Source organism: Microcaecilia unicolor, chromosome 1 (assembly GCF_901765095.1).
Source record: "Microcaecilia unicolor chromosome 1, aMicUni1.1, whole genome shotgun sequence".
Lineage (NCBI taxonomy): Eukaryota > Metazoa > Chordata > Amphibia > Gymnophiona > Siphonopidae > Microcaecilia > Microcaecilia unicolor.
In genome coordinates, this window is record NC_044031.1 from 405,131,212 (window position 1) to 405,385,511 (window position 254,300).

A 254,300-nucleotide genomic window follows, 5' to 3' on the forward strand; every position below is an offset into this window, starting at 1 on the left:
GGCGATATTTTATTCTTTGCTTGTTTGTTTAGGGTGGGTGGGTGATGGGGTGTTGCTAGTGATTGGTTTCCATGTCAAGAGTGTTCAGAGAAGGTCTTCATTTGTTTGGTTATCTTGTGTAGTTGTGTGTGTATTTAGGTTTAAGGAGGGAGGATTTGCATTTGCAACTGTTCAAAAGATTTGTATAGCTTTGTGTATGTGTTTAGGTTTAGAATTTGAGGATTTGCATTTATAACTGCATTGAGTCAGTTGGGGATCCGGTTTCTGGTCTTTCTTGTCTACTCTGCGAGCAATCCTAATCAGGGTTTCGTTTCTTGTGACAAGTTCATGGTGGTGGATGCGGTTCTGTCCCAGTGGTGCAGTTTTGTCCCAGTGAAGAGAAGCAACAGTCAAGTGAGGGGGGATAAGGTATGTGCTGTGGCGCCGACCCTATTCTTTCTTGCTGTGGTCGACAGGTTGTACGTGTCTATCGGCTTCTTCACTCCGTGTTGCAGTCCTGATCTCCACCGGCCTTGTTGTTGCACTGACCCTGTCCTTGCTGGGCTCAGTAGGTCACAGTTTTCTGTTCAGGTAAGCGTCAGGGTATGCTCTGGGTTGTGGGTTCCGGCTGGGTGAGGGGACATGTGCTGCATAAGCTCCCTCGCCTCTATCGGTGTGTTCTAGGAGAACTGTCCACCTATGCTACTAAGGCACTCTTGCAAGAGTCTGTGACCTCACCAGTGATCAGTTGCTATTGCAGTGCTTGGTTCCCTTCTTCTCTACAGGGGTTCCGTGGTATCGGTTTCCATGCGACAAGGGTTTTCTGAAGTCTCTGTTTTCGCCACCTGGCCCGCCTGTCCTCAAATTCGGACTCCCTTGGCTTTCAGACTAGAAGTTTCAGGTTTGGAGTTCTTTTCTTCAATGAGGAGAGTATTCCGGTGTGGGTTCTCTGACCTTTCATGTGATTCCTTGTTCTCCTTTCTCACTCATTTCCGGGTGCCACGTGGCATCGGTCTCATGTTGGGCTCGTTGTGTCTCGGGTGCCTCTGGTGTTGGCCTCGTTGCTGCGAACTGTTGGAGTTTTTCCCCTTTTCATTTGGGTAATGTCCAGAGGTCCTCACTTGCACTCTATCCACGATTTAGCTTCGGTTCAGCAGGGTGGCCCTGGAGCTCCTTCTCAGCGGCCATCTTAGTGCAAAGTGGGTATCTCTATTCAGAAAAATTATGTTGGCAGTTTTGGATTGTGCTAGTTTTTTTTTTTGTCAAGGAACTTATTTTAAATGAACATATCAGCAATCTTGATTTGCTATAAACTTGGTTTTACAGTATTTTGGTGATACTATATAGTGATCAGTTTTCCTCTAATTTATTAATGTATTTATTAATTTATCTATCCATCTTTCTACCTTTATCTTACATCAGCTAATATACATCATCCAAAGCAGTTTGTGGTAACCATAATGCAACATGTATCATCACAAAACAATATCAACTATTAAAAATACATATTCAAAACACACACTTATAACACAGTGGGATAAAGTTTTTTCTTGCTGTACATTTGACCATATTGCATATATCATCATTAGATAAATCATTCTAGTGATAACCACATCCCAATCCAAAATCATTGTATCAACTGTAATTATTCTGTTACCTATGACTTTACTTCCTAATTTTTGTATTTATTTTATGAAGGGAAAAGCCTCAGAGACCATGAAGTTTTATATTAATTATCATTGGTCAAAAATCCTTCGATTTCCAAAACCTTTCACTCTTCCCATTTGCTATCTGATCTGCTGGTAAAGGTGGTGATGCTCACGTACCTATAGCCCTATTCACAAAGGAGCATTATTTATTGTTTTACTACAGTAAATGAATAGGCCCCACTGGAAATAAAGGTACCTGAGGTAAATAATTTGCATTTTTGCTTGTTAATGCATAATGCATCTTTGTGTATATGAACAGTAGACAGCATATAGAGATGTCTTATCCACCTTATGATGCCATTAGAAAGCTGAGTAGTACTGTATTACATTGTATGTACACATAAGGAAGAATGATAATGGCTGTCCATCATTAGGACCCCTTGCTTGTTTTAGATCAGCATTGTTATCTCCAGACCTTTCTATCCCTGTACTGCTGGAAAAAACTGCCCGGCTGATATTCATCTGGCAATGGTCAGCATTTTTATGTCTGCCACCAGCTATATTCCCAGATATTCAATGCTGGGCCATGTCCATACACCAGCATTGAATATCCAGGGGGGTCACGTGATGCAGCGTTGCTGAGCAGATGTCCGAAAAACGGCTCCACTCCAGCCTCCTTTAAATCTGAAACAGTAAAGGACAGAGAGTTAAGGCAGCTGGTGGAGAAATGGTTGCCGGAGCAATTGGATTTACAAATGGAGGAGGACGCTCTCAAGATTGAAAGAGTCCACAGAATAGGTGTACTGAGGGATGGAGAACAAAGGTCCCGGACAGTGATCGCGAAGGTGCTTAATTATGCAGGCTTTCAGAAAGAAGAAAAGCTTGGAATATGAGGGTCACAAGCTGATACTTTTCCATGACTACTCGGCTGCAGTCTCTGAGCAGAGAAGGAAGATGGGACAGCACTGTAAACAGCTCTTTGATAGAGGGGTGAAATTTGCTCTAATGTTCCCAGCAAAAGTGAGGATCGTACAGAATAAGAAAGTGCTGTTTTTTTACTGATCCCAGAGAATTGGCAGCTTATGTGGAAAAGTTATAAAAGGGGAGCCTTGGACCAGCACTGGTGGTGTGATTTCAGACATTTGCAGGTGCGAGCCCATTGAGTTGCTTACCAGCGCATGGGAGGAGAAGCAGCAGCAGCGAGGGCAGTATAGCAGAGCAGGAGATATGGGGATGCAGCAGACGCGGAGGTGCTGGATATTGAGAGCGGATGAGATATGGACACTAACCGGCGGCAGTAGCAGGTCGGTGTGAGGCTGTTGGACAAAATGTAGTTAAGCTTTGCTTAACGACTTGGTCAATGCTGTGTGGCTGGAAAACATCGTTCCCATTTGAGAAATCTGCCTTCGCTATGTTGTATGTACTGTTATAACTCTGCCTGCTAGTTTCTTGTTTTGTGGTTGGGACATAAGATGTGGTTTATTTGAGATATTCAAATGTTAAGGTTTCAGGGATAAGGGGAGGGGAGGGGAGTAATTAGGATTGTGTCAGAGAAGAGGGGTACATTATAAGGGAGGGGGAGGTGGATGCGGGGCAGAAGAGTTGATAAATGTTCGGAAGGGGAGGAGGCTGTGTATGGTTGTGGGTGTGGTTGTTGGGGCAATGGTATATGATGTATGCAGAGGGACGAAAAGGGGAGGGTGGGAAGGGGGAGGTTAGGTGTGAGGGGCAGGAGGAGAGAGACTGGTGGAAGGGTGGTCTTCCGGGGGGGGGGGGAGGGAAGGAGGAGAAGAAACGTCCGATGCAATGTTACATAGAGATCTATCAGAACCTGCTGCAGGAAATAGGTTCTCTCTTGGGGGGCCCAGCTGGGAGGTCCTTTGAGGGATAATAGGGGATTATATTGTCTTGGGTCTAAAATAATATTTCTGTTACCAGATGGCTAGGTTGAAAATTGTTACATTAAGTGTGGACGGCATCCATTCCCCTGTAAAGAGGTTCAAGACACTACAGACATTAAGGAAGCAAAACACTGACATTGCACTGCTTCAGGAAACACATTTAGGGGATGCAGAGCATGCTAAACTCAAACGGGATTGGATGGGCGATGTTTATGCGGCCTCATACAACAACAGGCAGAGGGGAGTAGCTATACTTATAAAGAAAGGCCTGGCATTTGAATTGCATGGAGTGTATCGTGACCCTGATGGTCGCTTTGTGATAGTGGCTGGAGTTTTACAGGGAGCGAGGGTGGCCTTGTGCAGCATATACGCGCCTAATGTATACTCACAAAATTTTTTTACCCTTTTGGTTGCTAAGTTAGTCACATTGAATGAATACCCACTGGTAATTGGTGGTGATTTCAATATTACCAGTGATCCAGCAATTGATTGCAAGCCACCAAAGAAAGCAGGTAAAGACCACGAAGGGAGAGGGGTGAACTATATTTCCAGTGCTGTAGGAGTAGTAGACATCTGGCGACTTTTTCATTTGGAGGAAAAAGGTTACACATTTTACTCGCGCCCTCACGGAGTCCATGCACGTCTTGACTATATTCTAGTAGCACAATCTCTAGTACAAGGGGTTGAGCGCACAGAGATTGGGGAGTCCATAGTGTCTGACCATGCGCTGGTGTGGCTTCAGATGCAATGGGGAGAAAAGTTGGGCACAGCTAGGTTGCGGATGAACCCTGCCCTGTATCAAGATAGAGATTTTTGGGTATATCTTAGAAAGGTGTGGCTGGATTATATAGAGGACAATAGGAAGCAGCCGGTGAATGACAGAATATTTTGGGAAGCTGGCAAGGCAGTGATGCATGGCAAGATCATGGCCTATGTGGCAGCTATGAACAAGAAGCGAGAGTTAGCTCTTACCACTTTGCTGATAGAGCTGAAGGAGGCGAGGCGGCAGTTTATCTTTGATTCATCTAGGCAGGCCAGAGCAACATATTTGGCGGTTAGGAAACAGGTTTAGGCAATACTTGACGAGCGTGCCTTATACGACATCAAGCTTTACAAATATCGCTTGCACAGATGGGGTAGCAAGACTGGCAAACTTTTTGGCATCCCTGATCCGGCAGAGATCTGGGAAAGGTTTTATAAGTAAGCTTCGGGATGGACAAGGGAGATTCCATTCGGGAAGGGAGGTGATACAACGGGAGTTTGTACAGTTCTACTCTGCTCTATATGCTAAGGGTTCGCTTTCTGAGGGTGACTGCCAGAAATTTTTTGATAAGATTAAACTACCAGTTTTGACAGCCGAACAGATGGCAAGCCTCCACGCTCCGATGCAGGGTAAGGAAGTACAGAGAGTTATAAAAGGGCTGAAACTGGCAAAGGCACCAGGACCAGATGGCCTTGGGACGGAATTTTATAAGATACTGCAGAATCAAATAGTTTCGCCTTTTGTCAACATGTGCAAAGAGGTAAGAACATCGCAGAACATGGGATCCTATCTGAATCATGTGTTTATCACAGTATTGCTGAAACCTGGTAAAGACCCAGAAGCGGTAGGGTCCTATAGGCCCATTTCGCTGTTAAACCAAGATGTCAAAATCCTGGCGGATGTATTGGCGGCGAGGTTAAATGAGTTGGTCCCTGGCCTTGTACATAATGATCAAGTGGGCTTTGTGAAAGGCCGATATGCGTCAGCAACATCTTGAAAGTGAGCAGAGCGTTGTTGGAAGGGCACAGGAAAGGGGAAGATCAGATTATGGCCAGTCTAGATGCAGAGAAGGCCTTCAACAAAGTAATTTGGGATTATTTGTTTTGGGTGTTGCGAAGGTACGGGATAGAGTGAGAGTTCCTGGACTGGGTAAATGTGTTATACACGAATCCCACGGCACAGATTATGATTAACGATTCGATGACCCAAATACTGCCTTTGTGGGGAGGAACGAGGCAGGGCTGCCCTTTGTCACCCTTGTTGTTTATATTGAGTCTGGAACCACTGGCAGCACGCATAAGACAAGACCCAGATCTGAAGGGAGTACGGGTGGGCGAACAAGAATACCGTATTAATATGTTCGCGGATGACATGTTACTGCTTCTCGATGATGCCTCAACAGGAATTTTCGTAGTTATGGAAATCATAAAAGAGTTTGGAGTCTTTTCGGGGCTCAGTATAAATTTCGGTAAATCTGAGGCATTAGCGATTAGCAATCCATGTGCTAGCGTGGCAGTGCCTCTCTTTCCTTTATTGTGGGCGAAGACAGGGATCAAGTACCTAGGGGTACATATGAGCGCAGATATGGAGTGGGTTTACAAAAAGAATGTTGTAGAGAGAATGGACGTCATTAAGAAGTTATGTGGGACTTGGAAAGCGCTTCCGGTTAGTTTCTCGGGGCGGGTAGCACTGGTCAAGATGGTTTTGCTGCCTAAACTATTATATCCATTACAGATGCTGCCCCTTTGGTTACGCCAGAAAGAAGAAGCACAGTATAAGAGCATAGTTACGACTTTTATTTGGCGTGCGTGGAGACCTAGAATCTCATTCGCTAAATTAACACTTGATAGGGGGAAAGGAGGGCTTCGGCTGCCGGACCTTAAAGCATACAATGTAGCTGTGCTTATGAGGTGGATTCATGAGCTCCACATGGGGGCAGATTTCTTCTCGCCAATAGATTTTTGGAGGAGCTGGGGCAGGCCATATGACCCATTTGCAGTTTTAGAATTAAGGTCAATAAAAGGCATGAGGGCGGTGGCGACGAATCCATGTCATGGCACTACGAAGGGCCTGGAGGTGGTAGTGAGAGTAAGGCGGAGGTCAGAGAGGGGTGGGCTCCTTTCTGCCTGTGACAGGTAATCCGGAGTTTGTGGGCGGAATGGGTGCATCCCTGTTCAAACAGTGGAAAGCGCATGTGTGTACGTATTTAGGTGACTTTAGACAACTGGGAGGGGATCATTTCCCCGCATTTGAGCAAGTCAAGCATGCATGGAGTATGCCGAATTCTCAATTTTTTGCATACCTGCAAGTGAGAGACTATGTATTAACACTTTAAAGGAAACAGGGGAGGAAGGTGGGGTTCCTCCAATTGGATTCATTACTATTGCAGCTCCCTGCCACATTGAATAAGCTATCACAGTGGCACCAGATAATCAGGGTCGCGAGGCAACCTACTTACCTCCAGAAGCTAGCAGAAGCTTGGAGGCAGGATTTAGGAGATAATCCAGCTTATTTTCGAAAGAGAAAAACGCCTATAGTGCGACCTAAATCGGGAGATAGACGTTTATCTCGCAAAGGCGCCCAATTTGGTATAATCGAAAGCCGATTTTGGGCGTTTCCAACTGCACTCCGTCGTGGAAATGAATAAAGTTGACGGGGGTGTGTCGGAGGCGGAACTGGGGCGTGGTTATCGGCCGAGAAGAGATGGGCGTCTTTAGCTGATAATCGAAAAAAAGAGGCGTTTTTACCGTGATTTTGGGTCACTTTTTTGGACCCTTTTTTTTCACGAACAAGTCCCAAAAAAGTGCCCCAACTGCCCAGATGACCACTGGAGGGAATTGGGGATGACCTCCCCGGACTCCCCCAGTGGTCACTAACCTCCTCCCACCAAAAGAAAACCCCACTTTAAAAACTTTTTTCCCAGCCTCTATGCCAGCCTCAAATGCCGTACCCACCTCCATGACAGCAGAACGTGTTCGATCCTGTCACAGCCTTTCCCTGGGACAGACGTGGCTCTCGGGTGCACTACAGGGTCACATCAGCATTGCATTGTGGTGGATGTAGGGTATTGGGCTCCGTGATTTCATTAGCTTGTGTTACAGTCTCACGATGTTGGTAGTTGGTAGGCTCTTCTCCCATGGTGCTTTTCCCCCTGCCTACTGGGTCAGAGTGTGCCCTGTTGTGTTTCCTGTTGTAGTCCATGCGGTAGTGGCCATTTTTGTAAGCCAGTTTTAGTTCCCTTTCCTGTGTTAGCTACGTTAGAGAACTTAGTTCTTACCTTGAATGTGGCTGAAAGAGGGCATTGTACAGCATTCTGCCAGCTCTGACCTGCTAATCTCACTACCAGGGAGACTCGTTGCCAGTGGGGCACAACCTCTGATCTGCAGTTAACTGTGAGTAAACGCGATTAATCAATAAAGGACGTTTTTGGAGAGATTAGTCTTCAGGTGTCAACTGGTGTGCCACTGTTATACAGCAGCAAGTCCTAGAGGCCTGCGTGTATGCAGGTCCCTGGAGCACTTTTAGTGGGTACCGCAGTGCACTTCAGGCAGGTGGACCCAGGCCCATCCCCCCCTACCTGTAACGCTTGTGCTGGTAAATGGGAGGCCTCCAAAACCCACTGTACCCACAGGTAGGTGCCCCCTTCACCCCTAAGAGCTATGGTAGTGTTGTACATTTGTGGGTAGTGGGTTTTGGGGGAGGGGGGTTGGGAGCTCAGCACCCGTGGTAAGGGAGCTATGCATGTGGGAGCTTTTTCTGAAGTCCACTGCAGTGACCTAGGGTGCCCAGTTGGTGTCCTGGCATATCAGGGGGGGCCAGTGTACTACGAATCGTGGCCCCTCCCATGACCAAATGGCTCGGATTAGGACGTTTTTGAGCTGGGCGTTTTTAGTTTCCATTATCGCTAAAAAAAAACAAACGTCCAGCTCAAAAACGTGCATTTTTTCGAAAATACGGTTCAGCCCGCCCCTTCACGGACCCGTTCTCGGAGATAAATGCCCATGGAGATAGGCGTTTCTGTTCGATTATGCCCCTCCACGTGACTACAGAAGCTTTGTGGGGTGTATTTGGAGAGTTAACTAAATTGACACCCAACGCGGCATTACATGACATTCAATACCGCGTCCTCCACAGGGTTCACATTACTAGAGAACGGGGGCATAAGATGGGATTATGGCCTGATACTATGTGTGTCAAATGTCGAATTCATGTAGGAACACTGCTGCATTTGTTTTTGGAGTGTCCACAGCTGGCAGCACTCTGGACAGGAGCGTTAAGAGAGATAGAGCGCATTGTACAAAGCCCTTTCAAATGGTCCTATTCGGTAGTGTACCTGGGGAATTCTGCAGAGCTCAAGGAGCGGGGCTTGGGCGAGGTGTCCTGTAAATTTATTTTAGTCGCCACGATGCTGGTGAAAAAATGCATTCTGATGGCCTGGGTGGATAGGGCCCCCCCCCAAGCTAGTGGTCTGGCAGGGAGTCATGAAAGAAATGGCTAGTTGGGTGATAGCCTCTCTCAGATTTTCCACCTCCCCAGTGCAGCGACAGTATAGAGACTTGTGGGAAAGGGTGACAGATGTACCCACACTGGAGGTTTCCTAGAGGACGGGTCCGAAAAGGAGTAAGGGTTTCATAGATAAGGGTGGTACCAAGAGGGGCCCATTTAATCTTTCATCTTTAGGCCTTATGTTTTTTATCTGTTTCTTTCTTTGTTCTGGTTTCAACTCCAAGGAGCAGGTATCTGGGTCTTAATTTGCACGGACGGGGGGTGGGGGGGGGGGGAATAAAGGAAAATCAGGAGGGGACGGGGGTAGTTTCACCAATTGTTCAATTGTTGCTGTCAATGTTGGTTTTGTATATCTGTTCACATGGGAGGCAGCACGTTCGTGTCAATTAATTGTACCACTGATGGTGTGACTAGTAGTACATGACTGTTGATGTTGTTGACGGGTGTTGCACCTCTGTCCTAATGAAGATATTAAAAAAAAAATAAAAATGAAAAAGCACTTGGACTCCACAAAACCACGTGAATTTTGCAATGGCTATCTAAGTATCACCACTCCTGAAGAAAGCCTTTTTAGGCCGAAACACAACTTGTGTTGAGTCTCAGTGGAGGAGTGGCCCAGTGGTTAGGGTGGTGGACTTTAGTCCTGGGGAACTGAGGAACTGAGTTTGATTCCCACTTCAGGCACAGGCAGCTCCTTGTGACTCTGGGCAAGTCACTTAACCCTCCATTGCCCCATGTAAGCCGCATTGAGCCTGCCATGAGTGGGAAAGCGCGGGGTACAAATGTAAAAAAAGAAATAATAAAGCCGTTTATTGGAAAAAAAAAAAGCATTGAATATCCAGCTTTAAGCTGACTGCTAAAGCTTATGTGCAATATTCAGCCTTTGACCACATACGCTGAAATGCTTAAAGATAGGACTGCTATTTATGCAGCCCAAGTTAAGCGGTATCTTATGCATTCAGGGCTGAATATCAGCACTTAACCATATAAGTGGTAACTCTGCCTTGAAACACCCACGTTAGCCAATTTCTGCACATATTCAGTGGCACTAACCAGTTAAGTGTCGCTGAATATTGGTGATTAGTCACAAACAGTTTAAGAGGGCAGGAGCCTCTCCAGCCCACTTTAATCATTTTGAATATCGGCCGGTGTATGTCTTTGTACTAAGCAAAAGAAAAATGGAAGATGATTTTTCTCATTAAAAAATAAAAAGTGAAAATGTATGGATATTCTTTACTCAGTTTTAATTTTTCTTTCTCTGCATAGGTTCTAAAGATCTACAGATGTACTCTTGTCCAATTTATAAGAAGCCAGTCCGTACAAACCTAAATTATATTGCTGCTGTTGACCTTAAAACTGTCCAGCCGCCAGAGCACTGGATACTGCGTGGCGTTGCACTTCTCTGTGATGTCAAATAACGTCATGTCCTTTCTCATGCTGGAATTTCTATGTATATATGTATATGTATTTATACACACATACTTTCTATATTGTTGGCTGAAAAGGATTGTAAAATAATATTTAAAAGACCTTCACAGTATTATTCAGCTTAAAAAAAAAACATTTTCTTAAGATGTAGTTACTAGTCTATTTATTAATAGCAAAGTTTAAAAAAAATTCCTGCATTATTACCTCAAGATGAATACGGGAATGAACAGGGGAATATTTAAATAACAATAAGAGAAAAGTTATTTGTAGGCAGGCAGTGCTCCAGCACAAGTATCAAGGAAAAGGAGCAATGAACCTAGCAGGATATTAGAGAATAGCTAAATCATCAGGCAAAGGTAATTTTTAGTTTTCTAAACCACAAAAACTGTTAAAACCAAAAGAAGCAACAAGGTTGTGTAAGCCTTTTTCAATATTGCATAATCTCAGGATGCTGTGGCAAAAGACAGTAGGCACTCCAAAGTAAATAAACCTAAAATTTTATTAGGTAACACATTGGCCATATTAGTTCAGCACTTAGACAACCCTGCAGGCAATACAAAATAGGCAAAGTCTAACTTGTATGTGTGTATGTAGGAGTGCCAGTATTTTGAATTCCCCAGCATTAGGACTTAAACTGTGTTCCTGAAAACTACACATAATTGTCTGGCAACTTCAAAAGCTAAGGCAAAAAAGTTAGCAGTCTTCCCTGTAAGAGCAGTGTTGATTTAGGAACAATTTTCACATCTTTCTGATCTCGTAACAAATATATTTAATTTGATTCCATGAAACACAATTAAGTTGGGGTTGATTAAAAGGGGTAAGGACTGCTGTCTGTGGTGGGCAGAGCAAGAAAAAACAAGGAGCAGCTGATATTGGGGCTCATTTTCAAAGCACTTAGACATAAAAAGTTCCATAGATTACTATGGGGCTCATTTTCGAAACAGATAAACTTCCAAAAAGTGTCATAAAGCAGCATTTGGACAAATTTCCTCTCAAAATGTCCAAATTGCTATTTTCAAAACCTGTTTTGCAGATGTTTATCTATGCAATTCGTCTGCAGTGCATCCAAATCACAAGAGGCGGGATTGGGCATTCCAACACTTGGACGTTTTACAGCCATACTGGAACAAATCAAAGACGGCCAGGGCTACAATCTGTTTTGGTCTAGATCTGTTTTTAGAACGAATAAGGCACAAAAAGGTGGCCTAAATGATAAAATGACCACTGGAGGGATTAATGCATGACCCCCTTACTCCCCCAGTGGTCACTGACCCCCTCCCACCCTCCCAAAGATGGAATTTAAAAAAAGTAAACACCAGTCTCTATGACAGCTTCATATGTCATGGCCAGTCCTATTAGAGCAGCATGCAGGCCCCTGAAATAATGTAGGAGTCAGTGCAGTGCACTGTATAGAAGACAACTCAGGCCCAAATCCTACTCTACCTGTTACACTTGTGGTGGAAAGCATGAGCCCTCCCACACTCACCAAAAACCTACTGCAACAACATATAGGTGACACCTGCAGTCATAAGGGCTATTATAATGGTGTACAGTTGCATATAGTAGGTTTTTGGTGGGTTTTGGAGGGTTCAACATACAATACAAGGAGGTAACGTTGAGATGTGTATTTGGGAGCTTTTATCTAAATTCCACTGCAGTGCCCCCTAGGATGCGCCACTGCTCTCCTGGGTTGTCTCTGTGGCCAGTCTACTAAGATTGCTGGCTTCTCCTACATCCCACTGATTTTATTTTTGACATTTTTCTCTTGTATGGGTTTTTTTTTGTTTTGTTTTTTAAACTGGATCAAAAATATCGCACAGAGCACAAAAACATCTACAATGTGGCCATTTTTGGAAAAAAAAAAAGACAGATGTTTTACTGTTTCAAAAATGGCTATATTCGCTTTTCGAATTTAGGATGTTTAGAGCAAAACGTCCAAAGTCGGGCTTAGACGTCAAATCGAAAATGCCCCTCTATGTGTCTTCGTAAGTCTAGGTGCTTTGAAAATATGCCTCAATGACTTAGACATACAATTTCTTCAGTAAGTGAAGGAGGTGCTATCCACCTTCACCTGTGAGGCAGAGGTGAGGCAGAGGTGATAATACTTCCTAACACAAAGGTGGGGAAACCGAGTAAAAGAAGAGGCACTAGAGCAGGGGTGTCCAACCTTGGCCTTCGCCAGGTTGGGTTTCCAGGATACTTACAATGAATATGCAAACAGATCTTATTTATTTATTTATATATTCACTGGGGAAAAGCAGACTGAACTGCAGTCCTTGAGAAATGAGGTTGAACACCTCTGCATTACAGAGTGATTGCTCTGGGATGGGATGAAGAGATTCTGAGATTTAAGGCAGGCCAAGGTTAGGAAGAGCTTTGCAGGCAGTTTATACTGGAAAAAGTTTGCAGCCTCTCTCCTGCCTCTCCAGCCTTTATGTCTTCAAAACTACAACAAATAAAGATGTGCTATTATCCTGACAAAGATATAAAACAATTGATACATAAACAAATATTACATATCTGTATATTTTTTTCTGTTCATTGCTAATAAAACAGTCCTCGTTTATTGTGGTGAATGGAAGAGTCTGGCTACCAGGGCTTAAATTCAGTCAAAGCTGTGCAATGCTCAGACCCTCTAAATATCTTTAGGCAACGCCAGCAGTGTAAGCAAGCATTTTCAAACTGTTGCCCCGATGATCAGAAGCAAACGCAGGTGGTAGAGGCTGTTAGCGCCATACTAGCGCCTGTGTTTGCTACCGCCCCCATGATCAGAACCCCTGATTTTGTTTGTTCACTCGCTCATCCTGGATTGTGGACTGCACCACGTAGCTTATTGCTCCTCATTTTGAGAGGTTCAGACGCTTAATCTATACACGTCAATTTGTTGACCCCTGAGGAAGGCTTTGTAGCCAAAACACGAACTGTGTAGGGTCCCAATAAACTGTGATTTTGGTGCTCTTAGCAGCGTGGTTTCATTACTGGTCTTTTGGACTTGGTTTTCTTCCACGCTTGTGTACTTTGCTTCTTTAGTTGTTCCTTCCACCATGCTTAGATATTTACACCTTCCTGTTCCAGTTCCTTTATCTCACAGTGTTCAGTCAGAGATATTTTCAGTTTGGCTCAACTTTCACCTAAGGAAAGCACCTTAGCACATTTGTCCATATAATTTTCTCCAAGGTGGATTCTTTCATATTTTCTTAGATCAGATTTGCTGTGGAAACATTTATTACATTCCTATATGATTTTTCTCCAGTGTGGATTCGTTCATGAACTCTGAGGTCACTTGTTCGGCTAAAGCTTTTACTACATTCAGAACATTTAAATGGTTTTTCACCAGTGTGGATTCTTTCATGAACTCTGAGGTCACTTGTTCGGCTAAAGCTTTTACTACATTCAGAACATTTAAATGGTTTTTCTCCAGTGTGGATTATTTCATGAATTCTGAGGGAACTTTTTCGATTGAAGCTTTTACCACATTCAGGACATTTAAATGGTTTTTCTCCAGTATGGATTCTTTCATGAATTCTGAGGTAACTTTTTTGATTGAAGCTTTTGCCACATTCAGAACATTTAAATTGATTTGCTCCAGTATGGATTCTTTCATGAATTCTGAGGTAACCTTTTTGATTGAAGCTTTTGCCACATTCAGAACATTTAAATTGATTTGCTCCAGTATGGATTCTTTCATGAATTCCGAGATGACATTTTCGATTGAAACTTCTACCACATTCAGAACATTTAAATGGTTTTTCTCCAGTGTGGATTCTTTCATGACGTCTGAGTTTATTTTTTTGATTGAAACTTTTACCACATTCAGAACATTTAAATGGTTTTTCTCCAGTGTGGATTCTTTCATGATGTCTGAGTTTATTATTTTGATTGAAACTTTTACCACATTCAGAACATTTAAATGGTTTTTCTCCAGTGTGGATTCTCTCATGACTTCTGAGGTTATGTTTTAAAGTGAAGCCTTTACCACATTCAGAACATTTAAATGGTTTTTCTCCAGTGTGGATTCTCTCATGACTTCTGAGGTTATGTTTTGAAGTGAAGCCTTTACCACATTCAGAACATTTAAATGGTTTTTCTCCAGTGTGGATTCTTTCATGATGTCTGAGTTTATTTTTTTGATTGAAACTTTTACCACATTCAGAACATTTAAATGGTTTTTCTCCAGTGTGGATTCTCTCATGACTTCTGAGGTTATGTTTTAAAGTGAAGCCTTTACCACATTCAGAACATTTAAATGGTTTTTCTCCAGTGTGGATTCTCTCATGACTTCTGAGGTTATGTTTTGAAGTGAAGCCTTTACCACATTCAGAACATTTAAATGGTTTTTCTCCAGTATGGATTCTTTCGTGAATTTTGAGGTGAATTTTTTGATTGAACCTTTTACCACATTCAGAACATTTAAATTGTTTTTCTCCAGTGTGGATTCTTTCATGAATGCTGAGGTCATATTTTGGAGTTAAGCTTTTGTCACATACTGAATATTTAAATAGCTCCGCTCCCTTGAGGTTCATTTGCTGCATTTGTTTTTTGCTATTGCTGATTAATTCATGTCTTCTCAGTTCATATAACTGACTGAAGTTTTTAGTATGTACAGAACATTTTGAAACATTCGAGCTCTCTCCTTTTGGGGTATTTTCTTGCAAACTTACACTACTACCACCTCCCACACTAGCAGCTGAAGGATCAGGGCTGTCTCTGGAGGGGTCTTTTTCTTTACATTCCTCCTTCTGTTCTCCATCGCACCCTTTCATTCTCTTATTCCCAAATCCATCATCTGCTGGATAAAAATGAAAGTATGTACATAAATGATACAGCTATTTAGTAAGACATATATACACAAATATCCCATCATAAGTATTTAAAGTCACTTGCTGGCAGACAGATGTAGGTGAGCAATGGCACATGAAGAGACATAAACAGAACATCCTGATCTCATCTGTTGGTTCTGGACATTTCATCCTCCCCTGAAGTGATTCCCTTCACTCTGATTATATTCACTAACCAAAAACTCAATGTGAAAATTTAGAAATACTCCACAGCACATAGCAATGATTTTTTTGACATAGGAATTCCTTGCTCACCACTCTTGGTGACTGAAAGGAACCTCTTCCATTTTCAGGATCTCTACTATGGGTTCAGTGGCATAAGTGTCCCTATGGGGGTGGAAATGCCCCTCCCTCTTGCAACCATAGTGAAAACTAGTGCCAAAGCTGCACATCTCCTTACCTCCCTCCCCACAGTCCCTCCAAACTTACAGAGTTTGCCAGCACTGCTGGCCCAGCAGCAATTACAAAAGGCTCTCTCCAGCCAGCCCCAGGGTCCTTTCCTCTGTTACAACTGCCACATGGAAAGGATGCAGCAGAAGGAAAGCCTTGGAGCCACTGGAAGGAGTCTGTTGGAATCACTGTCAGTAATGCCAGCAAACTCTGGAATTTTGTAGAGCCTGTGGGAAGGAAGGACAGACAGGGAAGTAAGGTGATGCCAGACCCACAGGGGAAGGGGAGAAGCTACAATTGCATGTATGGAAGGAGAGGATAGGTAAAGGGGATGGCACTTGAGATACCACTTTTCTGTGGGTTACAAAGATGTTTACACATTATATTCAGATACTTATGCTGTAACTGGGGCAATGGGGGTTACATGACATGCCAAAGCAGCTGTCGTGGGGATTGAACTCAGTTCCCCAGATTCTCAGGCACTGCAGTAACTACTAGGCTACTACTCCACTCTGAAGCTGCCCATGGGTAGAAAGGAGGGAAAGGGAAGGGACAGGGGGACATGGTGCCCATGGATGGAATGGAGAGGGGAGAAGCTGCACAAGGATGGAAAGGAAGGGAAGGGAAAGAAGAGGGGGGACATGCTGCCATATGGACAGAACGGAGAGGAGAGGGGTCATGCTGCACATAGATGGAATGGAAAAGAAGGGAGAGGAGGGAAAAGCTGCACATGGATTGAAGAGAGGGGAAGACTTGGAAGGAAGCAGAAAAATGGAAGAAAGCTAAAAGATCAGTGCTAAAGATGGATGTAGGGCTGGAAATGAAAAAGAAAGGATGTGAGAAAAGAAATAGCACATAAACAGGAGGTCCTGGAAACAGTTAAGCACACAGAGGTAGGGAAAAAGAAGCAGAGACTGGAAACAAGATGATTAGAAAAATACAATTGCCAGATTACAAAGACAGGGAAAATGATTTTATTTTCAGTTAGTGATAGAATTATGTCAGTTTTGAGAAAGTGAATGATACATACCTGTAGCAGGTGTTCTCCGAGGACAGCAGGCTGATTGTTCTTACGACTGGGTGACGTCCGCGGCAGCCCCCACCAACCGGAAGAAGCTTCGCGGGCGGTCCGCACGCAGGGCACGCCCACCGCGCATGCGCGGCCGTCCTCCCGCCCGTGCGTGACCGTTCCCGCCAGTTGAATGACAAGCAAAAAGATGAAAACGCAACTCCAAAGGGGAGGAGGGAGAGTAGGTGAGAACAATCAGCCTGCTGTCCTCGGAGAACACCTGCTACAGGTATGTATCATTCACTTTCTCCGAGGACAAGCAGGCTGCTTGTTCTCACGACTGGGGTATCCCTAGCTCTCAGGCTCACTCAAAACAAGAACCCAGGTCAATTGAACCTCGCAACGGCGAGGGTATAACAGAAATTGACCTACGAAGAACAACTAACTGAGAGTGCAGCCTGACCAGAATAAATTCGGGTCCTGGAGGGTGGAGTTGGATTTACACCCCAAACAGATTCTGCAGCACCGACTGCCCGAACCGACTGTCGCGTCGGGTATCCTGCTGGAGGCAGTAATGTGATGTGAATGTGTGGACAGATGACCACGTCGCAGCCTTGCAAATCTCTTCAATAGTGGCTGACTTCAAGTGGGCCACTGACGCTGCCATGGCTCTAACACTATGAGCCGTGACATGACCCTCAAGAGCCAGCCCAGCCTGGGCGTAAGTGAAGGAAATGCAATCTGCTAGCCAATTGGAGATGGTGCGTTTCCCCACAGCGACCCCTAGCCTGTTAGGGTCGAAAGAAACAAACAATTGGGCGGACTGTCTGTGGGGCTGTGTCTGCTCCAAGTAGAAGGCCAATGCTCTCTTGCAGTCCAATGTGTGCAACTGACGTTCAGCAGGGCGGGTATGCGGCCTGGGGAAGAATGTTGGCAAGACAATTGACTGGTTAAGATGGAACTCTGACACCACCTTCGGCAGGAACTTGGGGTGGGTGCGGAGCACTACTCTGTTGTGATGAAATTTGGTATATGGAGCATGAGCTACCAGGGCTTGAAGCTCACTGACCCTACGAGCTGAAGTAACTGCCACCAAGAAAATGACCTTCCAGGTCAAGTACTTCAGATGGCAGGTATTCAGTGGCTCAAAAGGAGGTTTCATCAGCTGGGTGAGGACGACGTTGAGATCCCATGACACTGTAGGAGGCTTGATAGGGGGCTTTGACAAAAGCAAGCCTCTCATGAATCGAACGACTAAAGGCTCTCCAGAGATGGCTTTACCTTCCACACGATAATGGTAAGCACTAATCGCACTAAGGTGATTCCTTACTGAGTTGGTCTTGAGGCCGGACTCTGATAAGTGCAGAAGGTATTCAAGCAGGTTCTGTGCAGGGCAAGAACGAGGTTCTAGGGCCTTGCTCTCACACCAAACGACAAACCTCCTCCACTTGAAAAAGTAACTCTTTTTAGTGGAATCCTTCCTAGAGGCAAGCAAGACACGGGAGACACCCTCAGACAGACCCAACACAGTGAAGTCTACGCCCTCAACATCCAGGCCGTGAGAGCCAGGGACTGAAGGTTGGGGTGCAGCAACGCTCCGTTGTTCTGCAAAATGAGAGTCGGAAACACTCCAATCTCCACGGTTCTTCTGAGGACAACTCCAGAAGAAGAGGGAACCAGATCTGACGGGGCCAAAAGGGCGCTATCAGAATCATGGTGCCGCGGTCTTGCTTGAGCTTCAGTAAGGTCTTCCCCACCAAAGGTATGGGAGGATAAGCATACAGGAGGCCGGTTCCCCAATGGAGGAGAAAGGCATCCGACGCTAGCCTGCCGTGTGCCTGTAGTCTGGAACAGAACAGAGGCAGCTTGTGGTTGGTCTGAGAGGCGAAAAGGTCCACCGAGGGGGTGCCCCACTCTCGGAAGATCTTGCGTACCACTCTGGAATGAAGCGACCACTCGTGCGGTTGCATGACTCTGCTCAGTCTGTCGGCCAGACTGTTGTTTACACCTGCCAGGTATGTGGCTTGGAGGAGCATGCCGAACTGGCAAGCCCAACGCCACATCCCGACGGCTTCCTGACACAAGGGGCGAGATCCGGTGCCCCCCTGCTTGTTGGTGTAATACATTGCAACCTGATTGTCTGTCCGAATTTGGATAATTTGGTAGGACAGCCGATCTCTGAAAGCCTTCAGTGCGTTCCAGATCGCTCGGAGCTCCAGGAGGTTGATCTGCAGATCCTTTTCCTGGAGGGACCACGGACCCTGGGTGTGAAGCCCATCGACATGAGCTCCCCACCCCAGGCGAGATGCATCCGTCGTCAGCACTTTCATGGGCTGCGGAATTTGGAATGGACGTCCCAGGGTCAAATTGGTCCGGATGGTCCACCAGAGCAGTGAAGTGCGGCAACTGGTGGAGAGGCGGATGACATCTGCTAGATTCCTGGTGGCTTGAAACCACTGGGAAGCTAGGGTCCATTGAGCAGATCTCATGTGAAGACGAGCCATGGGAGTCACATGGACTGTGGAGGCCATATGACCCAGAAGTCTCAACATCTGCCGAGCTGTGACCTGCTGAGACGCTCTGGTCTGCGAAGCCAGGGACAGGAGGATGTTGGCCCTCGCTTCGGGAAGGAAGGCCTGAGCCGTCTGGGTATTCAGCAGAGCTCCTATGAATTCCAGAGACTGGGTTGGCTGGAGATGGGACTTTGGGTAATTTATCACAAATCCCAGCAGCTCCAGGAGTTGAATAGTGCACTGCATGGACCGGAGGGCTCCTGCCTCCGAGGTGCTCTTGACCAGCCAATCGTCGAGATATGGGAACACGTGCACTCCCAGCTTGCGCAGGTATGCCGCTACCACCACGAGGCACTTTGTAAACACTCGTGGGGCAGAGGCGAGCCCAAAGGGCAGCACACAATACTGAAAGTGCCGTGCGCCCAGGCGGAATCTGAGATACTGCCTGTGAGCTGGCAGTATCGGGATGTGAGTGTATGCGTCCTTTAAATCCAGGGAACATAGCCAATCGTTTTTCTGAATCATTGGCAGAAGGGTGCCCAAGGAAAGCATCCTGAACTTTTCTTTGACCAGGAATTTGTTCAGGCCTCTCAGGTCTAGCATGGGACGCATCCCCCCTGTTTTCTTTTCCACAAGGCAGTACCTGGAATAGAATCCCTGCCCTTCCTGCCCGGGTGGTACGGGCTCGACCGCATTGGCGCTGAGAAGGGCGGAGAGTTCCTCTGCAAGTACCTGCTTGTGATGGGAGCTGAAGGATTGAGCTCCCGGAGGACAATTTGGTGGCAGGGAGGCCAAATTCAGGGCGTATCCGCACCGCACTATTTGGAGAACCCACTGGTCGGAGGTTATGAGAGGCCACCTTTGGTGAAAAAATTTTAACCTCCCTCCGACCGGCAGATCGTCCGGTACGGACACTTTGAGGGCGGCTATGTTCCCGTGGATCCAGTCAAAAGCCCGTCCCCGGCTTTTGCTGTGGAGGCGCAGGGGGCTGCTTAGGCGCACGCTGTTGACGAGAACGAGCGCGCTGGGGCTGTCCCTGTGCCTGACGAGGCCTTCGGGCCGGCTAGGTGTACCTACGCTTGGCAAAAGAATAGGGCACAGCCTGCCGGGCCCGGGAAAAACGTCCACCTGCTGAGGTGGGTGCTGAAGGCGCCCGGTGGGAGAGCTTGTCGAGGGCGGTTTCCCGCTGATGCAGTTGGTCCACCAGCTGCTCGACCTTCTCACCAAAAATATTATCCCCCCAGCAAGGGACGTTGGCCAGTCTCTGCTGGGTGCGGTTGTCCAGGTCAGAGGCACGCAGCCATGAGAGCCTGCGCATCACTATACCTTGGGCCGCAGCACGAGATGCCACGTCACAGGTGTCATAGATACCCCTGGACAGGAACTTTCTGCACGCCTTCAGCTGCCTGACAACCTCCTGATAAGGCCTGGACTGCTCCGGCGGGAGCTTATTGACCAGGTCCGCCAGTTGCTTCACATTGTTCCGCATGTGGAAGCTCGTGTAGAGCTGGTACGACTGGATGCGGGTCACGAGCATGGAGGACTGATAGGCCTTCCTCCCAAACGAGTCCAGAGTGCGAGACTCCCGCCCCGGGGGCGCCGAGGCGGTATTCCTCGAACTCCGTGCCCTCTTGAGAGCAGAATCCACGACCGCCGAGTCATGGGGCAATTGGGGCCGCATTAACTCTGGGTCCGAGTGGATTCTGTACTGGGACTCTGCTTTCTTGGGGATGATGGGATTAGATAATGGTCTCATCCAGTTCCGAAGCAGTGTCTCTTTAAGGACATTGTGCAACGGCACCGTGGAGGACTCTCTAGGTGGTGATGGATAGTCGAGGACCTCGAGCATCTCAGCCCTCGGCTCATCCACAGAGACCACGGGGAAGGGAATGCAAATAGACATGTCCCTTACAAAGGAGGCAAAGGAGAGGCTCTCAGGAGGCGAAAGCTTCCTCTCAGGTGAAGGCGTGGGGTCAGAGGGAAGACCCGCAGACTCCTCTGAGGAGAAATATCTGGGGTCTTCCTCTTCACCCCACGAGGCCTCTTCCTCGGTATCGGACATAAGCTCATGTAGCTGAGTCCTTAACCGGGCCTGGCTCGACGTCGAGGCACCGAAGCCTCGGTGTCATCGAGCGGTGGACTCCCGCGCCGGCGGGGACGAAGCTCCCTCCATCGACGTCAACGGGGACTCCACCTGCGTGGCGGTCGAGACCGGCGCCGCAAGCGGCGGCGGTGTCGACGGCCTCGGCACCGGGCTAGAGCTCGCCGGCGCCACAGTCAACAGCGCCGAGGGCGCAAGCACCCCCGACGCCGGCACAGCCTGGCGCATCAGCCCTTCCAGGATCCCTGGAAGGATGGCTCGGAGGCACTCGTCCAGGCCCGCTGCCGGGAAAGACGGGGGGGCCGGTAGAGGTGTCGGTGCCGGAAGCTGCTCGGGTCCAGGAGACTGCACCGAAGTGCTGGGACCCTGACGCGTTGGTACCTCCACAACCGAAGGGGATCTCTCCTCTCGACGCGGACGCTTCGGCGTCGACTCCTCGCCGGTACCGAGAGCCGGATGCATCGAAGGCGACCGATGACGGTGCTTCTTAGATTTCTTGCGGTGCCCGTCATCGGTGCCAGGTGGCATGGAGGAGGAGGAGGTCGATCCCCCTCGGTCTCGAGGAACCTGGTCAGACAGGGTTCAGTCCCGAGGGCCATGGGCCGAGGGAGTGACCGGGGCCGATTGCCCACGCGGCCTCTCACCCCTACCCTCGCCGGAGGACTGGCGGGCCGACGGGACCTGTGCTCCTGGGGTCGATGCCATTGGTGCCGATTTCGCGGGCATCGATACCGGTACCGAAGAACCGGCCGTCGATACCGATGCCGTCGAGGTCGACGTCGAGGGGCCGGCGCATGTTCCAAAAAGACGGTCCCGAAGAACTTGCCTCGCAACCTGAGTCCATTTCCGGAGACCAAGACACAAAGAACACGACTTGATATTGTGCTCCGGCCCGAGGCACTGGAGGCACCAAGCGTGGGTGTCGGTCTGCGAGATAGGCTGGCCGCACCGACCACACTTCTTAAATCCACTCGGGACCTTCGAGGACATCGATGGAAAAATCGCGTCGGCGAAATTAAAGTCGTCGATGGTGGCGGGAATCACACCTCGAAAAATAAATCGACCGCGCGGCCACAAGGCCGCAACGCGACGCCCCCGCTAGAAAACGAGGGAAAACAAGCGCGTTCACACTTTTTTTTTTTTTTTTTTCGAAAGAAAAAGAAAAGGCCGGAACGCGGCTATAACAAACAAAAAACTAAGAAATTTCGCGAAAACGCAACGGTTTTTCGGGCTGAACCAGAGAGAGCGGCGACGCACGACTCTCTCCAGCGCGGAAAAAACAAGACTGGAGGGAACGGTCGCGCACGGGCGGGAGGACGGCCGCGCATGCGCGGTGGGCGTGCCCTGCGTGCGGACCGCCCGCGAAGCTTCTTCCGGTTGGTGGGGGCTGCCGCAGACGTCAACCCAGTCGTGAGAACAAGCAGCCTGCTTGTCCTCGGAGAATTTACTTCTGCTAGCTTTATTTTGCACTGTACAGGAGAAAATGCATTTCTTTCTATTTGGTTTTGCACTGCATGCAAAATCTGGCATCTTGAGTTTCCGTTTAATTTTTGCCTACATTAGTACTTTTACCCCCTGTTTACTAAGCCGCGCAGCTTAGTAAATAGGGGGGGTTAGTTTGTGGTTGCTTATCCTGTATTTGAACAGGGGCTCTCTGTGTTCTGAAACCAGGATGGGGTGCTGTGGAAGAGTATGAGTGAGGAAGGAGATCCCAAGGGGTTCAGTGAGGGTAGAAACAGAGTAAATGTTGTCAAAGAGAGGCAACAGTAGATGGGTTAGAAGGTAAGAGAGAGAATGGCCTGGAGAGACAGGGATGGAGCTGGAGCTGATGAGGGGATGAAAAGCAGTGGAGAGTAGATGAGGGCTCAAAGGGTAGAAATGGGGGATAAGAGAGTGGGTGAAAGACAGAGGGTGGGAGGGATTGGCAGACTGGGGAAGGAGAAAGACAGAGGGGGCAATAGAATTGCTGGAAAGAGGGTGAGAAGGAGATGAGAGGTGAATAGGGTAAAATTATGTATCATACCTGATAATTTTCTTTCCATTAATCATAGCAGATCAATCCATAGACTGGTGGGTTGTGTCCATCTACCAGCAGGTGGAGATAGAGAGCAATCTTTTGCCTCTCTATATGTGGTCATGTGCTACCAGGAAATCCTCAGTATAGTCGATATCAAAGCTCCATCCGCAGGACTCAGCACATAGAGAATTACACCCACAAAGGGACACTCTTTCCAGCCCACCACCGCCGAAGCGGGGGGGGGGGGAGTGAAATCACACCCGCCGACGCAGGGGGAACTGGCTTATCCTGCTACCGCAACCATGGGAGGAGCTGGCTTACCCTAACACCGCCGAAGCGGGAGGGATACAAAGCTACCCTACTACCGCACTAAGCGGGAGGGAGCGCCGGCATAATTTAGTTATCAATCCAGCCACCATCGAAATGGGGGGAGAGGAAGCAGCAGCTCACTGTAACACAAAATCGTCTGAACTCAAGGGAAATCCAATTGGAAGAACTTGAACACAAAGTCCTCCTGAACAGGAACTGAAGACTAAACTTGAACCTGAAATAAAACCAGAACACAAACAGTACAGATATCTGGGAGGGGCTATGGATTGATCTGCTATGATTAATGGAAAGAAAATTATCAGGTATGATACATAATTTTACCTTCCATATCATCAAGCCGATCAATCCATAGACTGGTGGGATGTACCGAAGCAGTACTCACCCAGGGCGGGACATGGAAATCCCAGAACGCAACACTGAAGCCCCAAACTGGGCCTCGGCCCGAGCCGCCACATCCAAGCGGTAATGTCGTGAGAAGGTATGAGCCGACGCCCAAATTGCCGCTCTACAAATCTCTTCCAAGGAGACGGATCTGGACTCTGCCATAGAGGCTGCCTGTGCTCTAGTAGAGTGAGCCTCCAGCTGGATAGGCGGCACCTTCCCTGCAGCCACATAAGCCGCCGCAATCGTCTCCTTGACCCAACGTGCCACAGTAGGCTTAGATGCCTGCAGACCCCTATGAGGGCCTGCGAACAGCACGAACAGGTGATCCGATTTCCTGAAATCATTGGTCACTTCCAAGTATCTGATGATGACTCGTCTAACATCCAGACATTTGAGAGCAGGGTACTCCTCTGGGTAATCCTCCCTATGAAAGGAGGGTAGACAAAGCTGCTGATTCACATGGAAGCGAGAAACAATCTTGGGCAAGAAGGAAGGCACTGGGCGAATCGACACTCCTGCCTCAGTGAATCGCAGGAACAGCTCTCTACACGAGAGCGCCTGGAGCTCGGAAACTCTTCTGGCTGAAGTGATAGCCACCAAAAAGACCGCTTTCAATGTCAGGTCCTTCAGCGACACCCTCGACAAGGGCTCAAAGGGCGGCTCCTGCAATGCCCGTAGCACCAGATTGAGATTCCACGTAGGCACTATCGAGTGCAGAGGAGGGCGCAGGTGATTAACCCCTTTAAGAAAGCGCACCACATCTGGCTGCGAAGCCAGGGAAGCACCCATCAGTCGACTCCTGAAGCAAGCTAGAGCCGCTACCTGGACTTTAAGCGAACTGAGCGACAGGCCTTTTTCCAGACCTTCCTGCAGGAACGCCAACACTGAGGTAATTGGAGCAGTGAAGGGCGAAAGGGAGCCTGCCTCGCACCACGATGCAAAGGTACGCCAAAACCCAGGCATAAGTAGTAGAAGTAGAGCGCTTCGGTGCTCTCAGCATAGTGGCGATGACCTTGTCCGAGAAGCCCTTCTTCCTCAGCCGCTTCCGCTCAAGAGCCAGGCCGTAAGACCAAAGGGGGAGGGATCCTCCATCACCACGGGACCCTGATGCAAGAGGCCCCGCTCCGCTGGAAGCCGCAGAGAATCGTCCATGGAGAGCCGGATTAGGTCTGCATACCAAGGGCGCCTGGGCCAATCTGGACCCACCAGGACCACCCGGCCTGGATGCTTTGCCACCCAGCCGAGGATTCTGCCCATCATTGGCCAGGGCGGGAACACATAGAGAAGCTCTTGTACTGGCCACTGCTGGAGAAGAGCATCGACCCCCAGAGAACAAGGGTCCCAATCTCTGCTGAAGAACCGCGGTACTTGGCAATTGACTGAGGTTGCCATCAGATCCAAGGTCGGCATTCCCCAGTGCTTCGTGATCTCCAAGAACACCCGAGCCGACAGCTGCCACTCTCCAGGATCCAAGGTATGGCGACTGAGAAAGTCCACCTTGACATTCAGGACTCCTGCAATGTGAGCCGCCGACAGCTGTTCCAGGTTCGCTTCTGCCCACAGGCATAACTTCATGGCCTCCCCGACTTGGGGGGCGCTCCTGGTACCTCCCTGGCGGTTGACATAGGCCACAGCCGTGGCATTGTCTGACAAGACCCGAACTGGCCTCATTACCAGAACCTGGAGGAACGCTTGCAGCACCAACCGAATGGCTCGAAGTTCAAAGAGGTTGATGGACCACTTCGCCTCCGCAGGTGACCATATCCCTTGCGCTGTCCTTCCCAGACAGTGGGCTCCCCAGCCCGTCAAGCAGGCATCCGTCGTGACGACAATCCAGTCCGGGGTCATAACAGACATTCCGGCGGCCAGCTTGTCTGGCATCAGCCACCAATTCAGTGCCTTGCGCACCGCTGGATCCAAGGGAAGGTGTATAGCGTAATCCTCCGAAACCGGAGACCAACGCCACAGGAGAGAGTGCTGTAATGGTCTCATATGGGACCTGGCCCAGGGCACTACCTCCATCGTGCCCGTCATGGAGCCCAACAGTTGCACATAATCCCAAGCCCGAGCAGTAGTGGAGCTAGGAACCGGCCCACCTGGGCCCAAAGCTTGAGGCTCCGGCTGTCTGGCAGGAACACTCTGCCCACTTGGGTGTCGAACTGAACACCCAGATACTCCAGGGACTGAGTCGGGCGTAGCTGACTCTTTTCCCGGTTGATGATCCATCCCAGGGAGCTCAGAAGAGCAATGACCCTGTCCGTTGCTCTCCCACACTCTGCAAATGAGGGAGCTTGAATCAACCAGTCGTCCAGATAGGAATGGACTTGCACTCCTTCCTTGCGGAGATAAGCGCAATGACCACCATCACTTTGGAGAAGGTCTGCGGAGCCGTAGCCTAGCCAACCTGAACGGGAGGGCTCTGAACTGGAAGTGCCAGCCCAGCACTGCAAAGCGCAGGAAGCGCTGATCAGGAGGCCAGATGGGAATGTGCATACAAGCTTCCTTGATGTCCAGGGATGCCAGGAATTCTCCTGCTTGTACCGCAGCTATCACAGAGCGGAGAGTCTCCATTCTGAAATGCCGTATTGACTCCCTTGAGGTTGAGAATAGGCTGAGAAGAACCTCCTTTCTTTGGTACCACAAAGTAAATGGAGTAGCGTCTCGTGCCAAGTTGATCTACTGGCACTGGGACCACCGCCCCAAGGCGGATCTAGTTGTCCAGTCTGCTGAACTGACGTGGCTTTGAGGGGAGACTTGCAGGGAGAGTTCACAAACCCGTCTCTCAGGGGCCGGCAGAACTCCAACTTATAGCCGTCTCTGATGACTTCCAGAACCCAAGCGTCTGAAGTTACCCTGGTCCACTTGCCCAGAAATGAGGACAGCCTTCCTCCTATCTGTTCTGGGCCTTGGACCAGGACCCCGTCACTGGGTACGAGACCCTGGGGGAGGGCCGGAGGACGAACCTCCGGGACAGCGGTCTCTGCAAAAGGAATGCTGCTTGGGGGAGAATTTCCGCTTGAAGGAGGAGGAAGAGGAGCCCGACTTGCCCGGGCAATACCGACGGGCTTCCTGAAACCGGCCCTTAGAGGAACCAGGGCGAGCACTGCCAGCCCATGCCCTGACCTCAGGCAACCTCTTGCCTTTAGAACTGCCGAGATCCATCACGATCTTGTCCAGCTTGTCCCCAAAGAGCAGCTTGCCCTTAAAAGGCAACTTGGCCAGGCGAGATTTTGAGGCATGGTCAGCAGACCAATGCATAAGCCATAGCCACCGACGGGCAGAGACTGTCTGAGCCATACCTTTAACCGAGGCTCTCAAGACATCATACAGCAAGTCTGCCAAGTAGGCCAAGCCCGACTCCAAGACTGGCCAATCCGCCCTCAAGAAGGATCCGAGGGGGAGGCCCACTGCAAAATGGTCAGGCATGCCCTGGCCACATAAGAGCCGCAAACAGAGGCCTGCCTCAAAGGCCAACTTAAGGCCACCTCCAATTTCCTGTCCTGAGCATCCTTCAGGGCAGAGCCACCTTCCACCGGCAGAGCCGTCTTCTTCGTCACCGCAGTGATTAGAGAGTCTACTGTGGGCCAGTGAAAGACCTCCCGTTCACCCTCAGGCAGAGGGTACAGACGGGACATGGCCCTGGCTACTTTAAGGCTCGTTTCAGGAGAATCCCATTGAGCCGAAATTAAAGTCTGCATGGCTTCATGAATGTGGAAGGTTCTGGGTGGGCGCTTTGTTCCCAGCATAATAGCGGAACCTGCCGAGGCTGAGAGAGAGAGCCTTCCTCCGGAAAGGAAATGTTTACAACGCTCATGGCCTGAACTAACAGGTTGGGCAAATCCTCTGAGCGAAAAAGCCGTGCTGCAGAGGGGTCATCTGCCCCATCAGGGCGAGGATCAGCCTCCTCCAAAGAATCCCCGAAGGACCTTTGGGAGAATCCAGAAACGCTGCCGTCATCTACATCAGAGGAGACAGAGTCCCCTAAGGCCTGGTGATCCACCCGAGGGTGTTTGATCAGGGAGGCCTCTTCACCCATGTCTGACAGGGGAACTGGAGCAGCGTTTTGCAGAAAAAAGGCCTGATGCAGCAGCAAAATAAACTCAGGAGAGAAACCCCCCCTGTTTGTGCACCTCTGCAGCATGGGCCACGGCCCTAGAGGAATTCTCAACCTCCGCTCCAAAGAGTGGGGGAGAGGCACGCTGCGCATCCAAAATGGTGTCCATCGCGTCACTCCGTGAAGGAGCTGCGCGGGAAGAATGGCGCTTGAATCTCGCCAACTTCTTACCGCCGCTCAAGTCAAGGGCGGCCATCTTCTTACCGTCTCCCACCTCAAGGGCGGCCAAAGAAGAAGCCGTCCGAGCAGCATGGCCGGCCAAAACCGGAAGAGCGGACATCGGGGGATGGGCGCCTAAGGCGGGAAAAACCGCCGATGCCCCAGCAGAGGAAAAACCGGCTAACTCGCCAAACTCTGGAAAGGTGCCCAAAAAGGGCTTCTCTGCCTCCGATCCCCGCACTTCCCCACTAGACGCACGAACACGGTCCGGGAGCGCTTATTCGCGCCCTTGCCATCCGACGCCATAGCCACGTGGAGAACGTTCGGGGACCCCCCTGCCCACTAGGAAAAGGTAAAAATTACCTGCTTCTTGCTCCGAGCTGCAACAAATTGGTGTCCCAGTGAGCAGCTGCAAAGAAAGCTGTTTGCTTCAAAATCGCTTTTTTTTTTTTTTTTAGCGGAGCCAGCGGGGGAGAGCGAGAGAAAAGGAGGGACCTGGAACCACCAGGTTTCACTCGCTCATGAAGAGCCCTCAACCCCAGGTCCTCAACAAAACCTAAACAAATAGGCTTGGAGGCCTAGCCAAAGCTGCTGCTGTGACCACACACCTGCTGAGATAGAGAACATACTGAGGATTTCCTGGTAGCACATGACCACATATAGAGAGGCAAAAGATTGCTCTCTATCTCCACCTGCTGGTAGATGGACACAACCCACCAGTCTATGGATTGATCTGCTTGATGATATCGAAAAGGTGAATAAGTACTAGAAGGTGAAAGAAAGAGACAATGAGGGGTAAAAATCAAATATGGGTGGATATAGAAGTAGAGAAGAGAAAATGAACAAAGAAATATAAAAAGAAACATCAGTGCCAGATGGATGTAGAGAAGAAATGGAAAGGCAAACCTGAAACAAATGTAGAAGACTGACACAAATAGTGGAACAGACTGGGGACTAACTCAATTAGAAAAGTACCCATTCAACAAAGGTAAAACAGAAAAACATATATATTTTTATTTAATACTTTTTAAGGATTGGTATGTGTCTGCTTTGGGGAATGTGCATCTTTTCTATTTTTGTATTTAACAGAGTACAGAGAAAATGCTTTTCTGTTTCTCCTTCACCTATACTTTCACTGCTTATAGTCTGACTTATTTGGGGGTCTCCATTTCAGTTTTTGTCTGCATGTTTTTTGTGGGCCACTATTTTGTATCAGGTGAGGGGGTCTGTCCGTGTTCTGCATGTCTGACTGACAGGGCCGGTCTTAGCAAGTGCGGGGCCCTATGCAGACCAATTTGACGGGGCCCCACCCTAGCCCCGCCCCACCCTAACTCCGCCCACCCTAGTTCCACCCCCACCCTAGCTCCAGAGCCGGCCACCCCTCCCTCCAAGCTCCAAGGCCCCCAGCTCCAGGGCTTGTCGATCCTGCACAGTCAATGCCAACTGAAAACCATGTCTTTTTCACAAACACAGATACACCCTAATCCACTATAGAATAAGTAGTAATATTTAAACTTTCTATTTAGACAAAAATTAAACTGAACCCCCAAGATGCCAGACTCTGCATACAATACAACACCACAGAAACAGAAAATGTCCCCTAGTACTGTGCAAAATATAAAGACAACAGATGTAAATTTGAAAAAAAACTAACAAATACCAATCACCACTTTACAAATTAACAAATAGAAACAAAACAAATATAGAAAATAAAATAAAACCATTTTATTGGACTAATACATTTAGCTTTCAGAGGCCAAAACCTCCGTCCTCAGGTCAATACAGTATAGAGCTGTTACAGTATCCTATCCTGACCTGAGGAAGGGGGTTTTCTTCTCCGAAAGTTTGTCAAAATATATTAAAATTAGTCCAATAAAAAGATTACCTTATTTACATGTTCTATTATAAACATTTATTAACACAGCTACAATACTATATCCAAAAGCAAAAATATATATATATATATTTTATTTACAGTTTGTCGTCTCTGGTTTCTGCTTTCCTCATCTTCTTTTCACTGTCTTCCTTCCATCCAGCATCTGTCTTCGCTCTCTCTCTCTGCCATCCATTGTCTGCCCTCTCTGCTGTCCCCTCCATCCAATGTCTGCCCTCTCTCCCTGCCCCTTCCGTGCACATCTGCCCTCTATCCCTGCCCCTTCCATTCACTGTCTGCCCTTTCTATCCCTTCCATCCACTGTCTGCCCTTTCTCTCTGCCCCTTCAATCCACCATTTGCCCTCCCTCTCCCATCCATCCGGGTCTGCCCTCCCTCTTCCATCCAGGATCTGCCCCTCTATCTGCCCCTTTTTTTCAGCCCCCAGTTCCAGCCCCACTATCCCACCAGTCCCCCGTTTCAGCCCCAGCCCTTTTCTCCCACCAGTCCTGAGCTTCAGCCCCCAGCCACTCCACCCTGTCCCCTTTTCAGCCCCCAGTTTCAACCCCAGTCCCCAGCCCTTTTCTCTCACCAGTCCCAAGCTTCAGCCCCAGCCACTTCTCCCTATCTCCTTTTCAGCCCCCAGTACCTACAGTTTCAGCCCCTGCCCCTTTTCAGCCTCCAGTCCCTGTACTAGCCCCCTTATCCCACCTACCCTCCTTTTCAGCCCCCAGTTCCAGCCCCCTTCATCCACATGCCTTGTATTAGAGCCCCCCTTTTCAGCCCCAGAACCATTCTCCCACCTGACCCACGCATGCCTCATTTTCCCACCAGCCCCATGCATGGCCCCCATTTCCCATAGGGCCCCTTCTCAAACCCCAGTTCCAGCCCCCTTCACCCATCTGAGAACCCCCATCCAACACCCTTCTCCCATCTGAGTCCCCCTTACCCCCTCACCCGAACTGAGAACCCCCATCCCACACCCTTCTCCCATCTGAGTCCCCCTTACCCCCTCTCTCCGAGAACCCCCATCCCACACCCTTCTCCCATCTGAGAACCCCCATCCCACACCCTTCTCCCATCTGAGTCCCCCTTACCCCTTCCCCCAACTGAGAACCCTCATCCCACACCCTTCTCCCATCTGAGTCCCCCTTACCCCAACTGAGAACCCCCATCCCACACCCTTCTCCCATCTGAGTCCCCCCCCCCCGACCCACCTACCAACTCTGTTCTCCTCCTGCTGCACCCACTAACTTAAAAAAAAAATTGAGAAGTGCCGAGTAGCAGGCAGCGCCTCACGTCTGCCCTGCTAGTAAAAATCTCCTGAACGTCGGGCCAGCCTTCCCGCATTAAGTCCCGCCCTCCTCTGAGGTAATAGGCTCTTCCCGCATTAAGTCCCGCCCTCCTCTGAGGTAATAGGCTATTACCTCAGAGGAGGGCGGGACTTAATGCGGGAAGGTCGGCCCGACGACGTGCAGGAGAGTTTTACTAGCAGGGCAGACGCGAGGCGCTGCCTACTACTCGGCACTTCTCAATTTTTTTTTACAGAACAGCGATCGATCGTCGAGGGGGGGTGGGAGCAGCGGGCGGGGCAACCCCAGGCGCGCCGCGCGGGGCCCCCTGGCCGCCTCACCCTAAGACCGGCCCTGCTGACTGAGGTGAAGGATTATGCTAAAATGTAGTGTCTGTGTAGGAACATATAACAGTCGAACTTGTTCCAGTTTCCCAGTAGCAGGTTTATAACACTGTCTTTTCATAGGTGGGTCATGGCTGTTATGGTTTGGAAAGTTTTTCCTGTATAGGTTTTGAGTGTCTTTTTCAAGGGTTTTGTGTTATTTTGCAAAGTGTCTGTAGCCTATTTGAAAGCGGGCTCTGGGGCAAGGGCTGCCGAAAGGTGGCTCTTGTTACTGCAAATAAAAATGCCCAGGACTAATGGTCTCCCCATCCTATAGAGTCACCACACAAACTAAAACCCATCGGCTTTAAACAAAGTGTCTGGCAGTGGATGGAGCTTGTGTTGTTCATGAAGTGATAATCACAATGACCATTTTTTGAATGGCATGTTCTAATAGCTCCACTAGAAATCCACCCATGTGGAGAACTCTGAATTCCCACAGGGTACAGCAGAGGCAAAAGGATGACGGGAAATGGACCGCGGACTCCAGAAAGCAAGAAAAGTAAACTTGGTACTTTAAAAAGATTTATTGTGTGCCCTAGGGGGCACAGCAGTGGACTTCAAATAAATGCTCCCAGGTATACATCTCTCCCAACCTCCCTTATCTCGTCTGCTGAGACCCCCAAAACCTACAACTCCCAACTTTACGCCACTACAATAGCCCTTATGGGTGAAGGGGACATCTATGTGTGGGTACAGTGGGTTTCTGGTGAGTACTGGAGGAATCACATTTTCCGCCACAAGTGTAACAGGTAGGGGGAGGTATGGGCCTAGGTCCACCTGTCTGCAGTGAACAGCACCCACCACTAGCCTACTCCAGGGACATGAAAGCTGCTCTAATGGACCTTAGTATAACATCTGAGGCTGGCAATTAATGTTTTCAATCAAATTTTGGGGGGGATGGGAGGGGGGTCAGTGACCACTGAGGGAGTAAGGGGAGGTCATCTGGTCAGTTAGGGCACCTTTTTGTGCTTTAATTCATTCTAAATACAGGTGTAGCTCAAAACATCTTAGTTTTAGTCCTGGACGGTTTGGTTTCATTATGGCCGAAAAACATCCACGTCTTAGGAATGTCCAAATCCCGCTCTTAACGCCGCCCCCCCCCCCCCCCCCCCCCGATATGCCTGCTTGAGATTTGGACGCACTACAGACAAAAATCATAGAAAAGCATCTGAAAAATAGGTTTTGAAAATACTGATTTGGATGATTTTATGAGAAAAATGTCCAAATGCTGCTTTATGCCACTTTTTAGATGTTTTTCTCATTCGAAAATTAGCCCCAAAGAGAAGGAACGAGGCAAATCAGATAATGTACAGAGAAAAGTAAAAATAAGGGAAACATAACAATTACATTATCCACACGACAAAGGTTAGAACTTAGAAGCAGGGACCATGATTAAAACACCTCATTCTCATTGTGCCTGGTCCAGAGGAGCTGTCTTTCTTGTAGGACATGTTTGGATCAGTTTGCTTCTAGCTTTAATTCAAGCTACATCACCTGTTTGATGCAGTTCCTCACATGTGGCTGTGGTCAGATTTCCTCTTTCCTCAGATTCCTGAGGCTCAGTCTCAAATCCCTCTTGCTCAAACTGGAATAATAGGTCAGGCTTGACATTGTGGGAGCCTGTTAGAGGAAAAATACTTAGAATTACGCTGTTTTCATAGTCACCTCCATTTGTACAGCGACAAAAAAAAAATGAGGGGTGCTGTTGTACTGATCATCATCAGAAATATACTCTAACAATAACCTGATCATTTTAATATTGAGGTGGACAACTCCTTTCTTCAAGAGCTACAGACAGCTCTGTTGTGGATTCAGCTACTGCATAAACATAATGGAAATCTCTGCTATCAGTAGTTATTTTATACAGATTGTTCATCTAATTGCTATAGATCAATATTCAGTGGCATTTAACTGATTACTGCTAACCGGCCATTTCCTAACCAGATTAGAGGCGGGCTGGGGGCAGAGTGTGGAAAGAGCACCTACTTAGCCAGTTAGTGGCGACTTTCAGTCTGCTAAGCAGCTAAGTAACTTCATAATGGGGCCCTTTTAAAAAGTGGCGGTAGGGTTACCGTGCGGCAATACAGCACTACCGCAGGGCGCACCCAGGAGCATTTCCCACACCAGAAAATATTTTTCTATTTTCTAGCATGGGGGGTGGGGAGTAGGTATGCCCAGCGGTAATTGGCCATCACCGCATGCTGTCCAATTACCTCCGGGTTAGCGCGAGCCCTTACCGCCTTGTAAATCGCTGCACGCCAATATTTTCATTAGCACACGGCCACTAATGACCTCCATTTAAATAAATAGAATTGCCAGCTGTGGTAAAGAGTGGCCTTTTGGCATGCTGCACACTACTGCAGGACACTTTTTACCACAGCTTTGTTAAAGGAGCCCAAAGTTAGGATAGCAAAAAGGCTGGCTTAACTTTTTGCGATCCCCAGTACCGATATGGCGGTGAAAAATGCCCCAAAAGACAGACTCCGCGCCAGGGTAGGAGAAGAGAAAATGGCGCCGCCCGCAAGCCCGCCTGGACCGACGGTTTCGTCCGCATGGATAGCGGAAATCACTGCTGAGATGACGGCAGTGATGGATGATCTCCTGGACCGTCAGCTGGCCCCTATTGGTATTAAGCTCGAACGAGTGCAGACTCAGCTCACGGATTTTTCGAAGGACTGTGCAGCATTCCAGTCGCGAGTCAACGAGGTGGAAGACCGCGTCACGGTGGTCGAGGAAGCGCAAAACCAGATGCAGGAACAGCTGCGGGCACTAAAAAATAAAGTTGAGGACCTAGAAAACAGATCTAGAAGAAACAATATTCGTCTGGTGGGACTTCCGGAGAGCATCCCGGAGCGGGGCCTGGAGACCTTTTTGGCCAGTTGGTTGAGTAAGGAACTACAACTCCCAGAAGCCCTGGGGCCGCTTTGCATTGAGAGGGCTCATCGACTAGGACAGAAGGGCGCAGAACCTGGCAGGCCAAGAGTAGTCATCTTAAGATTCCTGGACTATGCTCAAAAACAAGAAATTCTGCAGCGGCTCAGAGCAGGGAAATCTCTGGCATTTGAACGGGTGACAGTTAGATGCTTCCAGGACTACTCTGCCGGTGTGGCTGCAAACCGGCGTCAGTTCTCGGAGATCTGCTCCAAGTTGTTTCAGAAGAAAATACGATTTGCGCTACAGTACCTGGCAAAACTGCGTGGAACCACTAAGGTCTATGAAACCGCAAGTACTGCCCAAGAATTTTTAAAGCAGCTGGAAGCAGCCGCGCCAGAAGACCGTTGAGAAAAGAGCAAAGCTACCAGATGCTGACGACAGACCGGAGCGAGGAGTGACAGTGTGATGGAGAGTTGCTATATATGCATGTTTCCTACAGCGCACGAACAGAGTCACAGTGGTTGCGCTGTGGGGGATAGAACTGTGAAGAGCCTGTTTATGTGTTGTGTTTAAAGGTTAAAGTTGCATGGTTCAGAAGGCCAAAAGGCGAACGTAGGGCTTTTGTTAGCAACAGTATGGCCCTTCTAAGACTTTGACTAGGGAATGTTTGGACTCTGTAAGGGGTTTTTGGGGGGGAAGAGGGAGGGACGTAGGAAGTGATGGTCCCTGTTAGTGGGTCCGGATACAAGGGTCTGGGAATGGGAAGGGGTGTGGCGGGAGGATTTGGGATAGGGAGGGAGGGGAGGGGTAGGTTGGGGGGGGGGAGGGTAGTTGGCTTGGAATCAGGTTTTCGAGGCAAGGGAGTGACCGCAGAGAGGCAGGAGTCACAGTATTCTTGGCGGGTAGAAGGAAAGATCAGGTGGCTGGATTTACTGGTGGGTAGTGAATGGCGGGAGGCGCAGGCTCAAGTTTATAGACAACAAGTAGATAGGAGAGACCCTAGTGGGGGAGGGCAGTGGCTGGGGGGCCCCCTCTCACAACTTCCGCAGTTTTTTGGAATACATACCATTTTCCCTACACTAGTAGAATGGTAAAAATCTTAACCTGGAATGTGGGTGGAGTAAATTCACCTATAAAACGGTCTAAGATTTTGCAGCAACTAAACAGACAACACACGGACATTGCTCTGCTGCAAGAGACGCATTTGTCGCAGGTGGAGCATGCCAAGCTCAGTACCTGGTGGGTAGAAGAATGTGTAGCGGCATATGCGCAGGGGGGAAAAAAGGAGGTGTGGCAATATTGTTTCGTAAGGGCGTCAATACGGCGATATGTCCACTCTTAGTGGATGCCTCGGGACGATATGTTATCTTGGAAGCCATAGTGGGCAAGCAAAATTTGTTAATCTGCAATATTTACGCCCCTAACAATTATGAAAGGAAGTTTTTTCAAACGGTGATTAATTTTCTTCTTAATCAACCACATAGAGAGCTCATAGTGGGTGGAGATTTTAATGCGGTCTGGGACCCCTTATTGGATAAATCAGTGCCAGGTACTTCTGCGACCTACTACAATAATAAAGGCCTGTTGAAATTGAGCCAGCTGTTGGACCTGACAGATGTCTGGAGGGTGCTTCACCCGGGAATGAAAGATAATACACACCTATCACGGGCTCACTCAACACAATCCCGAATTGATTATGTCCTCGTTTCAAGTCAGATGTTTGGGGAAATTACAATGGCAGAGATACGGCCCTATATGGTGTCTGATCATGCATGGGTTCAAGTGGAGTGGCAGCCCCGGGACCAGGCTAGAAAGGCCAACAGGTGGCAATTCCCCATAGAGTTTTATACAGACCCCATCTTAAAGGGGCGTTTGCAGGCCAGCTGGGAGGATTATGTTGCCCATAATCATGAGCACCAGAGTGACCCGGTTCTGTTCTGGGAAGCGGCTAAGGCCGTGCTCCACGGGGAAATAATTAGCCATGTACACTATGCCCGGATCTCCAGAGACCGACAGATATTAAGACTGAGTAAACAACTTTGCCGTGCGAGGACACGGTTTGGGGAAACGCATGTGACAGGTTATAAGCAGCAGGTGCTGGATTTACAATCAGCACTGAATGAGCTCCTACATGGGCGCATGCGCAAATCGCAAATTTACTATCGTTATATGCTCTATAAACATGGGAACAAAGCGGGCAAATTGCTGGCCAAGCTTCTCAAACCAAAAGGGGGAAGTAGACATATTCTTGCCCTTCGAGGGATGGGGGGAGGCCTTAAAACCTCGGACCGGGATATCTGCAATACTTTTCACTTTCTATAAAGATCTCTATGCCCTCCCCAGAAGATGTAGGCCTAGCTAATCAGATGTATCTAACCAACCTTAATCTCCCTAGGCTTACACAGTGAGAGCGAGATCGCCTTAATCAACCATTTACAGAGGAGGAGGTGACTATGGTCATAGCTCAGAGCCCATTGTTGAAGGCCCCAGGACCGGATGGTCTACGGGTCGAATTTTATAAATTGATGGGGGGGGGGGGGGGGGGGGGGGGGGGGGAAATCATACCAGACTTAACTAAGTTTTTAAACCAAATGATAGACTTAAGAGCAATGCCACCCGACCTGAATAAGGCGCAAATAGTAGTACTGCTTAAACCAGGGAGAGACCCATTGGAACTGACATCATACTGCCCCATATCTTTGCTGAATTATGACACCAAGCTGATGGCTAAAATCTTGGCTAATAGGTTGGCAAGACTGCTGCCCCGTCTGATACACGAAAGTCAAGTGGGAGGACGGGCCGTAAGTAAAAATCTGAGGGCGATTTTAACATCTTTAGAACATGGTGAGCGTAAGGGTCTGGCGACACTGCTAATTAGCTTTGACGCCGAGAAAGCCTTCGATAAGGTACACTGGGCATTTCTTTTCGACACATTGGAAAGCTATGGCTTCTCAGGAAGATTTGTAGAAGCAATTCAAACCTTATATGCCAACCCCAGTGCCACGATGTGGGTGAATGGGATAGAATCACCAAGCTTTTCTAGTCAGAAAGGGACCAGGCAGGCTTGCCCCCTATCTCCCCTCCTTTTTGTTCTGGTGTTAGACCCCCTTATCCGAGACATTATGGAGAATCCTTTGATTAAAGGAGTGAGACTGAGCACACAGACATTTAAAATTGCAGCTTTCGCGGATGACCTCTTGGTCCACCTCACGTCCCCGAAGGCGTCGTTAGAGACCTTCCAGGAATACGGAGACTATACGGGCTTTCGGATCAACTTGGATAAATCTGAGGCCCTGGCATCCCCGGCAGAGGGCAGAGAGGACTGGGGGGGATGAATTTCCCTTACACTGGGCAAACCATTATTTTAAGTACCTTGGGATTAGACTTACAATGCACACCACAGAACTACATCAATTAAACATCAGGGCCCTCTTAGATTATATCAGGGAAAAATTGGACTCTTGGAAAGGATTACCACTGTCTTTGTTGGGGCGGGTCCACTTGATACAGATGGTGATTTTCCCGCGTTGGCTATATGCCTTACAAACTCTGCCCATTCATTTATCGAAGACAGATTTGAAATGTGTAAATCATTTGTGCTGCCAGTTTTGCTGGGCTGGTAAGAAGGCAAGGTTGCGGCAGGACTTGTTGGTAGGTGGTTGGAAACAGGGGAGCATAGGATTCCCGGACCTGTTTTTATATAATCAAGCCTGCCTATTACGGCACGTGAGAGACTGGCTTTACACAACACATTATTACACGCCTACATCGTTTGAACGAGCCTTTTTTGCACCAGATGACATAATTGCCCTATTTCATCTACCCCGTAATAAAATACCCCCGCATCTCAAAAGAAGCATATTGCTCCACCCCCTTCGCATGGCATGACAGTGGTGGGTTGGACAATTAGGGGGACATCCGAATATCTCTGATCAAATTCCAATTGTGAGTAGCCCGATATTTGAAGGCTGGGAATGGAGAGGCATTAAGAAGCTGGAGCACCTGCTGCAGGAGAATGGAGAATTATTACCATATGCTGCTTTAAAAGATAAGATAGGGTCTGACTGGGGGAATCAGTTTGCTTATATACAAATTAAACACTACATGCAGACGCTGACTCAGGATGCCTTGAGAGGCCGTTTAGGAGACAAGATGCAGGGGTTCTTTATTGACCTGGCGTCAGAAAGGCACGCGATATCTGATTTATATGGGGCCTTGGTCTGTGAGCGACCGACAAAACAATATGAGGAAATTAAATTTAAATGGGAGCAAGACCTTGGGACTTCATTAGCGTCCTGTGGCGGCATCACTGAAGGGGATCCGACAGTTAGTCACAGATGAAAGACTGAGAGAGTGTGGGTACAGGGTTATACTGAGGGGATACATGACCAAAACACAGCTGGATCATATGCAGAGGTCAGAGAGCGCTAACTGTTCTAAATGTGATGGGGGACCAGACACGTTCTACCACGCCCTTTGGCAATGTCCTAAGGTGCGGGCATTTTGGCAACTTGTTCATGGATTTTTGATACAGCTAGGCAATAAAATCCAGGGAACCGAAAGGCAATTTTTGCTGGATCAGTCTAGGGCCTTTGCCCCCCTCAAGGCACCGGCGGCTCTTCTATGCAGGAAACTGAGTTTGGTGGCTCACAAATGTATTATGCAATATTGGGCTTCTCCGGAAGCACCTGCCTACTGGCACTGGAGAAACCAGGTACATCTCTTGGCCTCGTGGGAAGCCCGAGATTCAAAAACATCAGTTAAACATAGAAGGCAATTCCTTCAGGTTTGGTCCCCTTATTTACAAATGCTGAGCCCACGGGGGAGAAGTCTGCTTATCAACTCCAGTTAAAGGTTACAGGGTTTGTTAGAGTCTACTGTGGTTACTCCCGATTAGGTCTTGTCCATCTAAGGAATGGGTGGAGAGGGAGGGGGGATGGGGAGGGAGGGAGAGGGGTGTTTCGGGGTACATTAAGCTTAAACTTTGCAATTCATGGGGTGCAGAACCGCTGTGTTATCTGGGTGATGGACAAGTTTCAAGTCTCTGCATTATAGTCTGGCGAACAATAGCAGCTAGCAGAGATCTATTTCTGTATGACAGTTCTTCTCAATAATAGCAGCAAGTTGTTTAACCAACCGCCCGATCGCAGATGTTAGGATCAGCTGCACAGTGTGATTATATCGTTGGTTTCTACAGAAGGAGGGAGTATAGGTACAGGGCTATCAGACACAAGGCCCTTTGCCCTTTGCAATGTACTGTTTTGATTTGTCTTGGAGATTTTGTTATAGACTTCTCTATGTATTAGAAATGTTCCTTCTATGTTCATTTTGTAAAACTTAATAAACAGATTTAAATATATAAGATGAAAACATTTTTAGAATTCTTTATATCATTCATCTATAGTCCACAATATAGGAGGCATGTCAAAATATTCAGTTAATCACAAAGATTACAAAAGATTCTTTCCATACAGCTAGGGAATGAGAGGGAGTTCCAGGAGATCCTAATTCAATCACGGAGTAGATGTAATTTGTCTTAACTGTGCTGAAGGTAACAGAGCAATTTTAGAGTCCAAAAAGGAATTAAATTGTATAGGATTTTATGCACTAATGTTAACCGGGCACCAGTCAGAATATTTGGCTGTGAGCGACTCAGATGCCACTTACTGCTGCAGCTGAATATCTGAATAGCTTAGAAAGTGGAGGGGGACTGAAACAACCCCCACCCCCACCCTCCACAGTAAGAGAAGGAGCCTCTTATTCTGGGTACAAGTGACACACTGAACTATCAGGCAGGTACTGTCAATTTACCCCTTACTACTAATCATTTCTATAACGTTACTAAACACATGCAGCGCTGTCCACATTATATGCAGGTACTTTCTCTGTCCCTAGAGGGCAATGGAGGATTAAGTGACTTGCCCAAGGTCACAAGGAGCTGCAGTGGGAATTGAACCCAGACCTTTATTTCAATGCCTGTGAGACAGTGGTAGTTCCCATGCACCCCTAGAACGGCTCCTGTGATAGTGAATTTAGTTTTGTTTTGGAGTCCCTGGAGGTCATTAGGAAGAAGAAAGCCAAAGATTTGTTTCCAGGAAGAAAGAACCCGGGAGTCTGTTTCCTAAATGTGTCAGTGAGGTCTGAATATTGCCCCACTCTTGGTGCTATTAACAGGAACTGCCAAATGTAAAGATACCATCAGCACAAGCTCCTCTGTTCCCAGACCCCATCTTCCATCCCACAAAAGCGGAAGTAAGGAGGAAGTTGGAAACTACAGGCTGGTTAGTCTTAACTCAGTGGTAACTAAATTAATAGAAACACTTCTAAACACAGGACAGAGGTTTCTGGAATCAAAAGGGTTGAGGATCCAAGGCAACGTTGTTCTACTAGAGGAAGGAGGTCTTGTCAGACTAATCTGATTAATTCTTTGACTGGGTGACCAAACACTTGGACTTAGGGGGAGTCCAAGACATGGTGTCAGGAGAGAGGATAGGGCTGGGAATGGAGAAGCATTCATTTCATTTCATTTATGCCATGGATAACACGCCTTAATGTAAAGTCGTTCAAAGTGTTCTACAAAATAAAACGACACAAACATACAAACACAATAAAAACATAAAACATGTTATACCAAATAAGACACAATAAGATTGTAAAAATACAAAGCCTTCAACCCCTGCCTTGTTTAGCCAGAATGTTTCAGATTCAGTGCTAATGAGATCTATCCACACTGGAAACAGCCAAAATTTAACCCTTTTACAAAATTTCAAGTAACTGGTTTCTAAACGAATATATAAGGTTAATGAGTTCCACAAATGAGGTCTGATGTAAGCAAACGCTCGTTCATGAGTATATTGAAGCATAAATGTGAGGAAACCAACTACAAAGGCTGGTGGGCCAATCGTAAAAATCTACAGGTTCAAATGCTTTGAACGTAATAAGTGTAAAGATCTCAACACTGCTGGAATATAATCATGTATGGAATTTATAATTTAATGTGAGCAATTGCAAAGTGATTCACATAGGAAAGTGCAACACAAACTATATAAAAACATAGGGACAGTGAAAATGACAGTAGATAAAGACCATATGGCTCATCCATATCATCCGCTATCTCTTCGTCACTCTAAGAGATCCCACATAGAGAATGACACGGTGACAGGGACCCGTGGTAATCATGGGATGGGGACGGGGCGGGGTCAGAGCAAGTGAGGACGGAGACAAACTTTGTCCCCGTGTCACTTTCTACTTTGAAGCCTGTTAATGAACTGGACTGTTATTTATGTTTGATTGATGCAGACGACAATATTTTTATTTTTTGGAAAAACAAGCAAACATGCTGGCCACAGCTAGCAAAATTTGCTTGAGGGATCCTGTACATCCTGCTACCAGCACATCTTCTAAGAAGACATCTTCTATTGCAGGAGAGACTGTGAAAGACAGGAGAGCTAGACTGAATCCTGAGATTGTTGATGACTTCTTATTCATCCACACTTTACAGGGCATATTTCTCCCCTCTAGGGCATACAGAACGGGTTGTATTTTGTACCCCTGGACATTTTAACAGGGTGGATTAGGATTCCTTGGAGTAGTAGAAGTCAGCTATTTTTGTAAAAAAAAAAAAAGCCCGTTTCTCATTGAAATGAAACGGGCGCTAGCAAGGTGATCACCTTCTGCCAGTAATGTTTTTAAGGGAAGTATTAGGAGAAATGTGCTCTGATGGTAATCAATAATTTTCAGTGGTGTATTATGAGTATTATCATGCTGCAGAATGAGATCTATATTGTTTTATGTACTTGTATTCTTTTGTGTGTGTTTTTATTTTCGAGGGGGGGGGGGGTCACAGAGAGATTAAAGATTCTTCTCCCCTTCCGTTCTGTCCACTTCCCGTGTGTGTGTGTAAGACAGAGATACACAGTGTCTGTGTGTCTATCAGTGAGAGACAAATCCAATGGGGGGGGGGGGGGGGTCTGTCAGACAGAGAAAGAGAGAAAGAGTGATTAAACATTGTTCTCCCCTTCCATTCTGTCCACTTGCCTCCTCCTTTGATGTCCGTACCTCGGAGTTCAACTTTCTTGAAAGTGAGAGTCCTGTCAGGCGGTTTGTGTGCTTCCCGCCACCCTGGTCCTCTGTTCTCTGGTCGTGGCATTACTATGCAGCCTTCCCTTCCCTCCGAGGTCAGGGCACTGACAGCGAGTGCAATTGCCTGTGGTTGGTCCCTTCTCCTTCTGACGTCGCGTTACCATGCAGCCTTCCCTGCCCTTGGAGGGCGGGGCAGTGATCGGGAGTGCGATTACGAACCCTACGAACACTACACGGCTTCACTGCCATGGAGTCAGCTTCAGAACGTTGCAGGTGCAAATTATTATATTAGATAAAAAGAATTAAATATAAAATCATAAGTGTTCGAGGCCTCTGCAGATGAGAACAGCGTCCACGGGACACGGGGACGAGGCAGGGACGGGAACAAGTTTTATCTCTCTAATCCCACATGCCTGTCCCATGCTTTCCTGAATTCAGATACAGTCCTCATCTCCACTACCTCCACTAAGAGGTCATTCCACGCGTCCACCACCCTTTCTGTAAAGAAGTATTTCCTTAGATTACTTTTTGATTCTATCCCCCTTCAACTTCATCTTATGCCTTCTCGTTCCAGAGCTTCCTTTCAGTTGCAAAACACCTGCCTCCTGTTCAGAGAAGTCCTGGTGAGACCTCTTAAGGATTTATTTAATAGATCTTTAGAGACGGGAGAGGTTCTGTGGGACTGGAGATGAGCTGATGTAGTTCCTCTTCACAAAAATGGGAAACTTCAGGCCGGTAATCCTCAAGTCGGTGGTAGGAAAAATAATAAGTCACTGTTGAAGGAACAGTTAGTTAACTTGTTAGAAGCCAACGGACTACAGGGTCTGAGGCAACATGGCTTTACCAAAGGACAATCTTGCCAAACAAATTTGATTTACTTCTTTGACTGGGTGACAAAAGAACATGCGCTAAATGTAATCTGCTTAGATTTTTTTTTTTTAAACCATTTTTTATTGTTAAACAGAAGCAAATACCACAATCCAAAATATATGCGTTATGTCAGAATATACATACCAATACCGAGGCCAATACCGAGGCAGATACCAATCGAATCAAGATTCAGGAGGCACGAGGTACAACACACGTCAAAAAAAAGTAATGATTCAGGAATCATAAATATTTCTCAACAACAGTTAACTGATAATCAACAAGAAGTTTTAAATCTCGGTTTAGGGTTCGTCCCTAGTCAACCATATGATGCTTTTAAAACAAGGTTAGCCTTAAAACGGTTTATACGGAAATTACAACTAAGAGATTATTTTGATACTAAATCTATGCATGTAGATATATCTATAGTGAAATCTAAATCTCGTTGGATACCTCCTGGCAATTTGAATCCTCAAATAGCAGTGTTTCAAGCTTTGGTTGAAAAAGACCTTGAGACAATTGAAAATAGAATGAATCGACAACGAGTTGCATCTAATTTATCATCTCGCCAACGTATGGCGCTCCAACAAATTAAATCCAAGGAAGATCTCATTATTACACGAGCGGATAAAGGTGGAGCAACCGTTGTTCAACATCTAAATCAGTATGTCTTTGAAGCAAATAAACATTTATCGGATAATAAATATTACCGTCGATTGCCAAAAGACCCTACAGTTGAACTTCAATCACAAATTAAAGAATTGGTATTCACAGCTCACCGAATTGGATGTCTTACTTTAAAAGAAAAATTGTTTTTGACACCTAAATATCCAAAGATACCGAACATTTATTTTTTACCTAAAATACACAAAGACATTACACATCCTCCTATACGTCCGATTGTATCAACACGTGATTCTGTTTTAGAACCGTTATCAATACTGCTTGATCGATGTCTACAACCTTTTGTATATGATATTAAATCTTACATACAAGACACCACTCAGATGTTAAACACTATTCAGGACTTTCAATTTCCTTTGGAGAAAGTAATTATGGCCACTTTAGATGTATCGGCTTTATACACAAATATTCCTCAGGAGTCAGCCTTGACGCTTATTGAATCTGTCTTAAATAGGAGAATTATGCCAGCACGAATACCCACATATCTACTGATGGAGATGGCTACTTTGGTGGTACAAAAGAACTATTTCTATTTTAATGGCACTTTTTTTGAACAAATTCATGGGGTAGCCATGGGAGCTACAACAGCCCCAGCAATAGCAACATTATATTTCAACATTTTTATTGATGACAAAGAAAACTACATCCAATATCTGGCAGAAAGATAAATGCCATCAGCAAACTTTCAAAATAGAAATACAATGATAAAGTCCATCATCAAGCTTTTTTGACAGTTTCTCCCCCCCCCCCCAACCCTCCCTCTTTCCCCTCTACTTGTCAATTACAACCGCTTTTTATTGATGACCTCTCCAAAAGTATCAATCCACTTAGACATAACATTCTCAAAATAAGTATACAAAACTCAGTGGTACAGCACTTCAACCATGCAACATTGCGTTCATCCATCCCATTTTGGAATACAACGTTATCCCTCCCTCCCCCCAAACCCTGTTCTATATTTACTTTATGTTTTAACTATTGTTATGAATGAAGATGTATTATTTGCAATTCTTTGTTATACAGTAAAAGTTTGATAACAGATAATTCTATCTTAACCCATAAACTGCCATATTAAACTCCATTTATTGTGTCTCGTGATTGCTCTGTATTTTATTACCTCATTTAAGTCATAACAATGTTTTCCGACGAGACTGCTGAATGTTTTCTTCAATCAAAATTTTTCCCCAATCTATTATGGCATATAACCCTTCAATTTACATAGTATCGTACCTTTTTCCAAAACTATATCCCCTTCCTCCCACCCCCACCTCCCTCCCTCCTCTTAAACCAACTTTTAACTTCATGGCATCTCTCTCCCTCTCCCCTCAATATACTTATCAGAGTGTAGGTGAATGTGACCGAATTCCTTTGGCACTTTGCAATAGCAACATTATATATGGCGAATTTTGAGGAGACTCAATTATACACGAGTAATTGGTTCAAGAAAATAAAACTATGGAAACGTTATTTGGACGATATCTTCTTCATATGGGTTGGATCAGAGGATGAATTAAAGACATTTCATGGTTGGATGAATCATTTGGATCAGAATCTATCCTTTGAGCTGCACTTCTCAAGTCACACCATGAATTTTTTGGACATTAAAATTAATATAACATCAGCTGGTTTTTGTACAACCCTATATAAGAAAAAGACTGATCGTAATAACTATTTAAACTTTCATAGTTACCATCCCACCAAACTGAAGGCAAGTTTGCCTATTAGTCAGTTTCTCCGTTTACGAAGAATTTGTTCAACAAATGAAGAATTCAAACAACAAGCTTTGATCTTGACTCAACGATTTACAGCTCGTGGCTATCCTAATAAAATAATCAGAAAAGCATATTTACGCGCAAAATATGCAAATAGAGCTCTGTTGCTACAATATAAGCACCCCAGTAATAATGATAAACCTGTAATTGTATTGCCTTATTCTCAAGCCTCGGGAGCATTGACTGAAGCCATACATAGACATTGGCATGTTTTACAATTAAATGAGAAGTTCAAGGAACATCCGATCACAGCCCTACAAAGGGGGAAGAATGTGGGAGAACTTGTTAAACATCAATTTACCTGTAGGAATATATCCAATGACATTGGCCATGGAAGTTGCGGCACATGTCAATGGTGCTCATTATCTATAATAGGTGATTGTTGGATAGCCCCTATGAATAAATACAAGATCAAAGCGCGACATAAAACTGATTGCAACACGAGACATGTAGTTTACATCATTCAGTGTCCGTGTGATAAAATATACGTTGGGAGAAGTAGTAGACCTATAAGAATCAGATTAAATGAACATAAGTCTAAAATTAATACACAGTCAATTGAAGCTCCTATTGTCCATCATTGGATGGAAAAACAACATACATATAACGATTTGAGATGGAGAATTATTGATATAGTTATACCTAACGAATTGGGGGGTAACATAGAATCCATTTTAAATTATAATGAACAGAATTGGATATTTAAATTAAAATCAGTCGAGCCTTATGGATTAAATAGAGAAATTGAATGGCAAACATTGCTATAGTGATGTCATTATTGAAAGTAACTGTGATTGGTTGGTCGAGTCACCTGATTTCATATAAAGAAAGAAAAAATGCCGCGGCCATATTGGAGGCTTGCGATTAACTAAAACCTACTCAGATATGAGAGAGTAAGGTAACAGATCCGTTGTTGAATGGGTATGATATATATAAAATGCAATATATTAAGATAAACATTACAATTATTTTCCTAGGGGCATACAGTCTTGAAAAAGCCTGATGGCGAAACATGTGTCGATGTGAGCCCTTGGAGTGGTAGAAAGTTCCACGATTTGGGTGTGAACCCTTGGAGTGATAGAAAGCTCAATGATTTGAAGCTTCATTTTAAGCTAAGTACAAAGGGATTTTTTCTATATAAAAAGTTAAAAATTTGATATGAGCCCTTGGAGTGGTAGAAAGCCCGATGATTTGAAGTTTCATTTAAAGCTAAGCATAAAGGAATTTTTTCTATATAAAAAGTTAAAAATAGAAGTTTGACCAATGACGAGAGGCATATAAGTTTGATTTCTGGATGTTTTATAACATCAAAGTGGAAATCCACATCAACAACACCTCTGAGGTCTAACATAAGAAGAATTATATATGAGAAGTAATATACAGTGACATAGTTTGACATTGATTATTGAATCGTGAGAGTGCTGTATATACATATATATCATAGTGGGCAATTTTTGATAGAATATACATTTTGCCATCCGGCCCCTAATGCTAAAGGTAACATTCTCTTAGATTACTTTATCTAATACAACCCCAATTACTCCCTTCACCCCCCTCCCTCCCCCTAACCCCCCTTATGGTGGTGCTGATCCCGGAGATTGTGATTGTTCATATAATTGCCATATTCTGTTAAAGGGTTCCATTCTACCTCTCCTCTGCGCGGTTACTTTGGACATCTGATGTAAGTAGTCCACTTTCCGCAGAATCTCCTGCATCCCTGGGACAGAGTTTTGCTTCCGTGCTCTGGCCAGAGCTAGTTTTGCTGCTGTAAAGAATTGTGTTGCCAGTCTATGGTGAGAAGCCTTAATCGTTGATGGTTTGAAGTGAAGCAAGCATTGTTCTATCGTGCATGGGTAGTCCCTCTGCAGTACTGTACTTATCTGCACCACGACTGCCCTCCAATATTCTTGCACTTTGGGATACTCCCACCAGTATGAATGTCCCTCTTGCTCCACATGCCCTCCAACAATCATCTGATACCCCTGTGAACATACGCTTAAGCCTATCCGGTGTGTAATACCACCAGTAAAATATTTTGTACCCGTTCTCTATCATTGCTTGCGCCAGGGATGGTTTAAACAGATACCTAAATCCTCTTGACCAGGCCTCTCTTGTATGTGTGCTGTTTAATACCTCCTCCCATCTATTAATATAGTGGGCTTGTGGATCCGCTCTTTGCAACAATGCTAGATACAATCATGTGATACTTCCTTTTCCTCCCCCCTTTTTCAAGGCTTCTTCTATTGCCGTTTCTGCCATATCTAGTTCTTCCCTCGCTAGTGTTCGGATATAATGCCTTACACAGCAATAGAACACCTGGTCCCTTGCTGGTAATCCATCCTCCTCCTGTAAACTCTCAAAACTAACCATCCCTTCATTATCCTTCAACTGTCCCAATGTGTAAAGCCCCACCCTTGCCCATTCCTGATAAACCTTTTCTGTTTCCCCCAGCCTAAACCCCGGGGCTCTGCATATGGCCGTCTGCAAGAAATATTCACGCTCTGGGAACCATTTCCTCCTTATCTTATACCAGGTGGCCAGTAGGTGGTTCACGCCCCATGGGAGTCTACGCATTTCTGTTTGTAAGTCCTTTCCCTGGAGCCATAGCACATCCCCCAGAGAGCGGGTTCCCATCCAAGCTATTTCACAGTGCAGCCATTTCTTAGTAGCGTAGGGGTTCCAATCTGCCAACACCCGCAGCTAAGCTGCTTGGTAATATAGAAAGAAGTTTGGAACTCCCATACCACCCTTACTATGTGGCTGGAACAAGACTGCACGTCGCACCCGAGGTGGCCGCTTCCTCCAAATGTACGCGAACACCTTTCTGTAAAGCTGTGTAAAAAAGCGATGGGGAATTGGTATTGGTAAGGCCATAAATAGGTACAGCAATTTTGGAAGCAACATCATTTTTACTGCGTGTATCCGCCCTATCCACGAGATATTCAGTCCCTCCCATCGGTCTAGTTCAGCCATTAATTCCACTACCTTTGGTGGGAAGTTAACTTTATATAACTCCTCCAGATTCCGCGTCATCTGTACCCCCAGATATTTGATGGATTTAGTCGCCCATGTGAATGGGACCGCTTGTCTTAACTGTGGTATGCCTTGAGAGGGTACCGTTAAGTTCAGTATTTCTGACTTATCTAGATTAACTTTAAATCTGGACAAAGCCCCGTATCTATCTAGTGTCTCTACTACCCTCCTTATTGATTGCTCTGGTTGGGTCATGGTGAGCAGAATATCATCAGCGAATAACATAAGTTTGTGTTCCCGCTTCCCCCTTACTACTCCCCTTATTCCCAAGTTCGCTCGCACTGCACATGCCAGGGGCTCGATGGACAAAGCGAACAATAGGGGCAATACTGAACATCCCTGCCTAGTTTCCCTATGAAGTTTTATTGGTTTAGTATAAGTCCCATTAATTTTTAGGGTAGCTAGGGGTGCTTGATATAGAAGTTGCAAACCAGTGCAGGTACTTGCCCTCCACCCTCACCCTGTGCAACATGGCAAATAAAAATTTCCACTCAACTCGGTCAAAAGCTTTCTCAGCGTCAATCGTCACTAAGACTGCCTGTTCTTGCTCATCTTTGACTTGCTATATCACATGAAGTAGGCACCTTATGTTATCAAAGGTTTGTTGTCCCATTATAAATCCCGCCTGATCTTCATGGATTAATTTAGGCATAACCTTTTGTAGTCGCCGTGCTAATATTTTTGTAAATATTTTATAATCCACATTAAGTAGCGAGATTGGTCTATATGACCCACATTGCTGCGGGTCCTTTCCTGGTTTTAATGGGAAAATTAGGTTCTTACAGTGATAATTTTCTTTCCTTTAGTCATAGCAGATGCAGCCATTACAGATGGGTTGTGTCCATCAACCAGCAGAGGGAGATAGTGTTGGAATAATGTATTGTGTTTTACATGCATTGTCTGTCAGCAATGTTTTTTTTTTTTCTTTCTCTGTGATTACTCTGTGACCTCTGATGTGAATTGCCTAGAGAGGTCACACCCATGCAACTTCCTGTGGGGGTTAGGCATAGCACATGGAGCTCTAACCTGAGGATCTGTGGTGTGAGCATCCATTACCATCTAAGCACATGGAAAGAGCTGATAATCCAAATGTATAGTATTATGTTATATAAGCCTGTCTGAATATAATCTAACTACAAACTGTGAGTAAACAGATGTTTTGTTACTTCAACTTTAAAGTGACTCAGCAGTGAATTATTCTGGGGTGTATGTGAGAGAGATGAAGAAAAGAAATTAACATTTCTAAAGCTGAAGCTGTGTGTATAAAAATCTGCTAATTATTTACTACAAATAATCCAACAAAAGGGTTATGGGCCCAGCCCAGGAATTGAAAAAGGAAGAAGAGAAATATTACCAGGCAGTGAAAAAGCCAAATTTTTCTCTTAAGTTTTAAAAGAAAGATTCAGTCTGTCTCTCTCTCTCCCCCCCACACACCAAACAGAAGGCAAGGCTAAAATGGCTGAGGGAGGAAATTCACCATTTTTCCACTCTCTCAAGGTGCCTAAATTAACTGAACATAATTATAAGCAATGGGAGCTAAGATTCGGATGTCTCCTTCAAGCAAAGAAATTAAGCATATGTTTAGACCAAAACAGAACAGCTGAAAATATGGCTGAATGGGACAATGCAAACTATTATGTGAAGTGCATGTTTTTTGAAGCTCTCTCAGAGAAACAAGCCATATTGGTGGAGGCAAAAGATACAGCAAAGGAAATTTTAGAAAAACTGAGAACTATGTATGCAACTACATATGCAAAACAGCAACCAATTTGGTTGGCAGAGTTGAATGAAACCAAATTAAGGGATAAAAGTAAATGTAATGATCACATTATGCATCTTATGTCTTCATTTCAAAAGCTAGAACTTTCTGGAATTCCCATGTGTGATACATTGAAAAGAGCATTTCTTTTTACCTCACTATCAAAGAAGTTTGATGTTTTTAGGTCTGTAAATGAAGCCATTGAAGGGCAATCGTTTGAACAGGCAGCATCAAAACTGAGGCAGGAATGCATAATTAATGATTCTGAGGAGATGTGTTCTCAAAGACAGTCAGAGAGAAATGAAACAAATTTCTTGGCAAAGAATAGAGGAAGGTGGAGCTATGGGAAAACTTCACCCAAGAGCAAGCTGATTTGCTATTCATGTGGAAAGGAGGGACATGTATCTAAATGGTGTAAGGAAACACAAAACACCCCCTCTAGCTCACCTAAGCCAATGGAACAAAAGAATTTTCCAAGCAGGAAATGTACAAAGGACAATGATAAACATAAGAGCTTTCTAATGGCAGAAAAATCTTTGACTATGGTAAATAATAATTCAAATGAAAGTACTTGGATTTTGGATTCGGGGAGCACATGCCATTTAACCAATTGTAAGGATTTCTTTCAGGAAATGTGTCCAGAAGAAGGTATTCTTAATACTGCAAACGCAGGGACTGCTAAGATCCAAGCAAAAGGCATTGGATTCTTAAAATACAAAGTGTCAAATGAAGTTAAAGAAATTCCTGTAAGTGATGTCTTGTATATTCCCCAAGCAGTTTGCAATGGTGGTGAGTTCACTTCACAAAGCATGCGCACATTTCTAGAACAAGAAGGCATTCAGCATATCACAACAGTAGCTTATACACCAGAGCAAAATTCTGTTGCAGAGAGAAAATTTAGGTCACTTGTGGAAATGACCAGATGTATGCTGTCAGATAGCAATCTCCCTAAAAGACTATGGGGGGAAGCCATTCTCACAGCAGTGTACCTACAAAACAGAATGCCAACTAAAGGCGCTGAGCGCACACCACATGAGACATGGCATGGTAGGAAGCCAAACCTGTCACACATAAGAACATTTGGAAGTACAGCATATGCTCATGTACCAAAGCAAAGAAGGCATAAGCTGGATTCCACAACAGAAAGGGGCATTTTAGTTGGCTATGCTCCAGGACACAAAGGATATAGAATTTTGAATCTGAAAACTGGCATTGTTGGCATAAGACATGTTACATATTTTGATGAAAACAAAAGGGTTGATAAAGGCTGGATTATCCCAGATGAGCCTTATCATCCAGAATATGAAACTAGAACCATAATAGACATGCCAGTGTATATAAATGCCATACCAAGGCAGATGTCTGAAAGCAACTCACCTGTATCTAACGAGGAACAGGCAGAGGAAGCAGACACAGAAAGGATCATTGCAGAAGACAGTACAGTTGGAGAAGGGGAATCAATTGGATAAGGACTCTCAGATTTAGAGGATGCGGAAAGGTCAGACCAACCTGTTGTCAGACGCTCATCCAGGGAAAACAAAGGTGTTCCACCCCCAAGACTGTCTTACCTAACAAAGTCAGCAGAAGCTCAAGAGCCCTTAACATGGGATGAGATTGAGAAAATGCCAGCAGAAGAAGCTGCTGAATGGCGTAAAGCTGCACAAGAAGAAATTGATTCATTGCATAAAAATAAAACTTGGATTCTTACAAAATTACCTCCTGGCAAGAAAGCTATAGGATGCAAATGGGTATTCAAGTTAAAAAGGAATGCACAAGGAAAAGTGGAAAGGTATAAAGCCAGATTAGTCGCAAAGGGATATCTTCAAAAATATGGAGAAGATTTTGATGAAGTGTTTGCACCTGTAGTGAAACACACGACAATTAGAACACTTCTGAGCATTGCAGTCTCAAAAGGCATGCAAGTCAACCACATTGATGTGAAAACAGCATTTCTTCATGGAGATATAACTGAAGACTTGTACATGGAACAGCCAACAGGTTTCATAAATACAAAACAAAGACAGCTAGTGTGTAAATTAAACAAAGGTCTTTATGGATTAAAGCAAAGTGCAAAATGTTGGAATGACAAATTGCATGAAATATTGACAAATTTAGGATTTAAGCAAGGTGAAGCAGATAAATGCTTGTACACTAGGTGCAGAAATGGACAATATGCATACATTTTAGCTTTTGTTGATGATCTGCTCATTGCAAGCGAAAGTGAGCAAGAGTACAAGGACATTGTAAAATATTTAAACCTGAATGTTGAGATAAAAGAACTTGGTAATGTGTCATACTATCTTGGTATAGAAATTGAGAAACAAAATGATGGTTCTTATCTTCTAAGCCAGAAGCAGAAAATAAATGAGCTTATTGAAAGTTTAGGTATGCAAGATGCCCAAGTTGTAAGCACTCCCATGATCACTGATTTTCTGAAGGATGAAACAGTAAGAGAACCTTTACCAGATAACATCCAATATAGATCAGCCATAGGTAAGCTTTTATATCTGACTACCACATACAGGGCTGATATAGCAAATGCAGTAGGAATTTTGAGCAGAAGGGTCAGCTCACCTACCAAATCAGATTGGACTGCAGTTAAAAGGATGGTAAGGTATTTAAAGGTACCACTGATTGTAAATTAAAGATTTCAGCCAATAGTAATCCAAAACTAATATGTTACTGTGATTCAGATTGGGCAGGGGATCATTCTGATTATAAATCCACAAGTGGATATGTGTTTATGTATGGAAATGTACAAATTTCTTGGGCCAGTCATAAACAAAGTATTGTGAATCTGTCTTCTACAGAAGCTGAATATGTGGCTGTATCAGAAGCATGCAGAGAACTGATGTGGATTGAAAAACTTTTGCTGGATTTTGGAATAGATGAACAGAGACCAATCCAGATAATGGAAGATAATCAGAGCTGCATCAGACTGTCACAGAATGACAAGGTTCAGTCACGCACCAAGCACATCGCAACGAAATATCACAACGTGCGAGAGCTGGCGAAAGAAGGGGTTATCAGTCTACACTATTGTCACACCAGTGAGATGACAGCTGACATCATGACCAAACCGTTACCCAGAGAACGTTTTGAGAATCTGCGAATAAAGCTTGGACTTTGTATGAATTAATAATTGCATGACAGTTATGCATGAGAAGGGGTTTGTTGGAATAATGTATTGTGTTTTACATGCATTGTCTGTCAGCAATGTTTTTTTTTTTTCTTTCTCTGTGATTACTCTGTGACCTCTGATGTGAATTGCCTAGAGAGGTCACACCCATGCAACTTCCTGTGGGGGTTAGGCATAGCACATGGAGCTCTAACCTGAGGATCTGTGGTGTGAGCATCCATTACCATCTAAGCACATGGAAAGAGCTGATAATCCAAATGTATAGTATTATGTTATATAAGCCTGTCTGAATATAATCTAACTACAAACTGTGAGTAAACAGATGTTTTGTTACTTCAACTTTAAAGTGACTCAGCAGTGAATTATTCTGGGGTGTATGTGAGAGAGATGAAGAAAAGAAATTAACATTTCTAAAGCTGAAGCTGTGTGTATAAAAATCTGCTAATTATTTACTACAAATAATCCAACAGATAGAGAGCACACTTTTTTTCAGTGCCTCATGCCAGCTAGCTCCACTGCCTCTCTTCAGTATTTGAAGCTTCCAAAGCAGTATGGCAAACCGCAATGGGAATAACATGAGCTTTCCTCACAGCGAACGATGGCCCTACAACAAAGGGCATTAACTCAGAATGGAGGGAATGAAACATCCTCCCGGAGGGCATAAACTTATCCTCCACTAAGACATAACTGGAGGGAATAAACTCATCCTCCAGGAGGGAATAAACGCATCCTCCAAAACATGAAACTGGAGGGAATTAAGTCATCCTCCTTTAATTGAACAAGAATCCTGAAGACTGTTTTTAGACTTTCTCCCAAGGACAGAATCTCCAGGAAACATGAACAGAACCTGAAACAGATTTACAGCAGATAGCAATCAAACAGGGAGGGATCATGGCTGCATCTGCTATGACTAAAGGAAAGAAAATTATCACGGTAAGAACCTAATTTTCCCTTCCTTGTCATCAAGCAGATGCAGCCATTACAGATGGGATGTATCAAAGCAATCCCTAGATAGGGTGGGAACAAGCCACACCACGCGCCAGCACTTGCGCTCCAAAATGTGCGTCCCTCCTGGCAGCCACATCCAGCCTGTAATGTCATGCAAAAGAGAGCTTAGAAGCCCATGTTGCTGCACTACAAATCTCTTGAAGAGAGAGTGCTCCAGTTTCAGCCCAAGAAGAGGAAATTCCTCTAGTGGAATGCGCCTTAAAGGCATCAGGCGGAGGCCGGCCAGCAAGCAAATAAGCTGAAAAGACTCTTCTCTCTCCTTCTCTGCTCATATCCAGCAGATTGCCAAGACCTGTCGTTTCTTTCTTTACAACATCCGTAAAATCCGCCCCTTTCTTTCCGAGCACTCTACCAAAACCCTCATCCACACCCTTGTCACCTCACGTTTAGACTACTGCAATCTGCTTCTTGCTGGCCTCCCACTTAGTCACCTCTCCCCTCTCCAGTCGGTTCAAAACCCTGCTGCCCGTCTCATCTTCCGCCAGGGTCGCTTTACTCATACTACCCCTCTCCTCAAGACCCTTCACTGGCTCCCTATCCGTTTTCACATCCTGTTCAAACTTCTTCTACTAACCTATAAATGTACTCACTCTGCTGCTCCCCAGTATCTCTCCACACTCGTCCATCTCTACACCCCTTCCCGTGCACTCCGCTCCATGGATAAATCCTTCTTATCTGTTCCCTTCTCCACTACTGCCAACTCCAGACTTCGCGCCTTTTGTCTCGCTGCACCCTACGCCTGGAATAAACTTCCTGAGCCCCTACGTCTTGCCCCATCCTTGGCCACCTTTAAATCTAGACTGAAAACCCACCTCTAACATTGCTTTTGACTCATAACCACTTGTAACCACTCGCCTCCACCTACCCTCCTCTCTTCCTTCCCGTTCACATTAATTGATTTGCTTACTTTATTTATTTTTTGTCTATTAGATTGTAAGCTCTTTGAGCAGGGACTGTCTTTCTTCTATGTTTGTGCAGTGCTGCGTATGCTTTGTAGCGCTATAGAAATGCAAAATAGTAGTAGTAGTAGTATAGATTCTTTAAGCCAGCGGGCAATAGTGGCTTTAAACGCTGGAGACCCTCTGCGAGGACCTGATAGCAAAACAAACAGATGATCAGAGGTCCTGAAAGAGTTAGTAACTCGCAGATACTGCAGCAGAGTCCTGCGCACGTCCAACAGGTGCAATTGCCCAAAAGATTCTGGAAACTCCTCCTCGACAAAGGAGGGCAAGAAAATAGGTTGGTTTAGGTGAAACGCTGAAACCACCTTAGGCAAGAAGGAAGGCACAGTCCGAATCGTAACCCCGGACTCTGAAAACTGCAGAAAAGGGTCTCTACAGGACAGTGCCTGGAGCTCTGACACCCGTCTCGCCGAAGTAATGGCCACTAAAAAGACGGCCTTCAGTGTCAAATCTTTCTTTGAAGCACGCCGAAGCGGTTCAAAGGGAGCACCCTGAAGGGCTTTCAGCACAAGTCCCAGGTTCCAAGCTGGACAAGGTGCACGCACGGGAGGACGGAGCCGAAGCACCCCTCCAAGAAACCGTGCCACATCTGGATGAGCAGCTAAAGACATGCCTTCAACCTTGCCACGCAGGGAGGCCAACACTGCCACTTGCACCCGCAGGGAATTATAGGCCAAGCCTTTTTGTACACCATCCTGCAAAAAGTCCAGAATCGGCGAGACAGGAGCCCGCAGGGGTGTGATCTCCTTGGAAACACACCAGACTTCAAACTGGCGCCAAATCCTGGCATAAGCCACGGAAGTGGAACGCTTGCGGGCTTGCAGGAGAGTGGTAATTACTTTATTGGAATAGCCTCTGTCTCTCAATTGTGCCCTCTCAATTGCCAGGCCATAAGACCAAATCGGCCGGCGTCCTCCATGGTCACCGGACCCTGTGACAACAGGTTGGGAACCAGAGGTAACTGAAGGGGATCCTCTACGAGCATCTGTCGGAGGTCCACATACCAAGGCCTCCTGGGCCAATCTGGGGCGACGAGAACCACTTCTCCTGGATGCAGCCGAATCCGCAGGAGCACTCGCTCTATCAAGGGCCACGGAGGAGACTTATTATGAGCCTTCTGAAACCCTCTCTCCATATCCGTGGGCAAGGGTCCTGCGGGGGTCTAGAGAGGGGTAATTAAAAACAGAACACATACAGTAGGCCCGGAGGCCAGGGTTGAGCCAAGGCATCCAACCCCGCCGAGCGAGGATCTCTCCGTCTGCTGAAGAAGCACGGGACTTTGGCATTGGTGCTTGTCGCCATTAGATCCATCACAGGCTTGCCCCACTTGGACATATCTGCAGGAATACTTCGTCTGCAAGTTCCCAGTCCGCTGGATCGATCTGATGCCTGCTTAGATAATCGGCTTGCACGTTGCTCTGACCTGCAATGTGAGCGGCCGACAGAAACTGTAGATGCAGCTCGGCCCAGTGGCAAATTTGTTCGGCCTGCGCGGCTAGAGCTCTGAACTGAGTGCCGCCTTGTCGATTTATGTACGCCACTGCTGTCGTGTTGTCTGACAGCACTCTGACAGCCAATCCTTCCAGGGTCACTTGAAAGGCCAGAAGCGCCTGAAACACCGCTTTCAACTCTAGGCGGTTGATGGACCACTCCGACTCCTCGGGTGTCCATAGACCCTGGGCATGCTTCCCCTTGCAATGTGCACCCCAGCCTTTCAGGCTGGCATCTGTCACCACTAGGCATCAATCGGGGAGCGCCAGCGGCATTCCTCTCCACAACGTGCTTTCTGAGAGCCACCACTCCATGCTGAGTCGGGCCGCAGGGAGCCAAGAGAGTCTGCATTGATAACCCTGAGATACTGGAGACCATATTAGGAGTAGAGAATACTGTAGAGGTCTCAGGTGCGCTCTCGCCCAGGGCACCAGTTCCATGGTGGCCGTCATTGATCCCAACAGCTGGACAATGTCCTAAGCTCGCGGGCGGGGCATCCTCAGGAGCAGACGGACCTGATTCTGAAGCTTGCACCGCCTTTGCTCGGGTAGGAACACATACCCCGAGGCTGTGTCGAACCTGGCCCCCAAATATTCTAGAGACTGCGAGGGGGTCAGGTGACTTTTGGCCAAATTGACGACCCAGCCCAGAGATTGAAGTACTGAGACCACTCTGGCTGTTACATGCTGACTCTCTGCAGCAGAGTTTGCTCGAATGAGCCAGTCGTCCAGGTATGGGTGAACCCGAATACCCTCTCGCCTTAGAAAGGCAGCTACTACCACCATAACCTTCGAAAAGGTGCGGGGGAGCTGTGGCGAGGCCAAAAGGCAAGGCCCGGAACTGGAAATGCTTTCCCATCACCGCAAACCTCAGAAACTTCTGGTGCGGGGGCCAAATTGGTATGTGCAAGTAAGCTTCTTTCAGGTCCAGAGACGTGAGAAACTCTCCTTGCTGTACCGCCGCAATGACGGAGCGCAGGGTTTCCATGTGAAAATGCCGCACTCTCAGGGACTTGTTTAATTCTTTTAAGTCCAGAATAGGGCGAAAAGACCCTCCTTTTCGCGGCACCCCAAAGTAGATGGAGTAGAGGCCGCAACCGTGTTCGGCGGGAGGTACCGGGGTCACGGCCCCTATCTGAATCAGACCTTGCAAAGTCTCCTCTACCACCGCCCGTTTGGCGGCAGAACCGCATCGGGACTCCACAAACACGTCTCTTACAGGGGCGTCGAATTCTATTCTGTAACCGTCTCTGATCAGGTCCAAGACCCACTGATCTGAGGAAATGTTGGCCCACTCCTCGGCAAAGAGGGAAAGACGTCCTCCGATGACAGGACTCGAGGAGAGGGCCGGCACACCATCATTGGGAGGGTCGCCCCTGAACTCCAGGCCTTGAGCCAGTGGCTGTGGAACGTTTGTCCGAGTGAAAGGAGTTCCTCTGCTGAAAACGGGCACGAGAAGTGAACCCAGCAGAATGCCCCGGGCGGTACCTTCGAGCTTCACGGAAGTGAGGTCTGTAAGAGTGGACCGCCACATCCTTAGAGGAAGGCCGAGGCCTATCTTCGGGCAAGCGCTGCGGTTTAGCCTCACCCAGGCCCTTCACAATTTTCTCCAACTCGTCACCAAACAGGAGAAGGCCTTGAAAGGGCAACTTCACCAACCTTTGCTTAAAGGCCATGTCTGCCGCCCAATGCCGTAGCCAAAGAAGACAGCGAGCCGCCACTGCTACTGCCATGTGTTTAGCCGAAGCTCTGACAATATCATAAAGGGCGTCAGCAAGAAAGGACAAGGCCGACTCCATCCGTGGAGCCAGATCTGCAAAGGGCTCCGCTCCATCACCGGGCTGTTCCACTGCCTGTTGCAACCAAGCCAGGCAGGCTCTAGCAGCATAACAACTGCATGCAGACGCCCGAATAGTGAGATCTGCTGATTCCAGTCTACTGTCTTGAATATCCTTCAGGGAAACACCTCCTTCAACAGGGAGGGTAGTTCTCTTTGTCACAGCTGTGACTAGGGCATCCACTTTAGGCATAGCAAAGCGAGCCATATGCTCCTCACTCAGAGGGTATAATTGGCCCATAGCCCTGGAAACTTTCAAAGGTCCCTCGGGGTCAGCCCATTGAGCCGAAATAAGCTCTTGGATGGAGTCATGCAAAGGAAAGGCTCGAGCAGGCTTTTTGGTACTAGCCATCCTAGGATTCACAGAGGAGGCTGTGCCACTGGCAGGGTCCTCAATAGAGAGAGCCTGCAGGGCATCAGAAATAAGCGCTGGCAGCTCATCACGGTGGAAAATCCTCACCGCGGAGGGATCGTCCAGATCCTGAGTCCCTTCTGCACCAGACTCTGGCTCCTCAGACCATGAAGGCCTGCCAGAGTCCTCCGAATCCTCGCAGCCCGACCACGGGGGGGGGGGGGGGGGGGGATGGAGGTGCAGCACTCTCTGAAGGGGAATGAGCCCTTCTGCGCTTCATATTCTGCCAATTATCAGGGAATAACGCCTCAGAGGGAATACCCAGGCTAGAATCCACCGGGGGGAGGGGGGGGGGGCATTAGAAGAGGCCCATGCCGGGCTTTGTGGGAGAGCTCTTTTAAGCATGTATGCTTTATGCATTAATAAGACAAAATCAGGGGAGAAAAACTCACCCTGGGCACCCGGATCTCTGCCGGGGCTAGTAGCTCTCATATCAGCCTCACTCCAAGGCCTCCCCCAGGGCTCAGGACTCTCCGTCTCAGCGGAGGTCGCGCCATGTGGTAAATTCAAAATGGCGTCCGCTGCCAGCTCAGAGCGCAAAGAATCGTTGCTCGCCATGCTCGGGCCGGCTCTAACGTCTGTACAGCACGATTTACAGAGCCCCGCTGCTGATCTGCGCTTGCCACACTTGGAACAGCGCTTTACAGTCTCCGCAGCCATCGCCGAAAACGGCGGTAAAATGCAAAATGGCGGTTCGCGCCAAAATCGCCCCGATCGCGGGCCCACCCCGGAGGAGTCAGAAAACACTCTTACCTCACTGGACCGAGTATCACAGCTCCAGTCCCACAGAAAAAGGCAAGGAAAAACCTCTGTTCCAGCGTCTAAGCGCCAAAGCGCAACATGACTTTTTCTTTTTTTACGCTGTGAGGAAAGCAGAGGTAAATAGAATTCCGGAGGCTCAGTTGAGTGGGAAAGGCAGGGAAAGGGCAAACCTATGTGCCTGCAACCACTGTTGGTGGGGAAGGACAGGGAAAGCTAAGCAATGTGTCCACATCCACGGAGGTATGGGTAAGGCTGGGAAAGGGCGAACCTATGTGCCTTTAAAGTGAAGCTGCTATAGCCTCCAACACCCCTGCTAACAACTGGCTAAAGCACAGGAGCAACCTCCAGGCAGATTTTAGATGGAGCTCGAAGAAGCTGCAGCCACTCTGCTAGGGGAGATAGAGAATACTGAAGAGAGGCAGTGGAGCTAGCTGGCATGAGGCACTGAAAAAAAGTGTGCTCTCTATTTCCCTCTGCTGGTTGATGGACACAACCCATCTGTAATGGCTGCATCTGCTTGATGACAAGGAAAAGAGGGTTATTGCTGCAAGTCGCCATGTATAAGGGAGCTCCTGAGCTTGCTCAAATTAGTTGAACAGCCTTAACAGTAGAGGTGCCAGAGTTGAAGAAAACAATTTGTAAAATCTCATGGGATACCCATCTGGTCCCGGTGCCTTTGCATGTGGAAGAGCGGATATGGCCCACTTGATATCTGCTAATGTTATAGGCTCTGATAGCATCTCTCTTTCTCCCTGTGTTAATGTAGGCATGGCTATCTCCTCAACGTATGCCTCTCAGTTTGAGTGGATGCCTGCTCTGATTCGTACAGTTGGGAATAATATTCATGAAACTCCTCTTGTATTTGCTCTACTTCCGTCACAGTTAGTCCCTTCTGAGTGCATAAGCTGCTGATATAATTACGGTGGGCCTGTTTTTTAAGCTTATTGGCTAACAACCTACTTGCTTTGTCACCGAATTCAAAATCTTCTTGCCTAGTTTGTTGTAGCTGGCTTGCTATATCAGCTAACTGCATGTCATTAAGCTGTAATCTACTTTTATGAAGTTGTTCCGATACTTGTTCATCCCTCGGGTTCGCTTTATGTTTTTTTTCTATCTGTTTAATGGAGTCTCTCAATTTTTCCTCTTGCTCTTCCCTTGCCTTACCCAAGTATACCCACAGTGCTATTAAGTGTCCCCTCATGACCACTTTTAGCCCCTCCCATAGGTTCGCGGGATGGATCTCCCTTATATCATTAAATTCAAGATACTCCCTTAGATATTTCTCAGTTCCTCAGGACTTTGGTCCTGGGGAACTGAAGAACTGAGTTCGATTCCCACTTCAGGCACAGGCAGCTCCTTGTGACTCTGGGCAAGTCACTTAACCCTCCATTGCCCCAGGTACAAATAAGTACCTGTAAACAATATGTACCCCTTAGCTTCCTTTCTACCCCCACCTCCAATACCACCGAGGCATGATCTGACCATGTTCACGGTTCAATGTGGGTCCCCTGCAAGGTGCCCTCTATCGCCCCATCACCCAACCAGAGATCTATTCTTGAGTATGTTTTGTGTGTAGGTGAGTAATAAGTATAATCTTTCTCCTGCATGTGGGTTACTCTCCAAAGATCCACCAGCCCCCATCTTGCCATGAATGTTCCCAGCGCTACTCTGTCCTTGTGGGCATAGGCAACCTGTCCACCTGAATTATCCAGCTCAGGGTTAACTGTAAGATTGAAATCTCCTCCCATTATCAGATTACCCTGCATATGACTCTGTAGCAAGTGTTCTATTTCTCCAAGGAAGCCTCCCTGTCCCTCATTAGGTGCATACACCGTGAGGAAGGTATATGTCTTGCCACATAGCGAGGCTATTACTAGAAGATATCAGCCCTCCTTGTCCGTTACACTTTTGATTATTTGCCATGGGTGAGCATCTGAAAAGCCTATCAGTACCCCTCTCTTTTTTGAGGGGGTGCGATCGTGGAGTGTATAATTATCGGGTACCTCCTATGTACTACCATCTTTTCATAGCGTTTTTTCAGGTGGGTGTCCTGTATCATAATTACATCAGCTTTTAACCTTATCATATCTTTAAGCATGCGCTTGCGCTTCATTGGGGAGTTGAGGCCTTTAACATTCAGCGTAATACATCTAAACATCCTGTAACAAATCTGTGTTCCCGCTTCATCCCAATCAGCCACCACCCGCTTGCGATCCCTTTATGCCTCCCCTCTCCCCCCCACCCTCCCCCAAATATTGAAGACATGCCATATTACCAATATCTGACATGTCTTTTAATGTAGAGGAAGTTACTGCCGACAGAAACAAAAAAAAGGCAAAGATCTGCCACAGAAATGGCAAATCAAAAGAAAAAAAGCAGATCAAAAAAGACAAAAAAATAGAACAGGAGGGTAACAGAAGAAGTGGTTTATTACAAGTTACCCGACGTGGCCACGTTTCGCCCTCAGGCTGCGTCAGGGGTAAAAAAACTACAAAATAAAAATACATAATGAGTAAAACATAAACTTCACCATTGTATATTTGATAATAAAACATATCTAAAAACACTATCACATCATATAAAATAAAAACAGATCAAATCTAAAAACATAATACAATAAAATATAATATCAAATCAATATCAGTTAAAAACATTAAAATTAAATATGCATACAATAAAATAAAATAATAATTTTAATACAAGACATGATATCAACACAAAATATAATAATATCAACACTAAATGTATATCAATAGAACTACATCGGACAGATAGGTGGAGATATACAACACTAAAATAACTGAATGACCATATATACTAAATATCACCTACCTAATAGGGGTAAAAAGCAAAGTGAACCCCTAAAAGTAGTCATACAACCACCTAAAAAATACAAAATAAAATAAATAAATAAATAAAATCTCACAATGCTTGGCCTCAATTGCTGTCTTTTATGCACATTCAATGATCTAAAAATATTGAAATTAATATTCACTTTGTTAAAAAGTGAGAATCAGTGGGTTTCCATGTTCTAATAAATAGCAACACAAATCAATAGAAATTGATACAAAGTACCTAAAAACATCATACTGTTCTATGACAATCACATGTATCCTGATGATGATATCATTCAAAAGAACTCCACAGTGGCCATGAAAAAAACTGATTACAACTCACAGGCAATCCAGCACTCATTGCTGTTTGAATGTACAAACATCAATTGAAATTGTGCTGTTGCAACGCACCAAACGTACTTACCCTGATACTTGTGTCATTAGAAAAAACTTTGTAATGGATGTAGCAATACTGATTCAGAGGCGCTCAGCCAAACTGCTCCATCGCTCTACCAGTCTTACTCTGTGTCCTTTTCCACTTCTCTTGTTCGTTCTATTCAGCTCCAGCCCTGGGTGCCGTTAAATTCAGCTTGCCAGCTATCCTTAGCTCCTCATTTTCCATTTTGGGGAAACGCTGTTCTTCCTGACATTTGTCGTCTCAGACGTCCCCTTCCTTGCAATACTCTTTGCCATTTTGGCTTGATGTTTTGTTCTTTGCCCGCCCGCTCCCGCGGTTGGCTCGCCTCATCCTCTGCCACCTGCTGCAGGTATTCCTGGGCCTCTTCCAGTGATGTTACTCGTTTTTGCTGACCTTCTTGGTGAAATATGAGTGCAAAGGGATACTGCCATTTATAAGTTATTCCTTCCTCTCGCAGTTGGGAAGTCAGCGGGCGTAGCTCGCTTCTTCTTTTAAGCATGATCACGGATAAGTCCTGATAAAGTTCTATGGGAAAACTTTTCCACCTGAGTGAGCTTGCTGTCCTGGCCTTTTTCATCACCGCTTCTTTCAGTTTATAATCAGCAAAGCAGGCCACTATATCCATCGGTTGGTTAGCCCTCCGCAGACCCAACGCGCAGCGTGCCCGCTCTATTCGAACGGTTGCAGGGTCATATGATTCTGTTGTTGTGGTGAGTAACTCCGCTGCTATGCCCTGCACAACTGCTTCGCAATCAAGAATTCCGCGGTTTTGGGCACCCCGCGGATACGTATATTAGATCGCCTGCTCCTGTTCTCTAGGTCCTCAACTTTATCCATCAGGGTCCTCATTTCTGTTTTTTGTTCCTGTAATTGCTGCTCAATGGCTGCTAACGTGTCCGCGTGCTCCTCCAGGCTCGTTTCTACATCTGCTACGCGGCTGCCGAGTTCCGATACTTCCCTCGAGCTCCTCGCTCAATTGCGCGAAGTCATGGCGCATTTCCTTTATATCTGCCTTGATTTCTTGGAACCAGATTGTTAATTTGGCCCACATCTCTTGGTTTTGCTCCGGGCCCCCACTCGTGAGTTCTGCACTACCTTGCTCTGTTATTTTTAAGTCCGAGTTGGCCCTCCGGGCGCCATTTTCCTCATTCTGCATTCTCACTGAGGGCCCTCGCTGCTGATAGGAGTATGCCGATAGATTGGGCACTTTCTTCTTCTCAGCGGGCATACCCCGTTCGAGCGATCACTCTACTCTTCCGGACAGAGTTTTCTCGCTCCGAACTATCGTGGTTTGCTATGGTTTATAGCTGAGTTATGACTGATGCGATGGAGCTCAGGTTTTAGACCGCCATTCTTTAGCGTGACGTCACTTCCTCCTTCTCTTCTGCTTGGATTTCAACAAAGTCGTTGATATATTCCCTCAGAGGAAAGGAAGGTGAGCAGTGGAATGCCTCCTCCGGTGCTGGGGCTGATTCTGTTTAACATATTTGTGAGAGACATTGCTGAAGGGTTAGAAGGAAAAGTTTGTCTTTTTGTGGATGACAGAGTAGAAACCATGAGAAGGAATCTCCAAAAGTTGGAAAAATGGTTGTCTGTAGTTAACATTTAACTTGAAGAAGTGAAGAGCGCAATGCATTTGGGGTGCAGAAGTCCAAAAGAGAGGTACCACATAAGAGGGAAGAGATTGGTAAGTTCGGCTCAGGAGCAGCACCTGGGAGTGATGGTGTCTGAGGTTCTCAAGGTGATGGTACAATGTGACAAAGCGGTGGCTATGGCCAGAAGGATGCTAGGCTGCCTAGAGAACCAGTAGAAGAAAGGAGGTGTTAATGCCCCTGTACAGGTTGTTGGTGAGGCCCTGCTTGGCATACTATGTTCAGTTTTGGAGGCTGTATCTTGTTAAGCATGTAAAAAGACTTGAAGGGGTTTAGAGAAAAGTGACAAAATGGTATGTGCATAGCAACAAGTATGAGAAGAGACTTGCTGACCTAAACATATATACTCTAGAGGAAAGGAGAAACCGGGGTGATGTGATACAGATGTTCAAATGTTTGAAAGGTATAAATCCGCAGACAAACATCTTCCAGAGGCGGGAAAGTGGTAGAATTAGAGGACATGAATTGAGGTTGAAAGGGGGCCGACTCATGAATAATGTCAGGAACTATTTTTTAACTGAGAGGGTGGTAGGTGTCTGGAATGCCCTTCCATGGGAGGTGGTGGAGATGCAAACGGTAACACAATTCAAAAATGCATGGGATAAACACAAAGGAATCCTGTTTGGAATTAATGGATCTAAAGAAGCTTAGCGGAGATTAGGTAGCAACACTGTTAATTGGGAAGCAAAGGCAGTGCTAGGCAAGACTTTATGCCCTGATTGTGGCTGAATAGATTTACATGGACTCCGGTGCAGCTTTTCAGGGGCTTCGACAACATCAGAAATTTAGAACAAGTACCGTGCTGGGCAGACTAAGGTCTGTACCCTGAAAATGGTAAGGAAAAAATCAAGATCAGGTATACATATGAAGTATCACATCATACCATATGTAATGAGTTTATCTTGTTGGGCAAACTGAATGGCCATACAGGTCTTTATCTGCCATCATCTACTCTGTTACATGGAGGCACATTTTCACTTTGTAAGTCTAAGTGCTTTGAAAATGAACCCCTATGTATATGTAAAATACAAAATAGCAAGCAGCACAATATTAGCCATCAAGTTCATACAAAGTTAATTATTTTCAGTGCAAAATAAATCTGTTGGCTGCCTGCTATGTGAATATTCCATGAATGTTTCATTATTGCTACCAAGTATGACATATTTGGGGAATTTGCTTAAAACTCTGATGGTTTTAATTCATTTACCCAGACTTTACATGCACATGGTATTGCTTTTTAAACGCAAAGCCAAATCCTAAGGATGGTTGAACAATTAGACATAAACTGTGTTGTTAAACGCAAAGCCAAATCCTAAGGATGGTTGAACAATTAGACATAAACTGTGTTGTTTCTGACTTTACTTGTTTTGGACTGCTTTGGGTCCTACTGACCTGTACATTTGATGTATAGAATTTTGAACATGAAAATGAGGAAATAAAAATTAAGTTTTGGATGTACTCTGTAGAATGTGTTGTTTATTTTTGCAATATGTGTATGCATGCCTCTTCTGGAGTGTGCATGTGATGTTTGCATAACCGTCTATACTTATGGTGATGATTTCTGAACATGCAACATCGTTAAAGGACAGACTTTTAAATGCCCAGTTGGGTATATATGCTAATCTCAACTTTATTAAATATTTCAGACATATCCATCTACTTGCTCCCATGAGGTTACTGAATTCTATTATTCTGTCTCAGTGTATTTTCAAATGTAAGCCACATTGAACCCAAGTTTGCTTGGGATTATATGGGATATAAACATCAAATTAATTTTTTTTTAATCCCTTATCATCCACCTTTTAAGGCACTGCCTATCCAACTGGATGGTGATGGCACAAGGAAAGCAAGTTTGGTCTAGTGAAGACAAACTCAAAATAACCTGTTCCTTAGCTGGGATATAGTATTACCATATTGAAGGTGCGGACAAATAGAAATCCTCAACTGGAGATAATTTTCCACCCAAAATGCAACCAATACCAATATACAATAATGGAAAATATAATTTTACCAAATATATGTCATGATGTCAATCTCATTTTACATATTTTATGTTTTCTTATTTTGCTTCTTTTTATTCAAAGGAAGAAAAGACTCAGTCTTTGCAAAACACGCCCAGTAGCTGGCAACAACATCATTCCAGTCTCATTAGCATCCAGCTCACTCAGTCATTGGCAAATCTTCCTCTTTTATTGTCAATTTATTTTCTTTCACAATTTTCTTATTACTTAAAACTTCATTTTCTTTAGAATTTGATTCTGAGATCCTTTGTCAACATGCTTGAGCCCTGCTTGGAATGGCTTTCTAGCCAAATCTCCATGGGCTACCTTTGCTGGCAGGGGACCCCAATCCCTTCCAGCCGAGGTCTTCTTCCCGCGAAGGCTCACGTCAGACTCACAGGACGTCAGACTCACAAAAACAGAACGAAGCCTTGCATGCATTTATCCCACGCATGAATTCCATTACTGTTTTCATCTCCATCACCTCCTGCAGGAGGGCATTCCAGGTAAATACCAGCACTACAAAAATAAAAATATTTTTGTAGCGCCGGAAATGGCACAAGCTGGGGGTGGGAACTATACTTCCAGTTTAGCGAGCAGTAAGCCCGCATTGTGCTTACCACCATTTAGTAAAAGATCCCCTATGTTGATGGGAAAGAGAATCGCACCTGGCAGACAGACGAGTGCGGAGCAGCAGGAGAAGACGGCCAGAAGCGGTGAACTCAGAGAAGCAAGAGCTGAGAGCTGGTGAGGGGACAGGCAGCCGCAACGGAAATCGGGAGGAGAAACGGGCGGCGATATCGGAGGACTAATGGTGAATTGCTTGAATCAGTGGAGGAGTTGAGTGTGGGATGTTTGAATGTAAGCAATGCGGGTATAAGTAGTAGGAGGATGGGGATTAGCGTTGGACAGGTTAAAGTTCTGGGAGAGTGGGCGACTCCTAATGTAATGCTTGATTTTCTGACAGAGAGATCACTTACAGGGAAGGGGAGTTTCCAACCCCTCCTCCTACCACAGTCTCACTGTTTCTCATCCTTTGAAGCCCACTCCATCCGGCTATTCAACCCGCTACCACTCAGAGTGGCAGTCATCTACCGCCCCCCTGATAAATCCTTCTCTTCCTTCCTTACCGACTTCGATGCCTGGCTCGCTGTCTTTCTTGAACCCTCATCTCCATCTCTCATTCTCAGAGACTTCAATATACATGTTGATGACCCATCCGACCCTCACGCTTCTAAGTTCCTCACCCTAACTTCCTCCTTCAACCTCCAGCTGTGCTCTACCACCCCTACTCACCGTGACGGCCATTGTCTTGACCCCGTCCTTTCCTCATCCGGCTCACCCACCAATTTCCAAGCTTCAGTTCTTCCTCTCTCCGATCACCACCTGATCACATTCACACTTCTTCACCCCCCCCCCCGCCCCGCCCAACCTTAACCACCACCTCCAGGGATCTCCAGGCCATTGACCCCCTCACCTTATCCGCTAGTATCTCTAATCTCCTCCCATCCATCATGTCCTCTGAGACTGTCGACAAGGCGGTCTCCGCTTACAATGCCGCTCTCTCCTCTGCTCTGGACACCCTCGCACCATCCACCTCCCGTCCCACAAAGCGTACTAATCCCCAGCCCTGGCTGACCCCTGGCATCCATTACCTTCGCTCCTGCGCACGATCTGCCGAACGCCTCTGGAGGAAATCTCGTACTCATTCAGACTTCCTTCACTATAAATTCATGCTATCCTCCTTCCACTCCTCCCTATTCCTTGCAAAACAGGACTATTACACCCAATTGACCAATTCTCTCAGCTCCAACCTTCGTCGTCTCTTCGCAACCCTTAACTCTCTCCTCAAGGTGCCCCCCGCTCCCACTCCCCCCTCACTCTCTCCTCAATCACTGGCTGATTACTTCCACGACAAAGTGCAAAAGATCAACCTTGAATTCACTACAAGCCATCACCCCCTACCCCCCCTCTTCACCCATTAACCCTCTCCCTCAACCAACCAACCCAGGCCGCCTTCTCCTCCTTTCCTGAGATCACCGAGGATGAAACCTCCCGCCTTCTTTCCTCCTCGAAATGCACCACCTGTTCCTCTGATCCCATCCCCACCAACCTACTTAACACCATCACCCATACTGTCAACCCCTCCATCTGTCGCATCCTTAACCTCTCTCTCTCTCCACTGCAACTGTCCCTGACACCTTCAAGCACGCCGTAGTCACACCTCTCCTCAAAAAACCATCACTCGACCCTACCTGCCCCTCCAACTATCGCCCCATCTTTCTCCTACCCTTCCTCTCCAAAACACTTGTGCGCGCCATTCACAGCCGCTGTCTTGATTTTCTCTCCTCTCATGCCATCCTCGACCCACTCCAGTCCGGTTTCCGCCCTCTCCACTCGACAGAAACAGCACTCTCTAAAGTCTGCAATGACCTGCTCCTGGCCAAATCCAGAGGCCACTACTCCATCCTCATCCTCCTCGATCTTTCTGCTGCTTTTGACACTGTCAATCACGATTTACTTCTCGCAACACTGGCCTCATTTGGGTTCCAGGGCTCTGTCCTCTCCTGGTTCTCTTCCTATCTCTCCCACCGCACATTCAGGGTGCACTCCCATGGATCTTCCTCCACTCCCATCCCGCTATCTGTTAGAGTTCCCCAGGGATCTGTTCTTGGACCCCTTCTCCTCTCTATCTACACCTCTTCCCTAGGCTCACTAATCTCATCTCATGGCTTCCAGTATCATCTTTACGCTGATGACACCCAGCTCTCTCTCTCTCCACACCAGACATCACCGCAGAGACCCAGGCCAAGGTATCGGCCTGCCTATCCGACATTGCTGCCTGGATGTCCAACCGCCACCTGAAGCTGAACATGTCCAAGACCGACCTCCTCGTCTTTGCACCTAAGCCCACTTCTCCTCTTCCCCCACTCTCTATCTCAGTTGATGGCACCCTCATCCTCCCCGTCTCATCTGCCCGCAACCTCGGGGTCATCTTCGACTCCTCCCTCTCCTTCTCTGCGCATATCCAGCAGACTGCCAAAACCTGTCGCTTCTTCCTTTTCAACATCAACAAAATTCGCCCTTTCCTCTCTGAGCACACCACCCGAACTCTCGTCCACGCTCTCATTACCTCTCGACTCGACTACTGCAACTTGCTCCTCACTGGCCTCCCACTCAGCCATCTATCCCCCCTTCAATCCATTCAGAACTCTGCCGCACGTCTCATATTCCGCCAGAACCGATATACTCATATCACCCCTCTCCTCAAGTCGCTTCACTGGCTTCCGATCAGATACCGCATCCAATTCAAGCTTCTCCTCCTTACTTACAAATGCACTCACTCTGCTGCTCCACCCTACCTCTCTACCCTCATCTCCCCCTAAGTTCCTGCCCGTAACCTCCGCTCACATGACAAATCGCTCCTCTCAGTACCCTTCTCCACCATTGCCAACTCCAGGCTCCGCTCATTTTGCCTTGCCTCACCCTATGCCTGGAACAGTCTTCCTGAATCCCTACGCCAAGCCCCCTCCCTACCCATCTTCAAATCCTTGCTTAAAGCTCACCTCTTCAATGCTGCGTTCGGAACCTAACCTTTCGAACATATAGGTTGCCCCAATCTGTCTGACCTATCTGATTAACTGTACATTGTCTTTTTAGATTGTAAGCTCTTCGAGCAGGGACTGTCCTTCCATGTTAAATTGTATAGCGCTGCGTAACCCTAGTAGCGCTTTAGAAATGTTAAGTAGTAGTAGTAGTAGTAGTAGTAAGGGGAGGGTAGGGGAGGATGGGGGAGGGCATGGGGTAAGAGTGGGCAGAGAAGAGCGGGTTTGGGGCAGGGGAGAAGGGGGAGGGGAGAAAGGTGATACGTTGTTGGTGGGCACATGGAATGTGAATGGGTTAAACAATCAGGGGAAACGCAGTAGAGTATTTAAGGAGTTGGGTAGGCTGAAATGGGATGTAATGTCTTTGCAAGAAACACATTTAAGGCCGAGGAACATTCACTTGCTGAGTCATAAGCCTTTTCGGGAAGTGGTGGTACATCAGGGAACAGGACCGAAAAAGATGGGGGGTGTGGCTATTTTGATCAGACAAACTTGTGGACTTGTGATTAAAGATGTGTTTTGAGATACTAGTGGACGATGTGTGGGTCTTTGAGGGTGGCTACAGGGGAAGGAGATGACATTGATTAATATTTATGCTCCAAATGTAGGGCAGAGGGAATTTTTTCAAAAGCTAAAAGAAGAAATCTCGAGATTTGTGAGAGAGCAAGTTGTGGTAGGAAGGGATTTTAATATTGCCCCTGATGCAAGGTTAGATCATTCGACAGGAGGGCAGCAGAGTGGTCCTGGGAGGAAGGCACTGCTACAATTTTTGAAGGGGTTGGAAGTGGTGGATTGTTGGGAGATTGTTGCATGGGGTACAGTGGGATTACACCTTTTACTCACATGCAGCTGTCGTATTCTCGGATAGATGGGCTATGGGTGCATCGCAATGGATGGCATATGGTGGGGGCTGCTGAGATAGAGACCATTTGCGTTTCTGATTATGCACCAATGTGGATTAAGTTACTTGGGGTGGGCCAATGCAGGAGACAAGGAGTCTGGAGACTCAATGAATCTTTGCTTGGGGATGAGAAAGTGCAGGAAGATATTCAGCGCACTATTCAGGAATTCCGGTGTTTTAATGATAATGGGGATGTAAAGGATGAGGTGTTATGGGATACGTTGACAGCAGTGGTGAGGGGTGCTTTGATTAAATGGGGGGCACGTAAGAAATGGGAAAAAGGCCAGCTGTCACTGACTTTACAAAAGAGGTTATTGCATTTAGAACAGATGCACAAAAGGAACCCTACACCGCAGGTATGGGCAGAACTAAAACAGGTGAGAGGGGAACTAGCACAATTACAGATGGCAGAGGTGGATTTTATGAGAACTAAGCTTAAGCAACAATATTTTGAATTTGCCAATAAATCCAGTGCAATGTTGGCCCGTTATCTGCGGGCGCGAAGAGGGCATTCCCTTATTCAGAAGTTGAGGGATGACAGTGGAGGATGGCACTATACTGACTTAGATATAGGAAATTGTTTTGTGGAATATTATCAAAAACTTTATAGTGCGTCTGCAGAGCCACAGATGGTAGATATGGCTCGGTTTTTGGATCAGATTCCTTTACCACGTTTGGATGAACCTGAAGAAGCTCAGCTTGGGGAGCCCATTAGATTAGGGGAAGTTCAAAAGGTGATAAAACAACTCCCAAATGGAGGATATACTTCCTTCTTCCCAATAGGTAGAGGGACCAGGCAGGGATGCCCTTTGTTGCCACTCCTTTTTCCCCTGTACATGGAGCCATTGGCGGTATCGATGCGGCAGCACCCAGATTTTCAGGGGATTAAGGTTGGGGGGATGGAACATCGAATTGCGTTATTTGCAGATAATGTGTTACTTTATGGTAGATCCTGAGCGGACACTACCTGTGGTCCTGGGGATTTTTGAGGAATTTGAACGATATGCTTTTCTAAGAGTTAATATGGATAAGAGTGAACTATTGGGGATTTCTTTGCAACAAGGGGAAAAAAGTAGATTGAGAGCATTGTTTGCGTTTAAGTGGGCCAAGCATCATATTAGGTACCTGGGGATTCAGTAGGGACTTGGGTAGGGTGTATAGTCTCAATTATGGGACGATAATAGACTAAATTCGGGGGGAGTTGTCCTGACGGAAGGGATTGTGGCTCTCATGGTGGGGGCATATGGCAGTGGTGAAAATGAATGTGCTGCCTAGATTGCTATTTTTGTTTCAGGCGCTTCCAGTAGCGGTTCCGAAACGGATATTTAAGCAATTGCAGGGTCTGCTGGCACAGTTTATATGGGGGTGGGGGGGGGGGGTAGGCATCCTCGTTTGGCTGGACGTGTGCTATGGGGAGCTCCTGAGAGGGGGGTAGAGCAGTACCCAATTTCGAATGGTTCTATATTGCTGCCCAATTGAGGATGATTATGGATTGGGAGAAGGGGATAACTAAGCCTGCTAGTCAGTTGGAGCAATCGTATAGCCCGCACAGGCCGATACGCTCTTATTTATGGACTACTGAAGGAATGGGAGTGATCCTGGTAGAGATACAGAACCCATATGTGAGGCATCTGATGGAGGTGTGGGGAGGAGTGAGGAGGAAATGGGGGCAGTCAGATGGGGTGTCGACACTGGCACCCTTGAGATGGGAGCCAAGATTTGGGGCAAGAAGAGAAAATGTTAGTTTTGTACGGTGGGACAGGCGGGCATTGTGACTTTCCGGGCGGTGCTGCGGGGGGGGGGGGGGAGGGTGAAGTGCTTTGAAACGTTGTGTTCCATGTACAGTTTATCAGGGAGAGATAATTTTCCATATATACAGATTCAACATTTTGTGGAGATATTGGGTTGGAGGGGAGGGAATCCACTGGAGAGGGAGAGTTTGGAAAATCTATGGCTTTGGTTGAAGAAGGTTCCTTGACCAATATCAGCGATATATAAATTTTTGAGGGGACATGATCCTAGGCCACTTGGTTTTCAGGGGGGCTTGGGAGGAGGATTTAAGCTACCGCTTTTCTGATCAGGAGTGGGAAGTTATTTGTGGGGAGGTGCGTAAGGCCTCGGTATGTGTTTTGGTGCAAGAAAATGCACATAAAGTTTTATCCCGATGGTATTACACACTGGAGAGATTGAAGAGGATGTACCCCGGTGCATCGGATCTGTGTTGGAGGTGTGGTTTACAAAGGGGGTCTTTTATGCATATATGGTGGACATGCCCCAGGGTGGTACCTTGTTGGCAAGATGTTATGAAAGCATTAGTGAAGTTAATTGAATCATCCTTGGTGTGAAGCCCTATAGTGTGTCTTTTGGGATTAAACAATGAGAGGTAATCTTGGGAGGAGCGGAAATGGTTACGCTGGAGGTTTGCAGCAGCTAAGTGCCTCATAGCACAGTACTGGAAGAGGGTAGATCCCCCGACATTGAGTGATTGGAAATGCAAACTAGCTCAGTTAATACAAATGGAGAGATTAACGGCTTACCGCAGGGAGGGGGCATAAGTGAGATGGGCTCGCTTACCAACAACGATTGACAAGTATTTAGATTAATGGAATCTTATGGGGGGGGGGGGGGGGGAGTGGGGAGGGAGGGGGAGAGAGAGTGCCCCAAAGAACCATGGGGTGCTCTCAAGCTGAGTTGGGGCTGGAGATGGTTAGAGGGAAGGGAAGAGGGATGTTGTATTTTAGGAGTACAAGGTTTAGTTGGGCAGTGGTTGTTGTGTTTTTGTGATGATCTTGTTATTTGTTGTACTGGGTCCAGTGATGAGCTGGTTTTAGATGTAATAGTGTAGTAGTTAAGTACTTATGAGACCCTGCGTGGGCAAATGTGAGCGAGATGTGCTCTTGTTACGGAGTTATGCAAAATAAAAAAATATTTTAAAGTGAAAAAAAAAAAAGATCCCCTATGTTACTATATGCACCAGACGCTATTCTATTTGTTACATTTGTATCCCACATTTTCCCACCTATTTGCAGGCTCAATGTGGCTTACATATTATCGGAACGGCGATTGCCGATTCCGGTAAGAAAGACAAATCCGGTGAGAAAGGGTATGATACATACCTGTAGCAGTTGTTCTCCGAGGACAGCAGGCTGATTGTTCTCACGACTGGGTTGACGTCCGCGGCAGCCCCCACCAACCGGAAAAGCTTCGCGGGACGGTCGGCACGCAGGCACGCCCACCGCGCATGCGCGGCCGTCTTCCCGCCCGTGCGCGACCGCTCCCGCCAGTTGAATGACTAGCAAAAATATGAAACACACAACTCCAAAGGGGAGGAGGGAGGGTAGGTGAGAACAATCAGCCTGCTGTCCTCGGAGAACAACTGCTACAGGTATGTATCATACCCTTTCTCCGAGGACAAGCAGGCTGCTTGTTCTCACGACTGGGGTATCCCTAGCTCTCAGGCTCACTCAAAACAAGAACCCAGGTCAATTGAACCTCGCAACGGCGAGGGTACAACAGAAATTGACCTACGAAGAACAACTAACTGAGAGTGCAGCCTGACCAGAATAAATTCGGGTCCTGGAGGGTGGAGTTGGATTTACACCCCAAACAGATTCTGCAGCACCGACTGCCCGAACCGACTGTCGCGTCGGGTATCCTGCTGGAGGCAGTAATGCGATGTGAATGTGTGGACAGATGACCACGTCGCAGCCTTGCAGATCTCTTCAATAGTGGCTGACTTCAAGTGGGCCACCGACGCTGCCATGGCTCTGACACTATGAGCCGTGACATGACCCTCAAGAGTCAGCCCAGCCTGGGCGTAAGTGAAGGAAATGCAATCTGCTAGCCAATTAGAGATGGTGCGTTTCCCGACAGCGACCCCTAGCCTGTTAGGGTCGAAAGAAACAAACAATTGGGCGGACTGTCTGTTGGGCTGTGTCCGCTCCAAGTAGAAGGCCAATGCTCTCTTGCAGTCCAATGTGTGCAACTGACGTTCAGCAGGGCGGGTATGCGGCCTGGGGAAGAATGTTGGCAAGACAATTGACTGGTTAAGATGGAACTCCGACACCACCTTCGGCAGGAACTTTGGGTGGGTGCGGAGCACTACTCTGTTGTGATGAAATTTGGTATATGGAGCATGAGCTACTAGGGCTTGAAGCTCACTGACCCTACGAGCTGAAGTAACTGCCACCAAGAAAATGACCTTCCAGGTCAAATACTTCAGATGGCAAGTATTCAGTGGCTCAAAAGGAGGTTTCATCAGCTGGGTGAGGACGACGTTGAGATCCCATGACACAGCAGGAGGCTTGATAGGGGGCTTTGACAAAAGCAAGCCTCTCATGAATCGAACGACTAAAGGCTCTCCAGAGATGGCTTTACCTTCCACACGGTAATGGTAAGCACTAATCGCACTAAGGTGATTCCTTACTGAGTTGGTCTTGAGGCCAGACTCCGATAAGTGCAGAAGGTATTCAAGCAGGTTCTGTGCAGGGCAAGAACGAGGTTCTAGGGCCATGCTCTCACACCACACGACAAACCTCCTCCACTTGAAAAAGTAACTCTTTTTAGTGGAATCCTTCCTAGAGGCAAGCAAGACCCGGGAGACACCCTCAGACAGACCCAACGCAGTGAAGTCTACGCCCTCAACATCCAGGCCGTGAGAGCCAGGGACTGAAGGTTGGGGTGCAGCAACGCTCCGTCGTTCTGCGAAATGAGAGTCGGAAAACACTCCAATCTCCACGGTTCTTCGGAGGACAACTCCAGAAGAAGAGGGAACCAGATCTGACGGGGCCAAAAGGGCGCGATCAGAATCATGGTGCCGCGGTCTTGCTTGAGCTTCAGTAAGGTCTTCCCCACCAAAGGTATGGGAGGATAAGCATACAGGAGGCCGGTCCCCCAATGGAGGAGAAAGGCATCCGACGCTAGCCTGCCGTGTGCCTGAAGTCTGGAACAGAACAGAGGCAGCTTGTGGTTGGTCTGAGAGGCGAAAAGGTCCACCGAGGGGGTGCCCCACGCTCGGAAGATCTTGCGTACCACTCTGGCATGGAGCGACCACTCGTGCGGTTGCATGACTCTGCTCAGTCTGTCGGCCAGACTGTTGTTTACGCCTGCCAGGTACGTGGCTTGGAGGAGCATGCCGAACCGACACGCCCAACGCCACATCCCGACGGCCTCCTGGCACAGGGGGCGAGATCCGGTGCCCCCCTGCTTGTTGACGTAATACATTGCAACCTGATTGTCTGTCCGAATTTGGATAATTTGGCAGGACAGCCGATCTCTGAAAGCCTTCAGTGCGTTCCAGATCGCTCGGAGCTCCAGGAGGTTGATCTGCAGATCCTTTTCCTGGAGGGACCACAGACCCTGAGTGTGAAGCCCATCGACATGGGCTCCCCACCCCAGGCGAGATGCATCCGTCGTCAGCACTTTCATGGGCTGCGGAATTTGGAATGGACGTCCCAGGGTCAAATTGGTCCGGATGGTCCACCAGAGCAGTGAAGTGCGGCAACTGGTGGAGAGGCGGATGACATCTTCTAGATTCCCGGTGGCTTGGAACCACTGGGAAGCTAGGGTCCATTGAGCAGATCTCATGTGAAGACGAGCCATGGGAGTCACATGAACTGTGGAGGCCATATGACCCAGAAGTCTCAACATCTGCCGAGCTGTGATCTGCTGAGACGCTCTGGTCTGCGAGGCCAGGGTCAAGAGATTGGTGGCCCTCGCTTCGGGAAGGTAGGCCTGAGCCGTCTGGGAATTCAGCAGCGCTCCTATGAATTCCAGAGACTGAGTTGGCTGGAGATGGGACTTTGGGTAATTTATCACAAACCCCAGCAGCTCCAGAAGTTGAATAGTGCACTGCATGGACCGGAGGGCTCCTGCCTCCGAGGTGTTCTTGACCAGCCAATCGTCGAGATATGGGAACACGTGCACTCCCAGCTTGCGTAGGTAGGCCGCTACCACCACGAGGCACTTTGTAAACACTCGTGGGGCAGAGGCGAGCCCAAAGGGCAGCACACAATACTGAAAGTGCCGTGCGCCCAGGCGGAATCTGAGATACTGTCTGTGGGCTGGCAGTATCGGGATGTGCGTGTATGCGTCCTTTAAATCCAGGGAACATAGCCAATCGTTTTTCTGAATCATTGGCAGAAGGGTGCCCAAGGAAAGCATCCTGAACTTTTCTTTGACCAGGAATTTGTTCAGGCCTCTCAGGTCTAGGATGGGACGCATCCCCCCTGTTTTCTTTTCCACAAGGAAGTACCTGGAATAGAATCCCTGCCCTTCCTGCCCGGGTGGTACGGGCTCGACCGCATTGGCGCTGAGAAGGGCGGAGAGTTCCTCTGCAAGTACCTGCTTGTGGTGGGAGCTGAAAGACTGAGCTCCCGGAGGACAATTTGGAGGCAGGGAGGTCAAATTCAGGGCGTATCCGCACCGCACTATTTGGAGAACCCACTGGTCTGAGGTTATGAGAGGCCACCTTTGGTGAAAGAATTTTAACCTCCCTCCGACCGGTAGATCGTCCGGTACGGACACTTGTAGGGCGGCTATGTTCCCATGGATCCAGTCAAAAGCCCGTCCCCGGCTTTTGCTGTGGAGGCGCAGGGGGCTGCTTAGGCGCACGCTGTTGACGAGAACGAGCGCGCTGGGGCTGTCCCTGTGCCTGACGAGGCCTTCGGGCCGGCTGGTTGTACCTACGCTTTGCAAAAGAATAGGGTGCAGCCTGCCGGGCCCGGGAAAAACGCCCGCCCGTGGGGGCGGGTGCTGAAGGCGCCCGGTGGGAGAGCTTGTCGAGAGCGGTTTCCCGCTGATGCAGTTGGTCAACCATCTGCTCGACCTTCTCGCCAAAAATATTATCCCCCCGGCAAGGGACGTCAGCCAGTCTCTGCTGGGTGCGGTTGTCCAGGTCAGAGGCACGCAGCCATGAGAGCCTGCGCATCACTATACCTTGGGCCGCAGCACGAGATGCCACGTCACAGGTGTCAAAAATCCCCCTGGACAGGAACTTTCTGCACGCCTTCAGCTGCCTGACCACCTCCTGATAAGGCCTGGACTGCTCCGGCGGGAGCTTATCGACCAGGTCCGCCAGCTGTTGCACATTGGTCCGCATGTGAATGCTCATATAGAGCAGGTAAGATTGGATGCGGGTCACGAGCATGGAGGATTGGTAGGCCTTCCTCCCAAATGAGTCCAGAGTGCGAGCCTCCCGCCCCGGGGGCGCCGAGGCGGTATCTCTCGAACTCCGTGCCCTCTTGAGAGCAGAATCCACGACCGCTGAGTCATGGGGCAATTGGGGCCGCATGAGCTCTGGGTCAGAGTGGATCCTGTACTGGGACTCTGCTTTCTTTGGAATGGTGGGGTTAGTTAGTGGTCGCACCCAGTTCCGAAGCAGCGTCTCCTTCAGGACATTGTGCAGCGGTACCGTGGAGGACTCTCTAGGTGGTGATGGATAGTCGAGGACCTCGAGCATCTCGGCCCTCGGCTCTTCCACAGAGACCACGGGAAAGGGAATGCTTATAGACACATCCCGCACAAAGGAGGCAAAGGAGAGACTCTCAGGAGGTGAGAGCTTCCTCTCCGGTGACGGCGTGGGGTCCGAGGGAAGGCCCGTAGACTCCTCTGAGGAGAAATATCTCGGGTCCTCCTCTTCCCCCCACGAGTCCTCATCCTCGGTATCGGACATTAGCTCATGTAGCTGAGTCCGGTACCGGGCCCGGCTCGACGTCGAGGCACCAAGGTCTCGGTGTCGTCGAGCGGTGGACTCCCGCGCCGGCGGGGACGGAGCTCCCTCCATCGACGTCGACGGGGACTCCACCTGCGTGGCAGTCGAGACCGGCACCGCAAGCGGCGGCGGTGTCGACAGCCCCGGCGCCGGGCTAGAGCTCGCCGGCGCCACAGTCATCGGCGCCGGGGGCGCAAGCACCCCCGGGGCCGGCACAGCCTGGCGCATCAGCCCTTCCAGGATCCCCGGAAGGATGGCTCTGAGGCACTCGTCCAGGCCCGCTGCCGAGAAAGGCGGGGGGGCCGGTAAGGGTGTCGGTGCCGGAAGCTGCTGGGGCCCAGGAGACGGCACCGAGGTGCCGGAACCCCGACGCGTCGGTACCTCCACGACCGACGGAGACCTCTCCTCTCGATGATGACGCTTCGGCGTCGACTCCTCTTCGGGGTGCACCGAGGGCTCCCGGTGACGGCGCTTCTTGTCTTTTTTCCGGTGCACGTCACCGGTGCCGGAGGGCATGGAGGAGGAGGAGGTCGATCCCCCTCGGTCTCGGGGTACCGGGTCCGACAGGGTTCGGTCCCGTGGCTCACGAGTTGAGGGAGTGACCGGGGCCGACTGCCCACGCGGTCTCTCTACCCCACTCTCGCCGGCGGACCGGCGGGCCGACGGGACCTGTTCTCCTGGGGTCGCTGCCATCGGTGCCGATGTCTCGGGCATCGATACCGGTACCGAAGAACCGGTCTTCGATACCGATGCCGTCGAGGTCGACGTCGAGGGGCCGGCGCAAGTTCCAAAAAGACGGTCCCGCAGAACTTGCCTCGCAACCTGAGTCCGTTTCCGGAGACCGAGACACAAAACGCACGACTTGAGATTGTGCTCCGGCCCGAGGCACTGGAGGCACCAAGCGTGGGTGTCGGTCTGCGAGATCGGCCGGCCGCAGCGACCACACTTTTTAAATCCACTCGGGACCTTCGAGGACATCGACGGAAAAATCGCGTCGGCGAAGTCAAAGTCGGCAATGGTGGCTAAAATCACACCACGAAAACTGAAACCGACCGAGCGGCCACTAGGCCGCAACGAGGCGTCCCCGCTAGAAAGCGAGGGAAAGAAGGAGCGCGTGCTCCACACGCGCAAAATTCTTTTTTTTTTTTTTTTTTTTTTTTAACAAAAGAGAAAGAAGAAGAAGAAGAAGAAGAGGCCGACAGGCCAAAAGCGACGATCCGCGTAAACGCGGTCGAAAAAATCCGGCGGCTGAAACGAGAGAGAGGGGAAAACACAACTCTCTCAGTCGCGGAAAAAAAGTAACTGGCGGGAGCGGTCGCGCACGGGCGGGAAGACGGCCGCGCATGCGCGGTGGGCGTGCCTGCGTGCCGACCGTCCCGCGAAGCTTTTCCGGTTGGTGGGGGCTGCCGCGGACGTCAACCCAGTCGTGAGAACAAGCAGCCTGCTTGTCCTCGGAGAAAAACAAATACAAAGTAATGTTGGGTATTTTTATTTTTTGTTACATTTGTACCCCGCACTTTTTCCCACTCATGGCAGGCTCAATGTGGCAGGCAATGGAGGGTGAAGTGACTTGCCCAGAGTCACAAGGAGCTGCCTGTGCCGGGAATCGAACTCAGTTCCTCAGGACCAAAGTCCACCACCCCAACCACTAGGCCACTCCTCCACTAGTATAAATTGGAGTGGAACAAACACAGTTATGGCGTCTTTGAGCAGAAGAGTTATGTTATGTCCATTTCGTGCTTTGGGTTCGTTGTGTTGCAGAGTTCAGGCTTTGGATTTGTTGTGTTGCAGAGTCCGGACAATTAGGTTGGGTCGGTAGGGTAGGCCTTTTTGAACAGGTTGGTTTTTAATAATTTCCGGAAATTTAAGCGGTCATACGTTGTTTTCACGGCGTTTGGTAGTGAGTTAGGAGTTACTCACAGATCTGCCCTACTTCCTATTCTATAAGGTAACATCTTGAGTTATGCACCATTAATTGGCAGTTAGGTGTTTGTATGCACCAGGCACTATAAAGTAATGCCTAAGTGCCATTGCGCCTAACTGCAAGGGGAGAGTAGTACACGTGGGTGGAGCATGAATGGGCCATGGGCGTGTCCTCCAGTTACATGTGTAGTTTAACAGAATACTATAAATTATGTGCGTCAGTTGGCGCTCTTAGGCCTGCCAACTGACGCCTGCCATCGAAACAGCGTAACAGGGCAAGCCTAAACATGGGAGCTCCAACGCTGACTTACGCTAGTAGTAGCGCTATAGAAATGATAAGTAGTAGTAAGTAGTAGTATCCTATAACGGCATTTTGGTGCCAAGAAGTGTTATAGAATTAGTGCTAAACACGTGGCACTGGAGTACATTACATGCTGATGACTTCCTTCTCATTCATTATGTCCAGCCATCAAGTATAGATCTTACACCAATTCAAACTTGTCTTGATAAAGTGGCAGAATGGTTGGTAACACATCACTTAGTATTAGATCCAGATAAGACAACGACATCGTGGATAGTAGGACATGGAGCTATTCCCTCAGTAGTGCCCATGTTATTTGGACAATACATTCCTACAGTTAAATCCTTCAGATATTTAGGGGTCATTATTGATTCTGCATGAACATTTGAGGAACAAATATCTGATGAAGTTAAGTCTTTTTTTTCACTTAAGGAAGCTTTGTTCAATTATAAAATTTAATAAGTAAAGACTCTCTTGAAACATTGACGTACGCGTATATTACATCATGCTTAGATTATTGTAATGTTATCTATGCAGGGATCACTAAAGTTAATCTAAAAAGAATACAAAGAATACAAAATACAGCAGCTCACATGATTTGTAGGGCTCGGAGGGATGATAGAATAACACCTTTATTATACCAACTTCATTGGCTTCCGATTGAAGCAAGAGTCAAATTTAAAGTACTACTCTGACACATAAGGCTTTTCATTTACTTACTCCTAGTTACCTATCTAATCTGACTATTCCCTATTCTCCTATGCGGACTCTTAGATCGCTAACAGATAATAGGCTAGTCATTCCTCCGACTGCTAAGACTCGATGGGAATCTACGCGTGCATCGGCGTTACTTTTTCTGTCTCCCTCTCTCTGGAACGGACTTCCAAAAGAGATTAGACTAGAGGATTCCTACATTCATTTTCGAAAACTTCTGAATACTTTTTCTTTTTACAAACTGTATTGAACAAAACTTATGATAGCAGGGAAGGTGTAGAAGTTTAGGTTAAATTATATTTATGGTAGGTAATTGTGGGTTTGTTTTTTGGAGTAGTAGATTTTATTAGATATGTATTTCTTTGTCTGTTTGGGTTGCTGTGCTTTTCTATCAATGACTGGCGTTCTTATTTGTTTGTTTGTATGAGAAGTATTTCTTTTTTAATATAAACCGTTCTGCTTTGCAATAGCAATAAGAAACGGTATATAAAATGAATAAATGATGATTCTGTTTTATATCCCTCTATTACCATCAAGTTCTATGTGAGTTACATATAACAAGAGAGCTAAGACATTCTCCTAAGATATTATTAGCAAAAGGTGATAATCAAGAGGTAAATTTTCTGAACCGAATACTCTTTAGACTTTTTCCTAAGGAGAGATACGAATGAGAAGAAGAAAGTTGTACTACAAAGTCCTTGAACAGCCAACAGTCTATCAAAAATTGAAAATCTCCTTATCCCTTTAGTTGTTGGAAAAGTAAAAAAAAAAAAGCAATTAAAATATCACCTCTCATGGCTCTTTGAAATGAAACAAAACAGAAACAAGTTAATAGATAACTAGGCATTTGACCATGTAATATTTTATAAAGAAAACACGCAAATTTGAAATTTACCTGAGCCTCTATAGGCAACCAATGTAATCTATTATAGAGAGAAAAAACACTGTCATATCTGGAAAAGCCATATATCAATCAGACTGCCATATTCTGCTCTGTCTGAAGTCTCTTAAATGAATGTTTGGTACTGCCCAAGTACACTAAATAATCAAGTGATGAAAGTATCAATGAATGAACCAACCAACCGTTCAAACTGAGCCAGATCAAAGAATTTCCTTATAAAATAGTTATTTCATCATTAAAAAAGCATTTTTTATAACTGAGTTTATGTGAAATTCTAATGAAATAGAACAACCCAAATAAACACCCAAAATTTTAATAATCGGGGAAAGAGTAAAAACCGCATTATTAATTGTGATCGTTATAGGATTTAGATCTGGATGGTAATTAAAGCACACAATTTTAGTTTTCTCCAAATTAAGCTTTAACTTATGATCCTGCATCCGGCCTTCCTCCAGTTTCATACAGGAAAATTAAGTTCTTACCTTGATAATTTTCTTTTCTTTAGTCACAGCAGATGAATCCATTAACTGATGGGTTGTATCCGCCTACCAGCAGGTGGAGATAGAGAACACTGAAAGCACATGGTGTTCCCGGACGCCCAACCCCCTCTGCCTTCAGTATATGAAATTTCCAAAGCAGAGTGAATTAAAAAAAGGCAAAGCAACATAAACTTTCCTCACAGAGAACAAACGCCCCTGAACCGGGGCAATAACCAAACAAAGGAGGGACATTATCAACCTCCTGCAATAAAAACAGCATGTAGAAACTCTGATAGCTTTTCTTCAAGTACTCCTGATGAGGCACAATGTCTGTATGCAACATCTGTACAAAAAACTAAAGTCAGACAGGGAGGGATCATTGATTCATCTGCTGTGACTAAAGGAAAGAAACTTATCAAGGTAAGAACCTAATTTTCCCTTCCTTGTCATCAACAGCAGATGAATCCATTAACTGATGGGATGTACCAAAGCACTCCCAAAGTAGGGTGGGAACAGGCAACTCTGCGAGCACGCACTTCCGCTCCAAAATGCGCATCCTTCCGTGCTGCCACATCCAGCCTGTAATGCCGCACGAAAGAGAGCTGAGAAGCCCAGGTAGCCGCAAAACAGATCTCCTAAACAGAAAAAAATACCCGTTTCAGCCCACAAAGAGGACATTGCCCTCATAGAGTGTGCTTTAAACGCTTCAGGCGGTGACTGCCCTGAAAGCAGATAAGCCGAAAAAATGAGTTCCTTAAGCCATCGGGCTATAGTGGCCTTAGACGCCGGAAACCCCAGTCAGGGACCTGCCAACAGAACAAATAAATGATCAGAATTCCTAAACTCATTTGACATCTGCAAATACTGCCACGGAGCCCGGCGGACATCCAAAAGGTGCAATTGCCCAAAGGAGTCCAGAAACTCCTCCTTAGAGAAGGAAGGAAGAAAGATGAGCTGGTTGAGGTGAAAAGCTGAAACCACCTTAGGCAGAAAGGAAGGAACCGTACAAACAGTTACCCCAGATTCCGAGAACTGCAGAAAAGGATCCCGACAGGAAAGAGCCTGAAGCTCAGACACTCTTCTTGCCAACGTCTTTGCACTAAAAAAACTGTCTTGAGAGTCACATCCTTCTCAGAAGCCAGTTTAAGAGGCTCAAACGTAGATCGCTGGAGCGCCTTCAACACGAGCCCCAGGTTCCAAGCCGGACAAGGCGACCGCAAAGGAGGACAGAGACGAAGCGCCCCTCTGAGGAAACGGACAATATCCAGATGAGCAGCAAGGGACAATCCGGAGACTTTCTCCCGGAAGCAGGCCAACGCTGCCACTAGAACTCGAAGGGAATTGTAGGCCAGGCCCTTTTGTAGCCCGTCCTGCAAAAAGTCCAGCAAGAGCGAGACTGTCGGCGAGAAAGACTTTGGCATACACTAAGCCTCAAAAGTGCGCCAGATCCCAGCATAAGTCGCAGAGGTAGACCGCGTGCGAGCCTGCAAGAGCGTGGCAATAACCTTATTAGAATAGCCCTTGTACCTCAATTGCGCCCTCTCAAGAGCCAGGCCGTAAGACCAAAGCGGAAAGGATCTTCCATAGTCACCGGACCCTGAACTAACAAGTTCGGAACCCGAGGCAAAGGAAGAGGCGCGTCCAACAGCATCCACCGGAGATCCGCGTTCCACACACGCCTTGGCCAATCCGGGGCGATGAGAATCACCAGACCTCGGTGCAGACTAATCCGAAGCAGAACTCACCCTATCAAGGGCCAAGGAGGGAACACATACAGGAGGCCCGAGGGCCAAGGTTGAGCCAGAGCATCCAACCCCGCCGAGCGAGGATCTGTCCTTCTGCTGAAAAAGCGAGGGAGTTTGGCGTTTACACTTGACGCCATGAGATCCAAGCCTGGAATCCCCCATTTGGCACAAATCTGAAGAAAAACTTTGTCTGCCAGTTCCCATTCCGCCGAGTCGATTTGATGTCTGCTGAGGAAATCGGCTTGCACATTGCTCTGACCGGCTATGTGAGCCACGGACAGCAGCTCTAGGTGGCGCTCGGCCCAGTCGCAGATCTGAGATGCCTCAGCAGCCAGGACCCTGCACTGAGTGCTGTCCTGGTGATTGATGTAGGCCACTGCTGTCGTGTTGTCCGACAGAACTCGGACAGGAAGACAGTTCAGCGTCCTGTGGAAGGCCAGAAGAGCCTGAAATATCGCTCTCAGTTCCAAGCGATTGATGGACCATCCCGCTTCCGTGGTGGACCACAGACCCTGAGCATAGCGTCCCTGGCAATGAGCTCCCCAGCCCGAAAGGCTGGCATCCGTTATCACCAGAAACCAAAAAGGAAAAGCCTGTGGCATCCCCTGCCGCAGCATGCTGTTGGAAAGCCACCAATCCATACTGTGCTGGGCCGCAGAAAGCCACCTCAGTCTGTGTTGGTATTCCTGGGAAATCGGAGACCATTGCTGAAGCAGAGCAAGCTGCAGCGGTCTCAAGTGAGCTCTCGCCCAGGGAACCACCTCTATGGTGGCCGTCATCGATCCCAGGAGCTGACCCAAGTCCCAAGCTTGAGGGCGAGGCATCCGCAGGAGCAGGCGGACCTGATTCTGACGCTTGAGCTGCCTGCTGTCGGGAAGGTATTCACTCGTCTACGCTTAGCGTCAGCCAAAAGCTCGGGGGAAGAAATAAAGTCTCCAGCAGACGCTGGGCTATCAAGAACCGACAGGAATCGTTATGAGCCTCAGGCAGTGCTCTTTTTAACATAAAAGCCTTATGCATCAGCAGCACAAATTCAGGGGAGAAAAACTCACCCTGTACATCTGCCCCCAAATTGGGGGAAGGGGAGGCAAAAGCTCCTCTAGAAACCTCGAAACGAGGCGTCCCCCTGCACTCAGATCGCTCCTCAACCGCGAGGGTCGAGTCATGCCGCACCTCCAAGATGGCGGCCGCTGCCAACTCCAGCGGGCGGGAAGAATCACCGCCCGCCATGCTCGTGCCAGCATTAGCATCAGCCCCGCTGCTGATCTGCGTTTCCCACAGTGGGAGCAGCGCTTAACCCCTTCAGCAGCCATCAAATAAAGAAAACAAAATGGTGCTGTCACTCCAGAACTTACCCCGCACAGAGCGCTGTCAACGGGAACCTCCCCGGAGGAGCTGTGCACCACTGTCACCTCAGGAGACCGAGTCAAATGAGCTGCGGTCAAGCTGCACCGAACCAGGAGCTCAGGAGAAAACCTCTCTCTGTTTTTTTTGTTTACTGTGAGGAGAGTTAGAGGCAGGCAGCCACAGAGGAACACCAGGAGGAGGGGGAATGGGATATGGCAGGGACAGGGAAAACCAAGTATGCCTTTAAAGTGGGCACCACCAGCCACAACACCCCCCGCTCTACTGGCAAAGCACAGGGGCCACCCCAGGCAGAAATCCAGGAGCTGAGAAGCAACGTCCACACCTACTGGGAGATAGAGATATACTGAAGGCAGAGGGGGTTGGGCGTCCGGGAACACCATGTGCTTTAAGTGTTCTCTATCTCCACCTGCTGGTAGGCGGATACAACCCATCAGTTAATAGATTCATCTGCTGTTGATGACAAGGAAACATATGATTATCTGTATTATCTAAATCAGAGATTGATTGTGTACTGAAATATCATCAGCATAGATATAATGAATAAGGCCATGTTTCTCTAATAAAAGGCTTAGAGATCGCATGAAGACCGGGGAAAGTGGAGAACCCTGTGGAACACCACAAGGGTTTCTCCAACTTGCGGATAATTCCCCCTGTGATTTTACTCTATACAATCTACTAGTCAGAAAACCTTTAAACCAATCCAGTACCACCCCTGTAATCCCTAAATCCTCCAATCTATATAAAAGAAGGGAATGGTCCACAAAGTCAAAAGCCAATGACAATTCAAACTGAAACAACAAAGCATTTTTACTCAAGCTCAATAATAACTTCACATGGTCTAACAAGGAACACAATACTGTCTCCGTACTGAAAAAAAGCACGGAAACCCGATTGTGAAAGAGGTAACACATCGTGTAAATCTAAATAATGATTGAGCTGAACAGTTACTAAGCCCTCCATTAGTTTGACAAAAAAAGGTATCAATGCCACCGGCCTATAATTCGAAACCTGTTCTTTTGGTTTTGAATTATTGGCGTAATTATAATTTCTGCTAAACTAGTAGGAAAGACTCCCTGACCTAATCGATGTTCAATCCGTTAATATACATTTAAACTAAATATTGATGGAGCACATTCCATCAAATACGGAGGACAACTATCCAGCATACAATGAGCAGAACAATATTTATGAAATAACTTACTGAACAGTGACCAGTCAATAATAGAAAATGACTTCCATACTCTATCTACAGGTATACCCTGTCCACAGATTTGACCTAGTAGTAACTCTGAATCAAACTGATTACCTAAGGTAAAAGTAGATCTTAATTTACAAACTTTATCTTGAAAGAAATAAGCTAACTGGTTAGCACTGGGACATTTTCCTTGTTCAGCTTTGATACAATCAACAGGTTTAAAAAGTGAATTAACAATACAAAACAATTGCTTCCTATTAGCATTTTCTTTAAGAATTAGCTGAAAGTAATATGTTTCTCTGGCTAAAGCAATTGCTTTCTTATAATTGTTGACAGCATTCCTCCACTTTCTAGTTGTGGCAGATTTTACTTTAAGTCACTTCTGCTCCAATTTCCTACATTCTCTTTTTAATTTCAACAATTCTGGAGTGAACCATTTATCGCTCAAAATTTTTTTAGATCTAGAATAGAGTGGGGCAATGGTATCTAACACTTCATGACCAAGAACTGCCCATTCATTTTCCATATCTAAATCTCTATCTGATGGTAATCGTGCCAATAAGGTATTCCAAAAAGTATTGGAATCTATTCGCCCTCTAGTAGTGATGTATTGGGCCAGTACATTGGTTACCTGCTGAAACTGATTCCAATATAATATAAAAAAAACATCTGAAATGATCAGACCTCAAAGACTCTTCCCAAACAATATTGGATAACTTAATACTAGGGTTAAACACTGAACAATCACTAAAGGTCACCAAATCCAGTTGATGTACCCTATTATGAGTTGGACATAATTCAAATTAGACAGAAAAGAGCATACTTCATTTCTTCTTCTGTCTTGTAGATCTTCCATATGTATGTTAACTAATTGCTTTCCATGTAGTTTTTTTTTTAACAAATTCACAAACGTGAGGCACCAATTTGTAGAATTACTTCCTAAGAACTAATATACTGAAGCGCATCAAAGCAAATTGATATCATATGTGTTGACATGCTTAATGTGAATTAATGTTTTTAGTCATATAATTTAGGAAACTAGTCCATGTCAGTTCTCATTAACTTAATCCAGACTAACAGAATATTTAAAGAGCTGCATTGAATGCAAAATCATGCAACTGTATACTGTAATTTGTACTAACCCACCAGCAATATAAAAACTTCACGGCTGGAGGAAGTGACATCACCAAGCAGCATGGTCGCTTAAGAGAAGAGCTCCCGCTACCCCACAAGAATTGAGAGTGATAAAACTAAGCTTGAAACACTCAAAGCAAAAAGCACACGAGGGTGACTTCCTAAACAACAGGGATCACGGTGACTATGAGCTTGAAATCAGCGGTGGTGGACTTTTTTTCTTGCTTCGCCTTTCCGGGAGGAGAGGAGGCGCAAGGAGGCAAAATGGCGGAGCTCCGGAAAACGCAAGAGTTAACGAATATAGAAAAACCCCACCAAGTAGCTAAAACAACAGAGCAACAAGAATTGAATAGACCAGGGGTGGAGATTCCCTCACAGCTCAAAAATTGGCTGCAAGAGATCAGTTTAGATCTGAAAGCCTTGCGAGCGGATGTGGCAACACTTGGAGCAGATCTGAGAGGAGAAATCCGCGAGCTAGGGTCTCGCCTCGAGGAAATGGAAATGCACGTGGAAGTCCACAGTGAAACAATAAGAACGATGGAACATCAGCTCACGGAATTGCAAAAAGAACAGCAGCAATTGCTAGACAAAGTAGAAGATCTGGAAAACAGGGGCCGTCGAAATAACTTAAGATTCCAGGGTCTCCCAGAGACATCAACCTACCAAGATAGCAAACAGGTGGTTCAAAAGTTGGTTGGTGAACTGCTGGCAGCGAATGGTACAATCATAAAGACTGAGGCTATTCAGCTGGAAAGAGCCCATAGAGCGTTAGACACAACGCGGGAGAACGTACCTAAGGACATTATAGCATGTTTCTCAAGCTACAAGCTTAAAGAGCAGGTATTGAAAGCGACGAGCTAAGCTCAAGAGTTTAAATGGGACTCTTACAATATTATATACCAGGATTTGGCAGCAGAGACTTTAAAGTGGAGGGGCAAGCTAAAGCCCTTTACAAGGCGGCTCAGAGATCTCAAAATCCAATACAGATGGACACATCCTTTTGCCCTGGTCTTTTATAAAGCAGGGAAAATGCATCAAGTGAAATCCTTGGCGGAGGCCAGGTAGATATGTCCGGAAGCTGTAATAGAAGTAGACTCTGCGGACTCAAGACTGGAGAAAAGAAATGCCCTACAAACCATCCCGCCGAAATGGAAGAGAGTGGGCAAGGGCCCATGACAGTTACAGCGACAGCAATCGGCTGCGAAGATCACCTGACTGTCGAGTTCACTTGGGAATAGGAACAAGTTGGTAATCATAGCACTGGAGGTAAATATAAAGACTGTGTGTGGATAGGTTCCTTGTGTAAGAAGATACTGCTCTGTTAAATGGGGTGGAAATTATATCAGTGGGGTGTGCGGTAAGCGACTTATCAGTTACTTCCTCTCTGGTTAGGCGCCTAGTGGTAAATCATGAGACACCATAATTTTGAATGGGATAGTAGGGGAGGGGGGAGGGGATTAATAATAGAAGGAAAACGGAGGGGGGAGGGAGGGGAGGTCTAAGGGTGGGAGGGAAGGAGGGAGGAAAGGGGTGTGCTTTGAAGGTGTTGGATGGTAGAGATGAGAGGGAAACAGTGATATGTTCAAATGGCTGATATAAAATAGATGACATTGAATGTAAGAGGGCTGAACATCCCCAGGAAGCGACAGTTGTTGTTTTGGGAGCTGTGCCGCCTTCAGGTGGACGTAGCTCTGGTGTAAGAAACCCACCTTAAGCCAAGCTATGAGCGGTTGTGTTATCATAAGCAATACCCCTCTATTTTGCTTCTAATTCTGATAATACAAAGAGTAAGGGGGTTTTAATAGCTTTTAGAAGCTCTAAGCCATGGGAGATACGAAAAGTAATAAGAGATAAGGGAGGGAGATACCTATTAGTGATTGTTGCTCTAGCAGGGAAAGTTTATACGGTAATCAATGTATATGCGCCCAATGCAAACCAAGGGGAATTTTTCTTAGAGCTAGACCGTTTGATTACCCAACATATCGAGGGATCTTTACTGACGGAGGGAGATTTTAACATCACACTGCACCCACATTTAGATAATTCCTCACCCAAAATAAGTTATGCTATGACAGCTTCAGGAGCTCATAATACGCTGGCAACTAATTGATCTTTGGCGCAGGGATAATCCCATCCTGCGTAGCTGTACATATTTCTCTGCAGTACATCAAACATTCTCTAGGATAGATATGTGGTTGGGGGATGCCTCAGTTTTGGGATTGATGGGTGCTCACCAAATTCTGCCTCGCACTTGGTCAGACCACTCTCCAGTGCTACTGCATCTAAACAATTCAAGGTCAGCAAGGTAGAGCATAACTGTAATGTTCCATTGTTACATTCCTTAACGACACCTCAATTGTTTCGCATAACTCTGCACAATGTAATCCATAACCAATCTGTAACAAATTGTATTTCCAACATTCAACTCATATTGTAAGCCACACTGAACCCGCAAAAAGGTGGGAAAATGTGGGATACAAATGCAATAAATAAATAAATAAACTGGTATCTAGATGACGCACTGCTAGCAGATCCAGGCAATCTGTCCAAGATAGAACAACATATCAAAGATTATGTTCACTTTAATGATAATGGAGAGGTCTCTCCGATTGTCTTGTGGGAGGGTTTTAAGGCAGTACTGTGGGGACATTTAATAGCACTAAGATCGCACTGCTGGAAAATGCGATCTGCAGAGGAGGATAGGCTGAGAGGGAATTTGGCAAAGATTGAAGAGCGGATACAACGGGGGGCACTCAGCCATTACCCAATCTGGTAGCCCAGGCCCAGGGACTCCGTAATTAAATCCATGACCTTGAACTAGCAGACCTCTCAGAAAAACTACAGAGGGCACCTCAGTGGCACTTTGAGTTTGGCAATAAATCTAGTTGGCGTTTAGCATATAAACTTAAACAGCAGGCTAATCGGACGAGGTGGGAGGCCTTCTAGATGAGGGAGGAGAGCTACACTGACTCGGAATATTTGAAATCGGCTTTTAGAAAATACTACAAGAACTTATATACATTGGAGGATGTCTATAACCAGGAGGCCATAACACAATACTTAGAGGAAATAGAGCTCCCACAGTTATCTCATAGCGCCAGGCAGGCTTTATCAAGTCCTATCAAACTAGAAGAGATTGAGCAATCAATCAAAGAGTTGGCCCCTAATAAGGCCCCGGGACCTGATGGGTACACTAATAAGTTCTATAAAGTTTTTGGAAAGCTGTTGGCCCCTCTACTATTAAGGGTATTCAATTCTCTAAACACAGAGACTGGGCTTCCGCCGACTTGGAATTTGGGCACTATAACAGTTATACCTAAAGCAGGTAAAGACCCGCAATTATGTAGCTCATACAGACCCATCTCGTTACTGGGGGTTGACTATAAAATATTTACCAAGATTTTTGTGACCAGATTGCAGAAATATCTCCCATTGCTAATCCATGAAGATCAGGCTGGATTTGTACATGGTCGGCAGACCTTTGACAATATTCGGAGAGCCCTATATATGGTACAAAATGCAAACATTAACAAGACCCCCCTATGTATTTTATCACTAGAAGCTGAAAAGGCGTTCGACCGGGTGGGCTGGCCTTTTCTTTTTGCAGTGACTGAAAAAGCTGATATTATAGGGCGATATGATACCTGGCTGCACTTGATCTATAGGACCCCACAAGCCTGAGTACAAGTCAATGGCCATCTATTTCGACCGTTTTCACTACATAGAGGCACTAGACAAAGGTGTGCACTGTCCCCACTACTTTTTGCTTTAGTAATGGAGCCCTTAGCTGTTCAAATTAGAGTTCATTCAGAGATTAGAGGCCCGAAGTGGGGGGGACTAGAGGCCAAGATTCCTTTGTTTGCTGACGACATTTTACTCACACTGAAAGAGCCTTTGGTCTCCTTTGCAATAATCAATGAGGTGATCCAAAAATATGGGGAAGTTTCTGGTTTTAAAATTAACTTTGACAAATCAGAAGCGCTAGATGTAAACATACCCAAAGAACAATTAGAGCAACTGCAATGAGAGTTCTCATACAGATGGGCAACAAAATATATTCGATACTTGGGAATTAATATACTGCATAGGCTAGATGAAGTCTTTAAAAGTAATTTTCCAGACAAAATACGGAACATTTTAATGGAATTGGAAAGATGGGAGGGATTGACTCTGTCTTGGATGGGACGAATTAGTGCTGTGAAAATTATAATTCTCCCAAAGCTGCTGTATCTATTTATGGCACTACCTATTGCTTTACCAGATGGCTTTTTGCGAGGTCTACAGAGGAAAATATTTGCGTTCATATGGAAAAAAAGACCACCCAGGGTGAGAAGAGAGGTGATGTACCAATCAAGAGAAAGAGTGGGTTTGGGGGTTCCCTCCTTTCAGGCATATTATCAGGCGGCCCATTTAAGAATTTTAGCAATTTGGCTACAAAAAACAGAGAAGCTATGGGTTAGACTGGAACAAAGATGGCTAGCTCCAATCCCACTTGGGCCGATACCATGGCTCCCGAGACAGAGGCTAGGAGAGATAATTAAGGAAAGTCCTCCTCTAATGCAGTGGCCCTTAGCTGTTTGGAGCAAGGTGAGAGACCAATTTTTCCCTGAGCGAACGTACTTTAAACATGTTTCTCAGGTTTGCCTACCATGAATGGGAAAAAATGGGTTTATGCGAGTTAGACCAGATGTGTGAAAAAGATGGAGTCACCTCATATGCAGAACTACCAGGTACGAGACTTCATTAAGCGCCGGGCGGGAGAAGAAATTAGCTTGACTGAAACACTATTGGAGCAAGGACTGATGGGGGGAGGAGGACAGGGAGGTATCTCTAGAAATTACAAGGCCTTGCTATCGTACTGCACCTCAGTGGAACATTATCTATCTAAATGGGAAGCTGCCATGGGGGCGACATATGAGTTTTCACAGTGGGTTCAGGCCTTTAAGTCCTTATTACGAGTATCAGTTTCGAGTGCGATGATAAAAAATGGACATAAAGCAAATGCTACATACCTGTAGAAGGTATACTCCGAGGACAGCAGGCTGATTGTTCTCACTGATGGGTGACGTCCACGGCAGCCCCTCCAATCAGAAACTTCACTAGCAAAGGCCTTTGCTAGTCCTCGCGCGCGCATGCGCGGCCGTCTTCCCGCCCGAACCAGCTCGTGTTCGTCAGTCCCATATGTAGCAAGACAAAAACAAGGGAAGACACAACTCCAAAGGGGAGGCGGGCGGGTTTGTGAGAACAATCAGCCTGCTGTCCTCGGAGAATACCTTCTACAGGTATGTAGCATTCGCTTTCTCCGAGGACAAGCAGGCTGCTTGTTCTCACTGATGGGGTATCCCTAGCCCCCAGGCTCACTCAAAACAACAAACATGGTCAATTGGGCCTCGCAACGGCGAGGACATAACTGAGATTGACCTAACAAATTATCCAACTAACAGAGAGTGTAGCCTGGAACAGAATAAAACATGGGCCTAGGGGGGTGGAGTTGGATTCTAAACCCTGAACAGATTCTGAAGCACTGACTGCCCGAACCGACTGTCGCGTCGGGTATCCTGCTGCAGGCAGTAATGAGATGTGAATGTGTGGACAGATGACCACGTCGCAGCTTTGCAAATCTCTTCAATAGTGGCTGACTTCAAATGGGCTACCGACGCTGCCATGGCTCTAACATTATGAGCTGTGACATGACCCTCAAGAGCCAGCCCAGCCTGGGCGTAAGTGAAGGATATGCAATCTGCTAGCCAATTGGATATGGTGCGTTTCCCCACAGCCACTCCCCTCCTGTTGGGATCAAAAGAAACAAACAATTGGGCGGACTGTCTGTTGGGCTGTGTCCGCTCCAGATAGAAGGCCAATGCTCTCTTGCAGTCCAATGTGTGCAGCTGACGTTCAGCAGGGCAGGAATGAGGGCGGGGAAAGAATGTTGGCAAGACAATTGACTAGTTCAGATGGAACTCCGACACAACCTTTGGCAAAAACTTAGGGTGAGTGCGGAGGACTACTCTGTTATGATGAAATTTGGTGTAAGGGGCCTGGGCTACCAGGGCCTGAAGCTCACTGACTACGAGCTGAAGTAACTGCCACCAAGAAAATGACCTTCCAGGTCAAGTACTTCAGATGGCAGGAGTTCAGTGGCTCAAAAGGAGGTTTCATCAGCTGGGTGAGAACGACATTGAGATCCCATGACACTGTAGGAGGTTTGACAGGGGGCTTTGACAAAAGCAAACCTCTCATGAAGCGAACAACTAAAGGCTGTCCAGACGAAGCACCACCGTCCGACGACATCAGCACTAGTGGAGGTCCCGGTACCACCGACGCCGACGCAGCCTTCCGATGTCTCGGCCCCGACGATGCAGAGGGTCGATGCCTCGATGCAATGGATACAGTCGCGGCCGAGGGCGGAAGTCTTGACGCTGCCGATGCCGACGAAGAGCCCGAGAACAAAACGTTCCACTGGGACAATCTCGCTACCTGAGTCCTTTTCTGTAAAAGGGCGCAAAGACTACAGGCCTGCGGGCGGTGCCCAGCCCCCAGACACTGAAGACACGACGCGTGCCTATCAGTGAGCGAGATTACCCGGGCGCACTGGGTGCACTTCTTGAAAAAATCACGCCGGCGAAATCAAAACTCGTAATTGCGGTAAGGCACCAAAAAGAGGGGGAGAAAAAACTCGACCCGAGGCCTCAAAGGGGCCTACCCCGAAAACGAAAGAAAACTTATCGGGGCCAAAAACTAGAAATACGGGGAAGGGAAAAAGACCGAAAGGCCCTTCTCCGAAATCCCTTTTTTTTTTAGAGCGAAATGTCAAAAGATGCGCGAACGGCGCAAACACGACCGTATCGAGCGCGGACAAAAGAAGACTGATGAACACGAGCCGGTTCGGGCGGGAAGACGTCCGCGCATGCGCGGTGCCGTGGACGTCACCCATCAGTGAGAACAAGCAGCCTGCTTGTCCTCGGAGAATATCCTGTACTGTTCGTATTACACACCTACAAATCTGGGTCTGCTCTATGCTGGAGACAATGTGGATTTATAGGAGGCATGTTCCATGTGTGGTGGACTTGCAGTCATGCGCAACGGCTTTGGACTGAAGTTTTGAAATTTCTGAACATGGTAGCAGCTGTTGCCTATCCTATGAAAATAGACAGCTGTCTGCTGCATTTTAAGCCACCCGGAGTTAAACAATCCACCCATCAATTTGCCACTCAGGTGTTTGTGGCGAGCAAGATGGTTATTGCGGCTGCATAGAAGAAGCCAAATTTGCCGGGCCTACAAACTGTTTTGGAAAAACTGGACAATGTGCGGCTAATGTCAAAGCTTACAGCTATATGGAAAGGAAAAATTGCTCAATACCATAGAATCTGAGACTTGTATAAGAAATGGCTTTCGGCTAATACTGTAACTGTTTCCTCACACACTTAGATCTCTGAGGGAGGGGTGGGGCAAGGAAGGAAGGAAGGAATAGGGAATCATACTGAGGGAGGGTTATGGGGCTTTTGTTCACTTTTACTGTAAAAGATGGTATTGTGATATTAGGCAGTATTCTGTTAGGAAGAAATGACACTGAATAATTCAAAAATAAACAATTGAAAACAAAAAAACTCCATGGCTAAGTCAAACTTTATCACTTACATCAGTTATGTCCCCTGCCACTATCTTCTCTATTCCCACCGGCCCATTCAATAGTATAGATTTCCTCAACCCCATGACACTAGGATAAAGGATTTTGCAGACCTGATCTTACCCCCAGCACACCCATCTCCATCAGGTGCCTCCTCCATCTCCACAGGCAGCCAACTCTGTCCAAAGTAAGGAAACAGTGGGAGGAGGAAAGAGGAGGATGGCTCATCCCACCACCACTGATTTCCTACATGGTCCCAAATGATTTTAGTAAATATATGCAGAAAGAATTTTATACTTACTTGTTACAGAAGGGTGAGTCACTTCAAAAGTCTCTAATTCAGGATGATCCATAAACGGGAGATTTTCCTCTTGTTTAACACTCAGTGAGAACACAGAAGTTACCACTGGAAGACCTGCTATGAGAAAACATGTCAAGAAGGTTTCACCAAGGATCTGATAGTATTAAATTAGGAAACAGAGTTTAAGTCTCCAAATGTTTGATGTTAATGATCCATCTCCTGTGATATAAAAACGCAAAGCCGTTTAAAACCAAAACATCTACTTACTCTTGGTGGGATCATTCAGGTTTTCTTTTCCCTCCCATTCAAAGTGTTGGGTGAAATATTTCTCATCTTCCTTTTTAATCTTAAATATAACATCAGGATTAACAATTGAATAACCTGTTAAGAAGTAGGAAAACAACATTTAAATTAGAACCTTCTCTGACATCTGGTTACCATCAGAAGGGAGTTACAGATTGCATAGTATAGCTGAGTAGTGTGCAGTTAATAGTTGTAGATCTCAGCCAGAAATCTGGGTGGCAAGTGCTCTCTCTGGTCTTCTGTGCCAAACTTTTCTTGGTATAGAAAAGGGAGACAGACTGCAACTGGTCTTGTATGAAGTCTTCAGTTTAAGAACAGAGCAGCACTTTCTGCAGAGACTGCAGTAGTGAGCTACTTCACTGGTTCCTGTTGGATATGGAATGACATCAGAATCAAGGTCCTAAATTTCAGGTGTCCATGGGATCTGGGATTTTTCCATGCTAATTGTATACTATGCTTGTGCAGTACATGATAGAGAAGACACATTTACCTCGTGACATGAGGATATCATGAATCTCCTTGATGACCCTCTTATACAGTTCCTTCTGCCATTCTCCTAAAATGTCCCACTCCACTTCCAAAAAATAAGCAGCAACATCCTTGAACGTGATCGATGCCTGGAATAGCCAGGAGGACACATTCAGTCACACTTTCATTATGATGTTTATGTAATAGACAGTATAGACTTTGTTAGATGACCTCTGTCAATGAGATCAGATCTCTAGTACATTATTTCCCTAATTCTATATACGGTGCTTAAACTTGCATGCACCCAATTTACATGCGTAATTTAATTGCAAAACGAGCCAATTGGCGCCAATACTTCGGCATTAATAACTTTTGGTGCAATAATTTGAATTTATGCACACATCTTTATAGTCGATTGATATTTTATAAAGATCAGTGCATTAATTTTTATGCACAGATCCAAAATGGGGGTATGGGTAGGTCACGGTGTTACAGAACAAGGTAGATTCATGCCTAATTTAGGCCTGAGAATTTACACCAGATTTAAGTTAGTGTAACTGGCGCAGATACCGGCATCAAACGTTATTCTATCAATGGCATCCAACTCAGAGCACCATTTATAGAATAACGCTTAAGGCTCATTTTTTTTCAGCGCTATATACAGAATCTAGCCCTACATGTTCCCTTAACTATGCAATATTTTGAGCAGATATACTGTTGCTTAGAGAACACTAGAAATCTCTCATGTTGGGCTGATAAAGTAGTTGGAAGAAGGAGAAAGTAGGAGAGGGAGAGAAGAATGTTGCTCGGTGTCTGAAGGCAAGAAAGTGAAGTGTTGGGGTCAGGGCTGAGGAGAGAGAAAACGTGTGTCTATTGATGTTATTACTATGCTATAATCTGTTTGGAAAGGACAGAGATGGTACAGTAAGGAGATGACTAGTTCTGTATCAATAATGTGGCTGAAAGCCAGAGCGCATGGGGAAAGGAGGAGGTGCACTTGGCCATCCACAGACTGACTCAGATGGAAGGACAGAGATCTGGCTGAAGACATACAAAAGGTGAGAATGAAGGGAGAAACATTGGTAGGAGACTTTAACCTGCTGGACATGGATTGCAGTATCTTGAGTGCAGGCTAGGGAAGCCCGTAGTAGTTGTGCAAGTGTTAATGCAGCCAGGAACATCACACACTCCTGGGGCATAAATGTACAATAGTGGGCCCCAATCCTGAGCCTATAGTCTATTTACTTTACTACTACTTATTTCTATAGCGCTACAAGGCATACGCAGCGCTGTACACCATACACAAAAAAGCCAGTCCCTGCTCAAAGAGCTTACTTTACCTATCCTTTGCTTCTTCAGAGCTGGGCGGATGTCCCATTTGCAACCTGAGGCCCTGAAGAAGCAGCGAAACGCTGGCCACCGTCAGCTCAGGGTAGCAAATGGAGGACCGCACATCAGCTAGCAGCACCCAGCGATCACTATTTGATTAAGATAAGTAGTGGGAATCTGGTAGTTTATTAAGCTTCAGCAGTGCTTTATGCATGGACAATTAACAAAATGAAAAATTAAAAAATAGGATGTGTACTGAACACAGTTACCACAGACACTAATAGTTAGTTTGATCTGTGGGATCGGGGGGGGGGGGGGGGGGGGGGGGTTGCCTGTGATGAAGAAGAGAGGGCCTTTTGGTCCACTATAGCTCCGTGAGATCAAGTGTTGGTCTTGGAGCTCTTTGAGGCTTTTTCCCTGAAAATTGAGCCATTTTGTATTTTGTGGAATTGATTATTTATTTTGCAAAGTCTACAAACAACAATTAAATTACTGCTCTACTCCAAAACAAACAAGGAAATAGAAAGGAAGCCTGCAAGAACAGCAAAGGGAACAGTTTTACTTTTTGTGCTGGCAGTGGCACCCTGTATACATATGAGAAAAGAATTTCTTGCCTGATCAGAAACTCGGGCAGACATTTTCTCTTCTGTTTTCCCCTCTGAATTCTGCAGCTGCTGGGATGGATTCAGGCAAGAGATTTCCCTTTTCCTGGAAGGATGAATAAAACAGGAGGAGGATAGACTGATCCCTAAAGGTCTCAGATAAATTCCTTCTTCTCCCTCTCTACAGACTTGGGACTGGGTTGCAGTCCCCAGAAATAAGATAAAACTTTCTTTTCTTTTGTGTCTATTCGGCACTTTGCAATCCTGCAAACACTGGAGGAACAGAAAGCAGCAGAGCATGCTCAGAGCACTTCATCCCTTCCCCTTGATGAGGTCATCTAGGATAGCCCACTTCCTTAAGGTAGATCTGTACAAGTCAAGGAGGTTAGACAGAGAACAGGAGACTGCATGAGCCTATCTAGCCCATTATATGGGCTGAAGCCAGTAGGCGGAGATTCAGATTGCCACCATTTTCATTCACCGAAAACAATAGCAAACGATTATCTCTCTATATAAAACGCATCTCTCTATATAAAACACACCTCCAACGTTCTAATGAAGCCTCACTTTCCCAACGTTCTAAAGTGAGGCGGCTGAGACCACTTTTTTGCTCCATGAGTGACTGCCCCGCCCACGCATCAAACGTAATGACGTCGAGGGCGGAGCAATGACACTCAGCAAATAACAGCGCACAACGTAAAATGACGTCCCATTAGAAGGTTGGAAAAGAGTAGTTACTTACCTGTAACAGGTGTTCTCCGAAGACAGCAGGCTGCATATTCTCACAAGTGGGTGACGCCACGTCGGCCCCGGAGGATTTTAAAGCAAAATCTAAAAATCTCTTCTACGGCGTTCCGTTGCGCGAGCGATCGCACTGCGCATGTGCGCACACCTCTTCCCGCTCGCTGTGCGGACACGCCCCTCAGTTAAATCCAAAAGATGGAGGAGACAACTCCAAAAGGGGAGGTGGGAGGGTTTGTGAGAATATGCAGCCTGCTGTCTTCGGAGAACACCTGTTACAGGTAAGTAACTACTCTTTCTCCAAAGACAAGCAGGCTGATATTCTCACAAGTGGGGTATCCCTAGCTTCCAGGCTTACACAACACAACAAACAGTGGTCAATTGGGTCTCGCAACGGCGAGGCCAGAATAAAAATTGACCTGAAAAGAAGAAACATCTAAATGAGTGTAGCCTGGAACAGAACAAAAATGGGCTTAGGAGGGTTGGAGTTGGATTCTAAACCCCAAAGAAGTTCTGCAGCCCCGACTGCCCAAACCGACTGACGAGTCGGCTATCCTGCTGAAGGCAGTAGTGAGATGTGAATGTGTGGACTGATGACCACGCCGCAGCTTTGCAGATCTCTTCAATAGTGACTGATCTTAGATGAGCCACCGACTCAGCCATGGCTCTAATTTTGTGAGCCGTGACATGGCCCTCTAGAGTCAGTCCAGCTTGGACAAAAATGAAGGAGATGCAATCTGCTAGCCAAGAAGAAATGATGCGGTTTCCGACAGCAACTGGCATTAAAAGAAATAAACAACTGGGCGGACCGTCCAAGGGAGCTCGTCTGCTCCACGCAAAAAGTGTGCAGCTTGCTTTCGCCAGGGCTTGTAAGAAGAGGGAGAAAGAATGTTGGCAAGACAACTGACTGGATCAGCTGGTACTCTGATACCAGCGCCAGTAAGAACTTTGTCTGCATGCGGAGAACTACTCTGTTAAGATGAGAAGTAAGGTAAGGCGCTTGAGCTACTAGAGACCGAAGCTCACCGACCTTACGAGTTGAAGGAACAGCCACTAAGGAAAACGACCTTCCAGGTCCAATACTTCAGATGGCAGGAATCCAGTGGCCCGAATTGAGCTTGCAGCAGCTGGATGAAAACGACATTGGGACCCCAAGATACTGGATAAGGAGTGATAGGAACTCTGACCGAAGCATAAGAGCCAACTGTCAAAATTATTGTGGGTGCTAAGCCCAACAGAAATAATCTCCCCTAGACACATACAAGGAATTCTCTCAATATTGGGGGAGAAATAAACCTCTCGTGAAGTGGACAGCTAAAGGCTGACCTTTCACACGTTGATGATAAGCTCTTATTGCACGAAGATGAATACTGACAGAGTTGGTCTTGAGACCAGACTCAGATAGGTGTAGAAAGAACTCAAGCAAGGTCTGTATAAGACAAGAGGCAGGATCTAGGGCCTTGCTGTCACACCAGACGGCAAACCTCTTCCATGAAAAAGAATAACACCTCTTTGTGAAATCTTTTCTGGAAGCAAGCAAGAGTCGGGAGACACTCTGGAAAACTCAACGAAACCCACACTCTCAACATCCAGACCGTGTGAGCCAGAGATTGGAGGTTGGGATGTAGAAGTGCCCCCTCGTTCTGCGTAATGAGAGCTGGAAAACATTCCAACTCCAGAAGAAGAGGGAATCCTATCTGACGCAGCTAGAAAGGAGCAATCAGAATCATGGCTCCACAATCTTGCTTGAGAATCAGCAAAGTCTTTTCCACCAGATGTATGGGAGGATACGCATACAGAAAACCTGTCCCCCAAAGAAGGAGAAAGGCATCCGATGGTAGCCTGCCTTGAACCTGCAGCCTGGAACAGAACTGAGGGACTTTGCGATTGGACTAAGTAGCAAAAAGATCCACTGAGGGGGTATCTCACTTCCGGAAGATCTTTCGAACTATAGGCATGCTCAACAACCATGACTGTAGCATTATCCTGCTCAGCCTGTCGGCCAGACTGCTGTTTACGCCAATTAGATAAGTGGCTTGGAGAAAACATGCCGCGTTGCGGGCCCACCGCTACATCTGCATGGCATCCTGACTCAGAGGGCAAGATCCAGTACTCCTTTGTTATCGAGTGCATCACAACCCGATTGTTTGGTTGAATTAAAATAATTTGGTTGGATAGCCAGGAGGGATGCAACCTTCGTCAGCAGCTTTTGACTGAGTAAGGTGGATGGGACGCCTCAGAATCAAAATGGAGAGAATTAACCACCTCTGAGGGGAATTCCGAAGACTGGCGAACAGTTGGGTTACATCCTCTAGATACCCTAAACTTGATACCACTGGGAAGCTAGGATGCACTGAGCGGATGTCATGTGCAAAAGTGCCATGGGAGTTACATGAACTGTGGAAGCCATGTGTCTAGAAGTCTCAATATGTACTGTGCTGTAATCTGTTGAGACGGGCAATCATCGTGTTAAGGGAACACATGCACTCCCAGTCCATGAAGATACGCTGCAACAACAGCCAGGCACTAGGAAAAAACATACTCTGGATGCAAAGAGAGTATAAGTATCCTGTAAATCCAGAGAGCATAACCAATCGTTTTCCTGAAGTATGGGAAGAAGGATGCCCAGGGAAAGCATCCTGAACCAAAATCTGTTTAGGCCCCTTATGTCTATGATGGGACGCAACCCACAAGGAAGGACCTGGAATAGAATCTCAACCCTTCTTGCCCTGGTGGAACGGGCTCGACTGCATTGGCGCTGAGAAAAGCAGAGAGTTCCTCTGCAAGTACTCACTTTTGATGGAAGCTAAAGGATTAAGCTTCCAATGAACAATGTGGAGGGTTTGATTCCAGATTGAGAATGTATCCTAACCGGACTATTTGAAAAAACCCACCGGTTGGAGGATAAAAGAAGTCACCTTTGGTGGAGAAAATTTAAACTTCCCCCCCGACAGGCAGATTGGCCGGTACGGACATTTTTTTTTATTTTTTATTGTGGCTATGCTGAATTGGAGCCAGTCAAAAACCCCTCTCTGGTTCCTGGGGAATAGCTGCAGGGGCCTGATTAGGTGCACGCCGCTGACTAGAATGAGCGTGCTGAGGCATAGCCTGAACCGGCTGTCGAGAAGTAGGAGTATAGGTACGACCCCTTAAGGCACAAGGAAAACTACTCTTCTCTCTAAAGAACTTCCAAGATGAGGAAGTGTATGCACAGCATATCTACAATTTTCTGCTGAGTCTCCTCCTCCAGGTGAGAGGCACACAGTCATGAGAGTCTGCGCATCACTGTACCTAGAGCAGAAATCTAGGTGTTACATTACAAGTGTCGAAAATGCCCTTGGACAGGAACCTGCGACACACCGTGTGCTACCTGACCACTTGGTGAAAAGGTTTAGCCTACTCCGGTGGGAATGCTCGTAAAGATCTGACAAGACTTGATTTTGGACGCGATCATGCCAGCCTGGTACGCCATTCTCCAAAAGAGGCTAAGGATGTATGCTCTGGCCCCGGGGGCGCCGAAGTAAGTTCTGAGAACTCCTATCTGTTCTGAGTGGCAGAAGACTCAGGTGAAGATGGTAGTCCAGGACCTCTAGCATCTGGGCATTGGGATTCACAATCTCCACTGTAATGTCAGATGACCATCATTGAACTGAGCTAACTACTCAAACAGAGCAGCTCAGATCCAAACGCGTCCGATATGGAGGCTACTACGGGGTCGAGAAGTTGCCCCAGTAGGGTGCGAACACCCATACCAGAGGCAGCATTGGTGAAGGAGACCAGGTGAAAAGCTAGATGCCGCAGGAGGCGGTAGCACCCATGGCATCCAATGGTACCCATGGTCCCGAAGCCAAGGACAAAGTCTGGAAATGCAAGGGAATCGAAACCAGACTGCTAGACCTTGGCACCGACGGTACCGATGATACACATGGTACCGATGGCCCCCGGTACCAATGGTACCCATGGTACTTGGTACCGATGATAGTCATGATATCTGGTATCGATGGTACCCATGATACCTGGTACCGATGGTACCCATGATATCCGGCACCAACAGCACCGACGGTACCGATGGTACACATGGCACCGACGGTGCTCATGACACCTGGTACCAATGGCACCCATGGCACTGATGGTACCTGGTCATGATATCTGGTATCGATGGTACTCATGTGCCGACGGCATCCATGATACCTGATACCCATGTATCCACGGTACCGACGATACCTGATACTATGGTACCGATGGTACTCATGATACTCGGTACCGATGGGCGATGATACCTGGTACCGATAGTCGATGGTGCCCATGATACCTGGTGCCGATGGTGCCTATGATACCCGGTACCGACAGCACCCATGGCACCGATGACACTCGGTATCGATGGCACCCATGGTACCGATGATACCCGGTGCCGACGGGACCCATGGTACCGATGATACCCGGTACCGACGGGACCCATGGCACCGACCATGGTACCAATGTTCCTGGTACCGATACTCCTCGGTACCGACGCACCGATGATATTCGGTACCGACAGTACCCATGGCACCGATGATACTCGGTACCGACGGCACCAATGGTACCGAAGATACTCGGTACCCGACGGTACCGAAGATACTCGGTACCGACGGTACCCATGACACCCGGTACCGATGGTATCCACGGCACCGATGATACCCGGTACCGATGGCACTGATGATACCTGGTACCGGTGTATCGACGTCCAATGCCAGGATACCTCCATAACAGAGGGAGCAACGCTCTCGGCACCGACTGATGTCTGAAGCCCGGATACCTCCATAACCGAGGGAGCAAAGCTCTGGGCATCTCCTTTGGGCATCCCTGGCAGAGTAGAATACGTCTCGTTTCTTTGAGACACTACTTGCGCTTCACAGGGAGATGATCCGGCCCAAGACACATCCGCCGATGCGCCCGAATGACCTGCCAAGCAGGAGGCGCCAAGGCAGGTGGAGACCTATTCGATGCATAACTATACCCAGCGTGCATCGGTCTCTGTCGGACTCCAGAATGATCTCCTTTGGGCATCCCTGGCAGAGTAGAATACGTCTCGTTTCTTTGAGACACTACTTGCGCTTCACAGGGAGATGATCCGGCCCAAGACACATCCTCCGATGCGCCCGAATGACCTGCAGAGCAGGAGGCGCCGAGGCGGGTGGAGACTCACTTCAAAGGTTACACCACTGATATTGTGTCACCAGGTTGCCCATTCAGTGGCTGACCAGGGATGCACCTGCTTAGGTTCCTGGTTTTTCCTGTGACATACACCTTCACCACTTGTGGGGCTTAAAGACAATGGTGTGCTGGAGCAGGCTCTCACAGCTCTGGAGAGCCATTTTCCTAAAAATGTGGGCTTGTTTAGTTTGCTGGCGAGAGAGAGCCCACAGATCAGGGGCGTATCTGAACTGCGGCGGTAGGGGGGGCCAGGGCCAGAGAGGGGGGGCACATTATAGCCCCCCCCCCCCGCCACCGCCGCCGCCGCCGCCGCCATTGCCGATCCCCCTCCCCCCAGCCGCTGCCATTGCTAACCCTCCCCCTCCGTTGCTCGCCTACCTTCGCTGGCGGGGGACCCCAACCCCCGCCAGCCGAGGTCCGCGTCCTCCTGCCGCTGCCGGCTGCCTTTGGTCCTTTCATTCTTCCATTGAAGCTGGCGCCGACGAAAAAGTTTCTTTTGAATCTGACGTCGCTGCACGTTGCACGTTGTACGTGCAGGACGTCAGACTCAGAAACAATTTCTGAGTCTGACGTCCTGCACGTACAACGTGCAGCGACGTCAGACTCAAAAGAAACTTTCGTCGGCGCCAGCTTCAATGGAAGAATTAAAGGACCAAAGGCAGCCGGCAGCGGCAGGAGGACGCGGACCTCGGCTGGCGGGGGTTGGGGTCCCCCGCCAGCGAAGGTAGGCGAGCAACGGAGGGGGAGGGTTGGCAGCAGTAGGGGGGTCCAGGGCGAAATCTGCGGGGGCCCAGGCCCCTGAGGCCCCACGCAGATACGCCCCTGCCACAGATAACAATATACCAGCACTTTTATAAGAAAAAAGAAAAAGAGAAGCTTATATGCTTTGTTTTCCTTTCAGGCACAGCCCCTTATGACTCTGGCAACTACTTAACTTTTCCTTGCCCCAGGTACAAAAAAGTACCTGTATATATAAGCCACAATGAGCCTGCCATAAAAGAATACAAAAAAAAAAATAAAGAACACCCAAAAGGGTAAAATAAAAAAAGAGATTTTACTCTGAGGACCTGAAGAAAACACGAAGCACTAACGAACTCCGTGTCTCCTCAGACGCGGAAAAAGAAAAACTGAGGGGCGTGTCCGCACAGCGAGCGGGAAGAGGTGTGCGCACATGCGCAGTGCGATCGCTCGCGCGACAGAACGCCGTAGAAGAGATTTTTAGATTTTGCTTTAAAATCCTCCGGGGCCGACGTGGCGTCACCCACTTGTGAGAATATCAGCCTGCTTGTCTTTGGAGAACACACTATCCGCCCTTCCCAACTTCCCCCCCCCCCCCAAAGTCGCCGACCATCACCATAACACCCCCCCCCCCAAGGTTGCCACCGCTAACACATGGAACAAAACCCCCCAGCACGTCCCCCACCCACCAAAGTTGCCGCCCGTCACCAAAACACCCCCCCCCCCCCCAAGGTTGACACCGCAAACACACTGAACGCCACACCCCAGCAAACACCAACCCAGGCAGGGGAGGAGTAGAATCGCTCAAGACTGCTGCCAGGGGCGTAGCCACGGCCGGCCCTAGATGGGCCCTGACAACCCACTTTTCCTCCACCGGAACAGCGACAGCGCCAGCCCCAGCTCCCATTGCCGGCCACTGCTGCTTTTCATGTTCAGCAGCATGGCCGGTGATACAAAAAAAAACCCCAATCAGCTGACTAACCTGAGCGCCTGTCTCTTACGTCACTGTGTGCGAGTGTCTCTGTGAGAGAGCGTGTGTATGGGAATGTGAGTGTGTGTAAGAATGAGAGTGTGTGGCAGGGTGGCCCCCGTCCCTCCCAGGTGCAAGTGTGTGTTTGTGACAGAGAGAGAGAATGTGTTTGGGGGAATGAGCGTGTGTGCCAGGGTGGGGCGCCTCCCTCCCCTCCCCCTCCCAGATTTAAGTGTGTGTTAGTGACAGCATACACACACTCTCTCACAGAGACACTCGCCCACAGTGACGTAAGAGACGGGCGCTCAGGTTAGTCAGCTGATTGGGGGGTTTTTTTGTATCACCGGCCCTGCTGCTGAACATGAAAAGCAGCAGTGGCCGGCAATGGGAGCTGGGGCTGGCGCTGTCGCGGTGGAGGAAAAGTGGGCTGGCAGGGTCCGTCTAGGGCCGGCCGTGGCTACGCCCCTGGCAGCAGTCTTGAGCGGTTCTACTCCTCCCCTGCCTGGGTTGGTGTTTGCTGGGGTGTGGCGTTCAGTGTGTTTGCGGTGTCAACCTTGGGGGGGGGGGGTTTTGGTGACGGGCGGCGACTTTGGTGGGTGGGGGATGTGCTGGGGGGTTTTGTTCCGTGTGTTAGCGGTGGCAACCTTGAGGGGGGGGTGTTGGTGCCGGTCGTCGACTTTGGGGGGGTGGGGGAAGTTGGGAAGGGCGGATAGTGTGTTTCCAACCTTCTAATGGGACGTCATTTTACGTTGAGCGCTGTTATTTGCTGAGTGTCATTGCTCCGCCCTCGACGTCATCACGTTTGACGCGTGGGCGGGGCAGACACTCATGGAGCAAAAATGTGGTCTCAGCCGCCTCACTTTAGAACGTTGGGAAAGTGAGGCTTCATTAGAATGTTGGAGGTGCGTTTTATATAGAGAGATATATCCAATTTAATAATAATGGGGAGGTTTCCCCAGGGGTGCTGTGGGAGGGTTTTAAGGTAGTCATGAGGGGCCACTTTATTGCTTTAAAAAATCATATCCATAGGGAAAGAACTCAAGCAGAGGAATCCGCCCGCAAACAACTAGCCCAAGTGGAAGAACTAATTCGCAGACGAGACCCTGGAGGCCCATCACAAAAGTTATTAGACCAAGCACATAAACTTAGGCAAGAGATTCGAGAACTCCAATTAGCTGACATCTCAGAGCAATTGCAAAGGGTGCGCCAAGCGCATTTTGAGTTTGGCAACAAAGCTAGTAGGCTGTTAGCGCATAAATTAAAACAACAGACAAATAGAACGCATATAACACGCCTAAAAGATGAAAATGGGGATAGCACAACAGACCCGGAGGCCATACAAGCAATCTTTAAGCGATACTATGAGAAACTATACACTCCTGACATTAACCCGGAGGAGGTGGAAATTAATGCTTTCTTAGATGGGGTTCATTTGCCAACACTTACAAAAGGGGCACAGGACCGGCTATCTAGGCCAATCGAGCTGGAAGAGGTTGAACGCGCTATTAAGGAGCTGGCCCCGGGGCCAGACGGGTTTACAAATAAGTTTTACAAAACCTTTGTAACTCTCGTGGCCCCTATGTTGCGGAGGGTGTTTAATGACCTAGGCGAGAGGGGGTCTCTGCCGGAGACTTGGAACTTAGCAAATATTGCCCAAGCCGGGCAGGGACCCCCAACTGAGCAGCTCATATAGGCCTATCTCCTTATTGGGGGTAGATTATAAAATCTTTACCTCCATATTGGCGGCCCGCTTGCATCAATACCTCCCGCAACTAATCCACGAAGGTCAAGCAGGGTTTATACGTGAGCGCCAGACATTCGATAACATTCGCAGGACGCTCCACCTTATTCAGTATGCTAACATCAAAAAACTCCCACTCTGTATAATCTCATTGGACACAGAAAAGGCGTTCGACCAGGTACACTGGCCATTCTTATTTGCCACTCTGAAGAGGGTGGGCATCTCCGGGGATTATTTACATTGGCTCTCCCTGTTGTATAGGGCGCCTACAGCCTCGATAAGAGTTAACGGGAGTCAGTCGCCTCCATTTCTATTGAGGCGGGGAACGCGACAGGGCTGTGCCCTGCCGCTCCTCCTTTTTGCCCTGGTGGTGGAACCATTGGCAGCTTACATTAGATCTCACCCGAGTATCAGGGGAATGAGGTTGGGACAAATAGAGACCCGGATTTTATTGTTTGCGGACGATATCCTCCTCACATTGACAAACCCCATCAGGTCACTTCCAATCATAGGGGCGGCCCTGCGGGACTATGGCTGGGTGGCTGGATTCAAAGTTAATATGGACAAATCAGAAGCACTAAACATCACTATACCAGCAGATCAAGTAGAGGAGCTGAGGGTTACCTTCCCCTATCGCTGGGCACCCAAATATATCAAATATCTAGGGGTAAATATAACACAAAGGTGGGAGGGCCTGTATGAGGCTAACTTCCCAGCAAAACTACGGGAGCTTCTACTAGAGCTGGATAAGTGGGCGGGCCTAACAATTTCCTGGATGGGACGAATCAGTGCGGTTAAAATGATTTTATTGCCCAAAATGCTATATCTATTTATGGCGCTCCCAATCTCGCTACCTGATAAATTTTTTAGAGGCCTGCAACGGTGGGTTTTTTCCTTCATTTGGAAGCGAAAGCCACCACGGGTGCGGAGGTCAGTAATGCATCAGCCAAGAGCACATGGGGGGATGGGAGTTCCTTCGTTCTTGCTTTATTACAGGGCGGCCCATCTTCTAATATTAGCTGAGTGGCACCAGGGGAGGGCGAGGGCATGGAAAGATATGGAGCAGTCTTGGTGTAAGTCCCACCCGCTCAAAGCAATACCTTGGCTACCTGACAGAGTGTTAAAAGGGATAATAAAAGAGGACCCCCCCCCCCAATTGTGGGGTGGCCACTTACTATATGGAGTAAAATCCGTACCAACGTTTTCCGAGGGCGCAATTTCTTCTTACACATGACGATTCGGCATGCGCCAGGTTTTGGCCCGGGATCTGCAGATCAATGCTTTAAGAACTGGGAACAAAGGGGTCTATGGGAATTGGGCCAGGTATGGGAGGATGGGGAGCTTCTCACATTTGAGGAAATGCAGGAGGAATATGGGATTCCTGCCTCCAATGCTTTCCAATTCCGACAATTGAGAGATTTTATTCTGAGACGCACAAAGGAAGAGCTGAGCCTAGAGGAAACACAGCTAGAGCGGGCAATGGTTGGAGGAGGTGAAAGAGGGGGGATATCTTGACTTTACAAAGCACTTCTCCTACAATCACGCCCCATTCTGTACTATACTCAGAAGTGGGAAGAAATATTAGGGGCTCCATACGAATACCATATATGGGAAAGGGTGTTCATGTCCTTACTTAAAGTATCAGTCTCTAATGCTTTGGTAGAAAATGGCTATAAAATATTATATTGCTGGTACTATACACCACAGAGACTAGCCAAGATGTTTAAGGGAGGGTCTGCTCTCTGCTGGCGCCAGTGTGGTATGGTGGGGGACATGATCCATGTTTGGTGGGCTTGCCCGCAGGCTCAACAATATTGGATGAGAGTGTTGAAATTGATCGCTAGCCAGTGGTGTGCTGGAGCAGGCTCTCACAGGCTCGCAAGAGCCAGTTGTTAATTTTTTGAGAATTTTGGGAGCTGGTTGTTAAAGTAGGGCCCTCCATGGCTACTTTAACAACTGGCTCCCAAAATGTGGGCTTGGGCCCCCTGCTGAATTACTTTGCTGCTGGGGATGCTGAAGCCTGCCAGCCAAGTAAATAGACTACTGCTGCTCCCTGCTCCTTGTTTCCAACTCTGAGCAGCAGGCTGGGACTTCTCCAGCATGTGTGAGAAGTTTCAGCATGCTGCTCAGAGCAAGACGTTGGGAGTGGTGGCAGTCCATTTATTGGCTGCCAGCAAAGGTATACCTAGCGTGCCCGCACGAAGGGAGGGAGGAGCGAGAGGCAAGTGTTGCTCCCCCACCCCCACCCCCACCCCACGGCCACCCCTGGCCCTTGCAACTGCAGAGCTGGCTACGATCAGAGAAAGAGCCTGTTGTTACAAATTTACCAGCACACCCCTGTCACTAGCATAACAAAAATTGTTTTTCCCATGAAAATAGACCATTGCTTACTACATATAAGACTGCAAGGCAGCAAAAAGTACGCGCACCAATTGGCCACCCAGATTCTGGCAGCGGCATGGAAGCAACAGGCTTTACCGGGCCTAAAGGCGATCCTGCGGAAATTGGACTATATTCAGTTGATGTCTAAGCTGACTGCTATGCTATTGGGTTGACTCATACCCTATCATCGAGTTTGGGACCCATACACGGAGTGGTTGGCACAACCGGACCCTACCTTGTCAATCAACTAGGAGGGAAGGGGGGGAGGTGGGTAGGGGAACTATAAACAGTTGGGCAAAGTTAATCTAAAAGTGTTAAAAGTATAAGTTGGAAATTATCCGGCTGAATATTTGCAATTATATTTGTATGTTTGATTTTCACTTAATAAAATAAAAAAAATAAAAAGATAAGCAAGGGAAATTCCTATCTAGTTGTTGTTGCCTGGAGAAAGTCTGATCCGGGTGTGTGTGAAGTCCAGCAGAGAGGCAGATCCCAAGAAGAGAGACTGGTCAGGAATCAATGAGCCAAGTGTCCACAGAGAAGAAGCCAGTAAGCAAAATAATTCAAGCCCCTTTTGTAGTAACTGGTCTCATCTATGAGGCTTTGTCTGACCATCTGCTGGTCCATTGTCTGAGAGTAAGTGGGTTTAGATGGGCTTTTCAGTCTGAAGGGGGGATGCACTAAAGTCCTCGTTAGACCCGTTCCGTACCGAATTCCATAGCGAATCGGTAGGGAACGGCTATGCACGAAGGAAAGGGAATGCAAATGAGCTGCTCGTTGCAGCTCACTTGCATTCTCTAACCCTTCGTAAGACCGTCGGATAATTCGCTGGAAGAGCATGCGCAGAGCAGCCAAGCGTTATGCTGGCTGCTCTGCGAATGCCAAGGATATCAGAAAAAACAAAACATCCTTTATGGACGTCCTTTATGGACATCCTTTATTGACGGCCTTGCCTACCCCCGCCTGAGGTCCTTTATTGACGCCCTTCACCGCCCCCCTGAGGTCATTGCCGCCACTCCCCCCCCCCTCCACTGGGCCCCCCTCCGTCTGATACCGGGCCCTCACAGCACCTCTCACCTCTGTGTGAAGGCGCTGCACCGACAAGAACAGCTGATTGCCTCTTCGGACTTCCCTCCTTCCTCCTGGGCCCACCCTCGTCTGACGTCAGTAACCGTAAGTAGTTACTTACTCCAAGTAGATTGGAGTAAGTAGTATTGCCCTTTTCTATTGGGAATTGTCCTTCACTGAGCGTGAAGTTTAGGTATTTAGTCAGTTGGTCAATGTAGCGGGTATGGGGTGTTTTCATTAAGTAGTTGGGGCAGGTGTCTAGCTTACAGAATGCGGTGGAAAATTTTCTTATATTTTGCGCCACTAAGTCATTGGTAAGTTAGGTGAAAGTTGTCCATGATCTGTCTACTGGTAGTTCATCTTGGGGATTATCTAGTTATTCTATTAGAGTTTCTAGGTAGGTGTCATTCTGTGGTAGATTACCGATCTTCTCTTTGAAGTATTTAGCCATTTTAAGTGCTGTTGGGGCTCCTCATTCGCAATTATCAGTGATTTTGTGGTTAGGAGGTTGTCAATCAGCTTGTGAGTTTCTTCATGTCTTTGTAGTCTAACCCTACTTGTTCTTTGTAAAAGTTCTTTTTTTTACATGTCTTATTTGTACTTGTTCCGTGCTTTAGTCCACTTGGATTTGGTGAGATCATTCTTGTTTTCTCCCAAGCTTATTCTTGTCTTCTACATTGTGTTTTGAGTTATTTGAGGTCTTCGTTGCACCAAGGGGTTGCTTTTCTTTTTTGTATTGTTTTGGTTGATATGGTGGCTAATTCATCCAGAACGGTAGTGCATCTATTGTCCCATTCTGTTAGAAAATCTATGGAGTCCATTTGTGGGGACCACTGGTTCTCGTAAATTGAAGACCAGAATTTGGTTGTGTCAGTTTTCCCTCGTGATTTGCGTGGGGTCCGTGTTTGTGTTGGGTGTGTCCTTCTTTCTTTCCAGTAGATAGTCATGTCTAGACTGAAGTGATCAGACTAGGGAGTTTCTATCCATCTCAGGTTCTGTATTGTAATTTCCTGGTTTGATGACAATCTATGTGTTAGTAGGTCAAGTGCATGTCCTTTGGCGTGTGCTGAAGGCACTAGTGGTATTTGGACATCCCAAACTTTGAGGAACTCAACACACTCCTTGGTGTTTTCTTTTCTCTGGTCTTCTAACTGTAGGTTGATATCGCCTATTATTAGTGTATTGCAATTAGATATGCAGGTGTTTGAGACAAAATCCATGAAGTTGGATTGGGCTGTTTTCCAGTTTCAAGGTGGTCTGTATGTTTCAATCATTTTTATTAAGTGAACATAATCAGCTGTAACATTTCACATTACATAAGCAAGTTCCATAACAGCAATTGGCATATCTTCACATTTTGTATTTTTATTGATATTAGTATTTCCCCCCCTAAACTAATCCCCCTTCCCTCCCCAAAGCCTCCCCCCCTTTTTCCCCCTTATATATCCAATAATAAGGTGGTCTGTATAATAGTATGCAGCATAGTTGGTTGAGTAAGGTATTGTCACTTATTTTGATAGAGGTGACTTCCAGCTGTGGTGTTACTAATTCCTCAATGGGTTCCACTAGGAAGAAGGATTTGCAAATTAGTGCGATGCGCCCTCCTTTTTTCCCATTTCTGCTCCAATGTATGATTTTGTAACCTGGAGGGCAAAGGTCTAGGATTATGGGGTCTTCTTTGTCGTGGATCCAAGTTTTTGTTAAGGAAGGCTAGTCCTAGGTGTTTTCCAATATCCAGTATTAATTATTTTGGTCTTGTTGGCCGCTGATGTGGCGTTGATGTGACCAACTGATATTGGCAGATTTATTTATTTTATTTATAGCAGCATTTACATCCCACATTATCCGATGTGGCTTACAGAGATAGTTAGAGGTAGCGAATTACATTTTAATAGGAAAGAATGAATCAGTATGGCTTAAAGAGTTAGAAGAGGTAGCAATTACCACAATTACAGTTTAAATAGGAAAGATAGAGAGGAGAGCGGAGAGACGAGATGGAGGGGCTGGTCTACGATGTGTCATATGGGAACGTAAGGGTTAGTTTATGTTTTCTGTGGGTAAGCACTTTTTGAACAGGTAGGTCTTATATGTGCTATGAATAAATATATTTACTATGTGACCATGAATATCTCCTCTATATACCAAGTAAGTGCACCCATAATATTCATGAGCAAGGCCTGCTTAAAAAAGCACATTGCTTATTCAACTGATAATTCGTGATAAAGTTTTGAGGGAACAAAGGTCACCTATTTGCTTAATAATGATGGTCAGTAGGGTTGTCTAACAGAGTATCTCATTTCAGTATTCCTTTCTCAGGGACAAATCCCAGGAATTAATAAATCAGTGTTTTCCAAGTCGGTTCTGGAGGGTGTATGCAAATTGATGTCATGCATATTCATTGTGAAGATCCTGAACACCTGACTGACAAGAGGTTCTCCAGGACCCCCAACACTGGAATAAATTATGGCAATAGAGCTGTAATGAGCAGCTGATTATGTCGGCTGTTTCACATTATGGAGTCCCAGGGTCCTGGTCACCACCATCTGGACTACCGAACATCCACTCCCCCACACTCAACAATTCATACTCTCCTGTGTGCACACATACAGATAGGAGTCTTCTGTTGTCGTGCTTTTGGATATTTTCATTAGCTGACGCTTTTTTGGGTTGTTGGCTTGGTTGGTTCCCTTCTTTGCCATTCGTTGTGTTTGGGTTGTTGTTGGGTGTGTTCCTTCATCTGTATTTGTGGTTGAGTAAGTCCATTTGCTTATGGTTGTTCTGAGTTGGTGAGGGTCATTGCTTTTTGTTGTGTGGGTTGAGATATAGAGTATTGGTATATTGTTATTGTCCCTTGGTGTTAGGGCTCCTGTGTTGTTGGATATTAGTGTTAGGATAGATATTCCCACAAGGAGTTTTATGATGTGCATTTTGCCTGTAATAGGTTACTGTGGGTTGGTAGTTGCTTTGATGTTTGTTTTTGTCCTTTAGTTTTGGTGTAGGGGATGTGAGTCTTTGGCAATTATTTGTCTTGTTCTTTTGTGGGTAGTGGGGGTTTTGATGTTTTGTAATTTGGTGGGTTGTCATTGTAGCCTCTGATTTATTATTACTTGGTCCTACTGGCGATATTTTATTCTTTGCTTGTTTGTTTGTTTAGGGTGGGTGGGTGATGGGGTGTTGCTAGTGATTGGTTTCCATGTCAAGAGTGTTCAGAGAAGGTCTTCATTTGTTTGGTTATCTTGTGTAGTTGTGTGTGTATTTAGGTTTAAGGAGGGAGGATTTGCATTTGCAACTGTTCAAAAGTATTGTATAGCTTTGTGTATGTGTTTAGGTTTAGAAGTTGAGGATTTGCATTTATAACTGCATTGAGTCAGTTGGGGATCCAGTTTCTGGTCTTTCTTGTCTACTCTGCGAGCAATCCTAATCAGGGTTTCGTTTCTTGTGACAAGTTCATGGTGGTGGATGCGGTTCTGTCCCAGTGGTGCAGTTTTGTCCCAGTGAAGAGAAGCAACAGTCAAGTGAGGGGGGATAAGGTATGCGCTGTGGCGCCGACCCTATTCTTTCTTGCTGTGGTCGACAGGTTGTACGTGTCTATCGGCTTCTTCACTCCGTGTTGCAGTCCTGATCTCCACCGGCCTTGTTGTTGCACTGACCCTGTCCTTGCTGGGCTCAGGTCACAGTTTTCTGTTCAGGTAAGCGTCAGGGTATGCTCTGGGTTGTGGGTTCCGGCTGGCTGAGGGGACATGTGCTGCACAAGCTCCCTCGCCTCTATCGGTATGTTCTAGGAGAACTGTCCACCTATGCTACTAAGGCACTCTTGCAAGAGTCTGTGACCTCACCAGTGATCAGTTGCTATTGCAGTGCTTGGTTCCCTTCTTCTCTACAGGGGTCCCGTGGTATCGGTTTCCATGCGACAAGGGTTTTCTGAAGTCTCTGTTTTCGCCACCTGGCCCGCCTGTCCTCAAATTCGGACTCCCTTGGCTTTCAGACTAGAAGTTTCAGGTTTGGAGTTCTTTTCTTCAATGAGGAGAGTATTCCGGTGTGGGTTCTCTGACCTTTCATGTGATTCCTTGTTCTCCTTTCTCACTCATTTCCGGGTGCCACGTGGCATCGGTCTCAGGTTGGGCTCGTTGTGTCTCGGGTGCCTCTGGTGTTGGCCTCGTTGCTGCGAACTGTTGGAGTTTTTCTCCTTTTCATTTGGGCAATGTCCAAGGTCCTCACTTGCACTCTATCCACGATTTAGCTTCGGTTCAGCAGGGTGGCCCTGGAGCTCCTGCTCAGCGGCCATCTTAGTGCAAAGTGGGTATCTCTATTCAGAAAAATTATGTTGGCAGTTTTGGATTGTGCTAGTTTTTTTTTTTGTCAAGGAACTTATTTTAAATGAACATATCAGCAATCTTGATTTGCTATAAACTTGGTTTTACAGTATTTTGGTGATACTATATAGTGATCAGTTTTCCTCTAATTTATTAATGTATTTATTAATTTATCTATCCATCTTTCTACCTTTATCTTACATCAGCTAATATACATCATCCAAAGCAGTTTGTGGTAACCATAATGCAACATGTATCATCACAAAACAATATCAACTATTAAAAATACATATTCAAAACACACACTTATAACACAGTGGGATAAAGTTTTTTCTTGCTGTACATTTGACCATATTGCATATATCATCATTAGATAAATCATTCTAGTGATAACCACATCCCAATCCAAAATCATTGTATCAACTGTAATTATTCTGTTACCTATGACTTTACTTCCTAATTTTTGTATTTATTTTATGAAGGGAAAAGCCTCAGAGACCATGAAGTTTTATATTCATTATCATTGGTCAAAAATCCTTCGATTTCCAAAACCTTTCACTCTTCCCATTTGCTATCTGATCTGCTGGTAAAGGTGGTGATGCTCACGTACCTACAGCCCTATTCACAAAGGACCATTATTTATTGTTTTACTACAGTAAATGAATAGGCCCCACTGGAAATAAAGGTACCTGAGGTAAATAATTTGCATTTTTGCTTGTTAATGCATAATGCATCTTTGTGTATATGAACAGTAGACAGCATATAGAGATGTCTTATCCACCTTATGATGCCATTAGAAAGCTGAGTAGTACTGTATTACATTGTATGTACACATAAGGAAGAATGATAATGGCTGTCCATCATTAGGACCCCTTGCTTGTTTTAGATCAGCATTGTTATCTCCAGACCTTTCTATCCCTGTACTGCTGGAAAAAACTGCCCGGCTGATATTCATCTGGCAATGGTCAGCATTTTTATGTCTGCCACCAGCTATATTCCCAGATATTCAATGCTGGGCCATGTCCATACACCAGCATTGAATATCCAGGGGGGTCACGTGATGCAGCGTTGCTGAGCAGATGTCCGAAAAACGGCTCCACTCCAGCCTCCTTTAAATCTGAAACAGTAAAGGACAGAGAGTTAAGGCAGCTGGTGGAGAAATGGTTGCCGGAGCAATTGGATTTACAAATGGAGGAGGACGCTCTCAAGATTGAAAGAGTCCACAGAATAGGTGTACTGAGGGATGGAGAACAAAGGTCCCGGACAGTGATCGCGAAGGTGCTTAATTATGCAGGCTTTCAGAAAGAAGAAAAGCTTTGAATATGAGGGTCACAAGCTGATACTTTTCCATGACTACTCGGCTGCAGTCTCTGAGCAGAGAAGGAAGATGGGACAGCACTGTAAACAGCTCTTTGATAGAGGGGTGAAATTTGCTCTAATGTTCCCAGCAAAAGTGAGGATCGTACAGAATAAGAAAGTGCTGTTTTTTTTACTGATCCCAGAGAATTGGCAGCTTATGTGGAAAAGTTATAAAAGGGGAGCCTTGGACCAGCACTGGTGGTGTGATTTCAGACATTTGCAGGTGCGAGCCCATTGAGTTGCTTACCAGCGCATGGGAGGAGAAGCAGCAGCAGCGAGGGCAGTATAGCAGAGCAGGAGATATGGGGATGCAGCAGACGCGGAGGTGCTGGATATTGAGAGCGGATGAGATATGGACACTAACCGGCGGCAGTAGCAGGTCGGTGTGAGGCTGTTGGACAAAATGTAGTTAAGCTTTGCTTAAAGACTTGGTCGATGCTGTGTGGCTGGAAAACATCGTTCCCATTTGAGAAATCTGCCTTCGCTATGTTGTATGTACTGTTATAACTCTGCCTGCTAGTTTCTTGTTTTGTGGTTGGGACATAAGATGTGGTTTATTTGAGATATTCAAATGTTAATGTTTCAGGGATAAGGGGAGGGGAGGGGAGTAATTAGGATTGTGTCAGAGAAGAGGGGTACATTATAAGGGAGGGGGAGGTGGATGCGGGGCAGAAGAGTTGATAAATGTTCGGAAGGGGAGGAGGCTGTGTATGGTTGTGGGTGTGGTTGTTGGGGCAATGGTATATGATGTATGCAGAGGGACGAAAAGGGGAGGGTGGGAAGGGGGAGGTTAGGTGTGAGGGGCAGGAGGAGAGAGACTGGTGGAAGGGTGGTCTTCCGGGGGGGGGGGGGGGAGGGAAGGAGGAGAAGAAACGTCCGATGCAATGTTACATAGATCTATCAGAACCTGCTGCAGGAAATAGGTTCTCTCTTGGGGGGCCCAGCTGGGAGGTCCTTTGAGGGATAATAGGGGATTATATTGTCTTGGGTCTAAAATAATATTTCTGTTACCAGATGGCTAGGTTGAAAATTGTTACATTAAGTGTGGACGGCATCCATTCCCCTGTAAAGAGGTTCAAGACACTACAGACATTAAGGAAGCAAAACACTGACATTGCACTGCTTCAGGAAACACATTTAGGGGATGCAGAGCATGCTAAACTCAAACGGGATTGGATGGGCGATGTTTATGCGGCCTCATACAACAACAGGCAGAGGGGAGTAGCTATACTTATAAAGAAAGGCCTGGCATTTGAATTGCATGGAGTGTATCGTGACCCTGATGGTCGCTTTGTGATAGTGGCTGGAGTTTTACAGGGAGCGAGGGTGGCCTTGTGCAGCATATACGCGCCTAATGTATACTCACAAAATTTTTTTACCCTTTTGGTTGCTAAGTTAGTCACATTGAATGAATACCCACTGGTAATTGGTGGTGATTTCAATATTACCAGTGATCCAGCAATTGATTGCAAGCCACCAAAGAAAGCAGGTAAAGACCACGAAGGGAGAGGGGTGAACTATATTTCCAGTGCTGTAGGAGTAGTAGACATCTGGCGACTTTTTCATTTGGAGGAAAAAGGTTACACATTTTACTCGCGCCCTCACGGAGTCCATGCACGTCTTGACTATATTCTAGTAGCACAATCTCTAGTACAAGGGGTTGAGCGCACGGAGATTGGGGAGTCCATAGTGTCTGACCATGCGCTGGTGTGGCTTCAGATGCAATGGGGAGAAAAGTTGGGCACAGCTGGGTTGCGGATGAACCCTGCCCTGTATCAAGATAGAGATTTTTGCATATATCTTAGAAAGGTGTGGCTAGATTATATAGAGGACAATAGGAAGCAGCCGGTGAATGACAGAATATTTTGGGAAGCTGGCAAGGCAGTGATGCATGGCAAGATCATGGCCTATGTGGCAGCTATGAACAAGAAGCGAGAGTTAGCTCTTACCACTTTGCTGATAGAGCTGAAGGAGGCGAGGCGGCAGTTTATCTTTGATTCATCTAGGCAGGCCAGAGCAACATATTTGGCGGTTAGGAAACAGGTTTAGGCAATACTTGACGAGCGTGCCTTATACGACATCAAGCTTTACAAATATCGCTTGCACAGATGGGGTAGCAAGACTGGCAAACTTTTGGCATCCCTGATCCGGCAGAGATCTGGGAAAGGTTTTATAAGTAAGCTTCGGGATGGACAAGGGAGATTCCATTCGGGAAGGGAGGTGATACAACGGGAGTTTGTACAGTTCTACTCTGCTCTATATGCTAAGGGTTCGCTTTCTGAGGGTGACTGCCAGAAATTTTTTGATAAGATTAAACTACCAGTTTTGACAGCCGAACAGATGGCAAGCCTCCACGCTCCGATGCAGGGTAAGGAAGTACAGAGAGTTATAAAAGGGCTGAAACTGGCAAAGGCACCAGGACCAGATGGCCTTGGGACGGAATTTTATAAGATACTGCAGAATCAAATAGTTTCGCCTTTTGTCAACATGTGCAAAGAGGTAAGAACATCGCAGAACATGGGATCCTATCTGAATCATGTGTTTATCACAGTATTGCTGAAACCTGGTAAAGACCCAGAAGCGGTAGGGTCCTATAGGCCCATTTCGCTGTTAAACCAAGATGTCAAAATCCTGGCGGATGTATTGGCGGCGAGGTTAAATGAGTTGGTCCCTGGCCTTGTACATAATGATCAAGTGGGCTTTGTGAAAGGCCGATATGCGTCAGCAACATCTTGAAAGTGAGCAGAGCGTTGTTGGAAGGGCACAGGAAAGGGGAAGATCAGATTATGGCCAGTCTAGATGCAGAGAAGGCCTTCGACAAAGTAATTTGGGATTATTTGTTTTGGGTGTTGCGAAGGTACGGGATAGAGTGAGAGTTCCTGGACTGGGTAAATGTGTTATACACGAATCCCACGGCACAGATTATGATTAACGATTCGATGACCCAAATACTGCCTTTGTGGGGAGGAACGAGGCAGGGCTGCCCTTTGTCACCCTTGTTGTTTATATTGAGTCTGGAACCACTGGCAGCACGCATAAGACAAGACCCAGATCTGAAGGGAGTACGGGTGGGCGAACAAGAATACCGTATTAATATGTTCGCGGATGACATGTTACTGCTTCTCGATGATGCCTCAACAGGAATTTTCGTAGTTATGGAAATCATAAAAGAGTTTGGAGTCTTTTCGGGGCTCAGTATAAATTTCGGTAAATCTGAGGCATTAGCGATTAGCAATCCATGTGCTAGCGTGGCAGTGCCTCTCTTTCCTTTATTGTGGGCGAAGACAGGGATCAAGTACCTAGGGGTACATATGAGCGCAGATATGGAGTGGGTTTACAAAAAGAATGTTGTAGAGAGAATGGACGTCATTAAGAAGTTATGTGGGACTTGGAAAGCGCTTCCGGTTAGTTTCTCGGGGCGGGTAGCACTGGTCAAGATGGTTTTGCTGCCTAAACTATTATATCCATTACAGATGCTGCCCCTTTGGTTACGCCAGAAAGAAGAAGCACAGTATAAGAGCATAGTTACGACTTTTATTTGGCGTGCGTGGAGACCTAGAATCTCATTCGCTAAATTAACACTTGATAGGGGGAAAGGAGGGCTTCGGCTGCCGGACCTTAAAGCATACAATGTAGCTGTGCTTATGAGGTGGATTCATGAGCTCCACATGGGGGCAGATTTCTTCTCGCCAATAGATTTTTGGAGGAGCTGGGGCAGGCCATATGACCCATTTGCAGTTTTAGAATTAAGGTCAATAAAAGGCATGAGGGCGGTGGCGACGAATCCATGTCATGGCACTACGAAGGGCCTGGAGGTGGTAGTGAGAGTAAGGCGGAGGTCAGAGAGGGGTGGGCTCCTTTCTGCCTGTGACAGGTAATCCGGAGTTTGTGGGCGGAATGGGTGCATCCCTGTTCAAACAGTGGAAAGCGCATGTGTGTACGTATTTAGGTGACTTTAGACAACTGGGAGGGGATCATTTCCCCGCATTTGAGCAAGTCAAGCATGCATGGAGTATGCCGAATTCTCAATTTTTTGCATACCTGCAAGTGAGAGACTATGTATTAACACTTTAAAGGAAACAGGGGAGGAAGGTGGGGTTCCTCCAATTGGATTCATTACTATTGCAGCTCCCTGCCACATTGAATAAGCTATCACAGTGGCACCAGATAATCAGGGTCGCGAGGCAACCTACTTACCTCCAGAAGCTAGCAGAAGCTTGGAGGCAGGATTTAGGAGATAATCCAGCTTATTTTCGAAAGAGAAAAACGCCTATAGTGCGACCTAAATCGGGAGATAGACGTTTATCTCGCAAAGGCGCCCAATTTGGTATAATCGAAAGCCGATTTTGGGCGTTTCCAACTGCACTCCGTCGTGGAAATGAATAAAGTTGACGGGGGTGTGTCGGAGGCGGAACTGGGGCGTGGTTATCGGCCGAGAAGAGATGGGCGTCTTTAGCTGATAATCGAAAAAAAAAGGCGTTTTTACCGTGATTTTGGGTCACTTTTTTGGACCCTTTTTTTTCACGAACAAGTCCCAAAAAAGTGCCCCAACTGCCCAGATGACCACTGGAGGGAATTGGGGATGACCTCCCCGGACTCCCCCAGTGGTCACTAACCTCCTCCCACCAAAAGAAAACCCCACTTTAAAAACTTTTTTCCCAGCCTCTATGCCAGCCTCAAATGCCGTACCCACCTCCATGACAGCAGAACGTGTTCGATCCTGTCACAGCCTTTCCCTGGGACAGACGTGGCTCTCGGGTGCACTACAGGGTCACATCAGCATTGCATTGTGGTGGATGTAGGGTATTGGGCTCCGTGATTTCATTAGCTTGTGTTACAGTCTCACGATGTTGGTAGTTGGTAGGCTCTTCTCCCATGGTGCTTTTCCCCCTGCCTACTGGGTCAGAGTGTGCCCTGTTGTGTTTCCTGTTGTAGTCCATGCGGTAGTGGCCATTTTTGTAAGCCAGTTTTAGTTCCCTTTCCTGTGTTAGCTACGTTAGAGAACTTAGTTCTTACCTTGAATGTGGCTGAAAGAGGGCATTGTACAGCATTCTGCCAGCTCTGACCTGCTAATCTCACTACCAGGGAGACTCGTTGCCAGTGGGGCACAACCTCTGATCTGCAGTTAACTGTGAGTAAACGCGATTAATCAATAAAGGACGTTTTTGGAGAGATTAGTCTTCAGGTGTCAACTGGTGTGCCACTGTTATACAGCAGCAAGTCCTAGAGGCCTGCGTGTATGCAGGTCCCTGGAGCACTTTTAGTGGGTACCGCAGTGCACTTCAGGCAGGTGGACCCAGGCCCATCCCCCCCTACCTGTAACGCTTGTGCTGGTAAATGGGAGGCCTCCAAAACCCACTGTACCCACAGGTAGGTGCCCCCTTCACCCCTAAGAGCTATGGTAGTGTTGTACATTTGTGGGTAGTGGGTTTTGGGGGAGGGGGGTTGGGAGCTCAGCACCCGTGGTAAGGGAGCTATGCATGTGGGAGCTTTTTCTGAAGTCCACTGCAGTGACCTAGGGTGCCCAGTTGGTGTCCTGGCATATCAGGGGGGGCCAGTGTACTACGAATCGTGGCCCCTCCCATGACCAAATGGCTCGGATTAGGACGTTTTTGAGCTGGGCGTTTTTAGTTTCCATTATCGCTAAAAAAAAACAAACGTCCAGCTCAAAAACGTGCATTTTTTCGAAAATACGGTTCAGCCCGCCCCTTCACGGACCCGTTCTCGGAGATAAATGCCCATGGAGATAGGCGTTTCTGTTCGATTATGCCCCTCCACGTGACTACAGAAGCTTTGTGGGGTGTATTTGGAGAGTTAACTAAATTGACACCCAACGCGGCATTACAAGACATTCAATACCGCGTCCTCCACAGGGTTCACATTACTAGAGAACGGGGGCATAAGATGGGATTATGGCCTGATACCGCATATTTTCAAAGCACTTTGGGAGGCTAAGTTCCATAGGTTTCTATGGAACTTTGGGAGGCTAAGTGCTTTGAAAATAAGCCTCCATGTGTGTCAAATGTCGAATTCATGTAGGAACACTGCTGCATTTGTTTTTGGAGTGTCCACAGCTGGCAGCACTCTGGACAGGAGCGTTAAGAGAGATAAAGCGCATTGTACAAAGCCCTTTCAAATGGTCCTATTCGGTAGTGTACCTGGGGAATTCTGCAGAGCTCAAGGAGCGGGGCTTGGGCGAGGTGTCCTGTAAATTTATTTTAGTCGCCACGATGCTGGTGAAAAAATGCATTCTGATGGCCTGGGTGGATAGGGCCCCTCCCCCAAGCTAGTGGTCCGGCAGGGAGTCATGAAAGAAATGGCTAGTTGGGTGATAGCCTCTCTCAGATTTTCCACCTCCCCAGTGCAGCGACAGTATAGAGACTTGTGGGAAAGGGTGACAGATGTACCCACACTGGAGGTTTCCTAGAGGACGGGTCCGAAAAGGAGTAAGGGTTTCATAGATAAGGGTGGTACCAAGAGGGGCCCATTTAATCTTTCATCTTTAGGCCTTATGTTTTTTGTCTGTTTCTTTCTTTGTTCTGGTTTCAACTCCAAGGAGCAGGTATCTGGGTCTTAATTTGCACGGACGGGGGGTGGGGGGGGGAATAAAGGAAAATCAGGAGGGGACGGGGGTAGTTTCACCAATTGTTCAATTGTTGCTGTCAATGTTGGTTTTGTATATCTGTTCACATGGGAGGCAGCACGTTCGTGTCAATTAATTGTACCACTGATGGTGTGACTAGTAGTACATGACTGTTGATGTTGTTGACGGGTGTTGCACCTCTGTCCTAATGAAGATATAAAAAAAAAAAAAAAATGAAAAAGCACTTGGACTCCACAAAACCACGTGAATTTTGCAATGGCTAACTAAGTATCACCACTCCTGAAGAAAGCCTTTTTAGGCCGAAACACAACTTGTGTTGAGTCTCAGTGGAGGAGTGGCCCAGTGGTTAGGGTGGTGGACTTTAGTCCTGGGGAACTGAGGAACTGAGTTTGATTCCCACTTCAGGCACAGGCAGCTCCTTGTGACTCTGGCCAAGTCACTTAACCCTCCATTGCCCCATGTAAGCCGCATTGAGCCTGCCATGAGTGGGAAAGCGCGGGGTACAAATGTAAAAAAAGAAATAATAAAGCCGTTTATTGGGAAAAAAAAAGCATTGAATATCCAGCTTTAAGCTGACTGCTAAAGCTTATGTGCAATATTCAGCCTTTGACCACATACGCTGAAATGCTTAAAGATAGGACTGCTATTTATGCAGCCCAAGTTAAGCGGTATCTTATGCATTCAGGGCTGAATATCAGCACTTAACCATATAAGTGGTAACTCTGCCTTGAAACACCCACGTTAGCCAATTTCTGCACATATTCAGTGGCACTAGCCAGTTAAGTGTCGCTGAATATTGGTGATTAGCCACAAACAGTTTAAGAGGGCAGGAGCCTCTCCAGCCCACTTTAATCATTTTGAATATCGGCCGGTGTATGTCTTTGTACTAAGCAAAAGAAAAATGGAAGATGATTTTTCTCATTAAAAAATAAAAAGTGAAAATGTATGGATATTCTTTACTCAGTTTTAATTTTTCTTTCTCTGCATAGGTTCTAAAGATCTACAGATGTACTCTTGTCCAATTTATAAGAAGCCAGTCCGTACAAACCTAAATTATATTGCTGCTGTTGACCTTAAAACTGTCCAGCCGCCAGAGCACTGGATACTGCGTGGCGTTGCACTTCTCTGTGATGTCAAATAACGTCATGTCCTTTCTCATGCTGGAATTTCTATGTATATATGTATATGTATTTATACACACATACTTTCTATATTGTTGGCTCAAAAGGATTGTAAAATAATATTTAAAAGACCTTCACAGTATTATTCAGCTTAAAAAAAACCATTTTCTTAAGATGTAGTTACTAGTCTATTTATTAATAGCAAAGTTTAAAAAAAATTCCTGCATTATTACCTCAAGATGAATACGGGAATGAACAGGGGAATATTTAAATAACAATAAGAGAAAAGTTATTTGTAGGCAGGCAGTGCTCCAGCACAAGTATCAAGGAAAAGGAGCAATGAACCTAGCAGGATATTAGAGAATAGCTAAATCATCAGGCAAAGGTAATTTTTAGTTTTCTAAACCACAAAAACTGTTAAAACCAAAAGAAGCAACAAGGTTGTGTAAGCCTTTTTCAATATTGCATAATCTCAGGATGCTGTGGCAAAAGACAGTAGGCACTCCAAAGTAAATAAACCTAAAATTTTATTAGGTAACACACTGGCCATATTAATTCAGCACTTAGACAACCCTGCAGGCAATACAAAATAGGCAAAGTCTAACTTGTATGTGTGTATGTAGGAGTGCTAGTATTTTGAATTCCCCAGCATTAGGACTTAAACTGTGTTCCTGAAAACTACACATAATTGTCTGGCAACTTCAAAAGCTAAGGCAAAAAAGTTAGCAGTCTTCCCTGTAAGAGCAGTGTTGATTTAGGAACAATTTTCACATCTTTCTGATCTCATAACAAATATATTTAATTTGATTCCATGAAACACAATTAAGTTGGGGTTGATTATAAGGGGTAAGGACTGCTGTCTGTGCTGGGCAGGGCAAGAAAAAACAAGGAGCAGCTGATATTGGGGCTCATTTTCAAAGCAATTAGACATAAAAAGTTCCATAGATTACTATGGGGCTCATTTTCGAAACAGATAAACTTCCAAAAAGTGTCATAAAGCAGCATTTGGACAAATTTCCTCTCAAAATGTCCAAATTGCTATTTTCAAAACCTGTTTTGCAGATGTTTATCTATGCAATTCGTCTGCAGTGCATCCAAATCACAAGAGGCGGGATTGGGCATTCCAACACTTGGACGTTTTACAGCCATACTGGAACAAATCAAAGACGGCCAGGGCTACAATCTGTTTTGGTCTAGATCTGTTTTTAGAACGAATAAGGCACAAAAAGATGGCCTAAATGATAAAATGACCACTGGAGGGATTAATGCATGACCCCTTTACTCCCCCAGTGGTCACTGACCCCCTCCCACCCTCCCAAAGATGGAATTTAAAAAAAGTAAATACCAGTCTCTATGACAGCTTCATATGTCATGGCCAGTCCTATTAGAGCAGCATGCAGGCCCCTGAAATAATGTAGGAGTCAGTGCAGTGCACTGTATAGAAGACAACTCAGGCCCAAATCCTACTCTACCTGTTACACTTGTGGTGGAAAGCATGAGCCCTCCCACACTCACCAAAAACCTACTGCAACAACATATAGGTGACACCTGCAGTCGGATGCGCCACTGCTCTCCTGGGTTGTCTCTGTGGCCAGTCTACTAAGATTGCTGGCTTCTCCTACAGCCCACTGATTTTATTTTTGACATTTTTCTCTTGTATGGGTTTTTTTTTGTTTTGTTTTTTAACTGGATCAAAAATATCGCACAGAGCACAAAAACATCTACAATGTGGCCAATGTGGAAAAAAAAAAGACAGATGTTTTACTGTTTCAAAAATGGCTATATTCGCTTTTCGAATTTGGGATGTTTAGAGCAAAACGTCCAAAGTCGGGCTTAGACGTCAAATCGAAAATGCCCCTCTATGTGTCTTCGTAAGTCTAGGTGCTTTGAAAATATGCCTCAATGACTTAGACATACAATTTCTTCAGTAAGTGGAGGAGGTGCTATCCACCTTCACCTGTGAGGCAGAGGTGAGGCAGAGGTGATAATACTTCCTAACACAAAGGTGGGGAAACCGAGTAAAAGAAGAGGCACTAGAGCAGGGGTGTCCAACCTTGGCCTTCGCCAGGTTGGGTTTCCAGGATACCTACAATGAATATGCAAACAGATCTTATTTATCTATTTATATATTCACTGGGGAAAAGCAGACTGAACTGCAGTCCTTGAGAAATGAGGTTGAACACCTCTGCACTAGAGAGTGATCGCTCTGGGATGGGATGAAGAGATTCTGAGATTTAAGGCAGGCCAAGGTTAGGAAGAGCTTTGCAGGCAGTTTATACTGGAAAAAGTTTGCAGCCTCTCTCCTGCCTCTCCAGCCTTTATGTCTTCAAAACTACAACAAATAAAGATGTGCTATTATCCTGACAAAGATATGAAACAATTGATACATAAACAAATATTACATATCTGTATATTTTTTTCTGTTCATTGCTAATAAAACAGTCCTCGTTTATTGTGGTGAATGGAAGAGTCTGGCTACCAGGGCTTAAATTCAGTCAAAGCTGTGCAATGCTCAGACCCTCTAAATATCTTTAGGCAAAGCCAGCAGTGTAAGCAAGCATTTTCAAACTGTTGCCCCGATGATCAGAAGCAAACGCAGATGGTAGAGGCTGTTAGCGCCATACTAGCGCCTGTGTTTGCTACCGCCCCCATGATCAGAACCCATGATTTTGTTTGTTCACTCGCTCATCCTGGATTGTGGACTGCACCACGTAGCTTATTGCTCCTCATTTTGAGAGGTTCAGACGCTTAATCTATACACGTCAATTTGTTGACCCCTGAGGAAGGCTTTGTAGCCAAAACACGAACTGTGTAGGGTCCCAATAAACTGTGATTTGGTGCTCTTAGCAGCGTGGTTTCATTACTGGTCTTTTGGACTTGGTTTTCTTCCACGCTTGTGTACTTTGCTTCTTTAGTTGTTCCTTCCACCATGCTTAGATATTTACACCTTCCTGTTCCAGTTCCTTTATCTCACAGTGTTCAGTCAGAGATATTTTCAGTTTGGCTCAACTTTCACCTAAGGACAGCACCTTAGCACATTTGTCCATATAATTTTCTCCAAGGTGGATTCTTTCATATTTTCTTAGATCAGATTTGCTGTGGAAACATTTATTACATTCCTATATGATTTTTCTCCAGTGTGGATTCGTTCATGATTTCTGAAGTTACTTTTTTGGTTGAAGCTTTTACCACATTCAGAACATTTAAATGGTTTTTCTCCAGTGTGGATTCTTTCATGAATTCCAAGATTACTTTTTCGATTGAAACTTCTACCACATTCAGAGCATTTAAATGGTTTTTCTCCAGTGTGGATTCTTTCATGAATTCTGAGGGAACTTTTTTGATTGAAGCTTGTACCACATTCAGAGCATTTAAATGGTTTTTCTCCAGTGTGGATTCTTTCATGTTTTCTGAAGTTACTTTTTTGGTTGAAGCTTTTACCACATTCAGAACATTTAAATGGTTTTTTTCCAGTGTGGATTCTTTCATGAATTCCAAGATGACTTTTTCGATTGAAACTTCTACCACATTCAGAGCATTTAAATGGTTTTTCTCCAGTGTGGATTCTTTCATGACATCTGAGTTGATTTTTTTGATTGAAACTTTTACCACATTCAGAGCATTTAAATGGTTTTTCTCCAGTGTGGATTCTTTCATGACATCTGAGTTTATATTTTTGATTGAAACTTTTACCACATTCAGAACATTTAAATGGTTTTCCTCCAGTGTGGATTCTTTCATGACTTCTGAGGTGACTTTTTTGATTGAAGCTTTTACCACATTCAGAACATTTAAATGGTTTTTCTCCAGTGTGGATTATTTCATGACCTCTGAGGGAACTTTTTAGATTGAAACTTCTACCACATTCAGAGCATTTAAATGGTTTTTCTCCAGTGTGGATTCTTTCATGACGTCTGAGTTGATTTTTTTGATTGAAACTTTTACCACATTCAGAACATTTAAATGGTTTTTCTCCAGTGTGGATTCTTTCATGAATTGTGAGATAATTTTTTCGATTGAACCTTGTACCACATTCAGAACATTTAAATGGTTTTTCTCCAGTGTGGATTATTTCATGAATTCTGAGGGAACTTTTTCGATTGAAACTTCTACCACATTCAGAGCATTTAAATGGTTTTTCTCCAGTGTGGATTCTTTCATGACGTCTGAGTTGATTTTTTTGATTGAAACTTTTACCACATTCAGAACATTTAAATGGTTTTTCTCCAGTGTGGATTCTTTCATGACGTCTGAGTTGATTTTTTTGATTGAAACTTTTACCACATTCAGAACATTTAAATGGTTTTTCTCCAGTGTGGATTCTTTCATGAATTGTGAGATAACTTTTTCGATTGAAGCTTGTACCACATTCAGAACATTTAAATGGTTTTTCTCCAGTGTGGATTCTTTCATGAATTCTGAGGTTATGTTTTGAAGTGAAGCCTTTACCACATTCAGAACATTTGTTTTGTTTTTCTCCAGTGTGGATTCTTTCATGAATGCTGAGGTCATATTTTGGAGTTAAGCTTTTGTCACATACTGAATATTTAAATAGCTCCGCTCCCTTGAGGTTCATTTGCTGCACTTGTTTTTTGCTATTGCTGATTAATTCATGTCTTCTCAGTTCATATAACTGACTGAAGTTTTTAGTATGTACAGAACATTTTGATACATTCGAGCTCTCTCCTTTTGGGGTATTTTCTTGCAAGCTTACACTACTACCACCTCCCACACTAGCAGCTGAAGGATCAGGGCTGTCTCTGGAGGGGTCTTTTTCTTTACATTCCTCCTTCTGTTCTCCATCGCACCCTTTCATTCTCTTATTCCCAAATCCATCATCTGCTGGATAAAAATGAAAGTATGTACATAAATGATACAGCTATTTAGTAAGACATATATACACAAATATCCCATCATAAGTATTTAAAGTCACTTGCTGGCAGACAGATGTAGGTGAGCAATGGCACATGAAGAGACATAAACAGAACATCCTGATCTCATCTGTTGGTTCTGGACATTTCATCCTCCCCTGAAGTGATTCCCTTCACTCTGATTATATTCACTAACCAAAAACTCAATGTGAAAATTTAGAAATACTCCACAGCACATAGCAATGATTTTTTTGACATAGGAATTCCTTGCTCACCACTCTTGGTGACTGAAAGGAACCTCTTCCATTTTCAGGATCTCTACTATGGATTCAGTGGCATAAGTGTCCCTATGGGGGTGGAAATGCCCCTCCCTCTTGCAACCATAGTGAAAACTAGTGCCAAAGCTGCACATCTCCTTACCTCCTTCCCCACAGTCCCTCCAAACTTACAGAGTTTGCCAGCACTGCTGGCCCAGCAGCAATTACAAAAGGCTCTCTCCAGCCAGCCCCAGGGTCCTTTCCTCTGTTACAACTGCCACATGGAAAGGATGCGCAGAAGGAAAGCCTTGGAGCCACTGGAAGGAGTCTGTTGGAATCACTGTCAGTAATGCCAGCAAACTCTGGAATTTTGTAGAGCCTGTGGGAAGGAAGGACAGAGAGGGAAGTAAGGTGATGCCAGACCCACAGGGGAAGGGGAGAAGCTACAATTGCATGTATGGAAGGAAAGGATAGGTAAAGGGGATGGCACTTGAGATACCACTTTTCTGTGGGTTACAAAGATGTTTACACATTATATTCAGATACTTATGCTGTAATTGGGGCAATGGGGGTTAAGTGACATGCCAAAGCAGCTGTCGTGGGGATTGAACTCAGTTCCCCAGATTCTCAGGCACTGCAGTAACTACTAGGCTACTACTCCACTCTGAAGCTGCCCATGGGTAGAAAGGAGGGAAAGGGAAGGGACAGGGGAACATGGTGCCCATGGATGGAATGGAGAGGGGAAAAGCTGCACAAGGATGGAAAGGAAGGGAAGGGAAAGAAGAGGGGGGACATGCTGCCATATGGACAGAACGGAAGGGAGAGGGGACATGCTGCACATAGATGGAATGGAAAAGAAGGGAGAGGAGGGAAAAGCTGCACATGGATTGAAGAGAGGGGAAGACTTGGAAGGAAGCAGAAAAATGGAAGAAAGCTAAAAGATCAGTGCTAAAGATGGATGTAGGGCCGGAAATGAAAAAGAAAGGATGTGAGAAAAGAAATAGCACATAAACAGGAGGTCCTGGAAACAGTTAAGCACACAGAGGTAGGGAAAAAGAAGCAGAGACTGGAAACAAGATGATTAGAAAAATACAATTGCCAGATTACAAAGACAGGGAAAATGATTTTATTTTCAGTTAGTGATAGAATTATGTCAGTTTTGAGAATTTACTTCTGCTAGCTTTATTTTGCACTGTACAGGAGGAAATGCATTTCTTTCTATTTGGTTTTGCACTGCATGCAAAATCTGGCATCTTGAGTTTCCGTTTAATTTTTGCCTACATTAGTACTTTTACCCCCCTATTTACTAAGCCGCGCAGCTTAGTAAATAGGGGGGGTTAGTTTGTGGTTGCTTATCCTGTATTTGAACAGGGGCTCTCTGTGTTCTGAAACCAGGATGGGGTGCTGTGGAAGAGTATGAGTGAGGAAGGAGATCCCAAGGGGTTCAGTGAGGGTAGAAACAGAGTAAATGTTGTCAAAGAGAGGCAACAGTAGATGGGTTAGAAGGTAAGAGAGAGAATGGCCTGGAGAGACAGGGATGGAGCTGGAGCTGATGAGGGGATGAAAAGCAGTGGAGAGTAGATGAGGGCTCAAAGGGTAGAAATGGGGGATAAGAGAGTGGGTGAAAGACAGAGGGTGGGAGGGATTGGCAGACTGGGGAAGGAGAAAGACAGAGGGGGCAATAGAATTGCTGGAAAGAGGGTGAGAAGGAGATGAGAGGTGAATAGGGTAAAATTATGTATCATACCTGATAATTTTCTTTCCATTAATCATAGCAGATCAATCCATAGACTGGTGGGTTGTGTCCATCTACCAGCAGGTGGAGATAGAGAGCAATCTTTTGCCTCTCTATATGTGGTCATGTGCTACCAGGAAATCCTCAGTATAGTCGATATCAAAGCTCCATCCGCAGGACTCAGCACATAGAGAATTACACCCACAAAGGGACACTCTTTCCAGCCCACCACCGCCGAAGCGGGGGGGGGGGGGGGGGATCATTCCAGCCCACCACCGACGAAGCGGGGGGGGGGGGGGTGAAATCACACCCGCCGACGCAGGGGGAACTGGCTTATCCTGCTACCGCAACCATGGGAGGAGCTGGCTTACCCTAACACCGCCGAAGCGGGAGGGATACAAAGCTACCCTACTACCGCACTAAGCGGGAGGGAGCGCCGGCATAATTTAGTTATCAATCCAGCCACCATCGAAATGGGGGGAGAGGAAGCAGCAGCTCACTGTAACACAAAATCGTCTGAACTCAAGGGAAATCCAATTGGAAGAACTTGAACACAAAGTCCTCCTGAACAGGAACTGAAGACTAAACTTGAACCTGAAATAAAACCAGAACACAAACAGTACAGATATCTGGGAGGGGCTATGGATTGATCTGCTATGATTAATGGAAAGAAAATTATCAGGTATGATACATAATTTTACCTTCCATATCATCAAGCCGATCAATCCATAGACTGGTGGGATGTACCGAAGCAGTACTCACCCAGGGCGGGACATAGAAATCCCAGAACGCAACACTGAAGCCCCAAACTGGGCCTCGGCCCGAGCCGCCACATCCAAGCGGTAATGTCGTGAGAAGGTATGAGCCGACGCCCAAATTGCCGCTCTACAAATCTCTTCCAAGGAGACGGATCTGGACTCTGCCATAGAGGCTGCCTGTGCTCTAGCAGAGTGAGCCTCCAGCTGGATAGGCGGCACCTTCCCTGCAGCCACATAAGCCGCCGCAATCGTCTCCTTGACCCAACGTGCCACAGTAGGCTTAGATGCCTGCAGACCCCTATGAGGGCCTGCGAACAGCACGAACAGGTGATCCGATTTCCTGAAATCATTGGTCACTTCCAAGTATCTGATGATGACTCGTCTAACATCCAGACATTTGAGAGCAGGGTACTCCTCTGGGTAATCCTCCCTATGAAAGGAGGGTAGACAAAGCTGCTGATTCACATGGAAGCGAGAAACAATCTTGGGCAAGAAGGAAGGCACTGGGTGAATCGACACTCCTGCCTCAGTGAACCGCAGGAACAGCTCTCTACACGAGAGCGCCTGGAGCTCGGAAACTCTTCTGGCTGAAGTGATAGCCACCAAAAAGACCGCTTTCAATGTCAGGTCCTTCAGCGACACCCTCGACAAGGGCTCAAAGGGCGGCTCCTGCAATGCCCGTAGCACCAGATTGAGATTCCACGTAGGCACTATCGAGTACAGAGGAGGGCGCAGGTGATTAACCCCTTTAAGAAAGCGCACCACATCTGGCTGCGAAGCCAGGGAAGCACCCATCAGTCGACTCCTGAAGCAAGCTAGAGCCGCTACCTGGACTTTAAGCGAACTGAGCGACAGGCCTTTTTCCAGACCTTCCTGCAGGAACGCCAACACTGAGGTAATTGGAGCAGTGAAGGGCGAAAGGGAGCCTGCCTTGCACCACGATGCAAAGGTACGCCAAACCCAGGCATAAGTAGTAGAAGTAGAGCGCTTCGGTGCTCTCAGCATAGTGGCGATGACCTTGTCCGAGAAGCCCTTCTTCCTCAGCCGCTTCCGCTCAAGAGCCAGGCCGTAAGATCAAAGGGGGAGGGATCCTCCATCACCACGGGACCCTGATGCAAGAGGCCCCGCTCCGCTGGAAGCCGCAGAGGATCGTCCATGGAGAGCCGGATTAGGTCTGCATACCAAGGGCGCCTGGGCCAATCTGGACCCACCAGGACCACCCGGCCTGGATGCTTTGCCACCCAGCCGAGGATTCTGCCCATCATTGGCCAGGGCGGGAACACATAGAGAAGCTCTTGTACTGGCCACTGCTGGAGAAGAGCATCGACCCCCAGAGAACAAGGGTCCCAATCTCTGCTGAAGAACCTCGGTACTTGGCAATTGACTGAGGTTGCCATCAGATCCAAGGTCGGCATTCCCCAGTGCTTCGTGATCTCCAAGAACGCCCGAGCCGACAGCTGCCACTCTCCAGGATCCAAGGTATGGCGACTGAGAAATTCCACCTTGACATTCAGGACTCCTGCAATGTGAGCCACCGACAGCTGTTCCAGGTTCGCTTCTGCCCACAGGCATAACTTCATGGCCTCCCCAACTAGGGGGGCGCTCCTGGTACCTCCCTGGCGGTTGACATAGGCCACAGCCGTGGCATTGTCTGACAAGACCCGAACTGGCCTCATTACCAGAACCTGGAGGAACGCTTGCAGCACCAACCGAATGGCTCGAAGTTCAAAGAGGTTGATGGACCACTTCGCCTCCGCAGGTGACCATATCCCTTGCGCTGTCCTTCCCAGACAGTGGGCTCCCCAGCCCATCAAGCAGGCATCCGTCGTGACGACAATCCAGTCCGGGGTCATAACAGACATTCCGGCGGCCAGCTTGTCTGGCATCAGCCACCAATTCAGTGCCTTGCGCACCGCTGGATCCAAGGGAAGGTGTATAGCGTAATCCTCCGAAACCGGAGACCAACGCCACAGGAGAGAGTGCTGTAATGGTCTCATATGGGACCTGGCCCAGGGCACTACCTCCATCGTGCCCGTCATGGAGCCCAACAGTTGCACATAATCCCAAGCCCGAGCAGTAGTGGAGCTAGGAACCGGCCCACCTGGGCCCGAAGCTTGAGGCTCCGGCTGTCTGGCAGGAACACTCTGCCCACTTGGGTGTCGAACCGAACACCCAGATACTCCAGGGACTGAGTCGGGCGTAGCTGACTCTTTTCCCGGTTGATGATCCATCCCAGGGAGCTCAGAAGAGCAATGACCCTGTCCGTTGCTCTCCCACACTCTGCAAATGAGGGAGCTTGAATCAACCAGTCGTCCAGATAGGAATGGACTTGCACTCCTTCCTTGCGGAGATAAGCGCAATGACCACCATCACTTTGGAGAAGGTCTGCAGAGCCGTAGCCTAGCCAACCTGAACGGGAGGGCTCTGAACTGGAAGTGCCAGCCCAGCACTGCAAAGCGTAGGAAGCGCTGATCAGGAGGCCAGATGGGAATGTGCATACAAGCTTCCTTGATGTCCAGGGATGCCAGGAATTCTCCTGCTTGTACCGCAGCTATCACAGAGTGGAGAGTCTCCATTCTGAAATGCCGTATTGACTCCCTTGAGGTTGAGAATAAGCTGAGAAGAACCTCCTTTCTTTGGTACCACAAAGTAAATGGAGTAGCGTCCCGTGCCAAGTTGATCTACTGGCACTGGGACCACCGCCCCAAGGCGGATCTAGTTGTCCAGTCTGCTGAACTGACGTTGCTTTGAGGGGAGACTTGCAGGGAGAGTTCACAAACCCGTCTCTCAGGGGCCGGCAGAACTCCAACTTATAGCCGTCTCTGATGACTTCCAGAACCCAAGCGTCTGAAGTTACCCTGGTCCACTTGCCCAGAAATGAGGACAGCCTTCCTCCTATCTGTTCTGGGCCTTGGACCAGGACCCCGTCACTGGGTACGAGACCCTGGGGGAGGGCCGGAGGACGAACCTCCGGGACAGCGGTCTCTGCGAAAGGAATGCTGCTTGGGGGAGAATTTCCGCTTGAAGGAGGAGGAAGAGGAGCCCGACTTGCCCGGGCAATACCGACGGGCTTCCTGAAACCGGCCCTTAGAGGAACCAGGGCCAGCACTGCCAGCCCGTGCCCTGACCTCAGGCAACCTCTTGCCTTTAGAACTGCCGAGATCCATCACGATCTTGTCCAGCTTGTCCCCAAAGAGCAGCTTGCCCTTAAAAGGCAACTTGGCCAGGCGAGATTTTGAGGCATGGTCAGCAGACCAATGCATAAGCCATAGCCACCGACGGGCAGAGACTGTCTGAGCCATACCTTTAACCGAGGCTCTCAAGACATCATACAGCAAGTCTGCCAAGTAGGCCAAGCCCGACTCCAAGACTGGCCAATCCGCCCTCAAGAAGGATCCGAGGGGGAGGCCCACTGCAAAATGGTCAGGCATGCCCTGGCCACATAAGAGCCGCAAACAGAGGCCTGCCTCAAAGGCCAACTTAAGGCCACCTCCAATTTCCTGTCCTGAGCATCCTTCAGGGCAGAGCCACCTTCCACCGGCAGAGCCGTCTTCTTCGTCACCGCAGTGATTAGAGAGTCTACTGTGGGCCAGTGAAAGGCCTCCCGTTCACCCTCAGGCAGAGGGTACAGACGGGACATGGCCCTGGCTACTTTAAGGCTCGTTTCAGGAAAATCCCATTGAGCCGAAATTAAAGTCTGCATGGCTTCATGAATGTGGAAGGTTCTGGGTGGGCGCTTTGTTCCCAGCATAATAGCGGAACCTGCCGAGGCTGAGAGAGAGAGCCTTCCTCCGGAAAGGAAATGTTTACAACGCTCATGGCCGGGGGTCATGTGATGACTGCTTCCTGAGCAGCAGCAGGAGACGAAAGCTCCCCCGAATCCTTTGCAAAAACCTGCTTTTAAAAACCACTTCTTGTACCTAGAGGTGCTGTGTGATAGTGTGAAGGGTTGAAGAATTCAAAGCAAGTATCGGATCCAAACTTAAAATACCGGGACGAGCGGTATGCCCACAAGAAACCAGGGCGCCATAAAAAATAAAAGAGCTCCCGCGCCGAAAGATACCAAGATGGCGTCGCCTCCAGTCTCTGAGCCTGGGATAGAGAAAAATGTGGGAGACTGGGCAAAGGAGATTTCCTCGACAGTGACTGCCGCCCTGGAAGACCGCCTAAATAAGATTCACTCTGCAGTCGAGGAGATTCACGAAAAATTCGACACACAGGCTCGCAGACTAAGTGAAGTAGAGCAACGTGTGCAGGATCAAGAGGACATAACGTCGGGCATGGCGGCACAGATAACAGCTTTGAAAAAGGAAGCGGCAGCACTCAGGGATCAGGTGGAAGAGCAAGAAAACAGAAACCGACGCAACAACTTACGTGTGGTGGGGCTCCCAGAAGAGGTGAGAGATGGGGAGCTCTACAAGTTTTTCAGCGAGTGGCTGCCCAAAACCCTGGGCCTTGGAGGCGGAGCGGGCAAATGGCAGTGCGACCGGGCGCACCGCATAGGAGCTCGGAAGGATGGTGCTACTAAACCCAGAACAGCCATCGCTCACTATCTTAACTGGCAGGAGAAGGAAATGTTGTTGAAGCAGGGTCGCGATCGAAAAGTGCAGCTGGAATACGAAGGACATAAACTTTTGTTATTTAATGACTATTCCATGGCGGTGGCACAACTCCGTCAAGCAATGGCTCCCACGTGCTCCCAGCTGTACAGCAGGGGTATCCGTTTTTCGCTCCTCTATCCTGCAAAGCTACGAGTGTGGCACGAAGGGAAGATACTGCTGTTTCAGGAAGCGTCGGAAGCCAAAGCGTATATGGAACGCAAGAATAGAGAGGAGCCCAGGGAGAATGTTTAAAGATGGAGGTTTGTCCAAGCAAGAAGGATCGGTTGACCTGCACAGGTTTGCAGTTTGTTTATTTGTTTTTCCCTCGGAGCATGGTTCTGGTCTGAAGAATTTACTGCTGTAAAGAGAGTTGCAGGGCAGCGGGCAGCTGCTAGACTGAAATTCGATCTGGCCCCAGTGCTGTACGAAGGAGCCGATCTCTTAAGCTCCCTAGTGGCAGGGGAGGACTTTATGTTTGTTTGTTTTTCTTTTCTTTTCTCCCTTTCATCTTTGAGCTGGAGGTCAAATGGGCCCAGGGAGCAGTGAGACCTATAGTGCATGAACAGGAGAGCGGGTGAGGCCGGCAGGGAATCGCTATGACAATGGAGATCTGACCAGATTTGATCGCAGCAGACGAGGCAGAGTTCTTACTTAGTGCCCTGGTTTTGCGAACTCAGCAATCTTCAAGGACTCTATATAAATGATTAATGGTTTGTTTGTATTTGTTGTGGGGGTTAAGGTACTGGAAGAGGGTGAGTGTGTTAGAGCACGGATGCAGGGGGGGGGGGGGGGTTGTTGTCTGTTCTTGCTGTCTGTTGGGGGAAGGGGCAGGATGGTGAAGTGGAAAAGGCAACTAGTTTATGGGGGGAGGGAGGATGGGCAGGGGAGGGGGGGAGGGAGGGATGGAGTGGCCGGTAGGGAGGGGGGTCCTGAGGGAGGGGTGGGAGGGGGAAGGGTTGGAAGAGGGGGGGTTGGGCTAGAGGAGCTGTTGGGGACAAGAGGAGACTGTTCTATGAAGGGACTGCCACGATGGGAGTTAATAGAGGCTGGTGGGTTTAGCTGGGAGACTCACTGGCTTGAACAAATGCATTGTGGGACCTTCTTAATCATTTGCATGTGGGATGGTTAATTTAAAGATAATATCCTTGAATGTGGATGGTATACATTCCCCTGTTAAACGCACAAAAATTTTATCCTGGTTGAAGAGAGAGGGGGCAGACGTTGCCTTCCTTCAGGAAACACACTTGTCCAGTTCTGAACACGTGAAACTGAAGAGAGGATGGGTGGGAGAAGTGGCGTACTCATCCTTCAACAGCAGGAAGAGGGGAGTTGCCATATTAATTCACAAACAGCTCCCTTTGGTCATCCATAAGGTGTTACAAGATAAGGAGGGCAGGTTTGTCATAGTGATGGGAGAGCTCTGGGGTCGAAAGCTCAGCCTTTGTAACATATATGGACCTAACGTATATAACCACAAATTTTTCTCCGATATAGTAGCGCGGATGGCTGTCTATCCAGAATATCAGATGATTTTGGGGGGTGATCTAAATACATCTGCTGACCCCACAATAGATTGTAAACCAGGTAAACCTAAAAGCAAGGGGTGGGAACACAAGGGGGTTAATTTTCTGTTACACCAACTAGGGTTGGTGGATGTATGGAGAATCTTGCATCCACATGACGCAGACTATACCTTCTTTTCTATCCCGCACAACACATATTCTCGAATAGATTATTTTCTCATATCACAGGCTCTCTTCCCGGTGGCGAGGGCAGCACATATATTGGATAGCGTATTGTCTGACCACTCAGCCATTTCGTGTTCTATAGAGTATACTGCAGGAGGCACGGAGAGGGTGTGGAGGTTTTCCCCCTCTTTATATAGAGATGCTGCATTTCACACCTATCTGAGGGAAAAATGGGCAGAATACCAGAGCTATAATGAAACCCCGGAGGTAAGCTCAGCTATATACTGGGAGGCGGCTAAAGTGGTGTTGCGCGGGCATATTTTGGCCTACACTGCAGGGAAAAAGAAACAATTAGAGGCGGAATTGCTAACATTATCTGCTGAATATCAACAAGCCCGACAGCAGCATGTGGGTAGCATGGGTAAAGAACACAGGGAGACCTTGGGGCGGCTTCGAAAAGGTATTGACCAACTGCTTAATACAAGGGCGGAGCGGGATATATATTTTCAGAGATTTAAATTATTTCAATGGGGAAACAAGGCGGGCAGGCTTATGGCGAATTTAGTACGGCCCTATAGGAAGAGACAGATTGTAACATCAATTCGGGATTGTGCAGGCCATGTGCACCATCAAGAGGCCCAAATACATAAACAATTTATTCAGTACTATCAGTCTTTGTACGCTGTGAGAGAGTTGGATCCATTGCAGAGGGACGCCTTCTTTGAAGGTCTCTCTATACCGCAATTTAGTGACGACCAGATACAAAGACTGAGTGCTCCTATCTCAGAACAGGAGGTCAGACAGGGTATTAAGGCATTAAAGCTGACCAAGGCCCCAGGGCCAGATGGATACGGACCTGAATATTATAAAATTTTAATAGATGATATAACAAGACCTTTGGTGGAATTCTTTAATAGTCTTACAGGGGGCGGGGATAGGAGGCAACATGCTAAAAATTTGGCGCATATTATTTTACTTCCTAAACCAGGGAAAGATCCGGGGCAGGTGGGGTCATATCGCCCCATTTCCTTATTAAATCAGGATGTGAAATTGTTAGCAGCTATTTTGGCCCGCAGAATGAATCTATCACTATCCAGGGTTATACAGGAGGACCAGGTGGGTTTTGTTCCCGGTCGATATGCATCCATGAATATCATCAGGGCTTTGGCGGCGATACACACTTATAAAGGAACTGAGGGGAGAGAGGCAATAGCAGGGCTAGACATGGAGAAAGCCTTTGACAGTATATCATGGCAATATCTCTTTTGGGTGATGGAGAAGTACGGGATAAAGGGTAGGTTCATTGAGTGGGTACAGGTTTTATATACGGAGCCCAAGGCGAGGTTGATGATTAATAATACACTAACAGATAGCTTTGAGCTACAGAGGGGCACGAGACAGGGATGCCCTTTGTCGCCACTCCTGTTCCTCTTGGCAATTGAACCGTTGGCGATAAAAATCCGGCAGAGTGACAAGATTAAGGGTCTGAAGGTGGGAGGGCAGGAGGTCCGTATCAATTTATTCGCGGATGACATTTTATTATATCTAGAGGATGCATCCCTACATTTGGAACAGGCTCTATCTTTAATAAAGGAATTTGGGGAACTTTCGGGCCTAAGGGTTAATTGCGACAAATCTGAACTACTTCCAATGTCGGGTACTCAAGCTAATTCAAGGTTTGGGAACCTGCCGATCCCACCGGTGACACAGGCAATGCGATATTTAGGTATTTACTTGAGCACTAACCCAATAGTGATGTATAGGAGAAATATACTAGATCAAATCAATAAGATCAGACAAGCATGTGCGAGGTGGAGGGAACTCCCTATATCGCTATTTGGTAGAGTAGCCCTGGTCAAGATGATTCTGTTGCCCAAACTGTTGTATCCCATGCAGGCAATGCCCATTTGGATTAAGAGACAAGATGAGCGATTTTTTAGGTCAACTATTAGATCATTTATATGGAGGCAAAAAGGTACTCGTATAGGACATTCAGAGTTAATACTTAACAGAGATAAGGGCGGTATTAACTTGCCAGACTTACGACTATATAACGTGGCTGCATTGATGCGTTTCATACATGAAGGTATTACTGATCAAGCTAAATTTACACCAGCCCACTGGTGGGAGGATTGGTGCAAGCCATACAAGCTTATAAATCTAATACATACACCTCCGGGGTTAGGAACCATTGCAAATAGGCAGTTTAGCTTTCTCGCACCGCTCCGTGCAGCATGGAAGTGGTGGCGAGCACGACAGGATAGAAGTCCGTTTGCGTCACCCTTTCAAAGACCGGTAGGGATGGTAAGCTTCCCGGCAGGTCTGGGTCCTTCTGTATTTAAAAGTTGGGCAGAAAACGGCTGTGTAACATGGGGAGACCTGATATCCCCAGAAGATGCTAGTTTCCTCTCCTTCTCACAGGTGAAAGAAAAATGGCGAGTATCAAACAATCATATGTTACACTATTTACAAGCACGTCATTATTGGCAGCAAATGTGGGGGAAATATGGGACTCAATGGACGTATGGGGGAATGGATGAGTTGGTGCTGCGCTTGCCACCGGGGGGAAATAGATTATCCACATGGTATAAGCTGACGAAAATGGTCCTATCAGACAAGCGAGGGGTGGGAGTAGTATCTAGATGGAATAGGGAGATGGGGTCCGATTATACTCCTCCCCAATTTGATTTTCTGTTTGTAACGCTAGCGGATTTCGTTAAAGCTGCAGACTGGCAAGAAACGCAATTTAAATTGCTACATAGGGCATACATCACCCGTGAGAGGGGGAAGAGAATGAAGTTGTGGGAGACAGACATTTGCCCTAAATGTCAGATAGGAATTGGTTCTTACTTGCATAGCTTTTTGGAATGCCCCAAATTGTCTTTATGGAACGATATTTTCCAGGTACTGAATACTGTTCTTCAGGTGGTCATAGAATGGTCATATCCCTCGTTGTTGCTGGGAGATCAGTCTGAACTTATCGAGCAGGGGCTCTCTCAACCACAACGGAGATTCTTATATAAGACAACACTAGCTGCAAAAAAAACTATTTTGCAGTTCTGGACAGGTGCGGAACCTGTACCTTATAATTGTTGGGTGACAAAGGTCAAAGAGTTGGCGCAGTTTGAGAATCTACTATATAAGCAGTCCTCTAATTTAGACAACAGGCAGTATGCCATGCTGTGGCAGAAGTTAAATGAATCAGTGTGACAGGAAAGTTCCTTAATGGCTCTTTTGTCCAGGTAGGGGGGGGGTGGTAGGTTGGGGGACAACAGGTGGGAGGGAGGGAGGTCTGGGGGGGTGAATATCCCTTGTTTCCTTTTGAAGAGTGCAGCTATTGGGAGAGGAGGGGGAGGTGTTCTACAGGTGGGGGTTTAAAACGAAAATGTCAGTGCACACATGTGTCGTGGGCGGGCTCAGATTGTGTTATTGGATTATATGTTTGGGTTCGCTTTTGGATTGCAAGCTATGTTAGTACAGGCATTGTTGGTCTGTTTCAGTTTTTTGTAGCCTAAGGGCATGTACTGTACTGATGACAATAAAAAGAAATTAAAAAAAAAAAAAACAACGCTCATGGCCTGAACTAACAGGTTGGGCAAATCCTCTGAGCGAAAAAGCCGTGCTGCAGAGGGGTCATCTGCCCCATCAGGGCGAGGATCAGCCTCCTCCAAAGAATCCCTGAAGGACCTTTGGGAGAATCCAGAAACGCTGCCGTCATCTACATCAGAGGAGACAGAGTCCCCTAAGGCCTGGTGATCCACCCGAGGGTGTTTGATCAGGGAGGCCTCTTCACCCATGTCTGACAGGGGAACTGGAGCAGCGTTTTGCAGAAGAAAGGCCTGATGCAGCAGCAAAATAAACTCAGGAGAGAAACCCCCGCTGTTTGTGCACCTCTGCAGCATGGGCCACGGCCCTAGAGGAATTCTCAACCTCCGCTCCAAAGAGTGGGGGAGAGGCGCGCTGCGCATCCAAAATGGTGCCCATCGCGTCACTCCGTGAAGGAGCTGCGCGGGAAGAATGGCGCTTGAATCTCGCCAACTTCTTACCGCCGCTCAAGTCAAGGGCGGCCATCTTCTTACCATCTCCCACCTCAAGGGCGGCCAAAGAAGAAGCCATCCGAGCAGCATGGCCGGCCAAAACCGGAAGAGCGGACATCAGGGGATGGGCGCCTAAGGCGGGAAAAACCGCCGATGCCCCAGCAGAGAAAAAACCGGCTAACTCGCCAAACTCCGGAAAGGTGCCCAAAAAGGGCTTCTCTGCCTCCGATCCCCGCACTTCCCCGCTAGACGCACGAACACGGTCCGGGAGCGCTTATTCGCGCCCTTGCCATCCAACGCCATAGCCACGTGGAGAACATTCGGGGACCCCCCTGCCCACTAGGAAAAGGTAAAAATTACCTGCTTCTTGCTCCGAGCTGCAACAAATTGGTGTCCCAGTGAGCAGCTGCAAAGAAAGCTGTTTGCTTCAAAATCGCTTTTTTTTTTTTTTTAGCGGAGCCAGCGGGGGAGAGCGAGAGAAAAGGAGGGACCTGGAACCACCAGGTTTCACTCGCTCATGAAGAGCCCTCAACCCCAGGTCCTCAACAAAACCTAAACAAATAGGCTTGGAGGCCTAGCCAGAGCTGCTGCTGTGACCACACACCTGCTGAGATAGAGAACATACTGAGGATTTCCTGGTAGCACATGACCACATATAGAGAGGCAAAAGATTGCTCTCTATCTCCACCTGCTGGTAGATGGACACAACCCACCAGTCTATGGATTGATCTGCTTGATGATATGGAAAAGGTGAATAAGTACTAGAAGGTGAAAGAAAGAGACAATGAGGGATAAAAATCAAATATGGGTGGATATAGAAGTAGAGAAGAGAAAATGAACAAAGAAATATAAAAAGAAACATCAGTGCCAGATGGATGTAGAGAAGAAATGGAAAGGCAAACCTGAAACAAATGTAGAAGACTGACACAAATAGTGGAACAGACTGGGGACTAACTCAATTAGAAAAGTACCCATTCAACAAAGGTAAAACAGAAAAACATATATTTTTATTTAATACTTTTTAAGGCTTGGTATGTGTCTGCTTTGGGAAATGTGTATCTTTTCTATTTTTGTATTTAACAGAGTACAGAGAAAATGCTTTTCTGTTTCTCCTTCACCTATACTTTCACTGCTTATAGAGTCTGACTTATTTGGGGGTCTCCATTTCAGTTTTTGTCTGCATGTTTTTTGTGGTCCACTATTTTGTATCAGGTGAGGGGGTCTGTCCGTGTTCTGCATCTCTGACTGACAGGGCCGGTCTTAGCAAGTGCGGGGCCCTATGCAGACCAATTTGACGGGGCCCCACCCTAGCCCCGGCCCCACCCTAACTCCGCCCACCCCAGTTCCACCCCCACCCTAGCTCCAGAGCCGGCCACCCCTCCCTCCAAGCTCCAAGGCCCCCAGCTCCAGGGCTTGTCGATCCTGCACAGTCAATGCCAACTGAAAACCATGTCTTTTTCACAAACACAGATACACCCTAATCCACTACAGAATAAGTAGTAATATTTAAACTTTCTATTTAGACAAAAATTAAACTGAACCCCCAAGATGCCAGACTCTGCATACAATACAACACCACAGAAACAGAAAATGTCCCCTAGTACTGTGCAAAATATAAAGACAACAGATGTAAATTTGAAAAAAAACTAACAAATACCAATCACCACTTTACAAATTAACAAATAGAAACAAAACAAATATAGAAAATAAAATAAAACCATTTTATTGGACTAATACATTTAGCTTTCAGAGGCCAAAACCTCCGTCCTCAGGTCAATACAGTATAGAGCTGTTACAGTATCCTATCCTGACCTGAGGAAGGGGGTTTTCTTCTCCGAAAGTTTGTCAAAATATATTAAAATTAGTCCAATAAAAAGATTACCTTATTTACATGTTCTATTATAAACATTTATTAACACAGCTACAATACTATATCCTAAAGCAAAAAAATAAAAATATATATTTTATTTACAGTTTGTCGTCTCTGGTTTCTGCTTTCCTCATCTTCTTTTCACTGTCTTCCTTCCATCCAGCATCTGTCTTCGCTCTCTCTCTGCCCTCTCTGCTGTCCCCTCCATCCAATGTCTGCCCTCTCTCCCTGCCCCTTCCGTGCACATCTGCCCTCTATCTTTGCCCCTTCCATTCACTGTCTGCCCTTTCTATCCCTTCCATCCACTGTCTGCCCTTTCTCTCTGCCCCTTCAATCCACCATTTGCCCTCCCTCTCCCATCCATCCGGGTCTGCCCTCCCTCTCGCTCCTCCTTCCATCCAGGATCTGCCCCTCTATCTGCCCCTTTTTTTCAGCCCCCAGTTCCAGCCCCACTATCCCACCAGTCCCCCGTTTCAGCCCCAGCCCTTTTCTCCCACCAGTCCTGAGCTTCAGCCCCCAGCCACTCCACCCTGTCCCCTTTTCAGCCCCCAGTTTCAACCCCAGTCCCCAGCCCTTTTCTCTCACCAGTCCCAAGCTTCAGCCCCAGCCACTTCTCCCTATCTCCTTTTCAGCCCCCAGTACCTACAGTTTCAGCCCCTGCCCCTTTTCAGCCTCCAGTCCCTGTAGTAGCCCCCTTATCCCACCTACCCTCCTTTTCAGCCCCCAGTTCCAGCCCCCTTCATCCACATGCCTTGTATTAGAGCCCCCCTTTTCAGCCCCAGAACCATTCTCCCACCTGACCCACGCATGCCTCATTTTCCCACCAGCCCCATGCATGGCCCCCATTTCCCATATGGCCCCTTCTGAAACCCCAGTTCCAGCCCCCTTCACCCATCTGAGAACCCCCATCCAACACCCTTCTCCCATCTGAGTCCCCCTTACCCCCTCCCCCCAACTAAGAACCCCCATCCCACACCCTTCTCCCATCTGAGTCCCCCTTCCCCCAACTGAGAACCCCCATCCCACACCCTTCTCCCATCTGAGTCCCCCTTACCCCCTCCCCCAAACTGAGAACCCCCATCCCACACCCTTCTCCCATCTGAGTCCCCCTTACCCCCTCTCTCCGAGAACCCCCATCCCACACCCTTCTCCCATCTGAGTCCCCCTTAGCCCAACTGAGAACCCCCATCCCACACCCTTCTCCCATCTGAGTCCCCCTTACCCCAACTGAGAACCCCCATCCCACACCCTTCTCCCATCTGAGTCCCCCCCCCGACCCGACCCACCTACCAACTCTGTTCTCCTCCTGCTGCACCCACTAACTTAAAAAAAAAATTGAGAAGTGCCGAGTAGCAGGCAGCGCCTCACGTCTGCCCTGCTAGTAAAAATCTCCTGAACGTCGGGCCGTCCAACATTAAGTCCCGCCCTCCTCTGAGGTAATAGGCTCTTCCCGCATTAAGTCCCGCCCTCCTCTGAGGTAATAGGCTATTACCTCAGAGGAGGGCGGGACTTAATGCGGGAAGGCCGGCCCGACAACGTGCAGGAGAGTTTTACTAGCAGGGCAGACGCGAGGCGCTGCCTACTACTCGGCACTTCTCAATTTTTTTTTACAGAACAGCGATCGATCGTCGGGGGGGTGGGGGGTGGGAGCGGCGGGCGGGGCGACCCCAGGCGCGCTGCGCGGGGCCCTATGCGGCCGCCTCACCCTAAGACCGGCCCTGCTGACTGAGGTGAAGGATTATGCTAAAATGTAGTGTCTGTGTAGGAACATATAACAGTCGAACTTGTTCCAGTTTCCCAGTAGCAGGTTTATAACACTGTCTTTTCATAGGTGGGTCATGGCTGTTATGATTTGGAAAGTTTTTCCTGTATAGGTTTTGAGTGTCTTTTTCAAGAGTTTTGTGGTATTTTGCAAAGTGTCTGTAGCCTATTTGAAAGCGGGCTCTGGGGCAAGGGCTGCCGAAAGGTGGCTCTTGTTACTGCAAATAAAAATGCCCAGGACTAATGGTCTCCCCATCCTATAGAGTCACCACACAAACTAAAACCCATCGGCTTTAAACAAAGTGTCTGGCAGTGGAAGGAGCTTGTGTTGTTCATGAAGTGATAATCACAATGACCATTTTTTGTATGGCATGTTCTAATAGCTCCACTAGAAATCCACCCATGTGGAGAACTCTGAATTCCCACAGGGTACAGCAGAGGCAAAAGGATGGTGGGAAATGGACCGCGGACTCCAGAAAGCAAGAAAAGTAAACTTGGTACTTTAAAAAGATTTATTGTGTGCCCTAGGGGGCACAGCAGTGGACTTCAAATAAATGCTCCCAGGTATACATCTCTCCCAACCTCCCTTATCTCGTCTGCTGAGACCCCCAAAACCTACAACTCCCAACTTTACGCCACTACAATAGCCCTTATGGGTGAAGGGGACATCTATGTGTGGGTAGAGTGGGTTTCTGGTGAGTACTGGAGGAATCACATTTTCCGCCACAAGTGTAACAGGTAGGGGGAGGTATGGGCCTGGGTCCACCTGTCTGCAGTGAACAGCACTCACCACTAGCCTACTCCAGGGACATGAAAGCTGCTCTAATGGACCTTAGTATAACATCTGAGGCTGACAATTAATGTTTTCAATCATATTTGGGGGGGGGATGGGAGGGGGGGTCAGTGACCAATGAGGGAGTAAGGGGAGGTCATCTGGTCAGTTAGGGCACCTTTTTGTGCCTTAATTCATTCTAAATACAGGTGTAGCTCAAAACATCTTAGTTTTAGTCCTGGACGGTTTGGTTTCATTATGGCCGAAAAACATCCACGTCTTAGGAATGTCCAAATCCCGCTCTTAAAGCCGCCGCCCCCCCCCCCCCCGCCCCCCCGATATGCCTGCTTGAGATTTGGACGCACTACAGACAAAAATCATAGAAAAGCATCTGAAAAATAGGTTTTGAAAATACTGATTTGGATGATTTTATGAGAAAAATGTCCAAATGCTGCTTTATGCCACTTTTTAGATGTTTTTCTCATTCGAAAATTAGCCCCAAAGAGAAGGAACGAGGCAAATCAGATAATGTACAGAGAAAAGTAAAAATAAGGGAAACATAACAATTACATTATCCACACGACAAAGGTTAGAACTTAGAAGCAGGGACCATGATTAAAACACCTCATTCTCATTGTGCCTGGTCCAGAGGAGCTGTCTTTCTTGTAGGACATGTTTGGATCAGTTTGCTTCTAGCTTTAATTCAAGCTACATCACCTGTTTGATGCAGTTCCTCACATGTGGCTGTGGTCAGATTTCCTCTTTCCTCAGATTCCTGAGGCTCAGTCCCAAATCCCTCTTGCTCAAACTGGAATAATAGGTCAGGCTTGACATTGTGGGAGCCTGTTAGAGGAAAAATACTTAGAATTACGTTGTTTTCATAGTCACCTCCATTTGTACAGCGACAAAAAAAAATGAGGGGTGCTGTTGTACTGATCATCATCAGAAATATACTCTAACAATAACCTGATCATTTTAATATTGAGGTGGACAACTCCTTTCTTCAAGAGCTACAGACAGCTCTGTTGTGGATTCTGCTACTGCATAAACATAATGGAAATCTCTGCTATCAGTAGTTATTTTATACAGATTGTTCATCTAATTGCTATAGATCAATATTCAGTGGCATTTAACTGATTACTGCTAACCGGCCATTTCCTAACCAGATTAGAGGCGGGCTGGGGGCAGAGTGTGGAAAGAGCACCTACTTAGCCAGTTAGTGGCGACTTTCAGTCTGCTAAGCAGCTAAGTAACTTCATAATGGGGCCCTTTTAAAAAGCGACGGTAGGGCTACCGTGCGGCAATACAGCACTACCGCAGGGTGCACCCAGGAGCATTTCCCACACCAGAAAATATTTTTCTATTTTCTAGCATGGGGGGTGGGGAGTAGGTATGCCCAGCGGTAATTGGCCATCACCGCATGCTGTCCAATTACCTCCGGGTTAGCGCGAGCCCTTACCGCCTTGTAAATCGCTGCATGCCAATATTTTCATTAGCACACGGTCACTAATGACCTCCATTTAAATAAATAGAATTGCCAGCTGCGGTAAAGAGTGGCCTTTTGGCATGCTGCACACTACTGCAGGACACTTTTTACCACAGCTTTGTTAAAGGAGCCCAAAGTTAGGATAGCAAAAAGGCTGACTTAACTTTTTGCGATCCCCAGTACCGATATGGCGGTGAAAAATGCCCCAAAAGACAGACTCCGCGCCAGGGTAGGAGAAGAGAAAATGGCGCCGCCCGCAAGCCCGCCTGGACCGACGGTTTCGTCCGCATGGATAGCGGAAATCACTGCTGAGATGACGGCAGTGATGGATGATCTCCTGGACCGTCAGCTGGCCCCTATTGGTATTAAGCTCGAACGAGTGCAGACTCAGCTCACGGATTTTTCGAAGGACTGTGCAGCATTCCAGTCGCGAGTCAACGAGGTGGAAGACCGCGTCACGGTGGTCGAGGAAGCGCAAAACCAGATGCAGGAACAGCTGCGGGCACTAAAAAATAAAGTTGAGGACCTAGAAAACAGATCTAGAAGAAACAATATTCGTCTGGTGGGACTTCCGGAGAGCATCCCGGAGCGGGGCCTGGAGACCTTTTTGGCCAGTTGGTTGAGTAAGGAACTACAACTCCCAGAAGCCCTGGGGCCGCTTTGCATTGAGAGGGCTCATCGACTAGGACAGAAGGGCACAGAATCTGGCAGGCCAAGAGTAGTCATCTTAAGATTCCTGGACTATGCTCAAAAACAAGAAATTCTGCAGCGGCTCAGAGCAGGGAAATCTCTGGCATTTGAACGGGTGACAGTTAGATGCTTCCAGGACTACTCTGCCGGTGTGGCTGCAAAACGGCGTCAGTTCTCGGAGATCTGCTCCAAGTTGTTTCAGAAGAAAATACGATTTGCGCTACAGTACCCGGCAAAACTGCGTGGAACCACTAAGGTCTATGAAACCGCAAGTACTGCCCAAGAATTTTTAAAGCAGCTGGAAGCAGCCGCGCCAGAAGACCGTTGAGAAAAGAGCAAAGCTACCAGATGCTGACGACAGACCGGAGCGAGGAGTGACAGTGTGATGGAGAGTTGGTATATATGCATGTTTCCTACAGCGCACGAACAGAGTCACAGTGGTTGCGCTGTGGGGGATAGAACTGTGAAGAGCCTGTTTATGTGTTGTGTTTAAAGGTTAAAGTTGCATGGTTCAGAAGGCCAAAAGGCGAACGTAGGGCTTTTGTTAGCAACAGTATGGCCCTTCTAAGACTTTGACTAGGGAATGTTTGGACTCTGTAAGGTGTTTTTGGGGGGGAAGAGGGAGGGACGTAGGAAGTGATGGTCCCTGTTAGTGGGTCCGGATACAAGGGTCTGGGAATGGGAAGGGGTGGGGCGGGAGAGGATTTGGGATAGGGAGGGAGGGGAGGGGTAGGTTGGGGGGGGAGGGTAGTTGGCTTGGAATCAGGTTTTCGAGGCAAGGGAGTGACCGCAGAGAGGCAGGAGTCACAGTATTCTTGGCGGGTAGAAGGAAAGATCAGGTGGCTGGATTTACTGGTGGGTAGTGAATGGCGGGAGGCGCAGGCTCAAGTTTATAGACAACAAGTAGATAGGAGAGACCCTAGTGGGGGAGGGCAGTGGCTGGGGGGCCCCCTCTCACAACTACCGCAGTTTTTTGGAATACATACCATTTTCCCTAGACTAGTAGAATGGTAAAAATCTTAACCTGGAATGTGGGTGGAGTAAATTCACCTATAAAACGGTCTAAGATTTTGCAGCAACTAAACAGACAACACACGGACATTGCTCTGCTGCAAGAGACGCATTTGTCACAGGTGGAGCATGCCAAGCTCAGTACCTGGTGGGTAGAAGAATGTGTAGCGGCACATGCGCAGGGGAAAAAAAGGAGGTCTGGCAATATTGTTTCGTAAGAGCGTCAATACGGCGATACGTCCACTCTTAGTGGATGCCTCGGGACGATATGTTATCTTGGAAGCCATAGTGGGCAAGCAAAATTTGTTAATCTGCAATATTTACGCCCCTAACAATTATGAAAGGAAGTTTTTTCAAACGGTGATTAATCTTCTTCTTAATCAATCACATACAGAGCTCATAGTGGGTGGAGATTTTAATGCGGTCTGGGACTCCTTATTGGATAAATCAGTGCCAGGTACTTCTGCGACCTACTACAATAATAAAGGCCTGTTGAAATTGAGCCAGCTGTTGGTACAGACGGGACATGGCCCTGGCTACTTTAAGGCTCGTTTCAGGAAAATCCCATTGAGCCGAAATTAAAGTCTGCATGGCTTCATGAATGTGGAAGGTTCAGATTTCCTCTTTCCTCAGATTCCTGAGGCTCAGTCCCAAATCCCTCTTGCTCAAACTGGAATAATAGGTCAGGCTTGACATTGTGGGAGCCTGTTAGAGGAAAAATACTTAGAATTACGTTGTTTTCATAGTCACCTCCATTTGTACAGCGACAAAAAAAAATGAGGGGTGCTGTTGTACTGATCATCATCAGAAATATACTCTAACAATAACCTGATCATTTTAATATTGAGGTGGACAACTCCTTTCTTCAAGAGCTACAGACAGCTCTGTTGTGGATTCTGCTACTGCATAAACATAATGGAAATCTCTGCTATCAGTAGTTATTTTATACAGATTGTTCATCTAATTGCTATAGATCAATATTCAGTGACATTTAACTGATTACTGCTAACCGGCCATTTCCTAACCAGATTAGAGGCGGGCTGGGGGCAGAGTGTGGAAAGAGCACCTACTTAGCCAGTTAGTGGCGACTTTCAGTCTGCTAAGCAGCTAAGTAACTTCATAATGGGGCCCTTTTAAAAAGCGACGGTAGGGCTACCGTGCGGCAATACAGCACTACCGCAGGGTGCACCCAGGAGCATTTCCCACACCAGAAAATATTTTTCTATTTTCTAGCATGGGGGGTGGGGAGTAGGTATGCCCAGCGGTAATTGGCCATCACCGCATGCTGTCCAATTACCTCCGGGTTAGCGCGATGTCTGGAGGGTGCTTCACCCGGGAAAGCGAATGCTACATACCTGTAGAAGGTATTCTCCGAGGACAGCAGGCTGATTGTTCTCACTGATGGGTTGACGTCCTCGGCAGCCCCCTCCATCGGAAAGTTTACTAGCAAAAGCCTTTGCTAGTCCTCGCGCGCGCATGCGCGGCCGTCTTCCCCCCGAAACCGGCTCGAGCCGGCCAGTCCAGTATGTAGCAAGACAATACACTTCAAGGGAAGACTGAACTCCAAAGGGGAGGCGGGCGGGTTTGTGAGAACAATCAGCCTGCTGTCCTCGGAGAATACCTTCTACAGGTATGTAGCATTCGCTTTCTCCGAGGACAAGCAGGCTGCTTGTTCTCACTGATGGGGTATCCCTAGCCCCCAGGCTCACTCAAAACAACAACCATGGTCAATTGGGCCTCGTAACGGCGAGGACATAACTGAGATTGACCTAAAAAATTTACCAACTAACTGAGAGTGTAGCCTGGAACAGAACAAACAGGGCCCTCGGGGGGTGGAGTTGGATCCTAAAGCCCAAACAGGTTCTGAAGAACTGACTGCCCGAACCGACTGTCGCGTCAGGTATCCTGCTGCAGGCAGTAATGAGATGTGAATGTGTGGACAGATGACCACGTCGCAGCTTTGCAAATTTCTTCAATAGAGGCTGACTTCAGGTGGGCTACCGACGCTGCCATGGCTCTAACATTATGAGCCGTGACATGACCCTCAAGAGCCAGCCCCGCCTGGGCATAAGTGAAGGAAATGCAATCTGCTAGCCAATTGGATATGGTGCGTTTCCCTACAGCCACTCCCCTCCTATTGGGATCAAAAGAAACAAACAATTGGGCGGACTGTCTGAGGGGCTGTGTCCGCTCCAGGTAGAAGGCCAATGCTCTCTTGCAGTCCAATGTGTGCAGCTGACGTTCAGCAGGGCAGGAATGAGGACGGGGAAAGAATGTTGGCAAGACAATTGACTGGTTCAGATGGAACTCCGACACAACCTTTGGCAAGAACTTAGGGTGAGTGCGGAGGACTACTCTGTTATGATGAAATTTGGTGTAAGGGGCCTGGGCTACCAGGGCCTGAAGCTCACTGACTCTACGAGCTGAAGTAACTGCCACCAAGAAAATGACCTTCCAAGTCAAGTACATAAGTACATAAGTACATAAGTAGTGCCATACTGGGAAAGACCAAAGGTCCATCTAGCCCAGCATCCTGTCACCGACAGTGGCCAATCCAGGTCAAGGGCACCTGGCACGCTCCCCAAACGTAAAAACATTCCAGACAAGTTATACCTAAAAATGCGGAATTTTTCCAAGTCCATTTAATAGCGGTCTATGGACTTGTCCTTTAGGAATCTATCTAACCCCTTTTTAAACTCCGTCAAGCTAACCGCCCGTACCACGTTCTCCGGCAATGAATTCCAGAGTCTAATTACACGTTGGGTGAAGAAAAATTTTCTCCGATTCGTTTTAAATTTACCACACTGTAGCTTCAACTCATGCCCTCTAGTCCTAGTATTTTTGGATAGCGTGAACAGTCGCTTCACATCCACCCGATCCATTCCACTCATTATTTTATACACTTCTATCATATCTCCCCTCAGCCGTCTCTTCTCCAAGCTGAAAAGCCCTAGCCTTCTCAGCCTCTCTTCATAGGAAAGTCGTCCCATCCCCACTATCATTTTCGTCGCCCTTCGCTGTACCTTTTCCAATTCTACTATATCTTTTTTGAGATACGGAGACCAGTACTGAACACAATACTCCAGGTGCGGTCGCACCATGGAGCGATACAACGGCATTATAACATCCGCACACCTGGACTCCATACCCTTCCTAATAACACCCAACATTCTATTCGCTTTCCTAGCCGCAGCAGCACACTGAGCAGAAGGTTTCAGCGTATCATCGACGACGACACCCAGATCCCTTTCTTGATCCGTAACTCCTAACGCGGAACCTTGCAAGACGTAGCTATAATTCGGGTTCCTCTTACCCACATGCATCACTTTGCACTTGTCAACATTGAACTTCATCTGCCACTTGCACGCCCATTCTCCCAGTCTCGCAAGGTCCTCCTGTAATCGTTCACATTCCTCCTGGGACTTGACGACCCTGAATAATTTTGTGTCATCGGCGAATTTAATTACCTCACTAGTTATTCCCATCTCTAGGTCATTTATAAATACATTAAAAAGCAACGGACCCAGCACAGACCCCTGCGGGACCCCACTAACTACCCTCCTCCACTGAGAATACTGGCCACGCAATCCTACTCTCTGCTTCCTATCTTTCAACCAGTTCTTAATCCATAATAATACCCTACCTCCGATTCCATGACTCTGCAATTTCTTCAGGAGTCTTTCGTGCGGCACTTTGTCAAACGCCTTCTGAAAATCCAGATATACAATATCAACCGGCTCCCCATTGTCCACATGTTTGCTTACCCCCTCAAAAAAATGCATTAGATTGGTGAGGCAAGACTTCCCTTCACTAAATCCGTGCTGACTTTGTCTCATCAGTCCATGTTTTTGTATATGCTCTGCAATTTTATTCTTAATAATAGCCTCCACCATCTTGCCCGGCACCGACGTCAGACTCACCGGTCTATAATTTCCCGGATCTCCTCTGGAACCTTTCTTAAAAATCGGAGTAACATTGGCTACCCTCCAGTCTTCCGGTATTACACTCGATTTTAGGGACAGATTGCATATTTCTAACAGTAGCTCCGCAAGTTCATTTTTTAGTTCTATTAATACTCTGGGATGAATACCATCAGGTCCCGGTGATTTACTACTCTTCAGCTTGCTGAACTGACCCATTACATCCTCCAAGGTTACAGAGAATTTGTTTAGTTTCTCCGACTCCCCCGCTTCAAATATTCTTTCCGGCACCGGTGTCCCCCCCAAATCCTCCTCGGTGAAGACCGAAGCAAAGAATTCATTTAATTTCTCCGCTACGGCTTTGTCCTCCTTGATCGCCCCTTTAACACCATTTTCGTCCAGCGGCCCAACCGACTCTTTGGCCGGTTTCCTGCTTTTAATGTATCTAAAAAAGTTTTTACTATGTATTTTTGCTTCCAACGCTAATTTCTTCTCAAAGTCCTTTTTTGCCCTCCTTATCTCCGCTTTGCATTTGGCTTGGCATTCCTTATGATCTATCCTGTTACTTTCAGTTGGTTCTCTTCGGATGGCAGGAATTCAGTGGCTCAAAAGGAGGTTTCATCAGCTGGGTGAGAACGACATTGAGATCCCATGACACTGTAGGAGGCTTGACAGGGGGCTTTGACAAAAGCAAACCTCTCATGAAGCGAACAACTAAAGGCTGTCCTGAGATCGGCTTACCTTCCACACGGTAATGGTATGCACTGATCGCACTAAGGTGAACCCTTACCGAGTTAGTCTTGAGACCAGACTCCGACAAGTGCAGAAGGTATTCAAGCAGGGTCTGTGTAGGACAAGAGCGAGGATCTAGGGCCTTGCTGTCACACCAGACGGCAAACCTCCTCCAATGGAAGAAGTAACTTCTCTTAGTGGAATCTTTCCTGGAAGCAAGCAAGATGCGGGAGACACCCTCTGACAGACCCAAAGAGGCAAAGTCTACGCCCTCAACATCCAGGCCGTGAGAGCCAGAGACTGGAGGTTGGGATGCAGAAGCGCCCCCTCGTCCTGTGTGATGAGGGTCGGAAAACACTCCAATCTCCACGGTTCTTCGGAGGACAACTCCAGAAGAAGAGGGAACCAGATCTGACGCGGCCAAAAGGGAGCAATCAGAATCATGGTGCCTCGGTCTTGCTTGAGTTTCAACAAAGTCTTCCCCACCAGAGGTATGGGAGGATAAGCATACAGCAGACCCTCTCCCCAATCCAGGAGGAAGGCATCCGATGCTAGTCTGCCGTTGGCCTGAAGCCTGGAACAGAACTGAGGGACTTTGTGGTTCACTCGAGATGCGAAGAGATCTACCAAGGGGGTGCCCCACACCTGGAAGATCTGTCGCACTACACGGGAATTGAGCGACCACTCGTGAGGTTGCATAATCCTGCTCAACCTGTCGGCCAGACTGTTGTTTACGCCTGCCAGATATGTGGCTTGGAGCACCATGCCGTGACGGCGAGCCCAGAGCCACATGCTGACAGCTTCCTGACACAGGGGGCGAGATCCGGTGCCCCCCTGCTTGTTGACATAATACATGGCAACCTGATTGTCTGTCTGAATTTGGATAATTTGGTGGGACAGCCGATCTCTGAAAGCCTTCAGAGCGTTCCAGATCGCTCGTAACTCCAGAAGATTGATCTGCAGATCGCGTTCCTGGAGGGACCAGGTTCCTTGGGTGTGAAGCCCATCGACATGAGCTCCCCATCCTAGGAGAGACGCATCCGTGGTCAGCACTTTTTGTGGCTGAGGAATTTGGAAGGGACGTCCCAGAGTCAAATTGGCACAAATCGTCCACCAATACAGGGATTTGAGAAAACTCGTGGACAGGTGGATAACGTCCTCTAGACCCCCCGCGGCCTGATACCACTGGGAGGCTAGGGTCCATTGAGCAGATCTCATGTGAAGGCGGGCCATGGGAGTCACATGAACTGTGGAGGCCATGTGGCCCAGCAATCTCAACATCTGCCGAGCTGTGATCTGCTGGGACGCTCGCACCCGCGAGACGAGGGACAACAAATTGTTGGCCCTCGTCTCTGGGAGATAGGCGCGAGCCGTCCGAGAATCCAGCAGAGCTCCTATGAATTCGAGTCTCTGCACAGGGAGAAGATGGGACTTTGGATAATTTATCACAAACCCCAGTAGCTCCAGTAGGCGAATAGTCATCTGCATGGACTGCAGGGCTCCTGCCTCGGATGTGTTCTTCACCAGCCAATCGTCGAGATATGGGAACACGTGCACCCCCAGCCTGCGAAGTGCCGCTGCTACCACAGCTAGGCACTTTGTGAACACCCTGGGCGCAGAGGCGAGCCCAAAGGGTAGCACACAGTACTGGAAGTGGCGTGTGCCCAACTGGAATCGCAGATACTGTCTGTGAGCTGGCAGTATCGGGATGTGAGTGTAGGCATCCTTCAAGTCCAGAGAGCATAGCCAATCGTTTTGCTGAATCATGGGGAGAAGGGTGCCCAGGGAAAGCATCCTGAACTTTTCTTTTACGAGATATTTGTTCAGTGCCCTTAGGTCTAGGATGGGACGCATCCCCCCTGTTTTCTTTTCCACAAGGAAGTACCTGGAATAGAATCCCAGCCCTTCTTGCCCGGATGGCACGGGCTCGACCGCATTGGCGCTGAGAAGGGCGGAGAGTTCCTCTGCAAGTACCTTCTTGTGCTGGAAGCTGTAAGACTGAGCTCCCGGTGGACAATTTGGAGGTTTTGAGGCCAAATTGAGGGTGTATCCTTGCCGGACTATTTGCAGAACCCACTGATCGGAGGTTATGAGAGGCCACCTTTGGTGAAAAGCTTTCAACCTCCCCCCGACCGGCAGGTCGTCCGGCACTGACACTTGGATGCCGGCTATGCTCTGCTGGAGCCAGTCAAAAGCTCGCCCCTTGCTTTTGCTGGGGAGCCGCGGGGCCTTGCTGAGGCGCACGCTGCTGACGAGAGCGAGCGCGCTGGGGCTTAGCCTGGGCCGCAGGCTGTCGGGAAGGAGGATTGTACCTACGCTTACCAGAAGCATAGGGACCAGTCTTCCTTCCCCCGAAAAATCTTCTACCTGTAGAGGTAGAGGCTGAAGGCTGCCGGCGGGAGAACTTGTCGAATGCGGTGTCCCGCTGGTGGAGAGACTCTACCACCTGCTCGACTTTTTCTCCGAAAATGTTGTCCGCATGGCAAGGCGAGTCCGCAATCCGCTGCTGGAGTCTATTCTCCAGGTCGGCGGCACGCAGCCATGAGAGCCTGCGCATCACCACACCTTGAGCAGCGGCCCTGGACGCAACATCAAAAGTGTCATAAACTCCTCTGGCCAGGAATTTTCTGCACGCCTTCAGCTTCCTGACCACCTCCTGAAAAGGCTTGGCTTGCTCCGGGGGAAGAGCATCAACCAAGCCCGCCAGCTGCCGCACATTGTTCCGCATGTGTATGCTCGTGTAGAGCTGGTATGACTGGATCTTGGCCACGAGCATAGAGGAATGGTAGGCCTTCCTCCCAAAGGAGTCTAAGGTTCTAGGGTCTTTGCCCGGGGGCGCCGAAGCATGCTCCCTAGAACTCTTAGCCTTCTTTAGGGCCAAATCCACAACTCCAGAGTCGTGAGGCAACTGAGTGCGCATCAGCTCTGGGTCCCCATGGATCCGGTACTGGGACTCGATCTTCTTGGGAATGTGGGGATTACTTAGTGGCTTGGTCCAGTTCGCAAGCAATGTCTTTTTCAGGACATGGTGCAAGGGAACAGTGGACGCTTCCTTAGGTGGAGAAGGATAGTCCAGGAGCTCAAACATTTCAGCCCTGGGCTCGTCCTCCACAACCACCGGGAAGGGGATGGCCGTAGACATCTCCCGGACAAAGGAAGCAAAAGACAGACTCTCGGGAGGAGAAAGCTGTCTCTCAGGAGAGGGAGTGGGATCAGAAGGAAGACCCTCAGACTCCTTGTCAGAGAAATATCTGGGGTCCTCCTCTTCCTCCCACGAGGCCTCACCCTCGGTGTCAGACACAAGTTCACGAACCTGTGTCTGCAACCTCGCCCTGCTCGACTCGGTGGAACCCCGTCCACGGTGGGGGCGTCGAGAGGTAGACTCCCTCGCCCGCATCGGCGAAGCTCCCTCCACCGACGTAGTCGGGGAGCCTTCCTGGGAGGTGGCCGCGGTCGGCACCGCACGCGGTACCGACGTCGGGGACCTCAACCTGGGCGATGGGCCAGCCGGCGCCACACTCGACGGTACCGGAGGCGCAAGCACCGCCGGTACCAGAGGGGTAGGGCGCAACAGCTCTCCCAGAATCTCTGGGAGAACGGCCCGGAGGCTCTCGTTTAGAGCGGCTGCAGAGAAAGGCTGAGAGGTCGATGCAGGCGTCGACGTCAGAACCTGTTCCGGGCGAGGAGGCTGTTCCGGGCTGTCCAGAGTGGAGCGCATCGACACCTCCTGAACAGAGGGTGAGCGGTCCTCTCGGTGCCGATGCCTGCTGGGTGCCGAATCCCTCGGCGACCCAGAGCTCTCGGTGCCGACATGGGGAGGAGACCGGTGTCGATGCATCTTCGACTTCTTCCGAAGCATGTCACCGGAGCTCCCCGGCACCGACGAGGAGGACGTAGAATCCATCCGTCGCTTCCTCGGGGCCGAGACCGAAGAGGGTCGATCCCGGGGGGGCTGTACCGCAGGAGCCCTCAGGGTAGGAGGAGACCCACCCGAAGGCTCACCGCCACCAGCAGGGGAATGGACAGCCCTCACCTGCACTCCTGACGATGCACCTCCGTCCGACGACATCAGCAGACGAAGTCTCGGTACCACCGACGTCGATACAGTCGCCCGATGCCTCGACGCCGATGCAGAGGTCCGATGCCTCGATGCAGTCGATGGAGCGGCAGCCAAGGAAGATGGTCCGGACGCTGATGACGTCGATGCACTCGATGCCTCCGGTGCCGATGCCGACGAAGAGCCCGAGAACAAAACGTTCCACTGGGCTAATCTCGCTACCTGAGTCCGCCTTTGTAACAGGGAACACAGACTGCAGTTCTGAGGGCGGTGCTGGGCCCCTAGACACTGAAGACACGCAGAGTGCCTATCAGTGAGCGAGATTACCCGGGCGCACTGGGTGCACTTTTTGAAGCCGCTGGAAGGCTTCGATGTCATGGGCGGAAAAATCACACCGGCGAAATCAAAAGCCGAAATGGCGAAAATTGAAGCACCAAAATTTAGGGGGAGAAAATCTCGACCGAGGCCAAAAGAGGCCTACCCCGACAACGAAAGAAAACTTACGGGGCAAAAACTGAGAAATACGGGAAGGGCAGAAAACCCGAAAGGGTCTTCCGGAACACTTCCGGAGCGCTTCCCGAACTTTTTTGAGAAAAGATAGGACAAAAACACGTCGAAAAGGACGCGCGAGGTCGACTCTCTGGGGCACGAACGGCGTAACACGACCGTACCGAGCGCGGACGAAAGAAGACTGGCCGGCTCGAGCCGGTTTCGGGCGGGAAGACGGCCGCGCATGCGCGTTGCGCATGGGCGCGCGAGGACTAGCAAAGGCTTTTGCTAGTAAACTTTCCGATGGAGGGGGCTGCCGAGGACGTCAACCCATCAGTGAGAACAAGCAGCCTGCTTGTCCTCGGAGAATGAAAGATAATACACACCTATCACGGGCTCACTCAACACAATCCCGCATTGATTATGTCCTCGTTTCAAGTCAGATGTTTGGGGAAATTACAATGGCAGAGATACGGCCCTATATGGTGTCTGATCATGCATGGGTTCAAGTGGAGTGGCAGCCCCGGGACCAGGCTAGAAAGGCCAACAGGTGGCAATTCCCCATAGAGTTTTATACAGACCCCATCTTAAAGGGGCGTTTGCAGGCCAGCTGGGAGGATTATGTTGCCCATAATCATGAGCACCAGAGTGACCCGGTTCTGTTCTGGGAAGCGGCTAAGGCCGTGCTCCACGGGGAAATAATTAGCCATGTACACTATGCCCGGATCTCCAGAGACCGACAGATATTAAGACTGAGTAAACAACTTTGCCGTGCGAGGACACGGTTTGGGGAAACGCATGTGACAGGTTATAAGCAGCAGGTGCTGGATTTACAATCAGCACTGAATGAGCTCCTACATGGGCGCATGCGCAAATCGCAAATTTACTATCGTTATATGCTCTATAAACATGGGAACAAAGCGGGCAAATTGCTGGCCAAGCTTCTCAAACCAAAAGGGGGAAGTAGACATATTCTTGCCCTTCGAGGGATGGGGGGAGGCCTTAAAACCTCGGACCGGGATATCTGCAATACTTTTCACTTTCTATAAAGATCTCTATGCCCTCCCCAGAAGATGTAGGCCTAGCTAATCAGATGTATCTAACCAACCTTAATCTCCCTAGGCTTACACAGTGAGAGCGAGATCGCCTTAATCAACCATTTACAGAGGAGGAGGTGACTATGGTCATAGCTCAGAGCCCATTGTTGAAGGCCCCAGGACCGGATGGTCTACGGGTCGAATTTTATAAATTGATGGGGGGGGGGGGGGGGGGGGGGGGAAATCATACCAGACTTAACTAAGTTTTTAAACCAAATGATAGACTTAAGAGCAATGCCACCCGACCTGAATAAGGCGCAAATAGTAGTACTGCTTAAACCAGGGAGAGACCCATTGGAACTGACATCATACCGCCCCATATCTTTGCTGAATTATGACACCAAGCTGATGGCTAAACTCTTGGCTAATAGGTTGGCAAGACTGCTGCCACACGAAAGTCAAGTGGGTTTCGTGGGAGGACGGGCCGCAAGTAAAAATCTGAGGGCGATTTTAACATCTTTAGAACATGGTGAGCGTAAGGGTCTGGCGACACTGCTAATTAGCTTTGACGCCGAGAAAGCCTTCGATAAGGTACACTGGGCATTTCTTTTCGACACATTGGAAAGCTATGGCTTCTCAGGAAGATTTGTAGAAGCAATTCAAACCTTATATGCCAACCCCAGTGCCACGATGTGGGTGAATGGGATAGAATCACCAAGCTTTTCTAGTCAGAAAGGGACCAGGCAGGCTTGCCCCCTATCTCCCCTCCTTTTTGTTCTGGTGTTAGACCCCCTTATCCGAGACATTATGGAGAATCCTTTGATTAAAGGAGTGAGACTGGGCACACAGACATTTAAAATTGCAGCTTTCGCGGATGACCTCTTGGTCCACCTCACGTCCCCTAAAGGCGTCGTTAGAGACCTTCCAGGAATACGGAGACTATGCGGGCTTTCGGATCAACTTGGATAAATCTGAGGCCCTGGAATCCCCGGCAGAGGGCAGAGAGGACTGGGGGGGGATGAATTTCCCTTACACTGGGCAAACCATTATTTTAAGTACCTTGGGATTAGACTTACAATGCACACCACAGAACTACATCAATTAAACATCAGGGCCCTCTTAGATTATATCAGGGAAAAATTGGACTCTTGGAAAGGATTACCACTGTCTTTGTTGGGGCGGGTCCACTTGATACAGATGGTGATTTTCCCGTGTTGGCTATATGCCTTACAAACTCTGCCCATTCATTTATCGAAGACAGATTTGAAATGTGTAAATCGTTTGTGCTGCCAGTTTTGCTGGGCTGGTAAGAAGGCAAGGTTGCGGCAGGACTTGTTGGTAGGTGGTTGGAAACAGGGGAGCATAGGATTCCCGGACCTGTTTTTATATAATCAAGCCTGCCTATTACGGCACGTGAGAGACTGGCTTTACACAACACATTATTACACGCCTACATCGTTTGAACGAGCCTTTTTTGCACCAGATGACATAATTGCCCTATTTCATCTACCCCGTAATAAAATACCCCCGCATCTCAAAAGAAGCATATTGCTCCACCCCCTTTGCATGGCATGACAGTGGTGGGTTGGACAATTAGGGGGACATCCGAATATCTCTGATCAAATTCCAATTGTGGGTAGCCCGATATTTGAAGGCTGGGGATGGAGAGGCATTAAGAAGCTGGAGCACCTGCTGCAGGAGAATGGAGAATTATTACCATATGCTGCTTTAAAAGATAAGATAGGGTCTGACTGGGGGAATCAGTTTGCTTATATACAAATTAAACACTACATGCAGACGCTGACTCAGGATGCCTTGAGAGGCCGTTTAGGAGACAAGATGCAGGGGCTCTTTATTGACCTGGCGTCAGAAAGGCACGCGATATCTGATTTATATGGGGCCCTGGTCTGTGAGCGACCGACAAAACAATATGAGGAAATTAAATTTAAATGGGAGCAAGACCTTGGGACTTCATTAGCGTCCTGTGGCGGCATCACTGAAGGGGATCCGACAGTTAGTCACAGATGAAAGACTGAGAGAGTGTGGGTACAGGGTTATACTGAGGGGATACATGACCAAAACACAGCTGGATCATATGCAGAGGTCAGAGAGCGCTAACTGTTCTAAATGTGATGGGGGACCAGACACGTTCTACCACGCCCTTTGGCAATGCCCTAAGGTGCGGGCATTTTGGCACCTTGTTCATGGATTTTTGATACAGCTAGGCAATAAAATCCAGGGAACCGAAAGGCAATTTTTGCTGGATCAGTTTAGGGCCTTTGCCCCCCTCAAGGCACCGGCGGCTCTTCTATGCAGGAAACTGAGTTTGGTGGCTCACAAATGTATTATGCAATATTGGGCTTCTCCGGAAGCACCTGCCTACTGGCACTGGAGAAACCAGGTACATCTCTTGGCCTCGTGGGAAGCCCGAGATTCAAAAACATCAGTTAAACATAGAAGGCAATTCCTTCAGGTTTGGTCCCCTTATTTACAAATGCTGAGCCCACGGGGGAGAAGTCTGCTTATCAACTCCAGTTAAAGGTTACAGGGTTTGTTAGAGTCTACTGTGGTTACTCCCGATTAGGTCTTGTCCATCTAAGGAATGGGTGGAGAGGGCGGGGGGGGGGGGGGGGGGGGGGGGGGAAGGGGGGATGGGGAGGGAGGGAGGGGGGTGTTTCGGGGTACATTAAGCTTAAACTTTGCAACTCATGGGGTGCAGAACCGCTGTGTTATCTGGGTGGTGGACAAGTTTCAAGTCTCTGCATTATAGTCTGGCGAACAATAGCAGCTAGCAGAGATCTATTTCTGTATGACAGTTCTTCTCAATAATAGCAGCAAGTTGTTTAACCAACCGCCCGATCGCAGATGTTAGGATCAGCTGCACAGTGTGATTATATCGTTGGTTTCTACAGAAGGAGGGAGTATAGGTACAGGGCTATCAGACACAAGGCCCTTTGCCCTTTGCAATGTACTGTTTTGATTTGTCTTGGAGATTTTGTTATAGACTTCTCTATGTATTAGAAATGTTCCTTCTATGTTCATTTTGTAAAACTTAATAAACAGATTTAAATATATAAGATGAAAACATTTTTAGAATTCTTTATATCATTCATCTATAGTCCACAATATAGGAGGCATGTCAAAATATTCAGTTAATCACAAAGATTACAAAAGATTCTTTCTATACAGCTAGGGAATGAGAGGGAGTTCCAGGAGATCCTAATTCAATCACGGAGTAGATGTAATTTGTCTTAACTGTGCTGAAGGTAACAGAGCAATTTTAGAGTCCAAAAAGGAATTAAATTGTATAGGATTTTATGCACTAATGTTAACCGGGCACCAGTCTGAATATTTGGCTGTGAGCGACTCAGATGCCACTTACTGCTGCAGCTGAATATCTGAATAGCTTAGAAAGTGGAGGGGGACTGAAACAAACCCCCCCCCCCCCACCCTCCACAGTAAGAGAAGGAGCCTCTTATTCTGGGTACAAGTGACACACTGAACTATCAGGCAGGTACTGTCAGTTTACCCCTTACTACTAATCATTTCTATAACGTTACTAAACACATGCAGCGCTGTCCACATTATATGCAGGTACTTTCTCTGTCCCTAGAGGGCAATGGAGGATTAAGTGACTTGCCCAAGGTCACAAGGAGCTGCAGTGGGAATTGAACCAAGACCTTTATTGCAATGCCTGTGAGACAATGGTAGTTCCCATGCACCCCTAGAATGGCCCCTGTGATAGTGAATTTAGTTTTGTTTTGGAGTCCCTGGAGGTCATTAGGAAGAAGAAAGCCAAAGATTTGTTTCCAGGAAGAAAGAACCCGGGAGTCTGTTTCCTAAATGTGTCAGTGAGGTCTGAATATTGCCCCACTCTTGGTGCTATTAACAGGAACTGCCAAATGTAAAGATACAATCAGCACAAGCTCCTCTGTTCCCAGACCCCATCTTCCATCCCACAAAAGTGGAAGTAAGGAGGAAGTTGGAAACTACAGGCTGGTTAGTCTTAACTCAGTGGTAACTAAATTAATAGAAACACTTCTAAACACAGGACAGAGGTTTCTGGAATCAAAAGGGTTGAGGATCCAAGACAATGTTGTTTTACTAGAGGAAGGAGGTCTTGTCAGACTAATCTGATTAATTCTTTGACTGGGTGACCAAACACTTGGACTTAGGGGGAGTCCAAGACATGGTGTCAGGAGAGAGGATAGGGCTGGGAATGGAGAAGCATTCATTTCATTTCATTTATTCCATGGATAACACGCCTTAATGTAAAGTCGTTCAAAGTGTTCTACAAAATAAAACGACACAAACATACAAACACAATAAAAACATAAAACATGTTATACCAAATAAGACACAATAAGATTGTAAAAATACAAAGCCTTCAACCCCTGCCTTGTTTAGCCAGAATGTTTCAGATTCAGTGCTAATGAGATCTATCCACACTGGAAACAGCCAAAATTTAACCCTTTTACAAAATTTCAAGTAACTGGTTTCTAAACAATATATAAGGTTAATGAGTTCCACAAATGAGGTCTGATGTAAGCAAATGCTCGTTCATGAGTATATTGCAAGCATAAATGTGAGGAAACCAACTACAAAGGCTGGTGGGCCAATCGTAAAAATCTACAGGTTCAAATGCTTTGAACGTAATAAGTGTAAAGATCTCAACACTGCTGGAATATAATCATGTATGGAATTTATAATTTAATGTGAGCAATTGCAAAGTGATTCACATAGGAAAGTGCAACACAAACTATATAAAAACATAGGGACAGTGAAAATGACAGTAGATAAAGACCATATGGCTCATCCATATCATCCGCTATCTCTTCGTCACTCTAAGAGATCCCACATAGAGAATGACACGGTGACAGGGACCCGTGGTAATCATGGGATGGGGACGGGGCGGGGTCAGAGCAAGTGAGGACGGAGACAAACTTTGTCCCCGTGTCACTTTCTACTTTGAAGCCTGTTAATGAACTGGACTGTTATTTATGTTTGATTGATGCAGACGACAATATTTTTATTTTTTGGAAAAACAAGCAAACATGCTGGCCACAGCTAGCAAAATTTGCTTGAGGGATCCTGTACATCCTGCTACCAGCACATCTTCTAAGAAGACATCTTCTATTGCAGGAAGGATTGTGGAAGACAGGAGAGCTAGACTGAATCCTGAGATTGTTGATGACTTCTTATTCATCCACACTTCACAGGGCATATTTCTCCCCTCTAGGGCATACAGAACAGGTTGTATTTTGTACCCCTGGACATTTTAACAGGGTGGATTAGGATTCCTTGGAGTAGTAGAAGTCAGCTATTTTTGTAAAAAAAAAAAAAGCCCGTTTCTCATTGAAATGAAACGGGCGCTAGCAAGGTAATCACCTTCTGCCAGTAATGTTTTTAAGGGAAGTATTAGGAGAAATGTGCTCTGATGGTAATCAATAATTTTCAGTGGTGTATTATGAGTATTATCATGCTGCAGAATGAGATCTATATTGTTTTATGTGCTTGTATTCTTTTGTGTGTGTTTTTTTTTTCGAGGGGGGGGGGTGTCACAGAGAGATTAAAGATTCTTCTCCCCTTCCGTTCTGTCCACTTCCCGTGTGTGTGTGTGTAAGACAGAGATACACAGTGTCTGTGTGTCTATCAGTGAGAGACAAATCCAATGGGGGGGGGGGGGTCTGTCAGACAGAGAAAGAGAGAAAGAGTGATTAAACATTGTTCTCCCCTTCCATTCTGTCCACTTGCCTCCTCCTTTGATGTCTGTAACTTGGAGTTCAGTGTGTTTTTCGTGGAGCGTTTTTCTCCCCTTCTGTTCTCTGCACTTGCCTCCTCCTTTGATGTCCGTACCTCGGAGTTCAACTTTCTTGAAAGTGAAAGTCCTGTCAGGCGGTTTGTGTGCTTCCCGCCACCCTGGTCCTCTGTTCTCTGGTCGTGGCATTACTATGCAGCCTTCCCTTCCGTCCGAGGTCAGGGCACTGAGAGCGAGTGCAATTGCCTGTGGTTGGTCCCTTCTCCTGACGTCGCATTACCATGCAGCCTTCCCTGCCCTCGGAGGGCGGGGCAGTGATCGGGAGTGCGATTACGAACCCTACGAACACTACACGGCTTCACTGCCACAGAGTCAGCTTCAGAACGTTGCAGGTGCAAATTATTATATTAGATAAAAAGAATTAAATATAAAATCATAAGTGTTCGAGGCCTCTGCAGATGAGAACAGCGCCCACGGGACGGGGCGGGGCGGGGATGGAACCTGCAGGGACGGGGCGGGGATGGAGACAGATCCACGGGGACGAGGTAGGGACGGGGACGAGGCAGGGACGGGAACAAGTTTTATCTCTCTAATCCCACATGCCTGTCCCATGCTTTCCTGAATTCAGATACAGTCCTCATCTCCACTACCTCCACTAAGAGGTCATTCCACGCGTCCACCACCCTTTCTGTAAAGAAGTATTTCCTTAGATTACTTTTTGAGTCAATCCCCCTTCAACTTCATCTTATGCCTTCTCATTCCAGAGCTTCCTTTTAGTTGCAAAACACCTGCCTCCTGTTCAGAGAAGTCCTGGTGAGACCTCTTAAGGATTTATTTAATAGATCTTTAGAGACGGGAGAGGTTCTGTGGGACTGGAGATGAGCTGATGTAGTTCCTCTTCACAAAAATGGGAAACTACAGGCCGGTAATCCTCAAGTCGGTGGTAGGAAAAATAATAAGTCACTGTTGAAGAAACAGTTAGTTAACTTGTTAGAAGCCAACGGACTACAGGGTCTGAGGCAACATGGCTTTACCAAAGGACAATCTTGCCAAACAAATTTGATTTACTTCTTTGACTGGGTGACAAAAGAACATGCGCTAAATGTAATCTGCTTAGATTTTTTTTTTTTAACCATTTTTTATTGTTAAACAGAAGCAAATACCACAATCCAAAATATATGCGTTATGTCAGAATATACATTTTGCCATCCGGCCCCTAATGCTAAAGGTAACATTCTCTTAGATTACTTTATCTAATACAACCCCAATTACTCCCTTCACCCCCCTCCCTCCCCCTAACCCCCCTTATGGTGGTGCTGATCCCGGAGATTGTGATTGTTCATATAATTGCCATATTCTGTTAAAGGGTTCCATTCTACCTCTCCTCTACGCGGTTAGTTTGGACATCTGATGTAAGTAGTCCACTTTCCGCAGAATCTCCTGCATCCCTGGGACAGAGTTTTGCTTCCATGCTCTGGCCAGAGTTAGTTTTGCTGCTGTAAAGAATTGTGTTGCCAGTCTATGGTGAGAAGCCTTAATCGTTGATGGTTTGAAGTGAAGCAAGCATTGTTCTATCGTGCATGGGTAGTCCCTCTGCAGTACTGTACTTATCTGCACCACGACTGCCCTCCAATATTCTTGCACTTTGGGATACTCCCACCAGCATGAATGTCCCTCTTGCTCCACATGCCCTCCAACAATCATCTGATACCCCTGTGAACATACGCTTAAGCCTATCCAGTGTGTAATACCACCAGTAAAATATTTTGTACCCGTTCTCTATCATTGCTTGCGCCAGGGATGGTTTAAACAGATACCTAAATCCTCTTGACCAGGCCTCTCTTGTATGTGTGCTGTTTAATACCTCCTCCCATCTATTAATATAGTGGGCTTGTGGATCCGCTCTTTGCAACAATGCTAGATACAATCATGTGATACTTCCTTTTCCTCCCCCCCCCTTTTTCAAGGCTTCTTCTATTGCCGTTTCTGCCATATCTAGTTCTTCCCTCGCTAGTGTTCGGATATAATGCCTTACACAGCAATAGAACACCTGGTCCCTTGCTGGTAATCCATCCTCCTCCTGTAAACTCTCAAAACTAACCATCCCTTCATTATCCTTCAACTGTCCCAATGTGTAAAGCCCCACCCTTGCCCATTCCTGATAAACCTTTTCTGTTTCCCCCAGCCTAAACCCCGGGGCTCTGCATATGGCCGTCTGCAAGAAATATTCACGCTCTGGGAACCATTTCCTCCTTATCTTATACCAGGTGGCCAGTAGGTGGTTCACGCCCCATGGGAGTCTACGCATTTCTGTTTGTAAGTCCTTTCCCTGGAGCCATAGCACATCCCCCAGAGAGCGGGTTCCCATCCAAGCTATTTCCCAGTGCAGCCATTTCTTAGTAGCGTAGGGGTTCCAATCTGCCAACACCCGCAGCTGAGCTGCTTGGTAATATAGAAAGAAGTTTGGAACTCCCATACCACCCTTACTATGTGGCTGGAACAAGACTGCACGTCGCACCCGAGGTGGCCGCTTCCTCCAAATGTACGCGAACACCTTTCTGTAAAGCTGTGTAAAAAAGCTATGGGGAATTGGTATTGGTAAGGCCATAAATAGGTACAGCAATTTTGGAAGCAACATCATTTTTACTGCGTGTATCCGCCCTATCCACGAGATATTCAGTCCCTCCCATCGGTCTAGTTCAGCCATTAATTCCACTACCTTTGGTGGGAAGTTAACTTTATATAACTCCTCCAGATTCCGCGTCATCTGTACCCCCAGATATTTGATGGATTTAGTCGCCCATGTGAATGGGACCGCTTGTCTTAACTGTGGTATACCTTGAGAGGGTACCGTTAAGTTCAGTATTTCCGACTTATCTAGATTAACTTTAAATCTGGACAAAGCCCCGTATCTATCTAGTGTCTCTACTACCCTCCTTATTGATTGCTCTGGTTGGGTCATGGTGAGCAGAATATCATCAGCGAATAACATAAGTTTGTGTTCCCGCTTCCCCCTTACTACTCCCCTTATTCCCAAGTTCGCTCGCACTGCACATGCCAGGGGCTCGATGGACAAAGCGAACAATAGGGGCAATACTGAACATCCCTGCCTAGTTTCCCTATGAAGTTTTATTGGTTTAGTATAAGTCCCATTAATTTTTAGGGTAGCTAGGGGTGCTTGATATAGAAGTTGCAAACCAGTGCAGGTACTTGCCCTCCACCCCCACCCTGTGCAACATGGCAAATAAAAATTTCCACTCAACTCGGTCAAAGGCTTTCTCAGCGTCAATCGTCACTAAGACTGCCTGTTCTTGCTCATCTTTGACTTGCTGTATCACATGAAGTAGGCACCTTATGTTATCAAAGGTTTGTCGTCCCATTATAAATCCCGCCTGATCTTCATGGATTAATTTAGGCATAACCTTTTGTAGTCGCCGTGCTAATGTTTTTGTAAATATTTTATAATCCACATTAAGTAGTGAGATTGGTCTATATGACCCACATTGCTGCGGGTCCTTTCCTGGTTTTAATGGGAAAATTAGGTTCTTACCGTGATAATTTTCTTTCCTTTAGTCATAGCAGATGCAGCCATTACAGATGGGTTGTGTCCATCAACCAGCAGAGGGAGATAGAGAGCACACTTTTTTTCAGTGCCTCATGCCAGCTAGCTCCACTGCCTCTCTTCAGTATTTGAAGCTTCCAAAGCAGTATGGCAAACCGCAATGGGAATAACATGAGCTTTCCTCACAGCGAACGATGGCCCTACAACAAAGGGCATTAACTCAGAATGGAGGGAATGAAACATCCTCCCGGAGGGCATAAACTTATCCTCCACTAAGACATAACTGGAGGGAATAAACGCATCCTCCAAAACATGAAACTGGAGGGAATTAAGTCATCCTCCTTTAATTGAACAAGAATCCTGAAGACTGTTTTCAGACTTTCTCCCAAGGACAGAATCTCCAGGAAACACGAACAGAACCTGAAATAGATTTACAGCAGATAGCATCAGACAGGGAGGGATCATGGCTGCATCTGTTATGACTAAAGGAAAGAAAATTATCACGGTAAGAACCTAATTTTCCCTTCCTTGTCATCAAGCAGATGCAGCCATTACAGATGGGATGTATCAAAGCAATCCCTAGATAGGGTGAGAACAAGCCACACCACGCGCCAGCACTTGCGCTCCAAAATGTGCGTCCCTCCTGGCAGCCACATCCAGCCTGTAATGTCGGGCAAAAGAGAGCTTAGAAGCCCATGTTGCTGCACTACAAATCTCATGAAGAGAGAGTGCTCCAGTTTCAGCCCAAGAAGAGGAAATTCCTCTAGTGGAATGCGCCTTAAAGGCATCAGGCGGAGGCCGGCCGGCAAGCAAATAAGCTGAAAAGACTCTTCTCTATCCTTCTCTGCTCATATCCAGCAGATTGCCAAGACCTGTCGTTTCTTTCTTTACAACATCCGTAAAATCCGCCCCTTTCTTTCCGAGCACTCTACCAAAACTCTCATCCACACCCTTGTCACCTCACGTTTAGACTACTGCAATCTGCTTCTTGCTGGCCTCCCACTTAGTCACCTGTCCCCTCTCCAGTCGGTTCAAAACTCTGCTGCCCGTCTCATCTTCCGCCAGGGTCGCTTTACTCATACTACCCCTCTCCTCAAGACCCTTCACTGGCTCCCTATCCGTTTTCGCATCCTGTTCAAACTTCTTCTACTAACCTATAAATGTACTCACTCTGCTGCTCCCCAGTATCTCTCCACACTCGTCCATCCCTACACCCCTTCCCGTGCACTCCGCTCCATGGATAAATCCTTCTTATCTGTTCCCTTCTCCACTACTGCCAACTCCAGACTTCGCGCCTTTTGTCTCGCTGCACCCTACGCCTGGAATAAACTTCCTGAGCCCCTACGTCTTGCCCCATCCTTGGCCACCTTTAAATCTAGACTGAAAACCCACCTCTTTAACATTGCTTTTGACTCATAACCACTTGTAACCACTCGCCTCCACCTACCCTCCTCTCTTCCTTCCCGTTCACATTAATTGATTTGCTTACTTTATTTATTTTTTGTCTATTAGATTGTAAGCTCTTTGAGCAGGGACTGTCTTTCTTCTATGTTTGTGCAGTGCTGCGTATGCTTTGTAGCGCTATAGAAATGCTAAATAGTAGTAGTAGTATAGATTCTTTAAGCCAGCGGGCAATAGTGGCTTTAAACGCTGGAGACCCTCTGCGAGGACCTGATAGCAAAACAAACAGATGATCAGAGGTCCTGAAAGAGTTAGTAACTCGCAGATACTGCAGCAGAGTCCTGCGCACGTCCAACAGGTGCAATTGCCCAAAAGATTCTGGAAACTCCTCCTCGACAAAGGAGGGCAAGAAAATAGGTTGGTTTAGGTGAAACACTGAAACCACCTTAGGCAAGAAGGAAGGCACGGTCCGAACCGTGACCCCGGACTCTGAAAACTGCAAAAAAGGGTCTCTACAGAAGAAGCACGGGACTTTGGCATTGGTGCTTGTCGCCATTAGATCCATCACAGGCTTGCCCCACTTGGACATATCTGCAGGAATACTTCGTCTGCAAGTTCCCAGTCCGCTGGATCGATCTGATGCCTGCTTAGATAATCGGCTTGCACGTTGCTCTGACCTGCAATGTGAGCGGCCGACAGAAACTGTAGATGCAGCTCGGCCCAGTGGCAAATTTGTTCGGCCTGCGCGGCTAGAGCTCTGCACTGAGTGCCGCCTTGTCGATTTATGTACACCACTGCTGTCGTGTTGTCCGACAGCACTCTGACAGCCAATCCTTCCAGGGTCACTTGAAAGGCCAGAAGCGCCTGAAACACCGCTTTCAACTCTAGGCGGTTGATGGACCACTCCGACTCCTCGGGTGTCCATAGACCCTGGGCATGCTTCCCCTTGCAATGTGCACCCCAGCCTTTCAGGCTGGCATCTGTCACCACTAGGCACCAATCGGGGAGCACCAGCGGCATTCCTCTCCACAACGTGCTTTCTGAGAGCCACCACTCCATGCTGAGTCGGGCCGCAGGGAGCCAAGAGAGTCTGCATTGATAACCCTGAGATACTGGAGACCATCTTAGGAGTAGAGAATACTGTAGAGGTCTCAGGTGCGCTCTCGCCCAGGGCACCAGTTCCATGGTGGCCGTCATCGATCCCAACAGCTGGACAATGTCCTAAGCTCGCGGGCGGGGCATCCTCAGGAGCAGACGGACCTGATTCTGAAGCTTGCACCGCCTTTGCTCCGATAGGAACACATACCCCGAGGCTGTGTCGAACCTGGCCCCCAAATATTCTAGAGACTGCGAGGGGGTCAGGTGACTTTGGGCCAAATTGACGACCCAGCCCAGAGATTGAAGTACTGAGACCACTCTGGCTGTTACATGCTGACTCTCTGCAGCAGAGTTTGCTCGAATGAGCCAGTCGTCCAGGTATGGGTGAACCCGAATACCCTCTCGCCTTAGAAAGGCAGCTACTACCACCATAACCTTCGAAAAGGTGCGGGGGAGCTGTGGCGAGGCCAAAAGGCAAGGCCCGGAACTGGAAATGCTTTCCCATCACCGCAAACCTCAGAAACTTCTGGTGCGGGGGCCAAATTGGTATGTGCAAGTAAGCTTCTTTCAGGTCCAGAGACGTGAGAAACTCTCCTGGCTGTACCGCCGCAATGACGGAGCGCAGGGTTTCCATGTGAAAATGCCGCACTCTCAGGGACTTGTTTAATTCTTTTAAGTCCAGAATAGGGCGAAAAGACCCTCCTTTTCGCGGCACCCCAAAGTAGATGGAGTAGAGGCCACAACCGTGTTCGGCGGGAGGTACCGGGGTCACGGCCCCTATCTGAATCAGACCTTGCAAAGTCTCCTCTACCACCGCCCGTTTGGCGGCAGAACCGCATCGGGACTCCACAAACACGTCTCTTACAGGGGCGTCGAATTCTATTCTGTAACCGTCTCTGATCAGGTCCAAGACCCACTGATCTGAGGAAATGTTGGCCCACTCCTCGGCAAAGAGGGAAAGACGTCCTCCGATGACAGGACTTGAGGAGAGGGCCGGCACACCATCATTGGGAGGGTCGCCCCTAAACTCCAGGCCTTGAGCCAGTGGCTGTGGAACGTTTGTCCGAGTGAAAGGAGTTCCTCTGCTGAAAACGGGCACGAGAAGTGAACCCAGCAGAATGCCCCGGGCGGTACCTTTGAGCTTCACGGAAGTGAGGTCTGTAAGAGTGGACCGCCGCACTCTTAGAGGAAGGCTGAGGCCTATCTTCGGGCAAGCGCTGCGGTTTAGCCTCACCCAGGCCCTTCACAATTTTCTCCAACTCGTCACCAAACAGGAGAAGGCCTTGAAAGGGCAACTTCACCAACCTTTGCTTAGAGGCCATGTCCGCCGCCCAATGCCGTAGCCAAAGAAGACAGCGAGCCGCCACTGCTACTGCCATGTGTTTAGCCGAAGCTCTGACAATATCATAAAGGGCGTCAGCAAGAAAGGACAAGGCCGACTCCATCCGTGGAGCCAGATCTGCAAAGGGCTCCGCTCCATCACCGGGCTGTTCCACTGCCTGTTGCAACCAAGCCAGGCAGGCTCTAGCAGCATAACAACTGCATGCAGACGCCCGAATAGTGAGACCTGCTGATTCCAGTCTACTGTCTTGAATATCCTTCAGGGAAACACCTCCTTCAACCGGGAGGGTAGTTCTCTTTGTCACAGCTGTGACTAGGGCATCCACTTTAGGCATAGCAAAGTGAGCCGTATGCTCCTCACTCAGAGGGTATAATTGGCCCATAGCCCTGGAAACTTTCAAAGGTCCCTCGGGGTCAGCCCATTGAGCCGAAATAAGCTCTTGGATGGAGTCATGCAAAGGAAAGGCTCGAGCAGGCTTTTTGGTACTAGCCATCCTAGGATTCACAGAGGAGGCTGTGCCACTGGCAGGGTCCTCAATAGAGAGAGCCTGCAGGGCACCAGAAATAAGCGCTGGCAGCTCATCACGGTGGAAAATCCTCACTGCGGAGGGATCGTCCAGATCCTGAGTCCCTTCTGCACCAGACTCTGGCTCCACCATGAAGGCCTGCCAGAGTCCTCCGAATCCTCGCAGGCCGACCACGGGGGGGGGGGGGGGGGGGGGGGGAATGGAGGTGCAGCACTCTCTGAAGGGGAATGAGCCCTTCTGCGCTTCATATTCTGCCAATTATCAGGGAATAACGCCTCAGAGGGCATACCCAGGCTAGAATCCACCGGGGGGGGGGGGGGGGGGGGGCATTAGAAGAGGCCCATGCCGGGCTTTGTGGGAGAGCTCTTTTAAGCATGTATGCTTTATGCATTAATAAGACAAAATCAGGGGAGAAAAACTCACCCTGGGCACCCGGACCTCTGCCGGGGCTAGTAGCTCTCATATCAGCCTCACTCCAAGGCCTCCCCCAGGGCTCAGGACTCTCCATCTCAGCGGAGGTCGCGCCATGTGGTAAATTCAAAATGGCGTCCGCTGCCAGCTCAGAGCGCAAAGAATCGTTGCTCGCCATGCTCGGGCCGGCTCTAACGTCTGTACAGCACGATTTACAGAGCCCCGCTGCTGATCTGCGCTTGCCACACTTGGAACAGCGCTTTACTGTCTCCGCAGCCATCGCCGAAAACGGCAGTAAAATTCAAAATGGCGGTTCATGCCAAATCGCCCCGATCGCGGGCCCACCCCGGAGGAGTCAGAAAACACTCTTACCTCACTGGACCGAGTATCACAGCTCCGGTCCCACAGAAAAAGGCAAGGAAAAACCTCTGTTCCAGCGTCTAAGCGCCAAAGCGCGACATGACTTTTTTTTTTTAACGCTGTGAGGAAAGCAGAGGTAAATAGAATTCCGGAGGCTCAGTTGAGTGGGAAAGGCAGGGAAAGGGCGAACCTATGTGCCTGCAACCACTGTTGGTGGGGAAGGACAGGGAAAGCTAAGCAATGTGTCCACATCCACGGAGGTATGGGTAAGGCTGGGAAAGGGCGAACCTATGTGCCTTTAAAGTGAAGCTGCTATAGCCTCCAACACCCCTGCTAACAACTGGCTAAAGCACAGGAGCAACCTCCAGGCAGATTTTAGATGGAGCTCGAAGAAGCTGCAGCCATTCTGCTAGGGGAGATAGAGAATACTGAAGAGAGGCAGTGGAGCTAGCTGGCATGAGGCACTGAAAAAAAGTGTGCTCTCTATTTCCCTCTGCTGGTTGATGGACACAACCCATCTGTAATGGCTGCATCTGCTTGATGACAAGGAAAAGAGGGTTATTGCTGCAAGTCGCCATGTATAAGGGAGCTCCTGAGCTTGCTCAAATTAGTTGAACAGCCTTAACAGTAGAGGTGCCAGAGTTGAAGGAAACAATTTGTAAAATCTCATGGGATACCCATCTGGTCCCGGTGCCTTTGCATGTGGAAGAGCGGATATGGCCCACTTGATATCTGCTAATGTTATAGGCTCTGATAGCATCTCTCTTTCTCCCTGTGTTAATGTAGGCATGGCTATCTCCTCAACGTATGCCTCTCAGTTTGAGTGGATGCCTGCTCTGATTCGTACAGTTGGGAATAATATTCATGAAACTCCTCTTGTATTTGCTCTACTTCCGTCACAGTTAGTCCCTTCTGAGTGCATATGCTGCTGATATAATTACGGTGGGCCTGTTTTTTAAGCTTATTGGCTAACAACCTACTTGCTTTGTCACCGAATTCAAAATCTTCTTGCCTAGTTTGTTGTAGCTGGCTTGCTATATCAGCTAACTGCAGGTCATTAAGCTGTAATCTACTTTTATGAAGTTGTTCCGATACTTGTTCATCCCTCGGGTTCGCTTTATGTTTTTTTTCTGTTTAATGGAGTCTCTCAATTTTTCCTCTTGCTCTTCCCTTGCCTTACCCAAGTATACCCACAGTGCTATTAAGTGTCCCCTCATGACCACTTTTAGCCCCTCCCATAGGTTCGCGGGATGGATCTCCCTTATATCATTAAATTCAAGATACTCCCTTAGATATTTCTCAGTTCCTCAGGACTTTGGTCCTGGGGAACTGAAGAACTGAGTTCGATTCCCACTTCAGGCACAGGCAGCTCCTTGTGACTCTGGGCAAGTCACTTAACCCTCCATTGCCCCAGGTACAAATAAGTACCTGTAAACAATATGTACCCCTTAGCTTCCTTTCTACCCCCACCTCCAATACCACCGGGGCATGATCTGACCATGTTCACGGTTCAATGTGGGTCCCCTGCAAGGTGCCCTCTATCGCCCCATCACCCAACCAGAGATCTATTCTTGAGTATGTTTTGTGTGTAGGTGAGTAATAAGTATAATCTTTCTCCTGCATGTGGGTTACTCTCCAAAGATCCACCAGCCCCCATCTTGCCATGAATGTTCCCAGCGCTACTCTGTCCTTGTGGGCATAGGCAACCTGTCCACCTGAATTATCCAGCTCAGGGTTAACTGTAAGATTGAAATCTCCTCCCATTATCAGATTACCCTGCATATGACTCTGTAGCAAGTGTTCTATTTCTCAAAGGAAGCTTCCCTGTCCCTCATTAGGTGCATACACCGTGAGGAAGGTATATGTCTTGCCAAAAAGCGAGGCTATTACTAGAAGATATCAGCCCCCTTTGTCCGTTACACTTTTGATTATTTGCCATGGGTGAGCATCTGAAAAGCCTATCAGTACCCCTCTCTTTTTTGAGAGGGTGCGATCGTGGAGTGTATAATTATCGGGTACCTCCTATGTACTACCATCTTTTCATAGCGTTTTTTCAGGTGGGTGTCCTGTATCATAATTACATCAGCTTTTAACCTTATCATATCTTTAAGCATGCACTTGCGCTTCATTGGGGAGTTGAGGCCTTTAACATTCAGCGTAATACATCTAAACATCCTGTAACAAATCTGTGTTCCCGCTTCATCCCAATCAGCCACCACCCGCTTGCGATCCCCTTATGCCTCCCCTCTCCCCCCCACCCTCCCCCAAATATTGAAGACATGCCATATTACCAATATCTGACATGTCTTTTAATGTAGAGGAAGTTACTGCCGACAGAAACAAAAAAAAGGCAAAGATCTGCCACAGAAATGGCAAATCAAAAGAAAAAAAGCAGATCAAAAAAGACAAAAAAATAGAACAGGAAGGTAACAGAAGAAGTGGTTTATTACAAGTTACCCGACGTGGCCACGTTTCGCCCTCAGGCTGCGTCAGGGGTAAAAAAACTACAAAATAAAAATACATAATGAGTAAAACATAAACTTCACCATTGTATATTTGATAATAAAACATATCTAAAAACACTATCACATCATATAAAATAAAAACAGATCAAATCTAAAAACATAATACAATAAAATATATCAAATCAATATCAGTTAAAAACATTAAAATTAAATATGCATACAATAAAATAAAATAATAATTTTAATACAAGACATGATATCAACACAAAATATAATAATATCAACACTAAATGTATATCAATAGAACTACATCGGACAGATAGGTGGAGATATACAACACTAAAATAACTGAATGACCATTAGGCGTATTTTCAAAGCACTTAGCCTTACAAAGTTCTATAGGTTTCTATGGAACTTTGTAAGTCTAAGTGCTTTGAAAATGAGCCCCCATATATACTAAATATCACCTACCTAATAGGGGTAAAAAGCAAAGTGAACCCCTAAAAGTAGTCATACAACCACCTAAAAAATACAAAATAAAATAAATAAATAAAATCTCACAATGCTTGGCCTCAATTGCCGTCTTTTATGCACATTCAATGATCTAATACTTGTGTCATTAGAAAAAACTTTGTAATGGATGTAGCAATACTGATTCAGAGGCGCTCAGCCAAACTGCTCCATCGCTCTACCAGTCTTACTCTGTGTCCTTTTCCACTTCTCTTGTTCGTTCTATTCAGCTCCAGCCCTGGGTGCCGTTAAATTCAGCTTGCCAGCTATCGTTAGCTCCTCATTTTCCATTTTGGGGAAGCGCTGTTCTTCCTGACATTTGTCGTCTCAGACGTCCCCTTCCTTGCAATACTCTTTGCCATTTTGGCTTGATGTTTTGTTCTTTGCCCGTCCGCTCCCGCGGTTGGCTCGCCTCATCCTCTGCCACCTGCTGCAGGTATTCCTGGGCCTCTTCCAGTGATGTTACTCGTTTTTGCTGACCTTCTTGGTGAAATATGAGTGCAAAGGGATACTGCCATTTATAAGTTATTCCTTCCTCTCGCAGTTGGGAAGTCAGAGGGCGTAGCTCGCTTCTCCTTTTAAGCATGATCACGGATAAGTCCTGATAAATTTCTATGGGAAAACTTTTCCACCTGAGTGAGCTTGCTGTCCTGGCCTTTTTCATCACCGCTTCTTTCAGTTTATAATCAGCAAAGCAGGCCACTATATCCATCGGTTGGTTAGCCCTCCGCAGACCAAACGCGCAGCGTGCCCGCTCTATTCAAACGGTTGCAGGGTCATATGATTCTGTTGTTGTGGTGAGTAACTCCGCTGCTATGCCCTGCACAACTGCTTCGCAATCAAGAAATTCCGTGGTTTTGGGCACCCCGCGGATACGTATATTAGATCGCCTGCTCCTGTTCTCTAGGTCCTCAACTTTATCCATCAGGGTCCTCATTTCTGTTTTTTGTTCCTGTAATTGCTGCTCAATGGCTGCTAACGTGTCCGCCTGCTCCTCCAGGCTCGTTTCTACATCTGCTACGCGGCTGCCAAGTTCCGATACTTCCCTCTTGAGCTCCTCGCTCAATTGCGCGAAGTCATGGCGCATTTCCTTTATATCTGCCTTCATTTCTTGGAACCAGATCGTTAATTTGGCCCACATCTCTTGGTTTTGCTCCGGGCCCCCACTCGTGAGTTCTGCGCTACCTTGCTCTGTTATTTTTAAGTCCGAGTTGGCCCTCCGGGCGCCATTTTCCTCATTCTGCATTCTCACTGAGGGCCGTCGCTGCTGATAGGAGTATGCCGATAGATTGGGCACTTTCTTCTTCTCAGCGGGCATACCCCGTTCGAGCGATCACTCTACTCTTCCGGACAGAGTTTTCTCGCTCCGAACTATCGTGGTTTGCTATGGTTTATAGCTGAGTTATGACTGATGCGATGGAGCTCAGGTTTTAGACCGCCATTCTTTAGCGTGACGTCACTTCCTCCTTCTCTTCTGCTTGGATTTCAACAAAGTCGTTGATACATTCCCTCAGAGGAAAGGAAGGTGAGCAGTGGAATGCCTCCTCCGGTGCTGGGGCTGATTCTGTTTAACATATTTGTGAGAGACATTGCTGAAGGGTTAGAAGGAAAAGTTTGTCTTTTTGTGGATGACAGAGTAGAAACCATGAGAAGGGATCTCCAAAAGTTGGAAAAATGGTTGTCTGTAGTTAACATTTAACTTGAAGAAGTGAAGAGCGCAATGCATTTGGGGTGCAGAAGTCCAAAAGAGAGGTACCACATAAGAGGGAAGAGATTGGTAAGCTCGGCTCAGGAGCAGCACCTGGGAGTGATGGTGTCTGAGGTTCTCAAGGTGACGGTACAATGTGACAAAGCGGTGGCTATGGCCAGAAGGATGCTAGGCTGCCTAGAGAACCAGTAGAAGAAAGGAGGTGTTAATGCCCCTGTACAGGTTGTTGGTGAGGCCCCGCTTGGCATACTATGTTCAGTTTTGGAGGCCGTATCTTGCTAAGCATGTAAAAAGACTTGAAGGGGTTCAGAGAAAAGTGACAAAATGGTATGTGGTTTGCTTAGCAACAAGTATGAGAAGAGACTTGCTGACCTAAACATATATACCCTGGAGGAAAGGAGAAACCGGGGTGATGTGATACAGATGTTCAAATGTTTGAAAGGTATAAGTCCGCAGACAAACATCTTCCAGAGGCGGGAAAGTGGTAGAATTAGAGGACATGAATTGAGGTTGAAAGAGGACCGACTCAGGAATAATGTCAGGAAGTATTTTTTAACTGAGAGGGTGGTAGGTATCTGGAATGCCCTTCCATGGGAGGTGGTGGAGATGCAAACGGTAACAGAATTCAAAAATGCATGGGATAAACACAAAGGAATCCTGTTTGGAATTAATGGATCTAAAGAAGCTTAGCGGAGATTAGGTAGCAACACTGTTAATTGGGAAGCAAAGGCAGTGCTAGGCAAGACTTTATGCCCTGATTGTGGCTGAATAGATTTACATGGATTCCGGTGCAGCTTTTCAGGGGCTTCGACAACATCAGAAATTTAGAACAAGTACCGTGCTGGGCAGACTAAGGTCTGTACCCTGAAAATGGTAAAGAAAAAATCAAGATCAGGTATACATATGAAGTATCACATCATATCATATGTAATGAGTTTATCTTGTTGGGCAAACTGGATGGGCCATACAGGTCTTTATCTGCCATCATCTACTCTGTTACATGGAGGCACATTTTCACTTTGTAAGTCTAAGTGCTTTGAAAATGAACCCCTATGTATATGTAAAATACAAAATAGCAAGCAGCACAATATTAGCCATCAAGTTCATACAAAGTTAATTATTTTCAGTGCAAAATAAATCTGTTGGCTGCCTGCTATGTGAATATTCCATGAATGTTTCATTATTGCTACCAAGTATGACATATTTGGGGAATTTGCTTAAAACTCTGATGGTTTTAATTCATTTACCCAGACCTTACATGCACATGGTATTTTTAAACGCAAAGCCAAATCCTAAGGATGGTTGAACAATTAGACATAAACTGTGTTGTTTCTGACTTTACTTGTTTTGGACTGCTTTGGGTCCTACTGACCTGTACATTTGATGAATAGAATTTTGAAGATGAACATGAGGAAATAAAAATTAAGTTTTGGATGTACTCTGTAGAATGTGTTGTTTATTTTTGCAATGTGTGTACGGATGCCTGTTCTGGAGTGTGCGTGTGATGTTTGCATAACCGTCTATACTTATGGTGATGATTTCTAAACATGCAACATCGTTAAAGGACAGACTTTTAAATGCCCAGTTGGGTATATATGCTAATCTCAACTTTATTAAATATTTCGGACATATCCATCTACTTGCTCCCATGAGGTTACTGAATTCTATTATTCTGTCTCAGTGTATTTTCAAATGTAAGCCACATTGAACCCAAGTTTGCTTGGGCTAATATGGGATATAAACGTCAAATTAATTTTTTTTTAATCCCTTATAATCCACCTTTTAAGGCACTGCCTATCCAACTGGATGGTGATGGCACAAGGAAAGCAAGTTTGGTCTAGTGAAGACAAACTCAAAATAACCTGTTCCTTAGCTGGGCTCTAGTATTACCATATTGAAGATGTGGACAAATAGAAATCCTCAACTGGAGATAATTTTCCACCCAAAATGCAACCAATACCAATATACAATAATGGAAAATATAATTTTACCAAATATATGTCATGATCTCAATCTCATTTTACATATTTTATGTTTTCTTATTTTGCTTCTTTTTATTCAAAGGAAGAAAAGACTCAGTCTTTGCAAAACACGCCCAGTAGCTGGCAACAACATCATTCCAGTCTCATTAGCATCCAGCTCACTCAGTCATTGGCAAATCTTCCTCTTTTATTGTCAATTTATTTTCTTTCACAATTTTCTTATTACTTAAAACTTCATTTTCTTTAGAATTTGATTCTAAGATCCTTTGTCAACATGCTTGAGCCCTGCTTGGAATGGCTTTCTAGTCAAATCTCCAATCTAGAGACTTTACTTGCAGATACCATGAAGTGTACAACGGAATTAGAGAAATGATTTTCAGACCTTGCAACAGGGTCCAACACTGGCAGGTTTAGAGTGCAAGCTTCGAGAACAGGAGGCTAAAATAGAAGATTTAGAAAACCACTCCTGCTGTGGAAACTTACACACAGTGGGTCTGTCTGAGCAGCTTCCTGACCATAATCTAGCACCGAGCTACTAGAACAATGGCACTCCAAAGAATTCACCCTCTCTGACAGCAAGGGCCTTTTTGAATAGAGAAAGCATACAGGATTGGCAGGTGTCGCAGCTGTGGCTGTGCTCCCGCATTCAGACTCATCTTTCCTTCTGGTGGTCAGGCTCCGTGGCCTCCCCGGATTGCCTCCTCCCCGCACTGATGCCTCTGCTGCCAGTTCCCCTGTGTTCTAAGCCTCACTCTGATGTCCCAGCATTCTAGCCTCATTCCAGGGACTATATAAGCCTCACTCTGGTTTTTCAGCAGTCTGGCCTCTTCCTGGTGCCCTGCTGCCTCCTTTAGTGCAGGGGCGTAGCCAGACTTCGGCGGGAGGGGGGGTCCAGAGCCCGAGGTGAGGGGGCACATTTTAGCCCCCCCGCCACCAACTTTGATGACCCCCTGCCGACGACCCTTTCGACCCCCTCCTCCCGCTGACAACCCTCTCTACCCCCCTCCCGCCGCCAACCCTCCCCCACCGTCGTCACCATGGGCTACCTTTGCTGGCAGGGGACCCCAATCCCTTCCAGCCGAGGTCTTCTTCCCGTGAAGGCTCACGTCAGACTCACAGGACGTCAGACTCACAAAAACAGAACGAAGCCTTGCATGCATTTATCCCACGCATGAATTCCATTACTGTTTTCATCTCCATCACCTCCTGCAGGAGGGCATTCCAGGTAAATACCAGCACTACAAAAATAAAATTATTTTTGTAGCGCCGGAAATGGCACAAGCTGGGGGTGGGAACTATACTTCCAGTTTAGCGAGCAGTAAGCCCGCATTGGGCTTACCACCATTTAGTAAAAGATCCCCTATGTTGATGGGAAAGAGAATCGCACCTGGCAGACAGACGAGTGCGGAGCAGCAGGAGAAGACGGCCAGAAGCGGTGAACTCAGAGAAGCAAGAGCGGAGAGCTGGTGAGGGGACAGGCAGCCGCAACGGAAATCGGGAGGAGAAACGGGCAGCGATATCGGAGGACTAATGGTGAATTGCTTGAATCAGTGGAGGAGTTGAGTGTGGGATGTTTGAATGTAAGCAATGCGGGTATAAGTAGTAGGAGGATGGGAGGGATGGGGATTAGCGTTGGACAGGTTAAAGTTCTGGGAGAGTGGGTGACTCCTAATGTAATGGCTGATTTTCTGACAGAGAGATCACTTACAGGGAAGGGGAGTTTCCAACCCCTCCTCCTACCACAGTCTCACTGTTTCTCATCCTTTGAAGCCCACTCCATCCGGCTATTCAACCCGCTACCACTCAGAATGGCAGTCATCTACCGCCCCCCTGATAAATCCTTCTCTTCCTTCCTTACCGACTTCGATGCCTGGCTCGCTGTCTTTCTTGAACCCTCATCTCCCTCTCTCATTCTCAGAGACTTCAATATACATGTTGATGACCCATCCGACCCTCACGCTTCTAAGTTCCTCACCCTAACTTCCTCCTTCAACCTCCAGCTGTGCTCTACCACCCCTACTCACCGTGACGGCCATTGTCTTGACCTCGTCCTATCCTCATCCGGCTCACCCACCAATTTCCAAGCTTCAGTTCTTCCTCTCTCCGATCACCACCTGATCACATTCACACTTCTTCACCCCCCCCCCCCGCCCAACCTTAACCACCACCTCCAGGAATCTCCAGGCCATTGACCCCCTCACCTTATCCGCTAGTATCTCTAATCTCCTCCCATCCATCATGTCCTCTGAGACTGTCGACAAAGCGGTCTCCGCTTATAATGCCGCTCTCTCCTCTGCTCTGGACACCCTCGCACCATCCACCTCCCGTCCCACAAAGCGTACTAATCCCCAGCCCTGGCTGACCCCTGGCATCCGTTACCTTCGCTCCTGCGCACGATCTGCCGAACGCCTCTGGAGGAAATCTCGTACTCATTCAGACTTCCTTCACTATAAATTCATGCTATCCTCCTTCCACTCCTCCCTATTCCTTGCAAAACAGGACTATTACACCCAATTGACCAATTCTCTCAGCTCCAACCCTCGGCGTCTCTTCGCAACCCTTAACTCTCTCCTCAAGGTGCCCCCCGCTCCCACTCCCCCCTCACTCTCTCCTCAATCACTGGCTGATTACTTCCACGACAAAGTGCAAAAGATCAACCTTGAATTCACTACCAAGCCATCACCCCCCACCCCCCCTCTTCACCCATTAACCCTCTCCCTCAACCAACCAACCCAGGCCGCCTTCTCCTCCTTTCCTGAGATCACCGAGGATGAAACCTCCCGCCTTCTTTCCTCCTCGAAATGCACCACCTGTTCCTCTGATCCCATCCCCACCAACCTACTTAACACCATCACCCATACTGTCAACCCCTCCATCTGTCGCATCCTTAACCTCTCTCTCTCTCCACTGCAACTGTCCCTGACACCTTCAAGCACGCCGTAGTCACACCTCTCCTCAAAAAACCATCACTCGACCCTACCTGCCCCTCCAACTATCGCCCCATCTCTCTCCTACCCTTCCTCTCCAAAATACTTGAGCGCGCCATTCACAGCCGCTGTCTTGATTTTCTCTCCTCTCATGCCATCCTCGACCCACTCCAGTCCGGTTTCCGCCCTCTCCACTCGACAGAAACAGCACTCTCTAAAGTCTGCAATGACCTGCTCCTGGCCAAATCCAGAGGCCACTACTCCATCCTCATCCTCCTTGATCTTTCTGCTGCTTTTGACACTGTCAATCACGATTTACTTCTCGCAACACTGGCCTCATTTGGGTTCCAGGGCTCTGTCCTCTCCTGGTTCTCTTCCTATCTCTCCCACCGCACATTCAGGGTGCACTCCCATGGATCTTCCTCCACTCCCATCCCGCTATCTGTTAGAGTTCCCCAGGGATCTGTTCTTGGACCCCTTCTCCTCTCTATCTACACCTCTTCCCTAGGCTCACTAATCTCATCTCATGGCTTCCAGTATCATCTTTACGCTGATGACACCCAGCTCTCTCTCTCTCCACACCAGACATCACCGCAGAGACCCAGGCCAAGGTATCGGCCTGCCTATCCGACATTGCTGCCTGGATGTCCAACCGCCACCTGAAGCTGAACATGTCCAAGACCGACCTCCTCGTCTTTCCACCTAAGCCCACTTCTCCTCTTCCCCCACTCTCTATCTCAGTTGATGGCACCCTCATCCTCCCCGTCTCATCTGCCCGCAACCTCGGGGTCATCTTCGACTCCTCCCTCTCCTTCTCTGCGCATATCCAGCAGACTGCCAAAACCTGTCGCTTCTTCCTTTTCAACATCAACAAAATTCGCCCTTTCCTCTCTGAGCACACCACCCGAACTCTCGTCCACGCTCTCATTACCTCTCGACTCGACTACTGCAACTTGCTCCTCACTGGCCTCCACTCAGCCATCTATCCCCCCTTCAATCCATTCAGAACTCTGCCGCACGTCTCATATTCCGCCAGAACCGATATACTCATATCACTACTCTCCTCAAGTCGCTTCACTGGCTTCCGATCAGATACCGCATCCAATTCAAGCTTCTCCTCCTTACTTACAAATGCACTCACTCTGCTGCTCCACCCTACCTCTCTACCCTCATCTCCCCCTAAGTTCCTGCCCGTAACCTCCGCTCACATGACAAATCGCTCCTCTCAGTACCCTTCTCCACCATTGCCAACTCCAGGCTCCGCTCATTTTGCCTTGCCTCACCCTATGCCTGGAACAGTCTTCCTGAATCCCTACGCCAAGCCCCCTCCCTACCCATCTTCAAATCCTTGCTTAAAGCTCACCTCTTCAATGCTGCGTTCGGAACCTAACCTTTCGAACATATAGGTTGCCCCAATCTGTCTGACCTATCTGATTAACTGTACATTGTCTTTTTAGATTGTAAGCTCTTCGAGCAGGGACTGTCCTTCCATGTTAAATTGTATAGCGCTGCGTAACCCTAGTAGCGCTTTAGAAATGTTAAGTAGTAGTAGTAGTAAGGGGAGGGTAGGGGAGGAAGGGGGAGGGCATGGGGTAAGAGTGGGCAGAGAAGAGCGGGTTTGGGGCAGGGGAGAAGGGGGAGGGGAGAAAGGTGATACGTTGTTGGTGGGCACATGGAATGTGAATGGGTTAAACAATCAGGGGAAACGCAGTAGAGTATTTAAGGAGTTGGGTAGGCTGAAATGGGATGTAATGTCTTTGCAAGAAACACATTTAAGGCCGAGGAACATTCACTTGCTGAGTCATAAGCCTTTTCGGGAAGTGGTGGTACACCAGGGAACAGGATCGAAAAAGATGGGGGGTGTGGCTATTTTGATCAGACAAACTTGTGGACTTGTGATTAAAGATGTGTTTTGAGATACTAGTGGACGATGTGTGGGTCTTTGAGGGTGGCTACAGGGGAAGGAGATGACATTGATTAATATTTATGCTCCAAATGTAGGGCAGAGGGAATTTTTTCAAAAGCTAAAAGAAGAAATCTCGAGATTTGTGAGAGAGCAAGTTGTGGTAGGAAGGGATTTTAATATTGCCCCTGATGCAAGGTTAGATCATTCGACAGGAGGGCAGCAGAGTGGTCCTGGGAGGAAGGCACTGCTACAATTTTTGAAGGGGTTGGAAGTGGTGGATTGTTGGGAGATTGTTGCATGGGGTACAGTGGGATTACACCTTTTACTCACATGCAGCTGTCGTATTCTCGGATAGATGGGCTATGGGTGCATCGCAATGGATGGCATATGGTGGGGGCTGCTGAGATAGAGACCATTTGCGTTTATGCACCAATGTGGATTAAGTTACTTGGGGTGGGCCAATGCAGGAGACAAGGAGTCTGGAGACTCAATCAATCTTTGCTTGGGGATGAGAAAGTGCAGGAAGATATTCAGCGCACTATTCAGGAATTCCGGTGTTTTAATGATAATGGGGATGTAAAGGATGGGGTGTTATGGGATACGTTGACAGCAGTGGTGAGGGGTGCTTTGATTAAATGGGGGGCACGTAAGAAATGGGAAAAAGGCCAGCTGTCACTGACTTTACAAAAGAGGTTATTGCATTTAGAACAGATGCACAAAAGGAACCCTACACCGCAGGTATGGGCAGAACTAAAACAGGTGAGAGGGGAACTAGCACAATTACAGATGGCAGAGGTGGATTTTATGAGAACTAAGCTTAAGCAACAATATTTTGAATTTGCCAATAAATCCAGTGCAATGTTGGCCCATTATCTGCGGGCGCGAAGAGGGCATTCCCTTATTCAGAAGTTGAGGGATGACAGTGGAGGATGGCACTATACTGACTTAGATATAGGAAATTGTTTTGTGGAATATTATCAAAAACTTTATAGTGCGTCTGCAGAGCCACAGATGGTAGATATGGCTCGGTTTTTGGACCAGATTCCTTTACCACGTTTGGATGAACCTGAAGAAGCTCAGCTTGGGGAGCCCATTAGATTAGGGGAACTTCAAGGGGTGATAAAACAACTCCCAAATGGTAAAGCGCCTGGTTTAGATGGATACTCGGTGAGGTTTTATAAATGCTTTATGGGGGAGGTGGGTGACCTCTTGGTGCAAGTGGGAAATGGTGCTTTGGAGGGTAATGGGTTCCCAGTATCTATGTCTGAGGTTGGGATAATGGTTTTGCCGAAGCCTGGGAAAGATCCGGTGGTTTGTGGGGCCTATAGACCTATTTCACTTTTGAATGTGGATACAAAGAAAGTGGCTAAGGTCCTGGCTACTAGGCTGGCTACCGTGCTACCGAAGTTGGTCCATATTGACCAATTGGGATTTATCCCGAGGACACAGGTAGGGGATAATATTAGGCATACACTTTTGATATGGGAGGCACAAAGATCCTGGGCTAGTACAGTTTTGCTGGCTATAGATGCAGAGAAGGCTTTTGACCAGGTGAGCTGGGGGGTTTTGCGTGCAGTGATGAGTCGTATGGGTTTGGGAGATAATTTTGGGACATGGTTGGCAGCACTGAAGGCATGCCTTAACATTAATGGGGGGATAAACTTCCTTCTTCCCAATAGGTAGAGGGACCAGGCAAGGATGCCCTTTGTTGCCACTCCTTTTTCCCCTGTACATGGAGCCATTGGCGGTATCGATGCGGCAGCATCCAGATATTCAGGGGATTAAGGTTGGGGGGATGGAACATCGAATTGCGTTATTTGCAGATAATGTGTTACTTTATGGTAGATCCTGAGCGGACACTACCTGTGGTCTTGGGGATTTTTGAGGAATTTGAACGATATGCTTTTCTAAGAGTTAATATGGATAAGAGTGAACTATTGGGGATTTCTTTGCAACAAGGGGAAAAAAGTAGATTGAGAGCATTGTTTGCATTTAAGTGGGCCAAGCATCATATTAGGTACCTGGGGATTCAGTAGGGACTTGGATAGGGTGTATAGTCTCAATTATGGGACGATAATAGACTAAATTCGGGGGGAGTTGTCCCGACAGAAGGGATTGTGGCTCTCATGGTGGGGGCATATGGCAGTGGTGAAAATGAATGTGCTGCCTAGATTGTTATTTTTGTTTCAGGCGCTTCCAGTAGCGGTTCTGAAACGGATATTTAAGCAATTGCAGGGTCTGCTGGCACAGTTTATATGGGGGGGGGGGGGGTAGGCATCCTCGTTTGGCTGGACGTGTGCTATGGGGAGCTCCTGAGAGGGGGGTAGAGCAGTACCCAATTTCGAATGGTTCTATATTGCTGCCCAATTGAGGATGATTATGGATTGGGAGAGGGGGATAACTAAGCCTGCTAGTCAGTTGGAGCAATCGTATAGCCCGCACAGGCCGATACGCTCTTATTTATGGACTACTGAAGGAATGGGAGTGATCCTGGTAGAGATACAGAACCCATATGTGAGGCATCTGATGGAGGTGTGGGGAGGAGTGAGGAGGAAATGGGGGCAGTCAGATGGGGTGTCGACACTGGCACCCTTGAGATGGGAGCCAAGATTTGGGGCAAGAAGAGAAAATGTTAGTTTTGTACGGTGGGACAGGCGGGCATTGTGAATTTCCGGGCGGTGCTGCGGGGGGGGGGGGGGGGGGGGGAGGGGGGAGGGTAAAGTGCTTTGAAACGTTGTGTTCCATGTACAGTTTTATCAGGGAGAGATAATTTTCCATATATACAGATTCAACATTTTGTGGAGATATTGGGTTGGAGGGGAGGGAATCCACAGGAGAGGGAGAGTTTGGAAAATCTATGGCTTTGGTTGAAGAAGGTTCCTAGACCAATATCAGCGATATATAAATTTTTGAGGGGACATGATCCTAGGCCGCTTGGTTTTCAGGGGGGCTTGGGAGGAGGATTTAAGCTACCGCTTTTCTGATCAGGAGTGGGAAGTTATTTGTGGGGAGGTGCGTAAGGCCTCGGTATGTGTTTTGGTGCAAGAAAATGCACATAAAGTTTTATCCCGATGGTATTACACACTGGAGAGATTGAAGAGGATGTACCCCGGTGCATCGGATCTGTGTTGGAGGTGTGGTTTACAAAGGGGGTCTTTTATGCATATATGGTGGACATGCCCCAGGGTGGTACCTTTTTGGCAAGATGTTATGAAAGCATTAGTGAAGTTAATTGAATCATCCTTGGTGTGAAGCCCTATAGTGTGTCTTTTGGGATTAAACAATGAGAGGTAATCTTGGGAGGAGCGGAAATGGTTACGCTGGAGGTTTGCAGCAGCTAAGTGCCTCATAGCACAGTACTGGAAGAGGGTAGATCCCCCGACATTGAGTGATTGGAAATGCAAACTAGGTCAGTTAATACAAATGGAGAGATTAACGGCTTACCGCAGGGAGGGGGCATAAGTGAGATGGGCTCGCTTACCAACAGCGATTGACAAGTATTTAGATTAATGGAATCTTATGGGGGGGAGTGGGGAGGGAGGGGGAGAGAGAGTGCCCCAAAGAACCATGGGGTGCTCTCAAGCTGAGTTGGGGCTGGAGATGGTTAGAGGGAAGGGAAGAGGGATGTTGTATTTTAGGAGTACAAGGTTTAGTTGGGCAGTGGTTGTTGTGTTTTTGTGATGATCTTGTTATTTGTTGTACTGGGTCCAGTGATGAGCTGGTTTTAGATGTAATAGTGTAGTAGTTAAGTACTTATGAGACCCTGCGTGGGCAAATGTGAGCGAGATGTGCTCTTGTTACGGAGTTATGCAAAATAAAAAAATATTTTAAAGTGAAAAAAAAAAAAAGATCCCCTATGTTACTATATGCACCAGACGCTATTCTATTTGTTACATTTGTATCCCACATTTTCCCACCTATTTGCAGGCTCAATGTGGCTTACATATTATCGGAACGGCGATTGCCGATTCCGGTAAGAAAGACAAATCCGGTGAGAAAAACAAATACAAAGTAATGTTGGGTAGTATAAATTGGAGTGGAACAAACACAGTTATGGCGTCTTTGAGCAGAAGAGTTATGTTATGTCCATTTCGTGCTTTGGGTTCGTTGTGTTGCAGAGTTCAGGCTTTGGATTTGTTGTGTTGCAGAGTCCGGACAATTAGGTTGGGTCGGTAGGGTAGGCCTTTTTGAACAGGTTGGTTTTTAATAATTTCCGGAAATGTAAGAGGTCATACGTTGTTTTCACGGCGTTTGGTAGTGCGTTAGGAGTTACACACAGATCTGCCCTACTTCCTATTCTATAAGGTAACATCTTGAGTTATGCACCATTAATTGGCAGTTAGGTGTTTGTATGCACCAGGCACTATAAAGTAATGCCTAAGTGCCATTGCGCCTAACTGCAAGGGGAGAGTAGTACACGTGGGTGGAGCATGGGTAGGCCATGGGTGTGTCCTCCAGTTACATGGTAAAATTATGTATAATCATACCTGATAATTTTCTTTCCATTAATCATAGCTGATCAATCCATAGACTGGTGGGTTGTGTCCATCTACCAGCAGGTGGAGATAGAGAGCAAACTTTTGCCTCCCTATATGTGGTCATGTGCTGCCGGAAACTCCTCAGTATGTCGATATCAAAGCTCCATCCGCAGGACTCAGCACTTAGAGAATTACACCCACGAAGGGACACTCTGCCCAGCTCACCACCGCCGAAACGGGGGAGGGGAATTAACCCAGCTCATCCCCACACAAGTGGGGGAGGGGAATCCGTCCAGCTCATCCCCGCGGAGCGGGGGAGGGACACCACACCCGCCGATGCGGGGGGATCTGGCTTATCCTGCAACCGCAACCGCGGGAGGAGCTGACTGACCCTAATACCGCCGAAGCGGGAGGGGTACAAAGCTGCCCTACAGCCGCACGAAGCGGGAGGGAGTGCCGGCAGAATTTTAAGTCTCAATCCAGCCCCGTAAAACGGAGGGGAGAGGAATGCAGCAGCTCACTGTAACACAAACTCGTCTTAACTCTTGAAGAATCCAAGTGAAAAAACTTGAACACGAAGTCTTTCTGAAGTAACTGAAGACTAAACTTGAACCTGAAATGCAACCAGAATAAAAACAGTACAGATATCTGGGAGGGGCTATGGATTGATCAGCTATGATTAATGGAAAGAAAATTATCAGGTATGATTATACATAATTTTACCTTCCATATCATCAAGCTGATCAATCCATAGACTGGTGGGATGTACCGAAGCAGTACTCACCCAGGGCGGGACCTAGAAATCCCTGACCGCAACACTGAAGCTCCAAACCGGGCCTCCGCCCGAGCAGCCACAGTCAAGCGGTAATGCTTGGAGAATGTATGGGCCGAAGCCCAAGTTGCCGCCTTGCATATCTCTTCCAAGGAGACGGAACCGGCCTCTGCCATCGAGGCCGCATGAGCTCTTGTGGAGTGAGCCTTCAGCTGGATAGGCGGCACCTTCCCCGCGGCCACATAAGCCGCTGCAATGGCTTCCTTGACCCATCTTGCCACTGTAGGCTTAGCAGCCTGCAGACCCTTACGAGGACCTGCAAACAGGACAAACAGATGATCCGACTTCCGGAAATCATTGGTCACTTCCAAGTATCTGATGATGACTCGTCTCACATCCAGATATTTAAGAGCAGAGTACTCCTCTGGGTAGTCCTCCCTACGAAAGGAAGGGAGACAGAGCTGCTGATTCACATGGAAGCGAGAAACAATCTTGGGCAGAAAGGAAGGCACTGTGCGAATAGTCACTCCTGCCTCAGTGAACTGCAGAAAAGGCTCTCGACATGAGAGCGCCTGGAGCTCGGAAACTCTTCTGGCTGAAGTGATAGCCACCAAAAAGACTGTTTTCAACGTCAGGTCTTTCAGAGATGCCCTCGACAAGGGTTCAAACGGCGGCTTCTGCAATGCTCTTAGCACCAGGTTGAGATTCCACGCAGGCACCACTGAGTGCAGAGGAGGGCGCAGGTGATTAACTCCCTTGAGAAAGCGCACCACATCTGGCTGCGAAGCCAGGGAAGCACCCTTCAGGCGGCCCCTGAAGCAAGCCAGAGCCGCTACCTGGACTTTAAGGGACCTGAGCGACAGGCCTTTCTCCAGACCTTCTTGCAGGAATGCCAACACTGAAGAAATTGGAGCCGTGAAGGGAGAAAGAGAGCCTGCTTCACACCACGCTGCAAAGATACGCCAAACCCTGGCGTAAGCAGTAGAAGTAGAGCGCTTCCTCGCTCTTAGCATAGTGGCGATAACCTTGTCTGAGAAGCCCTTCTTCCTCAGACGCTGCCGCTCAATAGCCAGGCCGTAAGACCAAAGGGGGAGGGATCCTCCATCACCACGGGACCCTGATGTAACAGGCCCTGCTCCACTGTCAGCCGCAGAGGATCGTCGACTGAGAGCCTGATCAAGTCCGCATACCAGGGACGTCTGGGCCAATCCGGACCCACCAGGATTACTCTGCCGGGATGCCTTGCCACCCGGTCTAGCACCCTGCCCAACATGGGCCAGGGCGGGAACACATAGAGGAGCTCTTGTGTCGGCCACTGTTGGAGGAGAGCATCTACTCCCAGGGATCGAGGGTCCCGTCCTCTGCTGAAAAAACGCGGCACTTGGCAATTGGCCGATGACGCCATCAGATCTAGGCTCGGCTGGCCCCAGCGCTTCGTGATGTCCAAGAACGCCTGAGCAGATAGCTGCCACTCTCCGGGCTCCAAGGTATGGCGACTGAGAAAGTCCGCCTTGACATTCATGACTCCAGCAATGTGGGCCGCTGAAAGCTGCTCCAGGTTCGCTTCCGCCCACTGGCAAAGATTCATAGCCTCCTTGGCTAGAGGGGCGCTCTTGGTACCTCCCTGGCGGTTGACATAGGCCACAGCCGTGGCATTGTCCGACAGGGCCCGTACAGGCTTCAACACCAGTACCGGGATGAACTCCAAAAGCGCCAACCGAATGGCTCTGAGTTCCAGGAGGTTGATAGACCACTTTGCTTCTGCAGGAGACCAGAGCCCCTGCGCTGTCCTTCCCAAGCAGTGGGCTCCCCATCCCGACAACGAGGCGTCCGTCGTGACGACAATCCACTCTGGGGTCACCAGAGGCATTCCCGCAGACAACTTGTCTGTCTGCATCCACCAGCTCAGCGCCTTGCGCACTGCTGGATCCAAGGGAATGCGCACAGCATAATCCTCCGACATCGGAGTCCAGCGCTGCAGCAGGGAGTGTTGTAGTGGTCTCATATGAGCCCTGGCCCAGGGCACTACTTCCATCGTGGCCGTCATAGAGCCCAACAGCTGCACATAGTCCCAAGCCCGAAGAGGAGAGGCTACTAGGAACTGGTCCACCTGAGCCTGAAGTTTGACAATCCGATTGTCTGGCAGGAACACTCTGCCCACTTGGGTGTCGAATCGAACTCCCAGATACTCCAGGGACTGAGTCGGGCGCAGCTGGCTCTTCTCCCAGTTGATGATCCATCCCAGGGAGCTCAAAAGAGCAACTACCCGGTCCACAGCTTTGCCGCACTCTGCATAAGAGGGGGCTCGGATCAACCAGTCGTCCAGATAAGGATGGACTTGTACTCCTTCCTTTCGCAGGAAGGCCGCTATGACCACCATTACTTTGGAAAAGGTCCGCGGAGCAGTAGCCAACCCGAACGGGAGGGCTCTGAACTGGAAGTGTCGGCCCAGGACTGCAAAACGCAGAAAGCGTTGATGAGGAGGCCAGATGGGAATATGCAGGTACGCTTCCTTGATGTCCAAGGATGCCAGGTACTCCCCTGCCTTCACTGCCGCTATAACAGAGCGGAGAGTCTCCATGCGAAAGTGCCGCACTTTCAAGGCCCGATTGACCCCTTTGAGGTCGAGGATAGGCCGGACAGAACCTCCTTTCTTTGGTACCACAAAGTAAATGGAGTAACGCCCCTTGCCAAGCTGACTTTCTGGCACCGGAACGACCGCACCCAGGCGGATCAGATTGTCCAAAGTCTGCTGCACTGCCACAGCTTTGACCGGAGACTTGCAGGGAGAGAGTACAAACCCGTCTCTTAAGGGTCGGCAGAACTCTAGCTTGTAGCCGTCTCTGATGACTTCCAGCACCCAAGCGTCTGAAGTTATTGTGGTCCACTCGCCCAGAAACGAGGACAGCCGTCCTCCAATCTGCACTGGGGCGTGGACCAAGACCCCGTCATTGGGTACGAGACCCTGGGGGAGGACCGGAGGGAGCACCTCCGGGACGGCGGTCTCTGCGAAAGGAATGCTGCTTAGGGGAGAAATTCCTCTTAAAGGAAGAGGGGGCAGAAGAACCCGACCTGCCCGGGCGGTACCGACGGGCTTCCTGAAAACGTCCTCTGGAGGTACCGGGACGAGCACTAGCCCGAGCCCTGACCTCTGGTAACTTCTTGCCCTTAGACGTGCCGAGATCGGTCACGATTCTGTCCAGCTCGACCCCAAAGAGCAGCTTGCCTTTAAAAGGCAATCTAGCCAGGCGGGATTTAGAGGCGTGGTCAGCAGACCAATGTTTCAGCCAAAGCCACCGCCGCGCAGAGACTGTCTGAGCCATGCCTTTAGCTGAGGCTCTCAAGACATCATACAGCAAGTCTGCCAAATAGGCTAAGCCCGATTCCAGGGCTGGCCAATCAGCCCTCAAGGAATGATCCGAGGGGGAAGCCCGCTGCACCATAGTCAGGCACGCCCTGGCCACATAGGAGCCGCAAACTGAGGCCTGCAAACTTAAAGCAGCCGCCTCAAAGGACGACCTTAATGCCGCCTCCAATCTCCTGTCTTGGGCGTCCTTTAGGGCCGTGCCACCTTCCACCGGCAATGCCGTTTTCTTAGTCACCGCAGTGATTAAAGAATCCACGGTAGGCCACAGATAGGCCTCACGTTCACTCACAGCCAAAGGATAGAGGCGGGACATAGCCCTAGCCACTTTAAGGCTCGCTTCTGGGACATCCCATTGAGCCGAAATTAAGGTGTGCATGGCATCATGCACGTGGAAGGTTCTAGGCGGGCGCTTCGTCCCCAGCATAATGGCAGAGCCAACAGGGGCTGAGGGAGAGACGTCCTCCGGAGAGGATATCTTCAAAGTGTCCATGGCCTGTAACAACAGGTTGGGCAAATCCTCTGGGCGAAAAAGCCGCGCTGCAGAGGGGTCATCCGCTCCATCCGAGCGGGGATCCGTCTCCTCCAAGGAATCCGCAAAGGACCGTTGGGAGACCTCAGACACGCTGCCCTCATCTACATCGGAGGAGACTAATTCCTCCAAGGCCTGGGAATCAACCCGAGGGCGTTTACCTCTGGGAACCTCAACCTCTTTACCAGACGAGGGAGCAGGGGCAGCGTTGTGCATGAGGAAGGCCTGATGCAGCAGCAAAACAAACTCGGGGGAGAAACCCCCCAGACTGTGCACTCCCGCAGCCTGGGCCACAGCCCTAGGCGCGCTCTCAACCGGCGCTCGCAACAGCGGGGGAGAGACATGCTGCGCACCCAAAATGGCGTCCGGCGCGAAACTCCGCGAAGGAGCCGCGCGGGAAGAACGGCTCTTAACTTTAGCCGCTTCTGTGCCGTCGCCCAAATTAAGGGCGTTCATGGCATTAATGTCTCCAACCTCAAGGGCGGCCCAAGAAGAAGCCGTCCGAGCTGCGTGGCCGGCCAAGATGGCGGAGGCGAGGAGCGGGGGATGGGCGTTTATGGCGGGAAAAACCGCCACGCCGGAGGAAGGACCGGGACATTCATCGGTCACGAAACTGTCACCCAACAAGGGCGAATCAGGCTTTAAGACCCCCGCATCCCCTCTAGAAGCGCTCAAGCGACCCGGGGAGCGACCCTTTGCGCCCTCGCCCTCCGACGCCATGTGCCACGAGGAGAAGAATCGGGGAACCCCCGCCCGCTATAAAAAGGTAAAAATTACCTGCTGTCCGCTCCGAGTTGTAACGACCTGGTGTCCCAGTGAGTAGCTGCAATAGACGCTTAAATAAACGTCGAAATAAACGCCTTTAAAGACGTTTAAAATTTTTTTTTTTTTTTTTTAACGGAGCCAGCGGGAGGGGGGAGAAAAGGAGGGACCTGGCACCACCAGGTTTGCACTTGCTCAAAAGAGCCCTCAACCCCAGGCACTCAACAAAACCTAAAAATTAGGCTTGGAGGCCTAGCCAGAGCTGCTGCTGTGTGTGACCACCACCTGCTGAGATAGAGAACATACTGAGGAGTTTCCGGCAGCACATGACCACATATAGGGAGGCAAAAGTTTGCTCTCTATCTCCACCTGCTGGTAGATGGACACAACCCACCAGTCTATGGATTGATCAGCTTGATGATATGGAAGTGTAGTTTAACAGAATACTATAAATTATGTGCGTCAGTTGGCGCTCTTAGGCCTGCCAACTGACGCCTGCCATCGAAACAGCGTAACAGGGCAAGCCTAAACATGGGAGCTCCAACGCTGACTTATGCTTGTAGTAGCGCTATAGAAATGATAAGTAGTAGTAAGTAGTAGTATCCTATAACGGCATTTTGGTGCCAAGAAGTGTTATAGAATTAGTGCTAAACATGTGGCACTGGAGTACATTACATGCTGATGACTTCCTTCTCATTCATTATGTCCAGCCATCAAGTATAGATCTTACACCAATTCAAACTTGTCTTGATAAAGTGGCAGAATGGTTGGTAACACATCACTTAGTATTAGATCCGGATAAGACAACGACATCGTGGATAGTAGGACATGGAGCTATTCCCTCAGTAGTGCCCATGTTATTTGGACAATACATTCCTACAGTTAAATCCTTCAGATATTTAGGGGTCATTATTGATTCTGCATTAACATTTGAGGAACAAATATCTGATGTAGTTAAGTCTTTTTTTCACTTAAGGAAGCTTCGTTCAATTAGAAATTTAATAAGTAAAGACTCTGTTGAAACATTGACGTACACATATATTACATCATGCTTAGATTATTGTAATGTTATCTATGTAGGGATCACTAAAGTTAATCTAAATAGAATACAAAGAATACAAAATACAGCAGCTCACATGATTTGTAGGGCTTGGAGGGATGATAGAATAACACCTTTATTATACCAACTTCATTGGCTTCCGATTGAAGCAAGAGTCAAATTTAAAGTACTACTCTGACACATAAGGCTTTTCATTTACTTACTCCTAGTTACCTATCTAATCTGACTATTCCCTATTCTCCTATGCGGACTCTTACATCGCTAACAGATAATAGGCTAGTCATTCCTCCGACTGCTAAGACTCGATGGGAATCTACGCGTGCATCGGCGTTACTTTTTCTGTCTCCCTCTCTCTGGAACAGACTTCCAAAAGAGGATTCCTACATTCATTTTCGAAAACTTCTGAATACTTTTCTTTTTACATACTGTATTGAACAGAACTTATGATAGCAGGGAAGGTGTAGAAGTTTAGATTAAATTATATTTATGGTAGGTAATTGTGGGTTTTTTTTTTTTTGGAGTAGTAGATTTTATTAGATACTAGTAAAAAGGTAAAATTATGTATCATACCTGATAATTTTCTTTCCATTAATCATAGCTGATCAATCCATAGACTGGTGGGTTGTGTCCATCTACCAGCAGGTGGAGATAGAGAGCAATCCTTTTGCCTCCCTATATGTGGTCATGTGCTGCCGGAAACTCCTCAGTATGTCGATATCCAAGCTCCATCCGCAGGACTCAGCACTTAGAGAATTAAACCCACAAAGGGACACTCTGCCCAGTTCACCACCGCCGAAACGGGGGAGGGGAATTAACCCAGCTCATCCCCACACAAGTGGGGGAGGGGAATCCGTCCAGCTCATCCCCGCGGAGCAGGGGAGGGACACCACCCCGCCGATGCGGGGAGATCTGGCTTATCCTGCAACCGCAACCGCGGAAGGAGCTGACTGACCCTAACACCGCCGAAGCGGGAGGGGTACAAAGCTGCCCTACAGCCGCACGAAGCGGGAGGGAGCGCCGGCAGAATTATGTCTCAATCCAGCCCCGTAAAACGGAGGGGAGAGGAATGCAGCAGCTCACTGTAACACAAACTCGTCTCAACTCTTGAAGAATCCAATTGAAAAAACTTGAACACGAAGTCCTCCTGAACAGGAACTGAAGACTAAACTTGAACCTGAAATGCAACCAGAATATAAACAGTACAGATATCTGGGAGGGGCTATGGATTGATCAGCTAGGATTAATGGAAAGAAAATTATCAGGTATGATACATAATTTTACCTTCCATATCATCATGCTGATCAATCCATAGACTGGTGGGATGTACCGAAGCAGTACTCACCCAGGGCGGGACATTGAAATCCCTGACCGCAACACTGAAGCTCCAAACCGGGCCTCCGCCCGAGCAGCCACAGTCAAGCGGTAATGCCTGGAGAAGGTATAGGCCGATGCCCAAGTTGCCGCCTTGCAAATCTCTTCCAAAGAGGACCCGGCCTCTGCCATCGAGGCCGCCTGAGCTCTAGTGGAGTGAGCCTTCAGCTGGATAGGCGGCACCTTCCCCGCGACCACATAAGCCGCTGCAATGGCTTCCTTGACCCATCTTGCCACTGTAGGCTTAGCAGCCTGCAGACCCTTACGAGGACCTGCAAACAGGACAAACAGATGATCCGATTTCCGGAAATCATTGGTCACTTCCAAGTATCTGATGATGACTCATCTCACATCCAGATATTTGAGAGCAGAGTATTCCTCTGGGTAGTCCTCCCTACGAAAGGAAGGGAGACAGAGCTGCTGATTCACATGGAAGCGAGAAACAATCTTGGGCAGGAAAGAAGGCACTGTGCGAATAGTCACTCCTCCCTCAGTGAACTGCAGAAAAGGCTCTCGACATGAGAGTGCCTGGAGCTCGGAAACTCTTCTGGCTGAAGTGATAGCCACCAAGAAACTGCTTTCAACGTCAGGTCTTTCAGAGATGCCCTCGACAAGGGTTCAAAAGGCGGCTTCTGCAAGGCTCTTAGCACCAGGTTGAGATTCCACGCAGGCACCACTGAGTGCAGAGGAGGGCGCAGGTGATTAACTCCCTTGAGAAAACGTACCACATCTGGCTGCGAAGCCAGGGAAGCACCCTTCAGGCGGCCCCTGAAGCAAGCCAGAGCCGCTACCTGGACTTTAAGGGAACTGAGCGACAGGCCTTTCTCCAGACCTTCTTGCAGGAACGCCAGCACTGAAGAAATTGGAGCTGAGAAGGGAGAAAGAGAGCCTGCTTCACACCACGCTGCAAAGGTACGCCAAACCCTGGCGTAAGCAGTAGAAGTAGAGTGCTTCCTCGCTCTCAGCATAGTGGTGATGACCTTGTCTGAGAAGCCCTTCTTCCTCAGATGCTGCCGCACAATAGCCAGGCCGTAAGACCAAAGGGGGAGAGATCCTCCATAACCACGGGACCCTGATGCAACAGGCCCTGCTCCACTGGCAGCCGCAGAGGGTCGTCCACTGAGAGCCTGATCAAGTCCGCATACCAGGGACGTCTGGGCCAGTCCGGACCCACCAGGATTATCCGGCCCGGATGCTTTGCCACCCGGCCTAGTACCCTGCCCAACATGGGCCAGGGCGGGAACACATAGAGAAGCTCTTGTGTCGGCCACTGTTGGAGAAGAGCATCTACTCTCAGAGATCGAGGGTCCCGTCCTCTGCTGAAAAAGCGCGGCACTTGGCAATTGGCCGATGACGCCATCAGATCTAGGCTCAGCTGGCCCCAGCGCTTCATGATGGCCAAGAACGCCTGAGCCGATAACTGCCACTCTCCGGGATCCAAGGTATGGCGACTGAGAAAGTCCGCCTTGACATTCATGACTCCGGCAATGTGGGCCGCTGACAGCTGTTCCAAGTTCGCTTCCGCCCACTGGCATAGATTCATGGCCTCCTTGGCTAGAGGGGCGCTCTTGGTACCTCCCTGGCGGTTGACATAGGCCACAGCCGTGGCATTGTCCGACAGGACCCGTACTGGCTTCAACGCCAGTACCGGGAGGAACTCCAAAAGCGCCAACTGAATGGCTCTGAGTTCCAGGAGGTTGATAGACCACTTTGCCTCTGCAGGAGACCAGAGCCCCTGCGCTGTCCTTCCCATGCAGTGGGCTCCCCAGCCCGTCAAAGAGGCATCCGTCATGACGACAATCCACTCCGGGGTCACAAGAGGCAACTTGTCTGCAGACAACTTGTCTGTCTTCAGCCACCAGCTCAGCGCCTTGCGCACTGCTGGGTCCAAGGGAAGGCGCACAGCATAATCCTCCGACACCGGAGTCCAGCGCTGCAGCAGAGAGTGTTGTAGTGGTCTCATATGAGCCCTGGCCCAGGGCACTACTTCCATCGTGGCCGTCATAGAGCCCAACAGCTGCACATAGTCCCAAGCGCGAAGCGGAGAGGCTACTAGGAACTGGTCCACCTGAGCCTGAAGTTTGACAATCCGATTGTCCGGCAGGAACACTCTGCCCACTTGGGAGTCGAATCGAACTCCCAGATACTCCAGGGACTGAGTCGGGCGCAGCTGGCTTTTCTCCCAGTTGATGATCCACCCCAGGGAGCTCAAAAGAGCAATCACCCGGTCCACAGCTTTGCCGCACTCTGCATAAGAGGGGGCTCGGATCAACCAGTCGTCCAGATAAGGATGGACTTGTACTCCTTCCTTTCGCAGGAAGGCCGCGATGACCACCATTACTTTGGAGAAGGTCCGCGGAGCAGTAGCCAACCCGAACGGGAGGGCTCTGAACTGGAAGTGTCGGCCCAGGACTGCAAAACGCAGAAAGCGTTGATGAGGAGGCCAGATGGGAATATGCAAGTACGCTTCCTTGATGTCCAAGGATGCCAGGAACTCCCCTGCCTTCACTGCCGCTATAACAGAGCGGAGAGTCTCCATGCGAAAGTGCCAAACTTTCAAGGCCCGATTGACCCCTTTGAGGTCGAGGATAGGCCGTACAGAACCTCCTTTCTTTGGTACCACAAAGTAAATGGAGTAACGTCCCTTGCCAAGCTGATTTTCTGGCACCGGAACGACCGCACCCAGGCGGATCAGATTGTCCAAGGTCTGCTGCACTGCCACAGCTTTGACCGGAGACTTGCAGGGAGAGAGTACAAACCCGTCTCTTAAGGGTCGGGAGAACTCTAGCTTGTAGCCGTCTCTGATGACTTCCAGCACCCAAGCGTCTGAAGTTACCCTGGTCCACTCGCCCAGAAACGAGGACAGGCGTCCTCCAATCTGCACTGGGCCATGGACTAGGACCCCGTCATTGGGTACGAGACCCTGGGGGAGGACCGGAGGGCGCAACTCCGGGACGGCAGTCTCTGCGAAAGGAATGCTGCTTGGGGGAGAAGTTCCTCTTGAAGGAAGAGGGGGCAGAGGAGCCCAACTTGCCCGGGCGGTACCGACGGGCTTCCTGAAACCGTCCTCTGGAGTTACCGGGGCGAGCACTGGCCCGAGCCCTGACCTCTGGTAACCTCTTGCCCTTAGATGTGCCGAGATCGGTCACAATTTTGTCCAGCTCGACCCCAAAGAGCAGCTTGCCTTTAAAAGGCAACTTAGCCAGGCGGGACTTAGAGGCGTGGTCCGCAGACCAATGTTTCAGCCAAAGCCACCGCCGCGCAGAGACTGTCTGAGCCATACCTTTAGCCGAGGCTCTCAAGACATCATACAGTAAGTCTGCCAAATAAGCCAAGCCCGATTCCAGGGCCGGCCAATCAGCCCTCAAGGAAGGATCCGAGGGGGAAGCCCGCTGCACAATCGTCAGGCACGCCCTGGCCACATAGGATCCGCAAACTGAGGCCTGCAAACTTAAGGCAGCCGCCTCAAAGGACGACCTTAAGGCCGCCTCCAATCTTCTGTCTTGGGCGTCCTTTAGGGCCGTGCCACCTTCCACCGGCAACGCCGTTTTCTTAGTCACCGCAGTTATTAAAGAATCCACGGTAGGCCAAAGAAAGGCCTCACGTTCACTTTCAGGCAAAGGATAGAGGCGGGACATAGCCCTAGCCACTTTGAGGCTCGCTTCCGGGACATCCCATTGAGCCGAAATTAAGGTGTGCATGGCATCATGCACGTGGAAGGTTCTAGGCGGGCGCTTCGTCCCCAGCATAATGGCGGAGCCAACAGGGGCTGAGGGAGAGACGTCCTCTGGAGAGGAAATCTTCAAAATGCTCATGGCCTGCACTAACAGGTTGGGCAAATCCTCTGAGCGAAAGATCCGCACTGCAGAGGGGTCATCCGCTCCATCCGAGCGGGAATCCGTCTCCTCCAAGGAATCCCCAAAGGACCGTTGGGAGAACTCAGATACGCTGCCCTCATCTACATCAGAGGAAACAGAGTCCTCTAAGGCCTGGGAATCCACCCGAGGGCGTTTACTTCCGGGGGCCTCAACCCCTTTATCGGACAAGGGAGAAGCGGCAGCGTTTTGCATAAGGAAGGCCTGATGCAGCAGCAAAATAAACTCGGGGGAGAAACCCCCCAGACTGTGCACTTCAGCAGCCTGGGCCACAGCCCTAGACGCACCCTCAACCGGCGCTTGCAAGAGCGGGGGAGAAACATGCTGCGCATCCAAGATGGCGTCCGGGGCGACATTCCGCGAAGGAGCCGCACGGGAAGAACGGCGCTTAACTCTAGCCGCTTTTTTGCCGTCGCCCAAATCAAGGGCGGCCATGGCATTAACGTCTCCCAGCTCAAGGGCGGCCCAAGAAGAAGCCGTCCGAGCAGAGTGGCCGGCCAAGATGGCGGAGGCGAGCAGCGGGGGATGGGCGTTTATGGCGGGAAAAACCGCCGCACTGGAGGAAGACCCGGGACACTGACCGGCCTCCGAACTGACACCCAACAAGGGCGAATCAGACTTTAAGACCCCCGCATCCCCGCTAGAAGCGCACACGCGGTCCGGGAAGCGATTCTTCGCGCCCTCGCCCTCCGATGCCATAGGCCACGTGGAGATCGATCGGCGAACCCCCTGCCCGCTATAAAAAGGTAAAAATTACCTGCTCCTCGCTCCGAGCTGTAACGACCTGGTGTCCCAGTGAGTAGCTGCAATAAACGTTTAAATAAACGTCGAAATAAACGCCCTTAAGGACGTCCAAATTTTTTTTTTTTTTTAACAGAGCCAGCGGGAGGGGGGAGAAAAGGAGGGACCTGGCGCCACCAGGTTTGCACTCAACCCCAGGTACTCAACAGATGAGTGTGTGTGTGTTTGGGGCGTGGGTTCAGGAAGCACTTGCAGGAGAGAGAGTGAGTGTGTGTGTGTGTGAGGGGGGGAGGGTTGAGGTAACGGGGCCAAATGAGAGTGAGTGAGTAGGTGTGTGTGTGGGGGGGTTTAGGAACGGCTGCCAGATTAGTGAGTGTGGGGGGGGGGGGGGGGCAGGGGTTTCAGGAAGCGCTGCCAGATGAGAGAGTGAGTGAGTGTGTGTGTGTGTACGGGGTTTCAGGAAGCGCTGCCAGATGAGAGAGAGTGAGGAGGGGGAGGGGGTTCAGGAAGCGCTGCCAGAGAGAGAGAGAGAGAGAGAGAGTGTGTGTGTTGGAGGGGTGTGGGGGGGTATGGAAGCGCTGCCAGTTGAGTGAGTGTGTGTGTGTGTGTGTGGGGGGGGGGGGGGTTTATTGAGCGTTTCCACATGAGTGAGTGTGTGTGTGTGGGGGGGGGGGGGGGGTTCAGTAAGCGCTGCCAGATGAGAGAGTGAGTGAGTGTGTGTGTGTGTGGTGGAGGGGGGGGGGGGTTCATGAAGTGTGGCCAAATGACAGTAAGTGTGTGTGTGTGGGGGGGGGGGGGGGTTCAGGAATCGCTGCCAGATGAGTGAGTGAGTGTGTGTGGGGCACAGTGGTTTCAGGAAGCGCTGCCAGATGAGAGAGTGAGTGTGTGTTGGGGGGGGGGGGGGGGTTGCCAGATGAGTGAGTGGGGGGGGGGGGGGGGGCAGGGATTTCAGGAAGCGCTGCCAGATGAGAGAGTGTTTGTGTGTGTTGTGGGGGTGGGGGCGTTGAGGAAGTGTGGCCAAATGAGAGTGAGTGATAAAGTGTGTGTTTGGGGGGTGGGGCAGGAACGGCTGCTAGATGAGTGAGTGTGGGGGGGGGGGGGCAGGGGTTTTAGGAAGCACTGGCCGATGAGAGAGTGAGTGTGTGTGTGTGTGGTGGTGCGGGGTTGCCAGATGATTGAGTGAGTGTGGGGGGGGGGGGGGGCAGGGATTTAAGGAAGCGCTGCCAGATGAGAGTGTGTGTGTGTGTGTGTGTGTGTGTGTGTGTGTGTGTGTGGTGGGGGGGTCGTAGAGAAAGTGTGGTCAATTGAGAGTAAGTGTTTGTGTGTGTTTGGGGGGGGGGGTTCAGGAACCTCTGCCAGATGAGTGAGTGTGCGTGGGGGGGGGGGGGGCAGGGGTTTCAGGAAGTGCTGCCAGTGGAGAGAGTGTGTGTGTGTGTTGTATAGTTCAGTTGGGGGGGGGGATTGTACTTTGAAGAAGAACGAAGGAAGTGCAGGCTGATTTCAGGGGTGTTTCTTGTGTGCCGTCACCGCCTCCTCCGCGCGATGCACCCGCCGCCGCGCGATGCCCCTCCCCCTCCCGCCGCCATCCCACCCTACCGTCGCGTACTTTTGCTGGCAGGGGACTCAAAATCCCGCCAGCAGAAATCCTCTGTTGTGTGCTGTGCTGACTCTGGCATGATCTTCAGCATTGCTACGCTAACCTGTGCAGGGCGGGGTTCTGTGTGTCTGACGTCCTGCACGTGCAGGACGTCAGACGCACAGAAGCCCTGCCTGCTGAGGCTACCAATGCTGATGATCACGCCGGAGTGAGAAGACTGGACTTGTGAAGGTCAATATAAAGACTATGTGTGGATAGGTTCCTTGTGTAAGAAGAGACTGCTCTGTTAAATGGGGTGGAAGTTATATCAGTGGGGTGTGCGGTAAGCGACTTATCAGTTACTTCCTCTCTGGTTAGGCGCCTAGTGGTAAAACATGAGAGGCCATAATTTTGAATGAGATAACGGGGGAGGGGATTAATAATAGAAGGAAAACAGAGGGGGGGGAGGGAGGGGAGGTCTAAGGGTGGGAGGGAAGGAGGGAGGAAAGGGGTGTGCTTTGAAGGTGTTGGATGGTAGAGATGAGAGGGAAACAGTGATATGTTCAAATGGCTGATATAAAATGGATGACATTGAATGTAAGAGGGCTGAACATCCCCAGGAAGTGACAGTTGTTGTTTCGGAAGCTGTGCCACCTTCAGGTGAACATAGCTCTGGTGCAAGAGACCCATCTTAAGCCAAGCTATGAGCGGTTGTGTTATCGTAAGCAATACCCCTCTACGTTCGAGACTGGCTGCCGCCCTCCCGAACCTGCAGCGCTCACCGAACGCCCTCCCGAAACATCACTGACACAACAGACAAGAAGCAACAAAAAGCCTGACTGCAGCTGGGATTGCACTGTCTACGCTGGCTCACACCTGAGCAACTGTTAACTCCTGCTGCCATGACACAGACGCCTGACAGGCACCTCCAAACTGAAAAGGAAGATGATTTCAATCCTACACCGAAGCCTGTAACTCTTCTGGGTAAGTGTCCTGCTGGCTATTATCTCCTGATGGGATGAACGCTAAGGTTACATGTGACGAATGGAAGGAGGGGGGTAGGCCACAATTCTCACGGAAGGGGGGGGCCCTGCAACTCAATGGAAGGAGGGGGTCATGCAGACACACACATACTGTGACACACGGTAGCTCAATGTCACACACACACACTCTCTCTCTCACACACACACACACTCTCTCTCTCACACACACTCTATCTCTCTGTCACACCCACACTCTCACACATACATACACTCTGTCTCACTGTCCGCCCCTGTGGTTCTGCAACGGCTTGGACTGTGGATGTAACATGAAGAAAGCAGGGATGCAGAACACCCTTACATTGCCACTCTCACAACTCAGTCACACTCTATCTCTGTGTCACACACACAAACACACTGTGAGGCATATTTTCAAAGCACTTAGCCTTCCAAAGTTCCATAGGTTTCTATGGAACTTTGGAAGGCTAAGTGCTTTGAAAATATGCCTCTGTGTCTCTCTCACACAATCACACACACATACACTCTGTCTCACTGCCCGCCCCTGTGGTCCTGCAACGGCTTGGACTGTGGATGAAATGGAATAATGCACAGATGCAGAGCAACCTTACATTGCCACTCACACAGGAGGGGGGGGGCCCTGCACCTTGGACAGAAGGAGGGGGTCATGCAGACATGCACACTCTCTTTCACACACACACACTCTAGCACTCTCTCTCTCTCTCTCACACACACACACACACACACACACACACACACACACACACACTCTTTCACTCTATGTGTCTCACTGTCACACACACTCTCTCAAACACACACTCTGTCTCTCTCTCACACCCACACTCTCACACCCACATACAGTCTGTCTCACTGCCCAACCTCTTCTCATTATAGCACTTTTCTAACCACTGTTTGGTTACAAAAAAAAAAAACATTTGAATATAACCTTGCTAGCGCCCGTTTCCTTTCTAACAGAAACGGGACTTTTTTACTAGTGTTATCATAAGCAATACCCCTCTATCTATTTTGCTTCTAATTTTGATAATACAAAGAGTAAAGGGGTTTTAATCGCTTTTAGAAGCTCTAAGCCATAGGAGATATGAAAAGTAATAAGAGATAAGGGAGGGAGATACCTATTAGCGATTGTTGCTCTAGCAGGGAAAGTTTATACGGTAATCAATGTATATGGGCCCAATGCAAACCAAGGGGAATTTTTCTTAGAGCTAGACCGTTTGATTACCCAACATATCGAGGGATCTTTACTGACGGGGGGCGATTTTAACATCACACTGCACCCACATTTAGATAATTCCTCACCCAAAATAAGTTATGCTATGACAGCTTCAGGAGCTCATAACACACTGGCACTAATGGATCTTTGGCGCAGGGATAATCCTATCCTGCGTAGCTACACGTATTTCTCTGCAGTACATCAAACATTCTCTAGGATAGATACGTGGTTGGGGGATGCCTCAGTTTTGGGATTGATGGGTGCTCACCAAATTCTGCCTCGCACTTGGTCAGACCAGTCTCCAGTGCTACTGCATCTAAACAATTCAAGGTCAGCAAGGGTAGAGCGTAACTAGCGTCTAGATAACGCACTGCTAGCAGATCCAGGCAATCTGTCCAAGATAGAACAACATATCAAAAGATTATGTTCACTTTAATGATAATGGAGAGGTCTCTCCGATTGTCTTGTGGGAGGGTTTTAAGGCAGTACTGTGGGGACATTTAATAGCACTAAGATCACACTGCTGGAAAACGCGATCTGCAGAGGAGGATAGGCTGAGAGGGAAGTTGGCAAAGATTGAAGAGCAGATACAACGGGGTGGCACTCAGCCATTACCCGATCTGGTAGCCCAGGGCCGGGGACTCCGTAATCAAATCCATGACCTTGAACTAGCAGACCTCTCGGAAAAACTACAGAGGGCACATCAGTCGCACTTTAGAGTTCGGCAATAAATCTAGTCGGCTTTTAGCATATAAACTTAAACAGCAGGCTAATTGGAACGGGGTAGGAGGCCTTCTAGATGAGGGAGGAGAGCTACACTCAGACTCGGAATATTTGAAATCGGCTTTTAGAAAATACTACAAGAACTTATGTATACCGGAGGATGTCTATAACCAGGAGGCCATAACACAATACTTAGAGGAAATAGAGCTCCCACAGGTATCTCATAGCGCAAGGCAGGCTTTATCAATTCCTATCAAACTAAAAGAGATTGAGCAATCAACCAAAGAGTTGGCCCCTAATAAGGTCCCGGGACTACTACTACTACTACTACTACTTAGCATTTCTATAGCATGGGTACACTAATAATTTCTATAAAGTTTTTGGAAAGCTGTTGGCCCCTCTACTATTAAGGGTATTCAATTCTCTAAACACGGAGACTGGGCTTCCGCCGACTTGGAATTTGGCCACTATAACAGTTATACCTAAAGCAGATAAAGACCTGCAATTATGTAGCTCATACAGACCCATCTTGTTACTGGGGGTTGACTATAAAATATTTACCAAGATTTTTGTGACCAGATTGCAGAAATATCTCCCGTTGCTAATCCATGAAGATCAGGCTGGATTTGTACATGGTCGGCAGACCTTTGACAATATTCGGAGAACCCTATATATGGTACAAAATGCAAACATTAACAAGACCCCCCCTATGTATTCTATCACTAGACGCTGAAAAGGCGTTCGACCGGGTGGGCTGGCCTTTTCTTTTTGCAGTGACTGAAAAAGCTGGTAATATAGGGCGATTTCAGACCTGGCTGCACTTGATCTATAGGACCCCACAAGCCTGAGTACGAGTCAATGGCCATCTATTTTGACCGTTTTCACTACATAGAGGCACTAGGCAAAGGTGTTCACTGTCCCCACTACGTTTTGCTTTAGTAATGGAGCCCTTAGCTGTTCAAATTAGAGCTCATTCAGAGATTAGAGGCCAAGATTCTTTTGTTTGCTGACGACATTTAACTCACACTGAAAGAGCTTTTGGTCTCCTTGCCAACAATCAATGAGGTGATCCAAAAGTATGGGGAAGTCTCTGGTTTTAAAATTGACAAATCAGAAGCGCTAGATGTAAACATACCCAAAGAACAATTAGAGCAACTGCAATGTCAGTTCTCATACAGATGGGCAACAAAATATATTCGATACTTGGGAATTAATATACTTCATAGGCTAGATGAAATCTTTAAAAGTAATTTTCCAGACAAAATACGGAACATTTTTATGGAATTGGAAAGATGGGAGAGACTGACTCTGTCTTGGATGGGACGAATTAGTGCTATGAAAATGATAATTCTCCCAAAGCTCCTATTTGTGGCACTACCTATTGCTTTACCGGACGGCTTTTTGCGAGGTCTACAGAGGAAAATATTTGTGTTTATATGGAAAAAAAGACCACCCAGGGTGCGAAGAGAGGTGATGTACCAATCAAGAGAAAGAGGGGGGATGGGGGTTCCCTCCTTTCAGGCACATTATCACATTTAAGAATTTTAGCAATTTGGCTACAAAAAACAGAGAAGCTAAGGGTTAGACTGGAACAAAGATGGCTGGCTCCAATCCCACTTGGGCCGATACCATGGCTCCCGAGACAGAGGCTAGGAGAGATAATTAAGGAAAGTCCTCCACTAATGCAGTGGCCCTTAGCTGTTTGGAGCAAGGTGAGAGACCAATTTTTCCCTGGGCGAACGTACTTTAAACATATGTTTCTCAGGTTTGCCCCTCGGTTTGGGCCGGGCCTGATAGACTCCGCCTACCATGAATAGGAAAAAATAGGTCTATGCAAGTTAGGCCAGATGTGTGAAAAAGATGGAGTCGCCTCATATGCAGAATTATGCCAGGAACATGGACTTTCCCCTATGCAGGCCTTTCAGTACTACCAGGTACGAGACTTCATTAAGCGCCAGGCGGGGGAAGAACTTAGCTTGACTGAAACACTATTGGAGCAAGGACTGATGGGGGGAGGAGGACAGGGAGGTATCTCTAGAATCTACAAGGCCCTGCTATCGTACTGCACCTCAGTGGAACATTATCTATCTAAATGGGAAGCTGCCATGGGGGCGACATATGAGTTTTCATAGTGGGTTCAGGCCTTTAAGACCTTATTACTACTAGTATTTATCATTTCTAAAGCGAGTGTGAGTTTCGAGTGCGATGATAGAAAACGGACATAAGATCCTGTACTGTTGGTATTACACACCTAGTCGTTTGGTAAAAATGTACAAATCTGGGTCTGCTCTATGCTGGAGACAATGTGGATTTACAGGAGACATGTTCCATGTGTGGTGGACTTGCAGTCATGCGCAATGGCTTTGGACTGAAGTTTTGAAATTTCTGAACATGGTAGCAGCTGTCGCCTATCCTATGAAAATAGACAGCTGTCTGCTGCATTTTAAGCCACCCGGAGTTAAACAATCCACCCATCAATTTGCCACTCAGTTGTTTGTGGCGAGCAAGATGGTTATTGCGGCTGCATGGAAGAAGCCAAATTTGTCGGGCCTACAGACTGTTTTGGAAAAACTGGACAATGTGCGGCTAATATCAAAGCTTAAAGCTATAGGGAAAGGAAAAATTGCTCAATACCATAGAATCTGGGACTTGTATAACAAATGGCTTTCGGCTAACACTGTAACTGTTTCCTCACACACTTAGATCTCTGAGGGAGGGGTGGGGCAAGGAAGGAAGGAAGGAATAGGGAATCATACTGAGGGAGGGTTATGGGGCTTTTGTTCACTTTTACTGTAAAAGATGGTATTGTGATATTAGGCAGTATTCTGTTAGGAAGAAATGACACTGAATAATTCAAAAATAAACAATTGAAAACAAAAAAACTCCATGGCTAAGTCAAACTTTATCACTTACATCAGTTATGTCCCCTGCCACTATCTTCTCTATTCCCACCGGCCCATTCAATAGTATAGATTTCCTCAACCCCATGACACTAGGATAAAGGATTTTGCAGACCTGATCTTACCCCCAGCACACCCATCTCCAGCAGGTGCCTCCTCCATCTCCACAGGCAGCCAACTCTGTCCAAAATAGGGAAACGGTGGGAGGAGGAGAGAGGAGGATGGCTCATCCCACCACCACTGATTTCCTACATGGTCCCAAATGATTTTAGTAAATATATGCAGGAAGAATTTTATACTTACTTGTTACAGAAGGGTGAGTCACTTCAAAAGTCTCTAATTCAGGATGATCCATAAACGGGAGATTTTCCTCTTGTTTAACACTCAGTGAGAACACAGAAGTTACCACTGGAAGACCTGCTATGAGAAAACATGTCAAGAAGGTTTCACCAAGGATCTGATAATATTAAATTAGGAAACAGAGTTTAACTCTACAAATGTTTGATGTTAATGATCCATCTCCTGTGATATAAAAACGCAAAGCCGTTTAAAACCAAAACATCTACTTACTCTTGGTGGGATCATTCAGGTTTTCTTTTCCCTCCCATTCAAAGTGTTGAGTGAAATATTTCTCATCTTCCTTTTTAATCTTAAATATAACATCAGGATTAACAATTGAATAACCTGTTAAGAAGTAGGAAAACAACATTTAAATTAGAACCTTCTCTGACATCTGGTTACCATCAGAAGGGAGTTACACATTGCACAGTATAGCTGAGTAGTGTGCAGTTAATAGTTGTAGTTCTCAGCCAGAAATCTGGGTGGCAAGTGCTCTCTCTGGTCTTCTGTGCCAAATTTTTCTTGGTATAGAAAAGGGAGACAGACTGCAACTGGTCTTGTATGAAGTCTTCAGTTTAAGAACAGAGCAGCACTTTCTGCAGAGACTGCAGTAGTGAGCTACTTCACTGGTTCCTGTTGGATATGGAATGACATCAGAACCAAGGTCCTAAATTTCAGGTGTCCATGGGATCTGGGATTTTTCCATGCTAATTGTATACTATGCTTGTGCAGTACATGATAGAGAAGACACATTTACCTCGTGACATGAGGATATCATGAATCTCCTTGATGACCCTCTTATACAGTTCCTTCTGCCATTCTCCTAAAATGTCCCACTCCACTTCCAAAAAATAAGCAGCAACATCCTTGAACGTGATCGATGCCTGGAATAGCCAGGAGGACACATTCAGTCACACTTTCATTATGATGTTTATGTAATAGACAGTGCAGACATTGTTAGATGACCTCTGTCAATGAGATCAGATCTCTAGTACATTATTTCCCTAATTCTATATATGGTGCTTAAACTTGCATGCACCCAATTTACATGCGTAATTTAATTGCAAAACGAGCCAATTGGCGCCAATACTTCGGCACTAATAACTTTTGGTGCAATAATTTGAATTTATGCACACATCTTTATAGTCGATATTCTATAAAGATCAGTGCGCTAATTTTTATGCACAGATCCAAAATGGGGGTATGGATGTGACAGGGGCATGGGCAGGTCAGGGCGTTCCTGGAATTTGCACGGTGTTACAGACTAAGGCAGATTCATGCCTAATTTAGGCCTGAGAATTTACACCAGATTTAAGTTAGTGTAACTGGCGCAGTTACCGGCATCAAACGTTATTCTATCAATGGCATCCAACTCGGAGCACCATTTATAGAATAACGCTTAAGGCTCAATTCTTTTCAGCGCTATATACAGAATCTAGCCCTACATGTTCCCTTAACTATGCAATATTTTGAGCAGATATACTGTTGCTTAGAGAAGACTGGAAATCTTTCCTGTTGGGCTGATGAAGTAGATGGAAGAAGGAGAAAGTAGAAGAGATGAATGTTGCTCGGTGTCTGAAGGCAAGAAAGTGAAGAGTGTTGGGATCAGGGCTGAGGAGAGAGAAAACGTGTGTCTATTGATGTTATTACTATGCTATAATCTGTTTGGAAAGGACAGCGATGGCAGAGTAAAGGGATGACTAGTTCTATATCAATAATATCAAATTGGCTGAAAGCCAGAGGGCACGGGGAAAGAAGGAGGTGCACTTGGCCATCCACAGACTGACTCAGATGGAAGGACAGCGATCTGGCTGAAGACATACAAAAGGTAAGAATGAAGGGAGAAACATTGGTAGGAGACTTTAACCTGCTGGACATGGATTGCAGTATCTTGTGTGCAGGCTAGGGAAGCCCGTAGTAGTTTTGCAAGTGTTAATGCAGCCAGGAACATCACACACTCCTGGCTGCATAAACGTACAATAGTGGGCCCCAATCCTGAGCCTATAGTCTATTTACTTTACTACTACTACTACTTATCATTTCTATAGAGCTACAAGGCATACGCAGCGCTGTACACCATACACAAAAAAGCCAGTCCCTGCTCAAAGAGCTTACTTTACCTATCCTTTGCTTTTAATAATGGCATTCCTTTTTCTTTTTTTTATTTGTTAATATAATTGTGAACCGCTATGATCCTCATTTGGAATCACGGTATATCAAAACGTTTAGTAAACATAAGCATATTAAAGGAATCAGGAATGTGTCAAACAGGAAACTCTCCTTCCCTTCTCCTATTTTCAGAAATCCCTGGAGCAGATTCTCAACTGCAGTATTTCCCAAGTCCGGTCCCGGAGTACTCCTTGACAGTCAGGGTTTCAGGATATCCACCATTAATATGCATGAACTTCATTTGCATACGCTACCTCCATTATGTACAAATCTCTTTCATGCATATTCATGGTGGATATCCTAAAAGCCTGACTGGCATGGAGTACTCCAGAACCGGAGTTAGGGAACACTACTACTACTACTATTTAGCATTTTTATAGCGCTACAAAGCATACACAGCGCTGCTATAGGGAATTATAAATTCTTTAGACTTGATACTGCAATCCACCTCCAGCAGGTAAAGTCTACCAACAACCATTAAATTACTACTGTACTCCAAAACAAACAAGGAAACAGAAACGAAGCCTGCAAGAGCAGCAAAGGGAACAGTTTTCCTTTTTGTGCTGGCAGTGGCACCCTGTATACATAAGAAGAGAACAAAAATTCTTGCCTGATCAGAAACTCGGGCAGACATTTTCTCTTCTGTTTTCCCCTCTGAATTCTGCAGCTGCTGGGATGGATTCAGGCAAGAGATTTCCCTTTTCCTGGAAGGATGAATAAAACAGGATGAGGATAGACTGATCCCTAAAGGTTTCAGATAAATTCCTTCTTCTCCCTTTCTACCGATCTGGGACTGGGTTGCAGTCCCCAGAAATAAGATAAAACTTTCTTTTCTTCTGGGTCTATTCGTCACGTTGCAATCCTGCAGAGTGAAGACTGGAGAGGAAGTTAACAGAAAGCAGCAGAGCATGCTCAGAGCACTTCATCCCTTCCCCTTGATGAGGTCATCTAGGGTAGCCCACTTCCTTAAGGTAGATCTGTACAAATCAAGGAGGTTAGACAAAGAACAGGAGACTGCATGAGCCTATCTCAAATCTGGCCCAAGAAGGAGGAGTGTATGAGCCTATCTAGCCCATTATATGTGCCTGAAGCCAGTAGGCGGAGATTGCCACCATTTTTATTCACCCGAAACAATAGCAAAAGATTATTCCATATCATCATGCTGATCAATCCATAGACTGGTGGGTTGTGTCCATCTACCAGCAGGTGGAGATAGAGAGCAAAGCTTTTGCCTCCCTATATGTGGTCATGTGCTGCCGGAAACTCCTCAGTATGTTCTCTATCTCAGCAGGTGGTGGTCACACACAGCAGCAGCTCTGGCTAGGTCTCCAAGCCTAATTTTTAGGTTTTGTTGAGTACCTGGGATTGAGGGCTCTTCTTGAGCAAGTGCAAACCTGGTGGCGCCAGGTCCCTCCTTTTCTCCCCCCTCCCGCTGGCTCTGTTAAAAAAAAAAAAAAAAAAAATTTTGGACGTCCTTAAGGGCGTTTATTTCGACGTTTATTTAAACGTTTATTGCAGCTACTCACTGGGACACCAGGTCGTTACAGCTCGGAGTGAGAAGCAGGTAATTTTTACCTTTTTATAGCGGGCAGGGGGTTCCCCGATCGATCTCCACGTGGCCTATGGCGTCGGAGGGCGAGGGCGCGAAGAATCGCTCCCCGGACCGCGTGTGCGCTTCTAGCGGGGATGCGGGGGTTTTAAAGTCTGATTCGCCCTTGTTGGGTGTCAGTTTGGAGGCCGGTCAGTGTCCCGGGTCTTCCTCCAGTGCGGCGGTTTTTCCCGCCATAAACGCCCTTCCCCCGCTGCTCGCCTCCGCCATCTTGGCCGGCCACTCTGCTCGGACGGCTTGTTCTTGGGCCGCCCTTGAGCTGGGAGACGTTCATGCCATGGCCGCCCTTGATTTGGGCGACGGCAAAAAAGCGGCTAAAGTTAAGCGCCGTTCTTCCCGCGCGGCTCCTTCGCGGAGTGTCGCGCCGGACGCCATCTTGGATGCGCAGCATGTTGCTCCCCCGCTCTTGCGAGCGCCGGTTGAGGGTGCGTCTAGGGCTGTGGCCCAGGCTGCTGAAGTGCACAGTCTGGGGGGTTTCTCCCCCGAGTTTATTTTGCTGCTGCATCAGGCCTTCCTTATGCAAAACGCTGCCCCTTCTCTCTTGTCCGACAAAGGGGTTGAGGCCCCCGGAAGTAAACGCCCTCGGGTGGATTCCCAGGCCTTAGAGGACTCTGTCTCCTCTGATGTAGATGAGGGCAGCGTATCTGAGTTCTCCCAACGGTCCTTTGGGGATCCCTTGGAGGAGACGGATTCCCGCTCGGATGGAGCGGATGACCCCTCTGCAGCGCGGATCTTTCGCTCAGAGGATTTGCCCAACCTGTTAGTGCAGGCCATGAGCATTTTGAAGATTTCCTCTCCAGAGGACGTCTCTCCCTCAGCCCCTGTTGGCTCCGCCATTATGCTGGGGACGAAGCGCCCGCCTAGAACCTTCCACGTGCATGATGCCATGCACACCTTAATTTCGGCTCAATGGGATGCCCGGAAGCGAGCCTCAAAGTGGCTAGGGCTATGTCCCGCCTCTATCCTTTGCCTGAAAGTGAACGTGAGGCCTTTCTTTGGCCTACCGTGGATTCTTTAATCACTGCGGTGACTAAGAAAACAGCGTTGCCGGTGGAAGGTGGCACGGCCCTAAAAGACGCCCAAGACAGAAGATTGGAGGCGGCCTTAAGGTCGTCCTTCGAGGCGGCTGCCTTAAGTTTGCAGGCCTCAGTTTGCGGATCCTATGTGGCCAGGGCATGCCTGACGATTGTGCAGCGGGCTTCCCCCTCGGATCCTTCCTTGAGGGCTGATTGGCCGGCCCTGGAATCGGGCTTGGCTTATTTGGCAGACTTACTGTATGATGTCTTGAGAGCCTCGGCTAAAGGTATGGCTCAGATAATCTCTGCGCGGCGCTGGCTTTGGCTGAAACATTGGTCTGCTGACCACGCCTCTAAGTCCCGCCTGGCTAAGTTGCCTTTTAAAGGCAAGCAGCTCTTTGGGGTCGAGCTGGAAAAAATTGTGACCGATCTCGGCACGTCTAAGGGCAAGAGGTTACCAGAGGTCAGGGCTCGGGCCAGTGCTCGCCCCGGTAACTCCAGAGGACGGTTTCAGGAAGCCCGTCGGTACCGCCCGGGCAAGTCGGGCTCCTCTGCCCCCTCTTCCTTCAAGAGGAACTTCTCCCCCAAGCAGCATTCCTTTCGCAGAGACCGCCGTCCCGGAGGTGCGCCCTCCGGTCCTCCCCCAGGGTCTCGTACCCAATGACGGGGTCCTGGTCCATGGCCCAGTGCAGATTGGAGGACGCCTGTCCTCGTTTCTGGGCGAGTGGACCAGGGTAACTTCAGACGCTTGGGTGCTGGAAGTCATCAGAGACGGCTACAAGCTAGAGTTCTGCCGACCCTTAAGAGATGGGTTTGTACTCTCTCCCTTTTAAGTCTCCGGTCAAAGCTGTGGCAGTGCAGCAGACCTTGGACAATCTGATCCGCCTGGGTGCGGTCGTTCCGGTGCCAGAAAATCAGCTTGGCAAGGGACGTTACTCCATTTACTTTGTGGTACCAAAGAAAGGAGGTTCTGTACGGCCTATCCTCGACCTCAAAGGGGTCAATCGGGCCTTGAAAGTTTGGCACTTTCGCATGGAGACTCTCCGCTCTGTTATAGCGGCAGTGAAGGCAGGGGAGTTCCTGGCATCCTTGGACATCAAGGAAGCGTACTTGCATATTCCCATCTGGCCTCCTCATCAACGCTTTCTGCGTTTTGCAGTCCTGGGCCGACACTTCCAGTTCAGAGCCCTCCCGTTCGGGTTGGCTACTGCTCCGCGGACCTTCTCCAAAGTAATGGTGGTCATCGCGGCCTTCCTGCGAAAGGAAGGAGTACAAGTCCATCCTTATCTGGACGACTGGTTGATCCGAGCCCCCTCTTATGCAGAGTGCGGCAAAGCTGTGGACCGGGTGATTGCTCTTTTGAGCTCCCTGGGGTGGATCATCAACTGGGAGAAAAGCCAGCTGCGCCCGACTCAGTCCCTGGAGTATCTGGGAGTTCGATTCGACTCCCAAGTGGGCAGAGTGTTCCTGCCGGACAATCGGATTGTCAAACTTCAGGCTCAGGTGGACCAGTTCCTAGTAGCCTCTCCGCTTCGCGCTTGGGACTATGTGCAGCTGTTGGGCTCTATGACGGCCACGATGGAAGTAGTGCCCTGGGCCAGGGCTCATATGAGACCACTACAACACTCTCTGCTGCAGCGCTGGACTCCGGTGTCGGAGGATTATGCTGTGCGCCTTCCCTTGGACCCAGCAGTGCGCAAGGCGCTGAGCTGGTGGCTGAAGACAGACAAGTTGTCTGCAGACAAGTTGCCTCTTGTGACCCCGGAGTGGATTGTTGTCACGACGGATGCCTCTTTGACGGGCTGGGGAGCCCACTGCATGGGAAGGACAGCGCAGGGGCTCTGGTCTCCTGCAGAGGCAAAGTGGTCTATCAACCTCCTGGAACTCAGAGCCATTCGGTTGGCGCTTTTGGAGTTCCTCCCGGTACTGGCGTTGAAGCCAGTACGGGTCCTGTCGGACAATGCCACGGCTGTGGCCTATGTCAACCGCCAGGGAGGTACCAAGAGCGCCCCTCTAGCCAAGGAAGCCATGAATCTATGCCAGTGGGCGGAAGCGAACCTGGAACAGCTGTCAGCGGCCCACATTGCCGGAGTCATGAATGTCAAGGCGGACTTTCTCAGTCGCCATACCTTGGATCCTGGAGAGTGGCAGTTATCGGCTCAGGCGTTCTTGTACATCACGAAGCGCTGGGGCCAGCCGAGCCTAGATATGATGGCGTCATCGGCCAATTGCCAAGTGCCGCGCTTTTTCAGCAGAGGACGGGACCCTCGATCTCTGGGAGTAGATGCTCTTCTACAACAGTGGCCGACACAAGAGCTTCTCTATGTGTTCCCGCCCTGGCCCATGTTGGGCAGGGTACTAGACCGGGTGGCAAAGCATCCGGGCCGGATAATCCTGGTGGGTCCGGACTGGCCCAGACGTCCCTGGTATGCGGACTTGATCAGGCTCTCAGTGGACGACCCTCTGCGGCTGCCAGTGGAGCAGGGCCTGTTGCATCAGGGTCCCGTAGTGATGGAGGATCCCTCCCCCTTTGGTCTTACGGCCTGGCTATTGAGCGGCAGCGTCTGAGGAAGAAGGGCTTCTCAGACAAGGTCATTGCCACTATGCTGAGAGCGAGGAAGTGCTCTACTTCTACTGCTTACGCCAGGGTTTGGCGTACCTTTGCAGCGTGGTGTGAAGCAGGCTCACTTTCTCCCTTCACTGCTCCAATTTCTTCAGTGCTGGCGTTCCTGCAAGAAGGTCTGGAGAAAGGCCTGTCGCTCAGTTCCCTTAAAGTCCAGGTAGTGGCTCTGGCTTGCTTCAGGGGCCGCCTGAAGGGTGCTTCCCTGGCTTCGCAGCCAGATGTGGTACGTTTTCTCAAGGGAGTTAATCACCTGCGCCCTCCTCTGCGCTCAGTGGTGCCTGCGTGGAATCTCAACCTGGTGCTAAGAGCCTTGCAGAAGCCGCCTTTTGAACCTTTGTCGAGGGCATCTCTGAAAGACCTGACGTTGAAAGCAGTCTTTTTGGTGGCTATCACTTCAGCCAGAAGAGTTTCCGAGCTCCAGGCACTCTCATGTCGAGAGCCTTTTCTGCAGTTCACTGAGGCAGGAGTGACTATTAGCACAGTGCCTTCCTTCCTGCCCAAGATTGTTTCTCGCTTCCATGTGAATCAGCAGCTCTGTCTCCCTTCCTTTCGTAGGGAGGACTACCCAGAGGAATACTCTGCTCTCAAATATCTGGATGTGAGACGAGTCATCATCAGATACTTGGAAGTGACCAATGATTTCCGGAAACCGGATCATCTGTTTGTCCTGTTTGCAGGTCCTCGTAAGGGTCTGTAGGCTGCTAAGCCTACAGTGGCAAGATGGGTCAAGGAAGCCATTGCAGCGGCTCATGTGGCCGCGGGGAAGGTGCCGCCTATCCAGCTGAAGGCTCACTCCACTAGAGCTCAGGCGGCCTCGATGGCAGAGGCCTATACCGTCTCCTTGGAAGATATTTGGAAGGCGGCAACTTGGGCATCGGCCCATACCTTCTCCAGGCATTACCGCTTGACTGTGGCTGCTCGGGCGGAGGCCCGGTTTGGAGCTTCAGTGTTGCGGTCAGGGATTTCTATGTCCCGCCCTGGGTGAGTACTGCTTCGGTACATCCCACCAGTCTATGGATTGATTAGCATGATGATATGGAAGGTAAAATTATGTATCATACCTGATAATTTTCTTTCCATTAATCCTAGCTGATCAATCCATAGCCCCTCCCAGATATCTGTACTGTTTATATTCTGGTTGCATTTCAGGTTCAAGTTTAGTCTTCAGTTCCTGTTCAGGAGGACTTCGTGTTCAAGTTTTTTCAATTGGATTCTTCAAGAGTTGAGACGAGTTTGTGTTACAGTGAGCTGCTGCATTCCTCTCCCCTCCGTTTTACGGGGCTGGATTGAGACATAAATTCTGCCGGCGCTCCCTCCCGCTTCGTGCGGCTGTAGGGCAGCTTTGTACCCCTCCCGCTTCGGCGGTGTTAGGGTCAGTCAGCTCCTCCCGCGGTTGCGGTTGCAGGATAAGCCAGATCCCCCCGCATCGGTGGGATGGTGTCCCTCCCCCGCTCCGCGGGGATGAGCTGGACGGATTCCCCTCCCCCACTTGTGTGGGGATGAGCTGGGTTAATTCCCCTCCCCCGTTTCGGCGGTGGTGAGCTGGGCAGAGTGTCCCTTTGTGGGTGTAATTCTCTAAGTGCTGAGTCCTGCGGATGGAGCTTTGATATCGACATACTGAGGAGTTTCCGGCAGCACATGACCACATATAGGGAGGCAAAAGCTTTGCTCTCTATCTCCATCTGCTGATAGATGGACACAACCCACCAGTCTATGGATTGATCAGCTATGATTAATGGAAAGAAAATTATCAGGTATGATACATAATTTTACCTTAGAAATAACAGACTGCCTATGGATGGTCCATCTGTAAAAAGTCTAAAGCTGTTCCAGTTAGACAGGCAGTGCCTTAAAAGGTGGAAGACAAAAGATTTTTTTTTTACTTATTTGACAACTTTTTTAATTTATTTGAAAGCTTCCCATATTTAGATATAAATGAGAAATTATTGTAGCTTGTAGAAACAGCTCTTATAAACTCTATTTTGTGTTCATTTTTCTACACTTTTCTATACAATACAGATGACCACATTTCAGTAATTAAATCCTGTTTACTGATGGGTTCATTCATTGTAACGTATTTATTTATTTTGAGGCAGCCTGGGCAGAGAAATCATATTAATTTGTTAATTCTGTTTGTTTGGTTCAGTCCTGTAAAGTGGTAGAATGCCATCTGGTTTTAATTACTCAAATGTCTAGCTTTTGCTAGACTAGAGGTTAGAAAGGTCAGTGAGAAATGAAACTTTCTTTGTCCCTTTTTGAGTGATGGATTGTTCATAGGTATTATTTACCACATCTGGATGCCATTCTGAGTAAGGCATACTGGACAATCTCGAGGGGATCAGCAAGCAAGCTGTTTTAAAAGATTAGACTGAACGCTGTTTAGAAGGAGATAGAGTAGATTTAAATAATTCTAGATAAGTTAGATTTTGTCTTATAAGGAATTCTGATTTCTGCTTATTTTAAAATATGTTTTATTCTGTTTAATTAATAAGTTCTATTTCTATGTAGAATATCTTTTCAATTCAGTGTTACATCTTTGTCTGACTTTCAAGTGAGATTTGTCTGCAGTTTAAGAGGTCATCATCTGGTTTGAATTATCCACAGTCCTAGCTAGGTGAAAGAGGTCAGGAAAAGTCAAGTCTTCTCCTTGATTGATTATAGCTAAGTGTAGGACTGGTCTTCTGAAAGTAATAACAAACCATGTCTGTGTGCCATTAAGCAAGATTGGCCGCCAGAGTGCGGTTAGTATTTTAAGCTATAACTGGGAATCTGATTATGTGAATAATAATAAAATGCAGGAGATAGGTGCCAATTGTCTAGTTTGAGAGGCCCCAGGTCATAGGTCAGTTTAGGAAATATCTCAAACCTATGTAACTGATATTTTTGAGTAAATGTGTAGAGATAATTAGTTCAAGACAGGGTAATCAATCTATTCTTTACCATCTGGTGAGAAAGGGGGGCTAGGAGGGTTTAGGACCCTATATAAAGGAGAGCAGAAGCAGCTTACATTAGAGAAGGAGCTGAAAAGAGAAGGAACTAAGACAGGAGACGCAGGACACAGAGAGAAGGAGCTGAGAAGAGAAGGAACTAAGACAGGAGACGCAGGACACAGAGAGAAGGAGCTGAGAAGAGAAGGAACTAAGACAGGAGACGCAGGACACAGAGAGAAGGAGCTGAGAAGAGAAGGAACTAAGACAGGAGACGCAGGACACAGAGAGAAGGAGCTGAGAAGAGAAGGAACTAAGACAGGAGACGCAGGACACAGAGAGAAGGAGCTGAGAAGAGAAGGAACTAAGACAGGAGACGCAGGACACAGAGAGAAGGAGCTGAGAAGAGAAGGAACTAAGACAGGAGACGCAGGACACAGAGAGAAGACATAGAGAAGGAGCTGAGAAGAGAAGGAACTAAGACAGGAGATGCAGGACACAGAGAGAAGACATAGAGAAGGAGAGAGCTAGCGCTGATGTTCTACTTTGCTGGAAAATAAAGAAGATTTCTCTCTCATTCTGGTGTGTGGTGTTTGACTCCTGAAGTACCACAGATTCTAACAATAGTGGTAATTCCTGCAACAATTTAATACATTTATAACCCGCCTATCCAACTATCTAGGCAAGGAACCATAAAACACTCATCAAATGCACAAACTGTACAAAACAAAAAACTCTTACAAGCAGCCAAACCCCAGCAAGCCTCAATATCCATCCATCAGTCAAACACCTTACAAAACAATCAGGTCTTTAACAGCTTCTTAAATTAAGATGTAGATACAAGTTGGCACATGGGCAGCAGCAAAGAATTCCACAAATTGTTGCTGTACTCTGCCTTGAGAAATGTAAACCCCCTAGTGGTGGAGTGGGTAATTATAATAAGTAAAGAAAAATATATAGGAATGTCACAGTTTCAAATAGGGTTCTTAAATAAACTCCATGCAACCAAGGGATTTGACAAGAACAAAAATATTAAATATTTTATTAAATAGTAAATAGAAACATTTGGATATGTTCCTAAATGTTGGTACCAATTGTTAATGTTTACTGGTATTAAATAAAAATAGTGCAAGATGTTAAATACTTGGTGATAAGTTACAAAGGCAATAAGATGTTCTAAACTACAATTACAGTTACCAAGACCCCGACCCCACTTTTGCAATAACACAAACCATCCCAAACATCTACACCACCCCAATTAGTGTATTCAGATCTGATATATATATATATATATATATATATATATATATATATATATATATATATTCACACTATAATTAAACTCACCCTCAATATTCTGAAGACAACGTTCTGAAGTCACTCAGTTACTCCCTGAAGGGTTCTCGTTAGTTCATGGTGGTGAAGCCACCCCATTGACCATGTCTCTCTGGCCCGCCCTCGCGTCAAATGTGATGACGTCGAGGGCGGAAAAATTACAGTAAACTGAACGAAGGGATCGCAGAAACGCCAGGCAACGGTACTTCACGTAAGATGCATGACAGACCAATCAGAAGAAAGCACCCTCAACGTTCTGAAGTGCACAGGACCATCGCTGAACCGTTCCCAGGCAACGCGACGTAAGATGGACCTATCAGAGGAAACTACATGGCAAGAAAGGAGGAGCATTCACCAGCAGAACGGCTCATTATCTGTGCAGCACGGAGAGCAGAGAACCACCGCTAGCTGTGGGTATGTGCAAAAATAGACCGGGGGGGAGGGGGATTTTAAATAGACTATATTTGTGTTCGCTTGACGTGGAGTCGGTGGAGCCGGAGAACAGCGTGCCTCTCACCATCTGGGACGTGGGCGGCCATGACAAGCTGCGGCCCAGCTGGAAGGATTACCCGCGACCCAGCCAGCAGCGACCCAGGCAGGGGGAGGAGTAGGGAAACACGCTCTCCTCCCCTGCCTAGGAATTGCTGGAGACTGGCTGCAAACCTACCGAACCAACCGCACACCGATGCACCCCCTCCATCATTCGAAGAAGTATAGAAAAAGAAAATAGAAATGCAACCTAATAATACAAAACCAAGGAGTAAGCAAAGAACACTCAGAAAGAATACCCTGTTTCTCACGCGGCTGTAGGTAACTCCCCCCCTCCTCTTCCCTTTTTGCCGAAGCGGCCGAGGACGTGCCCAACCATCCCCGGCCTCAGGCAAACCGTCTCCCACCTCGGGGATGCCCCGAGCACCCGGAAAAAGACGGCGCTGCTTCCCGCAGCGTATTCCAGCATTAACCTCCAGCTGGCCTGAAACGGAACGAACATACCGGTTCACCCCCCGAAGGGCCGAGACCATGCTCCTCTCCCACCCACTTAAAACAACCATCCCCGGCCTCAGGCAAGCCGTCTCCCACCTCGAGGATGCCTCGAACCCCAGCCCCCCGGAAAAAGACGGCGCTGCTTTCCGCAGCACATTTCTCTTCCAGCATTCCCCTACAGCCGACCTGAAACAGCCCAAAAATACAGACGGACCAAGAATGTGCTCTTCTCCCTTCCGCCCATCTAAAACAACACTGCTGCCTCAGCAAAACACAAAAAAAAAAAAAAAAAAAAAACCCCGGAAAAATCAAACCACCCCTCAGCAAAAGCTAACCCCCCTACAACCACATTTACATTTCGCCAACACAAAGACCCCCCTCCACAAACCCCCCTGACAGACAAAACCACACACACACAACCAGTGGTGTGCTGGAGTGGGCTCTCACGGGCTCGCAAGAGCAGTTTGTTAAGTTTTTAAGAATTTTGGGAGCCGGTTGTTAAAGTAGGCCTCCCCATGGCTACTTTAACAACTGACTCCCAAAATGTGGGCTTGGGCCCCCTCATGAATTCTCTTTTACTTTGCTGGCAGTGATGCTGGCCCCACCAGCCAAGTAAATCGACTGCTGCTGCTCCCTGCTCCTTGTTTCTGACTCTGAGCATCAGGCTGGGACTTTTCATGAAAGCGCAAGAAGGTTCCATCATGCTGCTCAGAGCCAGAAACAAGCAGCAGAGAATGATGGCAGTCCATTTATTGGCTGGTGGGGCTCGGCAAAGGTATGCATAGCGGGCCCACACAAGGGAGGGGAGAGAGAGGCATGTATTTCCCCCCCCCCCCCCCCCCAAAAAAAAAAAAAAAATTTTCAGGGCTGGCTAAGCCCGGAGAGAGAGCCTGTTGTTAAAAATTTACCTGAACTCAATACAACAGAAACACACACATTCCACTGCTAACACCCTGCAACAATAACCACCCTCAAAGCAACACACCAATCCATCCCACTTTGCCAGCACAGCACAACCCCCAACCCCCTACGCAAAAAAACAAAACAAAACAAAAAAAAACAGACACACACCAACAACCTGCACACACTCTCTGTCTCAATCTATATCATCCCAGCAGCAATAACCACCCTCTAAGCCACACACTGCTCCATCCCACTTTGCAAGCACGGGGAGGGGGGGAACCACTGCAACTGGGGGGAGAGGGGGGACCCCCCTGCAACTGAGAGACAGACCAGGGAACTGGGAGGGAGGGGGGACCCTGGCACATACTCTCATTCTCACACACACACTCGCAACCAGTCTCAGTCTCTCTCTGTCACACGTACATTCACTCTTTCTCACACAGTCACTCTCTCAAACACACACAAAAAAAAAAAAGAACAAAAAAACCCTCATGCTAGCGCCCGTTTAATTTGTTTCAAAAACGGGACTTTTTTACTAGTATATATATATAATATTCCAAAATATGTCCAATAACTTCAATTAGTTGTAATTAGCATACATGCACATTCTAAAACAACCGTTATTTAATTAAATCTTTATTCAAATATTGCACTTACACATTTACATTGTTATCCATTAATATATATATATTTCAATTTGTGTGCGCACAATAATGTTACCGGTGTATCAAACCTTCGCTAGCATCGCTGCTCTCTTGCATTGGGTACCTTGATGTTCTCCACATCTCCTTGGTTGGCGAGGTCAGCTCACCAGCTCAGGAACTCCAGGATACCTACTGCTCTGACTCAAAGAACTCAAACAATGAAAATCCTGACTTCCTGTGCTTGTTGTGTGTGCTAACCTCAATCAGTATTTTCTTTGGCAAAGGACCTTGTGGGCTAACTAAATTCAGATAAAAAGATAAGCAAGGAAAATTCCTATCTAGTTGTTGTTGCCTGGAGAAAGTCTGATCTGGGTGTGTGTGAAGTCCAGCAGAGAGGCAGGAGGCAGATCCCAAGAGAGACTGGTCAGGAATCCATGAGCCAAGTGTCCACAGGGAAGAAGCCAGTAAGCAAAATAATTCAAGCCCTTTTTGTAGTAACTGGTTTCATCTATGAGGCTTTGTCTGACCATCTGCTGGTCCATTGTCTGAGAGTAAGTGGGTTTAGATGGGCTTTTCAGTATGAGTCTTTGTCTGAGAATAGGTGGAGTTTCACTGTCTTTTGTTAACTGTCATCTTGTGATTGCTGTCCATTTTCAGAGTTTTGTCCTTTGGAGATGTGTTGATGAACTTAGGTATACACCCAGTTAGGTTTTATCAGTAGTTTCCAGGGGGAAGGTGAAAGTACAGTCTTTGCATGTGCATATATTTTATATTTGTATCTGATCCAGCAAAATCAATAACTCTGACAATTAAACTCATTGAGCCTGCTAGTGTGTGGGAAAATGGGGGATACAAATGCTGCAAATAAATAAATAAATATCATGCTACACCATCATGCAATGCAACCTCTGGAGCTAGAGGCTACTTACGGCTCCATTTCCCAAGCTGTAAAAAAAGTAGAGTACAAGTCAATCCATTCTGGTAATTTTACGTGGAAGGACAGTGGTCCAAGCTGAAAGAAGTAATAAACAGGGCCACAGACCTTTATGTAAGGAGAGTAAATAAAAGCAAGAGAAAAAGGAAACCGATATGGTTTTCAAAGCAAGTGGCTGAGAAAATAAAGGCTAAAGAGTTAGCATTCCAGAAATACAAAAAATCTCAAGTAGAGGAACACGGGGAGGAATACCGGATGAAACTGAAAGAAGCCAAGAGAGAGGTACGTCTGGCGAAGGCGCAAGCGGAAGAACAAATGGCTAGAAATGTACGGAGGGGAGACAAAAACGTCTTCAGGTATATTAGTGAAAGGAGAAAGACTAAAAAGGGGATTGTGAGACTAAAAGATACAGCAAAACGCTATGTAGAAAATGATGAAGAAAAAGCCAATTTGCTAAATAGATACTTTTGTTCTGTTTTCACTGAAGAAAATCCTGGGGAAGGACTGAGAGGGACTGGCAAAAGTATACCTGAGAAAGAAGTGGATAGAGCACCGTTCACGGAAGAGAGTGTGTATGAACAACTTGGAAAGCTAAAGGTGGACAAAGCCATGGGGCCGGACGGGATCCACCCCAGAATACTGAGTGAGCTCAGAGAGGTTCTGGCGGGTCCTCTTAAAGATTTGTTTAATAAATCCTTGGAGACGGGAGAGGTTCCGAGGGATTGGAGAACGGCGGAGGTGGTCCCTCTTCACAAAAGTGGTGATAGGGAAGAAGCTGAAAACTATAGGCCGGTAAGCCTCACTTCGGTTATTGGAAAAGTAATGGAAGCCATGCTGAAGCAAAGGATAGTGAATTTCCTGGAAGCCAATAAGTTGCAAGATCCGAGACAACATGGTTTCACCAAAAGGAAATCATGCCAAACGAATCTCATTGAATTCTTTGACTGGGTGACAGGAGAATTAAATCAAGGACGTGCTATGGACGTCATCTACTTAGATTTCAGCAAGGCTTTTGACACGGTTCCCCACAGGAGGCTCTTGAAGAAACTAGAAGGGCTGAAGATAGGACCCGAAGTGGTGAACTGGATTAGGAACTGGTTGACGGGCAGACGCCAGAGGGTGGTGGTAAATGGAATTCGCTCGGAGGAGGGAAAGGTGAGTAATGGAGTGCCTCAGGGATCGGTGCTGGGGCCCATTTTGTTCAATATATTTGTGAGTGACATTGCCGAAGGGTTACAAGGTAAAGTTTGCCTTTTTGCAGATGACACCAAGATTTGCAACAGAGTAGACACCCCGGAGGGAGTGGAAAACATGAAAAAAGATCTGAAGAAGCTGGAAGAATGGTCTAACATTTGGCAATTAAAATTCAATGTGAAGAAATGCAAAGTGATGCTCTTAGGGAGTAGAAATCCAAGGGAGGCGTATGTGTTAGGTGGGGAGAGCCTGATAGACACAGATGGGGAGAGGGATCTTGGGGTGATAGTATCTGAGGACCTGAAGGCGATGAAACAGTGCGACAAGGCGGTGGCCGTAGCGAGAAGGTTGCTAGGCTGTATAGAGAGAGGTGTGACCAGCAGGAGGTTTTAATGCCCCTGTATAAGACGTTGGTGAGGCCCCACCTGGAGTATTGTGTTCAGTTTTGGAGGCCGTACCTTGTGAAGGATGTTAAAAAAATGGAAGCGGTGCAAAGAAAAGCTACGAGGATGGTATGGGAGTTGCGTTCCAAGACGTATGAAGAGAGACTTGCTGACCTGAACATGTATACTCTGGAGGAAAGGAGGAACAGGGGTGATATGATACAGACATTCAAATATTTGAAAGGTATTAATCCGCAAACGAATCTTTTCCGGAGATGGGAAGGCGGTAGAACGAGAGGACATGAAATGAGATTGAAGGGGGGCAGACTCAGGAAAGATGTCAGGAAGTATTTCTTCACAGAGAGGGTGGTGAACACTTGGAGATTTCTTTATTTACAGCAACGAATAACAAAAATACAGAAATCATATAAATACCAATATTCACATGCCTAACACAAACCATTCTATCACCAAAACAATCCCTTCTGCCCCTATACATATATACACCCCTCCCCCTCCCTTTTCCCCCCCTTATTCCCCCCCTAAAATTACAACCAACACAACATCACAGTAACTATAATCATAAGGCCTTTAACCTCACATGCTTCCACCACAAGGACACCATCTGTGAATCCCTCTCCACTCTTTCCCATTGCGCCACTTGCTGTACAGCCCGCACCACATCCCAACTGACCTGTTCAATGGATCGATCTTCTTGGTGCAGGGATACCCGGCAACGAGCCATCCAAAGACAGAACCGGAGAATGAGCGAAATCAAGAACCCCGTCCCCGGATCCAGCTGACCTCTCTTGAATCGATATCCATACACCCAGTCCGCATACGTATAGGAACGGAACGTGGGGATCTGGAGGAGAGCAGAAACCCTGTCACCCACCCCCCGGGAAAAGGGACAGTCCTTCAAAAAGTGGTCCATGGTTTCTAACTTCCCCACACATTCCCCCCTTGGACAATTCCTGTCCTGGATCTTCCTATCTCTCAGATTCTCTCTGACATATAATTTGCCGTGTAGGGACAGCCAGGCAATGTCCCGATATTTAGCCGGAATCCTCTCCGAATTGATATTCCGTAGCCCTTGCCTCAGCACTTCCCCGGGAGCATCCCTAAGTACCAGAGGGGACGAGAACATCTGGGAGCGCACTCTCTCCACCCAGATTCCTCTCTTCCCATCCCTAATCTCCCCCACTAGAATCCCCCAGACCCGAACTAATTTTACTAACGTTTTATAGTACCCTACCCTTTCCGGAGCCCCTTTCCGCAATACCCCTACCCTCTCCCCTCTCCTCCACCCCACCCAAACCCTCTCCCACCACCCCAGCACACTACTCGCCCAGCCTGGAGGAGCCTGACCCACCGCTCTCCCTAGATTAAAGTGCACAAACAAAGAACTAAAAAACAAAACCGGATTGATCATCCCTACCCCCCCCTCCTTCCTAGATAGATATGTGGTGTTTCGTTTGACTGGATTCAACCGATTGCCCCACAGCAGCTGGAAGAAAATGCTATACAACGAGGCATAGCACTTTTCAGGTACCAAACAAATGTAGCTGATGAACAAAAAGAGGGGCACCAAATGGGTCTTGATGAGTTTCATCCGATCTTCCATGGACATTTTCCACCTCTTCCACCTGTCCACCCGCCCCTTTGCTTCCTGAAGACAACGGTCCCAGTTGAATTTAGCATAATCTCCTATCTCAAAGTAAATCCCCAAAACCCTCATTCTATCCACCACCCCCGGGAAACCCCCTCCTAATTCAAACTGCTCCCCTACTGGCCCTAACCACAAACTGTTGCATTTGTGGATATTCACCCGTGACCCTGTATCCCCTGCGAAATCGTGGATGAACTCCAAAAGTTTATCCCCTTCTGCTTTGTTTGCCACCCACACAGTAATATCGTCTGCGTATGCCACCACCCGCAACTGTTCTCCCGTGCTTACCTCCACCCCCCTCAATCCTCCCACCCCACCCTGCTCCAGACGCCTAATAAAAGGGTCTATAGAAAATGCATACAGCAAAGGGCTTAAAGGGCACCCTTGCCGAACCCCTGCCGTCAGCTCAAATTCCCCCCCTTTCCACCCATTGATCAATGGAAATGCATGTGCATGAGAATATAACAACCGTAATTGTGCCACCCAATCCCTAGGGAACCCGTAATACTCTAAAACCCGCCAGAGGAATCCCCATTGGACCCTGTCAAAGGCTTTTTCTTGGTCAAGCGCCACCATCAGCCACCCTGACCCCTCCTCCCGACTCCGCTCTAAACCTTCCCTCACCCATGCCGCAGCCTCCAGCACCCCTCTACCCGGCACCCCACAAGCCTGTGAGGCTGCCAACAAGTCCCCCGAGAATTGCCGCATACGCTTGAAGAGCATCTGCGCAAAGATCTTACGATCACAGTTTAGTAGCGCAATAGGCCTCCAGTTAGTTAACAGCTGCGGATCTTTGCCCTTACTTAACAAAATCAATGCAGACTCCAACAAGGATTTTGGAAGAGACCCCCTCTGACGTGCCTCTTCCCAGAGATCCAATAAAATCGGAGCCAGGCGCCTGCGAAACGTATGATAGAATTCTGCCGGCAGCCCGTCCGGCCCCGGAGATGTCCTCTTTCTCAGGGCCCCTATAGCCTCCTCAACCTCCTGCAGTGTCCAGGGGCACGAAAGGGCCTGGAGATGAGACCCCCAATTCCCCACCCCCGGAGTCCCTTCCACATACTGATCCATCCTCCCCCCATCCAAGTGCTGATCCGAAAAAAAAACCCCTGAAGTGCTCTTCCACCACCTTCAATATTCCCTCTTTGGAATCCTGCATCACCCCCCTAGTATCCCTAAAACCCTCCACCACCCTATGCTCTCTTCTTTCCCTACAACAAACGAAGGGATCTGGGCTAATCAATTTACCAAAGTCCCTCTCATAAACTAAAGAGGAATACCGATCGTATTGAGTCTTCTCTAACAGAGACTGTAATTCTTGGATATCCTCTTTCCTCCCTCCCTTGGAAATCAAATAATCCTTCCTTTGCTTCAAGGCCATCCCCAAACGTGTCCTTTCCCTTCCCCTCCTCCGTGCCTGTCCCATGAAAAGGAAATGCGTCCGTTTTTTCACCACCTCCCACCATTCTCCTCTGGAGGGAAAGATCCCCCGTAAGGATAACTGGTCTTCTAAAAAATTCAAATATTTCTTTTGAGCCTCCTCATCCTGGACCCATCTTAAATTCATCCTCCACAACCCCCTACCTATCCTATGAGCTGCCGACCCCCCTACTTCCACAAGAAGCAGTTTATGGTCGGAAAAATCCACGTCCAGCAGGCGAGGCCCCCGCTGGCATACCCCTCTACGAACCAAAAACCGATCAATTCGGCTCCTACATCTCCCCCTGCTAAACATGAATCCATCCTCATCTGGGAAATGTTCTATGTGAACATCTATCAGCCCCCCCTCTTTCATGATCCCGAGCAAGCGCACCCCATCATATGTCACCTGTACCTTAGTACCCCCACTATCCTGTTTCCTAATAATTAAATTGAAATCTCCCCCCCAAATTACCTGGCGTGCAGTAAACAAGTAAGGCCTGATCTTCCCTAATAACAAACTGCGCTCCTTCCTAGTCTGCGGCCCATAAAGATTAATAATTCGCAACGCCATACCCTGCCATAATACGTCTACCACTAAACACCTCCCCACCCCGAGTTCCATCACACGCTGAATTTCCACCTTATGTGTCTTAAATAAAATCCCCACTCCCCCATATCGTTCCCCTGCCAGCCCCCACACCAAGGGTCCCCATCTCCAATCCCTGCGCGCCCTTCTCAGCTGCTCCAGGTTCTGCAAACGCGTTTCCTGAAGCAGAAAACAATCGGCCTTAACCTGAGAAAAGCACTCATAGGCCAAACACTGAGCTCTCTGGGAAGCCACACTCGCCACATTTAGGGTGGCGAACGTCAGAAGAAGCCCTGCCATACCCCCCATTAGGACTCATGCAACTCCTCACTCTCCTCCTTCCTTTGCATACTATCTACTCTCTGTGGCAACCTGCTACCCAGAATGTAATCCTCCTCTCCATTATCCCCTATCTCTGCCGCCCAGTCCCGTATCCCTGTATCCTGATCCCAACCTTCCCCTCCCCCCTCCCTCATACCTTTCTTCCTCCCTTTCTTCTTTTTAAACCCTACGGAATCCCCCCCTGCAACCTTCCCCTCTTGAACCTCTCCCCTCTGCACCCCCTCCCCCTCCTTTCCTACCTCTACATTACCGTCCCCTTGAGCTTGCTCCTGGCTAACCACCCCCTGCCCCATCCTCCTCTTACCCCCCCCTCCCTTCCCTACCGGAACCTCCTCCTCCTCCCCAACCTCAACATCTTCCACTTCCATCCCCCCCTCCTCGTCATGGGTACCCCTTCCCTTCCTACCTTGACTCCTTTCCCCCTTGACCTTTCCCCGACTCCTCTCCCCTCCTCCCTCTTCCTGAGGTCCCTTCTCCCCATCATCCCCCTTCCCCTGTATCTCTGCCCCCCCATCCTCTTCTTCCAAAATCTGAAATCGATTACCCCCCTGCCCCACCCCAGGCAACCCCTGTAATGTCAAACCCTTTCCCTTTGAAACCTTCCGTTTCTTTAATTTTGACACTTGAACCCACTCTCCCTTTCCCTCCTCCTCCTGTCCCCCTCTAGTCTCTAGACCCCCGCCCTCCTCTAACCGTAAACCCTCCTCTTCCCCCTGCAAACCACCCCTCCCCTGTACCCCCAAACCTCCCTCTCCTCCCCCTTCCTCCCAAGCCCTCCCAACCCCCAGACCCCCAGAACCCTGACCTAGATCCTGCCCCTCTCCCCGAATCATATTCCCCCTGCCCTCATCCCTCCTATTATGACGCGCCCTCGGGCAGTCTCTAAAGGCATGCCCCAGACCCCCGCACAAATTGCAACGGATAGAGGAACAATTTTCTGTATAGTGCTCCTTACTCCCGCACTTTACACACTGTTGTACTGGGCAAGACATACTATAATGGCGAAAGGATCCGCAACGGAAACACTGCCGTGGCTGTCCCTTGTAAAAACAGAGAATCCTGTCCCGGCCAATAAAAGCCGCAGAAGGAATGTGCTTGACCACTTGCCCTTCCTGTCTTAGCTTAACCCAAGCCCCCCACCCCCCTGCCCACACCCTACTTGGATCCGGGAGTTTGGATAACGGGGTTCTCAAATCCGCATGCCGCTGTAACCAGTAGGCCAGGTCTGCCCCTGAAATGGACTCGTTTCGTACCAATACAGTGACTTGCACCAAGTCAGGTCTACTAATAGGAATAACCACATAATTGCTCCAATCCCCCCTTCCTTTCACCCCCTCATACCTCTCCCAAAAGATTTCCATACCCCTCTGCGTTAGAAAACTAACATCGTACTCAGGCAAATTAACTGGGTGAATACAGGCATAGAAGTCCTCCGGCACAAACCCCAGGCCCATGACCATCCTCAAAACCGTCTCCCGAGAAGGCATAGCCCCCTCCCCCACCCATCTAATCTGCACCACATTCCTTCGTTTGGGGATTTGCCCCGCCCCTCTCCCTTCCCCCCCTTTCCCCCTTGATCCCTCCACAGACACTGGCCGCCCCCCCATCTCCCCTCCCCCCCTCACCCCTCACCACCGCCGCAAAGGAAAGAGCACCCTGCCCCTCCCCCGCCCCCCTCACTTCTCCCCTACCCTTCTTCCCTTCCTCCGAATCCCGGCTCCCCACATCCCCCTCCCCCACCTTCCGACAAGAAAGCATACCCCTCTCTTGACCAAGACCCTCCCCCCGCCCCCCACCCTCCCCTCGCACACAGCCCCCCCTCAACCAGTTCAAACCCAGACCTTCAACTGGGACATCAGGAGCTTTAAAAATTAGTGCACTTTCAGAGCTTACTCTGGTCTGAGCAATTGGTCCAATGTCCTGCTCCATTCCATGCAACTCCTGTTCCAGTTCCTCTTTCTCCTGCTGATTCTCTATGTCCTGGGCACCATACCCTAGCAGGTCCCCTGCAAACTTGGCTGCAGATTGAACAGAGATCTCTCCTGATTCTTCCTCCTGTCCGTCCTGACCTCGCGGGCAGACCTGCTCTGAGCCAAGCTGCACAGCTGATGATAATTGATCACCAGAAACTGCTGCCTCAATCAGAGCACCTTTGGAGTGCTCCTGCAGTTGGAAGCCTGCTGGTTTTTGCTTCTCTTGCAATCTCTCCACACAGGTAAGTTCAATACTTTTTTCCACACCCTGTTCTTCTTCCCCACTAGTGGGTACTAAAAAAGTGTCCTGGGTGGAAAACCTGTCTCCATCCGTTTCAATAATATGAAAGTGTTGTAACTTTGTGTCTTTTCCTTTCTGTTCTACCGTAATACCTGAGGCCAAACAATCCGCCCCTCCCCCTTCTCCTGGAGCTGTATCCAACCTGAGTACTCCCTCTTCCCTTGGGCTCATCAGGGCTTTCATAGTTTGCAATGTACTTTGACTGTTTGGACTTTGTACAATCTCTGTTACCAACTGCCTTTTGTGAAACAATGTTCCTGAGCTTAAACTGGTAGATTCCTGTGCTGGGGAAAAAACCTCCTGGCTCATAGTTTTAGATGTGCCAGCCTGCATCCTCTCTTGATTCTCATAAACCTCCCTCAAGGGATTTGCAGAGCCTGTTTTTAAACAAGCAATTCTTTTTTCCTTCTGTTTCAGCAACTTTGTTAAGCGCTTTTCTTCAGTCTTATACTTTTGACCATGCTCTGCTGGGGCCAGCCTACTCATGGCTTTAGTCATTTTCAACCGTTTCCCCAGCTCCTCTATTTCCTTCTCCAGAGACTTGATGTGCCTCACCCGCTCCACCGTTTCTCTGGCACACTGTCCTGGGTCCATATTCTCCCACTCACCGGCCTCCTCCCCTTCTTCTGACCACTCTTCTTCACTGCCGGCTGCCTCAAATCCCAACTGGGCCTCCTGCCCCACCTCCATTCCTTCTTGTCCTTGCTCCTTCTGGGTCTGCACCTTCAGGGCCTCAACCTTCCTCCTTCCTCCCCCATGATCTTCAGGCTCCTTACCTGGACGCCGCTGGGTCATGGAGGAGGCTTCAGATCCACAATCTTCCCTGACCCTGGGCGCTTTACGGTCCAGGGGACTACGCTCCCTTCGTGCTGGAGGAGGGACTGGCTGAGAGCTACTCCGCCGGGCCTTCAGATCCTTCGGCCTTGTAGGCCCCATAGCCTGGGAGTTTCCTGGGCCTCTCTCCCCAGGCCCCCTCCGCATAGCTGGGGAAGGGACCAGGCCTGGCTCCCTTTCCTCAGAGCCTCTGACCGCACCTCCTTCCTGCCCTCTGTCTGACAACGACTGACGCTTGGAATGCCCTCCCGTGGGAGGTGGTGGAGATGAAAATGGTAACGGAATTCAAACATGTGTGGGATAGGCATAAAGGAATCCTGTGCAGAAGGAATGGATCCACAGAAGCTTAGCTGAAATTGGGTGGCGGGGGGAAGAGGGGTTGGTGGTTGAGAGGCTAGGATAGGGGAGGGCGGTCTTATACGGGGTCTGTGCCAGAGCCAGTGATGGGAGGTGGGACTGGTGGTTGGGAGGCGGGAAATACTGCTGGACAGACTTATACAGTCTGTGCCCTGAAAAAGACAGGTACAAATCAAGGTAAGGTATACACATATGAGTTTATTGTGGGCAGACTAGATGGACCGTGCAGGTCTTTTTCTGCCGTCATCTACTATGTTACTATGTTACTTATCAAGGTATTAAGTAGTGGAATGCCTTACCAGAAACTATACAATCTCAGCGAAATTACTTAGTATTAAACAGATTTATAAAATCCGTTATTTTCAGAAAATGCATTTTAATAGATTATGATTACTTACTCTAACTTGTTGAATTTCTTTATGCTTACTCTCAGCTTAATTCATTCATTAATATACCACTTAAATCTAAGCAGTTTACAGTTGTTGTTTTTTTTATTTTACAGGTACTGGGTCTGTCCCTAGTGGGCTCACAGTCTTTTTTTTTATATGTATTTTTATTAAGGTGCAGAACATACACATTGCATCCAAACCTATACAGATCCATGACAATACAGGATTGCAAATACAAAGTGCAGTCTTACATCAAATATCAAAAACTGAAAAAAACAAGCATAGCCTGTTGTATATATTAAAGAAGAAGAAACCCCCCAACCACTTTATGCACACAGAGACAAACATTGCATACGTCCATGCCACCTTATTATGTGTTACAGCCCGGTGAAGGCTGTGTTGATGGCTCTCTCATTCTCCCTGTCTCCTCAGCTCGAAACCTTGGGGTCATCTTTGACTCTTCTCTCTCCTTCTCCGCCAAGACCTGTCGTTTCTTTCTTTACAACATCCGTAAAATCCGCCCCTTTCTTTCCGAGCACTCTACCAAAACCCTCATCCACACCCTTGTCACCTCTCGTTTAGACTACTGCAATCTGCTTCTTGCTGGCCTCCCACTTAGTCACCTCTCCCCTCTCCAGTCGGTTCAAAACTCTGCTGCCCATCTCATCTTCCGCCAGGGTCGCTTTACTCATACTACCCCTCTCCTCAAGACCCTTCACTGGCTCCCTATCCGTTTTCGCATCCTGTTCAAACTTCTTCTACTAACCAATAAATGTACTCCCTCTGCTGCTCCCCAGTATCTCTCCACACTCGTCCATCCCTACACCCCTTCCCATGCACTCCGCTCCATGGATAAATCCTTCTTATCTGTTCCCTTCTCCACTACTGCCAACTCCAGACTTCGCGCCTTTTGTCTCGCTGCACCCTACGCCTGGAATAAACTTCCTGAGCCCCTACGTCTTGCCCCATCCTTGGCCACCTTTAAATCTAGACTGAAAGCCCACCTCTTTAACCTTGCTTTTGACTCGTAACCACTTGTAACCACTCTCCTCCACCTACCCTCCTCTCTTCCTTCCCGTTCACATTAATTGATTTGCTTACTTTATTTATTTTTTGTCTATTAGATTGTAAGCTCTTTGAGCAGGGACTGTCTTTCTTCTATGTTTGTGCAGCGCTGCGTATGCTTTGTAGCGCTATAGAAATGCTAAATAGTAGTAGTAGTAGTGTTAACGCTCCCTACAGACAGTCATCTCCAACTTACTCCCCCCCCCTCCCCACCCACTTCTGGAGAAGGTTGAGATCCTGCATATAACACTGCATAAAGCTGCTATATAGATCTATACGCCTGGCCACTCTTTTGTCGAAAGGACTGTAGCCGCTCCCTCTCCCAGTGAGCCATCTGTGCCATCTTTACTGTCCACTGATGCACAGTCAGTAGTTCTTCTGCTATCCAATTCACTAGTATAACTTTCCTAGCCACCATTAGCGCTACACACACAAAACACACCTGAGACGAAGATAACCCCTGTTCATACAGATATGACTCATCTCCCAAGAGCAGCACCTTATAGGACTATTCAACGGGTACATCTAGCATGCATGTGTGGCAATGGAGGGTTAAGTGACTTGCCCAGAGTCACAAGGAGCTGCCTGTGCCTGCAGTGGGAATCGAACCCAGTTCCCCAGGACCAAAGTCCACCACACTAACCACTAGGCCACTACTTCACTTTGTTAGTCTCAATCATCATTCTTTCCTGAATTGTATTGTTTTATGAATTACTAGGAAAAAAGGCCTGTTTCTGACACAAATGAAACAGGCGCTAGCAAGGTTTTCCTCGGAGTGTGTATGTTTGAGAGTGACTGTGTGAGTGTGTGTGACAGAGAGAGAGAGAGAGACTGGGTGCGAGTGTCTGTGAGAGAGAGAGAGAGAGTGTGTGTGTGTGAGAATGAGTGTGTGCCAGGGGCCCCCCTCCCTTCCAGTTCCAGGGTCATCCCCCCTCCCTCCTAGTTCCAGGGCCTCCCTACCTCCCAGTTCCAGGGTCGGCCTCCGCCCTCAGTCACCTTTGGGGGTATACCTTACAGCAAGGTCCCTGCCTCATCCTGTACTCTTATCTTACAGGATTCTGTGCTCTCTGCTTGGCTCTCTCATTCTCTCCTCACTTAAAAAAAAAAAATCTGAGAACCATAACATTTATTTTAAACAAAGAATTTGCAGAGAGTTAGGGAGTTAGTTCCTGTCTGACTGTCTGCCCAGCCCAGCACCTTATCACCTCATGGTCCCAAAGTTGTTTTTGTAGTTTGTTTGTTTTTTTTTTAAACTCGACAGCAGGTAGGCACAGTGATGGAGCCTGGAGTAGTGGAGGAGGTCCAAGTTGAATACAGGCGAGGCAGAACAGGCACTATCAATGCCTGGACCACTTGGCAGGTTTTCTTCAGTCAGCAGCTATGCTGCTGTAGCGACGGCCAGTCTCTTTACAGCTTGAGTCCTGTCAGAGCAGTTGGTTCAGGTAGGATTTCAGCGCGAGGAAGTGAGTGAGGCGTCTGTTCGTTCAGGTCAGGATTTCAGCAGGAGGAGGATTTCAGCGCGAGGAACTGAGTCAGGCGGCTGTTTGTTGAGATCAGGATTACAGCGCGTGGAACTGAGTCAGGTGGCTCTTTCTTCTGTTCAGGAGGGCTCCGAGGGCGGGACACGGCGCGAGGAACTGAGTCTTTCTGTTCAGGAGGGCTCCAAGGATGGGACACAGCGCGAGGAACTAAGTCAGGTGGCTCTTTCTTCAGATCAGCATGGCTGGGCTCCGAGGGCGGGACACGTCGAGCGATCAGATCAGAACATGGAGGGCTCAGAGGGCGGGGCACTGGGAGCGAGTGCGATTGCCTGTGGCTGGTCCCTTCTCTTTCTGACATCGCGTTAGCAGTGGCTTAGCCACAGGTGGGCCTGGGCCCACCCATTTAGTGCTCACGCCCACCCAACAGTAGCACACATTTAGTGGTAGCTGATGGGGATCTCAAGCTCAGCCAGCTGAAGACTTCTCCCTGATGGTAACAAAAACAATACTCTCCACAATACTGGCACCTGCGCATGCCTGCTGCATACTGCCAAGGTGGAAAGAAGCATTTTCCTGCCAGCTTAAATATTTTTTTTAGTGGTGGTTTGAAGGGGGGAGAACACTTGGTGCCCACCCACTTCTTGCCTAGGCCCACCCAAAATTTGATGTCTGGCTACGCCCCTGCGCGTTAGCATGCAGCCTTCCTTGCCCTCGGAGGGCAGAGCGATTACGAAGCCTACGAATACTTCAGGGCTTCACTGCCACGGAGTCAGCTTCAGAACGTTGGAGGTGCAAATTATTCTATTAGATATGTTATATTTGTATTGATTCCTCTTTACTTGTTAGCCACATTGAACTGAAATTGTATGAGAAAATACTGGATATAAATGTCATAAATAAGTCTTTTTATATCTTTAGCAAGATACAGCCCCCCCCACCCAAACAACACAATACTGTGTGGTGCCTCACCAATTACTTGTTCAGGGACATCAATACCTTTTTTCTTCCGCTGGTTATATCCCTTTCTATGCACCCTAGAATCCTTGTGGCTATGGCCACCACTTAGTCGTATTGTTTCATCACCTTGAGATCCACTCAGACACCATCACCACAACGTCCCTCTCCTGATCTGAGCTTATCAATCTCTCTCCTCCTATCACGTACATCTCTTTGGAATTTTCTGCACAATTGTTTTTATTGCTTCCAACCAGAATCCTGCTTGGAAGCAAAAAAATGTTTCTTTGATCACCAATCACAAGAGAGTCTCAGCATCACCTAAAACTTAGCCCGCTGCACAGTCTTCTTTACCGCACCGCAGAAACATGGAGTTTTCTTGTTTGTGCATCCAGTTTTTCAAGGTTTTAAAGAAGCTAGTTTACAATTCCAAAGCTGTATGGAGTGCAGGAATTACCTGCTAATTAATGGCTTGTATCTTATTCTGCAATGTTTATGCCCTCTTAAATATTAGTCTCCTATAATATCCTTTACTGATATTTCTCAGATTTTTGCTTGCCACGCTCTCTACTCCTAGATATTCATATACACTTTCTTTTTCAAGTTCCTTTATATCACAATCGGTCACATTGATGTTTTCTGATTTGCTCAACAGTCCTCTGGGCACACCTAGCCAGTCAGGTTTTCAGAATACTCACAATGAATATGTATATGAGATATTTGCATACAAGGAAGGTAGTGCATGACTTAAGGTAGGCCCAGGGAGGGCCTACCGGGGGAAGGGGGATCCAGTGGCTCAGAGGAACTCCTTTTCTGTGGTAGTGGGGAGGGAGGGGAGAGCACATCTTCTGCCATAGGACAGCCTGAGGGTGTGTGACAAGAGTGATTGAGGGTGGATGGGGGGGGGGGGGGAAGTGTTTTAGTTTCAGCCGAAAATGCCACCTGAATGTAAATTTTGGTCAGTTTTGGTTCTGAACCCAAAACTCAGCTGACCTCTATAGTAATGTAACCTCTAGGTCATTATCTTTAGGATAAGGCAAAACAAAGCCAAAATAGTTAATAACAGTAAATTACATGGCAAACAAAAGTGGTGACAGGGAGTTTCCCTGAAATATTGCCTCACTGGATCTAGATGTTAGGAATTAAACTATCTACATATTGCAGGTGGAGTGCAGTTTGAAACATATTCATGGTGGACAATGTATTCAGTAAATATCACCACAGATCAACTTCACTGTTCACTACAACTTGTTGCAGGAATTACCACTATTGTTAGCAGAATCTGTGGTACTTCAGGAGTCAAACACCACACACCAGAATGAGAGAGAAGTCTTCTTTATTTGCCAGCAAACAAAGTAGGACATCAGCACTAGGTCTCTTCTTCTCTTTCTCAGCTCTCTGGATCTTATGGCTTCTGTCTCAGCTCCTTCTCTTCTTCTGTTGTCTCTCTTCTAACGTAAGCTGCTTCTGCTCTCAGTTATATAGGGTCTTACACCTCTCTAGCCCCCCTTTCTCACCAGATGGTAAAGAATAGATTGATTACCCTGCCTTGAACTAATTATTACTTACATTTACTCCAAAATATCAGTTACATAGGTTTGAGATATTTCCCAAACTGACCTATGACCTGGGGCCTCTCACACTAGACATTGTGGCACCTATCTCTTGCATTTTATTATGATTAAATTCTCAGCTAACTTCATACTAACTTAGGTTCATTGAGGGGCTAAGGGGCCAGTCCTACATTTATTATTACTTTCAGAAAACCAGTCCTTCACTTAGCTATAATTAATCAAGACTTTCCCTGACCTCTTTCACCTATTAGCTTCCTACACAGAACTCGCTAGGACTGTGGATAATTCAAACCAGATGATGACCTCTTAAAACTGCAGACAAAGCTTCACTTGAAAAGTCAGTCAAAAATGTAACACTGAATTGAAAAGATATTCTATATAGAAATAGAACTTATTAATTACACAGAATAAAACATATTCTAAAATAAGCAGAAATCAGAATTCCTTATAAGACAAAATCTAACTCATCTATATCTAAACTATCTTCTTCTAACCAGCATTCAATCTAATCCTTTTAAAACTACAGTATGCCTGGCTCATAATGGTATCCAGATGTGGTAAATAATTACTTCTCTCTGACCTTTCTAACCTCTTAGTCTAGCAAAAGTTAGACTTATGAGCAATTAAAACCAGATGGCATTCTTCCATCACTTGCAGGACTGAACCAAATTAATCTGATTTCTTTTGCCCAAGCTGCCTCATTCCCCCCTTTGAGACTAAAATCAGCTTATGCAGAGATAAGTCTCACAACTCAAACTCTGGAGATTATAGTGATCCCAACTCCATACCTCCTCCTGGGGCATAACGTGTAGGAATAGGCTTGTGAATCACCATTACCCTACTCGTTAAGGTCCGACGGCATACTGCCGAAGCACATGAGGCTAGGAAACAAAACAACAATCCTGCTAAAACTAAAACTATTAGGGAAATGAACAAGGGACGTATCCATGAGGTCAATGACCACCACCAGGAGGTAAGGTCTAATCCTCCTCGGTAATCCTCCACATTAAGGCTAGCCAACTGTAGGACTTTATCCATGGCATGCCTAACTACATGCATCCTATTTATGACAATGGTACAGCACTCTGAAGAATTGAGCACTGTGCAGAGGCCACCCTGGGCTGCAAAGAGGTAGTCAAGGCCCATACGGTTATACCGAGAAACTACACTTAATTCATTAATTTGATCCTGCAATGCATTGACTACCACGTTCAGCTCATGAACTAAAACATGGAGTAGGGACTGAAGTCGCCGGGTAGCCATGCCTAGTTCAGTAATACCCGCTACCGGGCCCCCAATTGGAATCCAGGCCGTGGCAGAAAGGGCCACAAGTCTCTTTTTAGTCAGAGGATAAGTAGAGTTGATGTACTGGAGGGCTAATTCAATCGCCTCATCCTCTGTGGCAACGGAGGAAGGTAAGGACAAGGCCTCTCGCTTAGAGCGGTGCGGGGATGGTGGCCTGAGAAGAGGAATAACTTTAGGAAAATAATTCAAGGTTACCAATACACAAAAATCATACATGGGGGGAAGAATCATGTGGAGGACATTATCACAGAGCCAGTAATGGCCAAGGAGAGGGTGAGGGAAGTTCCCAATAAATGTTGGCTCAGGCTGGACAAGGTACTTAGGATGCCCATAATGCGAGCCCCTATCCCAGGGGGAACGAAGACGAAATGGAGACTTTGCACACCATAGGTGCCAATCCCCAATTGTGACAGGCTGCTCATTTGTTATAAACTCTTCATACCCCGGGGACTTATGAAAGTAGAAAATAAGCCGGGACACTATGGTCCTCTCAGTGGTACACTTAGGAGCCAGATAATCACCTGGGTCATAATCTGCAGGTACAGTAGTAGGGCACATAGGAGTACCTGGAGAGACTACCCACATAGATTCCCCCTTCTCTGGGAGAACATTGGTATAGTTACAGGAAATGGGAAGAACAGTTGAGATGTTTCTTGTTAAACAAAACACTCCAGAAGCTGGATAGGGAGACGTAAAGACTGGCCTTAGAGAAGATTCAGAGGGGGAGGTAGCATTATAAAAGGACCACCAAGTATAATCCTGGCTCCAAGGGCCCGAACTCGAAAAGTAGGGAGGTATAAGAGCTGTAAGCGGCACAGGGACAGGAACAGCTGGGACATCTGTGGTATAAGGAGAAAATTGGGAACACACAATACAAAGGGAAGTAATCTTTGCCTGGCTAATTAGTTCCTGGACAGAGTGTAGCCAAAGGTTGGAGCGAGTTAGGGTATTAGGAACAAGGAGGCAAGGAGTAGAAAACAACAAAAGCACCCAAACTACTAACATTTTCTTTCTTCCTAATCTAAAACAAATACAGCAAACTAATCAAGCAATAATATTCTAACAGTCTGTGCTAGTCACAGATTACTCTAATATAATGTTCTCAGTCTTTGAGTTCTTATACCAGTTGGGATAGAACCTCAACTGACAAGGATCAAGCTCTCGAATTCCAGGAAAGCCAGAATCAGGCAAGAAAGAGTCTCAGTATGAAGCCGAAATCCAGCAGCTCCTGCGGTATGCAGTTGACCCTTCTTTTCAGCTAGTAGATTCTCTGGTTCGGGTCAAGCACAGCTTCAATGGCTCCGCTGGATCACTTTCTGCTCTCCACTGTTTAGGCTCCGTCTGATCCGTGCTGGGCTCAGTCTGGTCAGCAGACTTGATTCGAGACCAATGGACCCATGGAGTTATCCCTGCGACCTTCACAGCTTCCCTCTCGAACTCGGCCTTGGCTTCCTCGATCTCCTGGTCCCCTTCTCAGTCCCTGGCGCCTCTGGGGGCATTCATCTTTCCAGTGCCCTCTTTCCTTGCAGTAGGCGCACTGATCCCTCTCCAATCGTGGTCTGGGATTCTCCCCTCGTGGCCGGGATTGATTGAAGGAACCTCGGGGCCGGGGTGGCGGTCCGGGGTCCCACTTTGGCTTCCCATTAGCTAGAGGTCGACCTCGGTTAGGGGTGGAATTAGTAATGGCTGCCGCCAAAAGGTCGGCCTTCTTCTGCATCTTCCGGTCAGCCTCTCGGCGCATCTCCTGATCCCTATTAACAAAAACCTTTGTTGCGATCTCAATTAGCTGGGTGGTATTCATCCCTGCGAATCCCTCCTGACGCTGCAGCTTCTTCCGGATATCTGGCATACTCTGGGCCACCAATGCACTATTCACCATTCTCTGGTTTTCTAGTGCCTCAGGGTCAAATGGGGTGTATGTTCTGTAGGCTTCAATTAGTCGCTCTAAAAAGGCCCCAGGGGATTCAGTTGCCCCTTGGAGAATTTCAGAGACCTTTGCCAGATTAATGGGCCTCTTTATGCCTTTCTTCATACCTTCCAGCAAGTCCCGGCAATAGCCAGACAACAGTTCATAGTGCTGCCCATTATTTGGATCCCAAGCTGGAGCTGCGCGAGGGAACCGAGTTCTAACCCATTCTTCTAGGTCCTGTGTCCCCTCAGGGGCACGCGCTCGCGTGATGGCCTCAGCATTTTGTAAAATCTTCCGCCTCTCCTCAGTTGTGAAGAGGGTCAGGAGAAGTTGTTGACAATCAGTCCAAGTTGGGTTATGGGTGGCCATAATGCTAGCCACTAGGTCCACCACTGCCTGAGGCTTTTCAGTATAAGAGGGGTAATGCGTCTTCCAATTCAGGAGATCGGTGGTTGTGAAGGGTACATACTGGTAGGCCTGTGCCTGTATAACCTGATCCTGATTATTAGGATCCGGTCGAGTGGTGGTTACCTGGCGGAGTGGCAGAGCTCTCGAGGAGGTGGGAATGGAACCTGAGGTAGAGCTAGGAGCTACCCTCTTATCATGCTCAAAGGTGATTGCAACAGGTCTAACCCATTCAGGGGAGGTGTGTTGAACCCCTGAGGGATGGGGAGGGGTACTCATAGACTGAGAGGTGATCACAGGTGATTCAGTCCATTGAAAGGGATGCTGGGCCCCTGATGAGTGGGTAGGGGTACTAGAGGGAAAGACTGGGCTGTCAGGAGTTGAGGAGTCAGGGAGTGGAGCCCAAAGCGGGTCTTGGGAGGTTAGCAGGGAAGGATGTGGCAGAGGAGGGTAGATGCTGGTTGAAAAGTCCAACCTAGGATGTGGCGGGGTTTGCACAGAAGGGGAGGAACTATCCGGAGAAGCCTGTGCTGGAAAGGCTTGGGCTGGACGCCGTGGATCTCTGGGGGTGGAGCGGAACCCCAACAATGGGCCATAAGGTGGTGGCTCAAGATCTGAGGGGTCATCAGAGAGTATGGGTTTCTCGGACAGGATAGGGGCGGAAGCCACCGATTGGGTGGTAGGCTTCCTGGGGCTCTTTCCCTCCTCCAGTTTAGATTTTCTAATAATCTTTCTTTGAACGCGGCCCAACATGAACTTTACTGGGGATCCCATATAAGTTTTCAACCAAGAGGGAGGGTCAGTCACAAGGCTGTCCCAGGAATCTATATAGGGGAGTTGTTCAGAATATTCTGGTTCTCCTACAACTATGCTGTAGACCTTCCGGATTACGTCAATATCTAAGCTGCCACTAGGGGGCCACCCCACTCCCATAGATGGCCACTCAACTTCACACAAGGTTCTTAGAGTACTTAAGCTTAAAGTCTGTCCATAATCATTAAGTAAAAATCCTTTCTTAAAATTCTTAAGCATACAATCTAGGGGAGTAGTAGTTTGTCTAGATGATGTCCCTCCCATAATGCTTACAGTTACAACACACAGAAAGGAAGGGAAATTTTTGGAAGTGTGGTAAGGGGTCCACAGATACAGAGACAAAAAGGTAAACAAACAACAATCGCTTCCTTCCGTCGCTGGCCAGTTGAACTCGCGTTAACTGGAACCGCAGCTATAAGAAGTCCACACTCATTTAATCATTCATGCATCACACACATACTGTACAAAAAATCCCACCCAACAATTTCAGATTTCTCAGATACAGATAAGCTCTGGCGGTTTTCCTACTAGTCCCCAGTAGACTAGAAGGTACTAAGGCCTTCGCTGAGAGTTGATCAGACTCCCCTTCCCTCAGTTTTTGAGGGGCTGGTTTACAGTTTCCTAGCTAGGATTACAATACAGAATACATACCCGGCCAGTATTCCTCAGGCAGTTGGGTGCCAGAAATTGATGCAGGGTTCAGGATCCCACTTCTGACACCAAGAATTGTTGCAGGAATTACCACTATTGTTAGCAGAATCTGTGGTACTTCAGGAGTCAAACACCACACACCAGAATGAGAGAGAAGTCTTCTTTATTTGCCAGCAAACAAAGTAGGACATCAGCACTAGGTCTCTTCTTCTCTTTCTCAGCTCTCTGGATCTTATGGCTTCTGTCTCAGCTCCTTCTCTTCTTCTGTTGTCTCTCTTCTAACGTAAGCTGCTTCTGCTCTCAGTTACAGTGGGGGAAATAAGTATTTGATCCCTTGCTGATTTTGTAAGTTTGCCCACTGACAAAGACATGAGCAGCCCATAATTGAAGGGTAGGTTATTGGTAACAGTGAGAGATAGCACATCACAAATTAAATCCGGAAAATCACATTGTGGAAAGTATATGAATTTATTTGCATTCTGCAGAGGGAAATAAGTATTTAATCCCTCTGGCAAACAAGACCTAATACTTGGTGGCAAAACCCTTGTTGGCAAGCACAGCGGTCAGACGTCTTCTGTAGTTGATGATGAGGTTTGCACACATGTCAGGAGGAATTTTGGTCCACTCCTCTTTGCAGATCATCTCTAAATCATTAAGAGTTCTGGGCTGTCGCTTGGCAACTCGCAGCTTCAGCTCCCTCCATAAGTTTTCAATGGGATTAAGGTCTGGTGACTGGCTAGGCCACTCCATGACCCTAATGTGCTTCTTCCTGAGCCACTCCTTTGTTGCCTTGGCTGTATGTTTTGGGTCATTGTCGTGCTGGAAGACCCAGCCACGACCCATTTTTAAGGCCCTGGCGGAGGGAAGGAGGTTGTCACTCAGAATTGTACGGTACATGGCCCCATCCATTCTCCCATTGATGCGGTGAAGTAGTCCTGTGCCCTTAGCAGAGAAACACCCCCAAAACATAACATTTCCACCTCCATGCTTGACAGTGGGGACGGTGTTCTTTGGGTCATAGGCAGCATTTCTCTTCCTCCAAACACGGCGAGTTGAGTTCATGCCAAAGAGCTCAATTTTTGTCTCATCTGACCACAGCACCTTCTCCCAATCACTCTCGGCATCATCCAGGTGTTCACTGGCAAACTTCAGACGGGCCGTCACATGTGCCTTCCGGAGCAGGGGGACCTTGCGGGCACTGCAGGATTGCAATCCGTTATGTCGTAATGTGTTACCAATGGTTTTCGTGGTGACAGTGGTCCCAGCTGCCTTGAGATCATTGACAAGTTCCCCCCTTGTAGTTGTAGGCTGATTTCTAACCTTCCTCATGATCAAGGATACCCCACGAGGTGAGATTTTGCGTGGAGCCCCAGATCTTTGTCGATTGACAGTCATTTTGTACTACTTCCATTTTCTTACTATGGCACCAACAGTTGTCTCCTTCTCGCCCAGCGTCTTACTGATGGTTTTGTAGCCCATTCCAGCCTTGTGCAGGTGTATGATCTTGTCCCTGACATCCTTAGACAGCTCCTTGCTCTTGGCCATTTTGTAGAGGTTAGAGTCTGACTGATTCACTGAGTCTGTGGACAGGTGTCTTTCATACAGGTGACCATTGCCGACAGCTGTCTGTCATGCAGGTAACGAGTTGATTTGGAGCATCTACCTGGTCTGTAGGGGCCAGATCTCTTACTGGTTGGTGGGGGATCAAATACTTATTTCCCTCTGCAGAATGCAAATAAATTCATATACTTTCCACAATGTGATTTTCCGGATTTAATTTGTGATGTGCTATCTCTCACTGTTACCAATAACCTACCCTTCAATTATGGGCTGCTCATGTCTTTGTCAGTGGGCAAACTTACAAAATCAGCAAGGGATCAAATACTTATTTCCCCCACTGTATATAGGGTCTTACACCTCTCTAGCCCCCCTTTCTCACCAGATGGTAAAGAATAGATTGATTACCCTGCCTTGAACTAATTATTACTTACATTTACTCCAAAATATCAGTTACATAGGTTTGAGATAGTTCCCAAACTGACCTATGACCTGGGGCCTCTCACACTAGACATTGTGGCACCTATCTCTTGCATTTTATTATGATTAAATTCTCAGCTAACTTCATACTAACTTAGGTTCATTGAGGGGCTAAGGGGCCAGTCCTACATTTATTATTACTTTCAGAAAACCAGTCCTTCACTTAGCTATAATTAATCAAGACTTTCCCTGACCTCTTTCACCTATTAGCTTCCTACACAGAACTCGCTAGGACTGTGGATAATTCAAACCAGATGATGACCTCTTAAAACTGCAGACAAAGCTTCACTTGAAAAGTCAGTCAAAAATGTAACACTGAATTGAAAAGATATCCTATATAGAAATAGAACTTATTAATTACACAGAATAAAACATATTCTAAAATAAGCAGAAATCAGAATTCCTTATAAGACAAAATCTAACTCATCTATATCTAAACTATCTTCTTCTAACCAGCATTCAATCTAATCCTTTTAAAACTACAGTATGCCTGGCTCATAATGGTATCCAGATGTGGTAAATAATTACTTCTCTCTGACCTTTCTAACCTCTTAGTCTAGCAAAAGTTAGACTTATGAGCAATTAAAACCAGATGGCATTCTTCCATCACTTGCAGGACTGAACCAAATTAATCTGATTTCTTTTGCCCAAGCTGCCTCAAACTGATACTCATCAAAAACACACACAGTGAAAAGTGACTCATCAACTAGGGAAAAATGTCTCATCAATCTGTGTCAAGAGAGTAATTACTTTTTGTGCTGTATGCCTATGAATAATCATCAACATAACCCCCCCCCCCCCCACACACACACACACAAATAAAAATTGTGTATCTTTCTTGGGAATTTAACAAAAATAGACTTTTACTTATGAATTTTAACAAAAATAGACTTCTCTGTCTTATTCGCAATTGTTGTATTCCATATACCAGCGCACTAAAAGTGAAAAATTAAACAGCTTATCTTAAACGCGCTGTCCAGTTCATGTGCAGAGTGGTATGCCCCAGCTTGTAAAATAGACGAATGTGCGGTCCCAATGGTCCCATTTCACTGAGGATTGGTGAGGCAAGATTTCCCTTCACTAAATCCATGTTGGCTTTGTCTCAATCCATTTAATTTATCTCACTCGCTTAATATTTACATAAATATTATCATACTGGAACAAAAATGAAGGTCTATCAAACCTTGTGTTCTGTTTCAAACAGTGATTAATCCAGGTCAGAAGTACCTGGCAAGATCCCAAGAGTTAAACAGATTTTATGCTGCTGTTCCCAGGAATAAGCAGTGGATTTTCCCCAAGTCCATTTTAATAGTGGCTTACATACTTTTCGCTTAGGAACTTCTCCAAATCTCTTTTTATACCCTGCAAATTGCAATCTTGGATTTCCTCTCTCGCTACCTTATCCTTCCTGTTAGTACTCCATTCCGAGCACAGCAAAAATGGGGTAGAGAGGGCCCATTGTCAAGAGATCAGTCACCACGCATAAGGATAAGATGCTCCAGAAAACCTTTATTAGGACCCAACACGGTCCGTGTTTCGGCTATATCAGCCTTCTTCAGGGGTCAATCTATGGATGTACGGTGATATATCGACTGATGGAACATTTAATGATCATTAATAAGAATCACAAAAACCTTAACAAGCACTTCATACAACGCACTGCTTTTTTTTTTTCTTTCAAACTTTTCAGCAGTGCATCCATAGATTGACCCCTGAAGAAGGCTGATATAGCCGAAACACGGACCGTGTTGGGTCCTAATAAAGGTTTTCTGGAGCATCTTACCCTTATACGTGGTGACTGATCTCTTGACAATGGGCCCTCTCTACCCCATTTTTGCTATGCTTGATCGCTGTGGAGAGTGTGAACACAGTACTCCATTCCGAGACATCTGCTTCCTTACAAATTTTTGTCCTGGCATTCTTTTCTGGATCCCTTCTTACTTTCTCTGCATCAGCCCATCTATTCCTGCTCCTTTCTGGATCCCCTCCCTTCTTTCTTCTGATGCTTCCCCCCCCAATCTCTTCTTTCAGTGTATCAGCTTTTCTCCTGTTAGTTTATTCTCTCCCCTTCAGAGATACACAGCAATTCACCAGCTGTTGCAGTGGAATTTTATGTTGCACTCTCTTTTGACAATTTATGTCTAGCATCTTCTGAAGTGAATCTTCTCCTCAGGCCTAGGTCAATGGAAGACTGGACCAAGTTTTCCTCCAGGATCTGTCTGTACTTTGTAACATTCATCTTAGCCTCAATCTTCACAAGCCTCCCTCTTCTTCTTGTTACAAATCACCCCCAGAAAATTAAGTTGCTTACCTTAACAGGGATTCTCTGTAACAGAATTCAAACACGCGTGGGATAAACATAAAGGAATCCTGTTCAGAAGGAACGGATCCTAAGGAGCTTAGCCGAGATTGGGTGGCAGAGCCGGTGGCGGGAGGCGGGGATAGTGCTGGGCAGACTTATACGGTCTGTGCCAGAGCCGGTGGTGGGAGGCGGGGCTGGTGGTTGGAAGGCGGGGGTAGTGCTAGGCAGACTTATACGGTCTGTGCCCTGAAAATGGCAGATACAAATCAAGGTCAGGTATACACAAAAAGTAGCACATATGAGTTTATCTTGTTGGGCAGACTGGATGGCCCATGCAGGTCTTTTTCTGCCGTCATTTACTATGTTACTATGACAGGAAAATGTAGCCACATTCTGAGGTGACGTCCATCCAACAGAGCCTTGGGTGCTGGAATATTTCTTCAGCTCAAAGAAGTCAAAGTTTGACAACTATGAGAATGCATGGAGGATTCCTGCATGGCCTTGACCTCCCTCCTCCCACTCAGTCCCTAACAAAGTTGATGTAGTAGTTCTTCAAAGTAGGTTTTGGGTGGTTTTTTTTTTTTTTTTTTTAAGGGGAAGGTGAATGTGACTGCATGGCAAACCCTCATTACAGGTAACAACTTCACTTTCTCTACAGTCTTACCAGGGAAATGCAAGCACACTCTGAGGTGAGTCTCTCACTTGGGCCACTTAAATGTTGTAGGGGCCCAGGAGAAAGAATGGGTGGAGGAAAAAGAGAGAAAATTGGAACCACTATCATGCAAACAGGTTGCTGAACTGCTTGGCCAAAAGCTGCATATTTAGTTGATGATTCAAACAGTAATGTTTAGTAAAAGTATGGGTAGAGGCTCAACTTAATTAATGATGTATTGTAAGCCACATTGAGCCTGCAAAGAGGTGGGAAAATGTGGGATACAAATGCAATAAATAAATGTAGCTTCTTTGCAGATACCTGTAATAGATTTGCTATACATATCCACATCCAAAATCAGTGCTTCATTGGTGTAGATGGCAGGGAGCTGCAAGCCCCAGCCATGACTTTCTCCTGGCAGAAAAAACTCTTACATTCTACACAATGTTCCCAAGCTGCTGCTCAGTTTGTGCACATTCGCAGAGGCTAGCTGTGTCAGTGGCTCAGGGACACTGCTGCCAGCTGCATAGGGTATAAGTGTTCCTTCCGCCAGGAGGTCTTTGGCTGGTGGGGTTTGTGGATCCCTGCTAGTTAAAGTATTAGATTGTAAGCTCTTTGAGCAGGGACTGTCTTTCTTCTATGTTTGTGCAGCGCTGCGTATGCTTTGTAGCGCTATAGAAATGCTAAATAGTAGTAGTAGTAGGGTGGAGGGTACAAGTGAGGAGGGTGGAGGAAGAGATTAAATTTTGGGCCCAACCTCTTTGTGCTTGGCTCCACCCTAAATCAACCATAGGGCTACACCATTGCCCCAGAGATGGAAGGTCTGAAAGTGAATGTTTTGTGGTAAATGGAATTAATTCAGAGGAAAGAGAGTAGTGGAGTGCCTCAGGGGTCAGGTACTGGGGCCAATTCTGTTTAATATACTTAAAGGTTTGTCCAAAATTTCAGTGGAGCCATAATATTTGTTGTATTAAATAAATAATTAACTGGAACCTCAAAATCTCCTGCTAGGGGAAATCTTAAAGATTATGCCACCCTGTAGGAGTCCTTTTTATCATTGGTTCTTACTAGGGGAAAAACTGAACCAGTGTTAAAAAAAATCAAACAAACAAACAAACAAACTGAACTAGTGTTAAAAAAAAAACCCCAAAACAAAACCAATTTAGAGAAAACCTACTGGTTCTAAAAAATCTCCCCTAAACTTATATACAAAATAAGAAACCAAATAACTATGTCTCTGTGTGAAAAAGATCAAAATATATCTCTATGTGAAAAAGACCAACTTCATGAATTGATAAGAAAAATGCTGAAAAAGGCATGCCAGCTTTCCTCAAAAAACACTAGTGGAAAGATGTGCACTTATCTGACAACCAACAGCGCTGCTCTCAAACTTTCCCAGCGTCATTGTCCATTGTCTTCTATTTCTCCGGTGCCTTCACTATACTGGATACTGCCCCACAGCTAAATTCCAAAAAGTGTAATAAATTCCTCCTACAAGATCGCCTTGTTTCACCATTCACTAATGCTGCTTCAGAAAGAATACCATCTCCACTTGAAACTGCGATCTTGCCTTACCCTGACATAAGACGGCTGCCGAGTTAAAAAAAAAAAAAAAAAAAAAAAAGGATGCCAAGAATCCTAAGCATCAATCAACACAGTGGCGTAGCCAGACAGCCAGTTTTGTGTGGGCTTGAGCCCAAAGTGGGTGGGCACAAAATTCTCTCTTCTCCGCCCTCCCTCCACCACTATACCCACCATTTCTCCCTCCTCTCCACCCCTATGCCTACCATTTCTCCCCCTCCCCACCTATCCCCTCTGTATGCAGCATGTGTCCCTCCCCTCCATCTCATACACAGCCAAGACTTCTCCCTTCCTCACCCCTCCACCCCTTTGCTGCATCTCTCCCTTTTCCCCGTGCATCTCCCTCACCCACCAACCAAGCCTCATCTTTCCATCTTCCCTCCCCCCTGTGCAGTATCTTTCTTTCCATCTTCCCTTCCCCCTGTGCAGCTGCTGTGTCCCCCGTCTTCCCTCCCCCATGCGACATCTTTCCCC

The 254,300-nt window shown here is 47.6% G+C and overlaps 1 protein-coding gene across 1 annotated transcript; it reads right to left on the minus strand.

Moving 5' to 3' along the window:
- Positions 1–12,559: 12,559 nt before the first annotated feature.
- On the minus strand, positions 12,560–215,462 carry LOC115482606 (zinc finger protein 160-like). Its single transcript, XM_030222568.1, is given in 12 exon segments — positions 12,560–15,012; positions 33,126–33,251; positions 97,122–97,238; positions 97,389–97,502; positions 97,915–98,041; positions 99,836–100,096; positions 129,083–129,174; positions 129,177–130,895; positions 212,468–212,584; positions 212,735–212,848; positions 213,261–213,387; positions 215,283–215,462. Coding segments are annotated over 12 exon segments (4,527 nt in total). The 5' UTR covers positions 215,307–215,462; the 3' UTR covers positions 12,560–13,423.
- Positions 215,463–254,300: the final 38,838 nt, after the last annotated feature.